This window comes from Candoia aspera, chromosome 18 (assembly GCF_035149785.1).
Source record: "Candoia aspera isolate rCanAsp1 chromosome 18, rCanAsp1.hap2, whole genome shotgun sequence".
Classification (NCBI taxonomy): domain Eukaryota; kingdom Metazoa; phylum Chordata; class Lepidosauria; order Squamata; family Boidae; genus Candoia; species Candoia aspera.
The window spans coordinates 5,950,397-6,236,845 of NC_086170.1; the positions used below are offsets into that span (position 1 = coordinate 5,950,397).

Here is a 286,449-nt window from a genome sequence, read left to right on the forward strand (position 1 = left end):
GGTCCTATGACGCTTGGATGACTGTAGAAGACAGCAGAAGTTGCAAGTGGGGAAACGCTAAGGTAATATGGCTTCCATTATAGAACTTTGCAGCTTGTGGTCTTTTCCATTCAAGGCCCCTGCTCCATGGAAGAACTCTCAAATATGTTGCCAGCAGGATCCAAGGATCTTAGGTTTTGTGTTTGCTTGGATCAGTCACAGTCACTTCTATGGGGCCCAAGTTATACTTTAGCAACCCAGGAGTGTGATCTTAACGCTGGGGCAGATTGCAGGCAGGGATCAAAATAAGAAATGGGTGAGAAAGTTGTTTAATTCCTTTGAGGAATAAGAACTTATGAACATCTGCAACCTTTTTCCATATGCAAAATAGAGACAGCCTGAGGTTGTTTTTTTTTTAAGGAAAAATGGCAGAAATTTCAACTGGCATCCCGGAAGGGGTACTCAGCTCTTAAAAATCAGTTTTATCCCTCACATATTTGGTGCCTTTCAGAGGAGTTAGGAGTACAATTCCCACGGGTCTGGCTGAAACACAATTCCAACATATCTAGAAGGGAACCAAGTCAAAAAAGGCAGTAGAAAGTGAATGGGTTTTGATGGCTTACGCCTAGAAGGAACTGAGAAACAAGAGATTGCCATGGATTCAACCCCTCTTCTATTTTAAGCGTGAAGAGCCATATTAACTTCTTCTTTAATTTGCAGTAAATGAATGCTGTCCATCAAGGCAATATTTATTATCGCCCTGAAGGCTGGGAAAATAATGTTTTACCTTGTGAAGCAGGGATAAAGCTGGGGCCAAACACCTGTATTCTTTAGCAAGGAATAAACAAGGAGACAAAACCGGGGAGATGCTTTGTGCTACTATCTGTTTTTTCACCTCTTCATACCACACAGCATAAAAGGCAAGTCTTACGGGAAAGCGTGTAGTTTATTCTAAAATGACTTGCTTTAACATAGAGGGGACAAAACAAATAGCAGAGATTACACCTTCCGTTCATACATGAACCACTAGATGCATCAACAAGGGAGATCTGGAGTTTTTGGCAGCTAAGGAGGAGACAGAAAGGAGGTCAGAAACAGGAGAAACAAAATAAGATTACAAAAGACTGAAGATGATCATGAACATGATTGGGAACCCCCTGGATGCACATGGTCTCCACCTTCTCCTCTTCCTTTTCATGGCCCACAAAGCTCATCTAGATCAAGGTGCTGAAATTCAGGTACTGCCAGCCCTCTGAAGTAGGCCAAATCAGGAAACAGACACCATATTCCAGAAATGCCACCTTGTTGTTGTGGGGTATAATAACAGAGTCCTGCAACCCTGCCAGAGTTTCCCTCGTATAGCAAACAGAATCAAAGCAGAGTGATTTGGAGTCTCTTTCTCATGCCTTCTCCTTTCCTAGCAGTCCTTTATTATGCCTTAACAGCTCTTGTTAAAGCTACCTCTGCATTCCTCTTTTAGTTTGGGTTTAGCAAGAAGCAGAACGGATGACTTATACCTCTTCTAACCCTAAAGAACAACAAAAAAGGGGGCAGGGGGGTCTCATGACATCACCACTTCACTCATGCAACCTCTGGACCTCTCAGAGCCCCCTTCCAGCAAAAATGCTTGGTTTCTTTGAGCGCAGTTCCTGAATGCACAAGGATTGCCTGCTGTTCGTCTAGCACAATCTTCCCCAACTTCGTCCCTTCCAGAAGCGTTGGACATTTAATTCCCAACAGAATATGGGAGGATGAATCTCTATCTGATGCACAATGCCATAGACCCCACAAAAGGATGCGTGGCTCACAGTCTCTGGCCAGCTTTGTTCAGCTCCACTAAGTATGCACACCATGAACACAGACAGAAACATGGACAAAGATGCTGATCCCTCACCCACCAGTCCTCCATCCCAAAGCACAAAGCAGCCTTTAACACAATCCCCGAATTAGGGCACCACCAGCTCTTTGAGAGATGTGTGTTTTCCACACATTAGTGTCAGGCTACAAGAACAGAGTCATCGGAGACAGTGAGAAATACGACGCCAGGCAACCACTATTTAAGTTTCAGCAGACCCCATCGCAGGGTCCCTTTTTTTCCTAGGGACTGCCCAGCTAAAATAGTCCTGTTCCCATCACTGAAAACAATGTTTGGCAAGAATGGTGTTTAGCCAGGAGAGTTACTTTGCACCTCCACAAGCTCTGCCTTTCACAGTGAACCTGGGCTCTGCGTTAGACCTTTTCTGGGATCCTAATCAAAAATGGGCAGCTCCTTCGACTTCTAGTTGATCGCAAGCAACGTATAAGTCAGTCAACCATGCAAAAGGCAAAAACAGCCATTACTGGCTGCCTCAGTTATGGGACGGCTCCAGATAAAGAGGAGCCATCATTCCCCTTCATTCTGTCTTGAGCGGGCCGCCACGTCTTGAGTGCCACATCCAGTTCTGGCATGACACCGTAGGACGGATTCAGACAAACTGGAATGGCTTGAGGGGAGGGTAATGGGGATGCCTGGAGGTCAGTTCTTACACGGAGTCAGAGTCAGAGATACATCTAGCATTCAGGGGAGACAAAGTCAGGCAAGGGAGTGCAATCACGTTCTTGATGCCTGAAGAAAAGACCCCGGCTGGGTGATGGACTTTGTTTCACTAGACGTGTCCAAGAGAGGGTGGACAGACGTTTGGCACAAAGCTCACGGCCTCTTGGGCCATTCCTCCCGTTATCAAATGCCCTTAACGCAGGTAACTTCTTCCCAGTGTTCAGCCACTGTCCCCCTTTCTGTAACTGCAGCCCATTTCTCCATGTCCTGCACTCTAGGACAGAAAAAGGCAACCCCGTCCCTCTGTAGTCTTTTTTTCAAGGCCTACATACTCCATCTCTCCCTGCTGGACTACATTTCCAGTCCCATTATCCTCACTGCCCTTTTTTGCATCTGCCAGTTTCAGTAGATGACACCCCCTGCCCAATCTTCATGCTGTAAGACGGGTAAGAGAAGAAAAAAATCTCTGGCCACTTTCTTCCCGGAGCACATGATGATAAAAAATCGGGCCAAGTTTCCCTTTTCCGCAGACCTCGCCCATGTACTGTGCCCCATGCCGTTGGGGACTGCTTCTGCTGACCAAGCTACAGTACGTTCCCCAGGCCCAGCTCCACAAACTCAAGGAGCAACTTAAGCCAAGAAGCAAACAGCAGCTGCCCAGCAGCCCACTCTGCACTCCGGGGGAGCAAGAAAGGGGCTTCCCGTATTTCCAGGATAGGATCCTAGCCACACTTGAAAGGGAATAAACGGCAGCATGGAACTCTGTGAAGCCAGTGTATTGTTAATTTATGTGGACAACTATATATTTTTTTAAAAATACAATAAGATAGAGAGAACGCTACCGTTTTCGACACCAAGGGCAACCCTCAAGCTTTAAATAGGATGCCGAAAGCTGTTAGTCCAAACTAATGGGGGGTGGGGGGGTGGGGGGGGGCTAAGACCAAAATTACTGAATTTCGTTCCAGGAACTAGAAGGAACTGACGTGCGGTTATTAAAATCAAGAAACTACAATTACTCTGGTCATGTTATTTAAAATCACTTCCCTCTGCTGCCACTTAAATATTGTATTTCAACAATAATTTAGGGAAGCCTCTGGGACCTACACCTAATAATTTCTGCCTCCACAGTACACATGCATGATTTTATTTATCTTCCTTACCCTACTTCATTCTAAGCTAAAAAGCTCAGACAGCCATAATCTTTCCTTCTAGTTTTGACAGTATGCAGTGTTTTAAAATACTGTTATGACTTTACTCAATGAAAATGTAACGAACAATTCCTTAAAAAAAAACGATCTTGGCAACAATGAAGAGCACAACAATAAAAACAGCAAGGAACTGAAAACAAACATTTCAAATTGTTCAGTTAAAGCATTTCCTGAAAACTTTCAGGAAGTTTGCCGGAAAGTAAAAAGCTTCCTTTACAGTGAAAGGTTTTCACTGCAAAGAAGGGGAAAAACAGTCACAAGAGGGCCCAGGCAGGCCTGCAAAGGGAGAGATTTCCAGATTGAAAACGTTACAAGACTCATCCAAAACCCAGATCCCGCAATGGCCATGAAGGGTTGACAAGGAAACGTCAGGCTCCCTGAAGAGACTGAAGTGAATTACACTGTTTTCTCCCACACCTTCCACCTTTTTATCTTCACAACCATCCTGCGGGGTAGGTCACCGAAAGAGATGAACTGGGCAAGTTCGGACAGGATGTTTGGGAGCTAAATAGCTCCCCAAATCTGGGATTCCCTGAATGGACCCTCTCTAGATTCCCTCTGGTTCAGAAGCACAATTGCTCTGACGGGGGTCTCCAGGTAGTGTTCCTGTTATTGTGAACCTTATGAAGAAAGTTTAGTTCTCCCCTAGAAATGCACTGCCCTGTTCTAACCTTTCTTCTTGTGGGAGCCCCGAAGACAACTTTGTTAAAACTTAAGAATAAAGAGCCTATCGGAAGCCGGGCCCAGAAAAGCATATCACCTTACCTCATCTCAGTCTCGCTCTCTCTTCCTTTGGCTGCAACGCTCTCCAACAGCCCCAGTACTTCAGAAGGGCTGGCTTCTCAGGAGGAAGAAGCTAGGCCAGACCGCTTCCTTGCAGAGAAAGAAGACAACAGGTTTAAAACAAAAGATTCCCACCCTGCGCAAGCTCTTGTTCGAGCTAAGTGAACAGGCGCTCAGAGTGGCTACGTCGAAAACTCAGTTGCCCAAGCAAGAAACGGCATGCGCGAAATGCCAAGTTGACAAGACATCTCGGTAGGATGCTGCCTTGACACTCTCGTTTGCTATCAGATCCGGAGCAAAGGACGAGAGAGACGGTAAATGCTGCTGCAACCTTAAAAGCTGCAGAGCTGTTCCTGAGGAGCATGTTGGAAGTTGCCCAATTCGCTTTGGCTTCAAAGCCGGGAAGAAGCGTTAGTACTACAAAACCAAAGCGTCTGCGGAGGAGGAGGAGGAGGAGGAGGAGGAGGAGTGGGAAAAGTAGAGAGGGGGCATACCAAAGTTTCTCACTCTTCCTTTGGACAGCTGCAACGTCTCGCTCTCCCGTCTGCACACCCAGTTTCTCCCGTGCAGAAATCTCAGGAAGGCACGCCCCTCCCACGTACATTTTACATAATGACGGCCCAGAGATTACAGAGCAACGTTTTAGCCTCCTTGTTCCAGCTCCAAGGTAACAAGTTCAAAGGGAGGAGGCCAAAGGCAAGTGGTGGGGAAGTGCACTGGCCTACGGTGGACTCCGTGCGTTCTTTTTTTTTCTTTTTTTTTAAACACAAGGGAACTTGTTGTTCAGGTTGGAAGCAGAAAGAAAACTGTTTACTGCTGCCTTTGCACGTCCCGTTTTCCTGTATACTAACAGGGCAGTGATAGGAAAAGGTATGTTCAATTAGCTTACCGGCTGCCCATGGGCGGTCTGGTTAACCATTAGCGAGCAAGTCGGCTGGGTCTTTCTGGCTTCTGGGTTCCCTCATGCCAAACATGAACTGTGGCAGGTAATGGCAGAGGTCGTCCAAGTTTCACGTGAAAGCAAGGCTAAAACAGACTTAACAGCACCAACAGCACCAGGAAAACCTGGGGAGAAAGTGAAAAACCTCATCCAGGCCTGCCTGCCCACTTCAGTCCTCCCCCCAAAAGATTTGGAAGTTACCAGAAACCTGGTACTGACACAAACTGGGCTCCTATAAGCGTTATTCTAAGGCATCAGGAAGCTTGACACCGTACAGGAGCTCCCACAGATGTTGGCATATAGGAGGATTTTCATATAGAAGGATTTTCTAGGTTCACACAGTATGTTGAACCATGAGCCAACCACTCCCACGAGGTTCACACAGCATAGGCTGAAATGCGGCTGGCTGTTTTGTAGACTGGTACTGGGCAGACACAACTGTTGAATCTCCTCTTAAGCAAGGGGTTCTTGTCCTTATGTACTTGTCAGTCACTGTTACCTATTTTCAGTAATTAGGAAATATAGTAATTGACCTAAATCCAGAAGCATGAATGTTTAGGGCCCAAGATTCATTGCCTGGTAGGGAGGAGAAATAGGATATTACTGCAGTTTATTCATTCATTCATTCATTCATTCATTCTTCAAATTTCTATCACCACCCATCTCTCCCAGAAAGGGGACTCTGGGTGGATTACAATAACAGTTCAAGAAACTTCAGCATCTCAATGATTCGTTCATCTCTGAGGGTCCCCAAAACCTCTTTGCTCTGCCCTGACTCGAGAGCATCATCTGCATTTATGGCCCAAACCTGTAAATAAACTCACTTCCAGCACCGGGTATGGGAACTACTCAATAGCAAGGAAACTGTAGTCTGGGAAGGAGGAGGGAGAAGGTGTCTAGTTAAAGAAGAGAACTGTTCGTAACGCAAATACACAGAGAAAGACCCAGAGAGTTAGAGCCATCTATTCCGCTAAGCACGGGAAAGAATTTCCAAAATTCTTGTGAACCTCATTTTTGAACAAGAAAGCAAGGTTCTTTATTTATTTATATTTATTTACTGGATTTCGAGGCCAACCAACTCCAAAAAAGACTCCGGGTGGCTTATAATATTTAAAAGTAAAGAAAGACGACTGCCCAGACAAAACAACATGAATAACATCCAAGATCATGTCTCTCTCCTGAGCTTCCTGCACTACTCATTCAAGATACAAAAGGCAGCCAAACATTGGCTGCAGAACTTAATTCTAAATTCTGACTTAAAACCCGGGGCAGTCAAGAGGATACCACGTTGGAGAAGGCCTGGTGGCATAAAATACGCTGTGTTATTTTTCTGTTCATTCAGATCCACGGCCTTGATTCATTGATGGCTGGCCAACCCGTGCAAGAGAAGATTGGACTTTTAGCCATAGTCTGACAGAAACTCAATTACTGTATATAGAATAATAAACTTTAAATGAGATCTTGAGCTCTGCAAAATCAGCCACCTGAAGCTCTCCATCCTCCTTGGAGATGATAAAATTATAGAGGAGAGGACATTTTGCAGAGTGTCCTCTGTGGCAAGAGCAAGTCCCTAAACTGGTCAAAAATGTATTTTCTCAATATATTTTCTCAGGAAATAACTAGTGGAATGGGTCAAGAGAATGTTCAGTCAAGAGTCCTCCTTCTCCTGTGCTACTTTCACTGTCTACAAATAGGAAATCAAGTTCCAGACACAACTATGGATCCAGCCTATTTTTTAAAAATCTTAATCACCTCCAAGTTCACCAAAGCTTACAGTTCATAAGAGTTCGGTAAGGCTGATCCTCATAAATTGGTTCTTCTTCTGCTGTCAATCCACTTGAGAGGAAAAAAGGCTGGCAGCTTCAGTTTCTCGCGCTTTCTAATTTTTCCGGCCTGAAATTGCATTCCCTTTCACCCAGTTTTCACATCTGGTTGCATGTTTTTAAGGCCACAAAAAATGTTTATGTCTTCGGAGCATGTTTTAATGTACTCATTCTTGCAAACAATTTTCTCTAATGTTACATCCATGGATTTCAATGTGCACTCACATGTTATTGTGGTGTTAGACTTTTCTCTAACACAAGCTCTTCTGTACACATCTTTTCACTTGGATTGCTGAACCACCCAAGTGCCTATCTCAAAATGCCTGTTTTTCACATCTTGGTTCAAGGAGAAGGAAGGAAATAGGCTGGAATATCCATACTATGTACTGAAAAACCTCCATCCAGCAACATGGCATTAGCCACCTTTGACTCTGAAATTAATGGTCTTATGCTCTACCGCCATCACACAACGCTACAAACCATGGGTTATTAGCCACAACAGCGGATTCACACAAAAAACTAAGTCAAAGTCAACCAAAGCACCCTTAAGGCTTAACGTAATGTATGAACCCAACGGCAGCCCCAATCGCAGGCTGCAAAACAATCTTGACCACAATTAGACGGCAGGAAAAAGACACCTTCAACTCTGCTGCCATTCAGAAACGGTCTGGAATTTGGCAGCCCTGATCTGGTAGCTCTAATTACCGTTGTTTGGCTTTCCCTCACTTCGTCATGAATTTCAGCCTGGAGGAATCAGGGCTAAAATATCAGAGGCAGTCTCTTCCGGCTGAAGAAAGCCTCAGGAGGAAGACCCGCTCTTTGCGACAAAGGGTTACCAGCCCGGCTGATTCTGCAGCTCCGAAGCAGCAGCAGTTTAGCCCCGCTGGCTCAATCTCAACACCTGCAAAATGGGGCCAGTGAAGCATTACTCACTTGCCTTTGTAGGAGCCATGGAGCCTGTGGTTAAGGAACACCCACAGCCCTAAACCTGTTCGCTCGGAAGCACGGCCTTAAAATCACAACTTTCAATCGCACATACACCTTGTTGAAAGCAATCTCCAAAGTGGAAGGAGGAAACATCTGCAGTTCCTGAGCAGGCTTCCAGTCCAATCCCTCGGCATAATCTGGATTTACAGGCTCGAGGGGACACAGTAAAGTCTGGGTAGGAATTTACCCCTGAGAGATACAGTTCCAAAACACCAGTATCAAACACTCTGAATTCTGACTTGGGGAAACAAGAACTTAAACCTTCCAGGATTTCATTTTCTGCACTCATAATAAAGGAACGCCCATTAATCAAACATGTTTGATTCTTATCATGCAAAAACTACACCCAAAGCACCTAAGCATTTTTGAAAACAGAGCTGCTATAGAAATAAGCAATTTTTAATGTCTTATTTAATGGCTGCAGTCCTCCTGTTTTTACTTTCTTGGGAGTTAAGTTTTTTTAGGGCTCGACAGGAGGCTTCATCTCTAGTAAACATGTCTGGGACCCAGCTGCAGCTAAATGCAAATTTCTCAAAAGGAGAAAAAAAGGGCAAAAGCATTCCATCTGCCCCAAGGATACTTAAACAGTACGCCCAGGATAAAGAGGGCAAACGTTTGATCCATTATTAAATACCATTATTAAAACCGTTAAGCAGCAAAGTAACGATTCAGGTGAAACAGCTGCCTGACCCTGACCCAAAATCGTGTTTCCTTTAATCATGGTTTATTAAGTAACCCACAGTTGGCTAGGTTCACGTATTGTGTCACGTCAAAACCAAGCAAGCCACGTTATGGGTTAGGTTAACGTGCAAACACAGCAAAAGCAGTTTGGCATTAAATCAAGAGCCAGCTTTAAAGCAACCTCAGGAAAAGATGGAAATCCAGTTGTTCAAGTGTGCAATTTCAAACATTCCAGTTATGCTCAAGCACCTCCTGCAAGCCCCACCAATATGAAGAAGCATTTACGTTCAAATAAAACTGTCAAAACTTGCTGCAGGCTTTGCTCCTTCTGTTTGGCTGCACAAGCCCCAGGGCCAGAGTCTGGGAACCCCACTAATATCTACCTTGACATTCTGGGATTAAAAGCCCGTGGTATTTTTCTTTCTTGCCCAGCCCCAAAGACATCACTAGATCCCTTAGTGAAATTCTCTGGTCCACTTCTCAGAAAACGAAGCTGTTCAAACGCGTGATCTGATGCAGGTCTGCCACCTAGTGAGCGATTCTTGGAAGTCAGAAGGCACTACATTTTTTTTCCATTGGCACCAGAGTCTTGCGGCTACTTATCTAGGGAGAAACACACAATATTTTCCCATCTGTGCACTTAAACTCAATTAGGGGAGTGGAACCTGAAACCTGGGGGCAAATGCTGAACGCAACTGGTCAACAAATTACAAACTTTCAATATATCAGTGGGCTTTGTTGTTTCAAATGACGAGACAGTGCTCTTAATTAATTTGAACTCAATTCAAATTAAATTAAATGTTCACCTGGCTTCGCCCATTTTTCAGAATGCACCCACGCACTGGCTGTTTCCACACAACGCACAACGCACAAAGCCAACGCTAACTAGACCATGGTTTACTGAGTTAACCCCGCTCTCTTTCTCGCTGAAGCAGAGACCAGCCGTATTTTATCAAGCGTGTTGTGTGAACCCAGTCTGTGGGCTTGGTTTACGTTTCACTGTGTTGTACACTCCCACACTGGGTTGGGTAAACATCAGGCCACTCAATCTCAGACAAGGGCATCGTGTGAATGCAGCTGATATAAGCAACTGTTCCCAGTCCCAGGCCCTCCAGATGCGTTGGAATTCATCTCCCCAAGGGACTGTCTGGGCAATCCAGCGCTTACGGCATTCTGTGCTGGGGTCCAGGCTTGGCCCCAGTGATCCCCAAAAGTCTGTTTGAAGTATGAAAAAGTCCAGTCTCAATCCTGAGTGAGCTTTTTCTGCTGTTAAGGCTCAAGTCGCTATTTTTTTCTGTCAGATCAGAGTTGGCAACCTTGGGGGGAGGGCACCCTTGGGATGCAGGGACCATGCGGTGGGACGGCCGCTGTGGGAACTTTATGCGCAACGCAGCTGCCGTGTTGGGCTTTGTCAGTCGCAAGCCCCCCACTGACCAGAAGGCAAACCTGCCCTTTGGGATTCTCTCTGGCGTCCCAGGAGAACCTCAGTGGGGCCAAAGACATTCCTGCCAATAAATATGCTGCTAGAAGCTGCTTGGCTTTGCAGCACATCAGCTGCCTAAACTAGAGGGCATTAATGTTTCCCCAGAGAAGCCCAAAGCGCTGTGTTACCTGTCCCTGTTCTAAATGGAAACTGCTTTTAATAGTGACCCAGCTGTGGATCCTGCAGTGTAACTCAATTTTCCCTAAGAGCCCTGATGTCAGTTTATTCCACCTTACAGATGTGTTTGGGCTCCGATTTGAGGAATTCCCAGCAGCATAGCCAGCGATGAGGGATACTGGCAGCTGTGGTTCAGAAGAATCTGGAAAGTTACGTATTTCCCACCCAGGAATTAGAAAGAGAGGAATTGTCTACGGCCCTGATGCTGTTCCTGAAATCAGCTAATGCTTATGTACGGTGTAGACCTGAACAAAATCTTTAAACAACAAATTTGGATATTTATCTCCCATTCAGGGGGAACAAATCCTCTGAAAACCACACCTCAGAAACACTTTTTCAGAGAACTCCCGCTCAAATGCCTCATCTCTGTCTTCAGATGAAACACAGCAGTGGAAAAATTCCTTTTTATTGGGTATTCTGGGACTCCCTATCCTGGAAGCTGATGGAGCTAAACAACAACAGTCAAGCATTTTCAGAAAGTGTTCAAAGAGCTTAATCGGTGTTCCAAATGGGAATCTACCTGCCTTGCAGCTCCAGAGAAAACAGTCTTTGCAACATTTCCTCTGAAGCAGGAGTCAAATGAATTAACATCTTGACTTCCAAGTCCCAGGATATTCATTGGGATGTAGACAATACAGGCAGTCCTCACTTAACAACCATTCATTTAGTGACAGTTCTGACTTAGATGGTGCTGGAAAAACCGACTTATGACCTGTCCTCACACTTATGACCGTCACAGTGTCCCTGCGGTCACGTGATCATGATTTGGGCGCTTGGCAACCAGTTCGCATTTATGACCATTGCAGCATCCCATGGTCATGTGATCACCATTTTTGACCTTCCCGGCCAGCTTCTGGCAAGCAAAATCAATGGAAAACCACACGATTCACTTAACGACCCTGTGGTTCGCTTAACATCTGCTGTGATTCGCTTAAGGACCACTGCAAAAAAGGTCATAAAATCAGGTTGGATTGGCTTAATGACCGCTTCGCTTGGCAACCAAAATTCCAGTCCCAATTGTGGTCGTTAAACAAGGACTACCTGTAAGCGGAAATAGTACCCCACCTCTTGTTAGTAATAGCCCTTCAGGGAGTTTCAAAATTGGGTATTTTGTAAAGAGGAAGTGCTAAATCTGAAAAGGCACGCCAGAGCAGGGAGGCTTGGTACCTCCTACCTGGCAGCTTTATGTCCAATGTCCCAAACATGTTTTCAGTTTCACCAGCCCAGGAGACCAATGGAGTTAGATTGGCCTTTAGTTGCTTGAGTAAGATTTGCAGCCCCTCTTTGTCTCACCTTTCCTTTGAGGGGAAAGGTTTCTAAAGTGCTTTCCTGGAAGGCTAACACGTCCCTTACCGTCGGCGATCGTTCACGTCCAAAATGAAGCCACTGGGGCTTGCTTTGTTCAGACCCGATTCCCTGGAGAACCCAGTAAATCACCAGCAGCTTGATTTAGTGGACTCCATCTAGCAGAACGCCGCAGTTCAGCTGCGAGCGGTGTGCCTAAAGAGGGATTAAGGTGTGTGTGAGAAGGGTAGTTTGTCAGGAAGGTGGCTATTTGCAGATTACAGTACTGACATAACAATCATCTTACTGCCTGTGACTTTCAGCCATGAGTCATATGCAATGACAAACCGTTCCTCCCAAGTTCCAGACGGATGCCAAAATGTATAGATAGAACAAATTTAAGACATGGCTGTCTAAGGAAAAGAAGGTGCAAAGTCCACAGGCAGGCAAGGCCTTTACCAAGCCCAGGTGCAATGCTGTCTATGCAAACCTACCTGACCGCAGCCTTTGAGGTTTTTCTTATCAGGAGTTACTTTGATTTATATGCAACTTCAGAAATGGAATTCCGCTACTGGAGGGAGTAGAATTAGACACCCAGTTTGGACTTGAGTCCTTTTTCCCAACAACTAGCTAATGCAACTTTCTGACATTAAGCGTATCATTTAGAATTACTCTCCAGTTTTCATGTGACTCAAGTTTGCTAGTATAAAAGCTTCTGTCTCTCCCTTCTCTGCCTGCTCAGAATCTGTATCTAAGGGTGGGATGAAATCCATGTAAAGCTATATTTTGTTTGCATCTGCAAAACTATACCAATCCCTGGGTTTGCATGACACCCTGAACTGCCAACTGACCAACTGTGCTTTAGCCTAATTTGTTATATGAACCCAAGTCTTTCTGTTTTCTAAACTGGGGGAATCAGCTACTGGGAGATTACAGGTAGACCTCGCTTAATGACCACAATTGAGACTGGAATTTCAGTTGCTAAGCAGAGCGGTCATTAAGTGAATCAAGCCCGTTTTATGACCTTTCTGCAGCAGTCATTAAATGAATCACCATGGCCATTAAGCAAACCAAGTGGTCGTTAAGCAAATCATGTGGTTCCCCAATGATTTTGCTTGCCAGAAGGCGGCCGGGAAGGTTGAAAATGGCAATCACATGACCGTGGGAGGCTGCAACAGTCATAAATGCGAACCGGTTGCCAAGCACCCAAATCATGATCACATGACTGCAGAGATGCTGCGACAGTCTTAAGTGTGAGCACTGGTTGTAAGTAGGTTTTTCCAGCACTGTCATAAGTCTGAACCATCACTAAGCAAATGGTCATTAAACGAGGACTACCTGTACTTTTGTTTGAAGTGCATGGAGTAAAGTTGCTGAGTTTCTAAAAAGGTAGAGTTGCGCTCAGGGATGCTTTCTCCAATTGCCACACTACAGTCATAATGAACAACCCCAATCAACGTAGTCCTATGCTTGATTATCTGGAAATCACTCCCTCCCACAGTAAAGTGAGCTCTGTAAATGCAAGTGCTCAGCCCTGCATCCTAGTCCGACTTCTCATTTTTATGCGTAGCTGAATAAAATTCTTCGGCATTTTCTAAGAAGAAAAGAGAAGCCCACTCCATTCACTGGGACTTAATTTCCATCTAATAAACATGCTGAGGACAGGAGTCTAAAACATAAAGGAATCTTATCCAGGTCTGGGAGCGCAGAGCAAGTCCATTTGCCAAGACTAGTAATTTGGACTATTCTCTTCTTAGCTTCAGGGACAAGTTGTGCCTGGTAGGGTTTCCCCCCTGTGTGGACCGTTCCTGCATTCCAATTCTAGAGACGTGCACTCAGATGTGTTACTGAACTAAAGTGAGCCAGCCTCAGCTAGCCTGTTTAAAAGGCATTTACTTGGTACAGTTCCATTTTGCCTTCAGCCAGGATGTTAAGATATCCAGCTTTTAAATGTTTAAGCCGTGTCCTTCAGATTTCTGCAGCTTTCCCGGGATTGCTTTAAACCTCCTAAGGTCAAATTACTCATCCTGTATGTAAGAGTAATTTAACAGGTTTTTCCCCCCTCTCACAGGCTAAAAAGATACAAGAAAGGAGGAGAACATAATTGCCAACAGAGAATCAGCTGGAAAGGATAATTAATTCAGCTACGGAAAGAAGCCCACAACATTTACTAACCTGGTTTTCTTTTTTTTTTCCAAAAAGAAAAAAAAAGTAACTCTCTGAGGCTGGTAGGAAGGAGGCCAGGAGTTCTGCAGGCCACCATTTTTTTCCCCATTCGGGACACAGAGGAGAAAGCTGCCTTCTGTTAGCAAAACTCCAAGTCTCTAAATTAGGAGAAAAAATGCATAATCACTTGACCAGTTTGAGGCTAATGTCTAAATGCAGGACCCATGTCATAGCAAACATTTCCTTTTTCCAAATTGCAGCCCCCCCAAATCCTGTGCTATGACTGGTTTCTGTGACCCCTGTATTTAGTTGGGTTCCCATAATTGCTGATTTGTCCCATAATGCATGCTGAACAAACAATGATTTTATGGCTTGGTATGGAGTATACCAGCCACCAAAGCATCTGTGCAGGCTAAAATATGATTGGCTAATTTTTGACTCAACATGAATCCATGCAAAGGTACAGTATATCCAACACCAGCAAAAAATATTAAAATCAAAGGTATCATAACTAAGCTCAGGTAGAAAGTATGGTTGAAATGTGCTAAAGTCATGTGGATGCTGCTGCAATAAATCTCACTGCATTTGATGGGATATACCCAAGACAAGTGAATATAAAGTTGCAATGTTTTAAGAGAAGAAATTTTAATAAGCTCAGATGGATTTCTATGGGGAGTGATGGGGTACGCCCAAGCAAATAGGGTTGAATTGTGGTTTTGCGTGAATACAGAGCTGAAAGTTTTGTTGCTAAATGTGATGAAATGTAAAGTGATTGAAGTAAAACAGCGTATGAGAAATTAAACGGAAGGCTCAGGGAATGGTTCAATACTGACGAGAAAGTAAGATAAGGATGTGTTATGTTCCCTTGCTTATCTAATGTATTTAAGGATAAATGTATAAAGAATCCTTCTGGTAGAGAGGTATTAGCTGAAGATCTGAAAGCCCATGCAAATGGATGCAGATGATGCATTGTTGTTAGCTAAGAACCCAATAATTTGCAGCGAATACTAGATAGATTATAGGGTACAACAAAGAGTATGGATCTGAAAATCCTTGCTGCCATCTAGTAGCTGCCAGCCTCCTGCAGTCAGATCGGGTAGTCCAAATCCTCCAGATAGGCTGAAGTTCAATCTCCAAGCTAGCATGGACATTTCATAAAATAGCAGGCAGAAACCTTACCAAAATCTGGAGCAGAATGGGTTTCTCCTCAGACATTCACCCAGACAGGCTTCCTTCATCAGGGGGCAACGAACCACGTTTGCTTTTGTTATTTTTGTGTTTCTTTCTTTCTTCCCCCGCCGCTGACCAACTGTGTTCCCGTTCTGTCGTTATGCATGCCTAGACATGCTAAGATGAGAAACGGAAGTTGAGCACATTTTGCAAATCGACCATTATTGTAAAAAGGTGTCAGGTGAAGGTTGCTCAGTCGTGCAGTTAATTCAGGGGGAATATAAAACCGTTGCTGTAAACCATCCTATAGTTTAAAAAATGCTTTGATTTTCGTGTATTTCGCAGGTGCTGGATATACTGTACCTTTGCATGGATTCATGTTGAGTCAAAAATTAGCCAACCATATTTTAGCCTGCACAGATGCTTTGGTGGCTGGCTATACTCATAATAGCTAATCTGGGACTAGTTACATGTTTATTTTTGGTTCACTGGACCATTATTGGCTGCTATTATTATTATTAGTAGTAGTATTATTATTGGCTATTATTATTACCCTCCATATTTTTTACCTGTTTAGGACCCTTCATGGGCTTTTATTTCAGCCCTACAACGTTTTAGCCCTACAATAACCCTGTGAGGCCAGAGAGCAATTGCCCCCCGCCCAATTCCCCTTTGTGACCTTCCAGGGCAGAGGATGAACTTGAACCCGAGTCCCGCTGCTCCTAAACCAACACTTTTGGCCCCTGCACCAAACTGTAGCTCGACCTGACCCAACTAACCCTATTTTTCTGGCTTCACAGGACCCCAAAGCCCAGAGAAGCTACATTCGCCAAGCCATGAAGCACCGCTCCAGCTAACCAGAGTTTGCTGGTAACCCAGTTTAGAGCCTTGCACAAGCTCAGCTCCACCTCCCTGGGGTGGGGGGGGCAAGATTTTTTTTTCTGCTTCAACCTGACTTCCTGGTTACCAAATTCAAGGGGCCAAAGGCAGGTGATTCTCATAGGCCCTAAGTCAATAAATAGGTAAGGCAGAGCTCGGCTGGCAGAGAACAGCAAAGATTTCTGCTGGGTCGGTTAAGCTGCCTTGCCTTGCTGCTCTCAAACTGCCCTCCTGTCTCCATTAATTTATTTATTTGCATTTACTAAAAGCGACAAACGCGATCTTGCAGCCGTCCTCAGTTGGCGGGAGTTTTAACGGTTGCCATGGCAATGGCGCAAGCGCGCGTGGCTCTGCCCCGGCTGCCGGTCTCCTAAGAGAAGCGTTGCGTTAGTTACGCAGAAGCGTGCGTACTTTTCGTAAGGCCGCCCGCCGCAGCTGCGGAATGCGTTCCGCTTACCTAATCGAGTGTCATAGATTTACGAAATCTTTTCTGTTTTAAAGCAGGTTCCGAGGTCAGAGAATTTTTTTTCTGTTACCACCCCGCATTTTTCGCGCTGAGACTAGTATACCGGCCTGTATATTATACTCTAAAGCCGGGTTTCTCAACCTTGGCAACTTGAAGACTTGTGGACTGCAACTCCCAGAATTCCCCAGCCAAGGTTGAGAAACACTGGTCTAAAGCTTCTGGAGGATAACCGCCGGAGTCGTTGGAACGCGAGCCCCAATGATTTGGTTCTTTCGGAATGTATCTATCCGTGGGGTCGCTAAAAGTCGACGCCGACTCTCCGGCACGTAACCCATCAATTTTCGAACAAGCAGGCGTACAATTGATCTGCATTAGAAGAACGCTAAGGGCCAAAGAATGAGGTCGACTACTAATTCCCGAAGTTGCGTCTCTAAACATCGCTCTACAATTCGTACCTCTACAAGGGGAATGGCTCCCCCTCTCGCGCTCTGATGACGCAAAGGCCTGCGCCCCGCTGACCCGTGATGACGTCCCAATCCAGCGACGATGACGGAAGTGAAGAAGAGCCCCGAGCCGCCGCGCTGCTGCTTCCCCCGCGATGCCGCTGGCCGCGGAAGCCGGGCCGGCTCGCCTGGTCCGCTCCGCCCAGAAGGACGAGCTCTACCGGGGGGCGCTGAGGAGCAGAGCCGGCGCCGCCTTGGCTGGCCTGGCGGGTGAGGCGCCTTCGCCTTCTCCCCTCCGCGCAGCGCCACCCCCTTGGCCCCCGAACCCGTTTCGGGAGCGTTTTGTCTTAAATTAAGACATATTTAAATCCTTAAATATGAATATTTTAAACAAATATTCATGTTCTTATTTTATGCATATATATATTATACTATACGTATATATATTAATATATATTTTATATATAATATACATACATATATATAAACATAACACATGTATGTATATTATATTATATTATATATATATATATATATATATATATATATATATGTAATATACATACATAAAAAAATCAGGCGAGCAAGGCTGAGGGAGGCTCCGACGAATGCCAGATTTGTTTATGAAGCAAGATTTTGAGACTTCATGGGAGAGGGAAGGAGCAAGCCATTTTCAGTTTTTAGAGTTGCATGTTTTGTCATTAGTAACACCAAAGAATTAAAGACAAAACCAAAATACTTTGGCCACCTAATGAGAAGACAGGACACCCTGGAGAAGATGCTGATGCTGGGGAGAGTGGAGGGCAAAAGGAAGAGGGGCCGACCAAGGGCAAGGTGGATGGATGATATTCTAGAGGTGACGGACTCGTCCCTGGGGGAGCTGGGGGTGTTGACGACCGACAGGAAGCTCTGGCGTGGGCCGGTCCATGAAGTCACGAAGAGTCGGAAGCGACTGAACAAATAAACACCACCACCACAAAAGAATATCCAATGGGTAAAAAGTTGTGTGATATCAGCACACAACATGCCTCTGTGTTTAATTTTACATTTCTTGTTGAAAGGGGTAGTGGTATTTTTCATTAATATTAATGTATTTATTTGTTAAATTTATTATTTAATAGATTTATGTTATATATAATATAATAATATAAATATTTTATATATTAATAAATTTGTCAAATTTATTATTTAATAAATTTATATTATATTCATTAAATATTATTGAAAAATACCCACCTCACTATAAAAGTGACTCTATTACTCTATTTAATAATAGAATATCCTGCCGGACGTCTCTTCAAATGTCAGTTGGAGAAAAACTGAAGCTTATTCTTGTAATGTAATTCCATCTTCTCACTCCTCAGGCCCTAAAGTTTGGCTAGAATGGCAAAAAGAGATTGAGCTCCTCGCTGATGTGGCCTATTTCACTCTCACTACCCTCTCAGGTAAGGATTGCAGCCAAATTGTTTTGTGCTTGGTGATCTGACTAAAGATCGGACCATTGGAAGTTTCCTGAAAGTTGGAGGGGGCCACTTAGGCTAACCCTGTGCCCAGCACAGGAATCTAAATTAAAGCAGCTGAAATAGGTGGCTGCCCATCCTGTGTATGAAAGGGCAGCCTTCCTGGATACAGGTAGTCCTCACTTAACAGCCATTCGTTTAGTGATGATTCCGACTTAAAACAGTGTTGAAAAAATGACTTACGACCAGTTCTCACACTTAGGACCATCGCAGTGTCCCCATGGTCACGTGATCACGATTTGGGTGCTTGGCAGCTGGTTCACATTCATGACCATCACAGCATCCTGTGGTCATGTGATTGCCATTTTCGACCTTCCCAGCCAGCTTCTGGCAAGCAAAATCAATAGGGAACTGCATGATTTGCTTAACAACTGCAGTGATTCACTTAATGACTGCCACAAAAAGGTCGTAAAATTGGGTCAGATTTGCTTAATGGCTGTTTCACTTAGCAACCAAAATTCTGGTCCCAATTGTGGTCATTAAGCGAGGACTACCAGTTATTGGTTCCAGCTTCAAACCCTAGCCCTCCCCCATTCCCCTTCTTTTCCCAGAGCTAAATATTCCAAATTCCTTCCAACTCTTGTCATGGGGTTTCATTTCTAGTCCCTCATCGTCCTTGATGGCTGGTCAGAATCTTTTTTAAAATGTGCTGCCTGGAGTTCAGGCTGGGCTTTGATCAACTCAAAATAAAGCTGATTGGTTATGCCCCAGGATGAAGAGCTAGGCTTCTGCTGATGTAGCCTAAAACTGCATTGGTCATAATCTCTTCAGGGTTTCCCTTGTTTATTGCTTCCCCCCCCCCAGGTTATCAAACCCTTGGTGAAGAATATGTCAACGTTATCCAAGTAGACCCGTCAAAGAGGAAGGTCCCTTCGTTAATACGTCGGGCCGTTTTGGTCTCTCTGCACACTCTTTTGCCTTACTTGTTAGACAAGGGACTGGCCCAACTTGAACAGGAGCTCGAGGGAGGCCCCAACGAGTCACAGACGCTGCAAAGCAGAAACTTGGGCAGATTACAAAGCCGGACGTCACTGCGAAGCTGGGTGCAGAAACAGGCCAGCCGATTAACGGAACAGCAGAGAAGATTTCTTGGTCAGGCTGTTCGTATCGTCAAGCAAAGCATCCCATTCCTCCGGAGGTTGCACTTAGCCATCTTTTATATGAATGGCGTCTTCTACCATTTGTCTAAAAGGACGACAGGAATCACCTATGTGAGTGGTCCCCTACGCTTCTGTTTCTGTCACAAATGTACAGAATGGCGTGCTTACTCGGCTACTTGGTCAGCGGTGCCATCATTTTCCCCCCCAGGATGGGTTTCTTAAAGAACCAAACTGGGGATGATACATGTTCTAATACTTACTTTAAAATACATTTTGCCTTGTTTTTCACTGGAAAAACTCCTAAATCATCAAATACCGGTAATGAAAAGTTTGCATCTTCTGGCATTAAAATAATTGTGGTATGATTTCGCTGACTGGGAGATATCCCACCAGATGAAAGCTAATGCCTCAAAGTATTACAGGTAGTCCTCGCTTAGCAACCATTTGTTTAGTGACGGTTTGGACTTACAACAGTGCTGAAAAAACCAACTGGTGACCAGTCCTCACACTTAGAACCATCGCAGCATCCCCCATGGTCACACGATCGCAGTTTGGGCCCTTGGCAGCCAATTCGCATTTAGGACTGTCGTGGTCACAAGACCACCATTTTCAACCTTTCTGTCTGGCTTCTGGCTAGCAAAATCAATGGGGAACTGTGTGATTCACTTTAACGCCCACGTGGTTTGCTTAATGCCCAGTGATTCGCTTAACGACCGCCACAAACAAGGTGGTAAAATTGGCCTGGATTTGCTTAATGACTGCTTTGCTTAGCAACTGAAATTGTGGTCATTAAGTGAGGACTACCTATACTCTATTTGGGGGCAGCCTAGGATCTAGAAAGGATATGGTCTTTCTCATCCCCAAAACATTTGAACAGAGCTATTTCTGTGACAAAACCTTGAAGTACTTAACTGTTAACTTACCATCGGTTGAGTTTTCTTTGACTCTGCTGCTCTCCAGTTACGCTCTGCAGGGTTCACTGAAGACGACCAAACCATTCAATCAAGTTACAGGCTACTTGGAATCATTTCATTCCTGCATCTGGGGCTGATGCTCGGCATCTACGCGTACAACTTCCGACATCGGCAGAGGGCGAGAAAAGAATGGAAACAACACTATAACCTCTCCTATCAGAGGTATAAAGTCTGGGTAGTATTTGTACAGCGGGGAGAGAATTAGTATCAACAGTGGCATCTACGTGGCACTTGAAATTCAGGCTTTGATCTTGCTGTTGGGAGTTATGTGGTAGTAAGGATGCTAAAAATATAGCCTTGTAGCCATTGTATTTTAAAATGTATTATTCTACAGGGCTTCTGTTGTTGATGCAGAATCAGCCTATGGAATACTGACTTATTCCATAGTAGTCAAGTAATCAAATTATATAGCTGGAGTGCGTATTAGGACCAGAAGCTCAAAGGAATGGCCACATTGGTTGTTTGCCGATTCCGAGATGGCCTGGAGAGAGCTTCATCGCTCCCTAAAACTTCTTTCTTACGCATGCCCCGACCACAGAATCAGTCGCTTTCGGAGTCACCCCAAAGGGGAAGAGTAATTGTGTTTAACGTCACTTCCTTCAGAAGCCAACCGGAAGAGAGGATCGTTAACCGTAGCCTGCGCTGCACTCTGTGCTTGGAAGAACGCCAGCACACCACAGCCACACCATGCGGGCACCTTTTCTGCTGGGAATGTATCGCTGCGTGGTGCAACACAAAGGTGCGTGCCGACTCCCCCGAGCTTTGCCCAGAAGCAGTGTGTACTTTTTCTTGCTGTTGTCAATTTCTGCAGCATGGAGATGCAGGCGTTAGTATTTTGCTTTTTCCTTGAGAGGTAGAACTCTCTAGAACCAAGAGCCTCCGGTAAATAATTCAGTGGTAGGCAATATTCTTTACATGCAGACAGTTGTAAGTTTTGATCCCCCAAATCTTCAGCTAAAAGTTGGAAATAGTTCTGAGGAGCCATTGCTAAGTCAGCTGTAGGACCACTGTTTTATAATATAACATTGTGTTTTAAACTGAGAGCCATGCGGGTTTATACTTTAAATGAAAAAGTAAATTCTATATACAGGGGGGCTGCCTGAAAGACAGTGAGGGGTTTTAAAGATATTTGAGGGGTTTACATTTCCTAACACGGCATTTTTTTTTTCTTCCCACAGGCCGAGTGTCCTCTGTGCAGAGAGAAATTTCACCCCCAAAAGCTGATTTACTTACGGCACTTCCGGTAAATTGCTGCCCGTCGGATTGCAAACGAAGAGCCAATGAAAATACAAGCTTTGACCAAGTGCAAGACTTTATTTTGATATTAAATTACTGGGATCAAATGGAAGCCAAACATTTGACTTTTGCTGCCTGTACAAGAAGATACAAACCTATCCATTTACAATACGAACTGCTGTTGATCCACTTTTGTCTCAGAGGGTTTGAGGTCAGGCGGAAGGGGCATCTCAAAAGCAGTTTGAAGTTCGTAGAGCTTTACCCATCCTAGGGAATTTGAATTCTGCAATTTTGCTTTAAGCATGCTTTCAGGAAAGATAGCAACCTCTTCCTCCCCCTTCAATCCCCACACACTGCCAAGTAACTAAATTCCACTAATGATGGAACTGATGCTTCAAAACGTTTCAAAGGCAGAAGGGCTGTATAATGTAGCTATCTTGGATACCAGTCTTATAAAACAAAGTGGCTTCGGATTCAATTCTACAGACACAGCTGCTTTTAAAATTCACAGATCTAGGTTCTGTAAGCTCCTTTTGGGAATCGAATCTGAAGCACCGTGCAGCCCTCTCAAAATGTCACTCTTCAAGCTTTGAACGGCAGATGCAACAACTAGTACCAAAGCATACACTGGTTTTTCTCGGTCACCAACTTCTGAGTTTAATGCACCTCAGGCTGGGCAGGGGAGAATCTCTAAATTTGACACAGCAGTCAGAGGCAAATATCAATGGTGATTTCAAGAGACCACGAAGTGCAGCCTTCCAGGTGCTTCCGACATACTGCCTGGGGCAGTAGGGAGGAATCTTGAAGGCCACATCGGACGTCCCCTTCATCTAGGCTACCAAGCCCAACAGAAAAACCCATAAATCGCAGTGAGTTATGCTCAAACATGCTGAGCATATACCCAGCTGGCATAGTAAACCTAAGATCCATTGTGTGATGAGTCTGACTGGTTTCAATAGCATTTACGTCTGAAGAGCTCATTAATGATCCCATTTCTAAATGGAGGGGCAATGACATTTTTGTCCCTTGTAGTCAAGCTGGAAAAAGGGAGTTTTCCTTTTTTTTTTTTTTTTGATAGAAAAGAAGCAAAATTTCCTATCACGTGAAACCCCCCCCCCTTTTTTAAAACAATCCTGTAAGGGAGAAATCGACCTATATGGCACAGAATATTTAAATATGTCATCACTGCCAAATACAATGTAAACTTTAACTTTTGGAGTTGATAGTAAATAGCTACTTTACCTCTGAAGATAATATTTGTACAATAGTGCAAAGGGCTGTTTTTATTGAGACAGCTAAAATACAATATTCCACAAGATTAAATTATATGCGTTTAAGAAAGCAGGGTGGAGAGAAAACTTTGAACGTAATACAGAGTTCTTTACATTTGTTTTATAAAGACTGCTGAACCCAAGAAAGGGACAATGTCTTTTAATAAAGTTTGGGATTTAAAAAGTCACTTAATAAAACTGTTCATAGCTATATCACATCAAAAATGTTTACATGCAGGTCATTTATTTTTAGATTTCTCTCCATAGAAAATTAAAAGCTGGGTTAAGACCCCATAAAGTTCAATCTGCCGTGTCCAATCTAGATGCACCTTGGAAAGGGCTATGAAGCAAGCTTAAAAAAAAAAAAAACCTTTTATCAAAGAAATGTGTCAAAATACTCTTCACCTAATATTATATATACATGTAATATTCCAGGCCTTTTCCAAAATGAAAAAAAATAATAATCATGGTCGTTAATTTTGAATAATTACAAAACAGCTGACGACTAAAGAACCCCCAAACCACCTAGCCCACCATCCACCTCTTCACCCTAAAAGCTAAGTCCGATTCCTCCTCCTCCTCCTCCCCAGCTAATGAAGACAGGTTTATTCTGAATGCCCAAGTTAAGTTATAATAGCACAGGGGTACCCATTACCCCTAGCTAATCCAGGAGACGCCAGAATTGAATGTATATCGCTGTGTCCCATCCTCGAATTAAGATTATCTCACTTCAGCAAGGTACAGTGTGCATACTGGACTGAAGGATGAAAAAGGACCACCCCCACCCAAAACAGCTGCCAGAATGCTTCCATTCCACAGGCCTCCCAAAGAATATTCCGCTTCAAATCCGCTACCCACTTTGCTCTGCACGCACAAACACCCGTGTGTAATACGCACACGCGGCCCATTCAGCAGCTTGCGAGCCGCCAGCCGAATCTGGATGTCTAAGATCCCAGAGCCCACACCGTGTGCTTCCCACGAGATGCGCACATCTGTGTAAATGTGTGATAGCCGCCTTTGCCAGACAAAGGAAGGGGGGGGGAGAGCAGGCCGTGGATGGATTAAACAGCAGCTTGTTCCCACAGAGCAACAGATTCAGAGGATGCAGCGAAAATGCCGAATTCTCCTGGAACACCAGGAGGAGTAAGAAGCCAGACCCAAAATCAACTGAAGAGACAGAAACGAATCTTCTTAATCACCGCCCTCTTACCGACGACTTACTATGAAGGACAGAGGCACTGCTACAATGGCTCAAAACCGGTCTTTTAATTATAATGCAGGAAGTTGGTCGGCAGGTCCCAAATTGGGTTTCTAGCTAGCAAAAGTCTTCCCCACGTCTTCTTTCCCTTTGTACTTCCTCTTGCCATGTGTGAAAGGTATATATCGGTATTTTATCATGTGCTGGAAGGAAAAAGACATTTCTTAGACGCCACCTGCCACCCTCCTCTCCTCCCACCTTCCAAAAGGCTAGAAACACCTTCGAGTCCTGATCTATTAGACGAACCAGGGCCCCCTTCACACATTACGCCAAGCTATGATTTCCTGAGCAGGACATACTTCATGAAGGAGGCAGACCAAGCCACAGTTGTTTGGTTTTCTTTCAAGGTGCTCTATGAACTCAGGCAAATAAGGCTCGCCCAACAGATCAGGATTAAGCGATCTGCGCCTTAGATTCATCTGGGCACAGTGTGGCGGGCAGCCCCAAAGAAGCTACATTTTGGCAATGGGTGAAGCCAGCTAACTGCTCAGCATGAAGCGGGGTTGGGAGAAAAACAGCCGTTTTGTTACTTAGGATACAATCAATCCCTGGCTGCATTCACACATTTCTTAAACAGGACAGGAAAATTTAGCAGCTGCAGTTGTCCAGCATGCAAAACCTGGTTGGTTATCTTTATTTTGGTTCCAAGCGCTGTGCCCACCCCAGAAATGGGTACATCCAGTGACCAAGTCCCAAGTGACCTGGGATTGTAGCCCTGACGTCCCAACCATCTCCCCCTCGCTGCAGGGTCTGAAGCCGTCTGCCCTCACCTTGATTTGCCTCTTCATCGTGATGCAGAACAGCATAATGAAATACATCACAAGAATTGGCCAAAAAACTGGAACATTGAAAGCCTCGAAGAATGTACATGTCATGGCAACCAGGATGCCTTTAGTGGCAGAATGCCTTTGGGAAAGAAAACCAAGTTCATGGTTAGTACGTACAGGACATTTGTACTCCACTCCTTGTCTTGCCACTCCTGAACCAGCAAGCTAACTTTAAGCCCCACCAAAACCACTGCCCATAAGCTGACTTCAAACTGCCATTCAGAGGTAGGAACGGCAGCGTGTGCTTACATACGGCACTAAAATTAGCAACCACCATAAAGCAGAAAAGGTAGAGTGTAGAACGTCTCTCTATGCTAATATTTCTCAACCTCAGATGTGTGGACTGCAACTCCCAGAATTCCCCAGCCAGCCATGCTGGCTGGGGAATTCTGGGAGTTGAAGTCCACACATCTCAAAAGTTGCTGAGGTTGAGAAACACTGCTCTATGGAAATGTCAGAAGAGCACAGAAAGGATGAGAAACCTGTTCAAATTCACTCACCAAAACTTGAATTCTGGCAGCCTGCGAATGAAGGGCCGGAATTCTTCGTTTTGTTTTGTTGGTAATGAAGGCCCTTCGTCTAAGAAAAGGAAATGCAAGGATTTATAACTAGCAGCTCAACAAGGATTGATTTAACTGCAACTAATTTAGGGTCTGCTAAGGATTACAGCTTGGTGGCAGAGCCCATTCAGGCAGGCAAAGATGTGTTTGGGACCCGGGTTTTTTTGCACAATGTACATCGTGAGTTCCGGGTTCCAGAACCCCAAACGGCATCCGCTTCAAACCAAATGACACCGGACTCTACAAAGCTTGCTTAGAGAGCCAAACGCTCTATGGGTTTTTTAAATTAGCATGTCACATAAATGCCTCCTCTTACAATAAGAATCTGAACCCACAGACAGCTGCTTCCAATCTGATCCCCTAAGGCCAGGCTATTAAATGATTACAGGTAGTCCTCGACTTACGACCATTTGTTTAAAGACCATCCAAAGTTACGACGGTGCTGAAAAAAGTGACTTTCAACTGGTTCTCACACTTACAGCCATCACAGCAAGGGTTCCCCCCAGGCGCGTGATCAAAAATTGGGTGCAGGACATTAAAACAGATTTGCCAACATTCTGGCTTTATACCTGAATCCTCCATGAGCGAGGGATCGACCTTTGGCGACAAGAAAGCTATGAACAGGTTTAGGTGGTAGATACCCAAGGCGTATGTCACAATATACCAACCCTGGGAACGAGAAGATGGGTTCAAGAAGCAGGATGTCAGATGGGAACTTAGTTTCAAGAACAGAAGTCAGGCCCTGCCCATGCCCCAGGGAGTCCATAATTAGCCACGCACAAGGGTTAATCAGAAGCAAGGAGAGATCCCACAAGATCCCCAGCAGCATGGCTGATTGCAAGAGATCGTAGGAGTTGTACTCCAAAATATCTGGAGGCCCCTGAACTAGGAGGGAAGGATAATACACATGGAGATAACAGGGGAACCAATAGTGCAGCGTGTCTCAACCTTGGGAACTTTAAGATGTGTGGACTTCAACTCCCAGAATTCCCCAGCCAGCATAGGAGCGTGGGAGTTGAAGTCCACACATCTTAAAGTTCCCAAGGTTGAGACACGCTGCAACAGTGAGAAGCATGAGAATGAGAACACCATCCTGATCACTGCAAGGGACAAAACGGCAAGGATTTAACCCCAGAACCAAAACACGTATATAAACAAGGACCAAAGCAAGGTAAGAATAAATGGCATATAAAGAAGGGGCGTGATTTAAAAATCCATCCCCAAGACTGCCTATTTCCGCAAGCAGATGCATCTGCAAGGTAAATTCTCCAAAGCAAGGCAAACAAGTAAAATTCTTTGTGTCTCCCACGGCTACTTTTTCCAGCTCCAAATAGTTTTTTGGGCTTGGAGACAAGGTCCAAAGACTGAACCTAAGAAGCCAAGGACACGGGCAGAGAAACCCATCTTTAACTGGCGTAAAATAAAGAACACAACGGACCAAGAGCCTGCTGGCACGAATTGGCAACGTAACGAACTCTTTTGATCACTGACGGGGGCTCCAGGTTAAGGCAGAGAGCCCCAGCTTTCCTTACCTGCAGTAGATAAACCCTAATCATGTAGATAAAACTTAAACCCAACGTTACGACCCATCGGACTGCAGTATACGGAGTAGATTTGTCTAGCCAGGACTGGTAAATCTAGGAGAAACACAGGTTAGATTTTCAGCACGTTAAGCGAAGGTTGAAAATGGCAAGTCAGTGTTTCAGCGTTACAAATCCTGCGACTGTGCCTAACCATGGTTTGTGGAATAAGCCACAGCTAGATGGATGCATCCAACGTTCTCCTTCCCACATCCTAGGAGAGGCCAGAGAAGTCACTTCACTATTATTATTTTCTCTTTCTGCTTTAACTTATCATTCAGGGAGGGCACTTCCTGGAGATAGTACAGATCTCCTCGCCAGGTGTGTGAAACTCACCTGTCCAAGCCTTGTGAAAAATCTATAGACCACGGAAGGGTTGCCATGGATGGACTCGCCAGTACTGTCTCCTTCCGACATTCTTGCTGTAGGGGCAAAAACAAGGACATTTCAGCGTCTTGCCCTCGCAGCACAAGCTTCCAGGGAATGCCCCATACACTTACCTGAATGGACCTTCCCTAGAAGAGAGGGGTGAGTTCATTCTTTATGCATGGCATGAGTGACCGCTCTAGAGCTAAAAAATGATAGATCCTTCCAGAACAGAAGCCTGGAAATATCAGTAGTAGGCTAAGCACCTCCTTGTGGCTTAAAATTTAAAGGAAATGGCACAGAATTAAAACCAGGGAGAGACAAGGGAAAAAACAGAGTCAGGTTTCCAGCCAGCTTCACTATGATCGCAAGGTTTTTAACCAGTTTTTAACCAGTTCCCAGTTTTTCTAGCAAGTCAACGAAGACAAGAACAAATTCAGTTAACTGGGTGGAAGGGCTTGCTGGCCTGGTGTTTCAGCAGAAAGGAAGGAACAGCCCCGCTTCTCTTCCCATTGACTTCTGTGAGACTTTTCCACGCCATTTTGTTCCCGAGCAACCCTCGCCCACCCCTGTCCGTGTAGGGAAGCTGTTTGTGCTTGTAAAAATGGCACCTTGCCTAAAGTGAAGCCAATGAGAGCAAAGAGGAGGGCAGAACGTCCCTGCCTGAACCGCAGAATGGCCCCGGCTTGTTGTTTAAATGCCTACAGGTAGTCCTCACTTAACAACCACAATTGGGACAGGAATTTCAGTTGCTAAGCAAAGCGGTCATTAAGCAAATCCAACCCGATTTTACAATCTTTTTTTGGCAGCAGTTGTTAAGCAAATCACACAATTCCCCATCGATTTTGCTTGCCAGAAGCCGGCCGGGAAAGTTGAAAATGGTGACCATGTGATCACAGGTTGCTGCGACAGTCATAAATGCGAACCGGTTGCCAAGCTCCCAAACCGTGATCATGTGACTGTAGGGATGCTGCAATGGTCGTAAGTGCGAGGACTGGTCGTAAGTCCGTTTTCTCAGCATCGTCATAAGTCTGAACTGTCACTAAACGAATGGTTGTTAAGTGAGGACTACCTGTACTTTTAGTCACCAAGAAAAAAGCTAATTGGCGTGCTCCCACTTTTTGCATGGTCATGTTCACAGGGCAGTCATGCCAATATAAAAAGCTTTACTGCTTTGTGTTATATAACTGGTGTGGAGGAGGAGGAAAGCTGCTCCGGAGACTGTTCCAGAGGCTGGGTGTAAAAACCTTTTACAGCCAATAAATCATCCACACTTCACACTTGGCTTTGCGGACCTGATAAAACAGGAGACCTTCTTCTTCTGACAGCTACGTTTCACTCAGGGATGTGTTTGTAGAGCAGTCTGGAGCACAAGAGGCTTCAAAGCAAAATCCACTCTTCATCCCAAAGGGGAGGGGTGAAACTTGATCTAAAACCTCTGACGGGCCCTAATCTTCTCTCCCGGACAAAAGAGTCCCCTGTGACTTGATCTTGGACCGTAAATAAACATTAAGACTTAGAAGAGCCTCCTATTCCTAAAACCATTCTTTCGTTCCTTTGGTTTAGGAAGAGGATGAAAAACTGCATTCCTCTTTAAGCAACCCAGGGAATCTCTGTAGCTGCCCTGCCACATCAGCGAAAGCATGATACAACTTCCTGGTTTGTCATGCTTGGAGGGTGGAGCAAAAGGAAAGCCAATTTCATTCCAGGAACACTAAAGCAAACGGATTTCACCCATACAGTATGTGAAAAGCTGCATAACAGGGAAATATGATTGGGAAATCAAAGCAGAAAGAAACTCTGGCCCATAATTTGGAATCCGCTGGAAGATAAAAAAGGCTATCAATGATTTTAGCCCAGAAATGGGATGATTACAGATTTTCAGTAAAGGCGGATGGACCACCCAAGGAAAGAGGGCAAGTTGTATGACTATTAGACAAACCAAACATAATTCCCAGGCCAGCCATCAATGAGAATCTTCTCAGAATAGCTTAAAACAAAGAAGGCATCCACAATACGTCAATGCATAGACAGTTCCAAAAGGATAAACGACACAAATAAAGCTGAAGGTTAAAAATACAGATCTTGACTTGATACCAGGTTAAAAAAAAAATAAATAAAGCTTGAATTCACACATCACTCCAAATTCTAATTTAACCGTGACTATCAACTATTATAAGCGGGGTCCACTCAACACGCCCAACAATCTGTTTTACAAACCAAATACCTGGGTTCATACAACATGGTAAACTGAAGTTAAACCAATGGCAGAGTAACTTCTAGCACAGGATGAGAGCACTGAGTTCAAGAGGATGAGAATAAAATACGCATGCAATTTCTCAAACCACAGCATACAGGTAGTCCTCGCTTAACGACCACAGTTGGGACCGGAATTTCGGTTGCTAAGCAAAGCGGTCATTAAGCAAAACTGACCCGATCTTACGGCTTTTTTGCAGCAATTGTTAAGCAAATCACCGCAAGCATTAAGTGAACCACAAGGTTGTTAAGTGAATCATATGGTTCCCTGTTGATGTTGCTTGCCAGACGCGGGCCAGGAAGGTAGAAAATGGCAATCACATGACCACAGGATGCCCAAATTGTGATCACGTGACCGTAGGGATGCTGCAATGGTTGTAAGTATGAGAACTGGTCATAAGTTGGGTTCTTCGGCACTGTCGTAAGTATGAACTGTCACTAAACAAATGCTTGTTAAATGAGGACTACCTGTATATCCATGCACTTTCCTGAGTCAAGACTTGATTTTCTGGATATTACTTCGAGCCCCTTGGAAAATGCAACCATCTCAAATCCCTCTATGACCTAAAAGGGGGCTGTGTTAGGAAAAGGGGAGGAAGGAAACACCAGTAATGGTGGGACGAAACCATTTATCAAGTTTCTGTAAACATGGTTCTACTTTGTCTTAAAAGTGCAACGAACTGAACTGAGAGGCACAACGGCCACACTACAGGAGGAGTTATCTTTCAGAGAGGCAAATTTGGCACTTCGTAAAGCCCACGTGCAGTTCATTAACATAGTCTTGAAATACTACTCTTTCCAATTCAAAGCAGGTCTGGCTCTTGCATCGATCTGGAGTCAACTCAGGACCGGTGACTAACTGTATTCCACTTTCGCTTTCCTTCAACTCTCTTCTTAGGCATCTACGATGAACCCATTTAACTATTTTAAACTGGTCAAGATTTTTCTTCCTGACCAGGCGCCTCAAGGCAAGCCGCTGAACATACCGATTCTCGCCAGCATCAAGCTTTGTCCCAAACTGGCATGAAAACGTTCCACCTGCAGACATGTGCGGACTAACACAAGGGTTCTCGCCACAAAGCCAAGGTTAAAACGTACAAGCCCTTCTGTGTGTGTCCTACTCCTGGGCAACCAGAGGTGCATTCACAAGAAAAAGCAGAGCCAGGGCAAAGTGTAAAGCAGAGGGGGGATTCTTAAGAATAACGAACTGGTGAAAAACGCGGCAAAAAGATTCAGCCTGGCCCCGAGTTCCCACACTAAGCAATTATTTAAGGTTGATGAATCACGGCGGCTGCATTCTTGCATAAGGCTGATCGAAATGGGCTTAATTATGGCTTAGATTGTTGCCTGAACCCAACCACCAGTGACTCCTAAGAAGAGAAAAGCAGAAAGCATTATTTACAATCTATCAGGCGCTGCTTGCAGAAGAAACGTTTGGAAAAAATTCCACAGGGCATGAACTAAAGAAATGTCTCCTGGCTGATTGCTGCAGTTAGTTCATGCTGGACATTTAAATGGCATCAGCTGCTGGAAAATATGGATTATCTCAAGAAATTTGTTATCAGGCCTGGCTAGTCTGGAGATGAGGACACTGTGAGCAGTCACAGCCATGCACACAGGGGCCTAATGGTTTATCTCAGCCCGTGAAACAACTAATGCTGGCTGAGTTCCCCCCTTGGGCTAAGCCATGATTGATGGAAAAGGCACCCCTGGTTGGGCTACAGCTTCGCAGCTGGTTTCATCGGCCAGAGGACTGGGCTTGGATGCTGGTTTCTTGGATTAAAAGGGCCAGGTCACACGGGATGGAGCTTCTAAAGGAGAGAGAAAATTGCCCCACTTTGGCTGGCTTTGGAAGGGGGGACAAGGACATCCCCTCCAAACCCCCATTAGGGGAGGTCTGGGTGCAAATCTCCATGCCGTGGCAACGCTCACTGGGCGAGGCTGGGCTAGCTGCGGTCTCTCAGCCTGACCTACCTCACAGGGTCGTTGTGGGACAAAATAAGAGACCCCCCCCCCCGGACGCCTTGAGGTCTCAGGTCAAAATGGGATAGGCATCATATAATACGATGAACAGTCATTCAGCTTCCTAATTCAAACCCAGCAACCAGAAACACCCCCCCACGCACGCACGCACAGTTCTAGACTACATTCCCCGTTGTCCCGGCCAACACTGCCGGCTGGGGATGATGGGGGTCGAAGTCCAAGGGATCTGGTGGAAGAGAGCGAGGGCAACGCCTCCCCACCCCCAAAGGAGGACGCAGAGCTCCCCCATTTGCCAATGCGAGAGCCCCATTTTGGGAAACGGGGGGCAGAAGAGGCCCAGCGCCCACGCCGTGAAAGGTGGGGTCCTCCCAGCCCCCCGCAAGCGCCTCCTACCCCTCCCGCCCCGGGAGGCCTGGTTGCCAAGGCAACGGCAAGGCCGCGGCCGGCCCCGGGGGTAACTCACCAGGCCGCGCCGGGTGTCCCCTCCTTCCGCTTCCCGCCCCGCCTGACCAGGCAGAGGAGCCGCCGCCGCTGCCGACTCCTCCCGCTCCTCCTCTCGAGATGGCGGAGCCGCGAGGCCGGCGGAGGAGCTTCCGCTACCGGGGCAGGGAGGAGGGCGGGAGGGACGGAGGGAGGCCGCCCAGGCAGCCGGGAGGCCGCCCATTGGGGCCGCCGCCCCGGCGGGGGTCTCCGCGGGGAATGGGGGAAGAGGCTTGCTGGGCTGGAGGGAGCCTCGCCTCGGCTGGAAGGCCCCCAAGCTCGGGGAACTGCAACTCCCAGAATTCCCAGCTGCCCCCTCCACTGAGGGCGCCGCAGCGATGGGAACTACCGCTCCCAGAGTGCCTCAGCCAGCCACGCTGGCTGAGGCATTCTGGGAGCGATAGTTCCCAGCTCCCTGGAGAGGCTAACCGCGGCGCAGCCAGCCAGGCTCTGTTCTCGGCGTTTGGGATCGGCCGCTCCCGCGGCTCCCGACCCTTGGCCCAGCCGGCACGATGGAGGGGAGGGGCAGGGCAGGGCAGGGCAGGGCAATCCCCGCCCCGAGGTCGAGGGCAGCGTACCCGTTCCCACATTCTGGCATGTGCAGACCGAGGTGTTAGTGCTGACAGCCCGCCGTTCTCGCTCCAGGTCGCAGCGACCGCAGCCAGGAGCGAGGAGACCCAGGTTCAGGTCCCGCCTCCGCCAGGGAAGCGCGCTGGGCCAGGCGCGCGCTCTCCACCCGGCCTACCTCGCAGGGCTGTCGTGTCGATCAAGGGGCGGCGAGGAGGGAAACGTGTCGAGCCGCTTCCAAAGAGGCACGTTTCGCGCCCTCAGCCGTCCCGCTCGTTTTCAGCCACGTGGCTGGCGCTGCGGCCGAGCCCGGGTGCCCCCGGCCCAACCCCTGCGCTTGGTCAGCAAGCCATGATGGTTTAGCGTGATGTGCGTTTTACGCTCAGCCCGACCCCCTCCACACGGTTGGATTCCAACCGCCTCTACTCCCTGGACCATGCGGGCTGGGGAACATGGGAACTGCAGTCCCTCCCCAACCACAAACCAAGGAAGGCATTAAACCGCCCCCCCCCTTTCTCCTCCCTCCTGGGCACACGCAGCCGCTCCGCGCACGCGCACCACGCGGAAGCCCGCGCCTCTTCCCCTCCCCTCCGGCCAAGGAAGCCTCGCCCCCTAGCAACGCGGCAGCCAATCCGCGGCGGGATCCCGTGGCGGCCGAGCAGCGTCTCCTGAGGGAGACGGGAAAATGGCGGCTGAGGGGGCTTCTTCTTACTGTGGGGAGATGAGGGACCAGCGAAGGAACGGTGAGGGGATCACGGCTTCACGGAGGGTTACTGGCTCGGGAGGAGGCGAAGAAAAAGGAGGCCGGTAGGGGCGTCTCTCTGCGGAGAGCTCGGTCGGCCCTGAATGGAGCCTCCGTGGGCAGGAGAAGTCTACCGTGAGGCGCGTCCGACGGCTGGAATGACAGGCCGTGGGCGGCAGGTGTCGGCCTGGAGGAATTGCAACTCCCGGAGTCCCCTGACGGGTTTTTCATTTATTTAACGATCTGTTTGCTTTGAATGGCGCGCTGAAGGGGTGCGTCGGCTGTGGGGGAGCTTCCCCGGGGGACATTTCTTTATTCGGCTTATTTATTCCTCTCCTGCCTTGCGATTTCCATAAAAAACGGCAGTTGCTGACCTTCCTTTGGCGTTACTCCCTCAGCAATTTTCAGGGGATCCTTTCTGAGAAACAAAAGACTGCCCAGCGGTGGAAACGTTGGGCCGTGCCCTGGGGCAGGGGGAATTTTATAAACATTTTCAGAATTCCATGGTTTGGCATTCTAACTTGATACACGCTCATATCTAATGCACAAGACCTGTTTTCCTCCACCACCACAACACCCCTGCGAGGTAGGTTAAGCTGAAGGAGAATGACTGGCCCAAAGCCCCCCAGGGAGCTTCTGAGAGGGAGGGGGGACCAGCACCTGCACCTCCCTGGTCCTAACCAACATTTAACCGCTATACCACAATGGCTCTCTTGTGTACAGTAAAACACTTTTAGGTTGCATCAGTGAATGTGGATGTTATTTCCTTTTCTCCAGCAAAGACATAATATATTGAAGCGTTAGCCAAACTGGAGATCCAAAACATTTCTACCAGCAAGTGTTGGGAAAGACGCTAGCTTTATTTCATCAAAGTATCTGGGATAGTCTCGTCATTATTGTATCTTTCATTACAGTACATTTCTCTTGCCCTCAGGTTATGGACGTTACGTTTATCCCAACTCCTTTTTCAAGTATGAAGGACAGTGGCAGAGAGGGAAAAAACATGGTAAGGAACCAGAAGGCTTCCTTTCTCTCTGATTTATTCAGCAGGTGAATAGACATGGCAAGTGTCTATAGCGGTGTTTCTCAACCTTGGCGACCCAAAGGCATCTAATACCAAGCACAAGTGATGTGAAAAAGAAGAAAAGTGTGTTGTGAGGTGCAAACGCCATCCCATGCAGTGTCAGGATGCAAGTAGTTAATCAGTGGAGTTCCAATCGTGATACATTTTTTTATTTGCTCGCCCTGCCATGTTTCTGCATCAAGGCATCAGCTGCCCAAGGCAGCCCCCTGTGCCCTCTTCGATAATACTCCACTGCACATACTTCCTCCCATTTTCCATTTCTCCTTCATCAAAAGAACTTCAGTATTTTGTGGCCACGGAGCTTTTTTTAAAAGCATGGCCAAGAAATAGTATCTCACCTAAAGTCAGCCGATACGCTGGATTGGCTGAACGTATTTCTGGGCTACCAGGTCTTTGAGTACCAATTGGCCTCATCTTCATCTTTATTATTATTAAATATTGATTGGTACACTGTAATTTTTTATTTAATAGAAAGCAGGGTAAATGAGCAGCAAGTTAAAAAAAATGCAAAGAGCATTAAAAAAAATACTCTGGTTTCTCCTCAGATTGCATAAATCTTTTGTCTTTAATATAATCGTCACTTTTTGCAGCTGATCAAGATTCCAAATTCCTGTTTTAACCTCACAAAGGAGCAAGGAATGGCTTGGACTTACTCAGTATTTCCAGAGATGTATTTGATGGAATCTATTTACATTCTTGACCATTAGATGGTGCCAGAGTGATAAGGTTAATTCTTAAGAGGCTGCAAAATTCTTTGTTTTTTGCCCCAATGGACTAATTTGACCCCTCACTGGAAATTTGGTGAGCGGGTACCACACAGAATTCAGGGTTCTGCGTAAATTAAACTACTGACCGCAGTGGTGTGAAGTAAAAGGTGCCCATTTTCTCTGAATCAGTTTTATTAGTGACTTCATCACGTACAAAATAGAGCATTTCTGAAGATTGTCCGTCTTTGGAAAGAGAGTCCAATAACTTTAAGATTTCCAACCCATGGTGTGTCAGATGCCTTCTTTCAGAGAAGTGACATAGAACTGCACTGTTAATCTGAGTGTGTGTTTCTCTTCTGCATAGTCTCCAATCCACTGAGCTTGTCAGAATGTCTAGGCAACTCCTATTCTTTGCCTAGCATGCATTTATATGCTCTTTGTTTTCCAGGACATGGGAAATTACTGTTCAAGGATGGAAGTTATTATGAAGGTGAATTTGCAGATGGAGAAATTGTTGGCCACGGACTCAGATACTGGGCATCTACAGGTTAGATTTATGGTTGGTGCCGGTTACAAAACGAAAATGATGCTGTGCCGTCTGTCTGTTAGTGTTCCATTCCCCACCCCCACCCCCACCTTTGGGATGTTTTGTTCTGTCCTCCCCTTCCATGGACTTTCTGTTTCTTGCCCTCTTGGTCAGCCAACTGAGCACCTTTAGTCCACATTCAATATTTTGGAGTCTTTTCTGCCACATTTATGGTTGCTGTAAATTTTGGCATTCTGCTGAGCATGCCAATATTCCTCTCTTAAGAGAGCGAGACAATGGGGGGGGCAAATGGCCCCTCTTATTGCATCAAGTGTATGATAAGACCCTGACAGCTGTCTTGCTCAGCCTGTATTGCCCTCCAGGTGTGACACCATGGTTCCCATCATGTCAGCTAGAAATAGTAGGAGATGCAGACCAACACAACTTGGGAAGCCTGCCTTATAGAAAAGGGCTTCCATGTAAGGAGTTGTGTTGCTGTGAGTTAATAATAAGTGTTCAAGCACACCTTTCTTCCCCAAGTATATGTGTTGTTCAAAGCCGAAACTGAATACTTTATAACTTAAGTCCTGCACAGCTACTGCGAGGCACTGAAGCCCCAATTTTGTTGAATTCTATATAGAAATGTAAATGTTGTACAGGTAGCTTTTGCTTAACAATCACAATTGGGACTGGAATTTCGGTCACTAAGCGATGCAATCAGTAAGCGAATCTGACCCTATTTTACGACCATTTTTGCAGTGGTCGTTAAGTAAATAGTCGTTAAGCGGACCATGTGGTTGTTAAGTGAATCATGCAGTTCCCCATCAATTTTGCTTGCCAGAAGCTGGCTGGGAAAGTCGAAAACGGCAATCATCCGACCGCGGGATGCTGTGATGGTTGTAAAAGTGAACCAGTTGCCAAGCACCCAGATCACGCTCACACAATCACGGGGAGGCTGCAATGGTTGTAAGCACAAGGACTGGTCATAAGTCAGGTTTTAGCACCACTGAAAGCCTGAAACGTTGCTGAACGAATGGTCGTTAAGCAAGGATTACCTGTATAGTATATGAAGTGGCTAAAGCAACCCCATTCTTAGCAGGATTACCTTGAGCTAAGTCCTACTTTGTCCAAAAGGACTTAGGGCTCTCTTTAATTATATTCAGCATACTACCTTCTCCATAATGGGGAATTTGAATGGATGCATGCCATCGAAAAGCTGTTAAGTTATCTATGAAATGAAAGTACTTCTTCATCTCCTTAACCATAAAGAACAATCTCTGAATCTCTTTTGTTCTTTTCCTTCTTTTTTTTAGTAGCAGTAACATCTTTTTAAGATACCTTGGTTTTAAAGACCTGAAGGAATAGGGACTACAATTCCATTAGCTTGCAAGTAAAGATCTAATGAGCTCTTTCTTTGTTCTTGAAGCTGTCCTGATGATAAAAAAGCAGCTGGTAATTACTCACTTGGAATGTCTCATGCTGAGAAAGGCACCATCAAAATCTTTATGGGAATAGCAAGGATTATTAAACTGCATTTGCCAGAGCTTCTCCTGAGTTTTACTGCACTGTATTTTTGATTCAAGGGAATACTTATTCCGGCCAATTCCTCTTTGGAGAACTTCACGGGCATGGAGTCTTTCATTATGGAAATGGTGGAAAATATGAAGGAGCTTTCTCCTATGGGATGCGAGAAGGTAAACTGGGCAGAACCCATGAAACTAGGGTGGGGTTCATACGTCATGCTATGCCATGCCTTATTTAAACACAGCTGCTCAACAAGCTGTGATGCCCACATTTGCACACATGGTGAAGCCATTAAGAGATTTACACACCATCATTGACATGTTGGCATACCCCGTGAAGCTGATGCCAGCAGCGTGAACCCAAACTAGCTGAAGCGGGCATCCCTGATGGTTGATCTGGAAAAGTGGGAGAGAAATCTCTCCCATTGGTCTCTTGCACACATTTATTGGTGGGTTAATCAATTAGTGGGGAAATGAGAATGTTCTTTCTCAAAATAGGTTTGAGTCTAGGAGCATTGCATTAGCACTCCAGTCCGGTCAAGATACTGATGAGGGGTGCTAGGAAACAAATGTTTATAAAAAGCATATTTCCCAGGTTTGCTAATTCCTTCCACCAGCCATATCCCAGAGAATGGCCGGGGTCTCACAACTGTTAAAGAAAAAGCAGCAACTTCTGTTACAAGCTGCAAGGATATCAAAACAATGACACACCTGCAATGTCTTGTTTGCATCGTGACATCCGACACAAGTACATAAGTTGTGGCCTTTGCCTGATGGTATCATCGTGCGTGTGTGATTGTTGGACTCACCTTTGCATAGTTGTAATTTTTTTTTTAATCGTATGGCATAGCAGTTCGGTGTTCATGCTGCTTTTTTTCTTGCTGGGAAATCCTTGTGAGGTCCAGCAGCCAGATGTGTAGACTGTTTAGCCGTGACAAGTCACGTTGCCCGGGGTGCACCACGTGGAGGCTGGTGTCATGAGTAAGGATGGCGAGCAGGGGGCTCCCATCCAGACTGTCAAGCGCATGCGTAGCACTGAGGAATTGGGCAGCCATTCAAAGAGACACAGATTGGGACCGCCTTAACCTTTGGGGTTTATATGTCTGGGTTTTTCCCACGCTTCTTCAGTTTGTTAGGATTCCTGTTATGTACAAGCAATAAAACATTAGAGACCAGTTCCTTGTCTCAGCGTGGTTCCTGGCTGTTAGGACAGCTGGTCTACATTGCACCAAATAGTTGTAATGGTATGTGGGAATGACCTTGGGAGACGAGGGAAAGAGATGCTGCCTAGGGAACGATCGGATAAAAGTGGGAGAAGCCCGCAGCTGCATAATGGGTAGAGAAAGAAAGAATCTGCCCTAAGGTATCTGGCTGTAAAAAGAGACGGCGGGAGATTTGTCCTTTCAGCCTTGCAAGATTCTGTTCATGTAGCCTTACAATAAAGTAGAATTAGCTCATCTGGCCATGTTTCCTGTCCAGCCTACCTGGGAGGCTGACATCCATCTTGCAAGGCTGAAAGGACAAATCTCCCGCCGTCTCTTTTTACAGCCAGGTAAGTTAGGGCGAATCCTCTCTAAGTTGCTTTCTCTGCCCATTATGCAGCTGTGGGCTCCACCCCCTTTCCCTAGGCAGCATCTCTTCCTCTCCTCTCTCAAGGTCCTTCCCACATACCATTACAATAACTGTCCTGAGTGGAACAGTTACAGCTTTCTTCCTGTGTCCCGTATCAGTTCAGCCAGACAGTTAGCATCTTCCTATGTCAGCAGCTTCCCCTTGGCACAAATGTTTGTACTTCACAAGAGAAAAAGTTTTTTTCCAGCGGTCAAGGGACAAAACATATAACAATCCACAGGATTTCTTCACTGGGGTCCTCTCCTTTCCTAAATAACTTTAGTTTTAGCTTTCAAATCAGGTCCTTTAGAATCGCCAAGAAAATGTCAGCGTTTGTGCGGTAATTAGTAATGTTTTTTATTTTCGGCATTATGTTCTCTCTCTCTCTCTAACGTCTGCGTGTTTCAACCAGTTCCCTTTGTTTCCCTGCGAAATCTTCACAGGCTACGGGTCACTGACTGGAAAGGATGGAGAGACTTACCAAGGATGCTTTCATAACAACAAAAAACACGGAGGAGGAAAAATGACCTTCCAGTGAGTTTTTCTGATGATCTTCTTAGGCACTGAGCTGGTTTCAAGCTAGTGATTTTTCAGGAAGGAGCAGCAACCAAGATCCACAGCTGGCCACGGAGCCCTGGAAGGGCAAGAGCAGAAGAGAGGCTAGATGTGGTGCATAACCAATTACATGGGTTAGTCTGATTTATTGAAGTGCAACTTTCCCTGGGTTCCCATCGTGGGGCCTGTGTCTGGCCTAGCATGTGTCTGAACCAACCTAGAGGGACTTTGTTGTATGTGTGAACAGGACCGGCATGACTTCAGTAGCTAAACAGACCTAAAGAAACCTTTGCTTACTACTGTGTGCAATGCCAAGGTATTAAAAAGTAACTTCTCCTTCAAGTCAAGCTTCGCTCTTAGGGACTTGATGGAAGTGACCATTTGGTTTTCTGGGCAACAGTCTGGAAGTGGTTTGCCCTTGCCGTCTCCCAGGATAATTTTCAACTTCCTGGTCAAGCTTGCAGCCCTGGAGTTTCCCAGCTGTGTCCCATCCAAGTACTTAACCAGGCCTGATCCGGCTCAGCTTCCTGATAAGGCTGGGAGTTGCTGCTGCTTATTGAGGCAGCCAGTGCACATGATACCTAGTGTATTGCCGGCTGCTTTTCAGAATACGTCACTGGTTATTTTTTTAATTCGTTTTTTTAACGGCTCGTTACCATTTTAAGAAATCCACTCTAGTTTCATTGATTGTGTTACAAAATCATAATGATCATGGGCTTTAGTTATTATTCCTTATCTGTATCCTATTTTTCCTCCATGGAGGTTCAGGTTCAAAGTTTCCCCCCTACAGTATTTTATTCTCACAGCAATCCTTTACTCTAAGTACGCTGGGAGTTGATGAGCAGGACAACAGTGAAGGTAGAAATTTGAATCTGGGTCTTTCTGCTCCTCGTCGTCACCATCACACACCCGGCATTCATTTTTGTACCCTCCCCCAGATAGGGGCACTGGATACTTTTGGTCGGAGAAACTTGCATGCGTTCTTCCCACCCCACCCCCCTTTAAAGTCCAAGTACTGAGCCACCTAAAATGATTCTCCTGGCTCTTTATTTTTAGAAATGGGGATGAATTTGAAGGCGACTGGATCCTGGATCAGAGGCAAGGCCATGGAGTGCTTCGCTGCGCTAATGGAACCCTATATGAGGTATAAGAGAGGAGAACGTATTTCATGTTCCAGTCTTGTTCCATGCTCCCTGGGTGACTTCTTAAAAGAAGATTGCAGTGCTCTTCCTTGCCCTTGATTTCCCAGCCCCTTAGCTTCCCTGCCTATTTAGACAGCTTCCCAGTGGCTCCCTTGACACAGCACAAACTCCCAGATACAACTGAAAGTGGCTGCAGTATTTGTAGTCCTGCAGTGTAGTACAAAGCCAGAAAATTGAGTCAGCTCACCAAGCTTCAGTTTGATACGGGTCAGCGTGATTCGTGAACCCGACGACTTCTTAATCTGCTTTGTGCCCACTTTTAAACCCAACCCCACTCCTTGTTGCTCCTTTCTTTCCAAAAAGACAGGTGGAAAACACTCTTAAACCCCTTTGGAACCATCACGCTGCTCATGTTTCACAGCCACAACTGAACTGTCCATCTAAAGCAGTGTTTCTTGGCTGTGGCAGCTTGAAGATGTGTGGACTTCAACTTCCAGAATTCCCCAGACAGCATGGCTGTCTGGGGAATTCTGGGAGTTGAAGTCCACACATCTTCAAACTGCCAAGGTAGAGAAACACTGGTCTAAGGTTTTGCACATGGATTGTTTTTCCTCTTTGGATTTGGTGGGAAGTTATGTGTACATGACTGTTAGCAGTGAGATTTTTTTATGGGGGCCTCGGCTTGGATTTTTAATTGATCTGGGTTATGCATTATGTCTTTATTTTTGTTGCTGTCCAGAGTTCCATTGGTTAGATGGGCAGTTGTGTAAATCTGCTTAATAAACTGTGGACGCATTCCCTTTTCTGATCCTGTAGAAGCTGCTGCTTTAGCTGTAATCCAGTCTATCAGTGATCCCAATGCTGAAGCTCTTACACTTTTAACAATTACATTTAACCGGATTTGAAGATTGTCCGGTTTGGAATACTGAGGCATTCCCTTTTTACAGGCAGCTTTCCCTGTTGGAACCTAGGCTGTTTCAATTTTTATGCCCAATGTTCTTGCAAGGTTTTGGACCACAACACCCCATAATCCTATGCCATTAGTCCTGCTGGGTGGGACTGATGTGAGCTGAAGGCCAATGCTTCTGGCAGCACCTATGTTGCACGTCCCTGATGAGTGCCGAGTTTTCCAGAGATTGCTGCTTTTGGCCAGTTAAGGTGCCCTTTCGTTAGCATCCCCTTACAGCACATGGCTTGTCTTGTCTCATTATTCAGAATACGCATAAATGGCATTCAGGCGTAATAATGCAGGAAATTAAAAAATGGGCCCCCACTGATGATCTGTCTGCTAAGATGTCAGATGCTTTCAGACCAGTGCTCCCGAGGCCAGCTGAGCATCCATATATCGAAGCCGACAGAATTTCACAGCTTGTTGTAACGGTTGCCAGAACGGAAGGGCTTACTCATCCAATTTGCAGCCCTTCTCCAGATTGCCCCAAAGAACTGGACTGAAGGGCCTCCCTGAAGGACAGGGTGGATGTGTAACAAGACGGTTGAGGGTTTCTAGAGAGTGGCAAGACCCAGGGACCGTTTTGCATTGTTCTCAAAGATGCAGGAAAAAATGCCCACTGTACTCTTCCTTGGCATCCGATGCTGGGCTCATAATTCAAGCTCTGCTGAGGGCACCACAACAGAAATTGGATTCTGTGAGGCCAAATCTCCAGTAGCAGGGAGGATCGCCCAGGGTTTTAATTCTGGTTGCCCTTTACCAAGCAGACCTTGGTTTGGCAAGAGCAGCAACTTTTCACCACAAGCATAACTGGCACATCATTCTCACCACAAAGGTGAAATTGCCTATCTAGATCAGCATCTCGCAGGGAAGCACTGGGCTACACTCACATTGAGAGCCGTTGTGACGTAGTGTTGAAGGTGTTGGCCTGGGAGTAGGAAAACCAGGTTCTAGTTCACTGGGGGACTTTGATCCAGTCTTTCTCTTCCTCTAGCCTACCTCACAGGGATGTTGTTATAGGGGAAAATGCGAGGAGAGAGTGCCACGGCAATGCTGATTTATTAAATGTGTTCTGTGAACCCAGCCAGCAATAACTTCTATAAGAGTGGGTACTTACTTTCTTCTGTCCTCCAAAATGGAGCCTGTTTGTTTCTTAAGGAAGAGTCTTCAGATTTTAGTTCAGAAAATCAGTACATTGTGGCTGTCAGAAATCTAAAGAGAGTGTTTGGCCAGTCCTGGGTGGAATGTTTCCTAAGTAATTTTTTACCTTGTCCCCAAATAATTCAGGGAATAGTTTTCAAGAAGGTTGGAAGAAGTAGAACAGTGGTGCCCAATCTCACAAGTTTCATTTCACACTGTTTTGTTGTTGTTTTGGCTTAGCTCACTATCTGAATCAACCGGTTGTGATCTATAAGCCATGATTTATGGCTTAGTGTGACGTAAGCAAGGTGACGGTAGTTTGTTCAACAAACCATGGTTAAATGAATCCTGGCTTAGTGTGATGTCTGAATGGGTTAAAGGAAGTTTCCACCAAGAAGGGCAAACCAGCACCTTGCCCTCAAGTGTGACAATGAGAAAATAGTATAATGCTCCTTATCAAGACCGCCTGTGCATCTGCTTAGGCACTGAAGTTGACTCATCTGCTGTTAAGCTGCCTTTTATATTATGCCTGGCTTCCTGAGCTGGTGGCACCGTTGTAAATCCTCAGACCAAGCACCGTCAGTAATTATAGATCGCTATTACAAGATCAATCTACTGACATTTCTGAAAAGGCTGCAAAATTTCTAGTTGTTGCTGTTGCCATCATAAACTGCTGGAAATGCCTGAGAAGGAATTAAGTTTCAGCTGTGTTGTACTTACCCTTATGAAACCTGTATGGTTTTACCTTCAGATTTTCTTTATCTTTAGTCTAATTTAATGTTATCGAACTCTGCACATGTTGTTGGTCTTTTCACAGCCATCCTCACTGTGAGAAGTTAGATTGGTTCCGTTTATAGCCACGACTGTTTCTTTGCTGGTGAAGGTGGTCAAGCTGTCTGAATGTTTCAGTGTCAACTTTCTGGGTTTTGGCACTTGAGCAATAAAGAAATAAAAGGAGGCTGAGGCTAGACATCAGGAGGAATTTCCTGACTGTGCAGCCTGCTAGCCAGTGGAACAGGCTGCCACAAGACTTAGTGAGGGCTGCTTTGCTAGAAATCTTTAGCCAGAGGCTGGATGGTCATCCATCAGAGGTGTTCTAATAGATTCTGCACTAAGCAAGGGGGTGGTCTGGATGACCTCTAAGCTCTCTTCCTACTCTATGACTCTGTGTACCTGTGAGTCCTATTTTTTATTTTTACTTCTTCTGTTCCTAGCCTTTCAAATTTAACATTGTTTGGATGGGATTTTTGAACGTGACACTGTGTTTCTGATTTTTTAAAAATGCTTTTCTAATTCTCGTGTTCATGGCAGTCCTGCTATTAGCAGATGATAGTTTTTCCTAGTGGCCTTGTACTATTTAATTATAATGTTTTGATCCAGTGAGGATTAGTTCCTCGCCCGCTTGAGCTCTTGGAAAGACACAATAAAAATAGTTTTTTAAAAAAATCAATCAATCAAGGGATAATGGTCCTGTGAACATAGTGGTGTGTCCAGGTGTGGAACACGGCAATTGTGAAGCCTTATTTATTGAAATACTGGTTTTGAAGCACTGCTAACTGGCAGTCAGGCAACAAGATTTCAAGTGTCCCACAGTGACTCTGTCTTGTTTTCTACCACTTGGTGGCTCCCTCACATTTGTTTAAAAGTTTTTGAATAGAGCAGAAATTGCCACATCTGAGATCCTGGGATCTCCCTGTATTTGAGCCTGAGATTGGAGGCAGGTAAGGCCAGGAGAAAAAAAAAAGGAATAATCCACTTTTCAGAGAGCTATCTTAACTTACTGTTCCTACAATTCCAAACCAACATGACCACTAACAGAGGAAACTTACGACATGGAAAAGGAAGATGGTGGGCAATGAATTTGTTTTTCCTCCAAGAAGCTCAGGAAGGCAGAGAAAATCCTTCCCCCCCACCCCCTGGCATTTATTTGCTCCTCAAAACCATCCTGTGGAATAGGTTAGGCCAATTCCAGGAGCAAAAAGGAGACTGGCTGAGAAGTCTTTTGAACTTTGCTTTCCCTGTCCGTCAAACATCATCTTAGGGCCAAGAGGAGAAAAAAAGGGCTAAGTTCACTTCGGAAAGGCTCTCCTCCCCGCAATGGGGTGAAGGCCACCAGGTCAGAGGGTTTTTAAAAGGGTGAATTCCCATGAGAATTCCCTGATCCCTGTATTCGTAGCCCAACGGAGCTTTCCATCTGCAGAGGCAGCGCACAATTGCTGCTGAGGGCGGGGTATTAGTTGGGCAGCCAATACCTCCATGCGCTGCAGAGGCATTTGGTTGTCTGTTTTTGGAAACTGGAAGATGGATTTTTGGCAGTTGGACTGACCCGGTAGGATTTGGAGGCAGAGGTCCAGGCCTCCTTTGGCTGAACAAGCAGGAGGCCCGCTAAGCATAGCACCGCTGGCTTCCCACGTTTCGAATGCCATGCTCGGTCTACCTGAAGACTCCCTTCCCATAAACCACAGCCTAAAGTGACCTGGTGCCTCCCCCACCAGATCCAGCAGATAAAGGGGGCCCTGAGGCTGGCAGGAGACAACCGGACAATCAGTCAGAGAAAGAACGGTCAATTTAAAAACCACAGGAGAACCAGAATTCCCCAAGCTGTTAGTCATCCTGTTGATGACTTCTACCACATCATAATGTATGTAAGCTAATGTTGGGTAACTGTGCCAACAGAAATACTTGGAGGATTGCTCAGGAGGAGGAGCAGGGGGGGGAGAGTAAGGCCTTATCCCCATCTGTTCCCTGCATTCAGAGTCCACAGGAGGGTGGGCAAGGGAGGACCCCAGCAAGAGTCCCCCCTGGATGTATGTTCTAGCCTAAATATATAGCATTTTGACATATTATATCTTTATTTTATTGTATTGTTGTATTGAAATGGTTTTAAATTTTAACTTCATTTTATTGTAAACCGCCCAGAGTCCCCCATGATGTGGAGATGGGCGGTGAAAAAATTTATAAATAAAATAAATATAAAATGTCCTACAGAAAGAGGCAATCTTTTTATTTTTTCACGATCAACCTACCCAAATTCAGCCCGTTATAAGGCAGGGGTGCATAAATTGCTCAGAGCATCACCCAGAGTCCTTCACCCCCAGCTCCCAATTAAACATCATATGTCTGGGGGGGGGGCGGCATAGCATGGAATGTGGGTACAGAAATGGTGTTTTCTTAGCCCAAATTTAGGATTTGGCATGTTGTCGGAAGCCTGCCCCAATGTTGGAGAAGCCTCGTTGGTGACGGCCAGGGCATCTGCTCTGCGCGCAGAACCTCTCAAGCTCCATTACGTCTCCGCTTGACAGGAAAGGACCGGGGATGGGAAATACGGATGGGTAATTTGTTCTGACACAAGATGGCTTCCCGCGTTGGCTGAGTCTTTAGGAGAGCCCACAGGGATGCCGAATGGGCCACAAACCATGATCCTGTGGGATTCACAGAATCCTAGTTGGAAGTGGATCTTGAGGGCATCGTGTCCAACCCCCTGCTCAGTGCAGGAACCCAGATTACAGCATCCCAGGCAGATGGCAGTCCAAACCCTAACCTGAATACCTCAAGTGAAAGGGAACCCACCCCTTCTCTGGGTAAAGTTTCCCAGTTCCTTTGGTCCCTCTTTGTAGGACTTATTTTCCAGTCTCCCGATTGCTGCTTATCTTGATGGTTGAATCCTTCTGGAGATGTGGCACCCAGAATAGTACAGGTGTGCTGGACTCAAGAGTGGGTCTTGTCAATACATTTCCCAATGGTTTTGAAAACAGTATTTCAATTGCCTGTGGCTTTGTCACTGCCAGGTCTCACTCCTGGCTGATGTTCAGCCTGTGATCAACTATAGTCCCCAGATCCTTTTTGCAACTAACAGATAAACGTCACACCTACATCACATCAGCTGTTTAGTTTTCCAGGTCCAGCCTATTCATTCCAGTGCTTCTAGTCTACATAGAATAGAATAGAATAGAATAGAAGTGTCACTGCTTCTATTATTATTATTATTGTCATTATCATTATTATTATTATTAGCACATTTTCCAGATGTGTTTGAAGTGGCAGGACATTGCTCAGTTAAAATGTCGCCCTTGTTTGCGTTTATTTATGTTTCCACAAATTTCGAGGATTGAGCATTTCTAGATCTGTGAGTCATGCTGTTGATGTCTTCCTTCGCTGTCTGTCTGTATGATCTACAGCTCTGAACGCCTGCCAAACACACTAGCTGCTGGGATAACTGAGGGAGGCTACCACAGAAAATTCTTTCCTTTGGAAGTTAGGGTTCATTTTGCTGGACGGACTTGAGGAACAGAGCGAGTAGGACATCTCACGTCCGGATTGCGGATTTAACTTCTTTGTGTGCTTAGCGGCTTGGAATCTGGTACAGGACAGAGACTTCCTGTGGGATGTTTATTTAAAAATATGTCTGGCATCTTTCTGATCCACATGGTTGGGGGGAGGTGAGCGTTCTAAGTGCATCAGTGTGAGCACAGCCCAGTGGTTTGGCATGCAGAGAGTCCCAGGTTCAGCCTACAAAGCACCGGGAACAGATGGCAAAGATCTTTCCCTGCTGGAGGCCAGGATAGGAACTGAATCTAGCATTCTGTACTTTCTCCCCTTTCCCCTGTAAGGATAACAGAGAAGTGTTTATAGCTCACCCCTCCCATTTGCCCTCCCAAAGAGCCATGAGATAGACTATGCTGGGCAGGGAAGGTTTGAGCAAGTCTGAAGGCCACTGGATTGGGGAGCCTAAGGCTGTGGTGGACCAATAACCTGAGCTATGATGTGGTTTATTTGCCTTTAGCCTAGTGCATTGCAGGAACATAGCCCCTGTGTTTCTCTGTGCTCTACAGCTGCAACTTGGTGGGTTGGAAGAAACCAGCCAGTTTTGTCTCGGTTTAATAAACCACAGTTTTAAAGATGTTTACTTTGCCTGGAAAACAAAACAAAACAAAGCAGGATCAACTCAACCAGGGCTTAGCACAAGGCATGGACCAGCAATTTCCCACATTCCTGGTTTTCCACTAGCAGAATTTAAAAAGTGTTTTCAAAGCCCTTCCAAATTATACTCTTTGCAGTGGCTGTTCCTTCAGCAGGGCAAGTGGCAAGACATCCCCCCCCTTTTTTTTTCTTCTGACTGCACTTCTTTCCTTGCAGGTGGGGGAGAAGCCCATAAGGTGACCCACCTGCTTGGTGTTGTTAACAGGTGTCTCAAGCAGCAGGTCTTCCTCCGAGAAAGAAGGAGACAAATGTGGCATAGCCAAAACTCACAAAGCAGCAGTGAATAGGAAAAGCTGCCCTGGAGCATCTGCTAACCGAGGGTTGTGCCAAAGCCAGAAATTAACACAATAGTGTCAGGCAGGGGGACAGGGAGGTTGACAACCCCAACTATTTTTAGGAGAAAGGCACGTGCCTCTGAATCAGGTTCCTGCCGTCTTGGATGGTTGAACAGGGAAGGACTGGTGGTTGAAAAGCGGGGATGGAAATTGTGGGGCTGCAGCTTCAACATGCCCAGGAGGCAGCAGGAGGAGGCAGGCTTTAGACCTTTCTCTTTGCCCCCTTGTCAGCCCAGTTTGGGCGAAGGGGAAGGTGCGAGGGGTCACAGCCAGCTAATGGCGTTCGCTTGTGCGCCGGATCAATCAGACAGAAGCTGATGGAAATGATACGCTGTCAGAGGCTTCCACAATGCGCCTGAAGTATCCAAAATTAATTGCAATAAGAGGTATAATAGCTGCTCAGTTAGAAACAGAAACACTATCAATTAAGCGAAAATTGCTTCCTCAAAGTTAAATACATGTTTCTTGCCTTTAATTTCAAAACACCTTTTTCTTATTTATAAGCAAGAGGCTCCCAAGCTGCTATTCACACTGCACAGTTCTGAAAGATAGCAGTGAATATATATGTATGTATGTATGTATGTTTGTATGTAATATTATATATAATATAATATAATATAATATAATATAATATAATATAATATAATATAATATAATATAATATATATATGCATTTCACACACATTTACCCATTTTGCATCAGAACCAGAAAAAAAATCAGTATAATTGCCCTGAATACAATACGATACAGCTGTCTCTCAATAAGGTAGCATAGTAGTTTCCCCATTCATGGCTCTTAATGCGGTTTAGTTGTAAATATATATTTGTATCTCCATTTAAGGATTCAAAAGCTGAACTAACCAAGGCAGCTGGCCATCTTTTTTTTTTCTTTTTATGATTACATATATTTGAAACAGGAAAATGTCTGCTTTAAGAAAAATGGAAAAGGAAACTGGAGCAGAGGCAAGGGGCAGAGCAAATAGGCCCTAGTTGTCTGAAGGACCATCTATCTCCATTTATTTCTGCCCATCCAGTAAGATTAGGCAGGGTGGGTGCCCTCCAGGCCCCCTCAATTAAACGATGGCATGTATTGGCCGGCAGACCTTCTTTTTCACAGCACCTTCCCTCTGGAATAGGATCCCCCCCATAGTGGTTTCTGCCCTGAGGATGTTCTAAAAGTCTCTGAAACCCTGGCTGTTCTTCCAGGCCTTGGGATAGCATGGTTTTGAGCCCCTGTGGGTGTCCTTTTTTGCTTGAAGTGTATGTTTTTTTTCCCCTTCTGGGCACGCATGTTCGGTTTCTCTATCCTCCTCCTGAAAGCATAAGCCACCTAGTTGTCCAGAGTTGGGCAGCCTCTAAATCATATAAATAAAATAAATAAAATCCTAAGAATGAAGCCAAGTGCCTGCCCAGATCAGAGTGTTTTCCACTGATGGCAGGCTACCTCAGCAATAGGACCAGGGAATTCTCTGGGGTGGGTGTTTGAAAGGCCAAAGACCTTCTCTGGCATTCCTTTGTCTCATGACACCTTGGCTTGGGACGAGACTGCAGAAGAGTCCTTCCCTTGCAGATCCCTTGAGGGAAGGCCAGATGGTGCTGCAGAAGCCCCCCTCCCTGCTTTGCAGCCAATTTGTTTTCAGTGAAGGGAAACCATTCAGGTGGGCTTTGCTGGGCAAGGGGCCCTGGCAATCCCCATTGCTCCTCTTGATTGTTCTGCATTCCTCTGCTCCCTGGAAGCTCTCAGAGATGGCTAAGTGCCTCTGTTTATTTATTACACAAGTTGACATGTCTCCCAATTCACTAGACTTTCGATGGCTTACATGGCTAGAGCAATAAGCTTGAATACGCACAAAAATGAAATAAAATCCCAACATTGTGCCCCACATGGCAAGTAAAATCATCCTTGCCAAATGCTCTGCAAGAAAGGAAGATCTTCACTGCTCTCTTGAAGGGTAACACAGCGGGGAGCAGCTGATTTTGGGGGGACAGTGTGTTCCATAGTGAGGGGACTGCCATGTCAAAGGTCATCCAAGCTCTCCCTGGGGCGTAAGTACTCGGAGCCTCCCCTCCCAGCTGGATCACGTAAGGAGGGCCAATTCTTCCTAGAGCAGATGGGTCCAAAGATAGCAAGGACATGATAAGTTCATGTATCTGACTCACTGCTGCTTAACTATGGTTTATTGATTCAACCGCAAATGATTGGATTCAAATGTCACTCTAAACCAGGAACTCTAATGGTGGGGGTCTCCTTGAGACTCTCTTGGCTGACGGTCCTCCTATTGGCTTCCAGAGGGAAGCAGCCAAGCCGCTTCTTCATCTGGGTCAAGAGAGTGTCCTGCTTGAACACAGTGAACTGGCCTCTTGGTGGGTGGATCAGAGAAGCCCTGCAGCGCAGAAGCGTGGGTGAAGTTCCTCCCTGCTCTTCTGAGACCAGAAGGTCTTTCTGCTCTTTCCCCTGCTCTTCTGAGACCAGAAGGCTGAGTGGAAACCAAGGCAGACACATGCTTGTTGCACAGTGTAGTCCCCTGTGTTCCTAACTGGCCACGTGGATCAACTTCATCAGCTTCCAGTGCACTTCCGGAGAAGTCCCTTTTGTCCCGCACACTGTTCTGGACCAAGCATCTTATGTGTTTTTATTTATTGATTTATTTTATGTATCATATTTTTATCACTACCCATCTCCCCCACACGGGGGACCCTGGGCGGTTCAGGCATTCACAGATCCCCGATTTTGGCATCGGGGATCTGTTAACGCCTCTCTAAGTTGTCCCAGGCACTTCAGAGCAGAGTTTCTCAACCTTGGCACCTTTCAGATGGGTGGACTTCTGGTGAACTCCCAGAATTCCCCTCAGAGTCGAAGTCCACCCATCTGAAAGGTGCCAAGGTTGAGAAACTCTGCTCTAGAGCACTGAGCCTCAGTTGGCCTTTGTATCGTGTGTTTTGGTCTCTCCTGGTCACGGGAAATGGCATTGCCTTTGGATGGGCATGGCTTTATTTAAATTTCTCAAAGGCTCTTGAAGGAGAAAAGACGAAGTCTCATAGTCAGGAATGATGGGTCAAGACATGGCAAGGTCCATCCCCAGAAGCACCTGACCCACAGCGGGATTTGGCTCCCACGGTTTAACATGGGTCCTGGCACAAAGAGAAGAACGATGGAGGATTGGCAAAGCTAGGCTTCAGCAGTCCCCTTCTGGCCAGCCTCATTGGTGTCTGGCACACTCCTGCTACTGCTTCCTAGGGCCAGCATATTTCACGAAGAATACGTCATACTAGCTTAACTGCTGTGGTCTTCCCTCTCCTTCGAAGCGTGCTAGGAGCCGGGGTTTGAGGATGGCGCTGAGAAATGCCTTCCCCAGAGAACGTGCATCCCGTGGGCAGCCAGTGGCTGTTCAGTTGGGTTAAGTCCGTCCCAGTAAAGGCACAGAGAGGCCGAAACGAAAGATGGCCCGTGGGATTTTCCTCCACGCGCCGGCATCGTGGCCAGGTGCCTGCGGCGCTCCGGTGCTGCCATCGTAACAACAGGAGCAGGCGGTGGGCCTGGTTGGTCCAGACAAGCCGCCTGGGGAAGCAGCGGGAGCTCAGTTGAGTCCGCATACTTCCTGTTCCCCTAAGAAGCCTCGGATTCCCTCCCAGACCCAGACCCAGACCCAGTCAGTTGGCCCTCTTTTGAGATCTCCCCCTGCCCCATCTCATGCCTCTGTTTTTTTGATTAGACCGGGGGGGGGCGAGCGGGGGGCGACGTGCTTTGCAGCTCAGGCCCAAGCGGATAGCAGTGTGCTTAGAGCCTTTGCTTGACCTTTAATTGGCGTCGGAAAAGACCAGATGGAAACCAGAGATTGATTGACTTTAATTGGAAATCCGCAGCGTGAGATTGCCAGCTACTGAAGGTTGCGGCGGCTGCTTCGCTGATTCATTCTCCCCCTGTCCCCCCCCCCCAGCTCCTCCTCCTGTCTGGAGAGCGAGCGACTCCACCGCCACCCCGCCATGTCCTCCCACCCTGCCCCAAGAGGCCTCCGTTGGTCTGTACCTTTGGCGCCCTTTCCCCACACGCGACGAGCACGGAGGACACTCACAGGAATGTCAGCCTTTGCACACTTCTCTGCGTGTTACATTGCTAAGCAACTTTTAGAAACATTTACCCCCACCTCTTCTTGCCATCTGGGAGAGGAAGAACTTGGTCTAGGCAGGCAGGGTGGGGGGGAGTTTAACAGAAAAGGGAGCCACGTTCTCTGTCGGGGAGCAGCCAGTGATTCAACTAATACATAAATGTGAGAAGAAGCGAAAAGCCGACACCGTTTGTTTGTTTTTTTGAAAGGATGATGCAAACGCTTATGACAAAAGGAAAACTGATGATGCACCGCCTGGCTCTTTTCCCACAGGCGGTCTGTCGCTTACGGGTGTTCGTCCTCCAGTCCGACTGGCCAGCTCCTGAGGGCGCAGCAGCTCCCCCTTTGAGAGCCCTGGGGCACCTTCCCTTCTGTTTGGGCTGGGGATGTTGCCAGCTGGAAGGAGGCACCGAGGGTGGACTGGGATACAACCTCCCAGTGCCTCCTGGCCACTTTTCCCGCTTGCCCTCTCATTCCAGGATCTTCTTAAAGCGGATCTTAAGCCTGTGTTGGACTACACTTCCCCTGGTCCCCAGCCCAAAATCCCGCCCCACGAGGCTTCCAATCTGTGGCAGCTGTCTGCCCTCTGACTGTTGCCTCTTAAGGGGGTGGGAGGTGGTATGGGGGTTGGCTTCCATTTCTGAGGCAAAAACCAGGTTCTAGGTGGAAGGAATGTATTTTATTTTGGCACTGGGTCCGCTTCGTATGCTGGACCCGGTGTACGTTGGCCTGGGTTCAGCATAAGGCATTCAGCTGGATTCCTGAATCAACCCACTTTCTGGGCTCATCCACGCCAAATGGCTTGAGTCCACCCAACATTCAGAGCTGCTAACCAGCAAAGGAGAACGCTTACCAAGGTCAGCATATGCTTGAAGCCTCCTACCCTGTGGCAATTTTTAATTCGTGGTATGTCCACAGGCCCTTGGGATGTGCTGTGCCCGCCCGTTACATGCGTTTAACCTGTGGCGCCCTTGAAACATCCTAGGGCCCCCAGGGGCCATATAGCCCCTGGTTGAGAGCCCCTGCTTTATACCACATCAGGCACTGACTGGACTCCAAGATTATGCTAAGCCCTGGTTTGATGAAGCATGGTTTGTTGGATCAGTCGTGGCTGGCTGAGCCACCACGACCTGTCTGCCATCAGGCCTCTTCTGAATAGCTTTGCCGGCCATCATAATTCAGCCTGTAGTGAGGTTCTCTGGGCAGTCCCTTCCTATTGGAATGGGGCCCTTCCTGGAGAATCATTCATAAGCGCGGCCCGGCTGGAATAAGTTAGCCTCTCCCTCCTTAACGTCCAGTACCTGCAAAGCAGGCAAAGTGATGCACACGCATGCGCACGCTTGCACAGAACCCACAGATTGCTGTTGCCTTTTCGCAGCAGCCTTCTGGGTGAAAGTATTTCCGTGGAATGCTGGGGAAGAGCGATGGAAAGAAACAGAACGATCCCAGTTGCTGCAGCAACATGGTTCCCCCTCTTCCCCCAGTGCCTGCTTTTCAATGGCTTGGGCAGCTGCTCCCCTCCTCCCCCCCTCCCCCGTGTCTGCCCCCCCTCTATTTTGGAGACAAGTGGCTATGAGTGTAAAGAAGAGCTAGTGGCAGAATTGAAGCCTTTGGATCCATCTGGGATTTGCTGGCAGCTTGGATAAATTTAGAGCCATAGTAACACTTTGTTCCACACGAGAGCCACCCTTCCGTCAGCCATCAGCGCCTGGATCCTGGCTGTCGCACGCGTGCACCCACGCATGCGCCCGTTGGCCCACTTGGTCTGAATCGCTGCGTGCAGCCGAAGCAGAGGACCGGCGGCTCGCGCTCCCCTTCTGACTTGCAAAATGACTCACGTGGCAGGCAGAGGGAATTGCCTCCCACACGCAGGTTTTCTAGCTCTTGTCTGCGCCTTTCAGGCCCTGTGGGCTGACACAAGCTCACGAGGGCCCAATTGTCTCTCTCCTCTAGACTTTTGCCGTTTCAGATCACCTGAGGTGGTCAAAGGGGCACAATCTCCTTTTGTTGCAAGGACCAGCTCACCTTGGCAGACCCCAGGGCTGGGAGCGCGACAGCCACACCACCTCAAGTCAGGGAGTCCCGCGGCCTGGCCTGCCGGCCCCTAAAGCAGGGCCATTCCTCAATGGGCCGCATCCTGCCCGTTCTCTTTTGGAGCACAGAAATGAGATTCTCCCCAGATGCTGTCCTCTTCCCTGCTGTATCGCAGCGGTAGCATCATCTTGGGTGTTTCTTTGGGCGGGCTTTCTCTGCTGCCCCCTGCCTCACCTGCTTTCCCCACTTGAACATTTTCACAGCCCTTTGGGAAGCAGAGTTCTCAAGAGACCCAGCCCTCCCCCCTTCTGGCCTTTCCATAGCCACCCACTTGGCTCTTGGACATGTTTGGCATAATCCTTTCTTTCTAGAGTCACCGCCATCTAATCTGAAACCAAAGCGTATCTCTGTTCGCTTTCTCTTTCTCTCATTTGTTCATTCATTCATTCATTCATTCATTCATTCATTCATTCATTCATTCATCTTTTTTCCCCCTTCATCTGTTTGAAGGGACAATGGAGAAATGATACATTCAATGGACAAGGCTGTATGATCCATTGTTCGGGTGTCATCTACGACGGTCTCTGGCATAATGGCTCCCCCATTGGTACGTACCCTTGATTATGCAATTTGCTTCCTAATAAGACCCCGGAATAATGCCCTGCCTTTCCCTTGATTGATTTGATTAGTGTCGGCATCCATTCTGTTCCCAGAACATATCAGGCCAAAGAATTGAAAAGTACCAGTGAACTTTGGGTGGGGGTGGGGATTTCCCTAGGCTGGGGAGTGGAATCTATTTCCAGCACAACTCTGAAGCCCCAGCTGAAACGCTGTTGCGGGAATCCTCTTTTCATGCATCAGCCCCTCTCTTGCCTTAGGAAAAGAAAAGGAAACTTTAGGAAAATTGCCAGGAGTTTGTGGTTATCCCAGTTGGGAATCCCTCTGGTGGGCAGTAATGCAGCACCTGCAAAAATTAAAAAAACAAAACAAGACAAAGACTTCTGCCCAACAGGCAGCCATCACGCTATGCCGAAGTTCAACAACCAGCCTCGGTGGAGAGATAACTTCTTATTTTATTTCATGCCTATTCCTAAGAATGGCTCGGGAAACAATTAATAAAAATAAATTAGATTGGATCCCTCCTGTGGAAGTTGGGGCCTCACACAGAGGGTAAAGGTAATAAGGGAGGTGGGGATGGGGGTGAGAAAAGACCAACCAGAAAATGCAGGCACAACTTCTTAATGTAACAACCAAAGGACCAGAGTGGCACATTAAGCCTTGCCCCCCGCCCCCCACCAACCCAGTGATGGTGGTCATTCTTATAAGGCAGTTGATTTCGGTTCAGCTAAAAACAGCAGCAGCGAATGGCAATGAAATTATTATCTGCAAGGATGCAGAACTAGGGATCTACTAGATGCCACCGAGATGTAACTCTCAGCAGTCCCAGCCAGTCTGGCTAGTGCTGAAGAATGCTGGGAGTTGTGGTTCACAACACCTGGATAGCCAACGGTTCGCCTTCCTCAGAGGAAGGATGGAATGGGAGAGAAAGGCTTTGTCAATTAAGGCTGCTTCTCCAGAATGATGGGAGTGTCGAGGACATTGGAGCTCGGCTTGAGAACGGTATCAGATGAGTCTTAAAGCCTTACCTGGTGAGTTACCATAAGTACATAGGATGAGGTCTTCTCCTGGTGCAAAAGGAATAAAATTGTGCAACGCCAAGAACAGCATTTTTTAAAAAGAAAGGTCATACCAGTACCCAGTAACATTTGTCAGGGCATCCTCTGTCTAAAAAAATATTTCCGCAGCCAGTGGAAGCTGCTATCAAGCTAATTTACTCCATAAACTTTAGGAATTGTAGCTTTTTGTGAAAGAGACCAGATACATCCTTTAGACCAGCGTTTCTCAACCTTGGCAACTTGAAGATGTGTGGACTTCGACTCCCAGAATTCCCCAGCCAGCATTTGAAGGCTTCCTCGTGTGGGAAATGTGGCCCCAAATTCCTGTCCCAGATCCCTGTCTTTATGAAAGAAAATGATGTTTGAACATCCTAGTTTGTTTTTTCAGGAGTGATAACCTCCAAGGTCTGTTGAACATTTGCAGAGCAAGCAAAGACAATGGTGATTTTGGGACCAGAGGTGATCGACGCAGGCCCAGGATCGGCTCTTACTTTTCATGTTCAGCTGGAGACTAAAAATGGAGAGATTTCTAAAAGTAAGAATGCTTTTTTGGAAGCTCTGCAGTAAAATAATTTCTCAGGATGGCCAGAAAAAAAGCCCTTTTCATTTCCTAGGGGTAATACCTAGTGGTCTTGGGCTTTTATGAGGATTTGGATTAAAAACAAGATGGCCTGTGCTGTTTTCATCTGCTGTAGATCCTTTTGGTTTTGACCAGGTGGAACTATCAAATGGTAGCTGATAACATTTGCAAATAAATATTCTTGCTTTCCTACAAATATGGACAGAATCGAGCTTGTTTAGCATACAGCAGATGGCAGGATCAGACCTGGTTAATACTTCACAGGAAGCCCACTAGAATATCCTAGGTCTCTGAGCTAGTCTGTGGCACTGAAAAAGATACCAGAGAGGGCAGTGTCAAACTACTTCCATATTGTAAAGGGCAAATGAAAAGCTAAGCTCAACTCAGAGGAGACTTGACTTACCGACTTAATTTAATGTCCGATACCTCAGTCTGGTGGTGGAAGAGGCGTCGTAATTCTTTATTGGCGGTCCCCAAATGATGGTCTCTTGGATTTCTTGGCCAGGGTTTATAATGAGTTTCAACCTGGGTTACATTTGCAGGGTGGATGTATTTTTGGACCAGCACCAGTCCATAACTCATCTAATGAGTCTAGACAACTTTGACTATCTGTGAAGCGAGTGAAAAGATTCCCCATCATTTAGGGCAGCCTTTCTCAAGCTTTTGACCCTGGAGGAACCCTTGAAATATTTTTCAGGCCTCGGGGAATCCCTGCCTGTTCAGGCTCAAATAGAGGCCAGAAGTTACAAAATGATTATATTCGTTTCATGGGTGGGCCTGCATATAGGCATTAACAATGTTCTTCAACTAAAAATAAAGAATGAAACTTACGTCTTCAGTGTAAAGTTGCCTGAATTTGAAATTGTTTTTTAAATAAATTGTGATCTCCCAGGGAACCCCGAGTGACCTCTCGTGGAACCCTAGGGTGCCACAGAACCCTGGTTGAGAAACCCTAATTTAGGAAATCTGAGGATTTACCCCCAAATTCATACATATACTCCTAATAAGCCAAGTCCCCTGCCGAGGGAAACCCCAGCATGTTTAGAAGCCATAGAATTTGAACAGTTACTTGAAAAGGTCAAGCAGATTGATTGATTAGATATCATCAAGGTGGTGTCGACCCTTAGTGACCACATAGATAGGTTTTCTCGAGGATGCTCTCTCCCCAGGCTGGTCCCTCAGATCTTCCAGTGATGAAGTAAAGGAGACCAGGAAATAAATCTTCTTTTTGGGTATCTCTAACCATTCTACATTCTGAAACAGTGGGGGATCGCCATACTTACCAATTGACTGACATCCATTCCCAGGGCAAGGAAGCCCAAGGGTGGCTTCATCTTTTCCCCCAGCAAGTTTTGCTGTTGAGCAGGAGAAAGCTGGGATGTGGAACCGCTGTTTACATTCCTCCTAAGAGCTTGCAGAAAAGCTGTTTGGGAGCATTCTGGGAAATTACAGCAGCAGCAAGGTGGGCTCCCATTTTAATTCAACTTTTTACTGTCCTCCATGGAGCTTCAGGCACAGGAGCACCCAGGTTTATACACAAGGATTTTCCTCCCCACGTATTATTTCCTGCCCAAGTTTCATTCTTCACAGGTAAAGATTGCCCAGCCTTCTTCTTCCTAAAATAGGAGTAACAATGGCCCTGTACAAATTAATGCATTAGAAGTTGGGCAGTTCAAGGCCAAAATCATCCTAAACCATCTTTCTTTTTTTTAAATGTCCTCATTTTTCTTACTAGAGGCTCAAGAGGACTAATTTTGTTCCCACTCAGAACATATTATTATTATTATTATTATTATTATTATATGTATTATTTATTTATTTATTTAAGTTTTATCCCACCTTTATGCATCCCTCTTTCTTAAAGACCCTTTGTTTGGATCCAGTGGCTGTCACCCTTTGGGCCCCCTCATCATGCTTCCCCATATTATTCCCGATAATTTCTTCTTAATCCCAGACAACCACAGCCATGCTTGTTCTTCATTCCATCTTAGCTCTTTGCTAATTATTGATTGCTATAAAAACAGGAAGGGGAAAAAAAAAGAGCCTTTTTAATGACACACGGGGAGCTGTGATTTAGAAAAAGAAAAAGAGGAAAGTTTTCTGTTGATCGCAGAGGAGTTGGTTGGACCTCCTAACCCATTTTGCTTCAAATTACCATGGGAGAATTCAAGGCTGTCTGCAGCAGGTGGTGGTAATTAAGTGACTGTACCTGCCTACGTTTTCCAGAAACGATGACGGTTCTGCTTGTGGGCTTATTGTGAATGTGTTGTTTGTGTTGTTTCTCTTCTCCCCCCTCCCCCCCCCAGCAAAAAAATGTGGGCCACGTTCTGATGCATCCCATGGGAAGAGCGTCTTCTTCCATCCTTGGCTTTAGCATTTGAGTGGAAACATGCTTTGTTTCCTTTGACATAGAGATAGGTGTTGTAGAAGCGTAGGGAGAAAGGAGATGCGCTGTCATAAAAGAACATTGGAAACAGGATGTTACACGACAGAAAATCATTCTGGGAATGGTGGAGTTCCTTCTGCCCATTGTTTGGATTCCATTGCACGTGTGTTCCAGACAGACCGTGGCAAACGGAGACTGTGAGAAGGCTTTTTCCTTCTTTCGCATTAGTTCTTCGGAGCATCTGTTGAAACCAAATATGGGGAGATTCAGGACCAGTAAAAAGGTGGACTTCTTTACACAAGGCAGGTTGCTTAGAGGCAGTTAAACTTCCCCCCATGCTTGGGAGCTTCCCAAACATCTCTCGTACTAGATGCTCTCCTGGAGGTCCTTCCTTCTTTGTAGAACCCAACCTTACTCCTCAGAGCTGGCTGGAGAGCAGCAGGTTAAATCATGGTTTATCTTGCCTTGTCCTTTGGTTTGTTAGGTGAAAGGGGCCGCCTGCTGGCAATTGCCGCTAAGATCAGAAAGTGCCCGCTTCCAGCAAGCTACACCACTGGCTCCAGTGAATCGCTTGAACCAGCTGAGAAGCCGTCCTTCCAAAACTCATTGTAAGTGACATGGAGGAAGTCATCATTTGGCTCTTCCCTGAGCCTCCAGTTTGGTCTCATTTCTCATGGGCACATCCTGGATCTCAAGGACTCCTAAGCCAGGTTATGCTTAATCAGGGTTGGGTGAATGTGACACAGATGGTTCATGCAATGAAGCCATGCCTCATGATCGGCAAAGCACAATGACCAGGCTCAGCTAGATCCACAGCAACTCCACCGGATTGGGAAAGGCACCCACCTGAACCTCTGGAGCAGGCTCCGAGCAGGTTACCAGATCTCCTCCAACACTGATTCACACATTCTGGAAAGCTCCTGCGTTGTTTGTTCGAGTTTGGCCTAATAACGCCACAGGTGAGCCCCACCTTTATGGCTTGTAAACCACAGTTTATGGCTTGGCTTATGTATGAACTAGGCTGCTATCAGTCTTTCAACAGGCCACCCTTAAAACCAACCACAGCTTTGCCCGGAGTGGGCAACCTTGTGCCCCCAAGCCTCAGTGTGCCCTCCGATACCTCATGGCCCATCAGTCCTCCTGCCCACCTGACTTCTTGAAAAGATCTTTCAAAGAACAATAATTAAACATCTGGATCAGTGCAGAGCAGTGCAGTGTTCTCTGGCAACGTTTGTTCCCAGGAGTGCCTCCTGGGGGGTGGCCGGTAACTGTCTTTGCTCACGGTGATGGGTATTTTGTGACTAGAAACATCTCCCTTGGCAGCCACTGTGTGATGGCACTCACCCCATGCTTTCCCGATTCCAGATGTGCTCTCAGCCCACAGGGTTGCCTGCCTTGGCTCAGTCACCCTGTCTGTTATCTGAAGTCTGCTTTGCCATAGGCAGCATGTGGCTCTCGTGTATGATTAGAATCTCTTCGGGTGGGTGCCACCTCCTTTGTCTCAGCTGAGTTTGGAAATTATCTTCCTGCTATCCAGATGTAGGGAAAGCACAAAAACCTGCCCAGGCCGTAACACCGGAGAGGCATACTTCGAGGCCTTCTGTGGAAGAGAACAAGACTGGCAGCCCATCAAGGCAGCCTGTGTTTTAAAAACCCTGAGTGAAAGGCAGTGCTCTGCTCCATTAAGTAGAAGGCACTGCCAGAACAAGGGGAATCGTGTTTTTATGGGGAATTCCTGGAGGGGCATTAGGTTTAACAAGGTTGTCACAACCGGTCCTTTAGCCAACAAAGCACTGGATCCTTACAAACAAGAGACAGGTTAGCCCAACCACCTTGTTCAAGCCACATGCCTTGTTTTCAAAAAGCCTGTAGAGCAGCGTTTCTCAGCCTTGGGAACTTTAAGACCCATGCCAGCTGGGGAATTCTGGGAGTGGAAGTCCACACATCTTAAAGTTGCCTAGGTTGAGAAACACTGCTGTAGAGACAGCATTATCTAGCCTCAGTGTGTTTTGAAGAGGCCACCAGCCAATGAAAACTTCCATCTTTGCATATGTCTCCTTTCTGGAGAACAGTTTGCTGAGAAAATTCTCTGCCTCGGTCGAACCGGCCAGCCCCCCTCTTCCATCTCAGGGAGCATCGTACATTCCACGTCGTATCAGCCATCTTGTGTTTCTGGCTCCCAACCGTAACATCTGCACCCAAGTCAGCCTTGGTTCTGTTTTCTTTTGGCAGGAAGTTTGGGGGTGCAGACTGCCCTTTGATGGCTGCCATGTCTGGAAGCCCACCACTGCAAGATGCTCTACCAGTTGTCAGCAAATCTGGACCTGCTGGGCCTGAAGGGCTCGCCTCCAAGGGAAGAGGGCCAGAACCCAAAATGACGTTCTGTGCTGGTAGAGGAGATGCCCTTAGCAACCAGGATAGTAAGTAGCGATAATGAAGTCACTTCGAGCACCCGCCCTTGCATGATCAACCAAGAAAGGTTAGAAGCAAGAAGAAATCTGTTGTGGCTTTAGTATGCTAGCGGATGGCGGTAAGGACGTTTGATGGGCGGGTGTGACGTTTGTCACCAATCAGGCTGATTTCCGAAGGTCTTGGGTCGGTCCAAGCCTGCTTTGGAAACGGAATTCAGCAGAAAAATGCTCGGCAGTGGCCTTTCGGCAGCTCCTGCCCGTGTTGCTTTTGCCAAGCAAGAATTTATTTCGTTATTTATTTATTATTCAAATTTCTGTTGCCGCCCATCTCCCCCCAAAGAGGGGGACTCATCTTTCAGAAGGGGGGAGGGAATAAAAACCATTTCGGGGCGGAGGCCGGTGTTACTGGATTGCTGCCGCTTAAGCTGCATGACGGTCTGTAGGCCCGACCCTATCCTGTTTTGGCAGCGCCTGAGCTTTGTATCACTCCAGCTCTCCCCTGACCTAGGTCCTTGCCACTGAAGCGACTGATAGAGGAAGGCGACAAGTGAATGGGATAATGCCTCTAACTCCCAAACTTCCTTTCATTCCACCTGCATCTCTGCCGCACTGATAGACCCTAGAGACGTTCTCGGTTTCTGCTGAAGTGCCTGTTTTATAAGATCAGGGCAAAGGAAACAACTGCGAAGGCGGTGCTTTCTTAATTTTTTTTTGGAACTTGAACCCAGACAAAACCAAGGTTACTCGAAATGCAGATCGGATGGTAGGTTGGGGCGCAAGAATTCAGCTTGTGCTAAAGGGGCTGATGGTCACAACGGAGAGCTTTTCTTTTACTGGGCCCCAAGTTTGAGGGCTGCCTTTCTTTCGTCAGGGGCCAAGTGAGCTTTTGTATTGTTAAAGCAGTTGTGCCCAACTGATTAGACCATTAGATGCTGGCTGGGGAATTCTGGGAGTTGGAGTCCACACATCTTCCGGCTGCCAAGATTGAGAAACCCTGGATTGACAGGTCTGAGAGAGAGCTGATGGTTCTCTCTAAGTCCAACAGATGTGACTAAGCCCCCAACACTGTTTGGCTCCTTCGTAGCCAGGCCGGATCTCGTTTGGTCCTTCCCCCAGAATGTTTTGGGCAACTTACCTAGGATAAGTCCACAGTCCTGTCAAATACAATCAGGAGAGAGCCCTCCCCGCCACCCCATGAATTTCTTGCCTGAACCGTGATTCCAACTGCATCTCTCCTGGGTCGAATCTCGACAGTCTGCGAAACCGGTTGTCTGCTTCCTAATGGGGCTTTACGCCCTGATTCGAATTGCCCGTACAATTTTGCCTGGAGAGAAAATGTTAATGAATTTCGGTGGTACGCAGCAAAAGAATTTCAGGAGAAAGCGGCAGTGGTTTTGAAAAATGGAGGGAGCTTTCTTCAGCCATCGTCCCCTGGTCGAGTTGTCACCCCCTGGTATGGGCCTCTCTTCCTTTCCCTCTAAATCCACCTACTCAGGATTGTGTCTCAAGGTTTATTATAATCCCAGTGAGTCAAAACTGCCAACTCATCTTTTACATAAATATACATTCACTACCTATATTGTTATTTTGGCTTCCTAAAGGGCTGAACTGACAGATGAGCTGACACTTTTCTTCATAAATCCTCCGGTATTATGTTACCGGCCAGTTATTTCTGAAATTATTCATGGAAACCCGAACATTGAGATCTCGGGAGTCAATCTGGTTTATTGTGAGCCGTAATATTAAATCCGCCCATATAACTTGATACATTGTAAATACACGATTTGAATCCTAATTCACTCAGCTTGCTGGACAAAAGGAAGCTGAGCGGCTGTAAAAACAACCTCTATATTAGTTTATTTTGATAGCCCCAACATACGCAGAATGCCTGGCTTGTCGCTTTTGCCATTTCTGTTTTGGTCATCTTAAATTTAGTTAGGCTTTGTTGCTACTCTCCAATCAAAATAAATATTTATAAGGCCCTTATTTAGCACCTGACCCCTGCTTTAAGTTACCAGAAGATTTAGGATAGTAAATAAACACACCGTTCTTGAGTTTTCCCTTTGGGGGAGTTTCTGTCGTCATATTCCTGATTTTGAATTGAAATGTATTGAAGAAAAATAGGTTGAAGCAACCCAGAGGGGGTAAGGTTCTCTTATCCAGCTGGTATAAGTAAATAACATGTGGGGAACACCGGGCCTGTAATTAATACCTGAGCGCCTGTTTGTTGTAGTGGTGAAGTTGCTGGACTAGGAACAGGGTGAGTTTATAGTCCTTCCTGAGGCAAGAAAGTCAGCGAGGTGACTTTGGGCCAGTCACTCTCAGCCCAACCCACTTCACAGGGTTATTGTTGTGAGGAAGCACTACGTACACCATTAAGGTCATATATAAATCTAATCATCATCATCATCACCATCATAACAGCTCCAACAAATTTCCGCCAATATTGTTCATAGCGGTCCCGGTCCATCTGAAGAGCATCAGGTTGAAGAAGACCACTGTGATGTTAGAGTGAGACCTTGATTAGCTGGTAACATCTCTTAGTAATCCCTTCCTTCCTTCCTTCCTTCCTTCCTTCCTTCCTTCCTTCCTTCCTTCCTCCCTCCCTCCCTCCCTCCCTCCCTCCCTCCCTCCCTCCCTCCCTCCCTCCAACAAGGTTTTGTGGCTGGCTGTTTGAGCAAAAGGTTGGCCCAGGATCAAAACACCTCAGGAATGACTTCTGCTGATGGGTAAATTATGAGGTCCTTGAGGCTTTTGTTCACCCTGTTCTTTTAACATGGTGGTAATAACCCAGTGATGGAAATGTATCCAGCCCTATGAACTATTGATGAACTGCCAGCAAAATGGAATTCTGAAAGGTTCTGAGCACAGGCTCTTTTTCCTTTCAGAAGTGGATGTGTGCTTGGCTCTCTGGTTTTAAGGCAGTAATGACATCTGAAGCAGGATTAAAAGTCATTTCAGGGGAAGCTCCCCCTCCCTTAATAGCACTGACGACTCACCTTGACCATGCTAATTTCTTCCATCCCGTGCTGTGGAGGGGGATTTTCAGATGAACGCTAGGCGTACAGAATGAAGTACGTTACGCGTTTTTTCAGGGAGCATCACACACTACAGCTGTGTTTCTCAACCGTGGCAACTTTAAGAGATGTGGACTTCGACTCCCAGAATTCCCCAGCCAGCCATGACCCTCCCCATCCATTTTAAGCAAGGCCTTCCTGTCATTGTCCCCCCACCCCCAGCTTGGACAAAGCTGTCACCCACCAGCTTTGTGTTCCAATGTGCTGCATAGTTTGGTTCCCTACCTTAAACCATTGTTTTTAAAGCATCTCCACCCCATTAACCCCTGGACTCCAAGCAACAATGCAGATGTATTTGTTTTAGCCTGACATTGCTCTTGTGGAACGAGACACATGTTCTGGGAAAGACTATTTCCCCACGCGGTCCTTGTGTTTTGTAAAGCAAAGTGCAACAACTCAGCCCGTTTCTAAGCACTGACAATAGCAACCTCGTGTTATTGGCCGTTCTGTTCCTCCTAACCCATCTGTTTTAAAGTTTGCTGTCTGTCCTAGCGTTTTCTGCCGCTTCAGCTGAAATGCTTCTCATTCTTCTGGACAGAAGATGGCTATTTTCTTACATGTCTTCAACTGTGTGGAATTTATGAGACGGGGGGGGGGGAGGCTCAGTGGGAGCCAGGCCTTCAGAACGTGCGCATATTCAAAATCCACTTTGAGGTGGGTTTTGCAGACGGTTTTAGAGACAGGAAGCTTGAGAAATGCTTCCAAAGAACGCAAAGCACTCCAGACAGTCCCTGACTGATGGCAACCATGATGACCATTTGGCCCTTCTTTCTTAAGACCGTGCTTCTTTACTCCTGCCTGGAGATTAAAAGGGTGGTAGGAGGACCAAGACTTTCTTTTCTATTCTCAAATTGGGGTAATCAAGGAACTCCTCCACCCGAAAAGCGGGTTGCAGAGTTTCAGAGGACATCTGGAAGGCTGAGAGATTTTGGTGGCCTTGAGGAGAAGCCCTTTGCTTTGATCCAGCCTGGAACCTGCCCACCTTGGGCCAAGGAGAGAATAGAGGCAAAGGTGTTGACTTGCAAGCAAAGGAGGAGAGATGATAAAGGAGGACTCCCTCTTCTACTATGGGGCACAGGCAACTCCTTGGAAAGCATTCAAAGACCAAAGAAGTCTTTGGATAGTTGGACTTTTTAAAACCGGAGAGATTTTTAGAAAGCACTTGGGTGTTCTGTCCTTCTGCACTGAAGGAGTTCTTAGGAGGCATCAGCTGATAGGCTGAGCATAGGCTGCTCCCTGACTCTTTCATTTCAAAGAGGCTCTACTAACTCTACTAACAAAGGCTCTACTAACTCATCCTGGTTGCTGTTCACTGCTTGTTTTCCTGTGCTTTGGCCCGAATTTAGAATATTCTTCCCCTCCCTCCCCCATTTCCCCCCCCCCTCCTCTTCATATGAAAGAAAGCTTAAATATTTTGTGCAATTTACCCTGGGAATAGGATGGGCTATAAATCTGTAGCATAGAAATGCTATGCCTCATACAAATTGGCTCCAAAAATGCCTAGAAATACATTTAGCCTGCTGGTAAGGATTGCAGACTCTGAGAATGTAGGGCGATGAGACATTTGTTGCGCCGGGGGCGGGGGGCGGGTGGGGGAACACAGAACAAAAACTGAGACACAGTGGAGTATCTCCAGCTATCTCCAATATTCTTTGTTTAATCTGTGGGACAAAAATCTGGGCATTTGTTCTCTCACCATTAATCTCCTCCGATTCTGCATAATCAGTGCAGAGGCTGCACTTGCTACAGATGTTTTTTTAATATATACCTTTATTTATTTAAATTGTTTATTACTCTACTCTAGCCTAAAAGGCTCCCTGAGTGCCTTACAACATAATCATTCGGCGTCTGTCTGTATAGTGCTGAACTGCCAAGAATAAAAATGCGGAGAGCACATATGTTGAACAAGCGTGGAATAACAGAATAAAATTTTCAACAGAAGTATTTCTCCCCCTGTCAGCCAACAGACAGTAACAGCTAATAGTTTTGCAGTGTTAGGGAGCAGAGAGAGGATGCAAGACACAACTGGTATAAAAGAATATCGGAGTAGCATTAAAGGAAGGTAAAGAATCCCTCAAGCCAAGCTCAGATGTTTCTGAGTAACACATTTTTGTAGGTAGTTTGCCGTTGTCTTCTCCCAAGATATCTGCTTGCTTTCCCAGTGTAGCCCACCACTCTGATCTTCCCTGGTGGTCTCCCATTCAAGTATGGACCAAACCTGATCCTGCTTAGTTTTCTGAGATCAACCAGAGTTGGCCAGGTGGAATACAGTGGCCTAACCAGGTGGAATTCCACCTGGTGGAATACAAGTGGAAATCAGTGGCCTGTATGGATTTAATGAAAGAAACGTCCCTTTGAAGGAAGATGTCTCTTCTTACCCAGGACCAACTGGCTTTGTGTTCTTGATCCACGCCCTATTCTTTCCCTTCCTCGCCAATAGAAAACTGGAGATTTCTGACCTGAAATCACCTTACAGTGACAGGCTCTACTTGGTCATAATAAGCAGAGAGTCTGCTGCTCTAGAGACAACTTCATCACCTTCTAAGCTGAACAAAGCAGGCAACAGGGTTGCTGTGCCATATGTTCCAGGCTATGCTGCAGTCTGGTGATTTTGAGGGTTGTCCTCTCCCTGGTCAGGTTCCTGCTTTGACACCGCGGCTGGGTTTTCCCAACAGGCTCAACCAGATCAAGTAAAGAATAACCGGCAAGACTTGCACAATATCCTGAGCGTAGCAAGCTTTAACCTTAGGTTGGACTTTCTGTAGCTTAGCCAGTTCGGTTAGTTGATGATTCAGTTTGTTCAGTGTGCCCAGAAAGTAGGTTAGTTCAGGAACCCAGCAAAACACCTTAGGCAAATGGAACCATAATGACTGAGTTGCACATGGATTTTCGTTAACTCGGGCTCGCTTCGCTGAGCCCTGCCCTCAGATTTGTGAAATGGTTGTCATCACTTCAAATCCACAGGGTGTCCGCCCCATCAACTCCAGCATTAGAGGATTGTCCCTGGAAATTGGCCATCATGGACCACCAGAAGTGCTGAAACTCTTCCGGGGGCTATCCTGCCTAGGAGTCAGCCAGTCATAGGTCTTTCAAGCTCAGAGCGACTTTGGCAGGCAATCCAGATCTGACTCCCGATCCATAAGAAAGTGGAACAAGAGTGGGCTCAAGATTTTGGAGCGGAGCCAAGGAGAGCCCATGAGTCACAGCAGGTGCATCAAGACCACTGTGAGAACAAGGCAGAGACAAGTCAACAAGGCAGAGTCAAATCAGCTGAGCACATGCCAGGGATGGTCTGCTGGTCAACTCCAAGGGTTTGCTGATTACTGAATGTTGGAGTACTCATTGAATCCCTGGGACGCCTCAGACAAAACCGACTGGCCAGTGCTTCACAGGCAGATGTAGATTTCTGTGTTTGGCCTCCTTCCCTCCCTTCTGAGGAGACCTCAGTGGGGACCACAACAGGATCAGATCCTGAAAACTTAGGATACTGGAATGGGAACGTCTGGATCACCCACGTACGTGTGCACAAGTTACAACAGATGGTTTCCTTCCCAGTTTGGTCACTCGAACCTCGACAAGTCCCACACCCACCTTTGCATTCAGTTTAATTTGTGGCATGGCCTAATATCCCATCCCCTGCAGTTACTTTAACAGTAATATTTTGCAGTTGGAGGTCTGAAGCTGAGGCTGCCTTCCTCACAGGTGGCCTTGTTTCATCAGCGGGTTAATGCTTTCTTCCTGCCCATCCATCTGCATTTCTTCTGCTTCTTTTCCTTAAGCCTGTTCAAGGGTTAAGAAGTTCAGCTTCCATCTGTGGTTCACTTGGTCGTAACATTTGTTTAAGCAAGGACGGCGTAGTGCCGGGAAATCTCTGTGGCAGGCAAGCCATCTGCCCAAAGAGGAAGGGAGAACCCCAGCGTGCAAGTTTCGGTCTCGAAAAGGCCAGAGGTCTCGGTGGTTTTGTCATTCCCTTGCCGGTCCGTCTGAAGGGATTAAACCTGTCGAGGCCCGGTGTGGTTTTCACAGCGCTGTGGTTGTGCTCGCGTTTACTTTCCCCTTGTTTGACGCAATGTCCAAACTAGCTTGCGAGAGCTCCCCTGCCCAAATCCTTCGATGTGTCTTGGTAACCTCTTTTCCTCCACCAAAACAATGCCACGGAGAAATGAGGAATCTGTTGATTTTCATAATTAAGATCATGTTGCTCAGGCTGATTTTTTTTTTTTCCTTTTAGCCTTACTTGACTCTGTAGCAGAGAAATATAAGGTGTTTGCCGGGCTGAGAGTTAAAGACATAAGCGGGGCGTTCACACAACAGACTAAACTTGCTTAGTTTTAACCTTGGGTGGGGTTGGCAGTGTGGGGCGTTGGGTGAATCCAGCCTGTTCGGCTAGTTTAGGCTTCAAAAGCCGGGTGCTTATAGCTTAATGCTAAACTCAGGTTAGCAGAACAACTGCTCTGTTCATACATATAAACCAAAGGATGGCTCAGCTCACAGAACATGTCAAGACCAGGGCTGGGTTTCCCATCACACACAAAACTGCAAGCTACCAAACCCCGTTTCGCCCCTAGTCTAATGGGCCCAGCCAAAATAGCCTGGAAACTAGAAAATAGATACCTAGAATGCTAAAATAAGCTGCTGGCTGAGTTAAATCTTCTGGTAGGAACCCATTTTTGGTCCTTCGGAGGGACATTTTCTTAGTTAACAGCATTTAATGAAGGGTTCTCTTTACTGGTAGCGTCCATCTAAAACAGTCACTCAGCTTTTGGGCATTGGAATAGGGCCGTTGGACAGTTCAGATACTTCCTGTCTTCCTCTGGGATACTTTGGCAACACCCAGGCGGAGTGTTCACAGTATGCTGAGCCAAAATGTAGTTTGTGGCTGAGTTGTGGTTTATTCACGAAACCATGGTCAAGCAACCCAGGGCTTTAATGTGTTGTACGTACACAGTCTACTGCCTGTGGGGAGACGGATTTAAATCCGGAGCCCTAAAGCCCTCCGCTTGTTCGTTCTTGGTAGCAACTCCAGGTCTCCTGCCCAAAGGACTTCCAAGGTTTATCTTGGGTTCTCCAAGACTGACTGGAATAACACTGGATCTGTGCTAATATCTGGAGTTGGAGAAGACAGAGGAAGAGGAAGACCAAAATAATCCAGGAGGGTCAAGCAACCTTAAAAAGTCGATAGGAACGTAAGGGAGATTTGCAAAATTAGGCATAGTATGGAACAACTGGAAAACTCCTCTTCCCCCTCCCCTTTCCTCTTAAAACCACAACCTACATCTTAATCTGAGTAAGAAAGAATAGGGGGAGGGCGGGAGGGCGGGCTACAGTGCTGCTCTCTTCTCTGAGTGTTACAAGCACACATCTGGGCTGGAGCCCTGGGGATGTTGCCAGCATCTATGCAAAACACGCCTTTGGAATTTATGCATCGGTGACTCCCTAATCTGGTGCAGATTGTGTGGGTGGGTCGTGGACTGGCGTGCAGCGAGTACTTGTGCCACCCTCAGCCTTCTCTCTCCTGTCTATCTTATGCTATGGTCCACGGGGTCACAAAGAGTCGGACACAACAACTGAACAACAACAAAAGCAGCCTCATCCTGGATGTCTCGTGCCCGTCAGAGAGTGCACTTTGCTTGATCCAAACGCAGAGGAGTAACTTAATGGTGCCCCAATCAATTCCTCCCTTTCCAAGCCATCTTATCATAAAAGACATCAGAAAGTATTGGATGGATGATGGATGCAGCGTTAGGAAGAACCTCAGCCAGAGGATCCTAAATAAACAGGATGTGATATGATGATTATTAATTAGCTTATCTCCCCTCCCTCCCTCCCCACCCCACTTCCCTTCAGGCAGAGGTTCCCTGATTGGTTGTTCTACATCTGGATCCTCTCCAGATATTTTAAAAACCCTATTTGGTTAAATTACAGTACCCAGTTTTTTCCTAACAAAACGCATTGATTTGATATTCAAAAACATTTTTATATTTAGTCTGTTAACCTTTTGTAATTCCCACCCACTGCTTTTAAACTGCAGAGTATGGTAGGGTTTTTTTTTTTTAATGCTAATTGTTGTCAGTAGGGTATCAGCCATGAGCCCTTAGCAATTTAAACGCATTGAATTGTAATGCAGGTGCTGATAATTGGAAGACTGCTATTGTTTTCCTGGCAATAGTGAATATGTTTCAAACAATTCCTCGCAAATTGGATTTGAGACCATTTAAAAAAGAGAGAGAGTTTAAAGATAACTTTCGCTTCCAATTTAGCCTGGAGAGGGGGAGAAAAGAAGGAAAACTGTGAAGCTTTGTCTCTCATTGAGGCTGAATGAGCGTGTCAGACGAGGACCTGCGGTGGCATCTTTCAAACCACGAAGACAGTCCACGCGCACAGGCAAATTTGCTTGCGCTCAGAAGTACAGACTGGTATCAGAACGGCTGGCACAGTCACAGGCTAGCGTAGATATAGATGGGCACCATAGTGACAGGTCCGTATCAGAAGTGTAGCACGCTCCCAGGCGAGTCACACCCCAAGTTTCCACAAAATTGCAGAAAGCTGTTTTGGGAATGACTAAGAATAATGAAACGCTGCAGCCCCCTTCATCTGATGCAGACCTCTTATGGCGAAAACGTATGCCTTTTAGTTAAATGCGTTAGTCAGAAAAAGAGCTGGCAGACTTCCCATTTTTGGCCACCATAAGCTAACACGGCTCTCCTCCGCCAGTGAAGCAGCCAGTGATGTCCAGAGCCTCAGTCTTGAAAGCATCTTACTCAAAACTGGGGCCCTCCAGTGGCCTTTCATGGTGGGAATTCAGGAGGATGTTTTTATGCTCAAGTTACCCAAAAGGAAACATGGCTTGGTTTGTATCCCCCTCTCCCAGGCTCACGGACTGGTATCTTAGTCCTAACTTGGAGATGAAGGAGAAACAGAGACTGGGGAAATTCGGGTCTGCCAAATTCAGACTGGAAACAGGCACTCTGGAAATGGCAGGGGTTGCTATTTGCTGTAAAAGCTTCCATGGTTATGGAGCCGATCAGCCAAAAGTACAAGGGTAAATTGAAAAATGGGAAGGAGAAGAAATAAAAACGGAGCATAAGTGATACTAATTGCCTGTTAGAAGAACTGAAAAGACTTGGCAATCCAATCGGCATTTGAGAGCAGCAAGCAGTTCTCTGGGAGTAAATCCCTTCAATCTGATAAATGGGGAAATATAAGGACAGGCTGGCTTTCAGAATAAAGTGGCGTTTTGGGGTTTTTTTTTATAGTAATTCTTATTAAAAATTAATTAGTGCAGAAGAGAAAAAAATAGAAAAGAAAAACAGAAAAGAAAGAAAAAACAAGAATAAAGTAAAGAAAAAGAAAAGAAATATACTGTTTAAAGAAATGGCTTCCCCCTTCATCACAACAAGTATATTTTTTGCTGTACACCACCCGGAGTCACTTCTTGTGAGATGGGTGGTCATATAAATTTGATAAATAAGTATAAACAATTTTAGTAACTTATTAGCTTCTCTTAAAATATAACAAATGATCTTCCCATATCCCATCTCTTATCTATAAACAAATCTTTAAAATCTTGTCATTTCAGTCCTAATCAGCAAAAGTCCATTAAGGGTTACCTGTTATGAGTATGGATGGTGAGCAGGAGGGGGCCCCTATCCAGGGGGGAAAATGCATGCATAGTTTAGAAGCTTTGAACTGTCCTTCAAAGAAACTCAGAGCAGACCTGCCTTGAGTTTTGGGTGTATCTGTCTGGGTTTCCCACACTCCTTCAGTTTGGTAGGATTTTCTGTCTACTATAGCAGTTAATAAACACTAGAGACTAATTTCTTGTCTCAGCGTGGTTTTTTGCTTAAGTCAGGACATTACCAGAGATAACAACTTATCTATTTTAACCTTGATCAAGTAACCCAACTTTATATTGCTTCCTTTTAACAATCTTGATCTTTAGTCCCTTCAAATATATTTTTTTTTCTATCCTGCCTTTATTATTTTTATAAATAACTCAAGGTGGCAAACATACCTAATATTCCTTCTTCCTCCTATAACAACAACCCTGTGAGGTGAGTTGGGCTGAGAGAGAGGGACTGGCCCAAGGTCACCCAGCCGGCTTTCGTTTCTAAGGAGGGACTGGAACTCTCACTCTCCTGGTTTCTAGCCCGTTGCCTTAACCACTAGACCAAACTGGTCCTAGAACTTGATTTCTTTTCATTTTTTCCTTTGTCCCTTCTCACAAAATTCTTCAAAACTTTAACAGGTCTCTTTTGTAAATCCAATATAGAAAAGTTATCCAGGTCACTCTTTTGGTTGGTTATTTGTCTATCCCTTTTAACTATTTAGACATCAGCCGATTTCATTTGTATGTCCAGCATAGCATCTTTTTCCATATCGTTCTTGTCACCTGTCATTTTTATATCCACTTTCAGATCAGTCTCAGTCTTGTCAGGTACAACTTGTCCTCTTCCGTAACATCTTTTAAACACAGTCTTATCTATAGAGGCAGACACTTTCAGAATTAACTTCTGGGTCTGTTGCTCAAAAATAACTTTCAGTATGTCCAATGTTAAAGTATTGTGCTCCATTCTGTATTAGTAAGTCAAATTTACGTTGTGTTCTCCTTTACTTGTAATCTTTGGTTCCTTCTGGTTCCCTCTAGTCCCATCCTATCATGTTTTTTTTTAAGAGAATTCAAAGCAAAAACATTTTCCCGCAGGAAGGATTCCTATAATTAATTTCAAAATCTTATGTCAAATCCCTCTGGACCCTTAGTCCATTTGTAACTTTCCAAAATCAATGTTCTAATTACCCTTTTGCTGTTTATTAAAGAGAAAATTAAGTCCTTAAACCTGTATTTAAATCTTCTTTCGCTAAGGATTGAAAGAAACTCACCCAGTGCTATAAAACTTGTCAATCCAAAGGTTCCTAATAGCTGAAAAGCATTTCACAAGCAACTTCCGAAAGCATTTAGAAAGGGAAGTATGCGAACCCAGTGTCCTTTTGAAGGCGCCGACCGTGGTTTGAGCAAGATGGCAGTTCCCTTATCTCCCAGAGCTCAAAACCCACTGGAGACCGCTGTCTTGCGGTCTCCTCTCGAGGAGCAACCGCCTGGAGCGCTTGTGGCTGATCTCAAGTCCTCTCCTCGTCTGGAGAGGAGTTACGAAGGGCCGGTCTACTCACCAGCTCTTAATTCTGCCACGGGTGTCAGCTCCACTTTTAGCAGATCCGCCTTCAGTTCGCCGTTTCTCCCCCGGAAGTCCAGAATAAAGTGGACTTTTGTGCCAAGGTATCAAGATAATGTTAGGGGAAGAAGGCAAGACTGCAAGACAGAGAGAGAGACAGGGTGGTGTCCCACAACTCAGAGGCACTATCTCAGATTCCAGTCAAAAAGACTAAAGCACAGTGGGCACGCTCAATTTTCAACCAGATACAGCAGTACTCCCCTACAGATCTGTCGCATAAGAAAATGGCCTGTGCTGTAGGCCTTGTGTGAAGATTCTTCCTGAACAGGCTCTCTGCAGTGCAAGGTGCACTGAAAACCCATGTGGCTGGTGGCTGCTAGCTGCTGAACAGACACGTTCTGCTTGGGCAGGGACTGGTTTCTCACTGAATGCCTAAGCGGTTGAGTTTAAACCAGCTTAGCCCCGAAGACTTCCGCTGAGCCTTCCAAACCAGCGAAAAGGTGTTCTGTGAAAGCAGCCTTAGGTGGGAGGTCAGTAAGGTTGCATCCAGTTAGTACTCAGATGAGAGACCGTGAGGAAATTAGTACTGGGGTAAGAGACTACCTAGAGCTTCAGGCCAAACTGAGAAACTGAATGAAGTCTATTGGAACGAGGCGGCGGCAAAGTTTGTCCCTCCTTTAATAAGAAAACAATATGGAGATGCCTGTGAGGCCACCAGCAATTGCGTCTTCGCCTCTTCCAAGAGATGGACCTTCCTTAGGCAAGAAAGACATGTGAGCTTCCTTTCCGATTCTACGTGAAAGCGGAAGAAAAAGAAAAAATCCTAACTCACATCAGATGCACATCTGGCCCTTGCTGTGGCTTCTAATATCCAAGATCAACCTGACCTAGAAGCTTTAAGCCTTTTTAAGTGGCTCTGGAATGGTAGGCCTGTATTTTACGTTAAACACAAAGTTGATCCACAGGGGTGGAAGTTCTAAAGGTACAGGGATATCTAAGATCCACAGAGTCGGCAGAAATCTCATTATTCAGGGGGTGTGTAAAGAGAGCCTTGCCTTTGCAGCAAAATCAAGCTGCCTTTTTTTTTTTTTTAACCCCAGAATTGTCTCTCTCCAGATGTGGGAAGATTGCAGGGTGAACACATTCTTGCGGGAGAGCCAAATCACTGCATTTAAAAATCTAGCAAGTCACCAAGAAGCCTTCTCCTGGGCACTATACTGTAGGTTTTAATATGTAGGGAGTGATTTTTTTCTTTTTTTTTTTGGGTGGTTGAACATGGAAAGGGTTGATCTACTCTCCTCCTGCCTTGCTTGCAACCTACCTGTACTCTACGCCAGGGTTTCTCAACCTTGGCAACTTTAAGATGGGTGGACTTCAACTCATGCTGGCTGGGGAATTCTGGGAGTTGAAGTCCTCCCATCTTAAAGTTGACACGGTTGAGAAACCCTGCTCTAAGCCAAGCTTTCCCATTTAATTCTGCCAGTTGTATATCCTTCACCTGTAACAGATTCCCTTTCCTCCCCTGGTTTTCGATTTCCATATGTTCACTAAGGTGCATGCAGCCCAGACACGGTGAAGATGGCACAGAAACATTAGCTGTTTGTGTTTCCTTGCTTTCTGCAAATGAGGCTGCTCTCAGCTCTGATATGCCACTGAGGGTCCTTTTGAAGTTTAAGGCTGTTAGCTTGGATGGACACGGCTGAAGGCAGCGTTACAGCAGGATGTTGGACTGACATTTTGGCCTTCATCGCTCTATGGTTTTTTCAGCCAGCCCTGAAAAGCCAAGGGTTTGTTAAATCCTTACTCTATATATTACACAAAGGGGAAGGTTAGGATTTCCTGTCTGGAAACCTAAATGTCCTTATGGAAAACGTAGCTGTTTTGCTTCAACAGTTCTGCATTGGAGGGATTACAAACGCAACCTGAAACCAAATGTTCTGGGCATCCTCGTGTCCTGGGAGTGATGCTCTGTTCATGGCTTCCGCAGGAAGTTCCTTTCCACCCCTTTACCTTTTCTGTTCTTATGGGGTTTTTTTTCTCCCCGATGGTTGCAAAATATCCCGTGGCTTCTGGCATGTCAGTTTCGATTGAGCTAGGCAAGCGTGTTTGTGCATTTGTGCATGGCTCCTTCGGCCGCATCAGAATCAGCATTATTAGAGGGAGCGTTCAGAGTTTAGGCTTGTTCTTGTTTTGATGTCAAACTAAAATTAATCCAGCCCTCTTTCCTGGATAGATACTGTGTTTACCTATCTTCCCATAATATCGACTGAGCATTTTCCAGAGAAGGTGTCTGTCGACAGAAAAGGCAGTTGCCCCAATTTATTATTTATTCCGTATTCTGAGAGAGGACGAGCCAGCACATTTTCCCACTCATTCCTGCAATTTGTTAAGATGCACCCCGATCTGCCTCATTTCCAGTTCTCTCAGCGCTTAGTGAGCTTTGAAACGGGCTGGGAACAGTCTACGGCTAGGGCAGATTTCTCGATGACAGTTGTGGCCTCCTGGCACCTTTTGGATGCCTTTGGGCGTTGTTCAGCTTTGCCCCTTCCAACTGAGGGTAGTATCAAGAGATGGAATACGAACCATTTCCAAACGGTGCTTTTTTTTTTTTTTTTTTAACAATTTGCACCAGCCCAGACTCGATTTTTTAAGCCTTATCTTAGACAGAAAAGAACATCAGGCACTGGCAAATTTCTCCAGGTTCTGCTTATTCCAAGGGATGCATTTTAGCCTCGTGACATAATAAGGCCTGGAATGAAAGGGCCTTGAGTGTGGCAGCTCCCGCAGAGCTGGAATCGCCCCGTTGAGCTGAGACAACAGGTATCCCCCTCCTGTGGGGAAAAATCATGTGTAGGGGCTGTAGCCCAAGGGCAAATCTGCCCTCCTCCTTTGTGGAAGACAAGTTTTAAAAAATGGCCGAAAAGAGATCTGATGCTCTGCATCACTTTCGTTGCCGCCAGTCGATTTTTAAGATTTAACTTCCTTGCTGTGAAGGTAGTATGGCCAGAGGTGTGGAGCCACTCGATGTTCACCAGGATCCCGAGACCCAGGAGGGAAGCTTATACAGTCCAAATGGCCTTCATTTCCTTCCTGTGGATACTTGGCTGTGTTGAGGCTCGGCATCTCCTCCTTTGCCCACCTCCCACCTCATTAATTAGTGACATTTATTGGTAATTGAAGCAAGCATTAAAGGCTAATGAACGGTGTCTGGTCACCTTTAAAGGGAATACCTGTGCAACTCTGAAGGACCCCCAGACCAATCTTTTTCTTTCCTTCTTTTTTTCCCGCTGAGAGAAGGCTGCATTTCGGCACTGAGGTCAGCTGTGATCGGCCAATAACTCTTGATGGCCGACGTTAGAACCTGGACCTCCAGCTTAACAATAATCACTCTTGTCATTCTCAGTTACAGGTGCTTATGGGTGATCCTGTTTCTCCCCTTTGGCTCCCTTTCTTTCCTTCCCCTCCTTTTTTTTTAGTGCCCTACACAGGTGATTAGCATGTTGTAATTGAGTTGGTTGTAAAAAGGATAATTAATTGGCATTTCACTCCCGTGGAGGAGGTCAAACTGCCCCATCTTCGGTCATTACCGGACTAGTCATCCTGCTCCTGACCGCCCTCTGTTCCCCAAGGTGATGAGATGATCTTTCTCTTGCTGATCAAGACATCGCTGTCATAATCAAAAGAGACACAGAGGGAGGATTTGAGGGGTGACACCCATGCAGTGGGATTCTCCACACTTGGCTTGGCTGGATTGTGGTGCCTGGGCTCAGCGATGTTTAAAAAGGCATGGCTGGCCATTGGATGGGGGAGCGATGAGCGCCGTTTGGCGCCGTTCAGAAACGTGAGCAAAAGGCTTGGCGGCTACTGGGAAATAAATCCATTTCCTACCCCTGAGCTCTGCAGTTTTGAGAGTGGACCTTTGGGGGCAGCGAGGGGCTTGGAGAACCCCAGCTGAGCTGCCCCTCTGAGGGGCTGCCCTGCTGCACAAGCAGCATGGAAGCCTGTGTCGAAATGCACCTTCCCTGCCCCATAGCTAACCGGGCAGGTCAGACAGCAGCAGCTGCAGTGCCTTTCTTGAAAGCTGTTAGTGCATTAAGGGATTGGAAATGATGCTGTAAGCAATCCGGTTTCCGTTCGTTGCTCAGAACATAAATGCGCCAGGACAGCAAAAGCTAATGAAGAGCGATGGAGAGAGAGGTGTTAAAAACGGATGTCCTTGTAAAAGGCGCAAGGCTAACTGTCTAAATGGAAGGCCGTTTTCATGACCAGGCAGAAGGCACGGGGGGCAGGGGGGAGGCACAGCACCCAACAACATAATTGTCTTTGTTTTAATGGGAGGAGACCTAGGAAAACATGGAGTTTTCCGCAGAGAGCGTGCTGAAAGAGGAACCTGTGGTTTCTTTTGAAGGAGTGGGCCCTTTCCGACGTAGCTCTGAATGTTTGCTTATTGTGCAGTCAGACCAACAGACGGCATAAGGAGATTGCAGCTCTCCTGCTCTTCCCATTCAGCGACCACAAAGGGGAGGGGAGGGAATGATAGGAGAAAATAAGGAAGTTTGAAACAGCAGAAGCCGCCTATATTTGCAAGGCAGTGCCCACAGATATCTCCTCAGAAAGGTGGTTTATCCACAAGTAAGGCACCGCAAGGTTGGCAGCCTTAGGATTTGGAAATGGAGCTCCTTGAGGCTCATTGGGCATCCTTCATTCAGTCCTGCTCTTTGCAAATTAGGATAAAAGGTGGTGGGTGGGGACAGGAAGAACAGGACATCAGTGTGTGACAAGTAGATGAAAAAACCCGCTGACCTGGCTGGAATGAACCGTACTCCTTGGGAAGCTGGTTAATTTTCCCCTGCTGCCAAGATTATTCCAGGGGACTCGGATGAAGAAATCGAGCCCTGTGTTTGTGCTTTTGGATTTAGTGGGGAGGGGTACTGGTTGTGGGTCCCTGGTTTCCCTGCCTCCCTGCAAGAAAGAAAGTTAACAAGGTATTGATTGTTGAATGGCCACTAAACAAAACAGGGTGAGAGAGATTAACCGCAGATTGTTCTTCTTTATCCTACAGAAGGAAGCCATACCTACGGTTTTCCCCATTTGCAAAGGAGCAAACATGGCTGGGCCACCTTCAGAAACATCACCCTCGCCTCTCTCCTGGCCGATCCACTCCCTGATCCACAGGCTGGCAAACTGCCTGAAGTAAGAAAGATCAAATGTACAGGGTGCGGGGCTGACGTGGAAAAAGGCCGCTTCCCCTTTTCTCCAAATCCCAGGATGCCCTGGAACGCACCCCTCCAGGATTTTTTACATGGAGATGAGGAGCTGTCCCTCAGCCCCTCTCTTATCCTGGTGATGCCCCTTCCAGGATCCTCTCTGCAAGCTGTGTGAATCCGCAGGAGGGTCAGATGGCCCAGACACCACCCAACCCCAACATCCTCAAGACTCTCAGTTGCTCCAGCTTCTGGCACCTGCCCTCAGACCTCCTGTGTTATGAAACGAAAAAAAGAAACTAAAATCCAGTGTTTTGCTCCAAGTGATGCCCCTTAGCCTAAGTACCATTTAAATGTTCCACAGGACCATGCTTCTCCAGGATGTCTCCAGAATTAATCTAATCCAGTGCTTCTCAACCTTGGCAACTTGAAGATATGCTGGAAGCATATGCTGGCTGGGGAGTTGAAGTCCACACATCTTCAAGTTGCCAAGGTTGAGAAACACTGATCTAATCAGTTAATCAGTTGACACGCCCTTAAAAAAAACTGTATTATATTGTAAAAGGTAAAGGTAAAGGTTTCCCTTGACATTAAGTCCAGTTGTGTCCGACTCTAGGGGGCGGCGCTCATCTCCATTTCAAAGCCGAAGAGCCGGCGTTTGTCCGTAGACACTTCCCATGGTCATGTGGCCGGCATGACTAAACGGAATGCCGTTACCTGCCTGCCGAAGCGGTACCTATTAATCTACTCACATTGGCATGTTTTCGAACTGCTAGGTTGGCAGGAGCTGGGACTAGCAACGGGAGCTCACCCCATCACACGGATTCGAACCGCCGACCTTCCGATCGGCAAGCTCAGCAGCTCAGCAGTTTAACCCGCAGCGCCACCGCGTCCCTTACATTATATTGTAGTGTCTCTTTAATGTTGATCTACTGTTTTTCATCCTCCCAACTCTCATCCCTGCAGAGAAAAGTTGAAAAGCAAAGTGCCAGGGCCTCTACAGAGGAAATGGAGGCTTCCACCATGGTTAAGGCCAGAAGTAGCAGGTATGTTCATCTTTCTTCTTTCTCAGAAATTGGAGCCGGCCCTTCTTTAAGGCAAACTGAGTTGTGGGGGTAGGGGGTGGGGAGATGTAGATTTGGCTGAAATATGAAACTGCTGCATAAATGGGGCCAAAACATACTCACTGTCTGGAACGGAGGTACTGGCTACCAAACCCTTCCCTCCCTTAAAATTTAATTTCTAAAACTGCTTAGGTTACTTGCAGATTTTTTTTTATGTATAGTGTGTCATAATGTGTTTATTGGCTTCTGTAATAAAAGATGTATTTTATCAATGTGACTTCCTGCACAAGTCAAGTAGGATTCTTGTCAAGTGTGTTTGTGAAATTTCTCCATCTTTATAATCTCCCTTTCTCCCACCTACGTTCTTTGTGGATGAGCTTGTAGTGACTCCTTAATATTTATTCTCTTTTTAAACACTTGGCATGCTTTTGTTGACATGTTAACCTGAAATCTCAGCTTTTGTGTGCAAAGCACAACCTTCACCTATTTTTCCCCATGGAACCTTTTGTGCTTCTCATCCGGAGAGTGCCGAAATTTGCCACAAATTGAGAGGACTTGTTTGGGGAAGGGGTCAAAAAACACACTGATAGCAAAATGGATTCACTTCACTCTGTTCTCAACAAGCAAACACGTGACACACGGCAATAGGTGGCAGCACAATAAACTTCTGGAGTGGAGACCTCTTTGCAGAAGCTATTTAGTCAGATCCTTGACCCACCTCGGTTCTTCTGCCTGACGGTCAGAATTCTTTCATTAACCAGTGATACCTTCATAGTCAACAGAGGAACCTGGCCTATTTCAGAACAGAATTATCTATTCTGTTTGGCAACAATTCTCCAGTATTTCAGGGAAAGAGCGTTCCCATCCTTCTAACTTGAAATGTCTGGGTGCTTTTGCTGGCATGGTGACTTTGACTCAAAGTCTAACTGTGGATCGTGTGCTCAAAACTCTTTGTTTTACTGGCCTCCGCAAGCCTTACAAACTAGTTTTCCAAGACTCTGGCCCATCCGTCAGAGAGATGCTCAGTTTTGGAGTACGTGGCCAAGATGTGTAACACAATGGAACATCCTTCTTTTTTGTTTCGGATCTCGCGCATAGAGACATCAGGAAGAAGTCTAGTCTCACATCTTCCTCCTGAGGAGTTAATGATCTGAATGGAGGGTGATTCATTAATTTATTATATGAAGAAGCATTCTGCCAGGGGTGCCTTTCAAGCAGCTTGAGCCCTCTTGAGACCATGGGGCAGGACAGATCTACCTCCACCACTCTCTCATTGTGGTGGAATGTGACAGAGGCCTTGGAAGACGGGGGAAGAGATGCCGCCTAGGGAACGATCAAATGAAAGAGGAAGGAGCCTGCAGCAGAGTAACGGACGGAGGAAGAAACTTAGGAGGAGCCTGCCCTCATTACTCAGGTGGTAAATAGGGAGGGCTGACATCAATCTTGCAAGTCTGAAAGTACAAATCTCTCGCCCGTGGCAACCGGTTCTCATTTAGGACCATGCCACCATGCCATTTAGAGAGCCGTGTCATGACTCGATTGATTTGCATTAGAACAGTTGGAGTGGATTGTGCTGTGTTGCTCCCCAGTGTAAGAAACATAGTTATAGCAGGAAATAAAGGGAAAAGCACAAATGTCTATGAAGCTCTGGGACCTAATTTTAGGTATCGTAAACTTCTTTCCAAAATTAAACAGGATTATTTCAACATTCCAGGCCAGGCTAAGCCACGTGGGTTGGAACAACGGCTTCGAAAGCTCCTGCTTCCCAGATTAATTTCTCCATGTATTAGCAGTATTGACTTTAAAAAATCTGAGATTTTTATCCAGTCAAGCACTGGCTTAATATCATGGGAGCTGTAGTCTAGCCCATCTGCCACCGAGCTTTGAAATTTAGCACATCTTTGGCAGGGGGCAAGAAAAGTTGAGTGGATGTCCTCTGGGGTCCCTTCCAACCCTTATATCCTCTGATCCTGTGGAATTACAAAGAAGCTGATTTTGGTTGGACATCAAGAAAAAGGACCTCACTGTAAGAGCTGTCCAACAATGGAAGAGGCTCCTTGGAGGTGGTGGCTTCTTCTTCACTTGGAGGTAAACAGATGCCCATGTCAGCTTGCGGTTACTCTTGACAGGCCTTAGTGATGACTCTTCCATGCTGGGATGCTCTCCCTCTCAATATCCATGATATTGAGGCTTCTCCTTTTACCTCCTTCCGTCCTCTCTTAAAGACCTCGGCCTCCTCCATGGAAGCATCCTCCTTTTGGCTTTGCCCTTGTTTCTGCTGTCTTTCACCATGAAAACAAAGGTCTCCTTTGATATCATTTTATTCTCTGGGAGGCATTGTGCATCGTGACTGATTGCCCACTGCTTCAAGATTTATAACAGGGAAACCACCTACAAATAATTCGAAAGGAACACAAGAAGTCCTTTAGTGGCAGGACCACGAGGACAACTTGCAGGAGGAGAAGTCAATTAAAAAAAAAACCCTCACTTGGCTTGAATTGATGGCCTCATTAAGGTCAAGGATCCCCACCGAGAAAGGGAACACAGCCTTTGAAAGCGCCCTGGCTTCACAAACAAGCTTGCTTTCAGCACACCCATAACATTTTTTCGGCCTCAAGAGCCCCATTCAAAAAGCACGCATGGTTTTGATGTGAGTCACAGATGACTGGAACGTTGGCATCGTATGATCCCCAAGATCTTGCTCCCCCCATCTGCTCTTCAAAAATATATGTATTTCTGGATAGGGGATGGGGTAGGGAATTCCCATCCCACTCCCCCCCATTTATTGTTTTAAGAAAATTAGATTCAGCTGTGGCAGCTGAGGGCATTTGTTGTTTTTCCATTGCAACGATTGCTAAGCATCAGCCCTGCAAAACGTGGAGCCAATAAAAGCTTAAGCCATCTCGCTCAGCTTTACGCTGCCATCTTATTTTGCTTTTTCAAATGTGATGTCTCCCTGCCTCCCTCTCTCTCTCTCATATACACACACACCACCAAGCACTCTGTGGAATTTTTGAAACCTGATCAAGATCCCAGCGAGTTCCCAAATGATGTTCCTGGAGCAGCTGCTGTGGCTGTTTGAAGTTGATTTAATGAGCGCAGACTTGGGGAAGGGTGTGTGTGTGAGATGGCAGCAGTTTCCCCCGGCTAGCAAACTTTCCAGTTGGCCCAGACAGATGGTGCACCTGCATTTGATCCCATGCCAGGCTAAGATCGGGGAGACCTGTGTTCCCTTCCATCTCCTCCCAGCCCTGATCCTCCCTGGTTGACTCTGCTGCCTTCAGCTCCTCGCAGGGGCAAAACAGGACACCTTGTGATGGCTCTTGAGACGGCATTTGTGAGAGGTGACCAGACCTGGACCGTGCTGCCTTTTGCTGTGCTTGCCGACGTTCCTGGAAGCAAGGAAGCCGGGGCATGAATCCAGGATGAGCATGAGCAATGCTGGGCAGTTGCCGAGGCTGAAAAGAGGTCCTCTTGTCAATTCCAGGCTCCTCCTGCCTCTGCACCATCATCTTCATTGCTCCTTTTCAGTTGTTTTTTCTAAGGAGTCTATGGTGAGCTTTAATCTCATGACTTATTTTAATCTGCTCAACACATTTGCTCCTTTCCTGAGCGTGCAGGATGCCCCGAAGCATCGATTTGCAGCCAGGCTCCCTTGACATGCCAAGCCTCATGCATCTCATCCTGTCCCCGCCCAGGATCTACTCTCACAAAGTTTAGCTCGTCCTTCCAGTCCTTAACCCTAATCCTGACCAGTGTGTTGTGTGAACACAGCCAGAAAGGGGGATTTCGAAGATAAGTCACCCAAGGGCACCTCATCTCTTTTTTGGACCTCCTGCTAGATTCATTTCAGCCCTGGGCAGGGAGATCCTTCCTTCCCAAGGTTGCAGGCCCAGCTGGCTCTGGAGAGCAACATAAGATTTGCTTGTTATCCGCAGCCTCTGATCACCTGTTTTGTCGGGGGGGGGGGCTTGCAGAACCCCTCGAGATCCAGCGTCTAATCCAATCAGCCTGCTGATCTATGCCCCCTCACACGTTAGAAACAAAATACTGAAAATGACCTTGCAAGTAATTACTCATTTGCTGACTGTTAGCAAATGACACCAACGAAATCGGACACGCAGTGTAAGGCATTAATAAATGCTTTCCTCTTCCTCGTCCCTTTCACCCTTCCCACCCGCTCTTCTTGCTCAGAAAAAAAAAATTAATTAAGACTTCCTTGATTAGTCATTTAATCAGTCTTTAAACCAATACAGATGGAGTCAATTTTTTTTTTTTGAACACTTGAATAGATACTTGATGCTACTGTGAAACGATGCGTTCCCTTTTTTTTTTCGTTTGTTCTGCTTGAATCTCAGCTGTTAGGCTGAAAGAAACGAGACAGGACTCGCTTCTGCTCCGAACTGCTGAACTTGAGTCTTGGACTAGAGCAGCCGTCTGTTGCTACATCTGAAACAGGATCAGTTGATGTCTTCATGGTAAAGTTCTCACCCTAACAGGCTTTTATCTTCAGAACAGCCCATGCCATTGCTTCTCCATAGTCCCTGCACTTACGGGCCAATGCTTTTTCGGGAGATTTTCCCTGGTCCAACTTGTCCAAGGAACTTGTCAAGGGCAACACCTATAAACGGAGCAAACAATCAGCAATACAGGTAGTCCTCGCTTAATGACCACAGTTGAGACCAGAACATCAGTTGCTAAGCAAAGGGTCATTAAGCAAATCCAACCCTACTTTACGACCCTTTTGTGCAGCGGTCATTAAGCGAATCACCGTGGCCATTAAGCAGACCACATGGTCATTGAATGAATCACGTGGTTCCCCGCTGACTTTGCTTGCCAGAAGCTGGCTGGGAAAGTTGAAAATGGTGATCCCGTGAGCATGGGATGCTGCGATGGTCATAAGTGCAAATCGGTTGCCAAGCACCCAAATCATGATCACATGACCACAGGGACTCTGCAATGGTTGTAAGTGTGAGCACCAGTTGTAAGTCGTTTTTTTCAGCACGGTCATAAATCTGAACCGTCACTAAATGTATGGCCATTAAGTGAGGACTACCTGTAAGTATTTTGAGAAGTAGCCCAGCTTCAAGTGGTTATTAAAATGTTACCTTTCTTCTGCAGCGCAAGGGGTTTGTTTAAATAAAACCCCACCGTATAAGAATTTGGGGAAACCTTGGAAAAAGACCATTCAGATAACCCCAAGTTATGTTGCTGCCTGAACTAAAGGTAAAGGTAAAGGTTTCCCTTGACGTAAAGTTCAGTCGAATCCGACTCTAGGGGGCGGTGCTCATCTCCGTTTCTAAGCCTTGGAGCCGGCGTTGTCATAGACACTTCCGGGTCATGTGGCCAGCATGACGACTCGGAACGCCGTTACCTTCCCGCCGAAACGGTACCTATTGATCTACTCACATTGGCATGTTTTCGAACTGCTAGGTTGGCAGGAGCTGGGACGAGCAACGGGAGCTCACCCCGCCGTGCGGATTCGAACCGCCGACCTTCCGATCGGCAGCTCAGTGGTTTAACCCGCAGCGCCACCGCGTCCCTGCTGCCTGAACTAGGGCAGTAAATAATTCCTCATTATATCAAAGTGCATCATACCAAAGTGAGCCAAGTTAGTTTGGCACAGGAGGCAGAAGAAAACTCAAAAAAAAGCTTCCTCCCCTCCCTGCCAGCCAAGATATAACCATAACAAGCAGTCCCTCCTTGGGAGGGAGATGGGCAGTGATAAAATTTGATAAATAAATAAAATAAATAATATCTTCATTTCAACAATGGCCGAGATGATACCTTCATTCTTTGCCCTTTCATGGCCACCTGAAGCAGTTGCCTCATGATAGGGCCGGGATGACACACCCACACACACACACACACACCCACGTGTCTAACAGGGCCAAGCTTGGCAAAAGAAGCCTTCCAGAAGGAAGGCCTGATGTGTACTTCTCGTCTTTCTTATTGGGATGAAGGAGAAAGGACTGAAAAATGTCAGGGGGGAAAAATGCTGCTAAAAACGGGGATTGTAATGACGGTGGACAGTGCCAGTTGCAACACAACGGAAGTGTACAAAAAAGTAATTAACCAATCATTCTTTTCTCCATTTGTTCACCCATGAGCAACGCATGTTGTTTGCGCGTACCCATCTGCTGCGTCCTTGTTTCCAAACACAAAATACTTTTTTTAAAAGTTGGGTGTTTTTGGTTGCCCAGTTGTTTGGGACCCCCCCACCCACAGCATCCCTCCCTTTTCCTTTTCCAGCTTTTTAGAAGGAACAAGAAGAAATCAGTCTTGAGTTACCTTCTCCCTTTCTACCCCCATCACTTCCATTCACTGCCAGCTTTTCCAGCACTGACTCTAGCAAACTCTCAGTAGAAGTGGTTTGGGACCAAGCTTGTTTCTTCCTCACGTGAAGCATTTTACCACAACTACTTCATTATACTCAGGGTGATTTATTTCCCACTAACGTCCCGTTGCTTTACAAACTATAGGCATCCATAGTGTATTGGATACCCTTCCTTTTTTCCCCCCTGGATTTTGCTAATTAGTTTCAGAGGACAACTGCTAATCCAAAGGTATTTAGGATTGGGGAGGTTAACCCAAGGCCATACCTTTGATCTTTTCCAAATTTAAGCTTGAGATGTATTTTTAAAATAATGTATTGGGGGCTCTCTTCTAAATATATGGTTTAGACCAGACTGCAGACATCTAGCCTACAGATATTCTTGGCTTCAAATCCCATCAGCTCCAGACATGGTTAATGGTCAGCCACCATCTGAAGAACTACAGAAAATCTTGAGAGCTAGCCTACTTAATGGTCAGCAACCACCTGGAGAGCCGCAGGAACATCTGGAGAGCCAACAGAGTCAATGGTCAGCAGCCATTCGAAGAGATACAAGAACATCTTCAGAACCATGGTCAGAGAAAATACAAGGGTCTCAGATTAACCTTCTTGGTTGAGCACCTCAATGATGCCATGAGCTAAACCATGAAGGGCCACCCAAGACGGGAAGGTCATGACAGAGAGGTCAGACTAAATGCGATCCCTGGGGAAGGTAATGGCAACCCACCCCAGTATTCTTGCCGTGAAAACTAAATGGATCAGTACAACCAGAGATATGTCGGTATACCATCGGAAGATGAGACCCCCAGGTCGGAAGATGGTCAAAATGCTACTGGGGAGGAACAGAGGATGAGCTCAACTAGCCCCAGACGTGATGACGCAGCTAGCTCAAAGCCGAAAGGACGGCTAGCGGCCGACGGTGCTGGTGGTGAACGGCGAATCCGATGTTCTAAGGATCAACACACCATTGGAACCTGGAATGTAAGATCTATGAGCCAGGGCAAATTGGATGTGGTTATTGGTGAGATGTCAAGATTAAAGATAGACATTTTGGGTGTCAGTGAACTGAAATGGACTGGAATGGGCCACTTCACATCAAATGACCACCAGATCTACTACTGTGGACAAGAGGACCACAGAAGAAATGGAGTAGCCTTCATAATTAATAGTAAAGTGGCTAAAGCAGTGCTTGGATACAACCCAAAAAACGACAGAATGATCTCAATTCGAATTCAGGGCAAGCCATCTAACATCACAGTGATCCAAATATACGCCCCAACCACAAATGCTGAAGAAGCTGAAGTAGAGCAGTTCTATGAGGATCTGCAGCACCTACTGGACAACACGCCTAAAAGAGATGTTATTTTCATCACAGGAGACTGGAATGCTAAGGTGGGCAGTCAAATGACACCTCGAATTACAGGTAAGTATGGCCTGGGAGAACAAAATGAAGCAGGACATAGGATGATAGAATTTTGCCAAGACAACTCACTCTGCATAACAAACACTCTCTTCCAACAACCTAAGAGACGGCTTTATACATGGACTTCACCAGATGGACAACACCGAAATCAGATTGATTACATCCTTTGCAGCCAAAGGTGGCGGACATCTGTACAGTCAGTAAAAACAAGGCCTGGAGCTGACTGTAGTTCAGATCACGAACTTCTTCTTGCACAATTTAGGATCAGACTAAAGAGATTAGGGAAGATCCACAGATCAGCTAGATATGAGCTCACTAATATTCCTAAGGAATATGCAGTGGAGGTGAAGAATAGATTTAAGGGACTGGACTTAGTAGATAGGGTCCCGGAAGAACTCTGGACAGAAGTTGGCAGCATTGTTCAGGAGGCGGCAACAAAATACATCCCAAAGAAAGAGAAAACCAAGAAGGCCAAATGGCTGTCTGCTGAGACACTAGAAGTAGCCCAAGAAAGAAGGCAAGCAAAAGGCAACAGTGACAGGGGGAGATATGCCCAATTAAATGCAAAATTCCAGAGGTTAGCCAGAAGAGACAAGGAATTATTTTTAAACAAGCAATGCACGGAAGTGGAAGAAGACAATAGAATAGGAAGGACAAGAGACCTCTTCCAGAAAATTAGAAACATTGGAGGTAAATTCCAGGCCAAAATGGGTATGATCAAAAACAAAGATGGCAAGGACCTAACAGAAGCAGAAGAGATCAAGAAAAGGTGGCAAGAATATACAGAAGACCTGTATAGGAAGGATAACAATATCGGGGATAGCTTTGACGGTGTGGTCAGTGAGCTAGAGCCAGACATCCTGAAGAGTGAGGTTGAGTGGGCCTTAAGAAGCATTGCTAATAACAAGGCAGCAGGAGATGACGGCATCCCAGCTGAACTGTTCAAAATCTTGCAAGATGATGCTGTCAAGGTAATGCATGCTATATGCCAGCAAATTTGGAAAACACAAGAATGGCCATCAGATTGGAAAAAATCAACTTATATCCCCATACCAAAAAAGGGAAACACTAAAGAATGTTCAAACTATCGAACAGTGGCACTCATTTCACATGCCAGTAAGGTAATGCTCAAGATCCTGCAAGGTAGACTTCAGCAGTTCATGGAGCGAGAATTGCCAGATGTACAAGCTGGGTTTAGAAAAGGCAGAGGAACTAGAGACCAAATTGCCAATATCCGCTGGATAATGGAAAAAGCCAGGGAGTTTCAGAAAAACATCTATTTCTGTTTTATTGACTATTCTAAAGCCTTTGACTGTGTGGACCATAACAAATTGTGGCAAGTTCTTAGTGGTATGGGGATACCAAGTCATCTTGTCTGCCTCCTGAAGAATCTGTATAACGACCAAGTAGCAACAGTAAGAACAGACCACGGAACAACGGACTGGTTTAAGATTGGGAAAGGAGTACGGCAGGGCTGTATACTCTCACCCTACCTATTCAACTTGTATGCAGAACACATCATGCGACAAGCTGGGCTTGAGGAATCCAAGGCTGGAGTTAAAATCTCTGGAAGAAACATTAACAATCTCAGATATGCAGATGATACCACTTTGATGGCTGAAAGTGAAGAGGAACTGAGGAGCCTTATGATGAAGGTGAAAGAAGAAAGTGCAAAAGCTGGCTTGCAGCTAAACCTCAAAAAAACCAAGATTATGGCAACCAGCTTGATTGATAACTGGCAAATAGAGGGAGAAAATGTAGAAGCAGTGAAAGACTTTGTATTCCTAGGTGCAAAGATTACTGCAGATGCTGACTGCAGTCAGGAAATCAGAAGACGCTTAATCCTTGGGAGAAGAGCAATGACAAATCTCGATAAAATAGTTAAGAGCAGAGACATCACACTGACAACAAAGGCCCGCATAGTTAAAACAATGGTGTTCCCTGTAGTAACATACGGCTGCGAGAGCTGGACCATAAGGAAGGCTGAGCGAAGGAAGATCGATGCTTTTGAACTGTGGTGTTGGAGGAAAATTCTGAGAGTGCCTTGGACTGCAAGAAGATCCAACCAGTCCATCCTCCAGGAAATAAAGCCAGACTGCTCACTTGAGGGAATGATATTAAAGGCAAAACTGAAATACTTTGGCCACATAATGAGAAGACAAGACAGCCTGGAGAAGATGCTGATGCTAGGGAGAGTGGAGGGCAAAAGGAAGAGGGGCCGACCAAGGGCAAGATGGATGGATGATATTCTAGAGGTGACGGACTCGTCCCTGGGGGAGCTGGGGGTGTTGACGACCGACAGGAAGCTCTGGCGTGGGCTGGTCCATGAAGTCACGAAGAGTCGGAAGCGACTAAACGAATAAACAACAACAGGCCTGTTCTCTTTGGAACAAGAGGATCTCATTGCTTTGTGGGGAAAAAACCGCTAACCTCACACCATGTAAATTGTTAGAACAATTAGCTTCTTCCTGTGCCAGCTCCAAGCAAAGCCCCTAGGGGAAATTCGTGGTAGCCATTCCAGCAACTCCATCAGACATGGAGTTCTCTGGACTCCAAAGGAGAACAGAAGTCCACTCTTCTTCAGAGAATGTTCCTTAAGCTTGGAACTAGTTTTCTTGACATCGAGACTTCCTGGGGACTGGCTTCAGACAAAGGAAGTGGCCGGCAACCTTTAACTCTTGCATCTATTGCCCACAAAGCTTCGCCTTGGCAGCAGAAGAAGGATGGTTGTAACTTCAGCTGGGATGCAGTGACTCAACTCTCTCCAAAGAAGGAGTGCTTTCTGCCACTTCTCCCTGGATCCAAGACCCTGTCATGCCAAACATTTCTAAAATCTCTTCTTGGGAGTTTCATCTTCAGACTGAGGCTGAAGAGAGCTGAAAAGATAGATGATCATGGTCATCTTTTTTTTAAAAAAGAAAGAAATCCCTGCCTTTACATACTTTTCTTAAGGAAAAAAAAGGTTGAAAAATGAGCCCTGTCTTGTCTAAGCAAGGAATAATAAATAAAAGCAGGTGTGAAAGGTTGGAATCGAAAACAGATGGGTATGACGGATATGATCCGACTTCCCCACAGCTTCAGTCTTTAATCCCCGTGGCTTAGTGCGAATGCTTACCCCCTGACGCAATGCAGAAATAATAAATGGAGCAGAGCATGTGGAGTGGGGTTCTCTTAATGGGGGTTGCTTGAGGGGGTAGGGATTATTTGGGGGGTAGGGGGAAGATAGGACACAGTTGAACAGCTGCTCAACTCCCCTCGCTCACATAGTCGTTTTTCTGCTGTACCTCTGGCTTCAGTCTCCCGATCCTTGGTGACGCGCAAGGTGAGGAAATGAGGGAGGAAGGATCCTTGTCAGGAAATCAAGAGTGTTGCAGCGGGCTTCCTGGGCTCCCCTTTGTTAAGGTTGGTTTTTCCTGGCTGGAAACCCTCCTCCTTGATGGGAAGCACCAGAGGGGTGCTGTGCTTAGAATATTGGACATGGCTGAGATAAATCCAGCTTTAAACTCTACATACCTGTGAAGACCAACTCTTAAGCTATGTTCCTCACTGGCTTGGAACATAATTAGAGTCCCGAGGCTGAGTTCTGACATTACCTGACATCTCAGGAGCTCACAAGCAGGGACTGGCAGGCAACAGCCTTCTTCCACTGCCGCTTCACAGCAATCATTGTTGCGTTGGATTCAGGAGGTTGCAAACACCCATCCAGACTAATAGCCACTGGATAGCTTGATCCTCCAGGAATCTTCCACACCCACCTGAATTTGCCCCATCCAGTGGCCGCATATTTTCCCCATTGGCTCTGCACTGTCTACCTGCCGAGGGTGTGGTGAGGCCTGCTAGCTGGAAATTCTGGCAGCAAATTGGGGAAGGAAGATGGGTCCAGGGCATGCCTGCTACACAGAAAGCCAGCCTGGGGTGACTCCTTCCAGGTTAATATAGGATTTCAGTCTAACACAGATAAATTCAGAGGGATTTACTTCTGGGCCACGTAGAAATGCAGTGCCTGACAGTCAATCGGTTCCAGCTGCGTGATTTTTTAGATGAGATGGTGCCATATTAAGTAGCAATTAAGGCAGTCCTCTCGGCTCTTCATTAGTGAATATAAGGGCTGGCTTTGCACAACATGTGGATTAGGCTAAAATAAGATTGGTTGGTTTGCAGTTAGGATTAGGGTGGATTACAGGAGTCTAACCATGCATTTTGCATGTCAAGTGAACTGGACTATGGTGTGAAGCATAATGTATTCCATATGGTTACACCTTGAGCTTCAGTAACTTGGGTATAAGGCTTTGGTCGTCAGATGAGCTGAGCCAGGAAGTTTTACTCCTGAGTAAACCTGCACGGCAACCTTGGCCGCTGCTAGCCTGAACATTCAACTGGGGACTATACATCCCCCCAGCCTTAGCATTTTTGGGTAAAACGCCTCTGGATTTGAATCTGGAATGATTTCACTAAAAGGAAAAGTTGGCTTTGCATATAAACTAAGTACTTGGCTAACTCTGTGAAAGGAAAGCAGTTTGGTTTCTTTAAAGGTTCTTGTTAAGGGAGCTGAAGAGTGAGTGGTGTGGCATAATAAAGCCCTGTATTAATCCTGTGTGTAAGTACAATTCAGGCAGCTAATGTTCCCCTTGCTGTCATCTCTGCCCGGAAGGGACCACTCCGTTCTGAATACTACCCAGGGTAATGGAAAGAGTAAGCCTGCCTTGGAAGAAAAGTTAATCTCTGGGAAGGGGAGAGGCAGCATTACATCACGGGAGAGGCAGGATCCATCCTTTGGGCCTAACGGATTCCTGGATTGCAGAGCTTGGTTTATAATAGGCTTCAAAAATTGCTGAATTATAATGCAGCAAAATCTTCATGTTGGTGGGATTTACCAGGATCAGAACCATTTCCTGTAGAACCCATCCAGCTTTCTTTACACTTCTTGGGGTATTTACATTCTGACCTGTCCCATCAAAACTTATCAAGTAACTTCCAGCAGATCTCTGTGTAAATCAACACGAAATGGTCTGATGGGACACTTGGAACACTCACTGAGTGGTGAATGAGTTAAAGCAAAGTTGTCATTTAGGCACTGTGTTCCCGAAGTTGGATGCACTGACCAGCAACTAATAAATAGTGCTGTCTTTGGAAGTCCTACAGCTAAAAGAATGCTTGTTCCAAATACTAATATTTATTGGGTATCTCTCCTTCCATATATTATCTATGTCATTTCCCTCTTGCTTTCCATTGACAAATATCAAAACAATTGCCCATAGAGCTTTACTTTGTAACAAATAGGAACACTGATCCAAATGATCCAACCAGCAGTGAATAAATGCCTGAGCAAAAGGATACGATTGCTTACAATAATTTAAATAATTTACAGTAGAAACAGTCTAACTGGTTGGATCATCCCCATCTTCCTGGGGATGGATGGTCCACACGTGGTCTGCTACCAGAGAGAATGGCCACTTTTGAATATGGGCCACCACGGCGATCTGGTCAGCAGGATATCATCTCCAGGACATGAAAACTTGAGTAGGCCTATAGAGGAGGAAGAAATTTCCTGGTCCCAAACTGTTTCCGGCCTTGTTGACACAATAGTACCTTGAAAAATGCTCAGCGTCGGGACTTTCCCAGATATTAGCATTTAAATTATGGTGGAATAGCAGTGAACATATTGTGAATGGCTTAGAAGGTAAGAAGGGTGGTCATTATTTTCCATGCACATCAGTACATTTGTGCAGCACGTGGAGTGATGGCAACCCACCATGTTGTTAAAACTTGGGCAGAGGTCATCGCTATCCTCTGAAATGGTAACCAGTAAATTCAGAGAGGAGAAGGTTGCAGCAGGAAAAGGTTCCAGTGGTCCACGTTCTGAGAAGACACCCTAACTCCTGTCTGAGAAGACATTCTCCCTTCAAAATGGCACAGGCAGAGCCGTGCATTTCTTAAATCTCTTGATGTCAAGAGTGTTGTATGGAGGGCCTGAAAAGTCGCCTTCTGCGACCTCGTTTCAGGGGGACCAAAGAGTGTTTTGTGCAGGTCGCAGGGACGTCGAAACCCACAGTGGCTGGAACAAAATGGCAGGTGACGGGTCATGGGAGAATTTAAATTCAAGAGAGGGAGGGTGGGGGACATGTGCTCCCTGGGAGAAAGAATTTGCCCAGGAGGAAGAGTTAAAAGTGGAAGGCAGATATTTTGTATGTTTTCATAAAGGAATTGGGGATTTACTCAGATGAGTTAAGGCAGTATTATTTGGAGATTTAGAAGCAGTTGCTGGACAAACATTGTGAAAGCAGTTAAATATCTAAAAGGGGCCCAATTAAGTTGTTTTTATATGAAACAATGCTCGTTCGTGGCAGGTGGTTAAGTCCATCTTAAAAGTTAGACATTCTTTTGAACAATCTAAATAAAGCTTCTGGGTTTCTAGACCAGCATACAAATCACCATTTGTGTTCGCCTAGGTCCTTGTTGTAACTCAAAGAGGTTTCCAGTGGTCAAAGTTTTCCACATTTCTGAAAATAATTTTTTGTATTTCTTTTCTCTTTCCCCCTCTCTCAAACTACACGAGCTTGAGATCATCCCTTGAACCCAGAGAGTACTGAAAATAGAGGAAGAGGTTAACTTCCTTGGTAAACGCCCCATCATAAAAGATTGGCATCTCAGACAATTCAAAAGCAAGCAAAACAAGCTAGATACTAATAAAATGTCCCCATTCCGTTTATAAGAGTGTGCCTGCCAGAGCATCCCGTAAGCACCACTGAAATCATTTGTTTATGTTCCCGAAGTAGAGAGACTTGGGACTTTTAATGAAACACACAAGCAGTGATGCAAAAAAAAAGGTGGGGGGAGGTCACTACTTAAAACTCTTAGGAAAAGATGCAGATGCTTTGCTTAATTCTTCTCGTTCTCTGGCTTTTCATGAATAACAATATTTGAAAGCCTCATTATCAATTGATGCAGGTACCAGAATTTGGGGCCCTCAGTCACTGCTTGCGGGGAGGGGGGGAGTCCCAGAGCCACCTGAGATTCCTTATAAACAGATGAGAAACCATGAGGCCAACGGTTACAACTCTTCTATTATCTAAGTGAGTGTGTCTGAACCGGTCTCGTCTTTCAGCGAGTCTCCTTCCCAGGATTGTGGTGAAGATCAAAAACAGAAAAACTCACATTGCTGTGAGTTAGATAGATAGGTAGATACAATACCGAGGAATTGAAGCACTTCGGTTTTTAGCTAATGGAATTCAACCATCCTAAGGATTTCATCTTTTAATCTTTCCCTTTATACCCCATCAATTCACATTACTTTTGGACTCTCTTTGTTTTCTGTTTATTATTTTTAGACCCCCCCCCCAGAGGGTGTTTTTTTAAAAAAAAAAGACAGTTTCATATAACTTTATTTCTTCTAATGCTGGCAAACTATGAAGCCTTGGTTATTCTTAGGGCTAAATTATGTACCTTTGTTCCTCTCCTAGGTGTGATTGCTGATTCTTTTATTCGTGCCCTGGGAAGCAACCAGACTCTGTTCCTCACCCCCTGGTTACCCTCTCCACCTTTTAAAAAATTGGGCAAAGGGTTGTGCAAAGAAAGGCAGAAAAAAATATTCAGTATTTTCTCCCAATAAGCAAGCAAGCAAAACGCACAGCTCTGCCATGGACATGGTTATTTAAAAAGAAGTCCCAACGGAGGCATCACATTTACTGCCCAGTAAGCAAAACTGTCGTAACCATTACCTGGAGGTAATTTCCACTGACCTTAATGGGATTACTTCCCAGTAGGTATGCGGAGCTTTATGTCAACATAGCAATGCATCGATTGTCAGAAGCGAATCCACACCAATGGAGTGTTCTCTTTGTGAGATCCAGCTTCCTCTCTTGCAGATGTTACTGTTACATCGGAACGCCATTTCTGGTTGATTCTGCTATTTTTATCAACTATTTGTTGTCTTACCCTTAGTAGGTGGGCTTTTATTTGATGTGTCAGAGGGTCCTTTAATCAAAGGAGGGAGCTCTCATGAGCCCCAAGTCCAGACTGCTTTCCAGGATGCCTGCTGGGGGATGGAGGATGTCATGGACTGGGCCCCACCCTTGAAGTCTATCCCTGCCCTTCAAGGATATGTCTATGGAGAAAAGGACCTTGATCGCCAACCCATTATGATTCTCCCTTTCTCTGAATGCAGAAAGGCATGGAGGAATCCCACCCGTACAGGTGGGATATGGGGCAGAGGGCCAGGTGGAGAGGTTTCCTGGGCCAACTTAGCTTGCAGGATCGATGTTCACCACGTCTTCTGGAAATTGCTGTCTTACTCTATTCTAGACTGAGGGAGAAGTCAGGAAATCCCCATTTGAATCTTGCATCACCCACAAGCTCCTTCAGTCACCTCCGATGAGCTACCATGACTTCAGTCAGGTGCAATGCAGATTCGTTTGACAGAGGAATAAATATAGTCTTGAAATGCTTTGCACCCATATGAGAATGTTCTTCCTGTACTGATTTTCAAAGCAGTAGCCCCTTAAAAGCAATGCAAGCGATTGATCTTAGTCCCTCACTTAAAATATCCTTCCTTTCTCTTTTCTAGATCAGGAATGGCCATTGAAGGATGGAAGTCCAGGGTGAATGAAAACCCTCCAAAAGCCCTCACACCACCTCCACCAGGTAAGATTTCCCAGGCTTCGGCTTGTCATCTTGGGCAGATCATTTTTTGTGCCTGCAGCTGTTGGGCAGAAAGTTTCAAAGGTCTGAATGCTCCTTGGGTGAAAATCTTATTTTCATCAACACACAGACCCTCGAGGGGTTTTTGTATCCAAACACCTCTGTTCACTGTCTCAGATCTAACACCTTAGATTTGTCTTTCTGGGTTAAGTTTAAGATGTCAGGTTGAGAATTCTGCCTCTTGAACTGTTGCTTCGTTGTTCTTTCTGAAACGTTTTTCTCTCCTTGGATCTGAGGAAAGCTCTTGGTGCATTTGAACTTTGGAGTTTGTAAGGGCAAACTCCAAAGTTCAAATGCAGGACAGGCCATTTGACTCCAAGGGCGCAGACTACAGGGAGGGGGAATAACCTGGAAATTCCCAGCATCCTTATCCAAGTTTCTAAACCAAGACTAAATTCTCCCAAGCAAAGGGGAATATATTTCCTCTTGGACAGAGGATCTCTTTCTGATCCTACCACAAGGTACTGTCTTACCTGTCTTTACCTCCATGTACATCCCAACAAGAATGACTCCACTTAGCCATTACTCTGCTTTCCACAGTCCTCAGTAATAGCATTGATACATACCCCCCCACACACAGCTTCCCTAAGAATCCTTTAATCCAGGGTTTCTCAACCAGGGTTCCCTGGTGCCCTGGGGTTCTGCGAGAGGTCACCAGGGGTTCCCTGGAAGATCACAATTTATTTTTTAAAAATTTTCAAATTCAGGCAACTTCACATTAAAGAGGTAAGTTTCATTCTTTATTTTTAGTTGAAGAACGCTGTTAATGCCTATATGCAGGCCCACCCATGAAACGAATATAATCATTTTGTAACCTCTGGCCTGTATTTGAGCCTGAATGTGCAGGGGTTCCCCAAGGCCTGAAAAATATTTCAAGGGTTCCTCCAGGGTCAAAAGGTTGAGAAAGGCTGCTTTAAGCTGAATAAATGCAATAAAAAAGCTGCATCTGGGAAGGTAGAGCTGGACAGAGTAGACAGGCCAGAGTTGAAATAATCCCTCTTGAAATGCAGTAGGTACCTGTGTGGAGCAGGTTCACTGAGGCATCAAAGTTCAATGGAAGAGTAGTAGCATACTTGCAGAGGGATCCATGTTCAGTTTGGGTGTCTCCAGCTAAAAGTGACAGGAAAATCCACTACCAAAGAGACAGAGTCAGAGGAACCTGTTCCAGCCCAGGTTGGTCATTCTGCAAATGCGGAAGTCCCGGAATTCCCCCAGCCTGTATGGCCGTTGATGAGAATTCTGGGAATTGAAGTCCACACATTAGGAGGAGGCTGCTAGCTTGGGTAAGTTCTGAGTAAACCATTTGGGGTTCAGTCAGAGGAGTGGGAAATTATGATCGGCAGGGCTTCTTGTCTTTCCCTGGGCTTGTAGAGACACACACACACACACTCACCAGATCTGCACACAGAGCATCCTCCTGCTCCCTTTGGGGAGGTTTCCGACAGGGCTTCTCCTGATCAGACCAAAGGTTTCCCTTTCCTGTTTAATGCCTTCTAATAATACCTTCTCCCATCACTCCGTGAGTGACCTTTGATGATTCCTGCATCTCTCAAAATGTCACTAGCAAGAGAGAGGCCGTATCCCATGCACATTCTCTGCCCTTCAGACTCTTGGTGATAGCAAATTCCATAAATGCCTTTTCCCTTCAACTGCAGCCATTTTCCCTTCTATGTTGCCTTCACCGTTATTAACTGTCTGCCGGAGGTGTTCATTATAGGGGAGGGCAGAAGGAGGGAGAAAAGGACATTGGATGTGGAATCTGCAGATCACTTTAATGTCCTCCTTATTAAGAGCATACAAGAGCTTTCTTGTACAGCAAAATGGTGTGAATATGCTGATGTGGGCTGTCTTGTGGTTTCGGGGGACAGCATTACATGGAGCCTGGTAGCCCCTGGTATGCTCAGCAAAACAAGCGTCATACAAAAGAGAAAGTCACATACAGACTGACGTACATATTACAGAAAGTTGTATTAAAAGAGCATATTTGATGGGTAATCCTATTTAAGAGAGTATATGTTACTGAATACTGTATATTTTGGGGGCAGTTCCCGGAACGAAGGTATTAAGGAAAGGAGCATGTAAAAGAAAAAGGATGCATTGAGGAATGCTGCGTTATGCATGTGTTAGTGTACAAGTTTGGTAAAAAGGGCACAATATTGTGGAAAGTTTCATATTAAAACAAAGGCAGGTTTTCTTGCATGTTTTTGTGTTAATAATTAGCAGATTTGACATGACTGAAGAGCAAGAGCCTTCCTTCCTTCCTTCCTTCCTTCCTTCCCTCCTTCCTTCCTTCCCTCCTTCCTTCCTTCCTTCCTTCCTTCCCTCCCTCCCTCCCTCCCTCCCTCCCTCCTTCCCTCCTTCCTTCCTTCCTTCCTTCCTTCCTTCCCTCCCTCCCTCCCTCCCTCCCTCCCTCCCTCCTTCCCTCCTTCCTTCCTTCCTTCCTTCCTTCCTTCCTTCCTTCCTCCCTCCCTCCCTCCCTCCCTCCTTCCCTCCTTCCTTCCTTTCTTCCTTCCCTCCTTCCTTCCCTCCCTCCCTCCTTCCCTCCTTCCTTCCTTCCTTCCTTCCTTCCTTCCTTCCTTCCTTTCTTCCTTCCTTCCTTCCTTTCTTCCTTCCCTCCTTCCTTCCTTCCTTTCTTCCTTCCCTCCTTCCTTCCCTCCTTCCTTCCTTCCTTCCTTCCTTCCTTCCCTTCCCTCCCTCCCTCCCTCCTTCCTTCCTTCCTTTCTTCCTTCCCTCCTTCCTTCCCTCCTTCCTTCCTTCCTTCCTTCCTTCCCTTCCCTCCCTCCCTCCCTCCTTCCTTCCTTCCTTTCTTCCTTCCCTCCTTCCTTCCTTCCTTCCTTCCTTCCTTCCCTCCCTCCCTCCCTCCCTCCCTCCTTCCCTCCTTCCTTCCCTCCTTCCTTCCCTCCCTCCCTCCCTCCCTCCCTCCTTCCCTCCTTCCTTCCTTCCTTCCTTCCTTCCTTCCCTCCCTCCCTCCCTCCCTCCCTCCCTCCCTCCTTCCCTCCTTCCTTCCTTCCTTCCTTCCTTCCTTCCTTCCTTCCTTCCTTCCCTCCCTCCCTCCCTCCCTCCCTCCTTCCCTCCTTCCTTCCTTTCTTCCTTCCCTCCTTCCTTCCCTCCCTCCCTCCTTCCCTCCTTCCTTCCTTCCTTCCTTCCTTCCTTCCTTCCTTCCTTTCTTCCTTCCTTCCTTCCTTTCTTCCTTCCCTCCTTCCTTCCTTCCTTTCTTCCTTCCCTCCTTCCTTCCCTCCTTCCTTCCTTCCTTCCTTCCCTTCCCTCCCTCCCTCCCTCCTTCCTTCCTTCCTTTCTTCCTTCCCTCCTTCCTTCCCTCCTTCCTTCCTTCCTTCCTTCCTTCCCTTCCCTCCCTCCCTCCCTCCTTCCTTCCTTCCTTTCTTCCTTCCCTCCTTCCTTCCTTCCTTCCTTCCTTCCTTCCTTCCCTCCCTCCCTCCCTCCCTCCCTCCTTCCCTCCTTCCTTCCCTCCTTCCTTCCCTCCCTCCCTCCCTCCCTCCCTCCTTCCTTCCTTCCTTCCTTCCTTCCTTCCTTCCTTCCTTCCTTCCCTCCCTCCCTCCCTCCCTCCTTCCTTCCTTCCTTCCTTCCTTCCTTCCTTCCTTCCTTCCTTCTTTCTTTCTTTCTTTCTTTCTTTCTTTCTTTCTTTCTTTCTTTCTTTTTCTTTCTTTCTTCAAACGCTGGTTCCTATAGACTTGAAGCCCAGGCTGCGTATGGATAGCTGTGACTTGACATTCTTCCTCTCCCTGTTTTTTAAATGTCAGCCTGTTTCTGGAACAGATGGGTGGGGAAGTTTGGGAGAGGAAGGCTTACTGCAAAATGGGGGGTGAAACCGCTGATAAGACAGACAGACAGACAGACAGACATTCACAGTCAGATTGCAAGGCACCATCTCTCTACTCCAGGTCTTGTTCCAAAAACAGGGTGGGAGAGGGAGAGGGAGAGGGAGAGGGAGAGGGAGAGGGGGAGCAGGAATGCTTGCTATCAAAAGACAAAAAGGACTTTCCATGGTCAGATGAAGTACATTTCTTCCTGGGTACACTGGACCAGCTGTTGTAGGCCAAAAGTTGTCGCCCTCATCCTCTGAAATATATGGCTGACCACTGCTTAGGACAGGAGGCCAGAATAGAGTGAATCTCAGAAGCAAGTATATAAAGAAGGCGACCCGCCAGATGTCGGGCAACCGCTTTTGTCACCCCTGGAGGTCCTAGGGCTGGTGAAGAACATCCAGAGGAAGAAGCATTCCAGCCAGAAAAGGTCCAAAAAGGCTGCGAGGTGTTGGGTCCCAGAAAAGGGGAGGGGGCCTAGGCAAAGCAGCATGCTGAAGTGGGCGACAAGTAGATGATCTGAAGGTGCGGAGCAAAGAAACTATAGCAGATCTCCTGCCTCCATCGCTCGGCTTGGACCAATGGGGTTTTCAGCCCAGTTCACCCAGCCATGGGCTAACTCAGCTCCGTCTTTGCCAGTGGGTAGATCAGCCCGTGGTCTCATTCTCCTCAGAGGAGGGAGCAGACCTGTTCTGCTTCTGGTTCACTTGGCCAGTCAAAATGGCTGTTTCCTCTAAACTTCTCTGTCTCTTCCTCTTCCTTCCTCCACCTGTTTCAGGAATCCATCTGCGGTGTTAATCTGGGGCTGTGCAGGAGGGGGCCTCCGAGTCTTGTGTTGCATGGCCCCCCAGTTCCTTAAACCAGGAAATACCCAGGGACTCCCCAGTGTTAGTTCTGGAACCTTAGTCTCCAGAATTCCAACTGAGGCAGTATAAACAGTGGAGGGTGTTGGTTTTGCTCCCAGATTGTGATTTTTTTTCTGAAGCAACTGGAAGGGCCAGTGCTGGAAAGGAGACGCTGGGATTCCTTTGTGTTCTTTTGTATTTGCGTTATTCAGGGCAATCGGTGTTCTGGGCCTCAGTGAAAAAAAACTCTGGGGGCTACTGATTTCTATGTTCTTGTGATTTAATCAGATTCCTAGTTTCCAAAAACTTGAGCTATCCTTCACAGAAGGGAAAAGGGGCACTTTTTTTCAGATTTTGTTTTTTCTGCATATAAAGACCGTGCTGACAGCCCTCGGACACCATCATCAACCAGAGGAAATCATTTCAAACAGTTAGCTGCTCTTTGCTCCCCCATTAACAGAAGCGAAGCTCACACCCACCCACCATTGACAGTATCCTTTAGGCTACAATTTACAGTAGATGATATTAGTACGGGCTATGGAGAAAGCTGTCCTTTCTTTTCCGGAAAGCTGATGGACTGCCAGAAAAAGGAAAGCCCACACAGGTTGCCCCCGTGAAATGTTTTTATCTCCTGAGTGGTTGAAGACAAGGCTGTTCATGGGACAAAGTATCCCATGAATATGGATTGATTCCATCAAGTTGGTGTCAGCTCTTAATGACCACGTAGATAGATGTCCTCCATGATGATCTACCCCTAAAGCTGGTCTTTCAGATCTTCTGATGGTGGACTTGTCGCCACTATAACTGAATCCCTCCACCTTGTTGCTGGTCGTCCTCTTCTCTTTCCTTCCACCTCTCCCAGCATTAGAGCCTTCTCTACTGTAGAGAGCTGGGACTTCACATCATGTGTCCAAAGTAGGATCGTTTGAGCCTGGTCATTTGTGCCTCAAGGGAGAACTCTGGGTTGATTTGTTCGACGATCCATCGGTTTGTTTTCTTGGCTGTCCACGGTCTTCTCAGGGGTCTTCTCCAACCTCGAAGGTCAAAAGTGCATCTACTGAATACACCGCCCAGCAAATCCATCTGCACAGCCAGGTAACAGCCTCATCGGTTCACAGTGGGTCTTCTGGTGCAGACCTCTGCCTTCCCAAAGCACAGTGAACTGGACTCTCTGCACATTCCTTGGAAACAGAGACCGTCCATCCGAGCACTTAGGGCTGCAGCCAGAGCATGTTCCTCCCCATTAAGACTAATTTCTATTGAGCAACTTTGCATACACTTTCCTGTGTTCATTCTGGGCATTGCGTCAGGCTGGTGCTTCATCTGGAGCACAACGCCAATATGTTCCCAACCCTTCCCACAGTTGCAGAGGTGTCTACTTTTGCAGTTCAGCCCTAGACTAAATAAGAAAAACCTCCTTGAATATTTTCCCTTTGAATTCAGGGGCTGCTCACCCAGGTGTCCTGGCCCCCGTCCAGCTCCATAATAACATGCTCCTCATGTTAATCCCTCTGAAATAGTGATTGCGTGCTGTATTTTTGACTGCCAGCTTGAGAACCTTCCATAATGTTGTGTTTTGCCCCAGAGGAGTCCTTGTTTCATCCAAGTTTCACCCTGTACTTAAACCTTTTGTCAAACAGGTTGACAACCTTCAGCAGAACAGCCATTGATATCTCTGGAGTTACTGGTTCCCCCTGTGCCGGTTGGCAGCTTTGAGACCTACCCAGCTTTGCCTGACAAAGCACCTGGAATTTTCATCCTAGCATGACTCCCAACAGAATGGGCTGCGGGCTGCAGAGTGACTGTGTTGTCATGCAAGCACCACCAACACTAACGTGGCCAGATATTAATATTATGCAATCCCTTAATATACAAGCAAGCACGTGGCTGAGACTGGTGTGGCTGAACAAAGCCAAGTAATTACTGGACTGCTATCAGGCTGAGCAACAGGTGTGAAATTGCACTTTGGCAGGGTGGGGGGGTCTGAGAGTGTCCCAGCTGCCAGTCAAGCAGAGGCAGATTGCATAGCCGAAGGAGGAAGAGCTTAGATTCCCCACACACTGATCCAAGATCGGAAAGACCAGGAAGCAGAGGAGGTAGTCCGAGAGAGGGATAAATCTGTAGTATGGTGAGTAACAGGGGAGCAATACCAGTATTCTCCCTCGAGATCCCTCTCTGAGCCTGGTTTGGTAGAACTGGATTGGTTCCTTTGGCCAGGTGACAATGTTAGGGAGAAGTACCTTGTTCACTCCTCAAGACCAGGTTTTGATGAAGCATCTGGATGGGTTCCAGGCCCCAGTAACAAAGTCAGGGGAGAACTATCATGCTCCAGATGAAGGTCCAAAACCAGGCTTTGTGGAACTGGATTGGTTTCTTGGACCAGGAGGCAAAGTTAGCAGAGGGCTACCATGTTCCAAATAATGGTCTCTCTACAAGACCAGGTTTAAATTTGGCTTGCTGGGAGTTTGATTTCCTCTGGCCAGATGCCAAAGTTAAGGATGGGTTGAACTCAGAGAAAAAGCAGCTCTGCATGCAGCAGGTCTTGGGTACTGTCCCCAGCATTTCCATCCGAAAGGATTGGGATGAGTCAGTAAGGGGAGAAACCCCCTCTCTGTCTAAAACAGAGTTGAATAAAAAGGACCAGTAATCTAAGTTTATAGGAGCAGCATTATAGCATAGAAAGGCACACCTTTGGAAGAAAGTGTTGGGATTTCTTTCTTCACTATGGGAACAAACAGCAACTCAGATGGTCCAATGCCCATCAGGACAGACGCTGAGCAAGGCTGCTAAGCAGTATTTGGGGCGCTGAACAGAGGGCAGCAATTTGTAACATTTTCTCTAAAATAGGCATGAACTCCAATAAGAGCCCAGCCAGGAGTGATGATGTCGAATGACCCCCACAAAGCATTGTCTTTGCCAGTGGTGGCGAGGAATGCTTAAATGGAAAGAAGTGGGCTGGCGTAAGGCACTGGTTGACGTCCTCCAGACTTCATTTCTCAGAGTGTGCAGGACTTCAGTCCCATTCTGGCTGTGGATGATGAGAATGCTCCAAATCATCTGGAGGACATCCGATTCGGGAAGTCCGCTTTAGGAGCAGTGGTCCACTGGAGGAGACCAGGTCTACCTCTCTGCCACTCCAGACAGGAGCATTTTTGGTGCTGCACCTCTTCCTCTGTAACAAACGTGCAGTATCTTGGACAGCATAATGGAAAAAGGGCAGCTTTTCCCTTTTTTTCAAAAGGCTGCTTTTGAAGAAGACTCTTCACGTGCCATCAAGTTCTGGAGATCCCCAGAAGACCTAGCAACATTACCCATCTTTTGAGTTGCAGCCCTCCCCAAAGTGGTAGGATTTTTTTTCCCCCCCAAGGCTGTGAAATCCCAGGTTTAGCAGGAGGTTGCATATATGTTTCTGGTGCCAAAATATGTGTGATGGTAATGGGTCACAAAGGAAGACTAATGGGAACAGGGCCATTTCTAGGGCAACCAAACATTTCTCCCCCTCTTTTTCTTTTTTTCTTTAATCTTTTTTTTCCTCTTTTGTATTCCAACAATCGCTGTCACTTTGAACCTTGCCAGCTCTGTTGCAACCAGTAAAAGAGGCAAAAACATTTCTTTTCTGAAGACACTGCTGTCAAGCCTCCTTATCTAAACCAGAATGTTTCCACTTTCCATCAATAGGGGGGGTTTCCTCAGCACCTAGATGGTTCTCTTAAAATCCATACTCCTTGGGGTTTTGAAAAACAAAGCTGTTAGTGATCACAGTTGTGCGGGATGCTTTCATTTTGTGCAGTACTTTCTATTCCCAGTTTTCTTTACAAAACTGGATGCTCATCGGGCTGCACATTCCTCAATCTTCAAACATGACCTGGCCATGTTGGGCCAGGTGTTCTCTCTCTCTCTGAGCCCAACCTATTCCCCCGGTTGGGAGGGGAATGAAAGACAGCGCTATGTCTGCCAAGTTGCGTTCTGACATGTATTTAAATATATATAAGTAAGAGTTTGAGTCTCCTTTCTCCATGTTAGTTATCCATGTCCAAAGACTTTGAGTTGCCTGGGTGTGATTTTGCCTGCTCGTGGCTTGAGCACTTCAGTGGAAGTGAAACCTTTTGCAAACCCAGCTGGAACAGAGAATCCTGTTTTCAAGTGATACATAACCTCGCAGGCTGCGATGCAGAGGGGGCCCTCCAGCACGCTGTTCAAAGCCGAAAGGCCGCCTTCACTCTGAAAAAGGTTGACAGCGAAGAAGTGCCTTGTTTTTTCCCTGCCTTTTGAACTTTGCCAGCATCCCGTTCCGTGGCAGGATTGATTTCCGTCCCCCGGAGCACGCGGGAGAGCTAGCTGCATGGACGGTTTGGAAACCAGGCGTCGGATTTGCTTTGTTGATGCAAAATATCTACTCGGCCATTACATTTGAAAATGAGTGGGTGGTTAAGCGCAAGAGTCTGTGCTTTGAGCCCCCTGCCCTGGGCACATTTCTTCAATTAAAATACATGGATTTTCAATAATCAATTAGCAGGGCAGAGGTGTTTAGATTTTAACTCAGTTGGGGCAACACATTCCAGCCACCAGCCCTGGGAAGACATATGATCCGTGCTGCTTATGTAGGCCTTGCATAGACAGTCCACCATGTAAAAACCCTGTGGTTCCATATGTGTGGTTTGTCAGGGAACGGTCCTCCAGGGCCCTATTCTGTAGCATGCTTAGGGTAACAGTTAATCCAGACCCGTCTGTTAATTCCCAGCTTTCCTTTATATCTTTCAGGAGAGTATGTAATTACGGTTCGCGAAGTGACATCACCTCGATTCCTAGGCCAACTTCTCCCACCTGTTTTCAAGCTTTTGAGAGTTCTGCCAAAGAAAGACATAGTTATGGGTTCCGGTAAAGAAATTCAGAAAGATCTTGGCAGTTAAAGGGGGAGGAAATCGATGGACTGCAACCAAGCTCCCACCTGAACTTAGGGGGAGATGTGTGCCCTTCACTGACATGGGAATTATTCATGCAACTTCACCTCTCAGCAATTTCCCTCTTTCTCTTAAAGAGGATCTACAGCATGGGAAACACAAAAAAAAAGCAAAGGAGCAAAATACAACCATCTGCTTTATCATTCCTTCTAGCCAATATTAATTTAGATGAACTGTAGATACTTAATTTTGCATCGCTGTAGGCCAAGGATTCAGTCCTACTAGCATCTATGTATAATTTCTCTCCAAATCAAAGCGTACTTTGTGCATTCAACTTTAAAAAAAACAACAACACATGCAAGCAAACGAGATTGTGCAACGCTTTGGCCAGATGTCCAGAGATCGTTGAAGCCGATGAATCGGCTGGTCCTCTAATCACTGCAAATGCGCATCGCAAATTATCTTTATGACCGCTGGCCTTCTTTCGTCAATAGTCCATTTACGACTGGGTGGTATTGCTTGTTATAACAACGGAGATCTTCTTCAGCCAGTACGTTAAGAAATAAAAGAGAAAACGCATTTAAAAATTGCCCTCCACGAGGTGGCAAGCGGAAAAACAGCCAGTGGTCTTGAAAAGTGTCTCCTGAAGCTAGGTTAATTATTTGCAAATAAAACCCAAGGGGAACAGGCCGGCAACCAAGCAAAGCTAGGATGGTGGAGGGGGAAGGGTTAGCAGATCTGTTGGAAACATACTTCTGTCTGGCAGCAGCTGTTGTCGGAGACGCTGCGTGCCCCACCATGTGGGTTGAGCTGCTTCCGGCGCAGTAGTGGCAGAGAGAAGCTGTTGGAGAAAGTGCTGGGAGGGCAACTTTCTCCCAAGCTATCCCCCCCTAGATAGGTTGGACTTCTTTTCTGGAATCCTTTAGCGTTGCTGACTAGGGGGGTTCTGGGAAATGAAGTGGAATCTCTTGGAAGGGTACCTTTCTCTTGGAAGCCCTGTGAGCTTCATGAGTGAGACACCCAAGTCTGCAGAAGTGGTCCTCCCTTGTCTTCCTTCGTGGGCTAACAAAGATGTGATACACCTTTTGTGCATGAAGCAAAGGCCAATAACTATTTCACTTTGCCCAGTGATAGCTAAATCAGATCTCTGAGTCTGGCGACAGTCTGTCTCTGAATGCAACAACGGAAAGAGGAGCAATCTTGCTTTCACATCTTGGTTATGGGCTCCTCAGAAACATCTCGCTAGCCACAGTGGGAAAGTGGATGTCCAGACAGATGAACCTTTCGCTTCAGGGAGCCAGGTTCTTCTTACATTCTTGTATCATGTTCATGTAACCCTTCCTTCCTTCCTTCCTTCCTTCCTTCCTTCCTTCCTTCCTTCCCACAACTGTTCATATTTCCTTTTGAGTTGGGGCTATTTTTAAAATTTAAATGTTGATAAAAGATTTGTCAGTTTTACAAGACTTCTGCAGGATGAAAGAATGCAGAAGCGCAGCCAAATCCATCTTCACCCTTCAGTGCTGCAAAAGAGTAGCTGATAAAACAGCAAACCTCACTTGGCAAGAGATGGAGTTTATTCCCTCTCCCCCCCACACACACCTCCCCCCCCCATAATTCCATCTCTCCCCCACTCCACCTCCCATAATGGCCTGTGGCAACCTGCAGATTGTGAGCATTAAGAGGGGGGCTTGTCTTTGTGGTCCCCCTCCCTAGTGAGTTATTTGCGAGGGGCGTTTGGGGAGAAGGGAACACCAGTGATACTGCCTTGGTAGTCACACATGTTTTCAGGTTCTCCTGGCAACCAGGATGGTGTGGTTCTCTGTTGTTAATGTCTGCTGTCAGAATATGCATGACTCCTTGGAAACAATGGAGGTTTCAAGGGGAGGCAACTTAAAACCCCTAACTACAAAATGGAAGCCGGGGGGCCAAAACGTTACTGAAAAAACATGGGGGAGACTGGCGAGAGGTCTGGAGCATGTCTTTGAGTCTTTTCTTGGCAACATCAGGATAGACCCTACAATGTTATGTATTGATGTGATCTTAGTAAGGGAGATACAGAGTCCCCTTTTTGGGAGAGATGAGCGGTGATAGAAATGTGAAAAAAAATAAATAGATACAGCCACACACACATCCACCCCCTCATCTTAACGACCCTCAATTTCCTAAGCATTGACACAGAGAGAGAGAGAACAGTCCTAATAGCTCAATCACCTCCTCCTTCAATTTAGATTCCTGCCCTGAGCAGAGTTAGACTCTATGCCATAAGCACTCCTAAATACTACCACACAAAAACACCCCACACTAATCCTCAAGATTTTAAGCAACATTTGATTTTGATTTGAAAATTAAATCCGGCCCCACTGTAATCCATCCTGATGTAGTACAATGGCAGAGGCTGACGAAGTTAGGGACGTATGGCCTTACAGATTTGGCTCAGGTCTTGATTCCGAAAGCTTGCTTGGGATGGTTTCTCCCAGGCCTGGGGGGGAGGAATATGTTTGGGTATGTAAAGTTAAGGTCCACACAGAAAGAAAACAGATGCCCTAGAAATGTTTTCATGTTGCTGACTATTACTCTGGATTGTCCTTCACATTCTTTCCCTTTCACTTCTCTTGGTCCTTTGGTTGCTCTTCTCCCCCAGTTTTTCAGCCTCCCCCCTCAAGAACACTGATCCATATCTTGACTTAGCTCTGCTTTCTCAGTACCATAAGGACTCTCTCTGGGCATTAGCCTAAGCGATCTGCCCCACATCCTAATAAGCGGCTTCTTTCCCATGGACCCATGGCAGTCCCACAATTCTGCAATGACAGATAACAGCCACTGTCATGCTGGGGTCCAAATGCAGATCTACTGGCAAAGGTCACTCAGGAAATCACAGCTGAGATCTCTGTGATGGTTTTGAAGCACTGCCATCATCATTAAAACACAATTCTGCTTTCCATGCATGGCCCTCTTGGTTAGAAGGCTTTGCTTGTTCCCACTTTTTCCAACAGGACAGGATACAAATGGAGGTGAGTCTTTCATCCTCTGACGCATACACACAAAGCTAGTGTGATGATGCCTTTCTAAAAGTTGGACAGCAGAAGAGATTGTCCTGGGCAGCTCTGTAAATAACACTTGGAGAGAAGATTGCCATCCGGCTACCAAAACCAGTTCAGAGTTTTGGTTCCAATCTGTAAAGCTATCAGCATCTTGGACTAGCTCCGATATAAATAGGCCCAACTCTTCTGATCATCAATGGAGACCTTCTTGAGTATGTCATACCCTAATGAAGATGTGCTTGGTGTCAACTAGCACATGCATTCTCATCCTGTTTTAAGGGAGTGCTGGGGGAAAAAATCTGTATCCTCCCTGGCCTGTAGTCCCTGATGATGGTATTGTTTATTTATTCCTAGCCTCTGATTTATACATGGAAAAAGAGAAATGTGGAGAAAAAGAGGTAGAAAAGAGAAGACACCTTAATGCTGTATGGATAGGATTATGTAGTGAAAGACGTCATAATCCTACATCCCTTGACTATTTCAGTGCAAGAACTCCAGATTCCTTTCTGGGAATTTCACCAGCATTTGGAGCGGGGGGCAGGGGGAAGTTTCCAAGCAAATGCCTTTTCCCCAAACTGAATGAGAAATTTTTGGTATGTGCTTAAGGAAGGAAAGGTTTGCCCCAGAGAGGAAGAACAGGTAAATAATAGGTGGTGATTAATAAGAAGAGAAGGGATATTCAGAAACTAGTAAACAAGGTGTTCCGAAAGCAAAAACTGATACCACTTGTGTGTTTTTCCTACATGGCAAAGCTTTTTGTCTCTTAGGTAGCACATGGACACTGGTTGCCATGGTAAGGTACATGGGCTTTTTTTTTTAATTATGAGCACTATAAATAGGCATCTCTTTTCTCAGCCCAGAACATAAGTGAGAAATTTTAGTCAGGCAGGTGCTCCAGCAGTCAGAACTATGAAAGGTTATACGGCTGTTTACCAAAGCCAGTGATATTGGCCGATGTGTTTGTCAGCTGGTGCTGTGCTGGTGGAAGAGCCTGGCCGTTCCTGGATGAACATCACCAAGGAACTTGCCAGTGCCTTGTGCGATGTACGAGGGTTGTGCTTGCAAACTCGGTGAATGATTATTTATTTGCCTTGTGGTTTCTCAGACAAGTGGGAAAGAACCCAGAACTGGTGTTGCAGAAGAAGCAGAAGAGGCCTAGTGGGTAGGGTTTTGCTTCCCTTCCTCCATTTCTGGACTTCGTGCCGTGCTCTTCTGCGATTTGGTTAGAGGCTTCGTCGAGGCATTAGAAACCAGGAACAAGCTAGGCCCGTACTTCTGCCCAGCACAGTCAACCAGCATTCCAGATGGGAAGCGAACAGCAGAGGTGGATTTCAAATTGTTCTACTGTTCTAAGAAAGTGGTGCACTCATTGACTACACTTCACCGTCACCAGTCACACAACCTGCTAAGCTGAAAACTAACTGCGTTGAGGTTTAGTGGTGCATGCAAACCCAACCAACAATGTGTTCACACACACACAAAAAAAAACCCTAAGTGTGATTCAGCCACGTTCTGCTGATGGTTCACAATTTGATGAATTGGTACAAATGCTGGACCCGGATCCAATATGGCAGATCGAGCCAGTTGGTTGACCTCGACTCTCCCTTCCTATAAAGACACATAAATCTAATCATAACCATGTTGTTCATGGAATCGGAGTTGAAAGGATCTCAGAAGTCACGTCGTCCCAACTCCCTGCTCAAGGCATGATCTGTTCATGGGGAAGGGAAAAAAATCTCAAGATTCATATCAAGAAGCATGGTGAGGCACCACGTCATGACTTTCATTAGTAAATCTCTCTTAAGTTCATTTGGACTCCACCCCTGTTGGATTTGACTTTATCTTTGGTCTATTCCTTATTGGTGTTCAGACCCTCTTTCCGGGATTTGCATCCTGTTGCCATAAGGTAGGACTTTTTCAGCTATAAGCCCTGGCCTTGATCCAGCTCATTCAGTCTGACATGGTGATGTTCTGAAGTCCTTTGTCAGCTAATTCAAATCTCAGTAGAGCAGATAGGATCTGAGTAACATCTAAGCAAACGTAAAATCCCCCCAGGGACGACCTTTTGGGTTATAACTGCATTGCGTCAGTCAACTCAAAAAAAACAACAAAAAGATGGGGATGTAATCAACTCCCACAATCCTGGTGCTTGTTCCAGTACCCAAGCAGAGATTTTGGAATGTAATTCTTCTGGTATCACTCTGAGACTGTTTGAGACTTGCCTCACTGTAAATCACATCCAAGCTGCAGCAACATCTGTTGAAAATTTGACAAAACTATTCGCTACAGAAACATTGGCCTAAATCATTCCCTCTCTCTTTTTCTTTTCCCTTCCCTCTGTTGGAGAAATTTATGAAAACAGCTTGCCTCCAAGCATGGTGCTGAGGAGGGGGAAGCATGGAAGGGGCACAGCCACGAGATGGTTTGGATTTCTGCAAGAGAAACGTGGTGCATTTACAGCAGTTTCATCCATGAGACATTTAAGCAAAAACACCATCAGTTTTAGAAGGCTGAATATTAGCTTCCCCAAGGTTGATGCTGGCCTATACCTCTTGTACCAAGACCAGAGTTAGGCCCCAAAAATACGACATTGCCTTAAACCGAGTCCGACTGATAAACTGGCTTATGTGATGTTTACGCAGTAATGTGATTTGTTTGCTTTTCACTTAGCACGATTGCCACTCATTGTGTGTGTGAACCAGGCTGCTATAGTGTCTTCAATAAATAAGTTTATAAAGTGAACCGGCCATAATGGCTTATTCAACGGATTGTGCCTAAATCAAACCATAGCACGTGGCAGTATGTGGACCTATTCAATCTGACATGGTGATGTTAGCCACGATTAGAGGCTCACCACCATTGTAAGTTAAATGTTCCATCTGTAACGCATTCAACCCTCAACTAGGATGTTTCCTGTTGATTCAGCTGATTCTCCCAGTTCCAGCAGATCTCCACTAGCTTTTGGCTAGTTTTCTTTAAAAAAAAAAAATCAATTACAGCCCAACAGAATTATTAGTCACATATTTTGTCCTCTTGAGCCCTTTTTGTGCCCGTGTAAATTTCCCAAGAAAAATCTCAAAACAAGCAGGAAGTGAAGATTTATGCAGAGGGAAGAAATCTCCTTTGGAGCACAGTGATAATTTTCCGACTTACTTTCTTTTTACCGTTTTTTTTTTTTCATTTGTTCCGAACAAATAGCTTTAGTGTGAATCAACAGGCTATTTTTTAAAATTATTATTATTATTATCAGACTATGTTCCTGGAAAGGTTGGCAACAGTTTGTTTTCTTTTTGTTCTTTCGTAACTGTTTTGGCTCACCAAGAAATGTTGTTAGAAAGGATAGTGTAATATTAACATTTTAAATCAAATAGATGGTTATATATAACATAAACGTCCTCTCCAGCATATATGATTATATATTAATTATAACTATATATAAGAACACCTGCAGAAGACAACGAGGCTTGGGAAAAGCTTTGCAACCTATTTGTCTTTGGGGGGGGGGGAATCCTCCCCATCTTTTGTCTTCTAAATACTTCAAAAAATATGAGAAGGAGTAAAGAAAGAGTGGGAAGCCTAATGATGCTTCCAAGAACCCATAAATTTGATTTCACGTGACGTTCCTTTCTCTATATCCATCCCTTCCCAGCTTTTGTCTGGACTCCATTCTCAAGGTGGGAGCAAAACGCATTCCTTCCTTTTGGCACTCACTCCCACTTGTCCTGCTTGAAACAAAGAAATTGTATAGAACCAGCATTGCTTGCCAAAGTCAACCCTCCGTTGTGTGCAGTCTGGTTTGGAGAAGTTGGAGCATAAACTTGGAGGAGAAATTCTTACATCTGATCCTGTGGTTAGAGCTCTCCATTCACGTGGACAGAAGGGAAGTGTTGGTAGAACAGTCCCAACGTCTTCATTAAGGGTGAAGGTGGGACTTTTACTGCTTTAAAAGAAAAGGAAGCTAACACTTCGCAAAACATATGGAGATGGAAGGGAAAAGCTGATTCAGTTCTTGTACCAGCCACACCATGCTAGCAGATAGGGAATCTTGTACATTGTTCCCCACTAAATTTGGGGTCTTCACCTGTGAGAATGTGTAAAGGGATGTGGGAATGACCTTGGGAGACAGGGGGAAGAGCTAGGGGAACGGACGGATAAGAGGCAGCTGAGCCCACAGCAGAAATGGGGGCATGGCAAAGTCTCAGAAGGGACCCTCCCTAGTGCCTTGCGCTGTAAAGGTGACGGGGGAGAAGTGTGCTTTCCGATGTCAGCCTCACGAGGTAGACCCAACCGAAAGCAGGCCCAGATGAACTAATTCTGCTTTAGTAGCAGAATCTTGCAAGTCTGAAAGTACAGGGCATGTACTTTACACAGTGCATGCATGATTAAAAGGGGTGGAGCTTCATTCACACGGTTGCAGCCACCATCTTCACTTTTTGGACCAACCCCCCCCCTTCTTCCTTGACCATTGGCTAATTCCTCCTGGATCTGGTTCGAATCCTTGTTTTGGCAGTCGCATGGAAGTTTGTTTATTTATCATTCAGTTCAAGTAACTGGAAAGCCCCACCCAGAGGCACACTTTTAGAGAGTCCTCACTACTCACCTGAAAGGCGTAAAGTAACTAGGAAAAGCGATTTGTCCTGCAATTCTGTGTCCACTCAGGGGAATTGCTTCCGAGCAGACCAGTGTGGTGATTTTGTTGCGAGGTGGGTGTCATTCCTTCCGGCCTTAAGAATGAATGCAGATGCATGTAAAGAAGAGGCAGATGTCTGGCCCCTCGACAAATAGGCGCATAGTTTTATTCATTTGCAAGATAGATGCCAAAATCCATTCTCCTCAATTTTTTCCTCTCCGCATCTTGGTACAGCCCTTTCTCTTCCCGCCCAGTTCCAGTCCCCCCTCATTTAGCTTGAGCTGAATGAAAAAACGAAGGATGAGCTGTGAGCCTAGTTTTTAGGCAGAGGAAACCAAGACATGGCACAGGAAAATTCAAATAGCCACTGCCCAGGTAGCCTGTGGACAAGCCAACCATACCCCGGGCTGTGGTTACGTCTGTGCCTGATTTCTAGATGTTATATTCCCTGAACCTGATGGGCTAATATATAGTCCAGTGTTTCTCAACCTTGGCAACTTTAAGATGTGCAGACTTCAACTCCCAGAATTCCCCAGCCAGCAGCATGCTGGGAGTTGAAGTCCACACATCTTAAAGTTGCCACGGTTGAGAAACACTGATACAGTCTGTTACTAGGTGAGCTCCCTTTTTTGAATTCCCCTCTTGGCGCGCTCTCCTACTTCCAAATGGAGTCTTTCATTTCCCCTCCAGATCAGAGATCCTCAGTGTACCCATCTGTGAAATGGGAAGCCATGAAGAGGGGGGGATTTGTCCTCAATGCTTATCAAGCATCGTCTGTCTGGGCTTGCCCGTATGAGCCACCTGCTTTCACCCGTGGGTGGGATGTGGAGCTAGGTCCAAAGGAGCATTGCAGCTCCGTACTGGGTGGTATACAGTATCTTCCTTTTTCCCCCATATGGCTTCTCTTTTTCCCTCCCCTTGATTCTCATGGGTCCTGCTGTCCAGCTGCTCTTTCCGAGCACCAGGAAGACAAGCAAAGGGGGGTTTGCTTGTGGGCCTGCATGTTTGAGTTGTCCCATTGAACCACCAAAAATTGCCATTGGATTTTCACGTACTCCAAAACCTCGTTCAGCTCTCTAGATCCGCCGTCTGAAGAGTGGATCATTCTCCAAATTCTGCCTTCTCTGCCCAGCATCCCTGTTTCACTTCCTACCGAGATCGGGGCTTGGCTGGTCTTCACTGTGCGCATTTGGGAGATTTCCTTGCATGAAGAGCAGGAAGGAAGCCCGCAATGTCATGTCGTGGTTCTTCAAAGGAACGCTCAAGTTGCAGCATGAATTAAGGGCCCGGTAGAGAATACGGTGGCTCGGATGTCTTTTATCCCCTTCTTCACCCACCTGAAAAACCCACTTATTTCTTTATCGAAGTGGGGAGCTGAAAGCATGCAGCAATCCGGAACACAGGAAAGCACATGTGTTGTTGTGTTTACTGCCTTCAGATATAATCCTTTGGCCTCCCTGTTTTTCTCTCTCCAAACTCAGGATGGGTGTCCTCCCCAGTGCTGCCCCGTTTTCTCTTCACGACAGCCTTGCGAAGTCGGTTACAGGGAGGAAATGTGGATTTGAAACTGGGTCTCGGCAGACACTGTCCTAACCTTGACTCTGTTTGGATGGGGGTAGAAGGACAGGCAGATAGCCAGTGCTTAATCTTGCAGCTCCTTTTTGGAGCTGGGGTTTAAGCATTTAAATTTATATGAGCTTTATTCTGCTCTTTCACTCCACACTCCCCAATTTCATGTTTCTCAACCTCCCAAAGGCCATTTGCACATCAAGCCAAACCAGCAAAAAATGGGAAATGAAGAGCCGCCTTGGATTTCTTCCCCTTTTTGTGTGTGGGATGAAGCCAAACCCATTTTTTTGGGCCCTGCGCCGATGGCCTTTGTAGGCCGAGGCCACTGGTTGGCTTTCTGAGGAGGCTGTGGTTATGCAGTGCATCTTTCTCTTTCGTGGGATTTTACTGGGATGGCAAAGGAGGGAGGGTTGGAATGACATTGATGTCATCATCTGTCATTGGTGGCCCTCCTGTGTTTTCTCAGGGGTTCTCCATCTTCTTTCCATGCACAAAAAGGAACGGATCAGCTGTGCAGGGCATTCCAGCTGGCGGGGCCCAGAGCCTTCCCTGCCTCTCTCCCCTCTTCCCCCCCACCCCCCAAGGCCCTCGACAATAGCAGAGCAAAACAGCAGCTGGGTATATTGTATAATAGATTTTGCAGAGCAATAAACTCTGAGGGACTCAGATGAGCTTAGAAGAGAAAGCAAGATGGTTTGGGAGGGAGAACAATATTTTATCTGGATGTCGCTGAGGGTGGTGGGTTTTTGGGGGGGGCAGAAATTTCCCATTACTTGCAAAGCACACAGGGTTCCCACCTTACCGCAGTGGTGATTGGCAACGCTTAGAGCAAAGAGCAGCTGCAAGGGGCAGTTTGGGGTATGAAAATGCCCTGGGAAGGAAAAAAGATCGGCTTCCTTTTTTGCAACATAGCCCCCCCACACACACACACACACCCTCCTTCAGTGACTTTCCTAGGAAGTTAAGGCCTGCTTGATTCAGACAGTAGATCACGCCCAACTGAAATGAGGAATTATTTGTGCATTTCCTCAGAAGTTCAAAATAGTAGCTCTTGCCCAGCAGCCCTTGTCAAAAAAGGAAGAGGGTTGGCCACAAAGCTTGACCAGTCTGGTACAAGCAAACCGACAACCACCACCAAAAATGGATGGGCTTGCAGCTATTTCTGCACCTTTTGCACAGTCTCACTTCTCAACATACTCGGAGGGCAGAAGGGAGAAGTCAAGAATTGCCTGAGTACTTTGACACGTTGGCTAGTGCCAGACCCACGTTGCCTTCCATATATTGAAGGGGGAAAACATCTGCGAAACGTAGCTTTCTCTAATCTTTCCAGAGCTGGCTTCAGTCATCTACAGCCATATAACCTCATGGCTAGACAACTGCAGTTCATTCTGCACAGGGCTGCCCTCGAAGGCGGTTCGAAAGGAAGTGCTGGCTGCACTTGTCCAATTAAGTGGGATCGTTGAATAGCAATCCTGGCTAGCGCTGGGCCACGGAAACTGCTGCTGAGCCAGCGGGTCCAATTCAAAGTATTTCTGCTGCATATAAACATCTCTGCAATTTAAGACCCTTCAAACAGAAGCTGGATAGTCATCTGTCAGTGATGCTCTAGTAGTAAGCAGTGGGTTGGATTGTTGTTGTTGTTAGTTGCCGTCGAGTCGTTTACAACTCATGCCGACCCTAGGTATGACCAAACGAAATGCTGCTCGGTCTTGCGCCATGCGCCTGACTGTTCCAATGTTTGCATCCATTGTTGCAGTGATTGTATCACTCCATCGCACTGAAGGTCTTCCTCTTTTCCGCTGGCCCTCGACTTTAACCAAACATGATGTCCTTTTCAAGCGATCGGTCTTTCCTGACAATGTGCCCAAAGTATGAGAGTCCAAGCCTAGTTATCTTCCCCTCTCGGGAACATTCTGGTTGTGTTTCTTCTAAAACTGATTTGTGACCTCTAAGTCCCCATTCAGCAGCAGGCTTCTATTTAAAGTCACACTTCCCCAATATTAGCTGTACTTTTATATTGAGAGCTGGGGTACTTCAAGGATGCGATTGAGGTTTCCTGGATCTGTGCATTGCTGGAAAGTATTTTATTTTTGAAGGAGATGGGTAAGGGAGAGAGAGAGAGGGAGAAGTTTTCTGGATTTATTTGAACCCTGGACTTTACACACACCAATTTATTCTTTGATTTTTGCATACCAAACTGTCAACTTTGGGGCTGGCTGGCGGATCAGCTTGCCTCAAGGCTGGACTGGTGAAAACAGAAACGCCGCCGCCGCCACACTGTTTCTGTACCCAGATTATACAGGCACAGGCAACCCATACTTTGTGGATGAATTTTTAGAAAAGTGTCTCCATTTCTTAACTAACGGGACGCCATCAAAACAATTCACAAAATGACCGCTTTGCTTTAGCTGGGTACTCATTTGTCATGCTCAAACACACGTGCACAAAAGGAATGCCTATTCAGGGACTATAATTTGAGACTGATGGGCAATGTTTTTGACTCTGTAATCTGGAATGTAAGGAAAAGCTGTTGCCAGGTTTGTTAGCTTATTAAAATATTTATTGGCTTTTCCTTTTTTTTTTTAAGACACTCCCTTACATTTTTCCAAAAGGTATAAAGCATCTTCTAAAATCTCAAGTCTGAAATCCCCATCTGATACTTTTTTTGAGTTGCCATGGATATTAATGGTTTTCTTGCATGTGGATATGTAGTTTTTTTCCCCCAAAAAGTAGTAGGAAGGGAGAGAGAGAGAGACAAGGGAGGGAGGAAAAGTGAAAGAGGGAGTGAAATGGGAGGGAGGGAAAAAAGGAAGGAAGGAAAAGTGAAAGGAGGAAGGGAGGAAGGGTGAAAGATTAAAAAGGAAGGGAGGGAAGGAGGGAGGGAGAAAGATTGAAAAGGAAAGGAAGGAAGGGAGGAAGGGTGAAAGATTAAAAAGGAAGGGAGGGAAGGAGGGAGGGAGGGAGAAAGATAGAAAAGGAAAGAAAGGAAAGGAAGGAAGGAAGGAAGGAAGGAAGGAAAAGTGAAAGACGGAAGGGAGGAAGGGTGAAAGATTAAAAAGGAAGGGAGGGAAGGAGGGAGGGAGGGAGGGAGAAAGATAGAAAAGGAAAGGAAGGGAAGGAAAGAGAAGGAAGGAAGGAAGGAAAAGTGAAAGACGGAAGGGAGGAAGGGTGAAAGATTAAAAAGGGAGGGAGGGAGGGAAGGAGGGAGGGAGAAAGATTGAAAAGGAAGGAAGGAAGGAAGGAAGGAAGGAAAAGTGAAAGAGTGAGAAGGGAGGGAGGGAAGGAGAAAGAAAGAAAAAGCAAGCAAGCTTGCATGTCACCGTTCCTCTGATGCAACACTGCCTTGGATCCCTCTCTCCCTCTCTTTCTGTTTTCCTTTGCCATTGGCAGCAGAATTGTGTGTATCTTTGTGTGTGCAAATCTGCGCATTGGGAAAGCTTGTTGAGAAAATATCTCCTTCACATCCGGCTTGGCTTTTTTTCTCCGGCCATGTTACATAAGCTCAAATACGGAAAAAGAGCGTTGGGCTTGCCATCGCTGGCTGACATCCTTTAACCTTTCCTGCTCGGTTGCCCGGGGTGGGGAGCCAACCAGAGCCGAGGAGGCACATTCCGTCATATTTCAAACATCCTCGGATTGTTCCCATGCATCCGTCTGACGAAGCACGCCCTGGTTTTCATTAGCAACCCAATTTGCTTACCAACCTGCTATTTTGGAGTGTTTTTCTTCCCGAATCCTCCAGCTCGCGGTACAGATTTTTAGAGGCAGATCCTCTGCATTCTTACTCACCTGCGGTGAAACACTGGGGCGGGTGGAAGGGGTGGGGGAAGTCGCTTCTCACTTGGTCAGCAGGAGATACTACCTTGGGGGGCAAGAATTCAAGCACATCTGCCGAAGTCCTGTCCTCCCACTGCTCTTCCTGCTTCTGGTTGGAGCTAAGTCTTCATCAAAGTCTTACTGGTTGAGAACCAGAGGTAGGCAGAAGAACGATCTTTTCCTTCTGCAATAAAGGGTAGGACCATCCAGGATCCTCACACAATATTGTGGCTGGAAGTTTAGTTCCGCGTTGCTGGACAATTGCCCAAAAGGCAAATTCCAGTGCTCTGTTAGTTGTTCTCCTACAACGTAAGTACATTGGACGCTCTTTGTAAATTCAATAGATTTCATTTCAGTAGAAATCCAGCCCCCGGCCCTGCCCGCAAGAGCTACCTTGCTGAACGCAGGAAGATTGAAAAGTTGGGGTTGGGTGGCATTAGCCTTGCGAAGACAAGGTTGAAGGTGCGGGAGAGAGAACATGGTAGCTCTTTTTAAGGACCTGAAGGGGTTTCATCGGAGGGTTCAGCTTCTTGAGAGCTTATTAAGAAGAGGAACCTGGTTTTCAAATCTGTTAAGATGCTTCATGAAAGTAGGGTCGTATTAATTTGGAATGTATAGTGTCTAAAGTCGTGTTTCTCAACCTTGGCGGCTTTAAGATGGGTGGACTTCAACTCCCAGAATTCCCCAGCCAGCATCTGGCTAGGGAATTCTGGGAGTTGAAGTCCACCCATCTTAAAGCTGCCATGGTTGAGAAACACTGGTCTGAAGGAACGCTGGTCTAGGGCTTACAGATGCTTACAGTAGTAACCCCTCTGATCTGTATCCTGAGACAGGCAGATAAAACTACTGGACCAAGACCTGAGTTGGGACACTCCAGAAACTCCTCTGCTGAGCTCCAAACCGGGAAAAAAAATGAGGGGGAAACATTTTTTCTTGGGAAATCTGAACTGGCTCCCCCCACCATCCGAGGCAGAAGGCCCATACAGCCCAGCTTCGCCATGTTAAGGAAGGCTGCTCTTTTCTTACTTACGTGGATGTTGATTGGTATTTGGATGAGAGACCACCAGGAGAAGCCCGAGCTGTCAGCTAGCTTGCAAAGTTCAGGAGAAAGCAGTAGGAAAGCATTGCCAAGACACTACGCCAGTGAAGGTATGAAAGGGAAGCTAGCTCTACCTTTACCATAGAGAGCAGAACCATGGCACTCGAGAGGGGGGGGTTGTAAAAAGCCAAGCCAGTAGTGGTGGATGCTGGGATTTGTAGTTCAGGAACATGCAGAGGCCTGGGGTAGAAGGTTGTGAGCAGGCAACGGAGTTGAGAATGTTGCTTGGATTCCATCCTGAAGGCCACCCCACGGGAGGTGCATTTTATGCACTATGGCTAACGATATTTGGGGAGGGGGGAGCGGGCTGGAAAGAATTCTTCACTTCCTCACTCCTTCTATTTACCATTTAAAAATAGTTCCACCCGAAAGGCTTCCCGAGATTTAGAAGGGGGTTGGGGGGAGGGAAAAAAGCCCAACCAACATCTGCCAGGCAGAAGTCCTGTGTCAGCAGACAGCACCAATTAAGTGCAGCCTGCACAACAGCTTAATTACCGATGAGACGGTGCTCCTGACAAAAGGGAGTCGCTGCATGCCGCACAACATCTCCAGCCCTTTGGGAGGCGGGCAGAGGCAAGCGTTCCTGCGCCCCGGCAGCAACTGGCTCTCTCGCTCTGGGCCTCGGGGAGCGGAGCCCAACGGAAGATAAAGACGCCCCTGGTCTGAAAGGGATGGGGCTGGTGAAGATAGAACAGCCGGTGCCCCACTTGCAAGGACATTGGAATTTAATATGGTCCTGCTCTTCTCTCTCTGCACTGTGGCCAAATCGCACGTGAGTCCCTGTAGCCATGCCTGGCCTGTGGACCATCATCTCTGCTCTAAAGCTCCTGAGATAGCCCGACTCAGGCCCTACATCCAGTGAGAGGGAGGCTGGAAAAGTTTTTCACTCCAGGAGAAAACTTCTGAAAGGAAGGGGTAACTTTCCGGTCCCTTCTAACGCCAGGGGCGAGGCCCCACTCCCCCATCTCTTTGCATCTGGAGGTGGCGCCAGGACAACCAGGACTGGCTGCCAAAGGAGGCTTCCTGCCAGCGGGTGACCACGAATGTCAGAATTCGGAATCGAGCACCTTTGTGGGAAACGCAAAGACACCACGGTTCCTAAGCTCAGAAATCAAGCTTGCCCTATTTTCTGGACACCTGGCTCAAAATGGGGAATCTCTTGGCCGTTGGCGCAAGGCAACCTTCTCCACACCCTCCAACTGCATGAGAATTCTGGGACTCTCCAGATAAGATAACCTCGCTTCCCAGAATCCTTTGGTAGGAGAGTCACTGGCCCGCGGCTGCTTTGGGATTCTGGGAATTGATGCCCAACCCAGTTCCCACGTTGCATCTGCTTCTCTCCATGGGCTTTAAGGCATTTCGACTCTGGGAATTTAGTCGCTGGCCAATGTAGGGGCACTTCCTATTCTTTGGAAGTCCGCGGAACCAGCCCTGTTTTTATTCTAGTTGATCTCTGCCATACTTGGTCCTAGCTGAGGGTTTGAAGCTTGCTCTGCTCTGTTTTTAGTTGCTGATGTCTGTGATTCAGACTTGTTCTGGCATCCATGTTATATTTGATCACACTGTGTTATATTGACGTTACTAGCCATGTTGAGCACTGCTGGACGGGAGGCAGGATACACCTTCAACGAAGAAAGAAAGGAGATTTGCATTTGTAACTAAATGAGGAAGGTTTCAAGAAGGTTCCTCTCCAACTTTTTTTTTTAAAAAATAGTTGTCTACTGTGAAAGGACACAGTTTCGGCAAACAAGTTGATAATCCACCCCAGGAAGAGAACAGAGACAAGAAAGTCAGTATATTAAGCGGCCAAATTTATGCTGGTCCTAAAACACTTAAGCGTCCTTCATCCTCTCCTAAGTGTAGCTAAATGGCCCCCTTTCTCTTTGGCTAATCCTCTCAGTGGCAATTACTTCTGTGTAGATACAAATTAAATGGCCTTGTAAGGTTGGGTTCATTAATTGAAACACAGCTGACCAGTTTAGCTTTTGTACGTATGGTCTGAACACAACCTAAAACATAGTTCTTTCTATATGTATTTTATTTTATTATTTTATTTTGCCTTCGAGTCAGTGTTGACTCCTGGTGACTGCTTGGACAAGTCCCTGCAGTTCTCTTGGCAAGATTTCAGAAGTGGTTTGCCCTTGCCTCCTTCTTAGGGCTGAGAGAGAGGGACTGGCAGAGAGAGGGACTGGCCCAAGGTCGCCCAGCCGGCTTCATGCCTAAGGCAGGACTAGAACTCAGGGTTTCCCGCTTTCTAGCCTGATGCCTTAACCACTACACCAAACTGGCTCTCAGATGTATTTTATTTATATTTACTAATAATTTAGATTTTTTTAAAGCCACCCAGCTCATCGCTGACTCTGGGTAGCACTGAATTTTTAAAAAACCACCCAGTGCACAATGCAGTAAAAACTGAATATAGAAAAGAAATAAAAGATGGTCCCTTAAGTAACTAGCCATGGAGGGCTTTATGAGCATCTTAAATTGCACTCAACCCTACTGGTAACCAGGGCAGCTGAGATAGTAGGGGTATTATGGGCAGACCAAGGGATGCTCATAACTGCTTGTGCTGCTGCATTCTGGAATGACTGTAGCTTCTGAGTGGTCTTCAAGGATACACCATGTAATATAGGAGTAAAAACATAGCATGCAAACAACCAGAGAAGAGAGAGCAAACAATGAAATCTGATAAGTTTGATAAAATACAATTGGAAACAAGGCCATTTTTTAAAAAATATACAAATGCCTTTGGGTATGATGGATGGATGGATGGATGGATGGATGGATGTTGGTCAGCAACCAGATAAAGTCATGTAAACGTGATCTTTGGAGCTGCCATATTGTTTTCCAACATTCCAGCTTTCAAATTAATCTTTTGGAATTAAATACTGCTTTAAAAATTACAGTCATATTGACGGGAGTTTGACAAGCACCAAAGAAGGTATCTGTTGGTGCCTTGACGTCAGTTGGTTCTTTGCCAGCAGATCAAAACAATCCGACGGCAAATCTCGTGGCTAAAAGAAAGGACAGGTGGAAAGTGGGGCCCCTTCCCAAAGAGGAATCCGTGCAGCCCTTTACATAAGACAAGCGAGAGAAAGACGCTCCAAAGGTTTTGAACATCGCTGTTATAAACGGGGCTCGCTCTTGGAACACAGAAGCCCCTGGAATTCTTTCACTACGGCTTCTTAACTTTTCTTCAGTAATGGCTCCTTCTCAGAAATTCCTGAATTCTTGTGAGCTAGCCAAAGGAAGTCCAGTCCTATCTGCTGTTTGAAACCCAGGAAGTGTTGCTATGGGCAGACGGTGGTGTTGACACGGTGCTGTGGTTGAACACCAAACCTGGTAAGACCTGTGAAGACGCCCCTGTTCGCTTGTGGACCTCCCCAGGTGTTTGGACCAGTCCCCTCTCTCCCAACTTGCCTCCCAGGGCTGCAGTGGAGATAAAATCAGAGGAGAATCCAAGATCAGTACCTTGACAGCGTTCAAAGAAAGGGCAAGATGCCAATGCAAGCGAGCCCATCCTGATCCTCATCTGGCCAGATCCTTCCCATAGGTAGGTCTCGTTCTGAGGAGATCTTTGGTGGGCATAGAATAAGTGGACCCAAGAGCTTCAACTCCTGCCAAGCTCCAGCTTTTACATTTTGGAGCAAGATAGATTTTGACCGCTAGCGACTCTGGCTCTCCCGGAGTCCAAACCTGTTCTTTCCTCGTAAAAGAAAGAGAGGGACAGAACAGGAACTGTCCACAAGCTCTGCTGCTTCCACAGCCACACAGGACAATTATCTCACAAGGAGCAGCAATCAAGACAATTCAGACAGCTGGCATGCCGCCTGGTTTCCGGATTCCGGCATCCGAGTCATTAGCATTATGGATGGAGGGCGAGGATGCTGGGCAAAGGGAGGGGGAGGAAGAGGAAGGGCAGCCCACAACCCATCCAGCAGAGAGAGAGCATTGACTTTGAGGCCCTCTGGGAAGCTTGGGGAATCCACAGGGGGAGAGAGCCTTGGCAAGCCTCAGATCGCCACTCAGTTTCCTTCCCCAGCCCAAGAGTCAGCATCTCCAGAATGAAGTCACCAAAGGGATGCTGGGCCTTTTGATGTTCCTGAAAAAAGGAAGAGAACTTGGGTTGCCAAGGGTGGAAATGGCAAGAGAAGAAAGATCTTTCGAGAGAGAGAGCGGGAGGGAGGGAGGGAGAGCAGGAGGAGGTCGGGCAGTCTGCCACATGTCGACTTCCATCATGGACAGGAGCATTGTACAAGCCTGGCTGGACGAAGGAAGATGGTGTTGCGGGGAGAAGGCTCCGCTTGGTAGCAGGGTGCCTGGTTCCAGATGGAGTTCCCGGCATCTTCACTTAAAAGGATCGGGTCAAAGGGGGTGGCAAGAACTCGGAGAGTCGCTGCCAGGCTGAGCAGGAAACCCCTGGGCCAAACGGAGAAATGGATCTGAGGAGAAGGCAGCTTCCAGTATTCTGCTGGATCTATTCGTGGAGAGGAGCCAAGGATCAATGGTTGAGCATCTGCTCTGCCTGCAGGAGCTCCCGGCTTCCTGGCTAAAATCACGGAGCACCTTGTAGAGCCGGGCTAAGGGAAGTGCGAGGCTGGGAAGTGGCGTTGCAAGAGAAGCTGGCAGAACATCTGCTCCGAGAAAGGCAGCAGCAGGACTGGAGGAACCCAGCCTCTTTTGCTCAGCCGCAAAAGAGCCAGCTGAAATCCTGGCCCGATCAGGGCTTCCGAGCTCCGGATCCCACCCCTGGGACAATGCTCTTTGGACTGGCCAGCCGCCTCCACAGGTTGCAGAGCTGTTGAAATTCCCAAGGGGAAGAAGTTGGCTCTGCAACCAAACTTTCGGAACAAGCCAGGGCTGGGTTCAGACACCTCTGTTTTAAGCCCTCCAGAATATGACGAAGAGTGGAAATATCCTAGTTGGCTTTAGGCTGAACAACAAAAAGAAGAACAATATCAGCCTGAGCATCGCCGTCAACCCCCAAAAGCGTTCAAGCCAGAATATTAAGTGCCAAAATATGAAACGAGATAATACAGAAAAAGATCAGAAGAAAACCAAGGGTTAAGAGGCTTTATAGGCTGGCTCCTCTCACCTTCCAAGTCATAACGTGGAATTTTGCTTTGTTTTGGCTTGTTGGCTCGGGTGAACCAGGGTGTTGGAGTTTTTAAACCTGTGGTTTAATATTTTCTGGCCTTTGCGAGCCCATCACAAAAATTTAAGTTCGTTGCAGTTTTTTCCAGGAACCATGGGTGAACAACTCACGGCATAACATGGAATATGTAGGTGCCGTCTGGTCCTGCGGAGGACCCAAATATTTACAATTACATCTCCCTTGAGTCGAACTGAACTTCTGGTGGCTTTATGGACACATCTGAATAGTGTTCTTCACAGCTTTCCCACTTTCTCAATCTAGCCTACCGCCCAGGGATTTCCTAGTATTTCCTAGTCTCCCATCCAAGTACTAATCAGATCCAGTCTCGCTTAGCTTTTTGAGGTCACCGAAGGTCGCGTAGCTGGGCCAGCGCTTATGTGGTCCTGCTATTAGTTTTGTGGCTGTTTTTCCTTTCTGTTTTTGTTTTGAACAAAAGCGTGTTGGCCTTGCTCATGACACGCATGTGTGATCCCTTGGCATCCAAGACTCATGGATATAGTTGGGCCACAAGGCAAAGCCCGAACACATGCTTGTGGAGAACATACTGAAGGCAGTTGGAGGTACTGTTAACGTATGTACCTCCATCAGAACTGTAAATGGGGGGATGAAAGGATGAGCGGGCCAAGAAACTCTCCGCTGCCCATAAGTCCTAGCGGGGTGGGATCCTGATCAGCCTTTGGGTGATTTGCAGTAGATTAAGCTGCATTTGGGGTATCCACTGAGCTGACGGCAATAGCAAAAGGCCATCCCCTTCCTCACCCTAAATTAAACCCTTGAAACGAAGAATGCTTGAGTAATGGAAAGAGAATCCTTGTGCAGGAAGATGATGGACATGCTTCCTGAGATCGGCCACCACTGATGTTCTTCCCCTTCCCTGCATTTAGGCAAGACCCTTTGAGGCGAGCTAACCCTGTCCATAACCATCCAGTATTGTGAACTCTGCCTGAAATAGACGTTGTCCCTTCTGCCCCAGAGCCTCTTCCGGTGGGCTTGCTCAGGATGGGCGTCAGAAGGAAGTGGGTTCCTGGGGTTCTCTGTGCATGCTTCTTCTCTTCCTGAGGAGATTTCACTACCAGGCTAAGTAACATCCTCAGTCACAAGATACGCCGAGGATATTATCTAGCCTGATCATGAACACCCAGCAATTCAACCCTGAGATACAGGCAGTCCTTGCTTAACAACCACAGTTGGGACCAGAATTTTGGTTGCCAAGCAAAGCAGTCATTAAGCAAATCTGACCTGATTCTATGACCTTTTTGTGGCGGTCATTAATTGAGTCACCACGGGCATTAAGCAAATCATATGGTCGTTAAGCAAATCATTGATTTCCCCCGTTGATTTTGCTTGCCAGAAGCTGGCCAGGAAGGTTGAAAATGGTGATCGCGTGACCACGTGATGCTGCGACGGACATAAATGCAAACCAGTTGCCAAGTGCCCAAATCGTGATCACATGACTGCAGGGATGCTCGACGGTTGTGTGAGGACCGGTCACAAGTCAGTTTTTTCAGCACTGTCCTAAGTCCAAACTATCACTAAACAAATGGTTGTTAAGCGAGGACTGCTCGTACATCTGTTCTCCACTATCGCAGGAGTGAACAGCAGCCTTCAGTCCTCCATAGTGATTGCCCTCTACTGGGTACATGGGTTACTGCAGCCTCTTTTAATTTCCCACAATGCCCTGTAGCAAGGCATTGTGGGAAATATAAGTGGTAGCCCAGCACAAGGAAGTGACACATTTAAATGGGGGGGGGGAATGTCAGAATTAAGCAACTCAGGACAGAACTTGGCGTATAGGAGCTGCATAGTTTGTCACCAAGCCATGTTCCTTCTAACACACTTCTGGGCGCAGCGTTGCATCAACGGGCTGTGTGTCTCTTCATCCCACCTGACTCTGTTGTAGGGGAAGGGTGGTATAGAAGATAGAGAATGACGTCGGAGACTGGGCCGTTTTCAGTGGAAACGTACCTGCGCAGCCTCTTTAAATTTCTTGGCCCCCTCTCTGACTGCAATCACCGTCCCAGCTTCTGCCCGATCGTTCATCAGAAAGTAGAAGTATCAGGACAAGAAAACGTAGACACGTTTTTGCCTTTGAATGCTGGCATCGCCGTCCCCCCTCTGCAAATGAGAAACACATGGCCCTGCAGCTAGAATTAGCAATATTTGGAAGGAAATAGCTGAAGTCCTAAGACAAACAATATCTGTATGAATTCTACGAAATCCAATAATTTTCTTATTAGGATGCAGGAATACCCGAGTGCCAATAAAAAGAATTTTGATATGGCAGTTCATTTCCTCATTGTAGAAGTTAACCGGATTTGCGAGCCAACGAGGTCGTCAATCTCAGCGTCGGTTAAACCAGAGCTGGAACGCCATTCGTCCCTCGGATAAATCTGCGCATTTAGAACCGAGTGGGAAGAAAAGGGAAGGAATTTCTTGGCGTAAAGTTTCAACTAGGATCTGTAAAAATTTGGGATCCACCCCTTCTTCCTGTCAAAAATCCTGCTTCGTTGATTTGAGATTATTAACGATTCAGTGTGAGAAGATACGCTGTGACTGCTATGTTAACACAGAAGTCTGTAATGTTAAAAGAAGTGAACAAAAATTTGGGACCGTTCCTAGAGTCTAGGCAGTTTTTCAATCTGTTTACGCTCCCCTCGAAACTTTCTTGCTGGTTTGGGTCCAGTTCCCTCTCTTTAGTCGTTCGCCCTTCCCCGCGTTGGTACTCTGTTGCTGGGGGGGGCACTCGGGGAGAGCCGAGAGCGCAATTTGTGACCCCTTAAATCTGAGCCTTGTGGGATGAGGGAGGTGCTGTTCCAGGATCCAACTGCTGGAGCTGAGGATCTCATTTCTTTGCCCCCTCCCCGATGAAAAGTTCCATTGTCTTCAGCCCAGCCTGTGGAATACCCATTTAGTGAATGACAGTGAGTGGATGAACAGCTGGAAGAAAGAGGAGGAAGGGCCTCATATTAAATCTGCCCCCACACCCCATACGTGCACATATATGCACCCAAGTGGCAGGGTGGAAGAGGAAGCAAGATCTCATTGGAAAGATCCTCTAGGGGGATCAGCCAAGAAAGAAAGCTAAGGCAGGGCACATCTCTCCAAAGCCTTTGCATGTTGGATCCATTGTGTATTAAATGCATGGCAGTTTGGCTGGCTTCACACGAGGCATGAAACCAAGATAAAAGGAGGCTGTAGACAGGCCTACAGGTAATTTGTGGGAACCTTGCTTGGGCCAAAGGTTTTGTCCTGCTGGCATAATTTATGGTGAGAAAAGAGGCACTTTCCTTTCTCTGTTCCCAAATGGTTAGCATTATTATTTATTCGGTCTATATCCTGGAGGCAGATGAGTTGATTCTCCTCGTCTTCTTCCTCTTCCTCTAGGAAGGGCCCTCCCTTAACCTTCTTGTGACTGAGGATGGATAGGCCGCCCCCAGAGTTTTGAAGCAAGGTGCCCATCCACTCCTGGCAAATGGTTGCCGTAGTTCAAACAGGCTGGAGGACACCAGGTTACCTGTGCCTGGGATGGAGAGGATTTGTGTCAGCCTTGTGAGGCAGTCCAGACAAGAAGCACACCCAGAATTACTGGCTTTTTTGGAAGGTTACATTAAGAGAGCCTTGCAAGTCTGAAGGTACATCTCTCCTCCCCCCTCCCCTTTACAGCCCAAGAAACGAGGGAGGGTCCCTCCGGAGACGCTCTCCACACTCCCATTCCTTCTGTGGGCTCAGCCGCCTCTTATCTGACTGTTGTCTAGTGTGTGGTTCTTCCTCCTGTCTCCCAAGGTCATTCCCACAGACAGTCACAATTTCACTACTGTTTAATTGCTATACTTCTCCTGGCAGCGTCTTCATGCAGAAGCATGGCGTGTGTTTACCTTCTTTCACCCCATTTCATTTCGTCTCCTAAGAGAAGCCCAATTGGCTCACTGTGAGCATAAGCCTAGCTGTCCTGGACAGAGGCTCTTCAAGGACTTAGACAGGGATCCTCATTCTTGTTCTCTTGGAGGTGCCAGCATCGGCTTGAGGGCCTTATGCCTGCAGGGGAAAGCTGCTGGACTGGGGCTGGAAAAACCCAGATGATCCCTAGATGGCAGCAGAGAGCTTTCAGTATCTGTGCCCTGTCCTCTATGACCACCTGGATTTCTCCAACCCAGATCTGGTAGGGCTACCCTTGAATATATGTTCTGCCTTCGAAGCCCATGTCATCCCATTGGTCTTTATCAGTCTTCAGAAAATAGCAGGGTAGCCTGTTGGAACAATGCCTGGAGTGAATGTACTGCTCAGATAGACTGCCCTTGAAAGCTTTATCATTATCACCAACTTGGAGCAGAAGATGCAACCTATTTGTAGTCTTGGTGCCTTGGCTAGAGGATGAAGTATTTATTACAAATGGTGTGTAAATTGCCCTTCCTTCCTTCCTTCCTTCCCTCCCTCCCTCCCTCCCTCCCTCCCTCCCTCCCTCCCTCCCTCCCTTCCTTCCTTCTCCCTCTCCTTCCTTCCTTCCTTCCTTCCTTCCTTCCTTCCTTCCTTCCTTCCTTCCTTCCTTCCTGTTTTTCTCTCGTTTTCTTTTCTCTCTCTCTCCTTCCGATTTTTTCCCCTTTTCTTAGTTTTCCTCTCTGTTTCTTTTTTCTTTCTTCCCCTTTCCCACTCTTTCCTTCTCCTTTTAAATTTTTTGCCACGTTTTGCAGCCAGCAACGTTTCCCCATGGCACCCCCAGGCTGAATGCACCCAACTTTCGGTAGGAGGAGAAAGAACGGCAAATCGATTGACCTTGGTGTGATGTCTATGAATGAATGATAAATGGAGGTGGGGTGGGGGGACCTCTAATAATGAAATTGAAATGAGTACCAAAACAAGCAGGCCAGATTTCCTCTCTTCCTAGCTGTTCACTGCTTGCATATAGCCCTTCCCTTTGGTGTTGTGCATCCAGACACCTTCCATCCTAGAATTCAAGAGGGAACTAGTTGTGATTTACAGGTTCCAGCAGGTAGGCAGAAGTGCAGGGGGGGGGGGGGGGCTGCCAAAAGAAGCTCTGTGTCAGTTTCTCCTTTTCATTTCAGGGTATTTTGAAGTTTTTCCTCCCTGCCGGTCCTGAGCTATAATGAGCTCAGAACGAACTTAATTAACAGAAAGAGTGGTAATGAAGCTTCCTAATTGACTGGCAGCTGGTGCCCCATCTTGTGAAAGCAGGCATGGAGCAAAAATTAGGATAAAAGAGGACCAGCAGGCAAATGGCTAGAGCTTTGTGATCTCATAGGCCTTGCTCTGACATGCACCCAAGCACACACCTGCGCACGCACACACATACATCCTGGTCTACTGCATTCTTGGAAAAGAGCTGCCCTTCGGGTGATGTGCGGTTGTAGTTTTGCCCTTAAGGATGCAAACTTGAAAATAAGGTCTTCCTCCTTCTTCTTCTTCCTCTTCCTCTCTCTCCTGCCTTCCTTCCTTTCCTAAAACCAGGATCTGCAGCTATTGGCTGACCAGTGCCAGGCCATCCATGACATTCACAAATGTTTTTTTCTAGAGAAATAAAATTGAAAAGCGCCCTCAAGAAGTATAAATACTCACCTGTAAATTCTCAGGAACACTCTGTGATGGATAATGTGAAGGCTAAATGTTTGTTATAAATGTTTATCTTCTCTAAATACTTAATGGCCCCTCTGACTGTTGAAAGTGTCAGTGAATCCAAATATTGGATATGCCATCCATGGAGAAGTGCCAAGATGCCTAACAGAGTAGGGGACATAAACCTGGGGCACCTGCTTCCCAGGCCTGCTCACTTTTATCTCTGAATGGCCCCACCATCTGACCCACTCGAGTTCTCTCTCTCTCGGCCTAGGTCCATAATCAACCCATAACCAATCCATGTTGTGCCTCCTTTGCATCGGATGTTCTTTTGGCAATGGGAGAGAAATGATTTGCCAGTCCCCCTTCTGAGACTTTCCCCCCCCCCCAATATCCCAGTCTAGCAGCCATGGGATTTCCTGGTGGTCTCCCAAGTACAAACCGGGCCAAACTCTGTTCAGCTTTCTGAGATCAGACCAAGTTGGCTTGGTGCTGCCACCTGCTGCGATGACCCTGGTAATGCATCCTTAGTTCGGAAAGTAGGATAGGGTTGAGGAACCTGTTAATGAATTACAGCTCCCAGCATTTCTCGCCTTCTGGAGGGTCGCAGAATTCTTCCCCGAAAGCCTGGCAGGATCAGGCCAGCATTCACCTGGTCTCTTGAGGGATTTGAGCCCATTGCCAGCCTCTCATTGCTGGCCACCAGAGGCCGATGAGGAAGCCCGTTCTGCTCCAGCCTTTCCCCAAGTTGATATCTTCCAGATGTGCTGGGGCTACCACTTCCATAATTCCCAGCCAACTATCATACTGGCTGGAATTTGGAGTGCTGAAATCCTAGTGCACATGGAAAGCTTCATCTTCAGGAAGGCCTTAAGTAGTCTTTTTCTTCTTCGTTCCTTCTCCTCCTCCTCCTCCTCCTCAATTTTCCTCCAGGGCACTTTTAAGAATTAAGATAAAAGTGTGTGTATTGGTGGGGGTGGGGGTGGGGGTGGAAAGAAACTCAGATAGTCTTCACTGCCTGCCTGGCCTGCCTCTCCTTTTCATGTGGCTAAATTGCTTGATTAAGCCAGCCCTCCAAAGAGAAAGGAAGAGGACAAAAGAAGTGGGATTAGCTTTTATTCCAGCTCCCTTTAGGTAAACCTCTGGGGATCTATTATGGCACAGAATGAGCAACTGCCTCTCATTCTGGGTTTGTTTGAAGCCATAATCCATTAATCTTCATCGTGAGTTGGTTGTTTTGCCTCCCACAGCACTCCCTCCCTGCCAGGTGAGCTCTGCAGCGCTGGGCTTGCCAACAGTAGCTCTCTGGGTGGCCAGCAGACCACAAAAGAGGCAGCCACTTTTTTTTCCACACCATCTAATCTCTCTGCTCCTCAGACTTAATATTTTTTATATTTAATATTTTCCCAGGCAACTAATGCAGTTCCACAACAGACCTTCCCCGGTAACAGATCCCGATCGTTACTTATTTTGGAATGGTTCACAATTAAGCAGTCTTTTGGGATAGTTTTTTGGGAATGTCCTGTTTTGTGTGTGTGTGTGTTTCTGGTTCCTCTCTGGTGACTTTCTTTTGCCAGTTGATCTGCATCAACTGAGAGCTAGGATTAGGTTGTGCTTTGGGGGTTGCAAAGCGGAAAATTTTGGAGCTCGCAAGCAGAACAGGAAACAAACATAGCAAAAAAGTTGGCATAAATGTCAGTTTCTGTGGGGGGGAAGAAGTAACAGTAACTTCCTGATTGCATTACGAGGGGGGGGATTTTAAGTGGCCAAGATGGGGGGCGCTACAGGCCGCAGCGGCCACAGTGAGGAAACATGAGGTCGGGATTGGGAGGGTGTTTTAAATTTTTTGTCTTTTATTTTAACTGTGTTATGGCTGCATTCGGCATTCCTAATGCTCCCCATGTGTGCCCCGACTCAAACCATTTGGAGAACAGCAGCCACGGTTTCCAGCAAGTGCAGCTGGGGGGCCAGAGGGGGGGGGAGATGAGGAGGAGGAGAAGGAGATGGATGGATGAAATTTGTATGCCACAGAATCATCTGACTCAGGGCAGTTCCCAACCTCCTCAGTTACAGTAAGACATCCATCCGTTAACTGACCTCCCCATAACATCCAAACAGAAAATAAACTTAGAGCAGATCAGAACCCCAAAGGTCCATTATAAGGTGAGATCAAAAGCATAAAAGACCAACCGAGAGAGGCCATTTCCACCGTTGCAAAGTGTTGCATTGCAGGGGACCAACCCTTCAGGGTTGCCTTCAGGTTAGGAAACAGACACCACAAGAATTGCAGAAAGGCTACTTGATTGTAGTAGAGTATAACAACAAAATTTTAAAAGCCTGGTGGAGTTTCCCTCTGACCTCCTTTTATACCAAACCACATGGGGGGGTGGTATTTTGAGTCTCTTTGTCCACACTCCCTCCTATATTCTCATTTACATTTTCCTTTACTATCCCTTAACGATTCTGCTAATGGTCCTTGCATTCCTTTGTCAACTTTATTTCTGCATTCCTCTACGCCCGGATACAGGATGTTATATTACATTACATTATACGACACTACATTATATTATATTATATTTCATTTTTCCCACGATGCACCTTCTCAACTTGTTCATCTCTAAGGTGCCACAAGACAATTGGATTGGTTTTCTTTCTTTCTTTCCATTTTCTGACGGTATCTCTGAGGCGCCATGTTTTATATTATCCCGCTGAAATCCCTGTACAGTGACATGCCAGTTCTCCCACGCAAAGTCCTTGCTGGCTTGGCGCCATCCCGGAGGCTGTTCTCGGAGGGGGCATAAATAGGGAGCCTTTAAAGAGATTTTTTTCCCCTTTAAGATTTGGTCTCATGGTGGGGAAAAAACACAGCTCCGTTCAAATAGGACCTAATAACTGTTCAAATGCCACATAAAATAACTGCAGGGTGGAAAGGAGGAAGTGTATAAAAGTGGGAACCACTGAAGACGACAAGCTGAACCCATATAAAGAATTCACATAATAAAGAACATGGGGCTGTTCTCTCTCCAGCCTGTGCATTTCAAGCTTTAGAGAAGAGAAAAGAAAAGAAAAGAAAAGGGGACAATCATAGCTACCTTTTGGTACCTTAGGAATGGAGTATGAAGCTGGTCCTTAGGGCCACTGTTACGAATTATCCCTTGCTTGATTGTTACAAGACCTTAGCATCCTTTGTTTCTCTAAAGGAACCTCCATACGGTGTTTCTCAACCCCAGCAACTTGTAAGATGTGTGGACTTCAACTCCCAGAATTCCCCAGCCAGCTGTGCTGGCTGGGGAATTCTGGGAGTTGAAGTCCACACATCTTAAAGTTGCTGGGGTTGAGAAAGACTGCTCCATACAATGGTAGGTGAGCTATTTCAGTTCAGTAAATAGTGGAAAGGACACCAGGTCAATTTTGCCCTCTCCTCCCCAAAGAAAGCATGAGATGGAATCCTGCAGGAACCCTAGAGCATAAATGCCACTCAAACCCACCCTGAAATCTCCCCAGCATCTTTCTGGGAAGAGATCCATTGCAAATATGGACGTCTGCCCAGCTAGGGTGTCCCTCACTATGTAGAAATGGGCATTTTGGGGCAGCCTGTTTTCTTTGTGGTGAAAGACATTCAACGGTCTGAGAAGCAGAGGGAAGGCAAGAAATTAAGCTGTGTCCAGGCCTGGGATATAAGCTTGGACAGCGATGTTGAAGACTGCCAGACTCATTTGCCTTTTCCTCTTTGGATGTGACAACCACAGTTTCCCCAGATCTGTTGTACGGAGATGGAAGCCAACGGCCCCTGGAAATTCTCCACCCGTTTCATGGCGCAGACATGAGATGGGGAATTTCTGGGAATTTCTGCAGAAGAAGAAGGAATCCTCCAAACATTTCTCAGGGTTAGGATTGCCTCTGCTACTGAAAAACGTCTTGTGGGAAGCGTTCCTTTTAGGAAGCCAGAGCTTGCAAGCCTTGAGAGAAATGATTGACATTTCTCTTAACAAAGAGGACATTTATCCTGACAAACAGGACGTTCGTGCCTACACACTTTGGCCATCTTGCCTCTCAGCCACAACAAGAATCCCACTTTCCATCCAAGGGAATTTATCCACAATGCTCTTTCCTTTGGACATCAATTTCTAAAGGAAATTCTCTTTCTTCAAGTTGAAGGAGGACGGGTTGGGAAGTCCCATGTTTGACTACTTCACAACTTCTTCTTGCAAGCGTGAAGGAGACAGGTGCCCTGTTCTCCTTGCAGCCTGCACCCTCTGCCAGATTTCTCTTGCATGCACGCACTCACACCCCTATTCCGACAGGCCACATGCCGGAAGAAGCTCTTTTGAAGACTTGTGGCCACAGTCAGTTCTGTGGAAAATCTCGGCATGGGGCAGGCAGGGTTTTGTAGATAATAGAAAGCAGCCTCATTGTGTTCTTGAAGCCTTTGCAATTACCCTGGCCTATTTGCATATTCACCGCTTGCTCGAATCACTAAAGCAACAGTCTGGATTCCTGGGAAGACCACATGCCCAAGGATGGGAGATATGAATCTATCCACTCTGCTTCTGTCTGAAGCTTTGGGTGTGGTCCAGATGGTAAACCAGTTATTTCACGAAGAGTGGGGAGGCTCCAGTGGCCAGCCCCAAATCTTGAGGAAGCCTTCTTTCACTAGTCTAGAGGGAAATGCTCTGCTTTTCCTGGCCCCCCTCCCCCAGTGTCTTTTATTACAGGAACGAAGAACCTGGAGGCCTTTAAACTGAATTATGGTTCCCAATATCCCACCTGTTTGACCCAATTGCAGATTGTTTTTCAGCAACATCCAGAGGGGCTGCTGGTTCCCCTGCTTGCTGTAAGCAGTGGGGAAGTGATTTGGGAGGCCCAAAATATGAAGGCCATATTTAATTTCCAAAGAGGAGCCATGCAACTCTGCCTGTATGGCTCTATTCGCCGTCCACTGGGGCAATCTGGAAAAAGTCCTCCAAGCCAAGTTGCGACAACTTCCTTCGAGTCAAGGGCCACCTTAATCCTTTGGGAAACAATGAGTACTGCAGATGCATAATTAAATTTAAATAATCCGATACACCCGTAACTTTGGAAGACCATTGATACGGCTTCTCCTGTGTCTTCCGTTCGTTTCTGCCTTCCATCGTATCGAAACGTATATTCTGACAGCAATGTTTGGAGAAGCTCCTGGGGGATATATTTGGCCCTGGGGCTCAAGTTGTGACGCTTCAGTCTAACCCATGTTGGAGAGCACGTCTGGTGCCATGTTAATTCCTGCCCTGGACGTACACAGAGAAGGGTTCAAAGTCATGCTGCACAGTGGAATTTCTGCACTGTGAACCGGGAAGGTGAGGCTTCTGCAAAACGAGAACTTCGGCAGTTCTCCATCTTTTCCCAATTGATAGCAAGTCCAGTGCATGTTTATTCTGAAGCAAGCCTTGATGACTTCTGAGCAGACGTAGGTAAGGTTTAATCTCGAATACTCTCCAGAGTGCTGATCTTAAAATCCCCTTCCACGCACGGACGCTCTGGAAATTGGGAAGTCCCTGCTTCAAGCATTTCCCTCCTCAGCGGGAAGGGAGGGATGATTCCTGCTCATTAAAAAGGGATGCTCCCTTTGCATATCCGGACAGTCCTGGTAATTATAGCGAGCCCAGGACATAGCTGGATCTGTTTCTCTTTGGCTTGCAGATTTACGCTGCTGCAGAGCTTATATCTGGCACTCTAAACTCCCAAGTTTAGAAATATCCACCCGGATTGGTACATATTTCTATGAATAGGACTGTGCTTGCTCTGTATTTGGGGGAGGCGTAAGGGGGAAAAAAGTCTGTCCCCCCCATAATGCTGAATCTTTAACTCTCTACAAATTGCAGTGTCTCCAATTTTGCATCACTTTTGTTGGTTCCTTCATTGTGGGCAGGGCATGTTATAAAGCCCCACGCTTTTACAGTGTTTTTCAAAATTGGCAGCTTTAAGACGTGTGGGCTTCAACTCCCAGAATTCCCCAGCTAGCATGCGTCTTAAAGTTGCCAAGTTTGAAAAATACTGATCTGGATTCTGGCCCTAAGGGCTAGAAACTTGCTCTAAAAACAAAACCAAGGAACCCTGAAACGTTGGGCTTTCAGGAATGATTTCTGAAGGGAAACCAGGCATTGGTAAAATGCTCCTTGAAACTTCTCAGTGCTTGGAGAAGCGAGCGATCATAGGAAGACGTGGGAATCGGAAATCATTCACATAGGCTATTATATTTTATTAATGCAGCTTTCATAGTCCTCTGTGTATAGAAAGACAAGCCAACACACTGAAAGTCATGTTTCTAGTTGGAAAATCCATCTTTGCCTTTGGACATTTTTTAAACTTCTGTACTTCTGCAAAAATTATATTATTACAATGATATCCTGCTTTTTCCCTTGAGAGTACCCAGCAGCATACATGGAGGTCTTCTCCCCTTTTAACCTACAACCACCCCTGTGAGGTTGGTTCAGCTGAGAGAGAGAGACTGACTGAAAATCACGGATTTATGACTTCCCAATCAAGTGGCAACTTGAACCTGAGTGCAAGTGAGAAATGTCTTTCTCACAATACTGCATTATAGTGGCTTGCAGGAATCTGTACTTTACGACCAACTGCATTTAACCCACCACCAAAGACGAACTGGCAACGTGGGGCTCATGGTTGCCATATCATCCATCTCCCTCTGAAATCACCTATGAATCCCTGGAAATGATTTCTTTTTTCCCCAACCCCCCAAAACAGCTGAAATGTTGCATAATCTCCGTATTTCACCTGACTTTGATAAGAGTCATAAGGGATCAGTTATGGATGTTTCCCAACCAGTAGGGATGTGTCTTTGACTGGAAAGCTCTGCCAATGCTAACTCATGCCTTGCTTCTCTCCTGTTTGGTTCGCCGCAGTTTGCTTCACATGGGCAGAAGCGACCTTGATACTCTAGAAGTAGGCTTCTGGAGCCAAAGATCCTGAGATATTGGGGCCTCAAACTCTTCAGGACCAGGACATTCTGCCCTCCAGATTTGTGTGGGATGAGATGTTATAAAGAGCAGGAGTGGAGGTAGGCCTCCACAGTTGTAGCTCTGAGATAGTCCTGAGGTTAGAAGCACCCTTCTTTTCATCTAGGGAGACGGTGAAGGCCGTGTGTGTTAGGAGCCTCTGGAGCAGAGGACAACACGGCCGGTTGCTCGGGGTGGGGAGCTGACTCATCTTCAGTCAATGTCTTTGTTGGCAATGTGCTTCTTTCTGGTTTTATTTCACTGTGCACATAAGATAAACCATCTAGCCCGATTAGATGAGCTGGCTCCCCAGGAAGTGCCAAGAAAGCAAGGAAATGTCAGCGATCTCATATGGTTCACAGCAGCCCTCAGGCAAGTTGGTGAAATTTTGCGAAATTTCGAGTCAACCCCGGCGCTCATACAAGATCCCGCTACAACCCCGATGTAGACCAATGCTTGTTCTTTAAATGGGAGCACCGGATGGTCCGAGGTACGTACCTGCTTGTCCACCCAGGCGGCCTGGCGTAGGACAAGAAGGGAATGTTGGGTTACCGGCAGATTCTTTAAGCAACGATCACCAGACGAGTTGGATCAGCTGCTCTGCTCCGAGCATCCCTCCTCTCTCCCTGATAGCTTCACACTTAGTGCTCTTGGCAGCTGCCCTGTTTGGAAAATTATATCAAACGGGAGACATAACGCAGACATTTGCAAAGAGCTCTGTTTACATTCCTGCTGAGAGAGTTGCCACAAAAACTGCCAGAACGCACCGTACACTCGGATGGATGAGACACTTGAGGTTCGCGGGTTTTTAAATGTATCGTGGGGGGGGTGGCTTTCTCCCCCCACCCTTTTTTTCTGAGTTTGCCTTTTTCCTCCTGTTCGTCAGACATGGTCGGCGGCTGACACTGGTGCCCATCGTTTAAACCCCAGTGCTGTCTCCTTACAATCCGTGATGGAGCAACTAATCCTTGTTGAGGTTTCTTAGGTTGGTGTTGGGCAACTGCAGGATTACACTCCCCATGTTTAGCAGAGCTGAGCAATTTGATGGCTGAGGAGACCAGGCAAGGGAGAGACCTGTTCCTTTTCTTCCTAAGGTTTTTGGCGGGGACTACGAAGAAGGATTTTTTGCATGACGGAGTTGAACGTAATTCCCCACCTCTTCGTCACCTTGCTCGATCGCAAAGCACCCTCAAGAGCCCAAAAGCCGGGTCACCATTTTTTGACACTCCGAGACAACCTAATAAAGATGGTGACGGTGGCCGTTGTAACACGAGGATTTGTTTCTGGCCCATTTGTGCTCAGCTGCCTGAAACAAATTATAATTTTACCATCCTGCTCTTGCCCTGTTAGCACAAAGGTGGGCTTGATCGCTGGTTTTCCTGTCTTTCGGCCAGAGCTGGATGCAAGTATGGTCCGTTCCAGATCTCTCAAGAAATCCACTGGATTTTAAGCTGTGAAGATCGGAAGGAAAGCAGTCCTATTGATTGTGGGGAGGGGGACAGGCAAGCTTCCTGTCACAGTTGCAGAGTTGTCCCAGGCAAAGAATCGGGGCTGCTGACAGCTTCCCCATTCTGTGCATTGTGTGTGGGTCGACCGGAAATCTCCCTGACTCTTAGAAACATACGGCTACTCGGCTGCAACCAAGTCCGTAACCTTGTTCTAATTTCAGTTTGATTGCCTATTGAGAGCGTCTGATTATTCTTTAAGAGTCACTTTGGAACGGAGCCTGAAGGTACAATATAAAATAATTGAAGGGAGTGTAAAATCCCCAGCTGGCAGCCTTGTCAGTCAGCTGAGTGGAGAACTTGTCTCCATAAATTCAGAGAGCCACAGATGTGGAAGGGGGCCTCCAGCCCTGCTAATCCGCTCCGGTTCTCCGCCGTTCCAACCTGTCCTCCTTCCGAACAAGCTCACCTTTTACCAAATCGGCCTCTTTGGGTGGAATCCGCCGACTCAGACAGCTACTTTGCCGACTAGGATTTCATTGACTTCTCACGTAATCACAGTGTGAAGTTGGAAGAAATGTTCTCAGGAGATCCAGCGGCTCACTATATGAAAGTGTAGCCACAGTGATGGCAAATGGAGGAAAGGGTTTTCTTCCCATCCCAACAGTCCTGCATTTATTATTTATTTATTTCTGGGGGCTGTTGAATTGGGTTTGATATATGGCAGCTGCATGGAAATGCTCCCCATCTTGGCTTATCGCTAATAATAATTTGGAGCTTTTCCAGGGAGAGTCTTATAAACGCCTTAATCCCCCCTCGTTCACCTTCTCCATTATCCTCCCCTACTTTCTTCAACCTTGCCAAGCATAGTGGTGGTTCTAGCCCATCATCGGCTCATATCACACGCTCAAAGTATACGGTTTTTACTTACAGGTCACAACCTCCAAAAGGTACCACTCTTTATTTGGTCCAGGTTCAATTGATTGATTGTTCTTGCAATCCATGGTAGTAACCACTTCTGGATCTGCAATTCAAAGATGTCCTCATTCTTTCTCAAGATCCAGTTCTCACCAGCATACATTGCCATTTGGGTAGATCTTTGCTTTAACTACTGATAGTCCTTGACTTACAACCATTCATTTAGCAACCGTTTGAAGTTACAACAGTGCTGAACAAAGTGACTTATAACCAGTCCTCACACTTACAACTGTCACAGCATCTCTGTGGTCACATGATCAAAATTCAGGCACTTGGCAACTGGCATTTATTTACGATGGTTGCAGCGTCCCGGGATTGTGTGATCGCTATTTGCAATCTTCCCAGCTGGCTTCCAACAAGCAAAGCCAATGAAGGAAGCCAGATTTGTTTAACAACCACGTGATTCGCTTAACGACCATGGCAAAAAGGTCATAAAATCAGGCATGACTCACTTAACGGCCGCCTTGCTTAGCAACGGAAGGTCCGGTCCCAATTACGGTCATGAGGACTACTCATATCCTGATCTTTCCTAGAAATATCCTTATCTCTCATGAAATGTTAAGGTTATCATTGCCTTTTCCCCTTTCTACTTCTCCAGCATGCTGTCCATCTTTGTCTCTCTCCCACCTTTCTCCACTATCAATTGTGAAATTAGTAAGTATGCTGGTAGACCTTCCCTTCCTCTTCCTAATATTTAACATTAACCCAGGTTTTTCTTTGTCCATCTTTGCTTTCATCACAAGCAATTCCAAGCCGTCGTTACTTTTAGCAACAAAGTAGTATCGTCTGCGTATTTCCAGTTGCTTCCATTTGAGCCTCCCATTTTGATCCCAGAAGTCATCTCTTCCAGAGTTGTCAGTTGTAGTGCATAGTGCGTTTTTGTAATATATTCCCCGTATAATTTAAACTTTTAAATTAAACTCAGTTACATTGGTGATGGGTAGACTTTTGGAAGACCTGAAGGACCAGGTTGGGGACAGATAGCCATGCAGAAAATCTGTGTGGTCACTAGGAGTTGACATCAACTGTCTCTTTCCTTGTTACCTTAAACAATTCAGTGCATTATTTCTTCTGGGTCTCACCCTTCCTTGTTTGACAGCTGGTCTATTGCTTGTCATACTTCACTTTCTAACGGGATCTGTCCCTGAAGATATTCTCAGTCTGCAGATGTTTCTGTGACACCGCTTGTAATCTTTCCATTTTTATTTCACCTTCGTTCAGGTCTCTTTTGGTGATTATCCTTAAGAAGTCCTTCCTTGGTAAATTTTCTGTTGATCGTTCTGATCATCTGAAAGCATCTCTCATTATCCCATTTTGGGGTGTGTGTGTGTCTACGTTTGTGTTCTGTTGTCGTACACCTTTCTTGCTACCCAAGGTTTTCACCTTCTGTCTTTGATTATCTTGATAGTTTATTCTGAAACCCATTAGATGCTTTCCTCTTTGAATCCCCCCCCCCCCATCGCATTACAGAGTCTTCTGGTTTTCTTTCCCATAAGCTCAGCGTACTGAATCCTGGTCGATTCTTGGTGGGACGCTTCACCTCATTTCTCTAATTTAATCTGTATCTTCAACTTCAGTAATTCAGGGCGTGTTCCTGAATACTCAGTTCTTGGGAGTTTCCTGGCTGGATGGATTGCTTTTCCTCATCTTCTCTTTCTTATCTGATACCAATGTTTTGCTTCTGGTGATGATCATGTGTAAAGTCTGCCTTTACATCTCTTTTTAACCTATTTTCTGCATTGTTGCCTTTATTCTCGCTCCCTCCATTTCTCCAGCTTCTGCATTCCAGTCCCTCTATAGTGTGACTTTGTTCTTTCTTGATGTTATATACACAGGTAGTCCTCACTTAGCGACCACAACTGGGGCCGGAATTTCGGTTGCTAAATGAAGTGGTCATTAAGCAAATCCAACCCAATTTTGTGACCTTTTTTGCAGGGGCCATTAAGTGAATCTGCCCTGATTCTACAACCTTTTTTGTGGTGGTCATTAAGCGACTCACAGCAGTTGTTAAGTGAACCACATGGTTGTTAAGCAAATTGCGTGGTTCCCCATTGATTTGCTTGCCAGAAGCTGGCCGGGAAGGTCAAAAATGGTGATCAGGTAACCACAGGATGCTGTGATGATCATAAATGTGAACTGGTTGCCAAGCACCCAAACCATGATCATGCGACTGTGGGGAATGCTGTGATGGTCATAAGTGTGAGGACCAGTCGTAAGTTGGTTTTTTCAGCACCATTATAATTCTGAATCATCACTAAATGAATGGTTGTTAAGTGAGGACTACACGTAGCATCTCCTGCATTCCTCAAGCTGTTTTAAGGGCATACTTAAATATATATATATATATATCCATCCATCCATCCATCCATCCATCCTTGATGTTCACTTGGTCCTTTACTTCTCACAGATATGATCCTAAATGCGTATGTAGTGATGTCCTTTCTGTGTACCATCACCACTCCACGCCTTCATCTGCCTTCCGAAAACTTCCCATTTAGTAGGCTTCATTTCCGCTTTGACCATTTCAAGTTTTCTTTGGTTCTTTCTTCTCACATCCCAAGTCCTTACTGTCTTTGTAAACAAAACAAAACAAAACAAAAATCTTCTTTCAACATCAGTGACCAGTCCTTAGAAGGGGGGAGGGAGGAAAAAAAAGGGACGAAAGAAAGGTGGAGAAATCGATCCAAATGTGTAAATAATAAAAGTTTCCTGCAAGCCATGGGTCAAACAGTATGTTACTATGGTGTTTTTGGATGCCTCCCTTATTTAGTAAAACGTTTTGTGGGTTGCTAAGATGCAAAACCAAAACACAGAAACAATCGGCCTGGCTTGGCTGGCAGAAACAAGGTCTGCAAGCGCAAAATAGGAAGTTAAGTGGGTGGGTGAAAGAACAAGAAAATTCTGCCGCAAAACCTCCCCTCCACCAGAAGAAAGTTCTCCTCCAACCCCCCCCCCCCCAGGTTAGTTTTTGACTTTTCCTCCTCCTCCCCTTCAAAACCCCAAACCCCCAAACGCCTGCACAAATGCACAGCTCCCACGAAAAAAGGGCCATTCTGTTTTTTACGCAGAGATCGAAGCGTTCACTGGCCACCCTTTGCTCTCCCAACCCAGGACACACCATCAGCTGCGATTTGTACTTCTGAGTTTCCGTGGAATGGGTTGGCCGTTTTTGCCTTCTCTTTGATGCCTCCCTTCCCTTCCCTTCCCTCTCAGTTCTTCCCTCCCATTTACGGCAAGTTTCTGCAGCTTGAGGGGGACTAATGAAAGAGGGATGGGAAGGAAGGCATCCGATATCTGTCCCAAGGTATATCAAGGCCTTTGGGAGCTAAAACTACTTGGCTGAAATGTCCTGCTTCCCTCCCTCTCTTCCTGTCTACCTCCCTTTAAACCAAAAGAATTGGCAGCTTCTGTTTTTCTGCTCTTAAGCAATTGTGAAGATAGAAAGAATGGTCAAATATGCAGGGGAAAGGCAGAAGAGAAACTGCAGCTGGAAGAATACCACAGAGAGAGACCAAGCTGTCTCTTGGCTTCTGCCCAAGGTCAGACCCACCCCAGTCATTTCTTGAGCCCTGCTGACCCAAAGATGGGCAGCATCAAGGAATCTCACTCCAGTCTCATTTTAACACCACCTTGGCTGGCCAGCTCCAGCATGATAGTCAAAGCCACAGATTTGGTAGTCAAAGCCACCAGGAGATACAGCTCTCCTTGCCAATCAAGTCTTCTTCAGGCCAAACTCTGCTCCTGGGGATCTGCACAGTCCGTGCCACGTTCCTGGCAGCCTTGGTTGGTCGTCTTCTTCATGGACACCTTTCCCAGCCTCCAACCCTGGACATCCAGAGGGTTTCCACCCAAGTCGGAACCCCTTCAACCTGCCGTTGATCCACGATGGTTTTAGGAAGTTCTCAGCTGGGAGCCCCCTCCCCAGCAGTGGACACCTTGAATTCGTCATGCTTTGCTGGTCTTCCCACAGCTCCACCGCCTTTTTGCGAACCCCCGTCGAGGCAACGGCTGCCAGACATTCCCACTGATGCTGTTAAAACCACCTCCCCCATGATTGCCCCAGCTGGTCCTTCTTGGAACTCTGCCCTGGGATGCCTGCCACGAATCCTTTGTGCCACTGCCATTTGCGATTCTTTCCACAAACCATTTCCATTAGTGCCTATTGTTATTCCTTGCCATTGTTAATTTCAGCTTGTTGGCTGCCTTCCTTCTCTGCCGGTTTGCTTCCCCCTCTCCTCCCTCGAACTGTCTTCCGCAAAGGTGCACTTCCTTTCATCCTTTGCAATTTTCATCTCCTGATGAACTTGTATCTCCCTGCTGTCAGCAAAGACTGGGGGGCCCCCCACAGCCCTGGGCGAGCCCACATTCAGCAGATACCTATCTCGACAACAAAACCAAAGAGCAAAGATCCTGCTCTTCCCACTTTTCAGGAGGAATGAAACGGGGGGGGGGGGGAGGGCAGGGTGTTAAGCAAGGTAGTGGAAAAAGCATGGAAAAGCCCTCTGCACCCTCCTGGCCCATCAGTTTCCAGCTGAAGCCCCAGAGAAAGTTTGTCGTGCCAGCAAGGGATGAGCATTAACGGTGTCTTGAGGGTGTGAACTAGAGTAGAAGACATGGTGAAAACATCTGGAGGAGGAGGAGATATTTGTAAGGGTGACAGCAGGCTGAAGAGAAGAAAACCAGTATCTCCCCAGTGAGTCATGAGGTACCAGTTCTGTTAAAGAAGGGAAGCTCAAAGAAAGAACAGCTGTTCTATAAAGGAGTTTTTGGAAATTCTACCACCTGCTCCCCTTTTTTTCTGCCATGCAAAAGGCCTTCTCTTTGCCTCTTCAGTGGGGTGGCGATGGCATGGCCTCATGGTCCCTGCAAAAAGGAAATCTGGAAGAACTTTCAAAATGTGAATCAATCTTCTTGGGGCATAAGATGTGTCCTTTCCTTTTACTATTTTTACAGCCTCCAGACAGCCTGTTTTACTCCGTTAAAAAATGGGACGGGCCTGCTGTCTCTGTAAGCCCCTGATTATTTTAAGCCAGGTTCCTTGTGGGTTGAAACTACAATTTCCATGGGGAAAGGAGGTGTCCAGCCACTATTCTTTCCTTAAAAAGTCAGAAACTGCTAGGAGGCAGTGTTCCTGCAAGACCTCCATGGTTTTTCATAAGCAGAGATTGGAGAATTCTGCTCTTAAAACTAAATGCAGATGTATGGCTCGGTTCTTACAGGATGCAAAGCAGTGGCATCTGTCATCACGGCGTCCTGATGGCTTGGTCTGCGCCACATCCTAAGCCAAAGCCAAAAGCCCATGTTAGGTTGGTGTGGCATGGGGGCCCAGCCTCTGTGTACATGTTTTCACCTGTGCACGGATGAGGAAATGGGATGGAAACGATGTATGGCAAAGCCGTCAATTGGTACATTCCCTTAAGATGCTTCTCCACCCCTTTGACGGCTGGTTTCAAAATGAAGTATCTGAATTTTTCACCTGCTTGGACTCTGGATGGCTCTCACCTGGCATCTGAGTCAGGAGTGGCTGTTTCTAAGCTCCCTGGCTTCCAAGCCCCTGAAAGCTCTGCCTGGGGAGGTGGAACGCACCTGGAATTACAAACTCAGTTGGTGGCCACTAACCTGGCCAGAACTACTTCAAGCTTCGAGATTCCTTTCAAAGGCAGCCCTGAGCATAAAGTAACAACTCTTTTTTTTTTTAAGGCTGTGCTACGCTTAAGGTCACCAAAGAAAGTGGTGGGGAGGGATGATGGTCCATGTTTAGCATTTCCAATAGGAATCTGTGACAGCTGTATGATTAACCCAGTGTTTCTCCAACTTGTCAGCTTTAGGATGAGTGGACTTCAACTCCCAGAGTTCCCCAGCCAGCCATGCTGGCTGGGGAACTCTGGGAGTTGAAGTCCACTCATCTTAAAGTTGACAAGTTGGAGAAACACTGGATGAACGGGTTAGTGAAAGAATGAAGTTGGCTTGTTTTCCTCCAAGCTGGCAGGCAGAAGGGGAGCCACTCAGGCCCTCGGCCCTTCTGACTTAACCCCATTTCTGACGGCTCTGTTAGATCCCTAATGCTAATTTGCAGTGGCTATTATTGGGTGACTTGTTGAAAGCAGCACTGGAGGTCTTTCCTTCCGAAGCCTCCTTGATGCTAGAGAAGGACGGGGCGCGGCAGTGTGGGACGCCCTCCGAGGCCAGTGCCGTGTGGCTTTTTTGCTGAGAACAGGAAGCCCCTTCTTCTCCCCTGCTCAGGGACCATACACCACTCTTCACTTCCAAGCAATTGCATCTTTTCTATCTGGAGAGAAACGTATTGTGTGAACCCAGCACAACCTGTCCCCCTGGCACGCCTTACCAGCTCCGGAAGTTGTCTTTTTTTTTTCTCCCTCCCCACCCCTTTCCCCTTCCAACCACGAGCGATATTCGTGCTTTGGCAGGCCCTGAAATGCCAACAGATGCACTGGATGGCGAGAGACAGGTGGTGCCGGTGCGTCAGGAACTTCCTCCAGAAACATGGCGCGAGGAGAGGCACGTGAGCTGCCCAGGCCTTCTGACATCTCTCCATCTCCTCGGAGCATGATGCTCCCTGCTCTTTTCCACAGGTGGTGCCTTTCAGAGGAGCAAAACAGATTTGTTTGTTTGCCTGGCGTTTCAAAGGCTCTTCCAAGCCAACAGATTGAGGTTCTGTTTTCCTTTTTTCCTTTTTTTTGGGCTGCCCCTTTTATGGCTGACGCAACATGATTTGTACTTGAACACATCCCCTTTTCCAGAAAGGGCCCTGTTGTGGGGACACAACCCGGGAATGCTGAACGTTGCCAAGCAGGTTACAGTTCGGACTCTAAATTGGGCAGTTCAGTGCCTTCAGTTGAGATACTGGCTAGATTGACCCGGTTACTGAATTAATTCATTATAATGGTATATGGGAAAGACCTTGGGAGACTGGACAAAGACCCTGCCAAGGGAATGGTCAGACAAGAGGGAGCTGAGCCCACAGCTGCATAATGGGTGGAGAAAGAGGCTCAGGAGGGACCCTCCCTGGTTTCTCGGGCTGTAAAGGAGACAGCAGAAGATTTGTACTTTCAGCCTTGCAAGATTCTGCCAATGTAGCCTTACAGTAAAGTAGAACCAGCTCACCTGGTCATGTTTCCTGTGTGGTCCACCTGGGAAGGCCAACACCCATTTTCTGATTTTGAACTAGGCACTAGCCCGGCAAACTGGTTTGCATAGCACTTGAAGCCAGAAAAAAACAATCGGTCAAGGTTAATGCTAACAGAGCGTATTGTGTGGATCCAGCCAGGAGGTTTGTGACCGACTCGGCTGTAGGAACGCCTCTCTGTTGTCCAGGAGAGTCAACAACTCCCTGTACATTCCAGTGGGCCCACAAACACATCCCTTTGGGCCTGCCCAGCCCTTGTGAGACAAAAACCCAGCTTCCCTGAACCCCACCTTTACTCCAGGGATGCCTCTGGCCATGATTCGGGCCTCGTCGGCTTTCTTAGAAAGTAGAAGCGAGAGAACCCACACCACTGCTCCACTCCATCCAGCTTTTCCAGCTTGGGAGCAGGCGGGGCTTCCCAATGATGTATTTCCAAAATGCAGCCCCCCCTTATCCCCTGGGGCGGGTGCCCCCCCCCCCCCAGATCTTGCTGGAGTGCAACTTCCAGTTGCCGGTGGGGAAGGGTATGGAGCGTTGTAGCTCAGCCATCTCTGGGCAGCAGGAGGTTCCCCACGTCTGTTCGAGGTGGACGGGCTTTGCCGACTCCTACATATAGGGCTGAGCTAGGCTGCAGGTTGGCATCCCAGGGCACTCAACCCTCTACTTTCCCTCCCCATTCTTCTGAGACTTGGAGGAATAGCAAGGTTTTGCCCTCCATTTTGGTAATGAGCCCGGCCTGGCCCGTGCACCGAGCTCCTGGCAAGCCCCACCACCCCATCTCTGAAGCTCTCATCCCTTCCTCCTCCTCCTCTTCTCCCAAGCCTTTGCTCGCTGTCCTTGTCCACCACCATTGCCAAAAGTTGCTGCTCCCGGCTCTGCTTTGCAAAGCCCACCAGCTCTCATGGCCTTGAAAGGTTCCAGGAACTGTAATTAACCGCAGAAGATAGCCTCCTGGAGCCTTCTAAGCAGTAAAGAGCACCCTGCCCTCCCTTCCTTTCCCAAAGCTCTCCATTCTCTTTCCCATCAAGATTTTTAATCGGTTGCTAAGGCAGAGGCTGGGCTGAAAAACACGGTGTTCTTTCTCTTTGGCTCCCTCACTTACTGTGTTTATGAGTAGGTGGGGTGGAAGTAGCTTGTTTTCCACACAAATAGGTAACAGGAGAGGGAGGGAGGCTGAAAGGGAAATGAGGAGGTGGGGGAGCGAACAGAGCCCCCTGCAACACAGGGAGAAAAAGTGGGCCTCGAGTTGCAAGAACGCCCCCAAAATTAAACGACATCAGCGACAGGAGCGCCCGGGCCGGGGGCAGCTCAGGTGTTCCAGCCGGACACGGGGAAGAAAGAAGGATCTGCGGCAGTGGGAAGGACAACCAGTTACTGGTGAGGCTTCTTTCGAAGGTCAAAGCCATGCAGCAGAGAGGAAGAACAAGACACGACACGTCAGCGAGGTCCTTCTCTCTGATCGAACAAGGCCGGCCCGAGCCAACACAAGCTGCCTCTCCCCCCTGCCACCCGCCCGGGTCCTCTCGCTTCTCTGCCAGCGACGTCATTACCTTGACATCCGTGTGTGTTCCCAACAGCTCGACAAGCTGACGTTTGGCACGGCGTGTTTTCGCCATGTATTAGACACATTGCACTGCGGAGGAAAACAAAGGCAGCTGAGGCGTGTGGGAGGAAAATGAATCACTGGGGGGGGAGTGGGTGCATGTGTGTGTGTGTGTGTGTGTGTGCGTAGGCTTGCTCGAGAAAGGAGAAGAGTGTTACTTTTCAAAAAATAAGATGATTCAGGAGCTGGGAGCAAGCTCGCACTGCCCCGCAAGGTGGCTCGAAAGTGAGTCTTCCTTTATTCTCTTCCCCTTAATTCTAGGAATTCCTTTTCTCTCCCAACATGGTCAGCAAAGAGAAGCTCCCTTTCGCCCTTGGTTTTCTGCCATCTTCTGTTGAAGGGTCAGGTGGGGGTTATCTCGTGTTTGAGCTGCTCTCCCCTTAAAAAAGTAAGAACTTAAATAGTTTCCCTTGGAAGTTGGAGAGGAAGTTGGAGGCAAGATGCTGTGGGAGAAGCCTGCAATAACCCCCTCCCCTTGATCGAACACAAACCATTGAGGTTATCCCCGAACCACACCCAGTCTGTCTTTTTCCTTAGGAGGTGGCCTTAATTTCCAGCAAAGCATAATTGTTGGTACCAGCCATTTTTGGCAGACTCCTGGGAATGCTGTGGACAGCCAAGAAAACAAGCCAGTGGATCATTGAACAAATCAACCCAGAGTTCTCACTCAAGGTACCAATGACCAGGCTCAAATTATTATATTTTGGATTCTGGAGAAGGCTCTGATGCTGGAAAGGTGGAAAGAGCAGGAGAAGACGACGACCAGCAGAAGGTGGAGGGATTTAGTTACAGCTGCAAGGAGGGCACCATTAGAAGGCCTGAAAGTCCAGGCTGGGGACAGATCGCCACGGAGAAAATCCATCTATCTGGTCGTGAAGAGTTGACATGGACTAGATGGCACATAATCAGCCAGGCATGCCTTTGAGGGTTGACTGTCATTCTCACATGGTTCTGGAGGCTGGTATTTGGCCTTAAAATTTACCTAAAACTCACGAAGTCAGATGGCGTAGGAAGCTTGGTGTGGAAGGCCCATGCTGACCTTGCTATTCAAGGACATTAGGTTGCCTATCCCTTTTTACCTTAACACACACAAACACATGCACATACCCATTGGCTACATGTGCTCTGCTCATCCAAAATGCCTGAGGGGATGAAGCTTTAAGGGAGAAAGTAAAGACCACGCAGCCCACAGGTGCAGTAAAAGGATGAAAGAGTGGGAAGTCTTGGACCACACTGCGCAATTTGGTGAGATGCCTTCTGGTGCTTCTGCTGGACTTCAGTTGCTGTAGTCCCAGTTCCTGGTGGAATAAATCCCAAAAAGGTCTCCTTTTGGCCTGGGGATTCACGGTTAGGGAAGGCTTTTCATATACTTGTGGGCCTTCAGCATCGTTGTGCTGCAAGATTCGTATTTCCCGAACCCCAATTTAATCTTACGGTTTGCAAGAAAGCAGCAAGGTTTGTTAGGTTTACTCACCTTTCCGCCAGGACCTCAGATTATCCCCATGACAACAACCCTTTGAGATTGGCTGGTCTGAAAGAGAGTGACCGGCTCCTAATCATCCAGGGAATTCCCATGGGTGAGGGTAGATTTGAACCCGGGTCTCTCCAGCTCTATTCTGACCTCTTAACCTCTTTGATGTAGGCAAGGTTAGGAAACAGGAGCTGCTAGAATATTCTTTAATGCAATTTGATACTGTAATAGACCTTGAAAACCTGTCAAAGTTCCTCTCTACTCCAACTTATACCTAACTAATTAAGGTGGAGTTGTTCCAAGTTTCTTTCTCACACGTTCTATTTTCCTAGAAACTGCTCAACACTCCCCTCCTGTTTCTCTGAGTCAAACCTGGCTTGCCACCTTTGTGCATAGGAAGTTCTGCAATAAATGTAGAAGGTTGTCTAATACTGTCTTCTGGCTGCCTAAGGAACATCAGCTGTTAACTGTCTTCTGCTGGACCTCACAAGGATCTCCCAGCAAGGAAAAGCAGCATGAACACCAAACTGCTATGCCATACGATTAAAAAAAAAAAAAGCTCAGTTAAGAATATGTGAACCAGCAAGGATCTCACAGAACCTGCTGTGTTGTTGTTGTTATTGTTGTTTTGTAGAGAATCCATTTCTACATCCTGATAAATGTTAAATTTTCTTGTGCCATAAAGTTGCTGGAAGTTGCTTCAAGTGATACTTGATACACAAATTGTTCTATGTGATTCTTAAAAGGAAGGCCCATGGTTTGGTTTTTCACCGACTATCATAAGCTTGCTTTTAAAGTTTGCATTCTGTTTGGAGAGGCTCATTAGCAAAAACATTGGTGTGAATTAAATTGGGGGAGAAAGAGGGCGAGAACTGGAGTTCCCGTTGTTAGAAGGCCGTGAGATGAATTATTGGGATAGAATTAGAGGGAACAAGGGATAAGGCTTGTGAATTTGATCAACCTCCCCTACTTCTTTATTTATACATAATTTTTATTAAAGGTTTTTAAAAAGGAAGATAAAAACTAATACAAACGAATAGACAGTAAGAACAAGAAAGGGAAAAGAAATCAAAGAGAAAGCTGAAAGTGCAAGAAAGGGAAAAAAAGTAAAAGAAAAATAGAAAAGAAAGAAGAAAGATACAAAGAGGTGGCTTCCCATATTTCTTTACAGCAGTTATAAGTACAAATTTACCTCTTACTCTGTGGTTACAACATGACTCTCTTCTTTCTACGATCTATCCTGTCTAATCATCAGAACCGTAAATCATGAGTTCATTTTTTTTCGCATTTACGCAAAAAGGCCCATAAGGGGTTTCCAGTCAGCAGTGAACGCAGAGATGGTCTTTTCTCTGCTCAATTTGTCCCTCTCAGCAAGTCCCACCATCTTCACCCACCATTCCTCCATTGTAGGTATTGCCAAACCTTTCCATCTTTCCTCATGCAATAATCTCGCTGCAGTTACCGTGTACGCAAACGGAGTTCCATGACTTTTTTCCCAACGGTTCCTCCCTCCATCCCAATTAACCTCTACTTCTGTAATTTTAGCACTCTGCTAGTAAGCTATTTCCAAAGACAGTAATCCATTTTAAAGTGCAGTATCTTGGCTGAGGCATGGAAACCTTTTCTGAGATACCTTTTTTTTAAAAATTATTATTGTTATTGCTTGCAATCTTCAAAGCCAGGAGGGTGCTTCTTTCTGTACATCACCTCAGCGTAGAGAGGAAGTCTCTGTTACATTTTACCCTTGCAAATTAGAAAACTGTGTCTGAGAGTGTGCAACCTACAATTTTTTTTAAAAAAGACACGGGGAAAATGAATTAAGAAAAACAACCCACTTCTTCCCTTCTACCTGTTCAGAAAAACGGAAAAGAGGAAATTGGGGCCTTCAAGTTAGTTTTGACTCCTGGTGAGTCAAAGCAGATTCTTCTTCTGATGATGATGATTAATTTATGATTATTATTTATTATTGTTGTTGTTGTACCTGGAGAAAGACCTTGAGCCAAAAGGGATGGTTTAGAGGTGCCCAAACCTGGTATCAGTTTGTTACCAAAACTTTTCAACTGCTGTCAGGAAATGCAGTGATGATGGGCTTTGCCTTTCCTAAATGGCAAGACAGCTAAGGGTTGGTCCAAAATATCAGAATTCGGGTTGCCATATCTGGGTGATAAAGATCTCCAGATAGCACAGACAAGGAGAATGATCTGCATCTCTGTGCTGGTCACCTGGATTTTTGGAGCCCAGAACTGGTCACCCTAATGCTGTGCTTCTCAACCGTGGCCACTTTTTAGGTGGCTTTTTTGAGGGGGGACACACACACCCTGGTTAGGTTCACAGCTGTTTCCCTTGCTGCTGTTTGCTAGACTGGCTTTCAGATAGCTTAGTAAACCCCGAGAGCTGAACTCGGGGTGGCTTGAGGGCTGCAGCCAGCTTTTCCCTATCAAGGGTGACCCTTCAGAATTGGGGGCTGGGGGAGTGCAGGTGAGATTCAGGAGGGTTAAGGGATGAAATTGCTACTTAATCTGGAAGCAGCTCCTGCGTCAGAGCTGGTTAACAGTAGTCTAGGTGAGGGAAAGAAGTAGAGCTCTGATGATGATGTGATCAGATTTTTAAAGATAAAGTTTAAATTAATTGGAATTTATAAGCATAATAAAATAGAATTTGAAGTAATTTTTTAATTAAAGGAAGATCTTGTTTTCTTGGCTTATTATTTTTTTCCTTAATAAGCCTTGAGGAGGTTGCTTTGGCTTCAGCCCATGTAAATAGCAGCCTCCCATGTGCGGACCAAACTGTTAATTTAGCTCTGAGTGGCTGTCTAACCACGATTGCAAGGAGGAGGCAAGTTTGCTGTGTGCCCTCTGTGCTCTGCTTAGGTGAATCTCTCATTCTGCTGGGGAAGTAGAAATTGGTGGGAAGGCAAATAAATGACCTTTTTCCTATAGGGAATAGGGGAGAAAAACCCTGCCTGAAGTTAGCTTTTGCTATGTTTTACTGCAACTTTGTGACTTAAAAGAAAAAGGGCCTACAGTGTTGTTGTTTTTCCTGGCTTTTCTTTTTTCATTTGTTCCTAGATTTTCCAATATCAAACTATCATTAAGCCCAAAGCTGTCTTTGGCCAAGTTAACATATTTCTTAGCTGGTAAGGGACGGTTTCTGGTTGAGCTCGCCATCAAGCAAAGCTGCAGCGTCATTTGTTTGAGCTCTGTTTAGGCTGATCTGTGACTCTAGCTGTAGTTTATTCAACAAGCCATAATTAACATTATGTGGCAGGAAATGGGACCCCATCCCATAGGCAGTTAGTTGGCTTGTAGCTTGGCATGTTCTGTGAATTTAGCAACTGTGGTTTTTTAAACCACGGATTATGGTTTAGGTTGGGTAAAGCAGGCTAGTGTGGCTTATTCAGCAAAAACAGGCCATGGCTTGGAGCAGCGTGAGAATCTTTCATTCTGCCCCATTTTTTTGGCAACACAGCAGAGGTGGCTCACCATGGTTTTCTTCTGGTACATTGCTCAAACTTCCCACTTTTGCTTAGAGTCCTGGCATCTCTGGGTGGTCTCCCGTCCAGATCTGACCTCACTTAGCATTTTCCCAGCCCCGCCAAAGTTGGCTGGGTGCCGTCACCTGCTGTGATAAAAGAAGTAAAGCCTCCCTCAAGTTGAACTTGGCTTCTGGGCACGTTGCAGTGTGGTTTGCCCTTCCCTGGGGGAATTCTGGGCTTGCCTACGATCCTGGAATTGTCTGCCCCTCCCAGTCCACATCAGGGGCAGGCAATATCGGGGGAAATGCGTGTCACAGCTAGATTGCCATCGCATTGTCCGGCTTCCAGGCCGGAACAGAGGGAGCTCCTGGGCGGGTGTGGCTGGCTGGACTCCATCAAACCGGTTTCCTTTTGGCCAAGAGCTGCGCTTGTTTCAGAGGCTAAATTTATAGCTATCGGATTCCCCCAGGAATGTTAACTGTGCCGGCCACGATGCTGATCGTCCAAGCTGCACCCACGACACCAGGCATGTCTCTGCGGGCATGAGTGTGTTTGGCACCACCGAGATTTATGCAGCAAAGAAACCCTTGCGGTAAAAAGAAGCTTTTTCTAACAATGCCCCCTGGCTATTTTAGAAGCCTGGAATAGCTCTCCCTGCTGCTGTGTTATCGCAAACTATTTTTAAGGCTTAATGGAGAAATTATCTTCAGGTCTGTTTTGCTGTTAGCCATTCATGGTCATTGATGAGCCGGTCCAGAGCTGCCTTCTTTAATTGGCCTCTGCTTTATACGGCAAGCAAAACTAGTGCATGTTTTCTGGCGGTTGATTTCCCAGTATTTGCTACATACTGGGAGAAATGAAAGACACAATGTTGGCTGGTGTGAGGGGGTACTAAATCCCTTCTCTGCAGATCGCCGATAGCCATGTGTACTTCTATACATGTCCCTCCAGATTTCCAGAGTCTGCTTTATCTGAACTGTTTCCCCGCCAGCTGTACGGTAATCCTTATAGTTCTCAGTGCTAATATTTTGACCTGCTTTTCTTTTTCCTCCTCCCTCCCCTTTGTTCGTTTCTCGCATGTTGTGCTTATTAGATCCTAACTGTCCCTGAGAGGGACAGTCTGACTCTTGACATTTGTCAGCCACTGTGGCAGCTTGTTTCCCAAAAGACCCAGATACTTTAAATCAGTATATTATGTTACCCCATCTTACATCCCATAATGGCAGACTAGATGTTTTGGCGGTCAAGGAGGGCCATTACATTCTCCCTTTGTTAATCTTGGTTAGCCTTATCCTTCATGCACTTCCTGAATAAACTCAGATCCCTGCAGAACTGAAGAGAACAAGGTTCCTCCCCACCCCTCAAGCTGGACTAAGATGTATTCATTCAGACCAAGGTCACCTAAGTATCAATGTCTTTAATGCAGATATGCAAACTTCTTTTTGAGCTGCAGGCTGCTTCAAGGGATGGTGAAAAGCACCCAAGCAAAAAGGGGACATTTGTGGGAGGGAAACCCGCTTTGTCCAGTGAAATGTGGATTGTGTCCAGGAGCGGGCTGCAAGACATTTAGTTTCTCTGCAGCAGATTTGCAGAGAATTGCGGTAGACAAATGAATTTGCATATTAAGCTGTGGCAGTGCTGCAGGTGAAGGAGTAAAACAAAAACCTCATTGGCACCTCTTGCCCCCTTTCTGTCTCAACCAGCTTCCCTTTCAGATGTTCCTTCCTGCCCCCCTGCCTAACCTGTTGGCTGCCTTCATACAACCCACCAAACCTGGCCAAATCAAGCCATTGTCTGGGTTGGGGAAAGACAAGGAATTATGGGCTTGTGGAAGGACTGGCTTGGCAGAGCGTGTGTCAAACCACAAAGAAAACAAAGTTAACATTAGCCAAGTTCAGTGGTGTTGCATGTTATCTATCCCTGATGAGAGGGACTGTCTGACTCTTGACATCGAGAAGCCTGACCTCGGTACACGTGCTGTGTGAACACGGTCCCCTCCTCGTGGCCTCCTTTCTCTCCCCATCCACAGATTCCACCACCACGTTTCCTTTCTCTTTCAAGTTACTTGGTCACACATCAAACAGGAGTCCAGCTCTTTCCACAGAGAGCCCCTGGGGAACAGGGAAGGTTCAACAAGACTTCTGTTGAATTATTCTTTTGAAATTGGCCTGTGTGTCACCTGAAGGACACCGGTTACCAGACCTGGGCCCAGTGCTCCAGGCTCCTGGCACCAGTGTGAGGAAGGGAGTCCTTTCCAGCTTTAAGAATAACAAAGCAAAGCAGGAAAAAAGTGATGCTGTTGTTACCGTTGGGAAAAAAATGCTGATGGGGGCAGCGAGGCTAGAACCGGATTTCTGCTGAAGGAGTTAAAAGCTAGTTAAAAAACAAACCGCAGCCCTGAATTTGCCCCAACTCTCCAGGCTAGCTTACAGCCCATAGATTTCCTGGTGGTCTCCCATCCAAGTCCTAATCAAGCCTCCTTAGCTTTTCCCGAGCTTGCTATGTATTTCCTGGCCCACCGTTAGAAAAATCACCATTGATTTGCTTGTTTGTTCGTATTCCTTCGTTGCATATGCCTGTATCTTCCTATGAGGGGCCCTGTTCTGGAGTGACCCCTGTCTGACAACAGCATAGGAAACTTCAGTTCCTCTGAGCCGATGAATCCCTTGTGCCAAGCAGAGCTTCGCGTGCCGCCTTCCCAGCCCGTCTGGCTCGCTTGGCTTCATGTCGTGCATGGTGCTAATGAAGAATGTCCTTTTTGCCTTGCGGCGGTTTCCTTCCCCCTTCATGTTCAATTCACGCCCCCGTGCCCAAACCATGGGGATGTTTCTGTGTGCAGCAGGGGCTGCCCAAGACACCTTTCCCACCCTCCCCTTTGGGCACGGCGCCCTAAATCCTCACTCGCTTCCCTTCTACCTGCCCTGCTGCCGATTCCCACTTCTTCAGTGCCTGAACAGATTGGATGTCATTAGGTACAGCTGAGGCTCAGTGGGGGAAGACAGGCGCATATGCGTGAGCGCACACGCACACGCACACACATTCTTAGGAAGAGAAGGGAGAACAGCAGACCGGAGGCAGGAAAAAATAGCTTTCTGCACGTTGGAAGACAGACACATCTCTTCTCTTCCCGACTTGGGATGCCGCCCTTTAGTTGCCCCATCAGCAAAAAGGGTCGGGGATGAAAAACCCGCTCCATTTGGAAGGTGGGGAAGGACCTGTTAAAAGTCTTTCTCACCACCCTTGTCAGGAGAAAGGGGTGAAAAATGGCCCCTGCCTGCATCATCCCAGCTTAGGAACCGGCTCTGATTTGGAGTTGGGAGCCCCCCCCACAACTTACCAAGGTGGTCTATGGGTCTCTGTTCCTGGATTCTAGTGGCTAGTGCGGTGTTTCTCAGCCTTGGCCACTTTAAGATGGAAGGACTTCAACTCCCAGAATTCCCCAGCCAGCATGGCTGGCTGGGGAATTCTGGGAGTTTATTTATTTATTTAATTTATTTATCTAATTTATCCCTGCCCATCTCCTCCCGTCGGAGGCCTCTGGGTGGTTTACAACAGTCAATTAAAACCATCTCAATAATACAAAAAGTAAAACACAGTGAAAATGCTATAAATAGAAATAAAGAATAAAAAATCCAAGTGGTGAAGCATCTAAAACAGTCCAAGTGTGGGAGGAGTGGCCTATAACAACCATCCCCATGTAGCTCTATTCCCCTCTCCACCCCAAGCTGAAGTCCACCCATCTTAAAGTGGCCAAGGTTGAGAAACACCGGGCTAGTGTGAGTCTCTGCCTATCTGCATGCCTGGTTAACTCAAACCTCAAGCAACTGTGCCTGGCAGCTGTCACCAAACCCTTATCTGCCCTTATCTTCCCCAGCCCACGCACCAAAACGTCCAGCCCACCCTCGGCCCTTCAGCCAAGCCTCGCAAAGCACTTGACCAGGGCAACACAGGTTGCAGGTCGAAACCGTCACTACCCAAGCATCAATTCCGTCTCCCTGACCCTAGCGGGACCTCAGGTTTGGCTGCGTCAGAAGCAACTGGGCGAAGGGACGACACCCAAAGCACTGTCCCCAAGACATCTGCGGTAAAGCGGGACGTCTGAGTTTGCCAGTTGCTTCCGGCTTGGACAATTCCAGCTTCGCTTCCTTTTTCCACCGTTATTCTGGGAAGCCTGATGCAAGAATAGCTTGGCTGCTTTGCCACTGAGATGAATTCCATCCTTCATCCTCCCTCCCTCTCAATGTCCCAGGAGGCTTTTCCAGGCCAGCAGGACAGAGGAACAGATTTCCAGAGAAGCAGCAGAGTGCAGAGTCCTTTGCGGGTAACTGCCAAGGGACCTGGCCAGGATGTTCCATAGCTGGCTTTTCCTTGGCTCCCATCCACGGGTGAACTTGCAGCCAACTGTTATCCAAGGGTCCTGAGACAAGTTCCTTTTCCCACAGTCCCTGTCATTTGGGGCGGGGGGGGTCAATGGTTGGTGCTTTCAATTAGACTGAGTGGCCAGCCAGCCCTCCATTTCATTTTTTCCTGGCCTCTTCCTTGGAGTCCATGCGCCTTCGGAGAGAAAGGGTTCTTTTGCACCACATGGAATTCCAACGGGAAATGACATCTCAGGGTCTGTTTCTCCCCATGGTCTGTGCAATCGCTAGGAAGTGGGACCCAAAGCCAAGTGAGTGAGTTCTGTCCTCGTGCTGTCATGATCGGTTCCCATAATGCCCCACAGGGAATTGATCAGGGGCCTTGTGGGAAAATTAAAAGGACAGTTTCAACCAGCTGCTCTCCCGCTTTCTGCCTTTGAATTGTACAGTTAATGGAAGCAGTTGCAAATTCTTCCCATGCTCCACCTTGCCCATTTTCCTTCTCTTCGGAGATTTTGCTTCTGAGTTTCCAAATCTGCCCTTTCATTTTACATAAAAATATACTGGACGTGGGTGATGCCATGTAAACCAACTGAACAAAACCAAAGAAAGGCCCTGTTTTGAGTCAGCTATGAGTGGGTCCACATACTGCATTAAGCTGTAATGTTGGCTGGCTTGGTTTTGGCTTACGGTGGGGCCTGAACCCAAGCACTGTAGTTTGACTTACAGCTTAGTGTTGCATGTATTTTTTTTTCTGCCTTATTCTGAAAGGGTGCTGTAATAGTATGTGAGAAGGACCTTGAGGAGCAGGGCGAAGAGATGCTGCCAGGGAACAATCAGATAAGGGAGGGCACAGCCCACGGCTGCATAATGGGAGGAGGAAGAGGCTCAGACGGGACCCTCCCTGGTTTCTCGGGCTGTAAAGGTGATGGGGGCGGGGGGAGAATTGTGCTTTCAGACTTAAAAGATTTTGTTAATGCAACCTTACAATAAGTAGAATTCTCTTGTCTGGTCATATTTCCTGTCTGGTCTACCTCATAAGGCTGACCTGTCTGGACTTCAGCTCCCAGAATTGCCGGCTGGGGAATTCTGGGAGTTAAAGTCCATATATCTTAAGTTGCTGAGGTTGAGAAACACTGGCCTAAAGCCCAGTTAGTTGGTGAATGGCCGGAGATTATGCGAATTCTAGTCCAACCCTACCTAAAGGATGGCAGGTTGGCGTTTCCTTCCTCCATTGATTTTTCAGATTGTTAAAAAGAAAAAGAAAAGCATATACTTTGGAAATCACTACATGAGCCATTATTGCATTGTGGCAAATGAATAACATCAAATGCTTTTAAGGAGACCTGTGACAAGAGACAGGCAATTAACAAAACAATGGAGGAAGTCTGATCAGGAAGAGACAGGAGAGAAAAATCCATTTGATTAGGAAGAGACAGGAGAGAGAAATCCACTTTTGGAAGGAATGACTCAAGTGGAAGGTCTCATGGAGACCCAGAAAGATGCTGTTTCTCATAAAGTCTGTAACAGATGACTCTTCCATCAAACCAGAGCTGGGAGTCCGTGACACCGGCTAAATTTAGCCCCAGATTGAGCAAACAAGCCGAGTTCTTAGCCAAGGGCTCCTTGTCTGTCTAAATGTCTCCTTCCCATTTTGTCCCACCTGTCCTGTGGTGATCCTAACGCTATGTCGTTGGCATGGACCAAAAGAGGACCATACCTGAGCTTGGTGGCACTAGATCAGAAATGCATGGAAGCTTCAGCTACTGCTATTCCATCCTTGGAGGCAGTCAGTTCTCTGGGTGATCTCCATGCCGCTAATTTCTTTTTAATCCATTCAATCGTGTCCGATTCTCGGAGACTGCCTGGACAAGTCCCTGCAGCTTTCTTGGCAAGGTTTTTCGGAGGTGGTTTGCCATTGCCTCCTTCCCAGGGCTGAGAGAGAGGGACTGGCCCAAGGTCCCCCAGCTGGCTTTGTGCCCAAGGCGGGACTAGAACTCTCCTACCACGCCTGATTGGCTCTTGGGCTGAGAGAGAGGGACTGGCCTAAGGTCCCCAGCTGGCTTTGTGCCCAAGGCGGGACTAGAACTCTCATCCATGCCTGATTGGCTCTTGGGCTGAGAGAGAGGGACTGGCCTAAGGTCCCCCAGCTGGCTTTGTGCCCAAGGCGGGACTAGAACTCTCCTACCACGCCTGATTGGCTCTTGGGCTGAGAGAGGGGGACTGGCCTAAGGTCCCCCAGCTGGCTTTGTGCCCAAGGCGGGACTAGAACTCTCCTACCACGCCTGATTGGCTCTTGGGCTGAGAGAAAGGGACTGGCCCAAGGTCCCCCAGCTGGCTTTGTGCCCAAGGCGGGACTAGAACTCTCATCCACGCCTGATTGGCCCTTGGGCTGAGAGAGAGGGACTGGCCTAAGGTCCCCCAGCTGGCTTTGTGCCCAAGGCGGGACTAGAACTCTCCTACCACGCCTGATTGGCTCTTGGGCTGAGAGAGAGGGACTGGCCTAAGGTCCCCAGCTGGCTTTGTGCCCAAGGCGGGACTAGAACTCACGGTCCCCGGTTTCTAGCCCAGTGACTTAACCACTACGCCAAACTGGCTCTTAGCAATAATCAAATTCCCCTTATCCTTTCCAGACTCTTGGCCACATAATGAGAAGACAGGACACCCTGGAGAAGATGCTGATGCTAGGGAGAGTGGAAGGCAAAAGGAAGAGGGGCCGACCAAGGGCAAGGTGGACGGATGACATTCTAGAGGTGACGGACTCGTCCCTGGGGGAGCTGGGGGTGTTGACGACCGACAGGAAGCTCTGGCGTGGGCTGGTCCATGAAGTCACGAAGAGTCGGAAGTGACTGGACGAATAAACAACAACCACGGTTGGATTTTGCCTGGAACAAACAACCCCCAAAATGGGGCGATTAAGATGTTCATTGTTAAGCGCCTTCTCCCTTCCCCATCACCCTTTTAGGGAGCTTTCAGATGGAAGAAATTGCTGATGAGAGCTGAGCAGCAGCTGCTGGATTGTTCCCACTAGGCCGTCTACTAAATTGCAAAAAAAACCCCTGAACCTCAGCCAACGTAATATACAAAATCGCATCGAAATCACGGCAGTTAATAAGCTAAATGGGTAAACTTTGCCGCTCTGAAAGCCGTATTCTTGTGCTTGGGGCTCCAGTAGGATTTTGTCGTAGGAGAAAACGGGAAAGGAACCCCGGGTGAAGTTGGTTTCTCGCCCCTCCAAGTGATATTCGTTACTGTCTCAAAATAGGGCCGTGCCTTGGTACTTAGCATTGCTGGGAGGTTGCCCAGAAGACCCATCAAGACAATTAAAAAAGAGAGAAAATTGAAAAATAGGAAGAGAGTCAAGGGCTGGTGTCCTGTGTCCTACTAGGGAGGCAAGTTGTTCCCCTAATGAGATATCCCCCCAACATAAATCACCTCTTAGGTATTAAATGAAGCAAAGAATTCAAAACAATTGAACTGTTAAAGCTTAGGCTGCTCCATGGAGCTTGGCGGCACTGATGTCCACAGGTGGCAAATTCCCCCAGTTCCAAACCAAAAATATTCCAGTCTTACTGAAAATACTGGGGACTGTGTCTTGACCCTCTTCCATTCTCAGCGCCTGCTCATGCACCAAACCTGTCCAAGCTGTCCGCCATCTCAGGACGCCTCCGGGTCCCTCTTATTTAAAATTGACGACTTGGTTCTCTGCCAGTCCCCACTAGAGAAAGAATGGTAGCAAATCGGGGGGGGGTTTCCTGGCGTGGGGTTTTTTTGCCTCCCTTTTTTCTTTTTTAAGTCCCTCCTTCTGTTTAGTGCTGAAATAAAATTCACCCGTTTGGGGGAAGGGCGGGGGGGAGGGGGAGAGGATGGAAGGCGAAATATATTTAATCCCTTTAATATTTTAAAATTTAATTATTTCCAAATTGGGTTAGCGAGCTTGACAAGCACACTGCGTTCAAAATACGGAGCCCGGAGGCAGCTTTAGAAATTAGATGAGGAGAGAGAGAAATATGACTTTTTGCTTTAAGGCGGGAGGTTGAAGGACTGACATTCCATTACTCTGTCCGTCTGCTGAATTCATTTAACATCTGTGGCTTAAATGGAATAGCTCTAAAGAGACCGTCTGCAGGCTGCGCTTGGCTTGTTAAGGGATTTCTCAACCTGATCGGGCTGTTGCAATGGAAATCATGCCAGCTAGCTGCTACCACAGCAAGGGATCCAAACAAAAGGTTCCCAAGCTGACTTTGCTCTCACCTGCATGGTTTATTTGGAACTGGGAAGCCTAACATTGGGGTTTGTCAACCATGATTTATGGCTTAGCATGTTCATAGAATCATTGAGTCCGAAGGGACCTCAGAGGTTGTCTAGGCCAGCCTCCTGCTCTGTGCTGAATCTTGCTGAAGTGTTTCGGGCAGATGGCTGTCTGTCCTCTGCTGGGCAACCTCCGGTGAAGGGGAGTGTGCCACTTCACGTGGCAGCCTGCTGCTCTGGCTCCCAGCTTACACAGCCAGGAAGTTCCTCTTGACGTCTAGCCTGGAGGTCCGTCCTTGCAGTTTCGATCCGTTGGTTCCAGCCCTGGGGCAGCCGAGAACAAGGGCACTCCTTCTGTGGAACAACCGTTAGATACGTGAAGATCTCTGTCATCTTCTCTGCTGGCTCTTCCGTAGGCTAAGATACCCAGATCCTTCAACCATTCCTCCAAGTCTAGGTTTCCAGATCTCTCATCACCTTGGCAGCCCGCCCCTGAACTCGTTCTACTTGGTCACTGTCTTTCTTGAACTGTGCTGCAAATCTCCAAAATGGGTCTGACTGGGCAGGGAAGAGGGGGACCCTAAACCATGTTGAGTCTCTTATTTTATTCCTGGTGGAGGGTGTGTTTTCCATTGCTTTAGTAATAGCGAACAACTTTTAAGTACTAGACTGATAGAGAGCAGTGTTTCTCAACCTTGGCGAGTTTAAGCTGGGTGGACTTCAACTCCCAGAATTCCCCAGCAACACTGCACCAGAGTTGCAGATCCAGAGTTTGTGTCCCATTTAGTTTTGGGAGGGCTTAGGCAATCAACTTCTCTATCTTAAGGGTTTTCCACCCCAGGAGAAGATGCGAGTGGAAAAGCTGTTGGATTTCCTTTGCAGGAAAGAGACAGTCCCGAATCAAATCCTTTGCATCTTCAGGTAGGCTGGACGATCCTGAAGAGGAAGGCTGGAACCAGCAAGTTGGGATGGATTGATGCTCCCTGACTGTTTACAGGGCTTCAGACGTTCCTAACTCACGTGGCCTTGAAAGGCAGGCGAATCTGGGTTTTAACTCAACAGCCGTCTCCGTTCCACGAGACCAAAAGAGAGAATTACGATTCTTCCCTGCGTGCTCTCGTATACTTTAACAGCGCTTTCTGTTGTCTGTTGATAAACCTTGGGAGAGCAGCCAGCGGAGATCGGTGGAGGAAGCTGGGCATGCTTGATCTTGCTGGGAGGTACTGCTGGTTATCTTTCATCTCCAGATGTTGCTGAAAATGCCCAGAAGTGAAACATTTGTAATTAAGTATGAATCTTCCTCTTCCCCCGCCCCCTGTTTTCCCACCCCCTTCCTTCCAGTTGTCTGCCTAGTGTTTACAGGCGACCAAGGAAGGAAGCATCTTCCAAGCCTCTTGTAATGTTTCGATGGCCCCAAACTCCCAGCAATTTAAGCCAGGCTGAAACGGAGCAATATTGAACCATCGCCAGTGGACGAAAAAAAATCAACTGGAGGTAGCCACAAGGGAAGCTGGATTCTGTTTATGAATTCTACGACTTCCCCAGCTCCCTGTGCCTGCTGAGAAAGTAATTATCTTTCTGAAGAGGAGTCAACTCTTGGTGACGTCAGGGGCGCACAGGGTTTGATGGGCACGCATGTCAAAACCGTTGTCGCCTTCTGGAGTGTTGGCCCGGGCTTTCTTTGTCCAGTGTCGTTCAGCGTTTCTGAAATCAGCCGAGGTTGGCTTAGTGTGGTCACCTGAGCTGGCTGTCCGTACGTATTAAGCGTGGGTTAACTTTACAGAGCGCCATGTGTTGAAAAAAGGCCTCATCCAGAGGCGGTCATAGATTTCTGCGCGGCTTCTAAAACCCTACCAAGATGGCAACAGCCGAACTGGGGTTTTGGATCATTGTTTGCGAGAATTAATGAGTTGGAGGGTAGACTCGACACCTGGTTTGAATAAAGACGATTCCCAAGTTCTTCCACGGAGGCCGATCTGTGGAAGGGTGTGGTGGGAGAAAAGCACATTTGGATTGCCCTGTGGAGGAAGTTAAAACGATGCCTCTGGCTTCTCTGCAGTCAAGGCTGGCAGGCTGGCGAAGTGGCGCGCCGGTGGGGGCTCGTGGGTGCTGAACCTTCATGAAGGCACAGTGTGAAATGCGGAGTGTAAGCTGACGCAGTGTTTCTAGAAGGATGAAGTCAGCTCGCAGCTGTACGTTTCATGGATGTGAGTGTTTCCCCAGCCTTGTTGTCATCTAGCGAACCACAGGTGGTGCACACCCTGGGAAAAACCCAAAAGTGGGCCACAGATGGTAGGAAAGGAAAGAAGGAAAGCTGCCTGCGTTGTTCAGGGATTGTGAAGGGCAGGGACAGCAGCTGCAGATCAGACCGTCAAGGCCCATGTTGTCACTCCCAAAAGCTTTAATTTCATCCGTAGCTGAAATCAAGTACAAGAATATTAGCTAGGTGGTCTGTGTCACTTCTGAGTGTAGACGTGGGAATGACCTTGGGAGACAGGAGGAAAAGATGCAGGCTAGGCAACAGTCGGATAAGAGGCAGCTGAGCCCACAGCGGGAAAAAGGGTGTGGGAAGCATCTCAGAAGGGACCCTCCCTCGTTTCTTGGGCTGTAAAGGCGAGGGGGGAGAGAGGTACTTTCAGAGTTTCAGGATTCTGTTAATGCTAGAATCCTGTAAGGTTAATTCTATTAACCTTACAATAAAGTGGAATTAGCTTACCCGGACATGTCTCTTGTCTGGACTACCTCGCAAGGCTGACGGTAGTTATCGAAAAGGCTTTGCGGGGGGAAGGTGTGTTCAGACCACGGCAGGGCTCCCTCACCAAGCATCTTTCTGGCTTTGCAACCTCTTTCAACTGCTTTCATTTCAGAAGGGGAAAAAACAGTATTTTTTCCCATGTATGTCGCTTTGAGAAGGCTCTTCCACTTCTCCTGCTCCTGGTATAATCCTGCAAAACTTCCCTGTGAGGCCTGGTTAGTCCTAATTTCATATGCTTTTCCAGCAAGTTTTTGAGTTGGCCAAAGCTTTTTCTGGGAGCTGTCTGTGGTTGGATTTACCTATCATGGCTATCATCATTATCTATCATCTATCTGTCTATATATCCATCCATCCATCCATCGAATATCAGAATATTTAGACTGAGCCTTTTCTAATAATTCAGGTTGTACTCAAAAGCCTAGGCTTATTATTATCATCATCATTATAAGCTACTACTGTTATAATCCACTGTTGTTCAGAATCGATGCTCAGTTGGTTTGCTAGCTTTGTTCTGTTTTGTTTTGAAACTTGCCTGTGAGTGATATTGATTTCTTTTTTATATACTGTACCTGTAAAGAAAACCAGCTGACAAAACTTGAAGAATACTCAGGAAAATAAAGCTGAGCATGACCACCCACCTCTTACCACCTTAATCAATGGTTCATTTTGAGTTTGCATCAATAAATCGATTTAAATTTGAGAGCAGTGGCTTAACTGTCCTTGCGTAATGCTTTTAATGTTCAACTGAATTCATCTGTTTTCTGAGTTTGCCCAATGCTTTGAACCATAAACTAACCAAACAGGTTGAATTCTTCCTGCAGAAAAAGCTAACCAAGATTAAAACTGATCAAGTTCAGCAAAGGCAGCTGATTGGGTTTTAACGGACGTGGTTCAGTGTGGTGTGTGAACCCAGTTCTGGGGTTAGAAGGGGAGGATCAGCCTATCCATCCATCATCTAACAACCGCATATTTGTCATGGAAATACAGCTGTAATTGAGAGGAAGTTGCTATTGCTATGATTAGGATTTAGCCCTAGCTGGCTAAATTAGATCCATATAAAATATACTGCGGTCAGGTTAATCTGGAGTAAGTTAAGGCTCCACGGATAGGCATCATGGTGCTATCAATTAGCCACAACCTGGATATCCAAGTGTCATCCGAAAGTACACCCACAGTGCAGCCCTGGCAACTGGATTCTTCCAGAGAAAGCCTGCAACAGGGGTGCAACCCCAATTTCTATCTCCTTCCCAGCTTCAAAAGTAAAAGTCCGCCTGTCTGAATTTCTTTCCTAGATCTGCCACCTGGACTGTTCCTAATGCAAGCAAGCATGGAGTTCTTAAATGCTGAATATAAGACACAATAGAACCACAGCGTCAATTCCGGGGTGGGCGCCAAGCAGGGGGTTGGACTAGATGACCTTTAAGATCCCTTCCATCTCTGATTCTAAAACTTTCATTTCACCTGCGCATAAGGAGAGCCTTTTAATGTCCAGCCCTGTGTATCTCAGTGTCCAGCGTCCACACACCCAGATCACATGGTCTGCTATTCCCTGCCCCAGCCCCCTTGCTGAATTGTAAGCTTTCCTACTAGGAATGCTGCAAATAGATTGCACTAACCACAGTTTGTTTCCCTTGATGGCCCACCCTTCCACACATCTCTCCAGTCCCTTTGAAAAACCGTCACCATCTCTGAGGTCCGGGGATCCCCCGTTTTAAGTCTGGGTCCTGAAGTTGTCTGCATGTCTAAGGCAGGAAGCTTACTTATATATTTATTTGGTGTCGCACGCCTGTTTATGCCCAACTGTGTTTTATTTGAGTAAAGCAAACACCGCAAAAGACGCCACTTGCATGCTCCTAATTTGATTGCTCACAGATGTCAGGTAAGAGCTCTTATTTACTAAATGGTTGCTCTTTAAATGCAGGCAGTTGTTGGAGGTAATCTCAATAGCTGCTAATCTTTTTCAGGGAGCATCTAAAAGGTGTTTTCCCCTGGTTTCATTTTACATGTTTAAAGACAGGGAAATTGCCTTGAAGCATACTGAAAGGTAGAGGCTGTGTTGGCAGCCAACCAACATGCTAACCCCTGTTTATCTTAATCTTGATTCACGGGAGGGGGTGGGCTGCACGATCCCACGCTCTGGGGCAAATTTAGCCTTCAGTGCAGCATGCTGGAAATTGGGTGATTAAAAAGGCCAGTTAAGGGTGTACAGGTAGTCCTCACTGAACCATTTGTTTAATGACGGTTCAGACTTATGACGGTGCTGAAAAGACCGACTTACAACTGGTCCTTGCGTGACCATTGCAGTGTCCCACAGTCACATGATCACAATTTGGGTGCTTGGCAACTGGCTTGCATTTATGACCATCGCAGCATCCATGGTTACAGGATTGCCATTTTCAACCTTCCCAGCCCACTTCTGGCAAGCAAAATCAATGGGGAACCGCATGATTCACTTGACAACCACATGGTTTACTTAACGCCCACAGCGACTCACTTAACGACCACCACAAAAAAGGTTGTAAAATTGGGTCGGTTTCGCTTAATGACATCTCGCTTAGCAACCAAAATTCTGGTCCCAATTGTGGTCATTAAGCGAGGACTACCTGTAGCGCAAAGAGAGCCATTGCAAAGTTTTTGGAAGTTTGAATCTGCCTTCCCCTCCAGATGTAGTTCGACTGGTCACTCTGGGAATTCCAAGCCAAGCAGGGCAGAGATCTGGGAGTTGCAATTCGGTTTGGAAGGTCATGGTTGGCGAAGCCGGCCTCTAATCCAGAATGCTCTGCCACCAGTTGTGGGGCCCATATCTCCTGAAAGCCCTCCCCCCCCCCAGACAACAATCCCAGATGTTGGACGGGCCCCCGAGGGCCCCGTGGCTTTTGATATACGGTGCTCCTGAAACCTAGGCCTTAGTTTCTTCTCCTGGGCCTCGCTCTGCTCCGACTCTGTAATTCAAGGAAGTCGCTCTGGCAGATGCTCGCCAGATGTGGATGTCTTACTACATTTCGGCATGTTTCCCCCAATGGTGTTACTATGGTGATAACCGATTCACTAGAGGGATGAATTAATCGAGCAGGGCTGTCTGTTCAGATCTGTGTGGTTGCCATAGTGTTCATTCAAACAAACACTCGGTTGCACGTTTGTGTGTGTGTGGGCATTTCCACCCCACTTTTTGTTTTTAATGACCTAACTGATGATTTTACCACTCGGTTTTCTTCTGTTCACCTGGATGCTACTTTGCCACCTAAGCACATCTAACCAAATTAGTAGATTTCCCCTTTCCCATTGTCCTGGGGAGGGGTGGGCAGTAGGAGAATCGCTCCATCTTGCTTCTCTTCTTTCCCCTGTGTTGGAACATCTGGCCACATAGGTTCAGGTGAGAAGGCACATCTGTATTCTTCTCAGCTTCATCATACCGGTAGGCTGGATCCCCAGTCTCAACCCAGCTTAGCACAGTAAGGTGGGCATCCGATGCAGCGCCCTTCCAAATCAAACTGGTCACGGCTTAACGCGCAGGGTAGACTCACAACGACCCGCTCACTGACCCCTCGGTGTGAATGCAGGCCTTTATGCTTTCTTAATCAGGGTTTATGGTTTAGTGTGCTGCGGCGTGAACACAGCCACTGGCCAACAGTCAGTCAGAAAAAGCTATTTTAATGCCGTTCCAGTCCCCTGCTTCCTGGCTCCTCAACAGCCCCACTTTTCGCTCCCATTCTCAGCTGCCCCCACAAACCCCTCCAGGCCAGCCAGCTACAAGACCCTAATCCTTTTTGATCTGTCCTGATGGCCTTCCAGTTTTGCAGCCCTCTTCCCTTCAGCTTCCATCCCCTGCTCACCTCACAGGGGGCATACGCTGTGGGACGTCATCAGCCATCAGAGTCTAAACAAGCACCTGTGATAGTAATCTGGTCATTTTCCTCTTTGTTGAGGGGTGCAGAAAGGGGCCACAGCAGCATCTCCTTTCAGTGCCAAGCCAAGTGGGAATTTGGACGTTGTCCCCTTTACTCCAGTTGCATGCAACTTGCAGGGCTGGCAAATGGGTGCAAGGGCAGAGGCCCCAGCCTTTTCGTGCCAGGCAGCGTCATTGCAAATGGCGGGTGCTGGCTGGAAATTAATGGGTCAGCATCCAACCCGCCTGGAGGGCACCAGGTGGAGAAGGTTTGGCTTCCTCCGTTACAATTCCAAAACGAGCTGTTGGTGCTTTTTTTCTTTAAAAAAAAGCCCCCCCCCCAGCCCCTTCTCGCCCTTCTGCAGTAACCATAATTGCCCCCTAGCTGGGTGCGCGTGATTCATTTTGCCAGGCCCGGTCAGCAGCCCCCGGCAGACACTTCATTGGTATTCCAAGCACTGCTGTGTCTGTCGCCGCTCTGCACGCTCCGGGTCCAAGCTCCTCGGGGTGTTGTGCAGCTGTCAAATTGACTTCCATCATCCCCTCGCCGGAGCCGAGAGACAAATTATCCAGCCGGCTGTCAGACGAGACTCTACGATCAAACCTGCAATTTTAAGTGATTTTTTTTTTCCTTTCAAAGAGGCAAGGGAAGCAGCGGAAAACCCAGCCTCCGCGTGGCAGAACCAGGCCCGGTGGCACATTGCAAGCGGCGATTGGGGAGGAAGAGGGGATATTTCAATCCCTGTTTTTTAAAAGAATACTGATTTTAGGGCAATGGCTTTATAGAAAGCAGTGGGAAGAACAGTCTGGCTGTTTCACCATCACCGGCTGGAGATTTCTCTCTTGGAGGGAGTTTTGGGTTCACATCCACAGGCTAATGGGGGGAGCTGGATTATTTGCTGTCCATCCCAACCTTTGTGCCATGTCTCCATACCATATCTTCACCCTTTCCACCTGCAAAAGAGGCCTTTTTTGTAAAGGGATACGTGGCAGGCTGAACCTCTCTTTCTCTTCTCCACAACCCTGTGAGGTGGGGGGTTGGACTGAAGGTTGGCATCTGGCCTAAAGGCAGCCAGCGAGTTTCCCGGGCCAGTAGAGAGTTGAAGGTGGATCGGCCGCAGCCAAAACCTTGTTCCCGAACCTATAGTGTGGATTCCAAAGGAAAAAGGAGAATGGACGCGCTGAAGGGCCGGGTCGTGGGTGGCCTTCCTGAACCCCAGACCAGGAGGCAGGAAAGGTGACCGACACATTCAAGTAGGGCGATCCGAGTGGCTCTCCAGGCGCCTCCCCTTGGTTCCCTCCGCTCTTGTAGCTTCCAGTCTTGTCCTCTGAATTATGCTGAACACCTCCGTCTGGCCTTGGATTCGGAGATATTTGGGACACGCCACGCCGATGGCAGCCAGTGTCTGCTTTCAAAGGGGGAAAAGAAAGGTGGGCATCATTCTCCCGGGGCGGCAGCTGTGTCCGGACTTCTCCGTGACTCTTTCCCTTGTTCTCTCCCTCAGCCATTCCTGAAACGGCAAAACAAGGAACAGGAAAAGGCATGAGAGAAATTTGAGGCCCAGTTTCAACCGAATCACCTTTCCTGGGACTCCTGTTTCATTGAATGGCTGCTGCTGCTGGAGGAAAGAGAGGTGCGGCACCAGCATCGCGAGAATCCGCGGATGGCTCCGGTCAAGTTGCTAATTCTCAGGCCACCCTACCTCACAGAGCTCCGGGGGGAAGCGGGGGAGATTGGAGGGAGCTATGCTGGCTGGGGGAATTCTGGGAGTGAAGTCCACCCACCTTCAAGTGGCCAAGCTTGAGAAACCCTGCATTAGACCCTCCGGATTTCAGAAGTTAAACTTCATCACGCATTATCCTCCTTCCCCGGCCGCCAATCTGGCAGGCAATTTGCTCCCGCTTTGCAAACATTTCACAAACGGCAGGAGATCTCCCTGGAGAGGAAGGGTGGGCGAGCTGGGGGGGAAGTGCCTGGCAGCGGGAAGGGCTAAGGGGCCGCGAAGCGAAGGGAAGCCTGGCCTTGCCTTCCCGCCCAGCTTCCCAAGGTCGCCGCTAAGTGCTGGAGTGGTAGGTGGCTGCCTCCCTCCAGAGAGGGGGAAAGGCAAACTTCGGCTGCAGCGCTCACGTGCCCACCGGCTCTCGTTCATGCTTTCCATTGGAGGGAGAGAATGAAAACCAGAACCCGAGGATTTGCGCCTGCTCTCCCGACCTGTAGGCCTCTCCAGCCCAGTCTCTGTATTGCATCCACCTCTTTCTGTTTCCAACTCTGGGGAGGGTCTCCTCCTGTGCTTTTGGTGAAAAGTAGGTCAGAGCTGATCTGAACCACGAGGAACTTGAACTTGCTGTCTCCTTCGCAGCTGCCGCCATCTGGCATGGAGGAGCAGCCTGCCCCCCCGCCGCTTCTTTGCAGCAGGAGAACCAAAACATTGATGCTTTTGTCATGCTCGTGAGTCCTGAATCGGCCAACCCGCCCGCCCCGCCAAGAATTTGGGCCACCCGAGAGGAAATGTGGGCACCGGGGAGGCCATGCTGTGACGTTGACTCAGAGAGAGGATCCCCTTTAATACAGATACTGAAGGCCCTGTGTTGGGGCAAGCGATGCCTCGTCCCTGGTGTGCCGTTGTTCTGCGATCCACGGTTGAAACCGGCTGTCTGAATTGTTAAAAACGAGCAGCAGAGAGACTCGGGTCATATTCCCACCATACGACTCGGTGGAAAGGGCCCTGTGGTTTGGGACCGCCTTATCTTGTGAGCACAAGGGCTACACTAGCCCCATAAAGGGAGCATCTAAACCAGTGTTTCTCAGTCTTGGCGACTTCCCATGCTGGGCTGGGGAATTCTGGGAGTTGAAGCCCACTCATCTTAAAGTCGCCGAGGTTGAGAAACACTGATCTAAACCAATCAATTCCTCTTGGCTGGCAGGAAAGCGTGTTTGAAAAAGTCCCTTTACTGGCAGCCCAGAACACCCCATCCAACACCGATTGGCTGCAGGGGCAAAGCCACGCCCACTGGGGCCTCCCCTCCTCCAGTGGAGGGGCAGAGCTGGTACTTTCCCAATGCAAAGCTCAGAGATTATTATAGAGGTCCAAGTAAAGATGAGATTTGTTCCTGAGAGCGGGAGAAGAATAGTCTTCAATTACGAAAGGGCAGATTTTGAGCAAAAGTCTACTCTTTTTAAGATTTATTTACTTTCTGGAGCAAATTATGTTCCAAATCAGCACCTTACACCTTTTTTAAGTCGGTGCCAATGAGCCAATTACGGAGGCCGCTTCGCAGTGTCACTGCGGATGAGTGAATTATGCCTTCCCTACGCAGGAATCAATGACAATTCAATAGCTGCCTCTCAAGTTCAAAACCAGTTTATTACTATCGATTGCCCCTTCACCCCCCTCCCTTTTCCCTGGCACGGATTAGACGGTGTTTAGGCTGAGAATTCAGTAAAGAAGTCCATCTTCTCCAAGGCTGTTTCTGTGAATAGCCACTTCTTTGGCTTGGAAAAGGCGGAGAAGGGATCGGAAACAGCGGCGGCCAGAATTTGACATCGGTTTTGAGAAATGGCCATTGCCTCATAAAAACCGAGAGAGCCCTTCTTTAAAAGACTGGTTGGCTCGCCCAACGATGGTGCCATCTGGCCTTCTCTGGCTGAGGGAATCGCTCATGGGTGAGGTGGGAAGCGGGCGTCGCTCATCATGGTGGGGACAATGTTGCTAAATGGAAAAAGGCAGTTATCATTAGCTAATGGGAACAGGGGAGAAGAGATGGGGTTGCGTGCGAAAAACACGGAACAAATACAGAGTTGGCAACTCACCCATGCCCACGGTGGGTCAGGCTAAATTGGGCCAATCTGCGACCAATTCTCTAATCAGGAATCATAGGCGGCGGGGGGCATCAGCAGGTGTATGCTCAGTGGGAGGGGGAGAATTGACATTTTTCTTTCTTGGGGGTGGGGAGGTTGCAGACCGAAACCACCGTTACAAACCAGAGGACCGAAGAGTCAAGTTGACGTAGGTCCAGATCGAAGGTGGTGGTTCCTAATGCAGCTGTAACTGCATTTGGCAGGTAGGAAGAGCAGCATGTTTTAAAACACAGGATAATCTGCTTTTAGGTCTTGCATTTGCTGAGGGTGCAGTAAAAGACATAACACTTATTATCCTTTGGGAAACGGGGATCATCTTCAGGTTGGATTTGTCTTCTCTTTGGATAAATACGGTACGATTTAACATGGAGGTAGGCGCTCCAGATGTTTTTGGCACCAGGCCAACGCAGCCCTAGCTGAGGAATTCTGGGTGTCGTGGTTGAAAACATCTGGATGCGGCCTGGTTTGTCTATCGCCGAATAAGCATTTATGTTCCTTTATGGCGCTGAAAGCATCTCTTTTCGCTATTGTCAAGCAGTCATTCTTATTTTTTTCTATATCCCACCTTTGCTCTGAAAGTAACAACCTTGTCAGGTAGGCTGCTTCAAAGTCTCCCAGACAGCTCTGTGGTGGAGCCCAGAGTCACCTTTTTACCTTCCTAATCCTGGTCAAACACTTCTCTGTTAAAGTGTCTGTTGGAGTAAAGGGGTGAGAGTTACGGAGTATGGCGACAATCTTTGAAGGCTGGCTGGGGAATTCTGGGAGTTGAAGCCCACACATCTTCAGGTGGCCAAGGTTGAGAAGCTCTGTGCTAGACTGTTAGGTTGAAAAGATTATTTTTCCTCTGCTGGTGTTTCTTACATTTATTGCTTTGAGCCACTTTTCATACAGTGTTCTCCTTGGACCCCAAATGGGGGATATTGAAAGGCATGAACAAATCATTAAAAGAGCTCCTTATTTGCAGGGGCAAGGACCCCATGGCCATCCTGCTGTCAAACTACAACTCCCAGCATGCCTCACACTGGCTTTGCTGGCACGGCTGGGAATTGCAGATGCCAGTTCCCTACCCCTGCAGAATCGGGAGTTCCTGCCTAGACATTCTCTCTCTCTCTCTCTCTCTCACACCACACACACACACACACACACAGTATCTAGATGGAACAAAATCTTTTTGTGCTGCTGCAGCCCTCCATATGTGAAATAATCTGATGTCAGTATTTTCATGTTCAACGAAGAATGATATTTTTATAGAAAGCTAAGAGTGCTGGTTGTCACCCACACCACCCTTTTCTGTCTTCTTGATCTTCGTCATCTTGGCGTCCACCAAATATTTCTTCAGTCCACTCTCCCCACTCCACCAATTCTGCCTGGCTGTATCTGCAGCCTTGCCAGAATTTTTCATTTCCTTTACTCATACTTTCATGGCCACATCCACTTGGCAGAAGAAGAAGAAACTCCATTTCTTCTAAGTTAAATGGTGGCTGCAGATTTTTTTTTTCCGCTCCCGCAGTTGAAGTACGAGCGTGTTCAACAAAGGCCTGGCACAGCAGAGCAGCAGAGGCATCTTCATCCCAACCCCACTATTTGCCATTGGGAGTTAGTTTTCTTGGACCAAAGGCCAGAGGGAAGTTCAACCGGTGGAGTCTTTTGCTTCCCATCACCCCAGTGGGGAAAATTCCCCAGTGCTGAACCTTCCCCAGAGACGTGTCAAGACTGGAACCTATTACCCGTGCAAAATCTGTATTTTTGGCTGGGCACTTGAGATTCGGAAGGAATAATGTAGGCTTGGAAGAGAGGTGCTTGCCAAAAGACCCTCTGTGAAATCAGAAAAGGGGATTGTCTTCAGAGCTGGGCAAGATGAGAAATCTTTCCTTCTTAGGGAAACAAGTTAGGAAAATAGCTACCTTGTGAATGTGAGAGACATTGAGCAGAAGGACAACACTGATGTCATATTGTGTTCCCACGTCATGTGAAACGCTGGTTTGTTTTCACCAGGGTTCATAGACGAAGCCAGAAACAAGGCAGAATCAGTTTCTGATAGAGAGCAATGAAACCATGGCTTATTTGGGCCTCTCTACTAGTTTTCCTTGCTGCTTCAGTGGTCCTTTCCCCCATGGCCCCCCTTCCATCTGTATTTTTGGAAATGAATCAGTGGTGGGCTTTTTTCAGTCAGATTTTTCCCATTTGGATTAGTGAAGAGGGATTTTGAATCAGGATTTAACCGCGGATGTTCGTTTTTGAATTGGTAGCCCTAGGGACTTTGGGAAAAGAAGGCGTGATGTAAGTCATAATGATGGTGACGGTGGTGATGATAACTTTTGAAAAGGAAAATGCAGAAATGAAGCTGAAGTTAATGCTGGTGGTTTTTTTTTTAATACTCTTCCTCTTTTCTGAAAGACAAAAAAGCTGAAGGGGTAATTTCCTTCCTTCCTTCCTTCCTTCCTTCCTTCCTTCCTTCCTTTTCCCAAACCCATGATTCTCCCTCCTCTCCAGAGGACCATGTGAGCAGCAGAGTTAAAAACTGAGAGCTTTGCAAGAAGCCATCCATCATGGTGCTTACAGGATATCTCTTCTGGCAAAATTTTGCTGGGTTTTCATAAATCAAATAGCTGGAATATTAGTGGCTTGTCCTATGAGGTATATGCAGGTGGGAGATTAGAACCAGTCGGTCAAAAAGTATACGCACGCATGCACACACATCATATCTACAGATACAAACACGCTCGCTAGCGGGAGGCAAGACTGGGAAGTGGGGAGGGATGTGTATGCTGGCAAGCGAAAAGAGAGAAGAATTGGTTTATAACGATATCCAAAGCGTATTTAGAAGTTCCAGAGAGGAATCATTGGGGGGGGGGGGAGAGAAGTATTTTTGCTCCTTCAGTGCAAATTTGGAGTCTCTAGTTTATAAATGGGCACGTGGAGGCATTTATCAAAATGTGGCAGTTCGTGGGGTGTCCCCTTGCTGGTCACAAAGACCCTTTTGGGCCTAGAGGCTGACTGGTTTATTGGGCCAGGTTAGGATTAATGTGGGAGAAGCCCTTTTCTCCCCTCCCATAGCCTTTGGGGCAGCAGGCGGCTGTCCCCCGCCTCGGAAGGCCTGCCAGGAAATTCATCACAGGGCGAGGCTGTTACTGGTGCCCAACTAACCTCTGTGACTGTCCAAAATCACTTAAAAGGGCTTGCGAGCTTTTGGGTTTTCTGGAACTGCGCATCAGGCAGGAGGTTACGAAACAAAAACAGGGTAAAGAAGAATGAGTTACCCAGACTGAAAGCAAAGAGAAACCAGCATACACCCTGGTTAACATATTTGGCATCCTTCGTCCAGGTGATAAAAAGAGGCTACCATCTGTAACCGGAGCATGGCCATGAAGGGCTCCATCCCGTGCTCAAAGGAAGCAGAGGGAGAGAGAGCAGGGCTGTCGATGTGACAGGCTCTTACCCGCAGCATCAGTCCCAAAGCAATCCACCCCCCACCCCAGCATTTATACAAGTTTGATTGGGATAGCAGGAAATGTAGTTTTATAAGCAAAAGTTGCCATTTGATTCCAGAGGTTTTTCTTTTTTTCTCTAGCAGTTGAAGTCATGTGCCAAATTGCAGGAGGGAGGGAGGAAGGAAGGAAGGAAGGAAGGAGAGAGGGAGAAGGAAGGAGGGAGGGAGGGGAGAGAAGGAAGGAAGGAGAGAGGGAGAAGGAAGGAGGGAGGGAGGGGAGAGAAGGAAGGAAGGGGAGAGGGAGAAGGAAGGAAGGAAGGGAGGAAGGGGAGAGAAGGAAGGAAGGAGAGAGGGAGAAGGAAGGAAGGAGGGAGTGAGGGAGGGAAGAGAAGGAAGGAGAGAGGGAGAAGGAAGGAAGGAGGGAGGGAGGGAGGGGAGAGAAGGAAGGAAGGAGAGAGGGAGAAGGAAGGAAGGAGGGAGGGAGGGAGGGGAGAGAAGGAAGGAAGGAGAGAGGGAGAAGGAAGGAAGGAGGGAGGGAGGAAGGAAGGAAGGAGAGGGAGAAGGAGGGAGGGAGGGAGGGGAGAGAAGGAAGGAAGGGGAGAGGGAGAAGGAAGGAAGGAAGGAAGGGAGGAAGGGGAGAGAAGGAAGGAAGGAGAGAGGGAGAAGGGGAGAGAAGGAAGGAAGGAGAGAGGGAGAAGGAAGGAGGGAGGGAGGGAGGGAGGGGAGAGAAGGAAGGAAGGAGAGAGGGAGAAGGAAGGAAGGAGGGAGGGAGGAAGGAAGGAAGGAGAGAGGGAGAAGGAAGGAGGGAGGAAGGGGAGAGAAGGAAGGAAGGAGAGAGGGAGAAGGAAGGAAGGAGGGAGGGAGTGAGGGAGGGAAGAGAAGGAAGGAGAGAGGGAGAAGGAAGGAAGGAGGGAGGGAGGGAGGGGAGAGAAGGAAGGAAGGAGAGAGGGAGAAGGAAGGAAGGAGGGAGGGAGGAAGGAAGGAAGGAGAGGGAGAAGGAGGGAGGGAGGGAGGGGAGAGAAGGAAGGAAGGGGAGAGGGAGAAGGAAGGAAGGAAGGAAGGGAGGAAGGTGAGAGAAGGAAGGAAGGAGAGAGGGAGAAGGAAGGAGGGAGGGAGGGAGGGAGGGGAGAGAAGGAAGGAAGGAGAGAGGGAGAAGGAAGGAAGGAGGGAGGGAGGAAGGAAGGAAGGAGAGAGGGAGAAGGAAGGAGGGAGGAAGGAGAGAGAAGGAAGGAAGGAGAGAGGGAGAAGGAAGGAAGGAGGGAGGGAGCGAGGGAGGGAAGAGAAGGAAGGAGAGAGGGAGAAGGAAGGAAGGAGGGAGGGAGGAAGGAAGGAAGGAGAGAGGGAGAAGGAGGGAGGGAGGGGAGAGAAGGAAGGAAGGAGAGAGGGAGAAGGAGAGAGGGAGAAGGAGGGAGGGAGGGAGGAAGGGGAGAGAAGGTAGGAAGGAGAGAGGGAGAAGGAAGGAGGAAGGGAGGGGAGAGAAGGAAGGAAGGGGAGAGGGAGAAGGAAGGAAGGAAGGGAGGAAGGGGAGAGAAGGAAGGAAGGAGAGTGGGAGAAGGAGGGAGGGAGGGAGGGAGGGAGAGGGAGAAGGAAGGAAGGAATGAAGGACATCTTGGCTTTCAGATGCAGTAAGTAAATTTTCCCCCTCTCTCTAACAACCAGTAAAGCTTTAGTTAATTAATTTACCAGCTCCACCCTGCAGCCTGCATATCCCCCATGAAGAAAAAGAAAAAAAGAAAAGGCCACAATCTTCAGAAGGACCAGCCCATACATGGCACCCAATCTTTAGGAAAAGAAGAAAGGAGGGAACTGCATCTGTACTAGCTTTTCCATTTTTCTTTTTTCAACTTGACGAGGAACTGCTGCTGCACCCTCCCCCCTCGAGGGTCTTCCCCGGTCTGGAGCAATTAAACCATTTAGTCCTCCCTCTGAGCCTTAAACACACTGGGCAGTTGTGACTCACCTGGAACCTTTTTGTACCTCGTCTGAAGGTTTCACCCACTTCTGAGTCTTGGGCCAAGTATCTCATTGAGACACTGATGTTCGGGGGGAGGAGATGAATCGGCAGCCCCGTGCCATTCAGACCCTTTTCTTGTCTCTGAGTGTGGGCCTCGTTTGCCAGAGAGGTGATCGTCACCCCCACAGCACAAAAAAATATTAATTTCAGCGGGAAGCATCCAAGATAAACGGGCAATTAAGCGCCCGGCAGATGGGCCCTCTCGGCAGGGCTCAGCGTGTCTGAGAGACCTCGCTGTGTCCAGGACTGTTGCGCTGTGTGAAAGGGGAATGGCAGACATACCACCGGTGCAGTCCTTGAGCATCTGAGATCTGTGCTTTCGGGTGAATCTTGGGGCCAGAGGACTACATGGCTAGCTCAGGAAAGCCCTGCCTGGAGCAGGCAGGACGAAGTCAAACAAGTAATATTCCACTTTTGCAAAAGAGGAACACCCAAGGCAGAAATAAAGCAAAACAAAAACAGCAGGTGGCCAGGGATTAAAAAAAACTATTTTTTGCCATTTTGTTTTGTGTGCTCAGTCTCCGTTAAACCCCTAGTTGTTTTTCTGTTTCTCCCTCGATTATGAAATCGGGGTATCTTGCAAAAAAGTGAAACAGCTTGAACTTCAAGAAGTGGGTTTTCCAAAACTTGGAGTCAGTTCTTACCGGCTTTGGAAGATGGACCCTTGTCCCCGTCACACCAGATAGGACACCATGTGCATGTCTGCAGTTTTCGCACCATGCGCTAAGCCACTAATGTTCCAGTCAGGGTGGTGTGGGTCAACCAAAGCACTAACATGGTTAAAAGCTGTCATCTGTAGATCTCCTCTGAGTGAGTTCTAAGGTCCCACTAAAGCCAGAATGAAGCTGCTTTGGGGTCACCACATTGTGTGAACTCAGCCGATTGATTCCATAAACCATGGTTGATGACACCAAGATTTAGCATGATGTGTGAACTCCTAAACAAATCTGCCACAGGCATTAATTAAACATCACTTGGACTTTTAACCATCCTGTCCAATGAAGGTCTCGGAAACATGGAAGTTTGTGTTATTTTGCAGACTTTCCTTTAGGCTAATAAAGGTATTGATTTTAGATTCCCCCCCTCAGAAATTGCTAGTTAGCTGAATCAGGAACTACGCTCCCCTGTGGATTACCATAGGTGACCCCCCTCTCAAGTTCCCTGTCAATCCCTGCTCCCCCATCACTTTTGGAGATGTTGAAGGGGGTGTGAGATTGTGAGATTGGAAGAACACTGAGTTTCAGGGACAATTCCTATTTTATCGAATCTGCTTTAGCAGGAGGAATTGCCAGGATGATTTAAGGATTGTTTTTTTTTTTAAATCTGGCTGGTTTATAATTTGATAAATTTGCGGAGCCTCAGGAGTGCTCAAGAGCCAGCCGAAGCTGCCTCTCTGTGTATTTTGGTTCACACCTAGGCAAGATTTGGCATAAATCCTAGCACATTTGCTGGAGGAGCCCGGGTGTCATAAAGGTGTCTGCTAAACAGATGTTAGACTGTCTGCAAATGCTGCATAGCTGTGCATCTTTCAAAGCAGAGAGTGGGGGGAAATGGAGGTGCCAAGTCTTCGGCTGCCAGCCCTGGGAGTTTAAATCAGACAAAACCAGCCAGACGCTTCTCTGAGAGATGCTTCGTGGATTAAGATGGTGCCCCGCTCCTTGTCATCACCTCCCCTCTCAGCTCTGCTGAATCTTCTGTGTCTTGAGCCTTTGGCACTGCCACCCTGGTGTACCCCCAAAACTATACCCATGCCCTGCGGTGACCCTCAATCCTGCTTTTCGGCACAGAAGGAATTTGGATGTGGGTCTCTGCTCTTGAGTCTGTGTGCTTAGCAATCGGGCTAAAAAAAGAGAACCACACGAACTATAGGTCCCTGATATTAAAGAACCATAATGGTATGATAGTTAGAGACATGGCTTTGGTTGGGGGTTTACTCAGGTCCTCTCTCATAGAAAATTACCTTTTGCCATTATTCTACCTAGCTGGGAAGTTTTGCAGTGTCTTTCTCAGCCCTGCCGAGAGCATTCTCTCCCCCACCCCAAACCTCCTTGATAGCTTCCATTCAGGATGACAGAACTGAGGGCTTATTTAAGTCAAGCGTAGCTAATTTATGGAACTCCCTGCCACAAGATTTTCAAAAAGGCTTAGTGAGACAAACAAGGTACTTATACTTTTATTTCCCTTTCTGTTTTCTGAGTAAGGATGACCAGGGAGTAAAACCCCAAAATATCTTGAGTGTGGTCTGTGGTTCACTGATGGGTTTTTCTTTCTTGAAATATATTAGTTTTCGGTCATTTCCTTTGAACCACAAAGGGTCTTCCTACCCTGGGAAGTTTCAATCGATTACGCAGTGTGATTAAGCAATAAAAAAAATGTATTTGCAGATTGGAACATGTCCCGGCGAGATGGTTCTTAAGTTGATTCACCTCCACTGGGGATCCATTCTCAGGCAAGGAATGCGAAGGCCCCGTCTCTTGCTTCCCACCGAAAGAGTTAGAGGTTGCCTTGCTTACCCCATTCTAATTCCATATATTAAAAAATTGGCCCTTCGGGATGCAAATGTCAGCTTCTCCATCAGACAGGTGCCCCAATTCCCCTTGAAACAATTCAGCAAAATTGTTCTTAATTCAGACACATTTCTCCTAGTGCTTGGCCCCAATCTGTGAAGTTGAGAGCATCTTCCATCAAAGACAGAGGAGGGCCGTGGTTTTTTTTTTTTTCTCTCTCACTCTTGTTACCTGATTGGGGTTAGATCCCTGTACCTGGGGCGGTCTTGAGCCATTCACTTGATTATCTCCTTGAGATGCTTTTGCTGGACTCAAAACCCTGAATAGTCCACACTCTTAACTTTCACCAGATCAAGGGCCTTTCTTTCCCTTGGTTTGGGGTAATTAGTGATGAAAGGTCCCCTGTGCAAGCACTGAATCATATCTGACCCTTTGGGGGGACGCTGCTTTCACGAGGTTTTCTTGGCAGACTCTAGCGGGGTGGTTTGCCATTGCTTAATTTACCCGATGGCAAATGGGAAACTGTCTCCCAGTTAGGAAAAATGGTCTCCTCTCCTTCCACAGCCTTCCCCTGCCGAAATTTTAAAAAAAAAAAGTGAAAATGGGGTTGCCATTGACTGTGGGCAGGCTGTACACGTGGTTGAAAAATGGATGGGGAGCTCTGTCCTTGTTAATCAATTAAAGACACTTAATTGATTGGCAGGCCTAATCTTTTCTCAGAAGAGGGGAGCCTTCTGGCCCCCCCAAGCATAATTTGGTTTAAACTGGAGTTTAAGAAGAGAGAGACTCATTTATACTTCAAAGCAGCGAGGAAGGCTGAAGAAAGCCGGCCAGGGACAGAGCGGGTGTCATAAAAAGTTTGTCCTGTGATATTGATATGATGGGATGTTGGTTTGATTGATTGTCTTGCTATCTTCAAGCAAAAGGAAGATGCAGAATTAATACAGAAATTGAACAAGCATTTGGAAATTCAAGGAGGAGGTTGAGGTGCGTTTATAGCAAGGTTGCATCTCATCCCAAGTTTGGGGCCAAAGCATATCAGAGTCTACCAGTGATTGCTGGCTTTGGGCAACAGATTATCAAAAGCACCTCTGAACCCCCGTTGTTTGACTCGAGCAGCAACAGAGTTGTCAAGTTCACAAAACACGCTTCATCTGGATATTGAATTTACCCATATTCTGGCTTGTTTGCACAAAGCACTGAACTGTAACCCAACCAAATAAGGTGGGTTGACATGAATATATGAAGTCAGAAAAACCTAACCCAACTGGTATATTGGGGATGCAGGTTTGTGACGGGTCTGATTATTCATGTTGTGCAAATGCAACCATCCCTCCCAGCTGGACTGGTGCTAAAATTAAGCAAGAAGTAGAAATGTATTTTTGTGAGTCTGGATTGGGAAGTCAGTTCAGGTCTGATACATTATTTGTGGGTGTCATTGAAAATGGGAGTTTTGAGGTTACAGTAAAAAGGAAAAAACAAAGTCAAACCACAAACCCAGGTTTGCTTGCCTCTGCCAAAACATTTGAAACACTAAGAGGTATCCACTGCAACCCCATTGAATTAACATTGGTGTTTGGGTTTCATTCTGCCCCATGCTTCAGCAGTTACATCAGACTCGTCAAACATGCTAGTAGGATCTCCAATTCAGGGAGGATCAAGCTGAATGTCACTTCAAAAGTTTTTTTTTTTTTCAAAGTTTTTTTTTAAATTGCTTGTAGCAGAAGCAAGAAACTAGGCATCTTATACCGCCCCCCCACCTGGTTTTTCTTAATCACGTGGATGCTTAACAGGCTCTTATTATGCAAAGTAGTAAGAGAACTTTCTTTTAATAGTAAAATAAAATACTTTTACTGGGTTTGGACTTACTTTTCTGGACAATTTTATTTGAGATAATGAGTCTATACACTGTACATTCAGTCACTGTGATGTATATATAAGCATAGCTATTTTCATACATAATTTGATAAAAGTCCTTTATATTACATTATTATCAGTTTCCAGGTTGGAAAAAAGAGGTGGGAAAGAGGACAAAGGAGTATCATTCTCTTTCCCCCCCTTTTTCTCTAACTCAGGCATTTGTAAACAAGAAAGCACATTTAATTACATAAAAATAGTTCTGAAATAGGGAAGTTATCAAATTGTTAGCAGCAGGGGCGGGGGCATGAACAAAAACGCGCTGAAATGGTTTTTACCTCTTCTAAAATTGCAGCTTGATTCCCTCTGTTGAGAACTGAACTACGTTGGGTCTGCTGAAAGAGCTCTTGAGTTAGAAAAGGAACTGTCCATTTTATTTATTTTTTCACAATAAAATACTTTACAACGAAGAACAAAAATGAGATGCAAATAATGGGACGAAGGAAAGATTTCAACTGACACTGAAACCCAAAGAAAAGAATGTTGTATTTCTTTGTTGGGATTTTTTTCTCTAACAAATTTCAGTCTGTCTGAGACTCAAAGCTTAAGTTGTAAAACAAAACAGCCAAGTAAGGGGGGAAAAAAGGGACCTCAAAAAGTAAACACCATATACACTTATTATAAAGCTATAAAATGAAAAGAAGTATTTACAGTTTTTTGTTTTTTTTACATTGGCTAGTTCCATTTGAAAAAGCAGATTATTATTACTGTTACTCTTATTTATAATTCTTAGCTGCTTCATAGATAACAATGTCTTATTGCTGTGGTATTTCTTTTATCCCCCGCCCTTGTTAAAATTTAGTTGGCTATTTCTTTAAAAATTGAATTAAACTGAATATACAATTTATCTAGAGAAATATATATATATATATATATATATATATATATATATTCTAGATAATAAATTTATTTATAGGTATATTTATTTATAGGCATATATAGTTATATATATTTGATATATAGGGAGAGGCAGTTGCCTGTGTAATAAACACCCTTTCTCCCTTTTCAAAGACGGCTTTGTAAGGAAATAGGAGAGGAACAAGATGCGGTGGGTAGGTGGTCACATTGATACCCCCTCCCCGAAATAAACCAGGTAGCTAAGAGAGCAAAACAAGAGGATGGTTTAGATCTGTGTTTCTCAAACTTGGCAACTTTGCGATGTGTGGACGTCAACTCCCAGAATTCCCCAGCCAGCCATGCTGGCTGGGGAATTCTGGGAGTTGACGTCCACACATCGCAAAGTGGCCCAGAATGAGAAGCCCTGTTCTAGGGAGACGCGGCGCCCTTTGCTCCTCTCTCTAGGAGATGCAGCCCATCTCTTCTCCATCTTGCCTCATGGCTGGCACAGAGGGCAGCAGCTCAGGGCGGGGCGCTCAAAACAGCTGCACTTCCAAGCGGATCGTAGTGCCCCCAGGATCCTCCGGCTACCAGTGGAAGGGAAGTCTTTTCCACGTCTCCTCCGAAAGGCTGGCTGGGCTCCCGAGAGCCAGCCTGGGATTGCGGTGCGACAGCTGCCACGCTGGTGCTCCAAAGTGCATGCCCTCAATTTAGGAAGCTGCGCCTTTCATACAGGTCAATTTTGCAGGCTGTCTTCTGGGTCCTTGTCGGGGTGGTGGGGCTGCTGATGCTGAGCGCTGGAGGGGGAACGCAGGAGGCGGCGATGCTGCAAAACCAAAGTACAGGGGTGGGGGCCAGATACCCCCTGCCCCCCCTTTTGTAAAAGTTTTGAAGGGAAATGAGGACTTGGGACCAATTGACAGAGGAAGGCGTGTGACCAGAATTGTTCAAATCGCAAGGTTTTTCTTCCTCAAGGCTAAGTTGCTGTGGAAGACTAGGCCATTTTTGCTTTTAATTCTACCCCCCCCCCAAAATTAAAGGCTTAATTTAAAGGCTGCGGGCACACACATTCTATGCCGTAGAAAAAATTCAGAAATAGCAGTGTGCAAAATATGAGGTCTGTTGAGTGCCCACCTGTGGGACGGCCGGGAGAGAAACACTGGCAAAGGCGCCCACCACTCTTGCGGACTGTTAATAACACCGGCACCAAGGGATTTCTCGGAGAAACTGAGCATGGATTTTTTCTTCTCAATCTGCTTGAAGTCCTGGGGCGGGGTGGTGGGGGGGACCATGGGGTTTTTTTTTCTTCTCCCTGCTGAAACCCAACCAGAGAAGAGGAAAATGAACCAGGCATTGATAAAACCACCGTCGGTTGTGCAAAGAGGGAATCTTCCCCCTTCCTAAGTCTGAATGGCCAAAGGCAGGCGTTGGAGTTAAACTAGAACCGAGTTTTGTGCCGTTACCAAAAAGCAATGCTGGATGTGAAAATTCAAACAGCTTGAGGGGTGGGCTGGGGGCTGGGGGGGAGCCTTCAGGTACTTTTACATAAGACACTCATAATACCCATTAATTAATATATGTCTGGTAAAAAATTTAATTCCATGCATATGTTCTTTTAATAACTGCAGAAAAAAACATACAAAGAAGCAATTTTTTAAAAAAACCTCACATTAAAAAAATAACTGCATCAACACAATCAACATTCCTTTTTTTTTTGCATTGCACTTTAGAGCTGAACCCATTCGTTGCAAATGAAGAAGGGCAGAGACCTCAAACTTAGACCATGTTGTATCATGCAAGCTAGTTCATTTTTGCCTAAGTAACCTGATTCCTTTTCTAATAAATCTTCCTTTGTATTTATTTGGTTTCTTAAGCAGTCTCCCTCCCACTCCCATAAACGTTCTTTCCTCCTTTTCAACATTCATGCTTACAATGGCTATTAGAATGGATAATAACAGCTTTTTTTAAAAAAAAAAATTAATACATTTTTTTCCTTTAGTGTACTGCAAATGAATACTTTGATTTTAGGACAGGCTGCCGCAATATGGATACAGGAGGGAAAAAAACACACTTCCTGCTGTGCTTAGCAACAGCAAGTGGAAACGGATTGGAGAATTTGGAAGAGGCTTGGTAAGTCATAACGTGGCTGGGATGGTCTGGTTTTGGCATAATAAAATGTGCAAGCAGTGAAAAACCAAGGTTTAGTTTAGGACAATAAACTTCAGTTTGAAACCCCAGTTGGTTGTCAGCTTCTCAGCTGCAGATATGGCTTTTTGCAACGTGCAAATGAGAATGCAAATTACGTCTCTGCTCTCCTAGCTTAGACCCAGCCTGTTTCTTCGTCCCACCTGGGTCTGTAATCAAAACCACAAGAGCAAGGCCAAAATACGCAAAAAGGGAGGGGAAGCCCACCAAACAAGCCAGGACTGTGTTGCTCGATCCTTCATCCTGGTAGAGACTGGTCCTTTCAAAACAGCTATCACTCCTCAGAACTGAGCAGGCTGGTAAACGGGGGGAAATGGCTCAGCGTCTCGGGCCTTTGAGAACAAGCGATGGTCAACGGCTGGCTTCGGCGTTTTTCCAGGCCTCGCGTCCCCATTTCCTACATTAGAGCCACCAACCTTTCACGTAATCATGAGCCTCTTGGCTGCCAGAGCGCCCCGCACCCATCACCTCTGCACTTCTAGCTGTGACAATGTTGTCATATGGCAGCCAAGACAGGCCCCAATCCCCTGGACGGCCAAGCTACACGTGTTCCTTGTACCCCAATGGCTGCCGAGGCATCGCAAACTTACAGTAGGCGCTTGGTGGATGTCTCTCTCTCTGAGATGGTAGAAGAGGGGCCAGAGGAGCAGACAGGGGGCTTTGTGTTCTCCCCAAGAAGAAAATCCGGGGGGGGGGGTCTTAAGATGGGGGTTCTGATCAGGTAGGAGCAAAACACCCCTTGAGCATGTCACTCGCTGCACACTTGTATGTCTGCTGCTGGGGAGGGGGGATGCGGCGCCATCGATCCCAATATTAAAGTATTTGTCACATTAAAAAAAAATGAACAAAACCACCCCGTGACCAAAAAGATCCCTAAAGAATAAACAAAAGTCGGCTTATTCACAGCAGCAAAAGTCTTTTGTCTCTTTAACAGAACGGCGAGTCTACTTCGCAGGGCACCAAACTCTCACGCGGGGCGGTGGCAGGTAAGGAGTCCGTCAAACACGGCAACTTCGGAGGCGTCGATCCAACTGGAATGAATTCGCTGAGCAAAACGGAAGGCGGGTTCCCCAACACACACGCGCCACTCACTCTTCCCTGCTGCTTGTTCACAAGCAACCGGGCGATCCAGCTGTTCCTCTCAGGTTCAACTTGTTCTTTCTCTTTCTCTTCTTTTTACATTTTCAGTTTTGTTTGCTAAAGCTGGAAGTGCTCTGGAGTAGAAGTGAGTCTCTGAAAGATGTGTTTGCGATGAACCAACACTGAGTTTCATAAGGCTGGGTTTATTTAGGACAGAGGTCTATTCCTAAACGTACAAACATCCTTTTCCCCCCCACTGACTTTCTCTTTTTCTATGATCAAACATAGGAAAAAAACAAACAAAGACGCTTAAACCTGGAGAAGGGTGGGGAAAAGAATCCTAAATTTGAAATTCGCATAAAAATCACATGATTGGAAATCATTCATGGCTATTTTCTTTCCTGCAACACTTTCCATCACCTGTACCAATTTACACGTTAGGCATCAAAAGTATCCCCCCCCTTTATATATAATATATTTTATTTTTTATTTTAAAAAAATCTTGTCAATGGTTTTAATACGTCGTCTTGACTAAATTGTTTGCATTTTGAAATAGCTTATCACAAAAGGGCTTGGGGTGTGTGTATATGTGTGTGTGTTTACACACACACACACACACACACACACTTGTAGCAGCCCTCAGTACTTGTCCCTAATTTCCATGAATGCTGCTGACCGGACAAGTTTTCCCAGTAGAAAAGAAAAATACATTTTTTTAATCTTTTTTTTTTTTTTGCTGCAGACTCAAAAGAGTAGTTTAGATTTATAAACACTTTTCACGTTATAGGCACAGGAAAATGTTGTGCTATGTGGATTAAAAAAGAGGCAGAATTCAGTGCTTTTGTTATAAAGAGTAACATTTGCCCTCCACTTAATAACAAAATCCATGTTTAGCCACATGCAGGGGTGGGGAGCGCCTCTTCCCACACGTTCTTGCTTACTGCGCACGCATCGGCAGCCCGGCCCAGGGCTGGAGCGCGTTGTTCTGCCGGTCTACGGCCTGGCCCTCAGTTCTCTGGGTCTTTGGGGCCGTGTGCGCTGCCGGACAGGCCATTATGCTTTGACCAAAGTTGGTCCTGAAGTTCCTTGACCGCCTTCTCCAAGTTCTCGCGTGCTTCGCGCTCGTGCAGCAGGTCGGCACGCAGCTGCTCTCGGTCCGCCTCGGCGTGCTGCAGCTTGACCTGCAGATCTTCGATCTGGAACAAAGAGGACAGCAGAAGGGTTAGCCGTGTCCCCAAGGCAGGACTGCAGCGCTCGTCCCTTCGGGGCCACGCACGGCACTGCACCACAGGGCTTGGAGTGATCTGTAAGTGTGCCCCCCCCCCCCAGCCTTTGCAGACTGGTCCTCCTCTGTTGCTGCTGCTTCACAGGAGCAGACATGCTGTGGGTTTTGCTGCATCAGCAACCAGGGAAGGAGACGCGTAAGCACAGGCTTCCTCTCTCCAAGCGTTATTTGCGCAGCCCTCAAACCGAGGCCCTTCCTCCCTTCCCTGCAACCGTGAAAAAATCAGAAACGGGACAGAGCCAACTGCAAAGGCATAGCAGGGGATGCAACGTGGGGCTCCCTCCCAGCTGCGCAAGTGGGAGCTGGCGCCCGTCGCACCAAGTTTCCGTCTCATGCTTTGCGGCACAGACGCCACGCTCGGAGGACGGCGTCCGCGTCGCTTCCTGCTTTGGCTCTCCCGAAATCGGCAGGCCTCTCAAAAGGGGCTGTTTCACCAGCGCCCCTTTCCGCTAACCAGACCGGGCGAGGCCAGGGACAAGAATCTCCAGCAAGGCTGATTCGGACTCAACCCTAGGGAGTTTTCAGGGTGAATCTGAAGATGAAAAAGTTCTGAGACTCGTGGGGGGAAGGCGTCTGCAAAGTCGAACGCAAGATGCTCAGAGCCACCCAGAGTGTTTCTGCCAGGCCACCTCGAAAGGTCTGGAAAGCAGGGCCGCTTTTCTCGGTTGCTTCCGTGATTTTTAATTTTGGGGGGCCCCCTGGCAGAGAGGGTGGAAACTAGAGCCATGCCTTTGGGTACCCCGCATGTTCTCTTTGCCGGGGAGCTCCAGAGCCAGTGATCAGGAAGCAAGTGTGAACCGCCAGGCTCTGCAACCAGGAGGAGGGCATCGCTGCTCCTGCACTCACCTGGGCCGAGTATTTGGCCCGCAGACGGCCGGCCTCGCACCCCTTGTCGCACACCCGGACCTGTCGGGCCTGCTCCAGTTCCCGCTTGAGCCGTATCCGGGACTCGTTGGCCTCCTTCATTTTCTTCTCGTTCTCTGCTCGGAGGCGCTCGATCTCCTTCCTCAGGTTGCGCTTGGCTTCGGTGGCCTCCCTCAGCTTCTCCTTCTTGGCCACGCGGAGGAACTCGAGCTCCTGGAACAAGACGGCATCTTAAAAGCAGAAGGCCCCGGGGAGGGGGAGGGAGGGTGGGGAAGCGCCTTCCCCTGAAAGAGGGGCGCTCCCTAGGCCAATCCACGCATGAGCCTGTGGTCCTTTCGAAATGACGTTAATGGAAGATGGACGCTGGAGGGGAGGCAGAGCTGACAAGCAGGTGCTCGGGCCAACCACCCCCTTTGGCTGAGGCCTGCTCAGTGGGATAACCCCTCTGGGCTCAGTGGTGTGGCCAGCTTTTAACTTAAGAGCCATGCCGATCGGCTTTTCGCTCCCGGAGAAGCCTGCCAGGACCAACCTGAGGAGGACGCGCCACCTCGCTTTCAATGGCTTGTGCCTGCCTGCGTGCCGCCCAATAAAAACAGCCTTTGGGCAAGAATGGTGCCACAGCTGCTTTCCGCAGCATTTTTAAGGCCTGTGGTTTGACATGACACAGCTGGCTTGTCCAGTCCAGTCCAACCCAACCCAACCCAGCCACCCAGGGCAACGTCATCCAACTTTCCCAGTTGTAATTAAAAATTCAATCGCTATTACTTCTACCCATCCCTTCCTCAAAGGGCTACATGCTTTTCCCTTCTCCCCACTTTCTTTCCCATATAATTTTTTTCCCTTTCTTTCCCATATAAATTATCTTCACATCGATCCTAGCAGAAAGTTTGCTTTTCAATTCAGGGACGTAAAAGGTCCCCCCCAAACATGCCGGGCGTAATAACAGTATAACCTTGTGGTCACGTTTCTTTGCATCACACACTCGATTATAAAACTTTGAGTCTCTTAAACTAAACCACTGCTAAACAGGGAACGTGGCCCTTGTTTTTGTGGCGCATTTTCAAAGCAAATACAGGTGTCCTTGGTTTGTCTCTAGACCTCCTTCACGCATGAAAATAAAGCAATTAAAACTACAATCAACATTCCTTTTGTGAGGCAGCGCCCTTTGGGAACTTTATTTTCCAAACTCGATGATGATGATGATGATGATGATGATGATGATGATGAGGCAGCATCAGGAAGCTGAGAATGGCATGGCCAACTGATCTGAGCTTCAAACATCCAGGTGACCGTTGGAGGCAGCGAAGAGTTGAATTTGAGTGCCACCGAGAGTTTTTGCTCCTATCGGGCGCCCCAGGGTCCCCCCCCCTTGCCTGAGGTTGCACCCTATTACCTGGTGGAGACTGCGTTTGGCCTGCAAGGCAGCGTTGAGCTTCTCTTCCTGCTTCACCCTCATCTTCACAAGTTCATGGAGGAATTTCTCTTTGGCTTCTTTGCTGTCCAGACCACCATCCAAGGCCTGCCTCAGATGCTCCAGCTCGGCTTCCAGCCCGTTGGGGCCGCTCTGAGGCTCAGCGTGACTTGACCCTTCAAACACGGCGCTGGCAGCAGGCTGGGCTTGCAGGCTGGGGGAATTCATGTCCTTGGCTGAACTCGAAGAGGTGAAGGACGGGGAGGAGAGCGAGGAAAGGGAGGAAGTGACTGGAAGGAGAAGGAAAGAAGCGGGGTCACAGGTCGGCCACCCTCAGCCATAGGGCTAGAAAGCAAAGCCTAGGCTGGGTAGAAACACGACTTTTGGGGCGGGAGGGGGGGACAGTTTCCAAAGGTCATTCAGCTAAGGCAGTGCTTCTCAACCTTGGCCGCTTGAAGATTTGTAGACTTCAACTCCCAGGATTCCCCAGCCAGCATTTGAATTCTGGGAGTTGAAGTCCACTCCTCTTCAAGCGGCCAAGGTTGAGAAGCACAGGCCTAAAAGGGTGGCACGCTGTGCTCTGTGGAATTCATTCGTGCCAAGCCACAATGGCTGGATTCACCTAAGTCCGGCCCTCCTCGTTTGGGCATCATGCAAGAAGCAAGCCCAACCAGCAATTTCGTGGGCCAGCCCCCATCCCCTGACCTCGAAGCCTGCCTTCCTGTTTGCGCAGACGCCTGCCGGGGTTATGCGCCTGATCGGTACAGCACGGGAAACCTCACTGAAACGCAGTTCGTTTCATAGCAACGCCCCGTTACAATAAAGCTGGGGAGCATGCGTGAAGAGAAGCGTAGGTCTTTCAAGTGTTTGGGAAGAGACCCCTGCATTTCTGTCCCGGTCTGTGTGACGCTAAGACAAGGGCTCCTTTAAGCCTACAGAACTGCAGGCGCCTGACCACACCCAGGGGCAGTCCCTCTCTCTGTCCTGCCACTTCCGAAGGACGGGTGGGGCCTCCAGAGACGCCTGACGCAGGGCAGGCGAGGGAAGGCTTTGATGCAAGCTTATTTTACCCACTTTTCTGAGCAAAGGAGGCTGAAAGCTCTCCTCTGCAGGGTACCGAGAAAAGACCGGACAGGCCGCACTTACATTCTTCCCGCGTTTCCACTTCTATTTCTGGTTCGGATTCCTTGTCGTCTTCCGGGGCCGGCGCGGGGGCATCGGTGGGCGTCGGTTCGGGAACGGCTGGGTTCTCGGAGACGTGTTTCCTTTTCCGTAGCTGGGGAGGGCTGCCCAGGGGCTCGCTGCTCCGCAACGCGGCCGGGGCGCACAGCGGGTTGTTCACAATCTTTGGCTGAGGAGGGGGGGCCAGTGCCACGTTGGGTGCGACGGCGTTCTCAAAAGTTTTGTACGAATAGAAACTAGCAAGTGGAGGGGATAAAGAACATTTGGTTACCTTGCAGCCCCCACAAAGCTATTTCGGGGTGACTCACCCGCTCCGTTTTGCGGGGTTTCAGAAGACGGCTCCTGGGGTAGGTTTCCATGCCACTTCATGCGATGAATCATCTCAAGGCTTAACTGCCAGATCTGAAAAGTTCACCTCTTAACTGAGCAACCTAGTCTTATTTTTATGCTCCAAGTTTTAAGGAAGGGAAGCCCTTGGAGAGGTGTGTTTTTTTGTAACGTGGAAAATATATGTCCTTTAATATGCCTATACGAATCATCAAGGAACGACTAACCAGTAATAAACTAAATGATGGTAATAATAATAAACTGTTTGGTAGAGCTTCAAGTGGCTGTAGACCGAAGGGAAGATTCAGGTCTGGATTTGTTCTGACCCATCAACTGTCCAGCTCAAAAACACCCTATCCTACACACAAAAGGTTTAATTTTATAAAGCAAGTCCTCCACCTTCATACCTATCTATTTTCAGAATGCCTGGGCACAACCTACATAGCCTGGTTCTGTATTTAGTGTTTTATTTGTGTCAGGTTTTAAGAGTTTTTTTGGTACCGATACATCCTATAGCAGTGTTTCTCAAGCTCGGCCGCTTGAAGATGTGTGGACTTCAACTCCCAGAAGTTGGGGAATTCTGGGAGTTGACGTCCACGCATCTTCAAGCGGCCAAGCTTGAGAAACCCTGGCTTAGACTCTAAGTGTATACATTCATGCTTAAAAATTGAGGCTCGTGAAACCGGTTCCCCTTACCTGTCTCGGATCAGTGTAGGGATGTGACTGGAGAGATCCTTCTCGCCGGCTGACACAGCGGGGGACCAGGGCCGGAATGCAGAAAGACGCTGCCTGGGGTGGAGGCAGCCCATGTTCTGCTCGAGAAATGGAGAGAACGAAGCGGTGAGGGACAAACGGACGAAAGGCCAGCTGGAGAGGAACCGTGGTGTGCTAGAAATGGGGCAATGGCTTGGGAAGCGGGAGGATGCAGAAAGCCACGTGGAAGAGAGGTGGCTGACTCAAGGAAGACCGGAGCGTGACTGAGATACGCAGAGGCAGGCTTCCGAACCCCTGGCTAAGCACGGGGAAAGTTTGTGCGTCGTCATCCGGCGTACCAGACAGAAGCCAGGGTGCCTCGCCAGGCGCAGACGCTGCTGGGTGAGCCGGTCCATAGCCATGCTCCACGTGAAGCCAATATAATCTCATAATTTTAATCAAGTGATCAAAGAAGCCTGCCTATCTTGTCCATCTCTCTGTGCTGGAGCGGGAATCTTGTGGGAAAAGATTTTGACCGACTTTAGGAGAGACGCAGCTGAACCTCGGTAACAGTAGCCCTGCACCTCCAATGACTGAAACAGGAGTTAGGAATTTAGGGCGTAAGCTAAAAGTGGTCAATGCGCCCCAAATGCAGAGACTGCACTCCCTCAGCCAGCTCTCAGATCCAAGCAAGGGCCATCCGGGGCGTCACCCACCCCACATAAGCAGGCAAGGAAGAGTTTTGGGGTTCTGTGCATTGCGCCCTCCGGCCTTCTTCAAACCTGAGGCCTTTCTCCTGCATGGGGCAAAACCTCACCTTATTTGATGAATTAGACAAGGATCGTAACCAGCTGGACTGTTTCTCTTTATCGCCAAGGAGGGGAGACTGCAGGGCATCATCCACTTTGAGTTTCTTGGGGACAGGAGGATCGGATGGGACCTGAAAGAGAAAAAGAGGACATTTTTATTTTGGCCATTTTCCATTGCATAAAACAAACAAACAAATGTGCGTCAAAGGCCCCCGGTGGGGCAGTAATACAGCCACACGGGGTCCAGTTGTAGCCTCTTCTACGAGCTCATTAAAGCTGCCCATTCCTTATTAATTTCTGCTGAGCATGGATTTTGTCTGTGCTGGTCTGTAACAGATCCGGTGTTATATATTCGTTCTGTACAGATGTTTGAGACTCGCTTTTCCCAGGCCTGGCCCCAAATCGAGCCTTTCCCACATCCAGATAAGCCCATTTCCTTCCTCCAGGCATTTCACTTTATTTATCATAGTTTTTATTTGTTCGTTTGTTCGTTTTTTCACATTTTTATCACCGCCCATCTCCCCCAAAAGGGGGACTCCGGGCGGTTATCACAGTTTTACTGGTGGTTTAAAGGTGATTTTAACCCGTGTTATTTGTGCGCTGCCCCGGGAACACAGGTCACCAAGGAAGCAGCCAACTTCCTCCTTCACCAAAGATGTCGAAATGGGGAACAAGGAAGAGGGAGTTGGGCCGAGGTTAAAACTTCAGGTCTTCCAGCGTGTAAGCACCCTAAAATGGTAGCTGTGCAGACTTCATTAGTCCCTGCAGGGTGCTGAACAGACCATTTACGTTAGTCTGCTTCCAAAGACTTGTTAGCAAAAGTCTGCATTCAGCATGAGGGACTCCATCCAAGGCTTGGAAGTCAAAACTTGAACCGGAAGACAGAAATTTCTCTGTCCTGGGCAGGCAAATTCCACTCTGAGTGCACAGGGGTCTCAAATACAACGCGGAAGAGCCTAACCTTTTGAAGAATGTATTTTTAAAGGTGTGTATAGTTAACTAACCTTAACACATATTAAGGGGTTGGTAAACCAGCTGCAGTTAGTAATATGGAAAAATCCAACCCATCCTTCCTTATTTTTAAAGGTGCTAAACTCTAGCCGATTCTGGATTATTCTTTGTTTTTCAAATCCCAGGACTGAAGGCTAGACTCAGAATTTAATTTATTTTCCCCCCTGAAAACAGTGGCAAACCAATCCAACTCACTGCCACAAAAACCCCATGGACACGTGTGTGAAATCCCCTGGAACTGTGTCCAGATCACAGAGGACACTTGACTTATTTAATGGTATTTCAGCAGAAACTTTTACCAGCTTGGGAGTTTTCAGTCCGCTCAAATTTTAGGAAATCTATTAAAACTGATTGTGCAGCTATGTCTGACTGGGAGGGGGGTATTCAGTTTCATTGAAGAAAAACACATCAGGGTTTCCCAAAACTAAATGCTTCTGGAAGATACAATAATAAAATCAGCAGCAGCATACAAAAGTGGGGGAGAGATTTTCCAGAATAGGCATGTCAGAAAGCAGGATTAAAGATTAAAGAGAGAAAGGAAGACAAACGACGTAGCCAAAGATTTTGCAAACTGTCTTGGCTAACTGGACGGGGAAAGGTAAGACTTTAAAACGGCGGTTTTGAAATTGGAACGAGTATCCGAGAGGCGAACAGGCCAGACTTTGTTATTCTGTTTGCAGCGGTTGTCAGGCAATGACTTCACAATGCCGCAGCTGCAGCAGATTCTGCTGGCCGGCTGCCGAGATGCTGCTTTGCCTTTTCCACAAGTCGCTCCGCTCGGCCTATAAATCACCCGCCGGGATCAGAAAGCCCTCTTGGCCAGAGGAGTTGAATTCCAAGGGCCCCAACCTGGCTTGGCATCTACTGGGGCAGGAATAAAAACCCGTCTGTGCAATCGGGAGCGCCAGGCAGCAGAATGAGGTCCGAGGAATCCGGTGCAGCTAAAACGCTCCGTTTTCATCTTTCCCCCTTCCATTTCAAGACAAACTGCTGGCTTCTCCTCTAGATTCTGAGCTCAATCTATGAATGGATCTGGCGGCAAAGGATGCCACCCTGGATTCTGAGAGATCTGCCACCACCGCCACCCCCCGGCTCACGGGAGCGTGCCGAGATGCTGCCTTTTCCAGGTTCACCTCCCAAATCTGTGCTGTGCACCCAGAGTGCAGTTCTAGGTTCCTCTTCCATAGGAACAGCCAAAGCCAAACGCTTTGGGCCTGCGACTCACTTTCCGCCCTCCTTCCTGGAGCACCGTGCCAAGCGCCAGCATGCTTGGCTTTGCGAAAGAGCTGTCCTCGAGGATGGCATTTTTAAACAGTGCTTTTACGAAACAAACATGGTCTGTGTTTGGCCTCCTCACCCCCAGGGCTAACGGGGATCTCCTGGTAGAAGCCGCCGCCTCGGGGGAAAGGAGCCAGCCGTCTCTTCTGCAGAGGAAAAAGGAAACCGTGACGACGTCCAAGTGGTATTTGGCAAGCACTGCAGATCCCGCCCGGTCTGTTGGGGACGGGGATGGGAGGCGGACAAGCAGGTGGTGCAGCTCAGAACAGGGGTCTGTTCTTTCTTTCCGTTTCCCCTTTGGGTCCGACCCTCCCTCTTTTCCTCCACCTCTGCAGAAAGGATATTTTGTGCAGATGGGAGGGGTTTTTTTGAGGGGGGTGAGTAGATGGCAACCCCATACCCTAGACAAAGTATCGGAGTGACTCCCTCCAAAATTTCTCCTGACGTTGGGCCATCGTCTTTTGCCACCTTAAATGCCACCCAAGCTTTACACTTAAGGGTTGTTTTTTTCTTTTTGGGTTTGTTTTTAAATCTTCTCATAATTGTTTCTTTCTACTTCATTACATCCTGTAACAAAGTTAAGTTTGTGGAACGTCCAGGCTAGGGATGCTCAGCAAAGAAACAGGCCACCACCTTGTTTATGTAAATAACACGCCAGCCGGAATGGATGTTCTTCGAGGCCCCCTTTGGAGAAGCAGGGTCTGCCCCGTCAGAGGGAGCTGACCGTTGGCCACACGCGTGAAGCCATCGGGCAGACGCATTTCCAAAAGGATGCAAGAGCATCAGCTCTACTATCCAACACGCTGCAGTCCTCGTAATGCAAGCGAGGACCAGCGCCTCTCGCGCACCTCCCAAAATGATGTGGTCGCCTACTGTCCCACAGCAGGAGGGAGGTCTACATCAGCCAGATAAAGGCTTCGAGCCACCATCACTCCACCTGGTGGGACCCAAAGATCACTAGTCCAAGGAGCCCATGGCCACCTGGCTACAGTGAAACCATGTTTGAACCCAAAAGGGTTACAGGAGAGACCTGGAGCTCGAAGGAAGGATGGGATGTCCTCCGAAACCCCACAAGTGTCTGCAATGTGCTTGCCATCCAGCTGTTTCCAGCTTGGTTCCAAACAGATGTTCACTGGAATGCAGGGCCTGTTCGTCTGAGGGTCACTCCCTGCACGCTGCTCTTAATGGGGCTGATTTCACCCCTTGACGCAGGTTCATGTCTGACACGCCTGGCCAAACATGCTCGCTGGCCCCTGCGCTGCGGCGGAAAAGCTGAGTGTGGCCGGAGGGAAGAGACGCTTTGCCCTCCGCTTTGCAGAACAGCCTCACCTTCTTCAGGCCGAGGCGCAATAATAAAATCAGCAGGCAAGGTGATAACAGTGTTGGTGTAAACAACCGCTCGGATTCTTTGCAAACCAATGCATCAGCAAAAATCCCAAGGCCCAGGCACACACTTTCATGCTCAGGGACTCGGCTGCAAGATCCATGTGGCAATGCCTCTGAACCAGATGTGCCCCTTCTGGTAAAGCCCCATGAACGCTGGAGCTGTGGGGAAAAGGGGGCTTCCTCCTGAGCATACCTCGAGGCCCAAACAACAAAAGCGAAGTGAGACAAGTTTCTAGCTGCATCTGGCCTGCTCACCGAAAAATGGTGGGTTCGTGTGCCATGCTGCGATGCTCAGCTGTGATCCAGCTCTGGCTTCACCTGGATACAGCTGCCCTTAACTTCCCTCTGAGTTAGGAATCCAGGATTATCTGGAGGGCTGTATCTTCCCTACATCCACTTTGGGTCAAGAATTTGATGGTTTTACTACCAAAAACCATTCTTCTCCCAAGAAGAGCTACAATTCTGGTTTATGTGAACAATCCTCTTCCCTGACTTCCTTGTTATTCATACCCCAGGCATTTCCTTCTCTCTCCTAACTCAATCCTGCCCTTTGCAAATCTCATCCCCGGCTGCTTAGCCAATTCCTTTGTTTCTCCAGGAACTCTTAGTCACATTTTTTCCTGTGCTCTCAGGCCAAGTTCCTTGAAAATGCCTCCATGTTCCAGTGCTTAGGGAGGCTTTCTGAATCATGCAGGTAACTGTGGGTATTGGCTAAAGGACTGTCCAGCTGCTTAAATGCAGTTTTTATGCATTTTCCTTTGCTTAGTGCATGAGATGCTACAGAGGTCACACATCACCTGTCTCTGTCCCTCTCTCGTGTTCTGAAAACGCCTTTCCCACTGACCTCTCCCCAAAAGAGGCAACAATGTGAAGGGCCAGACCGGTACAAATCTCCACTACTTCCCAAGTGGAGTGATTCTTTTCTGACAGAAACTTGCTTGACCTCAAGTTTTTCCAACCAATGAAAGCCTAAAGTAATTACTTTGCAGACGTGCAAATACATCACACTTTCTGCTGTTGATGTCTGGCTGAGAATATGGACTTCCTGGCGTGAAAGTGGCTTCTGCAAGCTGGCAGAAAGTATGTTGGAGAGACAGGCGCAGAGACAGAGCGAAGCAGCCCACACTTGTGCCTTTGAAAACATCTGACAAACCAAGCAGGTGCAGCAATCACAAACATAGGAGATTTTACTGGCTCAACTTTTCCGTAGCAACCGGGCTGTTAAAGTGAAGCAAAACACACACCCTGTAAAATCTGAGCACTCTCCCACCCAAACTTTGGGCAGAGATTTTCGACTGAAGCCTGGGAGTCCACAACTTGTCGTGCCGCCGAGCCAGGGCAAAGCTGCTGGGAAGACGCAAGATGCGTTTCGTTATCAACAGAAGGCCCTTCCTCTGCTTTGGGACAAGAACTGGTGCTGATGGATTTCAACCCATTATTGATCCAATCCAGAAAATCAGAAATAAAATTTCAGTCAATTGTGGAACGCAGAAACTTTTAGACTTGACCTCCCAACTCTTTCAGGGTGGTTCAAACCCCACCGTTTTATGGGAATATATGGAATTTGTGGGCTTCCATTGTTCCCTGGTTTGGGGATAATGAGAATACTAAACGTGCACAGTCCGGATGATGGCCTGGTGGTGATTCTGCGGCCACAGCCTGTCGTGCCAGCCCTTCCCTACAACTCCCAAGCCGACATCCATTTTGCTAATGACTCCTGCAGAGGAAGATGAAACAGCAAGAGAATGGCCAGAAGTAACCGGTCGGTGTGAGTCGGTGGCAAATTTCAGCCCTGCTGCCTGGTTGAGAAGAGTTCCAGCCCAGGAGGGACACCCCAGTATGACCCCAGCAGGCTCCTGCCATTGCCTCTCCAATCCCCAGCGGCTGCAGTTCCAACTTAGGAAATGGGAAACACTAATGACAGGCATCTGAGTGGGTCATTCATTCAGGCAGGTTTACAGGAAATAAAAAACTGGGATCTTTCCTGTAAATCCAATTCTACATATTGCTTTAAAAGGGTGGTCGGTGCATTAGATGCACTTTTTAAAGCTCACTTCATGGATCCAAGGTGTTTGGAAAGGAGAATAGCATTTTACTGTCTTATTATTCAGACGCTGGGCCATTTTAATAACGGAGATCTCCCATCAGCCCACCCTTCTCCAGTCAGTGTTCAAGAGAATGTGGAATTCTAGAGTAGCAGGGGGAAAAAAACCCTAAGAATCAATCAGCGAGCAATGGAAACAGCGACAAAAGCAAAGGTTTGACAAATAAAATAAAAGCTGGCATGTTGGTAGTTAGAATACCACCCCAGTACCTGAGGGTTGGGATTCCCAAACACTGGCGGTGCCATTTTCAAAAAGACTTTGCCATCTCTCTCTCACACACGCTGCCCTGTGTCCCCACCACAGATCTCTGCAGCTGTGAGGCCCACAACCAGCACAGCATTTTTGGTGACCTCAATGGGCAAGTGAAAGTAGGCCTTGTTAATGACTCTGCTCAAGCTGTGCCACAGCTGGTTTACCAGCCCTGAGCGCGGCTTCCCCCGATCCACCAGGCGCACATGCGCCCTTCCACACACGCTGCTAAAATTAAACTCAGGGCAGCCAGGCAAACTCCTGCCACGCTGCAGCCAGTCCGTACCGGCATTAGACTGGGTTGGACCAAGGATCTGACTTTGTAAGGCCAACTCCTATACTCTTCCGTTTGCACATTGGGGAAAAGAGGGCGAAAACTGACAGCATAACCCTAGCTCAACTCTACCCAAAGGCATCAAAGACTTGCTGCATTCTGACTGCATATATTCCCTATAAAGGAATATAAAAACAAACAAACAAATAAATATTCCCTTCATTTAAACCATCAGCCCTAGGAGATGCTTTGCTTCAGCCGTGAGCTGCTTTTGACACCCCATTCTCTGCTTTCATGGCTTAAGTGACAGGGATCCAGACTCTTAGGGCAAAGACCTTCTCCTGGAGGCTTCAAGTGTGATCATCTCAGGAACATACCACTTTAATATGATCAACATTACAGTAGTGGTGGGGTTTTTTTTTCAGTTCTTCAGAAATGACGCCTCGGTGGTATCTGGACTTTATTGACAAGTTATGATGGAAAGGACACGAGGAACCACGATGCACGGAGTGGGTTGCGTTGCGCAAGCTGAGTTTGCTATATTTACCAAACCGCTTTGAAACTCTCCCTTCCTCCCAAGCTCACAGACGTTCTAATCTCATTTCCTCTGCAAAATGTTTTCTGTGAAGTCTGCACAACGAAGCAAAATTCATCTGCTTCGCTGGAAAAATCACAGCTGCGGCTCCAAATTCCAAACCTGGAGGAAATTTCTGTTGTTGCTGTTTTTGTGTTCTCCACCTCATTGCAACATTTGGCTTGGTTTCGGTCAACGGTGGGCTGTCAGCTCACAACGGAAGAATGATATGCAGGCATTATATTTTAATGATTTCCCACACCATTACTTCACAAGTTAGTTCCTTTAAACAATCCCATTCCCCCCCGCCCCGCAGAGATGGTTTCAGGAGAGTAATTTCAGGGCACCCCACAACTAAAAGTCTCAACATTAAAACAAGGTATTTTCTTGTTTCTGCTGCTGTGAACTGTGCTTTTGTCTATCCTAAAGAGATTTTTTTAAAAAAGCAAACAAACCTTGCATCACTAAGGAACACAAGCCATGAAATGGCTCCCACTTGCTGGAGGAAAAGGGGAAAATATCTTTCTCGTGATACACACAGGCAGCTGAGGCAGTCCACAGAGGTTGCTCTGGACCACACCAAGTACCCCTGCGGAGATGAGCAGCAGCAGGGCCTGGGGAAGGGCAACGGTTCCGGCTTCTGTGGCATGTCGTAAATATAAAGGCCGAGCCAAGGCTGCAGGAACAAGGCCTGGCCAGCGAAGGGTGAAGCTGGAGTTCGTCATCCCCACCTTGGTGGTTTTTCTTGCACCCTCCTCCCTCAAATTCCTATACTGGTGTTTCTCAGCCTCAGCACCTTTAAGATGCTTGGACTTCAACTCCCAGAGTTCCTCCAGCCAGCATGATTGATTACAATTCCCATTGCTATCGCGTTGCCGTTAACACTGGGCAGCGTGTGTGGTGCATTATGGGCCTCTGTCCCAAGGAACTTGCCAAAGGGACGCGGGAACCCGTCTTGGACCGTTCTCCGATCCTTGGCCCAATCTGGGCTTTTCTTAGCCCTGCCTGCAGATGCCTGGAGCTCTTTGGGGCTCAATCCAAGTGATTTACTAGCCAGCAATACCACCTTCAGTCAAAAATTTGACCCAGGGAAGGGGAGAGGGAGGTAAAGAGAAGCTCTGCATGAATATCATAGCCACAGAGTGGAAATAGAGCACAGCCCCGCAGCTGGGAGGCTGGCTGCAAAAACTTCACCGAAAAACAGACTTTGACATCAACCAGATGTCATCACCTTAATTATTTTATGTACATGGTTTGGGGGAGACGACTGGCAAAAAATCAGCGTGGAACAGAATCGAACACAACACGTGCCACCTGCAGCAATCAACGCAAGGCCATGATTAAGCCAGGAAAATCCAAACTGCTTGAATGAAATTCTAAAACCTCACCTACCCATTTGTATCTGACTTCCCCACCCTAAAGCTGGACTGCTTCAGAGGACTGAGTAATGTCCTACACTGGAAATTCCTAAAACCACAGATCCTGTGCACGTTGGTCCTCTTTCCTTGGAATAAACAGAGTCAGTTAAAGCTGGTGGTGTACAAATTTAATAAGTGAATAAATGAACCTCAGAAGATTGAGACCCTTCCTTCCTTCCTACATTTCCACAACAGCCCTCCCCTTTTGAACCTGGTCTCTGAAATCACAGCCGGCTGAGAGAGAAAACACCCGTGCCCTGCATGTGAATAAGCGAACGCACCTCAAGAAGGCTGCCCCCGGCTGCTTCCCCTCTGTTGAAGTTATCTCATTTAATCCTGACCACAACCCTGCGAGGGAGGCTAGGCTCCAATACTGCGGCTAATCCCGAGTCACTCAGTTGAGCTTTGCAGCCCAGGTGCTCTTTTAACCTCCAGGGCTCAATGCGTTGCAATTCAATAATTTGCAACTGCCACCCAGTGTTGGTGTCTGCTTTTATTTTATGGATTGGGTTTCTGTACTAGGCTTCCCACACAGAGCTCAAGATGGCAGAGATGGTTTTTCCTCTCCAAAATGTGGGACCCAAAATTTGTGAGGCCTTGATCTACAAGTGTATTGTTGCTGGCTGGGCTTTTTTTGCGAGGGGGGAGGGGGAAATAGTAGCAATCCATTATCTGAACATGAAACATGCACACAAATTGCTGAACGCAACGGACGCCAACACGTTCTGCTCACTCTAACACGGACACGCAAAACTGGCAATCATCTGGCTGCACTATCTGGAGGGATTAACTGATCTCCAAGATTTTGTTTAACAACAGTTGACTGCAAACATACCTCTCTGGCTGCAAAAAATGTTGAGGTCAGAATGCCCAGAGCTGCTTTAAAGCACAAAGATTTTGCGGCTGGGATGTCAAGTCGGCTTCTGAACTGACAAGAGACGTCAACACAGGAGGGGAAAGAAGCATGGTGAATAGGAAGGCAAAAAGGTAATGCTAGCCTTTCTTTAACAAAAGGGGGGGAAAGGCCACAGCAATAAATTACAAACTGTTGTGTCTCAGCAAAACAGGAGGAGGAATTGTGTTTCAGAAACGGATGAAAGCCAGGAAAGGTACACTCAAACTTTCAGTCACTGACCAGTCTAATTTTGAGATCTTTCTTTCTTCTCAGATGCAGCCTCACGCGCTGCAGGAGACAGCCTGAAGATGCTGGGAGGTGTTTGAATTTGGCCAGGTTAAGCAGGTGGGGAGTTGTGTGTCTACCCAGATGGGAGCACCTGATTTCCAGCATGGAAGATCATTCCTTCCATCAGCAATGGACAACAGCAAATGCCAAACCCAGGATGGCCCAAGTAGCACCATCCATTCACAAGAAGGATGGGTGGTTGGTGCCCAAGTCTGCAGAAGTGCAACTAAATCCAAGATCCCAAGAAGGGAGGAAACCAAACAGAATCTCTGCCCGGTGAGCCCTCTGCGTCTTGAGTGCCGGAGCAGGGCATGGTGTGGAATATGCTGAAGGAGGACATGGCTGGCTGGCTGTTACCCTGAACAGGAGCACTCAGTGCTGACTCGTCCGGTAGGTCCTGTTGGTGAAAATGACACACACCCAAAAGCCTTTCTTCAAAAGCCACGGGAATGGAGTTGTCTTGTGCTATCGGCCTGCAGGACGTGGCTCGCTCACTACTGTTGATCTCAAGAATGTCTTACTTGAAGACACCAGAAGTGAACAGGGGGGCTTTCTTCATACAAAACCCAAGCTGGGATCGCCCCTGGAAACCCCAGTCTCTTAAATGCTTTGGGGTTAGAGCCCCCGCTCTTCGCTGCACCATAGAAAGACACCTCTCGCGCCCGCTTGTATCACAACCATCCTTTTCTTAACGGTGTCCAAGGTCAAGGGGGCAGTAGAGCAGGCCTTGGCGGAAATCAAGCTGACCACAGCCATTTTCAGATTCCCACCCCAGCAATCATTCTGTTGCAGGGTTTCTGTTTATAGCAGCCTTGTGAGGCAGCTGGGGCCTAGCCAGATCTGCCAGACTAGAACCCCCATAATTCCCAGCTACTGGTGGTGGCAGTCCAACAGGATTGGGATGCACCTAGTTGGGGAAGGCTGGATTTCGAGCAGAGAGACGTGGGATGGAACTGACTGCAGTGAAGGCAGTGAGATTTTTTTTCTCCTAGCAAGGGTTTTACATTCAAGAGCTAAAGGACTGCGAGGGACAGGAACAGCCCTTTGTGTGGTCCACTCAATTCTGGTGGATCTTGTTCCCCCTAAAAAAAAAAAAAAAAAAACTAAACCTGCAACCAAGGAAACTTTGCTCAGATGAGAGAGAAAGGGTGCTTGGCCCCTAATGTCGCTCCAAAATTTCTCTTCTGAAAACTATTGGCTTTTCTCTGGCTTGGGAATCCAGAAAGCATCACCAGACAGAAATCATAGAGGAAGAGCATGTGGGGCCGGCTTTGAAACCCTGCTGCCGGACAACGAAAGAAAAATCAAGGAACGCTCTTTTAAATAAAGTTCCCAGTGGGCTTCTGCCATTTCCTCAGGGATCCTGGGAGAAAGCCCATCAGCCAAGGGCAGCTTTCAGTGCTGCCTGTACTGCCTCTAAAAGCCAGTGTTGTGTTTCGCAAGAGCCGGAACATCTGGGGAGGAAAGGCAGGGCAGAGAAGAGGCAAAGCGAGCCCACCTTCCATTGCAAATTTCAACAGACTTGAGTCAAGGACTTTACAAGGAAGAAAAAATGCTTGTAATGAGGAAGTTGCCCAGAAGACTGAGTTGAACTAAAAGGCGGCGGGGGGGGGGGGGAATCAAGTTCCTCATTAGTGCTTTATCCCTGAGCCTCTGGGATCACTTGTCACTTTTACTGAGACTGGATTCAAAAGAGTGATAATACAGGAACGCGGCACAGGGCAGATGTAAGGCTGGGGGTGAAGATGAATGAAGGATGCAGCCTCGTGGAGGGCCAGAGCTCTCTTTAAAAACTAATTCTGGATTTAGATGAAGCTGTGGGAGGGGGCTTTCTGTTTTGTTTTGTTTTTCACTGTTTGAAGCCTTTAGGGCATTACAGTTTTGCATGTTGTCTGATTGTGCAGGGAGATGGCTCCAAAGACGTTAAGAGACCAGAAAAGCAGGAAGGGGACCTCTGGGCAATACTGGGCTGCAGAACTAGGCCAGAATGCCCTGATCAGAACAGAATCTTGTCCCCAATACCAGCCAATTGCAGCACAAAGTCTTCCTATTTTCAGCATCCCTGGAAAGTAGCCCATTTGTCTGAGCCAAATGGCCAAACAGGGTGCATTTGGACAGTTTGTGGGGGAAGAGGGGGGAGCGACCCCCCCCATCGCATCCTTGCTTTCTTGAGCCATAAAATTCTAAAAAAAACAAAAAAACCAAAACCCTGAGCTTCATCCTCCCATTTCTCACCAGACAGCGAGTATATATTTTAAAAAAATAACAACAGGGGAGGCCAAAAATATTACAGCTGGCTGTTCCAACCTCCGGAATGCATGTGTTATCATTTCAAGGAAGAGGTGTTTTTTTGTTTTGTTTTTTAAAGGGGGGGGGGACAGGCATGGCAGGAAGAAACTGGGCCCATCTTTTCAGCTCTCATGTAACGCGATGGATATTAAGCCCAAAGGGGGAGAACAGGGCGACCACTGCTTGAATGCAGTGTGACTAAACAGCCACGTGGAGTCTGTTCCTGCTCTATTAATCGGATAAAACCGAGTCCAGAAAGGAAGGGCCGTCTGGCTGTACACGCCACTAGCGTCAGGAGGAACAAGGGGTTTTGGAGCTCCCCCCCACCCCCACTGTCATAGCCAGGGACAATGTTAGATGTTCCACCCAGGGGACTCAAACAGCAGGGGGCACGGCACGGCACGCCGGGCCTGGCAGGGGGGTGGGGTGAATAGCAATGTAAGAAAAGGACCACCACCCCCGCCCAAAAAAACTGGCCAGGACAAAACCTTGGCTTTGCCCCGAGATTTCATTCAAACCAAATGCAATTGGCTCCATGTGGTTTTGTATGACTGTTCCTCAATGGGGAACTCATTTTCTCCTTGGCAGACCCAACAGATCTGGACAGTAGTGGGCGGGGGGCAACCTGGCTTGGGAGTGCCATGTTAGCCCCACTCCTCTAATTTGGAGGGAGAAATTCCGGCTCCCTCCTCTTGCTTCAGGCTTCCCAAGGGGAAAATGGTCTCTTGCCTTGCTCCATTCAGAGCCGGTCTAACAGTGGTTGAGGAAAGGTCCGGCTCGTGTCGTCCCCCCCCTGACCAGTGCTATGGTGGTTTACGCCCGTTCTTGATGGCAACTTGGCCATCTAACGAGCAGTGAAAATGGCAGTTGGCTTGGATGGACCACGGTGTGGCCAGAGGTCTCCCCATCAAGACCTTGAGGTCATGGAGAGGGAAGCATCCATTTTGATGCCCAAATCCATGCATCTAATGGCTGCTGCTCTATCCCTTCATTCCTGCTACTTGATTCCTTGTCTCCAGCCACAGTCTCTAACGATGGTGAGCCACTAACTCAGTGTTTCTCAACCTCGGCAACTTGAAGATGTGTGGACTTCAACTCCCAGAGTTCCTCAGCCAGCCAGGAATTCTGGGAGTTGAAGTCCACACATCTTCAAGTTGCCGAGGTTGAGAAACTCTGCTCTATTATATCTGGGCAGGTGTGTAAAATCTGTCTCTCTCTCTCTCTCTATCTCCTGGTCTCCTACAAAGTTTGTCAAATAAATACCTGGTGACTGAAAAAAAAATGTTTAAAACGATACGACCTCAGGGGATTTGGCAACAGCCTGGAAAATTCGTGTTTCCGTTTATTTTAAAAACGAGGTTGGGCTTCTTAGGTGAAAAGGCTTGGTTTTGGTCTCCTCTGCCTCCCCCTTTAACCAAGACCCTCGCGACATGAACAGAAGGCCTGTTCCCAAACTTCCTGAGCGGGGAACCGAACTAATGTTTTCTATGAGGGAAACAGATCCCACTGGATCTTGTGAGGCTGCCAGGTTAGGCTCTTCCTTTGCGCTATTTGGGCTTGGAAATGAGATGGCTATTTAGGTTAATCTGGAAGCGAGCAGAGCAGGACGGTCCCTTCCTGTTCTGTGGTTCCGACTCACAGGAGATCACCAACTGCATTTCGCCATCAACATTTAGGGAGCCTCCTTTCTAATCTTTTTCAAATTGTCACCTTTTATCTCTTCCCTTCCCATAAAAGGAGATAATCTAATCTGGATTCCACAAAAGAATAGATCCAATCTAAACGTCAACATTACATTACCCATTTTCCACACAGATTTGGCCCCTTGGAATTACACTCTCACAGGCCAATGCTGGGAGTCTGAGGTGTGTGCGCACATGCGTGTGCGTCATCTTTATTAATGATGGGGGAAAGGGGACCTTCACTTTTAACCCTTAATCACTTTTAATTTAAGTCTGAAAATAGCTTTGCTTAAGGAAAAAATCAACTTATATCCCCATACCAAAAAAGGGGAACACTAAAGAATGTTCAAACTATCGAACAGTGGCACTCATTTCACATGCCAGTAAGGTAGTGCTCAAGATCCTGCAAGGTAGACTTCAGCAATTCATGGAGCGAGAATTGCCAGATGTACAAGCTGGGTTTAGAAAAGGCAGAGGAACTAGGGACCAAATTGCCAATATCCGATGGATAATGGAAAAGGCCAGGGAGTTTCAGAAAAACATCTATTTCTGTTTTACTGACTATTCTAAAGCCTTTGACTGTGTGGACCATAACAAATTGTGGCAAGTCCTTAGCGGTATGGGGATACCAAGTCATCTTGTCTGCCTCCTGAGGAATCTGTATAACGACCAAGTAGCAACAGTAAGAACAGACCACAGAACAACGGACTGGTTTAAGATTGGGAAAGGAGTACGGCAGGGCTGTATACTCTCACCCTACCTATTCAACTTGTATGCAGAACACATCATGCGACAAGCTGGGCTTGAGGAATCCAAGGCTGGAGTTAAAATCTCTGGAAGAAACATTAACAATCTCAGATATGCAGATGATACCACTTTGATGGCTGAAAGCGAAGAGGAACTGAGGAGCCTCATGACGAAGGTGAAAGAAGAAAGTGCAAAAGCTGGCTTGCAGCTAAACCTCAAAAAAACCAAGATTATGGCAACCAGCTTGATTGATAACTGGCAAATAGAGGGAGAAAACGTAGAGGCAGTGAAAGACTTTGTATTTCTAGGTGTGAAGATTACTGCAGATGGTGACTGCAGTCAGGAAATCAGAAGACGCTTAATCCTTGGGAGAAGAGCAATGACAAATCTCGATAAAATAGTCAAGAGCAGAGACATCACACTGACAACAAAGGTCCACATAGTTAAAGCAATGGTGTTCCCCGTAGTGACATATGGCTGCGAGAGCTGGACCATAAGGAAGGCTGAGAAGGAAGATCGATGCTTTTGAACTGTGGTGTTGGAGGAAAATCCTGAGAGTGCCTTGGACTGCAAGAAGATCAAACCAGTCCATCCTCCAGGAAATAAAGCCAGACTGGAGGGAACGATATTCAAGGCCAAACTGAAGTACTTTGGCCACCTAATGAGAAGACAGACACCCTGGAGAAGATGCTGATGCTGGGGAGAGTGGAGGGCAAAAGGAAGAGGGGCCGACCAAGGGCAAGGTGGATGGATGACATTCTAGAGGTGACGGACTCGTCCCTGGGGGAGCTGGGGGTGCTGACAACCGACAGGAAGCTCTGGCGTGGGCTGGTCCATGAAGTCACGAAGAGTCGGAAGCGACTGGACGAATAAACAACAACCTACTGTCATAATTGGGCATCCATCTTCTGCCCTTCCAAAAATTCTCGCCTGCCCATCTTACCGTCATCTACACCACCCACATCTGTGCCTCAAAGTCTGCACTGCATGTTAGAAATGGTCTTGAAAATCCACGCTGCATTCTTCCAGCTAAGGAAAGAACATTTAAAAACACTTGCAGAGAAAAAGAGCCTCAATGACATTCCCCCCCCCCCTTCAGTAGCTGTAGACGCTTTCATTCTGTTTGCTTCGCTGCGCCTCCTTGACACCAGATCTGCTAAACCAACAGTAGCCATCACGGCCTCGTCACCTTGGCCCAGACGGTCTTGCTGGGACGTCCATCAAAGGGGCAAAGGTTGTGAGGGAGACCAAAAAAACCAGAGCTGGTTGGGGCAAGAGTTTGGAACAGAACAAAAAGGTCAATTCATAGTCATACTGTTTTGTATTCCACAAAGCTCAGCCTCGCATCTCTGGCACAGGCTCTAGGACAATTAGCATGGGGAGCAGGGGACGGTCTCAAACAATCACTGCATCTGTTGCAGTTGAGAAAGAAATGCCAGCCTCATCAATCACATCGGTCTGATAATGCCAACCGACCGAGTAACGTTCACGTAATCTGGGGAGTGTGAACGGTCCTTTCCGTTCAGCAAAGCGGTAGCTAGCGGCTTGGATGAGGACCCATCTGAAGGACGACTGTCTCTATCCCGCTGCAGTGGCAGGTAAATAAGTGCGGTCTTCAGTTTAATGCAATGTTTGGACGGAGCCGCTCTGCCTTGCCTCAACAAACCATGATTCAAACCAGCCATCTCCCTCCAGTTCTGGGAGTTGAAGTTGCCAAGGTTGAGAGACATGAATCAAGAGTTTCAAGAATGTTATAAAAATAATCTAAAAACGTTAGCATTTTGTAGAAGAATGGAAGGAAGAGGAAGAAGGGTTGGAAATTCCAGGCTGTCTTCATTTCACCTACTAGCGACTGGCTAATCAAGCCCATCAGGTCAGCCACGTGGGGCATTGCCATCACAGCAGGGCTCACCCGATGCCCTGCTTCGCAAAGTTTGGATTTCCCTGGAAGAGTGGCTGGCATGACTGGATCATGAAGCTTCCTGCTTCCTCTTCCCCTTTGTTCCAGCACCCTGGTTTGTCCAGGGTTTTATTTCATTGGGACTAATGCCCTAAAAGAACCAAATGTCAAACCTGGGAGGATTTAAAAAAAAAAAGTGGTGGGGAATAGCAGCCAAGCAGGAAGATAAGGTGTTTGACACGAAAAGGTCTCTGGATTATTTACGACCTGTGAGATGCTGAAAAGCCAGGCACTTCTCAAGCAGTAAACAGAAGAGATTTAAAACTGGTCCAAAACTAGAAACAAGCAGAAAGGTATTCCTTTAACCCAGAGGATGGGCTACAGTGTAAAACACAGACACATTACTCTCTAAGTTCTTATAGAAGATGGCTGGGCCAGATGGTTTTAACAGTTTAAAAAAAAAACCCTTCAAGTTGATGGAAAATAAATAGCTTCTGTATCCATCACGTGGCAGCAATTCTCTGGCCTTATGCTCAAAAGGTCTATAGGCTTCGAGGGAATTCCCATCCTGAGGGATTTCTTTCAATTTTTCCACCCCAGGTCAGAAAAACCAGGCTGCCCAGGAGCCTGCAGGATGATGGACAGAAAAACAAAACAAAAGCCATGCTCCCCGCCACTGGGCAACGTTTAGGTAAGCTCAAACTCACACGGAAGTTTGAAAGGAATTTTAAAGTGAAAAACAGAAGCCTTTTGGGAAGGGGAGAGAGTCTTTCAGGAAACAGGAAGATGTGTATCAAGCCTGCATCTGCAGACAACACAAGCTCAGACATTGACCTGGATTAAAGTGGGAGTTCTGCTTGTCAGAAGGAAAACCTCAGGGCCTATCTAGATTGCAGTATTCCCTTGCTGAACAGCATCTTTGGCCAACTGCAACTCCTTTGCTGAATGGCAAAAGAGCTGGACTACCAGGCTGGGATTCCACCAACACCTTTTCATTTCTAAGGGTCTGGTTTCAACCCAGATTTGAAGGGGAAAGGGGGAACACTCCCCTTACCCCTTCTGGCAGCGCCTGAAGGCAGCTTCATCTGCTCCTCGGCTCATGGCCGTCAACCCCAGGAAAAGACACGGCTGACGTCAGTGCACTGCATCGCCGTCTCCCTTCAAATCCAGATCTCGACTCAAAATATTCAGACTGTATCAGTGGAGCTGGCATTTCTTTTTGTAGAACTGAAACCCTTAGATGCTACTCTTCCCACCCTTCCTTTCAGAGCAATGGAAATTAGGGGCCCAGGAAAGCCAACGTCAACGCTAGGCTGAACGGTTTCACGGAGGCCTTCCTAATTGGTTCTGGGTTGCAAATGACGTCTGAAAGGAAATCAGATTAAATGCAAGAGGGCAGGATATAAATGTTGGCTGGAGTAAGAGAAAGCCAAGCTAAATGTCTCCAAGGGTCATAGGTATTTTGAGAAAAGGGACATGGTTCCTTGTAGAAACTCCTCCGACTCTTCTATTTTTGAGCTGGCTGTCTTGCATAGGTCCTTCTTTCCCTGCAGCAAAAAACACATAGATGGAAGAGCCCAGACTGAACATTCAGTTCTCAGGCAAAAAGATCAAGTGACAGAAATAGAGTGGAAGAAAAGCTGCTCTTAGCTCACTGCAGTTGAGAAGCGGCCATTTTAGGAGCTGCTTCCCGAACCTTTTAGGGCTGGGGTCCTTTCTGTGGACCCCCCCCAATTCTTTATGCAAACCTCACTTTTTATTATTGTAAGACACTTTTAATTTTTTTCATTAATTTGGAAGCTGTTCTGCTTCAAAGCAAAGTGTTTGACTTTTGCTCACTATTAATGTTTTCAGCTCATAGTTCAAAGCCTTTATACTTTTTCTGCCATGTCCTGATTCTGAATTAGCCATCCATCTGCACGGAACCCCTTCAATATGTACTATGAAAAAGATATCCACCCTAATTGGGAAACCTCTGCAAGGTCTAAGCATGACACGTAATAGATTAATCTACGGAAAAATAGATTTTAGCTCCAGGGGGGAAAAGGGAGTACAAGGGGGATGGAAACCAATTAAAGGTTCAAGAGCCTTCTGACACAATGGGCAAAGGACTTATGAATTAAGGAAAAGGGTGAATGCCTTTCAAAAGGAGTTCTTTTGCAGCATAAGCCCCTACGAAACCAGGATAAAAATGAACAGGGGATCCTGCCTCAAGAAAATGACCACAGGGACTGTTTGAATGCCACAGGGAGTGATGTTAGACAAAAATCTTCCAAGTCAAGAGCTCCTAAACTGTCCCATATCATTGAAGCTATCAAGTGTATTGAACTTCACATATGCATACCAAATTTGGGTAAGGGGAAAAAAACTTAATTTGTTATGGAAGTTATACAAATTAGTATTTCATAATTTCTGTAGAAGCCACACATTTTGGTTCAATCGTTGCTTTCCACTTCTGCTTTACCGGATCACGTAGAGATTTAGTCGCTGCGCAATCTGGGTGGTAGCTTTGTTTTAACAGTTTAGAGCTCACTGGGCGAGTCTAGCCCATCTGATTCAATGCATTGTGCAAATCCAGAAGGATGAATTCAGTACTAGGGTAACTGTGTTGTGTGAAGACAGCCACAGGGGTCCCTCTGTGCTGGAATATTTCCAGGTAGGGCTGACCTTGGCTGGAAGGAGGCAACTGGTGCCCTTCCAGATCTCAGAAAGAACATTTCCACAATCCCTTAGAAATGGCCACCCGACCAACCTGGTTACTGGATGAACTCATTGTTTGGGTTTGCCCAATGCTCCGAGGGCCATCAAGTAACCCCACAGGCTGCTTTGCGCAGCACATGAAGCCGCGCATCAACAAATGAAAGTGAAGCTGACTAAGCCGAGCATGAGAGACGAACATAGCCACCAAGTCTTTAACTGGGCAGGTAAAGCGTGTGTGTGAATTCAGCTCAGGAAAAAAAAAAGTTCCGCAAGGGCCCAGCCTGTTTATAATTCCCCTGCCAGAATCCAGGCTGAAGGAACAAAATGTGGTTCATGCAGCAAATCCTCCATTCTGATATTCTTTTTCACCAGTATTTGTGGGGGGGGGGGGGTGAGAGAGAGAGAGAGAGAGAGACCCTGGCCCACCGAAGCGAGATTTAAGCCTTCTCCCCAGCAACATAACTAGTTTCCAAGCAGATGGGGGACCTTCTCAGATAAAGACAGGCCCCATTAATCAGGATGGGGAGCAGGGGAACGGATTTGACAATGGGAAGCTTTGCTGGCCTTTCTGCAGTATATCATGGGGGGGGGGGAAGGCCCCGAAATGCTTTGGGGGTGGCTCAGCTGTTTGGTGTGGCAGGTGTCCCAAGGCGTTCACCAGCCCATGAGATGAGATGAGGGGAGTCACGGCTATTTAGCCTGCAGGGCAGAAACAATAGCTCCGGAGCCTCTGTTAACGGTCTCCACCCTATGCATCATCTGCACTGGGCAAGAGGAGTGGGGGAGGGCTGGGGGGGAGGCCTGCCCTTCCTCAGCCTCGGAGGGTGGGCTTTTACCAAAACTGTAAAGAAAGCGAACGCTGCCCCCACCCCACCCCAATCTCTCTGGCTGCTTTGTCTGCTTCTGTCCCGGAGACTCTCCGTTGACAAGGCTGGCTGCAAGAGGCCACTGTTTTCCAGTCACAAGGGCAAAATAACTGACCTCGACCTCAAGACTGACTTTTGGGACGGCGGTTTTCTTTGCGCTGCCCTTTGTCCGTTCGTTCCCAGGGGATGGGATGGGGTGGGATGGGGTGGGGGGAGCATGCTCCCTAGCTCTTGCTTGCTTGCCATGCCTTTGCATCACTTTGTGCTCCTGTCCCAGGAACAGGATGGCAATTGCATCAAAGGCCAGAAAACGCAGAGAAATGTATGTACGTATGTATGTTTTCCCACAAAACAATGTCCAAAATAATCTGACCACAGGCATTGCCTCTAAAAATACAACCTTCATGGCACCTAAAACTCTCCCTTAGAAACTTCTGATCATCTGTATCACTGTTTCTCAACCTCGACAACTTTTAAGATGTGTGGACTTCAACTCCCAGAGCTCCCCAACCAGCAAGCTGTTCAGAAGGATCCATCTTACAACCATAATAATCCAGACACTCGTAGCTGTAAACTTTCAGCAGTCTTCGGAATGCACCTCCCAGAATGTCAAGCATGCTGGCAGGAACCTCTTGAGTTGTAGCCCCAGCACGTCCAGGAGTCAGTATTGTGGGGAAGACTCAACCCTAAATTAATGGGAGTATCTTTTAATCAAAAATTAAAATTAGACTCTCTTCGACCCAGTAGCTGTTAACTATTTCCCTGCGCCAGACCAACTCACTGATCATTTGCGACTTACTGGCATGTCAATGTTAGCTTGGAAGCTAAGCAGGATTAGCCTGGGTAGTATTCGGACAGAAGACCACCAAAAGGTCCCAGGGCTATCCTGGAAGGAGGGAATGGCAAGCCGTTCAACAGGAGCTGAACTCTACGGAAAAAAGACTGTTTGTTGCTCTGCAGGTGCATCTAGAAGCCTGAATGTCTGCATTATTCCCAGCAAGCAGCTTTCTGGTGCATCTTGAAAGCTTGCAACGATCCTGCAACCTTGTTTTACACATGCATGGAGGCTGCCTGATATCATCTGCTCTTAATCGCTGTCAATCTCGCTTTTCTCCAGGGCAGGTTGTCAGAAGCCATCCGGAGAAGCTGCCTCTTCAGAAGAAGCCTGGAGTTAGCATGAAGGCAGGTAAGTTGGAGGTAAATTAAAACTTCCTTTCCACCCACCTGTCAGATCAAATTCCTCCTTCCCTCCCTCCCTCCCTCCCTCCCATGTGGCATCACCCAAATTTACCCAGTTGCTCTGGGGCAGTGGGAACCACCAACACCCCGTCCCACAAGCTGCAATCAGCATTTTTGGTTTAAATGTTCTCTTCCTCTGACAAGCAAAGCTCCTTTTCCCACCTTGCCTACAGAAGGAGCCAAGAGGCATCATATAACAAGTGCATGGGGAAGAAAAGAGAGAGAAAGTTATTTGGAAATTATACATGGCTCCTCCCTCGTAAGAGATATCTGGCATATTAAGCAGCAGCACAGTCAAGGCCCAGGAAAGGAAGGAGGCGGATCGACTGAAGGAATCAAGGGGCTAAACGTGGGATAAAATCCCATTCAGGAGGCCACTGTGTTATGGAGACTTTCTAAAAATATATGCACCTTGAACTAGTTTGTGCTACAGCCCACATTTGGCAACAAACCCTTCTCTGCCCCAGCCTTTCTTGGTCCTCTTTGGATTTCTCTTTCCCCACCTGAGCTTGCATGCAGGTGTCGCTTAAAAGTTTGTAGCCAGATTAATTTCCCATGCCCTGGGGCGGTATTGCATTCCCCAAGCCGGCCAGCTCAGTCAGTTTTAATGTCATGTAGCTGTGATGGATGCGTACCCCCAGACTGCCCGAGAAGGTCAATCCACATTCCCAAACTTGGTTAATTCAGTAAGCAAGCCACATGTGACACCAACTCAGCCCTACTTCGAACGTCGCTCCGCCACTGACTCGGGGCAACAAGATTTGCCCGTGCTGCTGGTTGAAGTTCAGCCCTGGATTCAGCTGGTTTCTCAGAGACCTCCTCTAGGTATGTCTTATTGGGGAGGGGGGGAGCCCCGTTTCGGTTTAGAACAATCTAAATAATACAGTTCAGCATTTGTATTACAGCTGCTGCTTGGTGAACACGGCAGGGTTTTCTCCAAACCAGGCTAAGCCACGGCATGTCACGGCAGCCCAGATACTGACACTCAATCTTTCAAGTCAGGATCACCAGCCGCTATCTGGGTGGTCACTGGGATCCCCCCCTTAGCTGTGGGGTGCCGGGTTCCTTCCAGAATTCCCTCCCTCGCTGCTCTCTTTCACATAAAGGCATTCTCCTTGCAACAATGGCTAGCTGGGCCGCGCTAGAAAAGCAGGGGGGAGGAAAGAGGAGAAAAATCCGACCAGCAGCCGCAGGACTTTTATGGAGGGAGGGTGGGAAGGCTGTCTCAAGAGCACGGTAGGTGTGAGGTCATTGGCAAGGAAGGGCGGAAGGTGGGTGAAGGTAGAACAGCGCCTCCAAGTTGATGCTTTCCATGCTGGCCGAAGTGAATGGGAAGGGTCCCGCCAGGCATGGGGGGAGCGCAAAGTTGGGGGACGCCGAGGAGTGGGCTGAACCATGTGCCCCAAGCAGGAGGTTCAAACCCATCCTTTTGGGGGGGAACATGCCACATATTTGGCACTCGCCCCATGGCTCATTGGCCGTGCTTTCAAAAAAAAAAAAAAAAGCAGAAAGGAGGCCTCGCTTCCAGGTGACTTGGCCCGCCATGCAGAATACGTTAAGTTACATGAGTGAAGGGGAACAATGAACAAAGACGCCTCTCTCGTACCCATGCTCTTTTGGGGAGGGAGTTTTCCAAGAGGACTGGCATGAAGTATGTTCCAGTCTGGGGGAGAGTTCACAAACAACGCAGGGCTTCTGGCTCCACACAAAGCTCACTCCTGGCACTATCTTAGCAGCTTTAGACAAGACCTTTTTCCTAGTGGCTCGCAAGAATATCTTGGTGGCTGTTGGCATGCACCTCCTGAATCACCAGCGGGGAAAAAGCCGGGGAAGGGGGTCTTTCTGGTGCTTCGGTGAGATCCACAAGCCTTGTGCTAACCCCCTGGTCAGAGCTGCTCGGCACGTCACGCCACCAGTGCCCACTCGCTGCCCTGCTCAAGACTCTGACCGAGCACCTCGCCGTGTCCCAACTGGGCCGTTTTCTCTAAACTGGTCTTTACAAACGAGCTGGAAGCGACTGCTGCGGGCTGATCGCACCGATCTCCTCCCGCTTATCCATCTGCTCCCAAAATGCCTTTACAGGGCCATCAGGAACTTTCTGTGTTGGTTTTGGTTCTGCCCGTTCTAACAGGTGGAAACCCACAGAGGACGCCGGTGTTTCACGCATCCTTCTCTAACCCAAAACCCACTCGATGGACAAAGGCTGCCGTCCTCCAAAATCTGGAGGGTGCTTATATTCCATCGTTCAGTTAGTGTTGGGCAAGTACACAGACCATCCTTTTGCACTTTAGCATCACTGACTTTAAGGCGAGGAAGCGATATAAACAAAACCTTCATTCTGGAGCTATTCCTTTTGACACCCCAAGGCTTTTTATCCTTCCAAATGCCTAGGGAAAAAAACAGCCAATGGCAAATGTGTCATGCCCGGGCGGGAGCATCAGTGCTTTCTGAAAGGTAAGAAAATCTTAGAGGACCACAGCAGACGAGCCCTCGCAGAAACTGCCCACACCCAGCTTCTCAAGGTTAGGAGCCGAACGGCAGAATCTGCCCTGGTGCCATTTTCAAGGGAAGAAGATGCAGCATCGAGCGGGTGGCTCATCTGCGAGTGCGCCAGGACCACTCTGATAAAACTCAGCTATGATGGCTGGTTTCCCTGGGCAATGATCAGTGACCCTAGGAGAGGAGATACTCAGAAGAAATGTGTTGATGCCCTTGTCCTCATTAAGGACGCGGGAGTCCCAAAAGTAAAGCATCGTTCCTGTCTAATGCTTGACCAGCTTCCCATTGTCCTGGAAAGGATCCTGTAACATCTGTCTCAGAGAGAAATGGGGCAGCCATCCATCCTCAAATGTCAGGGCCTGAATAATGCAATACTGAGGTGCTCTCCCCCGATGTCAAATTGTGTTAAACCAATCACCCATTTCTCCATCTTGATTTCTCCTTCCCCACCCCTCCCCTCAACACTTATGTTTAGGAAAAACTGGCCTCCTGCCAGGGATTCATCAGCAGATCGGCCCCGTCCATCCAACTGACTAACGTGAGACAATATTCCCCGGCTTGCTTGTTTTGGGCAAGAAGACCATCCTCCACAACAGGATCCATGGGAATTGCTAAGCCTAAAGTGGCAGGCCTCTGGATAGCCAACAGAACCATGGAATCAAAGCAGATACTGATATTCCTGCAGAAATAGCAGAAAGGGGGAAAAGCCCATATGGGCAGATGAGGACCGCAAGGGAGTGAATGCTGCAGTTTCTCTCCAGCACTCCTGCAGCCATTTTTCATCCTTCGAATGAAGTCTCGCGCATAATCCTTGCCTTGCCAGAAGACATCTACCTCCCCTTCTGGGGGAAACCACTTAGCTCCAATTATAGGAGAATATTAAACCTTTGCTGACTTCCATAAGGAAACCATCTCTCTAGGACAGTGTTTCTCAACCTTGGCAACGGGAATTCTGGGAGTTGAAGTCCACACTCCTTAAAGTTGCCAAGGTTGAGAAAAATTGCTCTAGAAAAATAAAAAATGGAGAGCCCACTTTTTTTTTAATTAAGTTCAGACCAAAGGTAAGAGAGAACAAGGGGGTCAGCAGCATCAATCAAAAAGTGAAACAAAATTAGACCAACCAGGGAAATAATCTTTGTTAATTCCCTGGGAAGCAGGGTGGAAAGTTGTGATTCAGAAAGAAATTAAAGCTAAAACCTAAAGGCATCGCAATAAGAGCAGGGGGTGACAAAAGGTTCGGCTTAGGTTCTTTTTTTCCTCCCTCCCTATGAAGAACTTATTGATCTCAAATGGAGGTAAGTAGGCAAGCTGTTGGCAGCAAAGGAAAATGGGCAAATATTGAAATATTAAATGCATTTTCATAGCTTATTCCCTCCTAAGCAACTCCTTCCAGGAGAAACCTCAAAAGGAGCTGGATATAATTCGACAGAATTTGTACCATCCGAAAGGAGCTGGTCCCCTTTCCTGTGAAAGGCAGGAAGGTGTGCAGAAGCAATTAAGAAAGGGTAATTAATCCTGAATGGCAGCCCGGTCCTTAAAATTACTTTTAAGCAACTAGTGGTAGGTGGTCAAATTATACCTTTCCATCACATTTGCCGCTGCTGTAGATCACTTTTTCACATTTTCTCATGGAAGGCAGAAAGGGCTCAGAACAATTAAACCAAAGTACTGAGTAATTCCACCTACTTGGTGGGAGGGGGAAGCGAAACGGTACGCAATCGCTCCTTAAGCAAGGCATTGAAATGCTTTGGAAAGAAAGAAAAGAAGGAAGGAAGAAAAGGTTTCCAATATGTACTAAGTCAGACAACATGTGTTTTTGGTTTTAGGGGGTTTTAAGGTAGCAGGTCCTTTAAATTTCTCCCACACAAATAATGAAGGAGAATAGCAGGGAAAAAAAACTAGGGATAGTCAATAGACCTGCAACAAGTTAAACAAAGTTGGTCCAGGGTGTGTGTGTGTGTGTGTATGAGAGAGAGAGAGATTTCTAATCAGTGCAAGAGTTTTAGATGAGGGTCCCTTCGCTGTGACTGCTCACCCATTTGCCTGCCCTCCGTAGGATCGGGAGGCCGAGGGCTACCTCTGTCCCACCACTCGTGCTTGGTGAACAGGCGGTGGACAGCAAAGGGGAGATGGAATAATAATAATAATGATGATAATAATAGTAATTAATAATTAATAATTAAACCTTGGCCAGCACTTACAAAAGCTGTGCATTGACAAAATTGCCATCTGTTGATTACAAAAGGCCCCACAGCCTGGGTCTGCACATGTACTACGCCAGTACATCACGACATCCTAGGTCCCTGGGAAGAACGCAGTGCAAATGAAGGCCCACACCAGCTAAAGAATTGGCAGCTGTGATTTCACATTGTTGTGAATAGTAGTAGTAGTAGTAGTAATAATAATAATAATAATAATAATAATGGAATGCCCTCCATTATTTTCAAGGAGACACCAATGTTCTCCTGTATCCCCAAGTATTTCATGGGAATGAACAATGTCGGCTTTCCCAACCTGATTTCCTTCCCTACCACAGCCAGCATTGGAGAAACCAGGTCAGGAGGACTCATCCACCCCAAATGACAGTGCAATTCTCCCCAGAGTATCAGGCCAGGTTCTTTCTCAGCTCTACCCAGAGAGGCCAGGGAGCCCTCTGCACGCAAAGCATCAAGCCGCAGCCCTTCCCTAACACAGAAGGGGATTAATACCTAACCTCCTTGCATTGTGTCCTCACCGCAGCTCAGTGAGTCATACCGAAGTAGAACACCTTGCACAAAGCTACCTGAACTTGCTTCATAGTTTGCTGGAACTTGAACCTGCGCCCATACTGAACACTTGACTGAGAAGCACACATCTGCCCCATCCCTGTCAACCTTCTCTTTCAGTGAGATGGTGTGTGGGCACATAAGTGTGTGTCCTCTCCCTCCCTCATTCACTGACTGTCCTAACAGCCAGGAACCACGCTGAGACGAGGAGCGGGTCTCTAGTGTTTATCACTGCTACATAAGACAGAAAATCCTAACGAACTGAAGGAGTGTGGGAAAAACCCAGACAGATAAACCCCGAAAGTTAAGGCGGGTCTGATCTGTGTCTCTTTGAATGGCAGCTTAATTCCTCAGTACTACGCATGCGTTTTCCCCCCTGGATCGAGGCCCCCTCCTGCTCGCCATCAGTACTCATGACACTGACCCATCCATCCATCCATCCATCCATCCATCCATCCATTTCATGACTGGGGAAACCAACAGGTGAAGTCTCCTCCTGGAGTTTCTTGCAGTCCTGGGCTATGGTTCTTGGTATGGAATGGCTGCCTTTGCCTTCTTCCACAATGTTCTTCCGGCTTCTGCACCCAGGTCCTATCTTTGGTGGCCTCCCATGGAAGTACTAACCCTGCTTAGCTTCCAAGCCCAGAAGGGCTGCTTTTTGCTACGAGAAGGATCTGTGGGGATTTTACTGTTCTCCACAAATCGAAACATCCTGGCTCATACCTCGGCCCTCAAAGCTGTGCTTGGGAGCTGCTCTCTTGAGAAATACTGAATGGGGGGGATTGGCTGCCGTCTCCTAAACCTGAAAGAGAGATGCAAAACGTTCCCAAGATATGACTAGTCAGATATCGGGGGTGGTAAGTGGGTCACGCATGAGTTATGTGCCCTAGATCCTTCGCCGGTTATCGCACCGGATCGGTATAATGAGAACAAGCTTTCCTGCCCTGAACTGAGAGGAAATGATTCAGGGCAGCTGAAGGAGAGAAATATAAAGTTTTAACAATTACCTCTCCCCCCACACACACACACACGCACGCGCACAAATACAGGATCTTGTGGTTGTATTCGGAAAGTGTATTTACTAAGGAATCGGAGTTAATTAAAAAAGAGTGCTTTCTTTTGAACACGAGGGAAAGACTACACACACAGCTGCTTGGTTTCTACCGGGAGCTTCTGCAAATCACGCACACACAAAAAATCAACGGAGAAGGAGGGTGCTGTGTTAATTTCGAGTTAATTTCATAACCGCATTTGGAGCAGCATGTAACTGTAAAGGTTTGTTCCAGCATTTCTCCCCCAAGCAGCCCCTTCAGAATGAGGCGCTTTCATTTATAATTCTTAGAACGAGCTGAGAGGACAGATCTAAACGTGGATATTGTCTTGTTAACATACCTGGTTCTTTTGATCTTTTTCTCCTAATCTGTACAGACGCAAGGGTCACTATGAGCATTCTGTGCATGGGAAGGTGGAATATACGTGAAATAAATATGAATGAGAGAAATAAAGGGCATTTTAGTCCTGTTCTGACCAAGGGATTTCACTGCTACACTTAGCTCGCCGTTCACCACCATCACCAACTACTTGGATCAGGCAAAAAAACCCAAAAAAGAGAGATTTTCGCCTCCTGGGAAAATGTTAGACTGAAGAGATCTAAACACCACGTGGTTCAAAAATGATGGCAGGTTTAAGTTCTGTCCAGGCAAAGCATGTTTACCCTCAAAACTGGAGCCGTTTATTTCAACTTTCCTGTTTCTCAAAGGCTTCATCGTTCAACGCAATTTGATGAATTACACATTACAGTTTCGATCAGGATGAAATGCGCTGTGAGGAAACCAGAATCAAAAGCACATGGAGTGGAGGGCGGATCAAAGTAGACGCAAGAGGGAAGAAGGTGAAGCGAGGGAAGAAAATGGGAGCATTTGAGAAGGCGCTCAAGCGAAATGGAAGACATTTAAAATGTGGTAGACGTTGCCGTTTTATTTCTGGGTTGGGACTAAGAGAACGACAAACAACGCTCACACGAAGGGCAAATAAGGCCACAGAGGATTTTATCTCTATTGTGACACCGGCTAGAAAGGATTATGAATATGACTAGATTAGGTTCTTTGATAGGACTGGATTGTGCAATTAGCGAGAGAACAGGCAGAACGCCAAGGAGATACCAAGAGGGAGGGTGTCCCCAGTCTCTCAAGGCAAGGAAGTATCGATCAAAAGAAACCCCCAACAACAACCAGCAACCGCATCCAACGCACGGGAGCGGAGGAACGATACTTTGAACCCATTCACAGAAAACTGGACGGAAATCAAACACAGCAGCAAAAGCAGGGTGTGGGTCATCAGAGGTAGAGCATGTTAAACCCTTCCTGCTTCTCCTGCAGGTAGGCTGGGCGTGGGCCTTGCGTTCACATCCGAAGCACAAAATCCAGAGAGGGAAGGATGCTGTTAAGCACTGCTAGCTGTTGGGCTGGGGGCACTCGCAAGCAAGTGGGTTGTGACGGGGAAGCAAAAATACGGCATCGGTGGGATGGGAACCCTTTGGGTGTTGGGTTTTATCAGATGCAAAGGTTCTGATATGGTCATTTGACTAATCAGTAAAGATATTCAGATGCAAAGGAATGCTCAGTTGAGGGAAGAGCCTGCCCAACTCTTGAGGGGAAGGCACGGCACCCTATCGGTTTCTCTTCTGCATACCAAGATTGCATTTAGAAGTCTAGGTAAAGGTAAAGGTTTCCCTTGACATTAAGTCCAGTCGTGTCCGAATCTAGGAGGCGGTGCTCATCTCCGTTTCAAAGCCGAAGAGCCGGCGTTTGTCCAAAGACACTTCCTCTGTGGTCATGTGGCTGGCATGACTAAATGGAACGCCGTTACCTGCCCGCCGAAGTGGTACCTATGAATCTACTCACATTGGCATGTTTTCGAACTGCTAGGTTGGCAGGAGCTGGGACTAGCAACGGGAGCTCACCCCGTCACGCGGATTCAAACCGCCGACCTTCCGATCGGCAAGCTCGGCAGCTCAGCAGTTTAACCCGCAGCGCCACCACGTCCCTAATTTAGAAGTCTACAGCCACCATAATGCCTAAGACGTTGGCCCTGATCTACTGTAGTTCCTGCCTGGACACTGCACATCTCCTATGTGAGCAAAGGTGCAGAAAAGTACACTTGGACTTAATGTCTTTGGTTGCAAAGCGCACTTTCTTTATGGTAAGCGAAAAGGTTTTAACATTTATTTTAGATATCTGGCATCCTTTCACAGTTTTATCCCAAGGCCTTCCAAGGTATGTGCTAGGATAACTATTACTCTCTTAGAACCATGGCCTCTCTAGGCAATTGTTTCAAATCTGCCTTGCTCACTGTATAATTTACTAACATTTTTCATCAGAGATTTGAATGAACTTGTTTGCTATTCACTGGTATATTATCACTCCTTTAGTTAGCGTGCTGGTCCAGCATTGTTTCTTAACACAACAGGCACAAAACTACCACAAAATACCATAGCCATTCCCAGCTGAGTGGTAATACTTCAGTGATCTCAAAAAAAATAAAGCAGGGACAGACCTGGTTAGTACATGCCACCATAAAATCCCAGGTAAGGTAAGCTGCCCAGACTCACTTGTTGAGATGGGCGGCTATAGAAATCAAATGAATGAATGAATGCATGTTACAGTGCAGTACAAGGTTTGTCTTAAAATCATTACAGTCCTTGACTTATGACCACTCGTTTAACAAAGTGACGATGCTGCTGAAAAAAGTGACTTACGCCCGGTCGTCGTACTTATGACCATCACAGCATCCCTGCTTGTCACATGCTCAACATTTGGGTGCTTGGCAACCAGTGTGTATTTAAGACGGATTGCAGTGTCCTGGGGTCACGGGATTGCTGTCTGCAACCTTCCCAGCCAGCTTCCGACAAGCAAAATCAATGGGGGAACCACGCGACTCACTTAATGACCACATGATTCGCTTAACGACTGTGGTGATTTGCTTAATGTTCGCCGCAAAAAATGTAAAATTGGGTGCAGTCGCATGATGCCTCACTTAATGACCGCACCAGTTAACAACACCTTTTCCTGTTGTGGGACTATCTGTACCAAGAATGGAAGCAAAAGGGAGCGAAAGAAACCTGCTTTAATTGTTGCCTGGGCAAAATCCAACACTGTTCTCCAAGTTAACACTGAAGGTGTGATTGCAAGCAGGCAAAGAGTGACTTGGAGAACTCCAGGAGTCTGCTACCACTGCTCTTTCCCCAAATGCATTTTCCAGACAAAACACAAGTGTTATTACCAGGAGACACATCAAAAGCAGCTCCTTCCCTGTCAAGGTTGGGCCACGTACAGCCAGATGGCTCTTGGGCCTGTGGTATGCTTGCTGTCCCAGTAAATGCAAGGCACAAATCACAAGGCCTTCTCAATTCCAGAGCCATTTAAGGCGACGCATCTCAGTGTCCTTTTTTACAGTATCTAGAAATCCACGCTACTTCCAGTAACAAGTTACCCAAAAGGGAAGAATCCGAGGAGCGACAAGTTGCTCAATTTGAACCAGGTCACTGGTCAAGTTCAGAGTATCAAAGCCAAAAAAGCAAGCCAGGAAAAACATTTTATATAAAGTAGTCTTCCCGCCCCCCACCCCTCACATATACACACCACTGATTAACCCACTTTCCCAGACTACGTGCTGTCTGCAGCGAGGGCTTAAGACCTTGAAAAGAGTGAATATTCCAGACACGGAGACAAAATAAACTAAACCTTGCCGCCCAAACATTTGACACAATTAGACTAAATTGTTGATCATTCCCAAAGGGCTTTGAAAGGGGAGATGGAGCCAAGGAAGAAACAACTTCAGAGAGAAGACTGAAGCCAGATGAGGCCTTGTAGCTTGTGGTCTCCAGAAAACCTCCAAGGGAGGATCCTTCCCAGTCCTCATGTGCATTTGCAGAGACAGGAACACTGAACCATGGTACGCTGTTTAGACTGGGCCCAACGTTCAGTGTCCCCACCACAAAATCCATCCAGGAGCCACGCCAGGTCCTTGTTTGTTTTTAGCTGCTTCCTTCAGCTCTGAAGCACAACAGCCGTTTTCAAAACTGGTGTTTTATTTAGGAGTTTGGGAAAAACACACACATGCATAGACAAATCAACTCCAAACCGTCAGTCCCTGCCTGGATGGGCGCATTTAACAGGAAACGCACCTCAAAAATCTCACTGGTTACTGGGATAGCTGGCCTAATTCAAGTGGACAGGGAGAAAGTTTGGGAAAGTTGACTTCTCCTCCAGTCACTTTGATCGCCAACGCTGGAGAAGATACTCCATGATTATAACCCTACCTCTTAGCTTCCAGAAGTACAAACAACTCTACATTAAGCATACAAGCAACATCCAGCTGTGCCCCCCCCATCCCCACCATGTTCTTTCATCTGCCCAGTCTGCAAGGTGGCAATGGGAAGAATGCAACCCTTATGTCAACTGTGGCAAGCAACGGTAACGTCCAACGGGTTATTCTCTGTTCCAGATTTGTCAGGATATATATAATATACAGGCAGTCCTCACTTAACAACCACAACTGGGACCGGAATTTAGATTGCTCAGCAAAACAGTCATTAAGTGAATCTGACCCATTTTACAACCTTTTTGCAGTGGTCATTAAGTGAATCACGTGGTTCCCCACTGAAAGTCAAAAATGCTGATCACGTGACCACGAGACACTGTGACGCTCATCAGTGCAAACTGGTCGCCAAGCGCCCAAATTGTGATCACGTGACTGCGGAGATGCTGGTTGTGAGTCGGGGTCTACCTGTATTGCTTTTCCTGCAAGAACTCAAGGCGCTGCACACAATACCCCCTCATCATTCCCCCGGTGAATCAGAGCGGGCTGAAAGGGAGTGGCTGGCCCCACGTCAGCCAGGGATGGTCCATGGTTTAAGGTGGACTTGAAGGAGGGCCTCCTACAGTCCCAGGCCAGTATCTTAAGTATAATGCCATGTCCCCAGAACAGTCATGGAGGGAAGGGGCCACCTCTCTCTCTGCGTCCCCTTACATATGGTCTTTGGAGTCATTTCATGTTCATCTTTTTAAAGACCTTACTTGCTACCAATAAGAGTGACCACTGGCAAAAGGGGACCAGCTCCTGTGTCGCTTCATTCTTTCCGCTTATTTGCTTATAGGGCAGGGGGTAAACCGTCCCTCCGCCTCTCTTCCGGTTCTTCAGGGCAAGCCAAAGCCCCTTTGATCTCCAAGCCAAAACCAGATCATTGCTCTTGAGCGCCTAGCTCTTCAGCAAGTCTGTATAATTAGGCAGGGGAAAAGAAGTTCTTTAATTCTAAATATACCATATATTTAGTACCTTCCAAGTTGCACAGCCATGACCTTTGTAACCATGTCAACTTACTCTCTAACTCTGCTTTTCCTCACCCTTTCCCTCCCTTTGTTTATCTCAGTCACTGAGTCATATCTCAAAAGAGAATTTGTTTGCTCGATACGTCTTTGCTTTTTTTTTCAAGAACGGCTTACTCCCTAGGCAATACGTTCTTCCTACACCCAGAGAGGCATTTCACTAGAAACAAGGAATATCGCTGCTTCCTATGGAAAAGAGCATTTGCTGGCAAAAGCTGCCACGAAAAGCAAGCAGATGCATCTGTTCCATCCAGCAGGATGCGGGGCTGGAGAGATCCTGGCCTCGGCAGACGTACGATGCCACTGGCTGGAGAAAAGCCACTCTTGGAAAACGAGGAACGCAAGGTTCAGAGGTCTGCTTCTCTGTGGGGCAGCAATCTCTTCCCTGAGATTCGAGGGCTTTGTGCTCCATGTGCGAGAACGAATGAGAGCCTCTCTTCACACTTTCTCTGTACTTTCTGAAACGGGGACCAAGCGATGAACACAGGCGTACTGGGTCCCTGGCTTGAAGCAGCTGATTGATTTTGAGGGGGTGGTCCCTGCAAAGGACCCCAACTGATGGCCAGGGATGTGGGGACATCAGCTGATGGAATCTGGACCGTTCCTAGAAACCCAGATTACCCAGCCATGCTGCGATTCGAATAGCTCACTGACCAGGCAATTTCCTTAGAGGCTCAAAAAATGGAAGGTAGCATTCAGGTCAACCGTACTGCAGCCGTTGGGCCTCAAACACTGGAAGCCTGGTATTAGGAAAAGGAAGGTACCTCTTCCTGCTATAGGAAACTTGGCCAGCGCTTCATCAAAGAATATCTGTGCGGGATTGATCTGAAGGTTTTAAATGCCTCGCTTTGTTTCTTCCGTCCACTGTCTGAACTGTGGTATGAACAGAGGGGAGGAAAGAAGGGAGGCAGAGCGAGGGAAAAAATCCTTGCACTGTGATATTTCTGGAAGGCCAAAACATCCCAAAAAACAATAAAAGGAAAATTAACTGGCATGATTCCCCTATGGGAACACTTTAGGCAGCAAAAGACAGGACAGGTAACGCATCTGAAGTTACGCAAGGGTGTTTTCACCCTGTAATGCTTATGGTGCATTATGGCAGCAGACACAAATTTGGAACTAATTTCCTTACTTCTGAGCATCTTTCAGGGGCTCGGTGAGGTCTGGCCACTTAGGCCTCTCCTGGTGGTGAGAATTCTCCCCAAAGCTCAGGAACGGCTCTGAAGGCTAAAAATCCCAGAGTCACCAAAATTGGGGAAGGCTGGGGGATTCTGGGCGTTGAATCCACACATCTTCGAGCTGCCAAGGTTGAGAAACACTGGTCTAGACTCATTTAAGAAGGGAGAAGAACCTAGGGAACTTCTGATGGTCTTGACAAGGATGCAGGGCCAGGCCCATTAGGACTTTTGGATGGGAGACCACCAGGGCTGGAAGCTAGGCTGGGAAGTTGAAAACAAAATCCCAGAAAAAGTTCTAAGAAGTCACTTTTGCTGTTCCCAATAAACAAGCAAGCAAGCAAACCTGTCTGTGAAGTCAGAGTTCAGTTCAACTTGAAGGAGTTTTTACTTTTTAACTGAAAAATCACAATGCTTCCGACAGAACAGAAATGACTGCATTCATACGTACAGGCGGGTGTAAAGAGGACGACCCACAATCAGGTGGAAGAACAGCAGCAATTAAATCAGAAACCAACATTTCCTGATTCCTAATTCTCCGCCCCTCTTTGTCCCCTCCATCATCCGTTCCACCCCCCATCCCGGCAGCTAAGAATGCTGATGTATGTGTCTTTCGAAAGTTAACATTTAACAGCCATTTCTACTGAATTCCAAGAAACAAAAATAAACGCTTGTCCTATTTAGCTGCCAACTGAGGCCAATGTTTGCAGGAAGGATCAGAGAGAACTTTCAGGGTAGAAATGTTCTGGAGGAGCTGCTACTTCACAACTCTCTCTCTCTCTGACTTCCCCACTGTAGCCTTATCTGGCACCAGTCCCACTCTCCCCAGATTTAATTTTTATGACTGCAAGTAATTTCTGAGCCCCCCGCGAAAAAACCCCATTTCTCACAGATTGGTCAACCCAACTGGATTTGAACGGTTTGGCACGATTGTTTATCCTTTATTTTTGTTTGCCATCACTACGGGTAGGAAGGCAGGATTGAAGCTGTAAACGATCCAATCCATATCCGTATTTTTACAAGCCCCTAAGCCAGCCTTCCCTTCACTGTCACCCCCTTCTGATCTGTAGAGATGGTATCTCCCAAAATTCCCAGCACGGCAGTGCATCAAGATAAAAATCCAACCGGATACGGTAGAGAACTTGATTCTCCTGTAATGTCTGCTTTTGGTCCAAAGCTGCTGGCCACTGTAAGAATGGGTATAAATCAATTATCATCAAGAACAGCAATATCTCCTTCAGCAGCTACAGAAGACCAACATTCCCCCTAAGTTTTCATTATCTTAATTGCTACTGTGGTTTATTCTTTCTGGAAGACAGACATTTCACCATGATTCAGTAAACTCAAGAGCTGTACACCCATCCCCAACATATGAGACCTTGGCCTCATACGTGCCAGGAGCGATACAGCCAGGTGAAAAACCCAAGAAATCTAGGAGGGAAATTTTTGGAAACTATATTCCTACCAGGCTATATCCTGTCCTCTCCTAAGAGAAAGCCCTTGGATTATAGCATTAATCAAATTAATCGATTAAGCAGAAGCTAGACAGGACTATTAAAGGACGTACGGAAGGATGATGATGATGATGACGACCTACGACGATTAACAACAAAGATGTGAAGACAACAGGTCTTGAGAAGGACACTGTGTGTTAATTCCAAGTTGAAGCAGCAATATATTCGAATCTGCTTCAGGCAAGGAAGCATCTCTACCTCCCTTTTAGGAGGCCCAAGGGATTTCCTTTTCAAAAGAAGACTTCTGCATCTGGGGTGCTGGTATTTTTACTCCGGGGCACAGAATGGGAGGTAAAGGTGTGCAAGCTTAATGAAGGAGGCCTACAGATTGACTCCTAGCCTATGAAAGTGAGCTTTTAACCTCTGTTCAAACAGCAGACAAGCTTTCCCTTTCTTTGAGCGGAACTGGGCATGTATTTAATGGCCCGCAATTTTTCTTGATTTAAGAAACCTTCAGAAGGGAATGGTTGATGAAGCACTTTTAGCATGAACTAACTCAAGATGGCAGCATGGCATGCCTTAAACAAGAGCTGGACTAGTGATGGGGTGACTTCCAGAGAAATGCATCTCATGGGATTTGCATCTTTTCCAAAAGGAGTGAATTTAGGCCTTAAAATGAGGGAAACCGCTTAGAATAGGAAATAAGCAACTTGCTCAGCCCTTCTTCCTTTCCTAGCTTCCTGTTTTACTAGAAGAAAGGGGGGGGGGGGAAAAACCATGTAGAAACAGCCTTTAGCCACAGAATTTTCCCTGGTTTCTGCCCAAAGAGAATCATAACAAAATCCCAGGCTGTAGGCTCAATTTAAGAAAAAAGAGAATGAACACTTCATCCAAGGTTCTGGAATTATAATGAAATCTAATATCTGGCAGTGCGTTTTTGGTTTAGCCTTTTGTTCCAGTTATATTCAACACCTTTTTTTTTTTTTTTCTCTTCAAGGGTTTCAGGAGGGATGTAAAACCCTGGCTTCTAATAGAAGAGCTTCAAGTTTGGAGTTGTAAGCAAAACAAGGGCGTGGAGAGCTGATATCCTGTTGGACGGCGGCCCAAAAGAACAAGGGAAGGAGGCCGAGGGCTGGATGCCAACCAAGCTCGCTGAGAATCAAATAGGAGCATTTTGAAGATCAGTGGGCTTAGTGGCTGCAGATAGGTGATCTCTCCCTGATTTTCAGATTCTCTCTCAGAATAAACCTTTCCGTTACCTTCCCACGTTCTTTCTATTAAATCCGTTCCCAGGAAGGCAACGCTATTAAAAAAACAACAACCCTGAAAAAAAAAGTCAGCTTCATTAAATGTGGGTTCGACCTCCCACCCTCCAGCACACAGCTGCCAGGGGAAGGGAGTAACCGAAAAACTGGACGGCTATCTCAGAAGGGAGGTAGAAGCAGGGGACACTGAAACTTTTCTCCTGCGATCCAACCAATAACCCATATTTTGCCTTCAGAGTACAGTGGAATCATATTCCCCCCCCCCTTTTTTTCCTTCCCCCTTCTCCTCTCTGCTTTCATTTTTTTTAAAAAAAATATTATTCCAGGCCTGGCAGACTTGTGTTTTCTTTCTTCCATAGAAACCAACAAAACAGCGAGTCTTAGCCAGGCCCCAGCAATACAAACAAGTGAAGGGAAGGGGAGAAAAGACACAGAAAGATCCAGAATGTGGCAAAATGCCGGGAGGGGGTGAAGCACTTTGGTTTTTCTATCAAGACACAATTAAAGTAATAAAAGAAACCTTCCATAAAAACGTGTGGGGTGGGGGGAGAAGAATGGCGAGTACAGAAGGAAACTCAAGAACGCATCCACCCACAATAGACCAAAAGTCACAGTTGCATCAAATTTTCTTGCTCCCCACCCCCCAGTGGTTGAGAATTTGAGGAACTGCAGTCAACCTCAGCGTAACCTAAAGGGTGTCAGGTTGTGGACAGCCCTTGGACCTACAATGTCATGTTAATCATGTACAATCATTGCGCACTGGCAAAGCTAAGAGGAGCTGCACTATTGCACTGCTCCCCTGCTTTGGGAGGTCCTGCTCTGAAAATCAGAAAAAAATAGCACGGTCAGTAGCTTATTAATCATCTGAACCTGATCATCCCACTTTTCTACTACTGGGGGTGGGGTGGGGGGTCTGAAAAGCACATATGGGGGAGAAAAAAAGGTGAAGTGCCAAGATATTTCTTTTCTTGATCACTCTCTTAATGCCTTTTAGAGACAGCAGACAGGGAAGAAGCATAGAAGCAGCTCTGGGTGCAGGGACATGACCCCCATTTTCCTGTGGCTTGTTACACTGTTCTTTCATTCCCCTTTCTGTGAGGGCTGTAACGCCATGACTGAAAGCAGCTGAAATGACAAGAAAACGGGGTGTTTTTGGAGGGGTGGGAAAAGATGCCAAAATCACCATTCCCCCCGCCCCCCGAGATCCTATACGCGCCACCAAGAACATCCAAGCATAAGAGCGCATTTCTGCTTACACAAATGTCCTGGGTTCAAGAGAAGCCTTTCTGAAACACAACTGAACTTAGGCCAAAGGAAAATTTGGGAAACCGCTCCAAATACTCTGGGTCTCAGTCTCACTTGGCCGCAGAGAATTCTTCACACAAGACGTGCAAATCACTCCCGCTCCAAGCTTGCTCCGAGGCTGTCGCGAGGGGCGGGCAACCATTTTTCTGTTCAAAGGCCGCCCTCATTCCGCAGGGCTCCACGCAGGTTGGCTGAGCAAAAGAAGCAATGGGAGGGGTCTCTCTCTTTCAAACACCCCCTTTCCCTCTTTGCTTGCTCTGCTGAAAAGCTAAATGCTCATTCCAGAAGTCTGAAATGACTGTTTCAACAGGATTGTGGTCAAGGGCCCACGGGCTTCTCATCCTGAGCCTGTACGTGGTTTCACTCTGTATTTACTTTCCTTGTTTAAAAAATATATACACACTACTACTTGTACAAATCATGCCTCAAGGCAGTTTGTAATTAAAAACAAAAAACATCCAAACTGTATACACTACCTAAGAATGACACCATTACCATCACCGCCGCCACCACACTGCTCTCTGAGATTTTATTCAAGCCACGTATTTCCCTGTTAGAGTAAAACTGAAAATTCAGTTTGGTTTCTGGCCTGTCTGGGACCTGAAACAGCCTCAATCACTCCAAAACAGCCTTCCCTGACCCATATTGCCCAGATGTTGCAATATTCACCCCAAACATCTGGAAGGTACCAGGCTCCGAGAGGCTGTGTTACTGGACAATGACATCTTTAAACACTGTTTTCCTGAGAACTCAGAAGTGGGTTCCTTCAAACAGTGGCTAGATTTACCACAACAAACTAACTATGACGTCTTGAATAAAATCCTTCTGGCTTGTTTCACGTGGCTACACCCGCATCTTGGTTTACAAATAATGACAGAATTCACTTAACCGTGGCTCTCTGCAACGTGTGATACCAAAGAATTTGTTTATAGTACAGATGAGCCAACAGTCAGCCACCGTGGATCAGAGATAGACTAAATAATGTAGCTTATGGCGAGATAGGTAGACTACACGCTTCCATATTTTAAGGATCACCGATTCTTAATCATCTTCTAAACTGATCAGACTTAAAAACATCCTAAAATAAATCTGCAATTGGTCTGGGAAAAAGAAATCTGGAGCAAGAAAGGGGGGGGGGCGGTCTTATCCTATATTATTCCTGTTTTTCTCCCCTCCACTTCAAATGTTTAAAAACGGCCCAAAGAGAAAACGCTGGACTGCTTTCGTGACTTCCTCCCCCCACCCAAAACATTCCTCCAGCGATTGCAGCTGGGGCATCACAAAGGCTGTGTGCTTCTCTCTCTCCCTCTCTGCTTACAAAACTCCCCTATATTCAGCAGAAAGGGGCAAAGGTGACACACCCATTCCAGGCTAAGTTCTAAGGCTCAAAACCCAGTTTAATCACTTTACATCCAAGCATCTTGTTAGGAATCCGCAACAACCACACACTTTTGACACAAGTTGCAGTGGAATGGCTACAGGGCAGGGCTTAAAAAAAAAAAATCTTTTTGAGGTTCTCTCCAGGTTGTACTGGGCCATTCCCTCTGGTGTGTATAGCTGCACACAAAGTCACAATCAGCAATGCACTTGCTCCCTGCCAGAAGTTCTCCATCCACCAGTGAACATGGAAACGACACTGTTTGGGGTGGTCCTCGTGAAAAGTGCCCCTTTGCCCTGCTCTGGAATACCTTCTCTGGAAAGGCTCACCTGCTGTTCATCTGATTATCATTTTAGCCCCAGCAAAAATATCTTTGACTTCTCCTCAAGCTTTTAATTTTAAGTCTCCATCCCCGCTGCAATGTGGTCCCCTAATTAATTTGACTTCCGCCATCTAGCAGCTGCTTTAATCAACCGTATAAATTTATTGTTCCGCTAGGTTTACACAGACCATCGCTGGCTGCTGCTGTTGGTCTTCAGTTGTAAAGGCAGTAGATACTGGCTTCAACATATTCCATTTAGTTCTTTAAATAATGTGCTTCAATATGCTTACTTGTGTAATAATTAATTAATTCCATTAGTTAAAATATCCTTTATTTTAGCCTGTCTTGGGAAAACCTTCCTTCTGAAAAGCGGCTGTGCCTACTAAATAAACAGCATGAAAATAAGACATACAGTCTCCTTCATTGTTGTCATTTGCAAGTCCTTTTTAATTCCTCCCCAGCAAGGCTGATCAAAACTTATGCTGAAAACCCTTCGTTTTGCTAAGATAGGCCGAAGTAACAGACAAGATGGTTGGGTTCAGACATGCTCCTGCTATGTTCACATGATGGGCTATGCCAAACCAGAGGATCAGGTAGTGGCTTACAACGATAGGGTGGCCCCCAAGCCATGTGAAGGTAACAGCTATGTTTCCCCAACAGACTATCCAATCCCTGTTTTAGCCGTGGCTTAATGGTTTGTGCTAACCCAGCCCCAGACGTGTGTTCATTCCTTTGCCAATGTCATGTGTGAACAGTCCTAAGGATACTATCCCAATTATTTCCATGTCAGCAGTGATGTTGGGTGGAAAGTATGCGGAAATACAACTCAGACCAAGAAAGCTACACCCGGCGGTCTGGAGGAGAATGATAAAAATGCAACTAAGGCCTTGCCAATTTGGGCCAGTGCTGCTTCATTCATTTTCTAAGCCAAAGCAGAACTGCAGCGTGGAGCTGTCAGAAACCCACCCCAAATTCAAAAAGGATCTCAGGGCGAATGCACAGCGCCCATTAGGAAGCCATCAAAAAGCCATCAGGGACAGAGGGCCCAGGCGAAGCCAGTGTTCTGCCTCCTGTCCTCTTCCTAACCCCATTCAGGGCCATTCCTTTCCAGATAAATATCTTGCACAAACAAAATTACCTTTGATTGCACCAGCCGCTGAACTTCTCGGGAGAAGTTCCCACTGCAGGGAGTGGTGTTGCCTTGCCACACAGACGTAAACAAAGGGCAGCAGACGAGAAAAACAAGTTTTAATTAAAGCCACTTTGGCATAATCAATTTCCCCTTTCTTCTCGTCAACACGATTTCTAATGCACCCCTGAAGCCGCGGCAGAAGGCTATATAGGCAAGGAAGAAAGCGGGTCAAAAACCCTGCACCCCCAAAGATGAACTTCAGGATTTTCCTTTTAAAAACAAACAAACAATCTCCAACCCTGCACTGACAGTTAGTGTGCTGGAAGGGAAAGTTATTATTGAAAAGAATTATTGCTGGAGGTACAAAAGGAAAAAAACAGACAGCTCTTAATAATCCCTTCTCACTCCTTGGGTACACATGCTGGGTGTAGGACTGGTATTTACCAGGATAAAGATTAGAGGAGTGGAATGGGTAAAGAATGTACATTACATATTGTAGTAATTATGGTATTCTTATTTTATTGCTTGAGCCAATGCAACCAAGTTTCATTTTAATGGACGCTTTGGTGTACAATGAAATGACAATAAAAGTTTATCTATCAATCTACATTGCCCAGACAGAAAACAAACACCAACATCCAGAATTAGGCAATAAGGAAACTAAATGCATGTATTATAAATAACTGCAGATCATACAGGCCAACATCAGCCTTTTTTTTTTTTTAAACCTTCTGGCAATCTTTTGTTTTCTTCACTATTTTGTCTAATGAACAGTTCCAGTGACCCTAAACTGAACCCCCAGGATGTATGTATTTTGAAATTCAAAAGCACAGCTCCATCATAATCCCAGTTCCGAGTAAAATATTCTTATTTTAAATAGAAGTTAAAAAGGAAGTCATACATAGCTTGGATCTGTACAATATGCTAGGCTGGATTAAAAACTTAATGTGTTGTGTGAACCTCGCCCGTGTTTCATTTGTCTGATGTGTGTTGTTTATCCAGATTTAGAGTTTAGTGTGCGCTGCACAGCCAGCAAAGAAGGCCATACAGTCGAAGTAGTACCTGCTCAGTCAAAAATGGGGCTGCATCTTCCCCTGTCCACTTTAAAACCGGCAAAGCTTGACACTTTGATGAAGCCCTGAGGAATTTCATTGAGACTGCTGTTTCTCCATCTTAGATTTTGCATTTATATTTTTACGATGAATCTGTTTTTATAGTATTATAATCCATGATTTTAATTTGACGTTTAATGTGACGTTAATTTCATGTTGACGGCCCAGAGCCGCTTTGGCGAGATGGGCAGTGCAGAAATGCAAGGAACGAACAAACATGTTTGCTTGATATGTGGGGACATGTTGCCATGATCAATACCAGCTGGGGCTGCTGGACACTCCCCTTCCCCCCCCCCCAGAAACACACAGTCCCAAACCCACATTTTATCTAGTGTTGTTTAAAAAAACAACAATCTTAAATTAGCAAGGAAGGAGGGATTCCCATCTCTGAGTTTCTTTCTCTCCCCCTCCCCATTTCTTCTTCCTGACTAACAATGCCAGCCCCATCAAGCTCCCCTTCTTCTTCCATCTGCACCAGGTTTCCCACTGCAGGATGCCCGTGCGAATTCCCTGTGGGCCACTTGCAGGCAAGATCACTGTGGAAGAATCACTGTCAAAGATCAAAAACCTACTTCCACACACACACACCCTTCCTAACATGCTGCAGGGAGGGCAAGGTGGAGGGTAATAAGTTCTGAAGTCTAGTCAGGAGGTGAAAAGCACAGACTGGCTGTTCCGTCCTCAGAGCTCCCTCCCTCTCCTGCTATCTGCCTCGTCTTCCTGGCCCGTCTGACGCCTTGCACTGACTCATTTTGCAGGCGTTCTTAAAGTCGCAGTGAGACATTTTGGAAGAAAAGCCAGGCGTGCCTGCAGCTTTCCTCAGCAATGTATCTAGCACGCACAGGGGTGTCATCTAAGCAAAAACTTCACGGTGAAATCGAATAAATCAATTTAGAAAACCTGCCCCCTTAACAGTTCTGGGTGGCTCAGAAGATAAAGAAAGAACAATATTAATAATCATATAAAGTACAAAAGTTAATGGGCACTGAAGTCCTGGGAAAACACATCTGTTGGAGCTCTCTCCTACACAGCCATAAGGATGGGGGCAGGCTTTGACTCCAGAGGCAGTTTATTCCGTCATAGGGATGGGCCCATCATGGAAAAGGCTGAACTGGACAATGAGGTCAAATGGACACCCAGCAGGATTTGCAAAGAACACCGGACAAAATCGTACAGAAGGAAGCGTTTGGGGGCAGCCAGAGCAGAAGGCATGGCACAGATCCATACAAGGTTGCCATGAAGAAGATGCAAAATGGTGAACGCTGGGGTGTGTTTTTAAAATCCGACACCATTACGCCCAGTATGTGTCCATTTGTAGGGACGAGGTTATTGCTGCTGTAAGGACGTGCATGGAGGTGAGTATGTGAGCATCTATCATAAAGCTCTTTCTTAGAGAGCTGCCAAAATTTGCAACAAAATGCTGGGATATGTTTTGTGGCCTTTGGAAATATTCAACGGGCTTTGTTGGGGCATAAGCTTTCATGCACCAATTTTTGACAGCCACAGATTTCTTCGGGCTGCTAACTCTGGTGCCCTGGGGGGTGGGGGTGCTGGGACACAGCAATTCCCGAACTTTCCAGCCATGGCCACACCTCTGGAGAGCAGCAAGCTGGGGAAAGCTGTGCAAAAACACACAGCAATTCTCCAACCTTTGCCAGCTGTATCTCTGAATTTTAAAGCTCTTCTCTCACACTTGCCCGTGCCAGGAAAAACTGCTTGAAAAACACAAGTTGGATCTTGCATGGATTCAGAAAGCAGCCTGCTGCCACCCATAACTACAACTCCCATAAATCCTTGCCACTGACATCCTCCCGTATTTATTTAGCTGGACCCTACGAACTTCAGAGGCCTTTTTCATTACCTTTTCCAGGGCAAGTAACCAGAAGCAAATTTAGTGAAATGCCCTTGTCTAGTGCTTATCTTATGGACTTTTCGGTATTTTCAGTTTCCTGATTATTCTAGAAATTACTGGCTACGGCAGAGCCCATAACTTCACTGTGATTCTTTATTATCACAATTGTTGTCATGCTGTTCGTTTTTATCTCTACTGTGCAGCTATTTTGATCGTTTAATATACAGTAGTTCCATTTTATAGCACATGGCTTTAACAGACCCGCACACCCAGCTGCCAGGAACACGGGTTGAGAAATATAACCAGAGGAATATAACCAATAAATGGAGTAATTTGGCTGAAGCTGACGGGGTGTTTAAAGTCCAGAATGTCTGGAGCGTGGTCAGGTTGCCGGGCCAGCCTTATGGGAAACCTAGCAATCGAAACAGAAGCACAGGTGTGGATAAAAACAGACGACTCCAGTGAGGTTAGTAACAGTAGTGATCAGAAACTGAGCTCGGCTTCAGGGAGTCTTTAGAGATGTGGCAGGTGGCAAAGCTTAGCCTGCTGTGGCTGGTCATGAAAAGTTCAATAGAAGATGGGCGGCTACGTAAATGCCATAAATAAATAAATAAATAAGGATTCAAGGGACTTCAGATATTTGACTTGGCTCAACAAATTTGCTTGGAAAACCCACTGAGGACAACTGAATTTATACCCAATGAGAAAGCCAGCCACACAAGGATGCATCGACATAGTGCCCTATAGCTCAGAAAAAGATATAGTTCAATCTTTCCCTACATGGTACTCTCCAAAAATCTAAAATTTCTATTCCCAGTGGCCAAGGTAAAACCAATTCCCTTAAACCATGGCTTCAACCAGCCCTTGAGCACTACAGGTAGTCCTCACTTAATGACCATTCATTTAGTGACAGTTCAGACTTACGACGGTGCTGAAAAAACGACTTACAACTGGTGCTCACACTTATGACCATCACAGCATCCCTGAGGTCACGTGATCATGATTTGGGCACTTGGCAACCGGTTTGCATTTATGACCATCGCAGCATCCTGTGGTCACGTGATCACCATTTTTGACCTTCCCGGCCAGCTTCTGGCAAGCAAAATCAATGGGGAACCACGTGAATCGCTTAACAACCATGTGGTTCACTTAACAACTGCTGTGAGTCGCTTAATGACCACCACAAAAAAGGTTGTAAAATCAGGGCAGATTCACTTAATGACCACTTCACTTAGCAACCAAAATGCCAGTCTCAATTGTGGTTGTTAAGCGAGGACTACCTGTAACGCTGTTGGAGAATTTTGCACACTCCATAAATTCAAGAGAACTGAGGCAACTAACTTCCATAGCATGTAAAATGGGAAACCATTCTCTGTGAGATTCTAAGGTTCTGGATTTTGTGATGCAGTTCTTGGCTCAAAACCTATGTGTGAAAGGAAAGCTGAATGCACACTGGATCTTCTTGTGTTTTCCTCTGCATTCTAATTTGCAGGATGGCCCTGATAGCTGATGGCACGGCTGTATGGCTGAGGGCATAAAAAAACTGTACCGGCCTATCCACTGGTGTGCGCTTCCCCACAAGAAAACTCCATGACTCAATTCAGAAGATCCTCCCCTCCGCATCTGTAATCCAGATGTGAGAATTAACTGGAGGAACACAGAGGCTAAAGCTTGGGAACCTCTGCCTGAGAAAGGAAAAGAGGACAGGGACGAAACAAGACCAACGCAGAAATAAAGACGTCGGATTTTACCCTGGCACCCTAAGACCCGAGTTGCGCCCCAAAAAGATCTCCAATTTTAATTTTCGAGCCTTGGCGTTGCTCAGCTTGCGGGCAAAAAAGGAAAAAAAAAAAAAAAAAAAGGCAGCCGCTGTTGCCAGCGCAGAAAGCCACCCTAGAGATGACTCTGCCATGCCAGCCGGAGGAAGCGATTAAAAATTAAAGCAAGCTGGGAGACACAGAGAGCTGGGAGGGCGGGACTATCGAGCACTGCTTTCAACTTCAGCTTTGTAAATGAATCTCTCCCTCTCCACCCGCCATGCCAATCTCAATCTCATGGAAAGCAACTGGGGGGTAATCCCCCCTGCCCTCTTCTCAAAACCCACAGCCCTGAGCCTGCCCTGCCCCGCGACAAAGGGGCTGAAAGCTAGAAGCAAGCGCGGGGCCCATCTCAAAAGGTGTTTTAGATTGCCTTCCAGGTTCATAGCTGGCGGTGGTGATTACAGGCCTCGGGCCCTGAAACAGCCTAACAATTATACCACCAAACAGGCTGGGGGGGAGCGGGCAGGAGGCCCATCTTGAATCCACTTCTTAGAGCTCTCATTCTGCCTCTAACCGTGACCTTTTTTCCCACTCGATTCTCTGAAATACATCATTAAACCCCACTGAAAAGAAAGCTCCACGTCTCAAGGTTTTCCCTTCTCTGGCTGGGCTGCTGGGGCGTGCAGAACAGAAGGTGGAGACCCAGCAGGGAAAGTGGGAAGGAGGCCTCGCGCAGCTTGGAACAAATAAAAGGAAAGGTTGTCGAGCCCCTCTCCCCCCGCCGGTCCTTTCCTTCAATGTAGCTAATTCTGTGGCAATAAAGCATTAACAATGACCGTGCCTCTTTCTGCTTCAGGCATCTGAGGTTGGAGGGTTTCAGGGCCTGGAGTCACCCGCCCACACACCTCTTTGGTGCCCCGCTACCATCTGGAGGGCATTTCTCAGTGCCTTTACCTGCATTTTATTTATCTATCAAGCTAAGCAAAGACGAGGACGAGAGACCCACTCCGCGCAATGCACAGGTTTAGGTACAAAGGTGCTCTGCAAATGTAGCCACTGCAGTTTGTAAACTTCACTTTATGTTTCGGGTTTTGTGCAAAGCAGCCAATTACAACCTCTTCAGCAAGCCGTGCTTGGCAGGGTACAGAAACCCAGTCAGGAGGCGAGACCAAACACAATGCTCGTTGCTTAACCTCAACATTCACACTGTGAAGCGGAAAACAAAAACACGGTAACCATTACTAGGGTTTCTGTGAAACAGCAACAAGCGTTTTCTCCGACGTTCTTTTCCCTCCTCCTTCCAGATAATTAGCAGTGTGGCGGCGCAGGGGCCATTTCCCAAGATCGCTTTACCCGAAGCCAGTTATGTGAAATGATTCTCCATTTGGTCCCAGATGCGATTTTTTTTTTTTTTTTGCCCTTCTAACTTGCATTAGGGTCACTTAAGCTGACAGATGACTAATCTAAGGTTAACCACAGACACGATGCCACACCCTCTATCCATGGTACCCTGCCAAAAAGTGCTGCATTTTTTTTCCTCCTGACAGGGAGGAAAAATTTAAAAAGATACAGACTCCTTAAAATGCCGCTAGCACTTTGGATGCTACATCTCCTTTTCTCCTGTCGCCTCCCAAGGGGTTTTTTTAAAAAAAAAAAAAGCCCACCATCCATTACAGTCATTTCCCTAACGAGTCAAAGCCGCTTCTGTTCAGCCTGCAGAAAGGTCTTGACCTGTGACCTCTGCTCCCCTCAAATCCCTCCAGCAAACCCCCTCTTCCAATATTTTATGGGGCTGTGTGCTCTGGCGGGTAATAAAACAGCCGATGGGAGGGAGAAGTGCAGATTGGATTCTCACGTAAGAAAAGGCCAAGCCGGAGGGGCTCTTGGGCTTTAGACCCAGCAGCAAGTTTCAGTGGTGCTCAGGAAAAGAAGAGCCAAATGCTTACTGGCAAGATCCCCAGCCCAATTCTCACATGCGCAAAAATCCTCTGTATTGCTGTCCCTCAGCAAGAATTTCCCTTCAAGATTACCCCTGCTTACCTTGGCATATCAACCTCAGCAGCTGGTAATCTCAATATCATACATTTAATTCTGCTTCTTCGTGCCTGGAATATTTAGCCTACAAAGGGCCTCCAGAAATACTGCAGACCACCTTATTGGGTGACACGGCACAGGGTGCAAATCCTTTTTAAGAAGCGTCTTGCGTAAGTATCCGAAAAGTTCCCGTTCAAGCAGCAGATGTTATTAAATCCAAGCCCCAGTAACCTTCTGCCCTCCTCCAGCACAATGGCCATGTTTTATTTCCTATTTGTTTATGTCATTTGTACACAACTTCAATCTGTGTAGTTATCTGTGGTTTGCCTAAGCATGGATTATTCCATTAATCTAATTTTCTGGGTTTCTGCTATACAGGGGACCTTAAAGTAATGTGCATGGTTTCCCCTGTGTAAGAGAGATCATTTGGTGGCATCTCCCAGAATGCAGAATGCCGTTGCGCAGAACGGACCGTTTGGTTTCCCCCCATTCTGCCTCATATGGCTTCCTTGCGCTAGCCACCGACCTGCCAAACTTCCTAATCCTTTTTTAGCGGACATCCCATTTTCTTCTGCTCGAAGAGCCCATCTGCTAAAATTGACCTGTGGCCTTTCCCTGGCAAATCCATGGTAAATGATTATTTCAATTCACAGCTTTGGGGACATGGACTAGCGGTTGGCGATGTAGGCAAAGTTCACCTGACAAGTGTCAACTGCCGAGAGGCATCCTTGGGGGGTGGGGGGCTGACAAGCTCTCGATCCAACTTAGCACGTCTTCCCCCAAAGCCCCTTCTGTAAAGGTTATTTGCAGCCAGAACCAAAAGCTTCCATTATGTTTTGGAGGGAAAAGTCTCATGGGCACTTGCTTATTTGATTTTGACCCCACCTTTTCGGTTCAGGAGCTCATGGGGGCGGACATTGTGCTCCCTCCTTCCATTTTCCCCACAACAACCCTGCAGGGCAGCCAGAGCTGAGAAAATGTGACTGGCCCAAAGTCATCCAGGGAGTTCCTGTGGCTGAGGCAGACTTGAACCATTCAAGTCATTTCAGTCAGGTCTGGATTACTGATTAGACCAGTGTTTCTCGACCTTGGCGACTTTAAGATGGGTGGACTTCAACGGCCAGAATTCCGGGAGTTGAAGTCCACCCATCTTAAGAGTTGCCAAGGTTGAGAAACACTGGATTAGACTAACACAATCCTGCAATAAGAACTACATTTTTAAAAGTCTGCTCAAAGCAGTTACTTTTAAGGAAAAACTCTTCACAAAGAAGGCTCTTGTTAATAGCTTGTGGATTCTTTTTCCATAATGCAGTATAGGTTTTAATGCTGATACCAGAAAAGCAATTGAAAAAAATGTTTTCGTTTGTAAAAGGACAAATGTTAGGGGGTCCAAACCCTCCAGAAAATTTTCAAGTGGTCTTGCGAAAGAGGTTTCAAGAAGCCTTCAAGCAGTATCGTTTCACCACTCGGCTGGTGCAAAGGTTCCAAAAGCGCACATTTCGCTAAATTAATTCAAACACCCTTTCAAGTTCAGACGAGAACTCAGCTTAATTGTTTATTGCCTCGCGTAGCACACCACTTAATTACTTCATGCCACTTCGAAAAATATTCATTTATTTTCAAGGATTTTAACAGCCAATTTCTCTCTCTCCTTTTTCCTTTTTTTGATTTTAAAGACACACAACGCTTGTGCACAAAAAGCAAATACGGGGAAATTTACTTCGTCTCTTCGTGTGGGTCACCAGTGGATGGTGGCATCGTTACCTGGTTCATGGTGATCTATCCGCGTTTGCCTTTTTTTTTTGGCCTTCCTAACCTGAGGCTTTATACTCAGGGCAACTATACAGTGCAATCCCATCTGTAACTTTTAGTAAGATTTTGCAGAACTCCCTTCTGGTTGGCCAACAACAATCTCTCCAGGAACAATCCCCGCTTTGCTGAAAAGGAGCTCAACATTTAATTTAATCATCTGTAAAATCCTCCTCTATCCCTTCCACCAACCAATTCCCAAGAGAAGAAAGCGAGAGTTCCCTTTGACCACATCTGAAGCCATTGGTCAAAGCTGCCAGGGGTTTCCTACACCCAAGTCAATTCTGGACTCTACTTTTGCAAACTGAAACTGCTTCGCGTAGGTCAGGCTATTTCCCACCTAGCATAAGAAAGGTGCCTTTCAGATGCTGCAGTCTGCAACTCCTATACAGGCAGTCCTAGACTTACCACAGTTGAGACCGGAACGTCCATCGCTAAGTGAGGCGGTCGTTAAGCAAGTAACACCGTATTTCATGGCCTTTTTTGCTGTGGTCATTAAGCAAATCATGTGGTCATTAAATGAACCCAGCTTTCCCATTGACTTTGCTTGTCGGAAGCTGGCTGGGAAGGTCGCAAATGGTGATCACGTGACCCTGGGATGCTGCGACCATAGTAGATACATGTTGGTTGCCAAGCGCCCGAATTTTGATCATGTGACTGTGGGGACACTGTGGCAGTCGTAAGTGCAAGGACTGGTCGCAAGTCACATTTTTTCAGTGCCATTGTAACTTTGAATGGTCGCTAAACAAATAGTCATAAATTGAGGACTACCTCTAAGGCTTAGCCAACATGGCTGTGGTAAAGGCTTGTAGTTGTTGTTAACCAGAGCCTGTTCTAGCTATACACCCATGTTGCAGAGGTGGGGAGCTAAAACTTCCAGATATAGTTCAACCACGTCTTCCAGCTTCCTTCACCTCTGGCCAAGCTATCTGGGGCTGCTGGGAGTTGTAGTCCAGCAATATTTTTAGAACTGCGGCCCTCTTGCCCCTGCTTGCCTTGACTTGGCATCTTCTTACCAAAGTCATTGGTCAAGATGTGCATTTCTCGCCACCTTGCAGATCAAGCTCCCTGCTGTCTGTGTCTGGTTGGGCAGGGACTTACAGCTGCTTTTGCCTCAGCTGTGTGGTGGCTGGGAATGGTGTTGTTCCGACATGCTGGAGGCAGAACAGCACCAGCTAATCCCAGAGCCTTTTGCAAGCGAAGGAGGAGTTTGCAGCCGGTTTTTCTATCTCAGCTTGGAAGACCAAGATCAGCTGTAAAGGGCCGATACTGCTTGCTAAGATGATCTCGCTAAAAGACCACAAAATGCATCCCCCGTATAAATCTGTCTCCCTGGAGGCCCAAATGCTTTGTCTTTAACCCCGATGTGCACATTACAGGCTTCAGAGCCTCACTGTCTTGCTCCCCAACCCCAGGGACCTATGTGCGATCCAAGCGGCGCGTAGCCTGACAAGTTACTGCTGGAGCATGGCTGATTTCCCTGGAGGGACCAGTTCTCAGAGGTATCCCTTTGGCAGCTGAGCAGGGCACTCCGGCAATCTAACAGCTGTTCTCTGCTCTAAAGTGATTTCTGTGGTTGTGTAATACAGTTGCATTGATCATCTTTTGTTTTGTTGCAGCATTTTTTAAAAATCAGGGTACGCTGCACCGTAAGCTCAGGGACAGGGCATCCAAAAATAGCATCACGTAGGAATAAATCACAGAAACGACCTCCCTGTTTAGAAATCTGGGCAGTTTCCACCATAGAGCTGGGATACTAGCATTATCCTTTATGAGAAAAAGGACCTCGGTTCAACCTGCAACATACTGTGTTCGCACACTTAACCTAGCAGCTGTAATTGCCCGCTGTGTGACACTGGGCTATGATTAAATTTGGTTGCTTTTTTGTGGTTTTATCTGATATTCAAAACGCAGCCTGCCTGGTTACTCTAAGGTTCAGGGGATTTGCAAACCAGGAAACGGAATAACCAAGTTAACTAGTGCAAACCCAGTCTTGCAGCTAGAGCACAAGTGGAACCCGTTGGCCACGTGCCCACACATCGGGCCCTGTCTCAGTTGCTACCAAAATCCTGCTAGAAAAAAACACATGGCAATAAGGAAGGTATTTGAAAAGGCATCGTCGTCCAAGTAATGTGGCCTTTACCAATCAGTCAGGTGAAAACGGCACACTGCCGATACCTACGGCATACTGGAAGTTGCACTCATTTGTTCACCATTTTGCTTGGGCCATGTGCAAATGCTGTTGAAAATTCTGAAGTTGTAAATGGAAGAGTGGCTGACCATGCAAACACTAAGGGTCTTGTTTGGGTAATCTGCCTTTGCAAAGACCCCTAGATCTCTGCAGGTTTGAGCCTGCACAGATCTATTCACACTCACAAGGGTAAGCCAGAGGTGTGTCCGTATCTGCTATCTGACACACACACACACACACATTATTTTAGGCAGTTACACCATCCTTGCAGACACCACAATTTTTCCATGAAGTTCAGGAGCTCCAATTGTAAACGCATCACCCCTTTACCAGCACTGCAAACACCTCAAGTGTGAACTGCAAACCAGTCCCTCATTACTTCAGCAAAGGAAAGCTTCTGCCAAAATGCAGACATCAGTGACAATTTTCCAGACAATTTTTATTTCTTGCTCTCTAGGACAATGATTCTCAAAGCACGGTCTGGGAATCCCTAGGGGGGTCTGCAAACTCCAATAAATACATATTTTAAATTTTCTCTGTTTTAATTTCTCACACAGTAAATACAGATAGATATAATCCACATAAACCAAAGCTCTTTGGGGTCCTCAATCATTTTTAAGAATGTAAAGGCCTGAGACAAAAATGTTTGAAAACCACTGAGAAACAATTACCAAAAATGGCCTGTTTGGGACATACAGCACATGTTTTATTACTGTGAAGTGCGGGATACTAGAGATTTGCTATGAAGCACTTTCTGCAAATGACAATAACCATAGGGTAACATCCACTATGGTCCTGTATATAAGAATGACTGACATTAGATTTACTCACAGGTAAGTGTGTAATAACAGGCTTTGCTTTCCATGACCTGGTGAATTAAGCTGTGTTAGTTTACAAACATAAATGGGCAATTCAATTACTTAAATCACAATTTATTTACCAGGATTGTCCCATCGCCGTTTTTAGTACAATTGCTCAGATTAACTGTCGTAAAAATGGAGGGATGATCTCAGTACCAAGCAAGTAGATTTAACCCATCAGGACAACATTGGTAGGGAAAGCTGACCGACAGGATTGCAACCTGCCAAAAGGTATTATCCAAAGGAAAACAAACGATGTTGTTCAGGGAAGACAGGAGTCAAATAAACAGAGTGCAGGCTTTGTAAGCAACATAATGACACTTACCTGTGTGAGATCCAGCAGTCCAAAGAGAAGGACATCACCGTGGCCAGGGGGAGACAAAAAGAAGGGAGGAGGAAAGAGAGAGAGAAAAAAAAAGAAACGAAGTGAGTTATCTGGACAATGCAGGGTTCTATCAAGGACATCATTTTAAAAACTCAATCCAAGTTACAGCCATTTTAGACCCACAGAAGGTTTGCAAAATCCCAGGCAAGTGTGGGGAGTCTCCAGGAACTAATTAAGCCAGAGTTCTTGGAAACTCCTACCGCAGATTTTACTTCAACCCTGGGTTCGCTTAATGGAACCGCTGCCTTAATAGGAGGGTGGTTCTGGTTGTTTCTCAAGACCTCTACGGCGATGATAGAGCCTACTCTTTTAATATTTTAAATAACCCGACATATCAAACCAGCTACGGACGCTTCAGTCCACTGGATGGGCGAGATGCAAAAGTACTCAGCAGAAACCCAAGGTACTTTCTGAAACAATTTTTTTCAGGGCGTGGTTCTTCCAGGTTACTTTTTTAAATTAAAAAGAAATTTAAAAAATCAGACTCCGGGCTTGGAAGCTAACAGAGCCGGATCTGAGACCCCTGGGGAATGCCGGTATTTACGCTTTATCCAGATTTCAAGAAGTTCTATTTCTTTATTTATGGCAGTATTTTTTACACTGCCCACTCCAAAGATCTGGGTTTGGAGCCCACATATTAAAATAAAGACACCTCCACAATGCAGAGCAACCCAGCTTGCTATGGCGTGACTGCATTTTAAAAACTGCAGTTAGTAGAACGGCAACAGCAGATCTGGTCTCCCCCCACTCCCTTTGGAAGGAAGCTTTGGGAGGACGGGAGCCCCAAGTCCCTTGTTCCCTTGTCATCCTCTTTTGCTCCTGTTCCCTTAAGGTGAGCGAAGGGGGGCTTCAAATCCAAGAACAATGGGTTTCAGGAAACTGTAACCTTCTTTTTATTCTTTCTTGCCTCTTTTCCTATGTCTCAGTTCCGAAGCACTTGGGCAAATAAGCAGCTCTGCTGCTTAAGTAACCAACAAACCTGTCAAAGGCTGAGAGCTATTTAACCGTACTAGGAAGGGTTGTAAAAAGGGAGAGAAAACACAAGGCCCATCCCTGACCCGTCTGGATGATGGTAATGAAATGCAAGATCCGAAACCCCAAGAGAAAGCAATAAAAGTAGGAGAGAGCATGCAAAGGCGGTGACCTCGTGAACTTTGGGGGGCATTTTACAATGGCAGCAGTTGGGCAAGAGCATCTGACGGGCAAAGGGGGAGGCTCTGGGTGAAAGGGGGACGCTCCGAATGGATGGGAAACTCCAGCGTTCAAACAGGCATTGGGGACTGTTTCTCTCACCTCCCCCCCTTCACACTTTTGATGTTTCTGGGGCAGGCATCAAGGAAGGGGTGCTTTGTTGGGTATTGAAAAGGCTTCTTTCAGGGGCTCTGGATAAAAAAAAAAAGAGGGAAAAAATCAGCATCATTCCAACCTCCACTTGGCGGGGGGGGGGGGGCAATTTTGCACGTGAACACGACAGGAAAAATCCTGTGGGTAGGCAATATCCCTTTTTTCCCTGTCGTTCTGAGCTCTTGATTTATGCTTGTCAAACCAAAACACCAGCCTGACAGCATGCTCTGCTTTCAGATTTTCTACCATCGGCCAGATAAATACGGTTCTTACGCCTGGTTGTTGCTCACAAGTGGCAAGAGGTTTTCAAAGCCCACCCCCAGCCTATGAGCAGAAGCAGCCATGGGGACTTTTGACGGCACTTTGGCTACCCTAACAGCTGCTCAGGATCGGACGCTGCAATCATGCTTACATCAATGCCTGTTTGTGGGATTTTAGCCTGTGCCATGAGGACTACAAACTTAAGGGAGTGTTTAGTTTGGGTTTTTTTCCCTCTTGGCAAAACCCGACGCTGAGATTTTAAGGGGGAGGGGGAGAAACCCTATCCACTAATTAAACAGCCAAAGCTCACACCAGTTCAAACTAGGAGCAGGAAGTAGCACCGGTGAATTGGGGCGCTATAATTCACACGTTCCGAGCGGGCGACTTCCCCAAACCCTAACAAGGGTCCTGCTGGATCAGAACAAACACCTATCTAGTTCAGCGTCCTGTTCTCACAAGTGGCCCACCAGATGCCCAAGTGGGAAGCCCGTTAGTAGCGCCCTCTCACTGGGCTGCCTTTGAAAAAGGTTGTGCCGAATTCTGGGGGAAAGACTATCCACAACAACCAGGCACTGTGACTCCTGAATGAGAGGCTTAATGCTGACTCCCAGGCCCATCAAAATGTGTTCTAATGTTCTACAATAGCACCTTTCCACTGTGGACCGACCATTTCTACCTGCTTTTATAAACCTTTATTACGTTCCCCTTGAACTTTTTCTTTTTTTAACCTATCCTAAGGAGGGACGCCAGTATCACACTTGGAATCAAGGCTGGCCTTGGAGATCCCGTGTTTGCCTGTTGTTGGCCAAGCCAGATAATATTGGACTTCTCTGAAAGAGAAAAACACGCTGGTGGTTGACGAGGAAGGGTGAACTTTGTCCTGTTCATCAGGCTCTGAGACAGCACCTTTAGACAGCAAAGGACTGCCTGCTCCTTTCAAGATTTTATTAACAACAAACAAGCTGCCACAATAAAGGAAAGAGGAGGACAAATCACCTACAGTCCCTTGGCTGTCAAGGCCATTTAATTATGTGTATTAAGGGGGGAAGTACATTGCTTGAGGGTTTTTTTTACAGATCGTAGGGCCAATGGCCTGTTGTCTTGCAATGCCAGGCAAATTTCCTACCAGGTGTAATTGGTAAATCACTAGCTGAGTTTTGTGTACCTGTGGGGAAAAGAGAGAGTGTGCAAGCAGGTTCAAGAAGAGCCATTAGCACAGTCTTCAGGGGGCGAGATCATTCAAATGGACCCGCACATTTTTGAATATAAATAGGGCTGTTCGGTCCCCCCAAGAGAAAGAGTAGAATTCAGCTGTCATCAGCAAGAAAAAGCTCAAGGCGCTTCAGGAATGCTTCAAGAGGAAAGGAGCAAGACCAGCCTTCCCCTGCCTGTCATAAATAAATGCAAATGAGATGGCCAATGATGGAAAACTGTATCTGTGGGGACTGAATCAAAACGAGAGAGCAATTTGGATCCTGACTCCCATTCTGTTTTCTCCGCTACTGATTCCAAGCATCTATTGGCAGCGTAGGATCTTTTCTTGCAACCCTTGGCTAACAAAGCAGAATTCGGCCTTTTTCATGCAAGGGATTCGCCATAGCTAATATAGGCAACCACCAGAGGGCAGCCAAGAGCTGGTGTATTCTTTAAATACTTCTTCACTGCCTCCTGGTGGTCATCCAGGTGGTTGCAGCCCAGATATGTCAGCCTTATGATATGCCAAAGGATGTATAAGTAGAGAAAGTTGTATCTATCAGCTTCCAAAAGTACGTGAACCAAAGTGGGATTTGTTTTAATTCTTTGATGCTTGCGCAGGACCATCGCAAAAGCACCTGCCTAGCCTAGCTTAATCGCTGTAGCAAATGCGAAAGATGGCTAGCGGTTTCCATACAATGGAACTCATTCAGAGAGTCCAAATGCCCAAACTCCTAACTTTCACAAAACTTTGAAAGGACCAAGGATCTTAAGAAATCGAAACTGATCGTCCCCTTGATTATCCTCGGGAAATCCTCAAAACAAGAATATTCTCCGAGTTTCCACATTCTCTGGAGCCCTGTCATTATGATGCATTAGGATAGGAGCCACTCCAACATGGTGGAAAGGACTCATCCTCAAGGGTGAGGAGAACAACTCAGCAAGTCCCGGCTGGGATTCCATTCCAGAGCTTCAGACAGCAAAAAACAAACTGACAGCCCAAAGGCCGAGAGGCAGAAAAATGCTCCTTGGAAGTCTGTTACTCCTGAGTAGGCCAGTATGCTGAACAAAGCCTACACACTCTAGCTGGGCTAAGGCTTAAGCAGAGGCTTGGCTGTAGAAAGAGGGCTGTTTGCATCACCTCTCATTTATTTCTCTGCAATATTTCTATACCGCTGACTTCATACAGACTCCTGGCAACCGTCTCGCCCATAAAAATCCATACAATCATAAAACCACCGCCACCCCGCCCCCAACAAAACAAATGCTGGCATCAAGAGGGACTTCTACATTCCTTCATGGTCAAAGCTCAATGGAAATGCGCTCTCTCAGGCCCCAGCCATGTGGGAAGTTCCTGACATGGCATCTCTCCGTCTTGGGCCGCCTGTTTCCAGGAAGTGTGCTTGCTTGAGCCACCGAAGTTGGCTTCTCCCTCACTGCTGCTGGGGCTCTTCACATTAGTTGGCTTATTGGAAAGAGGAGAACCTGCACCGCACTCACAGAACCAGAGATACAGGGCAAAATGGGCAGAGCTGCCCCATCATTCCCCGAGGAAATTCTAATCTGTGTCCTCTGTCCCCCATTTCAGTGTTTCTCCAGCTCAGCAACCTTAAGCTACGTGCATTTCAACTCCCGGAATTCCCCAGCCCGAATTCTGGGAGCTGACGTCCACACCGCTTAAAAAAGTTGCTGAGGTTGAGAAATACTGCTCTAGTCCACTGCAATCTGCTTTTCTGGCTCTCTGCAGAACGCTCTGCTAAGTACGTATGAGGGAGCCATCCCGACAGGCCATTAGTGGGACTTGCTTCAAAGAAAGCATTTGCAGAACTACACTGGAAGTCTCAAAAGCTGAATTTGGCTTTGTCATGTGGGCAGGGGGGTGCAGTTCTGAGGAGGAACGACATGTTAAACGCTCGCCTTGGATCCCTGGCTCCAGATGCAGAGATTCTGGATTCCATCCATTCTGTACTACCCTCCCCACATCTCTGCCCCAAGGTTCTTTTTGAGCACAGCACTATGTACTTCTTGGTCCTTAAGGTAAAGGTAAAGGTTTCCCTTGACGTTAAGTCCAGTCGTGTCCGACTCTAGGGGGTGGTGCTCATCTCCGTTTCAAAGCCGAAGAGCCGGCGTTTGTCCGAAGACACTTCCTCCGTGGTCGTGTGGCCAGCATGACTAAACGGAACGCCGTTACCTGCCCACCGAAGCGGTACCTATGAATCGACTCACATTGGCATGTTTTCGAACTGCTAGGTTGGCAGGAGCTGGGACTAGCAACGGGAGCTCGCCCCGTCACGCGGATTCGAACCGCCGACCTTCCGATCGGCAAGCTCAGCAGCTCAGCGGTTTAACCCGCAGCGCCACCGCGTCTTGGTCCTTGGGGCACCTTAAAACGAATTGAAGGAGGATGGAACAGAGTCTGGAAGGAAGCTTGAGCATGGATATTTGGAACCGGAAACAGAGTGCTATAAAGGTTGGCACCTCTAGGGGTCCACTGTCAACCTCCAGGAGATGCCAGCTGCTCTTTCTCCTCTTATGCATGCATGGAAGCATTCTCTGGCTCACCCTCTGACAGTATCTTAGTACCTTCTAAACAGATACCATAAACCCCAGAGAAGGGGGGGCTACGGGGAAATAGCACATTCTCCATCCCAAACCCACTTACTCCTGTCTGTACTTCTCATTCTCACCCTGCCCAATGGTGCTGTCTCCTTTGTGTCAAACCCTAGACTGTAAACTCCCTGGGAGGCAGGGAGGGACCTGTCCATTAGTACTCTGGAAAGCTCCTTGTTATGTGTCATGAATCATTAAATAACCATTTTGCTCAAGAGCCTCTCCACAAATCGAGAGTCGCCACTGAGGGTAAGAGCTGCGAGGAACCACTCAACGCTAAGGTATCAATCAATTCACACTCTCTTAAAGGCCTAGTTTCCTTAAAAAAAATAGATCAGGTGAAGAATTTGGGGATTCAAGGACAGCCTCTCCACCATTCCTCTTTGGGATTCCTTTTCCCCTGCTAAGGGGCGGGAGGAGGTGGCGGCGGCGGCAGCAGTGACCTTGCCCAGATATGGCTCCCTGCTTCATCCTGGCTCCCATCGGGCCCACATATAGGCCAGGTAACCACAGGCTGGAGGTTTTCATTGCTCAGGTGTTCTTGCTCTAAAGCAGGACCACACCTACCCTCTCTGCCCAGCTGGGCCCTCTTCTGGGATGTGGCCAAAGATAGGCACACCTGGAAGCCCACACTCCTTCCCCACCTAGACTCACCTGGTGTCTGGAGAAGTGAGAGCACACACCTGGAGAAAACACATCATAGCAAAAAGCTAGGGCAGTTGGAACCTGGAGGAAATGTTTCCCACACATTATCCTGAGAAGCAAAACCACAGAAGGGAGTTTCGCAGTGCTTCTAATTAAATGGAGGCCAGAAGGCCCGGTGCCAACTTGGGGCTTGATGCTTCTGAGTCTCCCCCGCCTAGCCAAGCCCATGCTAATGTACTTATGCTGTGACCTGAAAGGACCTCCTTCTGCAGGCAAAGGAGTTGCCAAGCTTCCACAGCCCCAGCTCCTCCAGCAGAGCAGCAAGGGGTGGGACAAGCCAGCTAGCCCGACAAACCAGAAGGGAAAGCGGCCATCGGCAGAGACGGAAGGAAGCAGTCCGACGGGAAGCTGTCTCTTGGGCAAGAGCGAGGCCCGTGTTGTGACTGGAGGTCTAAATGGAGAGATTAAGGCAGGGGTTTCTGTGGTTTCCGGCAGACAGTTGTGACTGACACAATGCAAAGAAAGCCAGCCAGCCCTCTTCCTTTTCCTGCTTTGCTAAGATTCTGCAGCAGTGTGGAAAGGGCCCTGCTTAAAAAGAAGACAGGGAAGGGAAGAAAGTATTCTGCTCCAGACTTCAGCCAGGGAAACTCCAACTTTGTGCCAGAAGCCTGAAAAGGCCGCTTCTCCTACAATCCCAGCTTTGCTCCCATAGAGAAGGAAACCAGGATCAAAAGGCGCTGAAAGAGATGGATCCAAACAAGGGCACGTCCACAGGGGAAACCTGCATGGGGTTTCTTGAGGAGGAAGCGTCATGGCTGCTTCTTTCACCCACCTGGACTAAAACCGGCTGCTTCTTTCACCCACAGGAACCAGACTGGGATGTGCAAAAATGTTTTAGCCACACCGGAATCAAAGGTCTGTTTGTACCCCTGTTGCAGAGTTGCACTCAGAGAGAAAAACACAGCTCTATGTTCAGGAAGCAGAAAAAGATCCTTTCATAGGAAGTTGTTTTCTCTCTATGAACTTCACAACAAAAATCGCTTGCTGAGAGCTACCCCGCCCCAGCTTTCACCTGCAGCCACACCAAAAGGCCTGGAAAATCTGCCTGGGCCTTGGGCTGATTCCTCCTTCTGGGTAAAACATGGATTCTGTGGTCCAGTTGAGGCATGAGGTCTGATTCCAACATATCTGGATTTAGGTTAGGCTGGTGTGAATTTTGACTGCAATGCACACCCTTTCCCCCCACCCCCCATACCTGCACTACCTTTGTGCTGCTAAAGATTAACATGATTAAAATACCAGCTTGAAAACGTGCCTAGAGTCAGCTCTCTGGCCCATTAGAGAAAAAGGTGGGGTATCAGTTAGTTAGGAAATCAACTACCAATTTCCAGAGCTGGTGCAACATGCTGGAATTTGTATTTATATTTTGAAAACAAACAAACTTATAGACTCCTCCGCTTAGAACAATCAGGTTTTCACCCTTGGTCTCTCTTGTGATGTGGGTGGGGGGAAAGAAGACTGAGATTATTGCAGAATCTTTATTGTCAGCCCCCTTTTCTTAAAAAAGCAGAAACTGTCTAAATCCTCTGGGTATAGGAGTTTCTAACTTTTAATGGAATCTGTCCTAGATTGTTTCTGCAGCCGAAGTCAGAATCACAGCATAGGACACTTCAGCAGTTCACCTCCCTCTTCCCAAAGCCAGGCACATTTATTTGCGATTTTCTTTTCCTTTAAAAACACTGCAGCAAAAGACAGGTTTGTTTTCATTCACTAAAAAGGATTTTGATCCTACTCTTCGGCAGAAAAAGCCTCTCAAGGCAATTTACAAAGATTGAAAAGAATAAAAAATGTGGCAACTCTACCTTGGTGTTGAAAAGCCTCTGGAAACACAGCAATAGGATGTATTTTTAAAGCCCATATTTATGTTGAGTTTATTCGGCCTTTCCTCAACCCCCCCTTCCTTTCCTGAAAAATGACTGAAACCAAGAAAAAGGTGTGGTACTTAACAATTAATTTAAAGTCTAATGCAACAGTTGCCTTCTGCTAAGACCACTCTTAGAAACTGGGGATTGCTTTGTATTTTACATGGCCTTCTGAGAGGCTCTTTCCCCGTTACAATGCAAGAAGCATAAAGTTTTTTAATAAAAATTGCTTGGCAACAGGATTTTGTGTATACTGCAAACATTTCAGTATGAAAACCCAAGGTGGCTCTCTGGGCAATTATGATAGAGGCCTGCAATAATGAAGTCCAGATGGGCAGCTCTACATTCCAAAAACGACACACTGGAAAACCAGCATTTGCAAATAAAAACAGTTGCCCAAATTTATGTTGCCAATGTACTTGGGCTGGGTCGGCTCTAGGCACTTGTACGGCCACAAAAGACTGTCATACCATTTCCCTGATTTTGATTTTAGGGCAGCCTTTGAGAGGGTTGGGCACTAGAGTTCCCAGGATTCCTAGCTAGGCTGGAAATACCATCTAGGAATACTGGTTGTTCTACAGCCTACCCAGCTCGAAGAGAACAGGGCTTTTTACAGAATTATCAAAAACAACAACGAACAGATTGGCTCCAAGCACAGAAAACAGAGATCACTGACTAACTTTAATTTGCAAAAGGGAGTTGAAACATATCACTGGGAAGAAAGGGTTTATCCTTGTCAGGTTCTACACGGGATTTTTTTGCATCCAATCTGGACTTCTGAGAACTCCATGCTGTTTGTAGTTGGTCTTTTCAACCTGCACATGCTCTGAACTGAAGTTTCAGCCAAGAAACGCAGTGGCCAGTGCTATAAATGGCCAGCTGGAGAATATGGGGAGGGAACTAGACAAGAAAATGGGGAGAGACAGGTAAAGGGGTCTTCGGGCTGGATTCAAGCTCTGGGCTGCCTACTGAAAAAGTGTTTGTAAGCATCGTGGAAGGGGTGTGCAACCACTCAGCATCCCTTCACAGCTTCCAGCATCCCTCACTACCTACCATCTTGACTGAGGCCACTGTGAGCTATGGACAAACCACAAGTTCTCCAGATCCATGTCCCACACTTTGCAGTATACAACAGCTATTCCAGATCCTTTGATAAAGTTTCCTTTTTAAATCTCAAACTACAAACCTTTAGGAGAAAAACTAAAAGTTCCCAAGGGCTGGCAATTTCCAGGATCTTACCAAGGAGGCCAGATTTCTGGAACCTACTGGGGGAGGGCAAATCTCCCCCAAAACATTGTCAGGGGTTACACTGTCTTGTTATACATTAGTAGTTGTGCACGGAACTTCTGAACAAAAATGGTGAACTTCCCAACTCACTGTTTTTAAAAGAAGGATGAGTTGTCTATGCTGGCAAACAGGCACGTTTCACCTGTTCGAGGTATAGGTGGGTGTGTATGTGTGTGTGTGTATAAATAAAACTTTGTTCTCCAAGGTTTCTAACGATCAGACCTCTTCCTGAGTCTGGCCTCCACCCATGTGTGAAGGAAGGAAAAGTCAAAGTTGCTGAGTGAAATCAGACTTGTTTGCATTCTGTTACCCCCTACCCCAGACACATCGCTCCAACTCAGATCTTTTTTTTCCCCTTGCTTTTGGAGAGGGTTTTACAAAAAAATGGAAGGATTTAGCTGGACAGTGTGAACTTTTGACCCCCTCTGTAAGACATCCCAGCCAGGGGAGAGGAAAAAGAATTCCAAAAAAAGGCGTCTGCCTGCTGTCTTGGAACACTCCCCTTGCCGTTCCTCCTCTTTAAAATGTGGATTGCCACTTTTACAATAGCCAGATGGTCTGGCCTCGTCAACTGCAAACCTTCTATCATCTTTGCTGACCGTTCGACCTTCCAACCCATAAAACCAGGAACTTGCTCTCGCCCGCTCTCTCCGCCCCACCGCCTCCCCATCAAGCTACCCACTCTGATCTGGCACACAAAGCACGATATGAGACAGGACTGGGCATCAGAAGACAGATCGGGCCAACTGGATTTTAAAAATGGAAAGAAGTCACCACCTTGAGCTTGGAAGCAAAGCACCCCCATTTTACACCCTTAGTAGCAGCTTCCCCCAAAGGCGTATTAACATTCCAAAGAGCTACATGGTGAAGATACTCTACCGATGCAAATATCCCTGAACTACATCTACCAGCATTCCCCATCCCTGCCTGGGCAGCTGTGAGTTGAACTGCAGCAACATGGGGTGGTGGGGGGAGAGTCCCTGCCTTTCAGCCACAGCGGAAGGGTTTTAAGTTTGCTATGTGGGAAGTTACTGCTTTGTATGCGGAAAGTCCAAATTCATATCCTGGTATTTCCAGTAAGAGTTATAAAGGTCAACCACAATCTATAAAACCAAACTCTATAAAACTAGATGAATGGTTACTAATAGGGTTGCTCCTTATTCAGTTGTTTATTTACTTGACTGTATTGATTGAAACAATGCTGCTTTGGAGTGGCAAGCAACACAGAACACACCAAATCAAAGCAAATAAACCCAAACCCAGCCAATAAAAGCAAAGAGAAAGCCCTTCAAATAGGCAGGCCCTTAGCCACTTCAAGGTTCAAAAGTTAACACTAACACTATCCACTGTTCCTGCAAAGCAACTCAACTGGGGCAATTTTTCACCATAAGCATGGTCATCTGCCTAGCTCTAATATCAACTTAAAGCAGATGAATTCCTTCCTTTCCCAGAGAAGAATCACTGAAAGGCACTGTAACGCTGGAAACGAATCCTGACCACCATCAAATTAGGGAAGCTCATGTCCAGACATCCAGAGGGCACCTGGCTCCTCTGGCTGGGTTGGCTTTCAGCTTCCATAAGTCTTAACCAACATGGTCAGTGATGCTTTTGGCTGGGAAGCGCAGAAGCTAAAATGTGAGATATCTGGAGAACACCGGGTTGAGGAAGGATGCTCGAGATGAACCGCCCTGAAAAATCCAGCCCATTAAAAGAATTCAGTGCAGCCCACCCAGCTCTAGAAACCTTCTCTAAACTTCCTTCCACTATGCAGATTTCATTTATAGGAACCTTTTTTTTTTAAATCCCTTTTCAATGTGTCATCTCAGTTCGGAACACAAGCAAACCAACTCGTTTGCCAGCACAAATTCCTTTCCCTTGACAGCTTCTGAGTCAGTGCAAAATCAGCCATCCCCATTCATTTTCTGTCATGCTTTGGCTTTCTTCCTCCCTGGACCAGCCATTTTTTTTTAAATGAAAGTTAATCACCTATTCTTCTCCCACCCAGGATGAAACCCCCTTTCTCAGAGGCACTAGACAGAGGGGTGATTTACAGCATGGTTTAATTGTGCGTCTCCCCTTTCTTCCTCTGCCCACAAACATACCAACAAGCCATAAAGTTTAGTCTGCCCCCTCCCCTTTGCAGGGGAGGAAGGGGAAGGCAGATGTTTACAGCCCAAACTGGTCTCAGCTTCTGTCTTGAACAGCAATCAAGGAGGACAGTTACACCCAAGTGCTTTGAGCCATTCCCTAATGATGCCATTCCTTGTCTTTTTAATGGCTGCTTGCAGGGAAGGGAAAGAAGGATGAAGAGAACGAAAAAGAGGGAAAGAGGGAAAGAACCAGACTTGACTCTGTCTTTCTGAAGAAGATCTTCAAGATCTAAACCCGAATTTCCAAATTGGCAGTGAAAAATACAAAGTTGGGCACCCGAGGGATTGGCTGGATATCTTTCAGCTTTTAAGATATTCTGAAAGGGTCTGGATTATTCTTCCACTCACACAAAAATAATGGGGGCTACTCATCCAGGATTGTTTGCAATGCCCATTGAGACGGACACTGGGTCTGCTAGATCTCAGCAGAGCTCTCTCTCTGTCTAAATAGTACTGGGTCAAATTATATACACACACTACTTTAACTAAGGACGCCCCTATGTGCGACAGTTGACTGCATTCTGAAGTGCTACATTCAGACCAAAGGTTCAGACTGAGCTGCGCTTGGAGACTAAAACTTCTCATGTCCTTGGAGGTAGCCACTACAGAAGGATTTGGGCCTCAATTACCAGCCAGAGAGGAGGAAACAAATCCTACTGTGAGCACCCATTGAGCCATGGATGGCCTTCACCCATCACTTACAGAAAAACCCATGCTTGTCTCTTGCCCGACTCCCAACGGAACCAAATTTGGGTGCGTCCTCTTGTGTTGCAGAACACCTCCATGTCTCCAGATAGAATGGCATGAATTGACTTTGCTTGCAAGCAAGGGGAAGTAAGAAGGGAAAATAACCCAGATCCAATGGCTTCCAACAAAATTATAGTACCCTTGGTAAACAGAGACCTGCATGGTTGCACGGGCAACTTGAGAAGTAACTCCAGAGACCAGGCAAAGGAGCTTTATCTAAACAGATCCTTTTTAAAAAAAAAAAAAAACAGATATATGCAAAGCCTAACATTCCTGTTCCTTTTCTTTTCCTAACCACCCTGTGGGGTAGTCCAGCAGTTTTCTGGAAGTTCAGCTCTTGAAGTGGTTCACTGTGTCCCAGACATGGTCCATTTCCAGAGCAGGCACCCAGAGCACCATGTCCGGAACACCACAAACTGCTTCTGGTTCAGAAGATCAATTTCTGGAAAGCAGTAAAAGGCCATCTTCCCGGAAAGGTTCGTTTTGCAGATTTCTGGTTATGTAACTGAAACAGGGTCCTTCCCTCCCTCCCCCCCCCCATTTCTTTCTGTAGCTTGTTTGTGTTTTTTTCTTGCCATCATCTAACATCTGGTTAGCAGAAGGGCTGGCTATATACCACTTTACTGGCCGAGCTTATATAATTCAGGTCCTCGTGCTAAATCAAAACAGTGCCAAAGGGTCTAATACCTTTCAAAATTCTTGTTAGAAACACAGGAAATTGTTTACTGATTTTAACATGCAGGTCAGCCTATAAATAAGTTAACACCAGGGAGGGGGAAGCAGGGACTCCTTGTTAATTAAAGCTTCACAGGCAATCTTTTCCGAAGACCGTTGGACAAAGTCTCTGGTACATTTTATGATGGTGCCTGCCAGATTCGTTTTCATTTCTCGCCACAGCCAATGTTTGGTATGCAAATGCTATTTTGTCTTTTTCCTCTTTAGCCCCTCCAGAAAAGAAGTTGTCTTAATGATGACCAGGTGAAAAATGTTACTTCCTTGCCAACTCTTTACTTTCTGATAAGCTTAGGAACCGCCTGCCTAAAAGTCCTGGCTTAAACTCCTCCTGCCAGAAGGCTGTTTTGGGAATGAGCCAAAAGGCTTTGGTAATTCTCAGTGGGCCAGCTGCCAGGTCTGCCCTTGGCCCTCACCTGAAGCTTCATTTTGCCACTTTGGGAGGGCAGCAGGAAGGAGAAAGGGCAAGAAATGGTTCCTAACTGCTCAAAGCTGGGATTAAATACACTCTATCAAGCTGTCCCCCTAACCTGTTTCTAGCCTGGGTGATTTTGGAGAAGAAGCATGGAGATACCTTTGGAGTGGAGATCCCAGAAAGCAGCAGCAGCACAACCCTCTAGGTGCCTACCTGCATTAAGTCCTCCTGAGTGTGGGTGGCTTATGCTGAGCTAAATGGGTCTGGGAATTAGAGCTTAAAAATAACCAAACGGCTGATACAGAACACGGGAAGATCTTATAGGAAGTAATCTGTTTAAAATTCCTAGTTATCCCTCCTTGAAACAATGTGGATTGTTTCTTTGTCTTTCAAGTCAAGGTTTCAGAAGCAATTTTATCTTTGGGACAAACAAAGCAAGCATTTTGCAGCTTGATTCTTGTTGCAAATGTATCCTCTTATCTCTTTTGGTCTTCTTAAAAGACTGCCTAGTAGTTGCCACATTTTCTAATTATGTTCTTCTCACTTCCACCTACCTGCTCTTCATCTCCAGCGTCTGCCCAGCCTCTCAGTTTAAACGGAAGAAGAAAACAAAACAATTCGGCCCCACACCCAATTCAAAGTAACTCCACTCACAAGTAATTTTGCTCAGAGTTACTGCAGATCACTGACCGCACTACACAAAGTTTATCAGGACCCCACAATAATAATCAATTGATAATAAATAAATTAGACACACTGTAAATTAAACTAAGGCCAAAAACATGCTGGAACAAAGCTGCATTGGTTTGTTTGGGAAACAGCAACCGGGACCAGGCTTACTTTTGGGGTGGGGGCGAAACTACCAAGGTGGTCAACTGCTTGGTCCACATCCCACGTTCCTGCAAGAGGCCCTCTCTTTATCACCTGGCCAGAGAGGCAGATTTAATTCTGCAAGGCGTTGCCCGTTATATTCTGGTAAAATGAGAAGGGTACAGATTTCTGTGAAATAGATGCTGTCCAGAAATACCGTTAAAAATGGAGCTGTCTTTGATTATAATTAACCTCAGTTGGTTGAATAAACCATTAAGGCTTAATTGAGGCTGAATTCATGCTCAGGTGGAACCAAACCTTATTACAACTTGACCTGATGTACCAATCCTGTCACTCAGAAGGACTATGCTACTAGTATATAAGAACCAGGAGCTCCAAAACAATGCCATCTTCAGTACCACGTTCTATTTAAAAAGTTTGCCAAGAGGTTCCCCCTTTTGCCATCCCCTTGCCCTGTGTCATACTTCCTGACCTCTGACGGTTCAAGGGTCAGAAACAAGCCTCTGTAATTACAAGTGTTCCTGTTTATGCACACACGTGTAGCAATCAGCGTCTCAAGGAGACAGACTGACAAGGAAGCTTGACTAGACAGCATATCCGCTATGCACCTGTTAAATGGGATCTGTGATATAGCATGTGGAAGCAGTATTTTTATACCTGGGGCACATTTGCTTTCTTTGAGACAGAGCATATGGGAAATGGCTAGATTTCCTTGAGGACATACAGGTATTAAAAAATGCAAGCATGCAAGCATGCATGCAATATTACATGCACACACATATATCACATACTATATTATTTTATTTTACAGCCAAAAGGCTCGAAAATGTGTCACATATGCACATGCTCCCATATAATCATCTAAAAAGGGCTGTAGAGAAATTGAATCAATTGCATCAACTATGCAAAATTTGCATGGCATATCCTGAGCCAAAACCAAGCAAACCTTCCCCCCTCTTCCTTCTCTTTCCCCCACCCCTGAACTCTCAGAGGAGAAAGGAAAAGAAAAAGGAAGGGGACAAGAGAAGTGGGAGTTCGTCGTGCAGAAGAATAACGAAGAATGTTCTCAGCAGTTAGCAGGTTTGCAAAAGACACAGAGTTAGGACTGTTGGATGGAAGCTACATTTTACTTCTGAACTTTTATTTTTTCAAAAAATCCTCAATAGCTCTTGGCTGCCTCTTGTGCAGTATTCCTCACAGCCTGGGATTGATGGGGCTCATAGTCTATTATATTTGGGAAGTATCTAATCAGGAAAAATCGCCTTAGATGTACCGTTGGCCATGAACTTGGATGGACTGAAATGTTGATTAGACAAACTGTTGGGAGATGTGTCCAACGGACTCTTCAACATTTCACACAGTATTAAGAGACTTTGCAACTGAGTCAGTGTCAACTAAATCAGGCAGAGACTACTTTCAAGGGGTTACAGGAGCACAATTCACCCTCCCAACCTTCTGAAAGATCCCATACAGGTATTATAGTATCAGACAAGGTTTCTCAAATGTCAATTTTCCAGCCTGGAATAGAAGGCCCTTCAGAGGGAAAGAATGGTTGATGAATTCTGATGTTATAGTCTCAAAGTACTAGAGAAGAAGCTCCACTCTGGTTCGAGTTAGCAGTTCTGGGCTGCAAACATTCAGGTAGCCACCAGATAGCAATTTTCTGCCCAATGTCCAATTCTGCCCGTCACACTGGTGGTCCAACGTCTTGCAAGAATATGCTGGTAATGCTGGGATCTAATGAAGCCAACTAAAACTAGCAAGTACATATACACAAGCGATGTAGCAGATGTAGTGAAATTAGGAATGATGTCTGGAAAGAAAGAAAGAAAGAAAGAAAGAAAGAAAGAAAGAAAGAAAGAAAGAAAGAAAGAAAGAAAGAAAGAGGGAGGGAGGGAGGGAGGGAGGGAGGGAGGGAGGTTGCTGTTAAGGCTTAAACTATCTATTCATGCATGTACTGACTCACAGAAGTGGGGGAGGAAAAAATGACAACCTGCCACATCCTGGAAAGAAAACTCATGATGAGCAAGATTTCACTTTCCCCAGAGACTGCAAGCAACTGTGTTTTTTTTTAAATATGCCTAAAAGCAACATCCCATTCTCTCTGTTATTCATAATTTGGAAATTCTGAATGTATGGAAGCTCTGCTCTACAAAGGACCAAGATCCCAAGCAGCTGATTTCCCATGCAGAAAGCCTGTCTTTTCCACCCAAGTGACAACCCACAAAACATCCATCCCTCTGAAGTGGCCTTACAGCAGTTTCCCAACCCTGGCAACTTCCAGTTGCGTGACCAACTTCCAGGATTCTCATCGACGACCATGCGGCTGTGGAATTCCGGGATCTGAAGTCCACGCACCTGGGAATTGTTGAGGTTCGGAAACACTGCCTTATAGGGATCGCCCAGGAAGAAGGAAAATGGCGTTGCTCTGTTGGAATCTTAATCTCTAATGAATGCTTAAATAGCATCCACATCTTTCACATGAGCAACAAACTCTGAGGGAGAGGAAGCACTGCATTCCGAGGTCTTTTGAAACTAGCTCTTGCACGATGTTGGGTCCCTCCAGCCATGCTGAGACCAGTTTTCAGGTTTCTCTACCACCACAGCCAAAGAAGAGAGCCTGAACCCCTCCCAATGGCACCAGGTGAGGAAGGATGACTTAGCAACACATTCAAAGGAAACATTACTGTAAAAGGGTAGGCTGCCTTATAAATAAAATAAAGAAAAATCTACAGATTTGATGCAACGCCGCATATATTTCTAAGCTGTAAGAGACATAAAATCAAAATGAAAGCTAGCATGTTTTTTTCAAGCTGCCCCAAACAGATTTTTGGCCAGCCATGGAAGATCTACGAAGCGTATAAACCCTGAGTGCCTGCTGCACTTCCAGCGGCGAGGGAGGAGTAGAAGATGGCCTTGAAGAAGAAATTCAGTGGTTGTTAAGTAAACACCCACTTTGCCCTGGAAGGGAGAAGGGAGTGAGAAAGAAAGTCAAGGCCACCTCACCTTGATTCTCTCTGGTATAGGAGGGGGGAAGAGATTCTGCCAGGCTTTCAAGATTTTGTTCTTACACCTTCAGTAATAAAAGAGTCCCGGTAGTCCTAGTAGGTTCTTCAAGTTGGGTTCCCGAGAACAGCTGGGAGTGTTGCTGCTGTACCAGCCCCCCTGCTGCGTAGCAACCTCCCTGCCTGAGCTGCTGGAGGCCGTCTTGGGTTTGGCGGTGGAGTTCCCCAAACTTATGGTTCTGGGGGACTTCAATCTGCTGTCCCCGGGGCGGGCCTCGGAGGCAGCTCGGGAGTTCATGGCTACCATGGCAGCCATGGGCCTGTCCCAGATCATTCAGGACCCGACTCGAGACAGCGGCCTCACCCCGGACCTAGTTTTCTTGTCGGAGCAGTGGCAACGTGATCTGAGGGGAGAGCTGCATCTGTCCCCATTGTCATGGTCAGATCACGCGCTGGTGGCCCTGAGATTCTCTTATGCCACTCCCCTCCGCAGGGAGGCAGGACCCATTCGATTGGTCCGCCCCCGGCGACTGATGGACCCAGTGAGGTTTCAGAGGGAGCTGGGGGTTATACCCGGGGATCTGCTGCGTGGTCCAGCGGAGGCCCTGGCTGCTGCCTGGAACAGGGAGGTGGCCGGGGCCTTGGACAGGATTGCGCCGGTGCGGCCTCTCTTGCCTCATCCAACCCGACACTCCCCGTGGTTCACAGAGGAGCTGAGAGTTTTGAAGGGGGTTAAGAGACGCCAAGAGCGCCACTGGAGGAAGACAAAGACCGAATCCGACCGAACACAAGCTAGGGCCGCTATTAAGGCCTAGCTTGTGGCAGTAAGAGCGGCGAAACGGCAGTACTTCTCCGCTCTTATTGCATCTGCAGATTGCCATCCGACGGCCCTGTTTAAGATCACACGTACCCTTTTGGGGAAGGTGGGCCCAGTGACCCACCTACAGGGCCGTGCGGAAGAGTTTTCTGAGCATCTGCAGAATAAAATCACTTGGATCTGGTCTAAGTTGGACTCCATGCGTGAAGCAGGGTCTGTGGAGATACCGAGGGAATGTTTTAACCTTGTTATCTGGGAGCAGTTTGATCTGGTTGGACCCGAGGAAGTGGACAGGATCCTGCGGATTGTGAATGCCACCACCTGTTATTTAGATCCATGCCCCTCCTGGCTGGTGAAGGCAGCTCAGGAGGTGACGTGTGGTTGGGTCCAAGTGATGGTAAATACATCCTTGAGGGTGACCCCCACCCGGTCGCCTTTAAGGAGGCACTGGTGTGCCCCCTCCTCAAGAAGCCATCTCTGGACCCAACTGTGCTGGATAATTTTCGTCCAGTCTCCCACCTCCCCTTTTTAGGGAAGGTGGTTGAGAAGGTGGTGGCGTTACAACTCCAGAGGGTCCTGGAGGAAACGGATTATCTGGACCCCTTTCAGTCAGGTTTCAGGCCAGGATATGGGACGGAGACCACATTGGTCGCACTTATGGATGATCTCTGGCGGGAGCGGGATGGAGGCAGCGCATCCATCCTTGCTCTCCTTGACCTCTCAGCGGCTTTCGATACCATCGACCATGGTATCCTTTTGGGACGGCTCAAGAGTTGTGGGTGGGCGACGTAGTTCTGCGCTGGTTCACCTCCTTCCTCCAGGGCTGGTCCCAGTCGGTGGTGATAGGAGAGGAGAGATCCAGCCCTCGACCCCTCCATTGTGGGGTGCCGCAGGGTTCGGTTCTCTCTCCTCTCTCGTTTAACATCTACATGAAACCGCTGGGTGAGATCATCCGTCACCACGGGTTGAGGTATCATCAGTATGCTCATGATACCCAGTTATACATCTCTATCCCGGCTGAGGGAAGTGATGCAGTGACTGCCCTTTCTCGGTGCCTGGGGGCTGTGGGGGTCTGGATGGGGAACAACAGGCTTCAGCTGAACCCTGGTAAGACGGAGTGGCTGTGGGTTGATGGGGCTTCATCTTCCGGGAAACTCTCATCTTTAGTTCTGGGTGGGGTGGCACTGCCCCAGACGGACTCAGTGCGTAATCTGGGGGTTCCCCTGGACTCACGACTCCTGCTCGAAGAGCAGGTGGCAGTCGTGGCCAGGAGGGCCTTTGCGCAACTTCGGGTTGTGCGCCAGTTACGCCCGTTCCTGGATCGTGAAGCCCTCCGAACAGTCACTCACGCCCTGGTTATCTCCCATATAGACTATTGCAATGCGCTCTACATGGGGCTATCCCATAAGAGTATCCAGAAGCTTCAGCTGGTCCAAAATGCAGCCGCGCGGGCTATTTTTGGTGCACCTAGGTAAAGGTGGGCACATATAACACCGTTGCTGCGCGAGCTGCACTGGGTGCCAGTTTGCTTCCGGGTCCAATTCAAGGTGTTGGTTATTACCTTTAAAGCCCTACATGGCACGGGGCCAGGTTACCTGAGGGACCGTCTCATCCCCATTACATCGGCCCGCCCCACCCGATCATCCAGAGAGGGCATGTTACGGACCCCGTCCATAAGAGAATTTCATCTGGTGGGGTCCAGGAAGCGGGCCTTCTCTGTGGTGGCCCCCGCTCTCTGGAATATCTTGCCCCCGGAGGTGAGGCAGGCCCCTTCTCTCCTGACCTTCCAGGAGGCCCTGAAGACCTGGTTTTGCCGTCTCGCCTGGGGTGGGAAAGGGAATAACCATTCTTGGGGATGGCTCGCACCCTAGAGTCCCTCCCACCAGCCTGGATTTTACATTTCTCTTGGATTTATTTATTGGGTTTTATTATAATTGTTTTACGTGATTTTAATGTTTATGTTTTATGGGGAATTTTATTGTAAACCGCCCAGAGTCCCTCTTCTGGGGGAGATGGGCGGTGGCTAAATGTGAGTAATAAATAAAATAAAATAAATATGAAGCTGGTAGGTCTTTATCAAAGCTGGCTAATCATGTGTGAACACAACTATTCTCTATTCCTCTCTTCAATACCCCCATGCTAATCCCTAAAGTAGTTCCTTTTTAATGACAGTCCCACACTCCAAACTTCCTTCCTAATTTTCATAGCTAGCAAGCACTAAGTCTGAAATAACGTGGCACAGGTAAGAACTTGAATCTGCATCCAACAGTAGCAAAGTACACATGGGAGCAATCCCTTCGGGGTTTCCAGCCTGAGGCTGTTGACCCATGACTAAGTGGGAACCAACTGGTAAACATCTAGAGGGAGGCTCAGCAGTAGCTTCAAGCAAAATATATCTACTTTAAGATTTTGTTCTGATACCCCAGCAAATTTTCAGAGAAAGAATCAACCTTGCCACCCATTCCCTCTTCAGATGCTCTGTTTAACCCCCGTTCCCCACCCACTGCACAGCTGAAACAGCTGAGGAAACTGGGGGAAAGCACTGCAAAAGGGGCCATGCCGATATAGCTATGCAGAAGATAAAAGTCATTCTCCATCATAAGCTTATGGCAGTTCTGCTACATGCAATGGGAAAAAGGGGTGGATCAGCTAAGCGCTGAGAGCGTGGGAAGAACGGAGAAGCCATGAAAACAGAGCCGAAAGGAGAGTGGGTGGGGCTTCAGAAGAGGATGAAGGCCAGATGGGGAAGCTTGGCAGGCCACATCTGGCCCATGGCTGGAAGTTTCCCTCTTTTGACACAATCAACATCCCCCCACACACACATTAAGTTGGGGATGACTGCAGCAGGTTAATCCATCAGTCCGCTAAAATCTATATAAATAAGCCCCCCGAAGTTAATTACATCAGCCCTCCCCTAGTATATGGGCAAGGAAAGGCCCCCAACTCAAGCACCACCAAAGATTTAGATGGGTTTGAACATGCAAAAATAGCAAAGCGTGCTATAATTGGTAGTGCTGCCGAACCAACAAAGTGGCCATGCTGTACACATGTCAGCTTGGCCTCCGCTCTGGAAAAGGAGATCTTCACAAGCCTTCCCAGACACCATTAAGGGAGGAGACACAACACAAGCAGCAGCTCATCAAAGTTGCCTGAGATGAACCTTCCTTGATCTCAGAGGCAGTTGTGCAAGTCCTTACAAGAAATCAAGAGCCAAGGCAGCAAAACTAAGGCTCCTTTCACATGAGCGAAAGTAAAAATAAATGGAGATCGTTTTCCTTCGACTGCTCTTCCCTAAATCCAGAAGAAATAAGGAATACAACGCCTCCCCAGATAAGCCATATTCTGGATTCAGGCAGAAAAATAAGCCATTGTTAAACAACCTAACACCCATAAACCAGCAACCAACTATGGTTCTAAATGGTGGTTCACTTCGTAGTTTTAAGAGAGAAAAAAGTGATTATATGCAGAGCAGGCTGGTCATTTTTCTCTCTCTAATGAATTCCCAAGCAAGGAAGGCTTTCCCCCCTATCATCCACTTCCTGATCCTTCTAACAGGAGGTGAGGATGGAATTTGGGACTCTTCATGTACAAAGCAAGTTTCTACCTCTGAGCTACGGTTCTTTCCCCTCACTCTGAAATCCCTACATAGGAGAGAAATTCAGAAAGTTTTGCACTATCTTCTGATCTACCTTCTGATGGCGGAGACAGCTAGAGGCCAATTCACCCATCTGGCAGTCTCCTGGCAACGTGCTCCAGAGAGACACGGCCCTCCTTGTCCTATCTGAAACTGCACAGGAGCAGAATTTTTGCCATGTTTTGGGGAGGGAAAAAAAAGGTCTTCCTCTGCTGCTCCACCCTCTGCAACCAGCCCAGCCGAAACAAGAAGCCGCCTCCGTGCCCGCCTGCCTGCCGTGTTTTATGGAGTATGCAGGGCTGTTAAAAGCCAGGAGGTTCAAAGCGAGGGTTACTATTCACAGGGACACGCTGTGAGTAAATCCCAGCCCGCCCGCCCGCCCGAGTCTCAAGCCCCTGCACGCCAGAGTGGCCACAGAATGCATTCCCATTCAGGCTTGACCTTAATTGCAAGCTCCTTCCAGAAGATGCTGGGACCCAGATGTGGGGAAATGCCTTTTTAAGGATTTCAGCAGGGAGGGGGGGGGAGAGAGAGCGAGAGCACACAAGCACTGCTCCGTGGGTAATTAAATTAATGGTTTAGCCTCCAAATGTGATGTTTTAATTCTTTCCTCCCATCAGGTTCAGACTTCGCAGAAATCCAAGGGGAGGAGGGGGAGATGGGGAAAAAGAATCCGCACCCATGGTTTATCGCCCCTACTATTTACTGCCCTATCTGTAGGCAAGGTCAGAAGCAGGGCATGTTTTCCCTACCATTTTAAGCTTCCATTCCCCTCCCCAGCAACAAAACAAAACCAGATGTAGCAGCCCGAGCCCTTGATCTTATACAACGTATATAATGCCACAGCACTTATTCTACCAGTGATAATTTAGGTGCCAATAAGACGTTAAAAATAGGACACGGCTTTCAAGAAGTTAGCTCCACTTAAGGGATTGCAAAAAAGGAAAAAAAGAAAACACCCCCTCTTGATCCAGATGGCACTTCAATCTTGCACAGAGATTCTCTTCTCTGACGGAGAGATTGCAGAGAAAGCTCTACTAAACGCCGAGGGTGTCTACAGATAAAAAAATGCGGGACCAAAGGAGAAGATGCCTTGAGATTAAATAATAAACTGGTCACTATTCCGTTGCAGGAACAAAGCGATCACCGCTTTCTGACAAGCAGCCAAAAGCGCTCTTTAGCCTTCATGATTGGCAAAAGGGGAGGGGGGGACTACACAGAAGGCCTGGCTCAGCACAGTAATTGTCTGAGGCTGACCATCAACCACTTATCTGGCAATCCTAAAAATCGACACCAACCAATTTTCCCCAGCATCAGAAAAAAGAGGGGCCAAGCTCCCTTTTGCTTCATCTCATAATGAAGAGACATGATTCAGCAACAGAAAAATGTGTCAATATTCCAGGTTGGGTGCCCCTATCAGAAGAGCAAACACTGAAAAAACGGTGTTGCTTCTAAATCCCTTTACAGATGTGTAATTGACAGTTAATATGTAGGGACACAAACCCACATTTGTGCTTAACCCCGCATTTGGAGAATGACTGCTGCTGGATGTCTTGCAGGACAAACCACCCGAGCTAGTAATTGGGAAGCCAAGACACGCCAGTGGGTCTTCTGGTGGTCCCCTGCCCTTCTGCGTTAGGCCAATAGCCCCATCCTACTTCGCAGAGCCACTGTGCAGGTTACCGGACTACACCGTCAATCTAGCACCTTCTGCACATCAGTGTGTTTGCAATAATGGATTTCAACTGTTCTTAATTTGGACAGCAAGGCCCAAAGCTGTTCCTGCTGTTTTCCAACCTCAGAGAAAGCTGCCATGTGTAATTATGCAGCTTCCCATGTATGCTCTGTCCCTCTCTCACTCTCTCTCTCTCTCTCTCACACACACACACACACACACACACACTTCAACCTCATTTCCATCTGGCTAATGCGGTATTAATACTGAAACGTCCAGCTGGATCCAGAGCCGGCGTCTGCTCAGAGGCCTTTCGTTTCCTTGCAGAAAGCTTAATGGCTCGGCTAAAAGCAAACCCCAAACGCACAGAGCAGAAGCTTTTGCTGGGGAGGGTGCGTGGCGGGGTGGGGGTGGCCGTCAGAGCGCCCCACAAACCAGGAAGGAGACACCCTGCCATGCTGTACACTTGGTTTGGGTTCCTTAAAGAAAAGAACAAGGCGGCTTTTTTTTTTGGCTCAGCCACAAATCACGTCACTGCTTAGGATGTGAGCTGCTGCACCGGCTATTCCAAGCTGGTGCCAGACTATCATTACCCTCCTCCCTGACCACTGGGGCAGATGCAAATCGAAGTCCAGGTCTCAGGCAGGAAGCCTTTCGCATCAGTCGACCTTTCAAGGAGAGGCACGGCCACCCCCTCCTCTCTCCAGACTCTTGCGTAATTCTTGCTTATCTCCACACAACCCGCTCAACGAAAGGTTCCCACCCAGGCTACTCACAAAAGATATCCTGGGTTCTGTCCTGAGAGATGAAGGTCAGACTTCCACACAACCAAGCCTTTTCAACAACAACCGACTGCACCAAGACTGGTCACTGCTTTTCCAGACCTTCCCAATATGGTGCCTACCAGATGTTTCAAGACTGGGACCTGCCATCCAGTGACACTTGGGCAGTGTCGTGATGGGGCAGGAGGGTCTATTTCTTTGACTTAAAAAAAAAAAAAAAAGGTTGGGAGAAAAAGTGGTCCTACCACCAGGCACGGAAAAGCAAAGATACTTCTGACTGAAGGACAGGGACGCTGGTTGTGGATGCTGTCGAGAAGCCAAAAGGGGTTTACAGAGCTGTTTTGGCACTTGGCACTTTTTGCAAAACTGCTTTGTAAATCACATGGACATCTGAATTCTTGGCGGGGAGGTGTTCACTCATGATCTCTGGGAGGCGAGGGAAGAGGTCACTCGAGAGAGAATTGCACAATCGAACAAAAGGCATTCACAAACACACCTAGGCTGCAGGATCACATAGACAACGTCACGCAAGGGCACCGCCACCTATTTATGAACATTTCCTTGTATTCAGGGAAGTGGGGAAAGAATCCAAGGAAATTTACAGCAAAGCACTATTCTCGTTACTTACTATACAGGTAGTCCTCGACTTACAACCATTCGTTCAGTGACCATTTGAAGTTACAATGGCAGTGAAAAAAGTGACTTATGACTGGTCAATGCACCTACAGCTGTCGCAGCATCCCTGCAGTCACGTGATCAAAATTCAGGTGCTTGGCAACCGGCATGTATTTGCAATGGTTGCAGCATCCTGGGGTCATGTGATCACCATTTGCAACCTTCCCAGACAGCTTCCAACAAGCAAAATCAATGGGAGAAGCCAGATTCCCTTAACAACCACGTGATTCACTTAACCATGGCAAAAAAGGTCGTAAAATTGGACATAACTCATTTATTGACTGCCTCACTTAGTGACAGACGTTCTGGTCCCAATTGGGGTCGTAAGTAGAGGACTACCTGTATAGAGATGCCGAGGACTGAATTTGGGACATTAAGCTATCTATGGGTTCTACTTACTGAGGTATAGAACCTTCTCCAAATTATACTAAGACTGTCCTTATGTCCAGAGTTCTCATGGATTTGGGTGGCCTTGTAAACATAATAAATTAAATTAATAAAATAAGTGGTTTTTAAAATAACATCTGCATCGAGAATGCCTGTAGAAGTTCTGCACGACCCTGTATTCTTGACTTATGGTAAGATACTTCAAAAGAAAGAAAGAAATTCCAAAATACCTGTCCCTTATACTTGCAAGGCCACAGCCGAAGAAAAATAACTGCTCCTTCTCACCGACTGCAGCCTTCAGACATGAACATGACCATCCCCACCACAGCGGCCCACTCAGAAGGTACAGCTCACTGGCAGCTGCTTGCAGGGGGTTAAAAAAAAGCAGTCATGGTACAGAGTAAGGCTGTCTTATTGATCGCAGGAGTCTTCTGGGGTTTGTAACCTCTGCAGGAAGTTGCTACTCCTCGTTGGAAATCTCAACCTGGCTAGGAAGCAGGATGCCCACCTCACACTAGAGAGAGATGACCCACTTCTGAGTCTCACCAACCCACTTATCTGATGTCAGGAGTTCAGTTCTTACAATGCCTGTTTTATCCCCTACAGAATCAGAAGATTGGCTGGTGGATGTTGTTACCCAAGTGCAAGGTAGAACCCCATTACTGACAGTTTCATGTAAACGCAATCTTCATAAAAGCACCCTGAGGACAAGGACATCTCATTTTCCTTTGAGCAATTCTTCTGTGCCAAGAACATTATTGGAAGAGCAGTAGAAGCGAACACAGGAAGGCTGCACTTAAGAAGGTGAAGAAGAGGGACAAAATGCTATTATTTTATCTTTGATAACCTTTATTTGAAAGTGATCATAATGCCCAATGCATTTTGGGAGAGAACTGGGACGTACAAGGGAACAGAGGGGACTAAAATATGCCAGGAGCATCATTAAAGGGCATGTTTTCTGCTTTTGTTAATGAAGCACAGCCCCACTCTCTGAAGCAATCTGTTCTAAATATTCTTTCCAATATTTAGCCCAGTAATTTCCATGTGCATTGGACTTCACCTCCATGATCCTTTGGCAGCCTTGGCTAGGCACAAAAGAAGCTGAAGTCAGAAACACTGGGGGGGGGGGGGCACCAGGCTGGAAAAGGCTGGTCCAGACAATACACTGAAAGCCTGCAAATTTAAAGCAAGCTCAGCTGAGTCAGCTGCACTTGTGGCTGCGGTTCACTCATGGGGAGCTAGCCAGCCAGGGCTAAAAGAATTCTGCAAAAGTTATCCACCTAGCTCAGTCATGTTGCAAAAGGCATGTGCCCCATGCAGGCCTCCCGACACACACCTTTTCTTGTTGTTTTTGTTGTTCGACTGCTTTTTTACTTTTTATTTTAAAAGAGGAAGTTTTTCCTCTGGCGCCTCTGAGGCAATTGCTGCCTTGTACAAGCACTCCGTGGGGCTGTTTTCAGTTCTTCTAGCCTATTTGTCTCCTGCCAGGGCACCAATGAATAAAAACAGAAAGCACAACTTTCTATATTAGCAGTACTTCATGTCTTTGGAGAGGCACTACTGCTAAACCATCAGGCAGATGCCTTGCACATGGAGGACTGTGGGTTCAGGCTATGTATGCCTACTTAGAGGGACCAAGATCTTACTCAGCAAATGACAGAGAAGGCCTCAATCAGAGTAGACAATTCTGAAATAACACTCATCTGGCGCAAGGCTTCTTTCTATGTTCTTGCTTTCGTTGGAAGTTTTCAGAAAAGTGGATGGACCGGATTCCCATGTGGTTCAAAGCTGAGTGCACCTTGCCAAGGGCAATCCTGCATAAACATAAAGGTTTACCATCCCAACCTGTCGAAGGACCAAAACAAATCCACCAAAACTTTCTGTAAGGTGATTGTGTAGTCTACCACTGTCCACTTCTCTCTCCTGCAACAGAAATCCAGATCAAATTAAAAGCTGCGGAAGAAGCTGATGAAGGATCAGGGCTTAACCCTGAAGGCTTTTAAATACTGTTCCAGTGAGAACCCTGGGGTTACTTGGAAACTTATCAGGGATTCTTCTAACAGAAGATCAATAGGAGCAGACAAGATTCCAGGAAGAGACAGCTTGTCCACAATTATTGATCGTCCCACAAAATGTACTGCCCGGGACATTCAGGGTCAGTTTGAGATTCAACAGGTCCGCTCAACACTCATTTTGTCCAAAGCCACATCATCATATGCTGGTTGAAACAGGCCTATCGTCTCACAGACATTCCAGATGGAAAACCTGAAATCCAAAACTACTCATACAAATGCAATGAACGATGCAGACTAAAACAAACCAATGGATGACCTAAGTGTGTAATATATTACAGGGCAAGGGCTGTTTCGTCAACATTTTCTCAAAATCACCTTTGTTTGGGTGCATGTGTTTGTTGCTTCAGCATGATTTCTCCAAAGCTCAGCATTATTATTTGATCCTAAAACACTTGCTTTGAGCTGTTTATTTATCAATGTGGCCTCACAACAGTGAGTTTTTTTAAATATAACACAGGAACCGGGACGCCCCTTTTGTGCCACGTCAAATTTCAAGGTGGGAGTGAGGGAATTAACTAAGCGACTGGCTTTGATCCTGCCTAGACTTGAAAGTCAGCACAGGAATTCTTGGGTTTTAGTACACAGGTTGCCTGTACGCACATGCAAACTGAAACATACAGCAAAACACCCATTTTTTTTTTCAAAAAACCCTTGTTCCTAGAAAAATCGAGCTGCCTCTGAAGAGACATGCATGCTCTTAAGTCCTGTATCGCAGCAAAGAACTCGAAGAGTCATGCCCAAAAGCTACCAAAGCAAGAAGAGACTTGATTTCTAAAGTCCCTCAAGATGCCTCTCAAAAGAGAAGGCCTGCATTTTTGAGTTTCTTTCTTTTGTAGGAAACGCCTACAAACGCCTTTCAGTCCCCAAGCTCTCACCCTTCTCCAAGCCTCTGCAGCACAATGTGCAAAAATGCAAGCTGGGAAAACTTTCTTAGCAGTAAAATGCAACAATGGGCCAAGTGACATCCAACAAACTTAATCCAAGCTTAAGAAAGAGCAATTTTACCTGGTTAGCTTTCCTGCTAAAAGGATAGCATTTTACACACACACACACACACACACACACACACACACTTCTAAAAGAGTCTCCACTTCTCAGGCTCATTCATTCCCCTGTAATTTCTTGCCACCCGCTTTGAACACCCTGCGCTGTGCTTCTGAGACTGAGAAGCACCTGGGCATCCCAGAACCACTGAAAGATCTCCTGCAGAAGAGGAAAACTCCTCATACAAATTGCCCACACCCACCCAGCTTCCTTGGGAATATAAAAAATGCTCAGTGAAGTCCAAACGTATCTTCTCTCGCTCAGTTCAACTTCACACAACTATTCCAGAAAAGATCGAACTCTCCCCACCCACCCGTATCAGTTATTGTATTCAAAAGATTTATATAGCTGCCCATCGGATGCAACATAACCCTGGGCAGCTTGCAAACGACAAAAAAAAAACATCCACAGTAAAACCATTTAAAAAATGCTGCACAGAAACTCCTGGCACCCCAAAACACAATGCATCCCCCAACAACTTTACTGGGTTCCAATCTTACACCATCCCAACTACCCTTGTTCTTTTCCTTCTTGCCAACTGCTAAATCCACAAAGCAGAAGCCCGACCAGAATGTTTCTCAGAAGTAGCTGGCCTGGACGCAGCATCAGTTGATTCTTCCCCCATGGTTGAGTCTGGAACGTACCTGACATCCCTAGAGAACATCTGTTCATACTGTTGTTACGAACAGTATTTCTATAACACGGTGACAGCATTTAAAAAGAGTAAGGTGGCACATCTCTGCCCCAAGGAGTTTACAAGTTGGGAAACAGACACCAACAGGGAAGACTGGTATCTATTTTCTTTTAATAAAAAGTGTGAAAAGGTGTGACCAGACTCCTCCTGATTTTCAACAGGGGAAGGAATGTGTAACCTGAAGAAGAGGTGAGTGGAAACTATACAGTTATTTTTTATCACCTGCCTTTCCTCTCTGAGGAGCACTCAATCCATCAAACACAATTTTGAAAACGCAACATAAAAGGTTAAAACCAAAATCTTGGGAATACTAAAATGAATGGAATTTTCCCCAAACCAGGAAACATCAAAGGTTCAAATGGGGTGTACCAATAAGTGCGACAGGGAGGGCTGTGGATCTGACTTTGCAACTGAAGCAAAGAAATTTTAGAACTCAAGAGCTTATTTGAATTCATCCCCTCCTACTGTGGGAGACGCGGTGGGGCTGAGGGTTAAACCGCTGAGCTGCTGAGCTTGCCAACTGAAAGGTCGGCGGTTCGAATCCGCGTGACGGGGTGAGGTCCCGTTGCTAGTCCCAGCTCCTGCCAACCTAGCCGTTTGAGAACATGCAAATGTGAGTAGATTAATAGGCACCACTTCGGCGGGCAGGTAACGGCGTTCCGTGTAGTCATGCCGGCCACATGACCACGGAGGAAGTGTCTACGGACAAGCGCCGGCTCTTCGGCTTTGAAACGGAGATGAGCGCCACCCCCTAGAGTCGGACGCGACTGGACTTAATGTCAAGGGAAACCTTTACCTTTAGGGTGAGCACTGGGAAGGATTCCTTTTTTTGTTTTTTTCAATGAACATGCACTGGAAAGGTAGCAAATCTGCGCCTACCTCACTTCTACTCTGCCTGGTCTGTTGCAGTTGAGAATTGGGCCACTTAGAAGGCTCTAACATGGCAAAAGAGTTCCTCTATGCAGTTTACAAACCCAGAAGTCAGATTACTTGAACGGGAGTCACTATCTCTCCCCTGAACGTTGCTAATTTTGCCTGAAAATCTCAGCTTTCCTTAAAAACAAAGCAAGAAAGCCAAGTCTTCTCCAAGTCAAGCTCAACTTCTGGTGACTCCATGCAGTTCTCCTGCCTGTGACACAAAAGTGTTTTGCTGTTATCTTCTTTTGGGATTGTTCTTCGACTTCCCAGTCTAGTTCACAGCCTTCATATTTCAAACAGCATTCAGGTCCAACTCTGTTTAAACGTTTTGAAATCAACCTGGATCAGCCAGTGCTGTCACCAAGAAACAAATCTGCAATTTGGAAAAGACTGGGGCAAGTGAAAACAGGCAACTTCTTGTTCAAAAAGCTCTTCAATTTGACGAACTTGCAAAGCGAGCAGTCCTCCCTTTCTCCAAAGACTAAACCATTGTTTTTATAATAATAATTTGAGGGGCAGAAAAAGGTAACAGCCTTCTACAATCCGGTGCCCTCCAGATGTGTTAGCTGAGAACTCCAGGTGCCAATGTTCATAGTGGTCACCAGGATGGGAGGATTTAAAATCCCACTGGCCTGATTCACATTGTATGCCTGAATATATTGGTCAAACCAGGCAGCTGTGGTTTATCCAATGAGCCATAATTAAACAAACCAGAGCTTAGTGCTATGTGCAAAGCCTGCCCTTCTGCCTTCCAAGGGTGCATGACAATATCAGCTGCTTTAATGGAAAAAACAATGTGAGGGGCTAACCACTTTTATCAGATCGCCTTTAACAGATTAGCAGCCACTGCTCTGTGCCCAACTGAATACTTTCCATTGGGCCTGTTTGCCCTAGCACTTCCCTCCTCTTCGGAAACCTAATATTCTTATATGATGCTCAATTTTTATTTTTTTTACTTTTAAGCACTAGGACTTCCTACCCTTCTTATAAAATGTCTCAGAGGCATCTCTAAAGCCTGCTAGAGTTTGGAATAGTGTAAGATCTGCAGATGAAAAAGAGAGAGAAGGCTGCCTTATTTCTTTAAATCTCTATCCCAGCTGACATTTAACCCAACTGTTACCAGGGCTTGAAGCTGGCAATCCAAGGAAGAACTCCATTGATAAAAATAATTTAAAAAGCTCCCCTGTTTGAGAGTGAAATGCAAAACCTGAATCCTGATCAGCATATTCTCATTCCTACCACCATGCCAGCATTAATATTCAGCAGTTTGACACAATGCTAGAAACAAAGAATGGGCAACCCCAGTTCCCAGCAACTGCATTAATCTTTCTAAACGCCAGCAGCCTAGCCTCCCAACTTCAGTCAAGTGGAGGGAGGGGGGAGATCTGGAATTCAACTTTCTAGTTCAAGGGACAATCATTTTTTTAGAGCCAGCCACTGCACTTGGCCCGGGATCAGACATCCAACCAAAGTGAGTGGGGCCAGGACAAAAACTATATTTAACTTCACTGACATTAATCAACATTGTAAGAAACAGTTACGATGATTCCCCAGTTAAGAATTTCCTTCTTCCGTCACTTTAAAAACTGCAGTTGGCTGGCAATTTTTTAAGTCTGGGAGAGACCGTTCACAAGCCATGTGTAGCTTTGGAATCTGAATATGCATCCCTCTGCATTAGCTTGACACGCTGGTCAACAGAAAATCTATTTATCTGGGCACTGGAACACTGACTTTTTTTTTTTTTTTTTTAATAAACCTGAGCTTAGGAGATTGTATGAAGCAAGCCATACAGACACACAGTTCTGCACAACATAAGGACCTCTCAGGACACATGACCTCCCTTGCATTATCTCCCCAGGACAGCAACAATTACCACACATTCATTTCATGCCTTTCATCAGAGTCACCCACGCATGAAGACAGGCCACACCCAGAGATCTTTCAGGACTGAAACTCAATTGCCTCTGGGGTTCAGGTGCAAGAATCTATTCCATTTTGCTAAGGTTATTGGCAACAGTAGAGACCCACTTAAATGCAAATTTGGGTCATTTATTCTTTTAAAGAGTAAACTTAAGGCAAGAAAAACAAAGCGGCCAGAAAAAGAGGAATAATGTATTTACCCTCACGGAAAAAGGATGATTTGGACTAGTGCATGCAGCAAGCATGTTTGCAAATCAAGCTTATATGTTATGGCTGTTGGAAAGATCTCTGCAGAACTCAGGTTCCTAAGTTCTGCAGAGAAATCTTTCCAACAGCCATACGCCTTATATCTCGTCTGCCCTCCAATTTTTCCTCTGCCTGGTCATCACCTTGAATACTTTTGGGGGTATTTCTATTTCGCAAAACAGTAATTGCTTTAACCAGACACCCACAGCTTCCACCAATGGTCCAATATGCAAGGCATGAGCTCCTCAGGAAGCTCATGAGACGAACCAATTTGGGCTGACTGAGCTTCTGGAGAATGCCATTGCTGCCTCATGCCAAGATGCCCATGGAATCCCTCTGTAGGCAGCAGTCCACTTGGGACTTCAAAAGGAGGAACCTGCACAGCAACAGCCAAATGGAATGTGAACATTCAGGCAGCAAACTGGACTCATGCCCGAGCTTCAAAGATCTACCCAAGTCAATTCATTATCTGCGGAGGCTGGCTGAGGATGATGACAACTTACTGCGATCCAGTAACCCTGGAGAACATGAGTCAGGAAAGAGTGCTTGCTATTAATCTAACATTACTGTTCTTATATAAGAGGAGTGGGAAACATGAGGTTCAGCGTGGCCCAAGTCTCCTCTCCTTTCCTTTTCCTTTTTTTTGCAGTCCTCAAGAGCTTCCTCAAGCCATGGACTGCTGAAAAATGAAGGCACGACTTCCCACCGTTGTTAAGCAGGAAACCCATAAAGACTGCAGCATCAACCAAATTTTAAAAAAAGAACCCAAGGCTCTGTAAAAGAAAATCCCTGAACATATTTTTAAGCATCGTCTTTACTTCTGGAGCAAAGCTCACCAATGAAACGTGGCTGCTGCGGCGCAGGGACACATTTCTTCTTTAAACAAATGGGGAAGTCGGAGGGAGAACACATGCATGCACCCAAGCAGACAGGCAATGCTTAAGGTGTGCCTGAGAAAGAGGGAAGACAAAGCCTCTGCCCCCCCCTTTCGTTTCCCATTCTTGTTTACCATCTGGGCTCTGAAAAGACAAGTGATGGGTGGCTGCATGACAGCTCTGGCAGGAGAGGGGCATTCAAGATTTGGAAAGGGGAGGGAACACAGAGACTGTGTCCTTTGACCAAACATGAGAACCACGCTCCGGGAGGGCTGATGCCAAAAGGGCTTGTCCCCTTCAACTCAGCCAAAAACACTGCCTTGGAAGGCGCTGGCACCAAAGTGCCTGTCCACACTTTCAGAATGTCATGCTTGTTTCAGTTCATACTGAATCTTAAAGAAAGCTAGACAGACAGTAGACCCAAGATAATAAAAACCAACTGGAAAGAAGGGTATGAACATAATAACTTATTGGGGAAAGTGTTGGATTTGATTTACATAAGCTTGTTTTAAGAAGCAAAACCTGGACAACTCATGTGTAGCCCAGCAAATCCATTATTCTTCAACTAATACTTCCAATTATGTAATATTTACTTGGCTTGGAAGCCTCCCCCCATTTCTCTCTCTCTCTTTTTTTTTTTCTGTGCAGCATCCAAATTATCCTGACATTACATTCTGGGAATGAACTTCCTTAGAGAATATTTCGGTCCATGCTTCTTATGACGACAAATTTTAACCAAGAGATAAAAGTTAATTCTTTTATTGAAGAGAATCAAGGTTTTAACTCAGTCTCTCTCTCTCTCTCTCCAGGAATAAAATCCTACATTCCAAATTTTGGGTGGACATCAGAATTGGAGGGTTTTTAAAAATGTTAAGAAATCGCCATGTAGCAACCCACCCAAAACGGGGCGAAGAAAACCACAGTTCAGACATGAAGTAGTGTAACATTGACAATTACATCAAATATGGGAACTGATGCCCGTTACATCTGGAGAGCTACCAGGTTGGGAAATAGCAGCAAGCACACTGATTCATTTACAGTAAGCCAAAAAAAGCTGTTGTTTTGGTAATATGTGAATATGACCTGTGGTTTTTCCCTCAGTTCCTTTTCTCTTTCCTTTGTGTGATTCAAAATATGGTCTGAAGAGTCAGGCTGAGCTTCTGCTATGGAATTTGGTCCTGACTTAGCATATTCTGAGAACCTAGTTCTTCCTGACTTGGTCAACAAACCACAGTAAACTAAATCACAGCTTAGCAGAAAGGGACCCGGATGGCAAACTGTTCCATCTACCATCCTACTTCTCCTGGGAAAGGGAACCATTTTCACTTGAGCTTCTCAAGACTTTTCAACCACTCTCACGATTTCCCAGGATGAGACTGACTCGTGGGCTACAGAGAGACAGAGAAAGGGTGAGAGAAACAGTGGGGCTGAGAAACTCAGTTATCAAGCAAGCTTTTGAAGAAGTTCCCTCTTCCCATTTCCCTTTCGTTCTTAGGTGGCCTTCTTGAGAAGTGAGACTCTCTCCCCCTGCGGAAAGCTACTATAACCCTTTTAAACAGGATCCCTTCACCCAAATGACATGACGGGAGATTGAATGCAAGCTTGTCATTCTTTTGGCCAGACAGTCTGTCTGCTGGTTGAGCGTTTCCTGTTCTCGGTGGCTGCAGACGCCACTCTCTGCATTGGTTAAATTATTTAAAATCCATAGCTGTGCAACTGTGCTGTGGGGAGGGGGGCAGTTGCCGGCAGAATGAATGCCAAGTGTATCTCTTCCCCTTTGCTCTTCCACTTTCCTTTTTTTTATTTTATTTTATCCACATGTTCCCTGAAGCACACTGCTCATCGAAGCCAGCTTCATTCAGACTAAAAGCTTTTCTTTTTTTTTTAATTATTGGCATACCTTTCCCATGCAGCGAAAAGTTAATGGAGGTTTCCATACGGGGAGTTGAGGGGGGACGTTTCCAGGAGCGGTGGCAAAAGTTATGGAGGACAATTCCAGCTCAAATGACTGCTACCTCTGGGCCAGTTTCAACTTTGCACACATCTCTTCTTGCAATATAGGACAAGCCCCCCATCCGCCTGGTAGGCATAACTGAGTTTCAACCAAGTCAACCAAAACCATGAACTTTTGTGAGAAAACAGACACAAAAGGCTGACAGTTCTGGACAACTTCCTGATGTGGGCTGGCTTGGGTTTGGCTTCACACGGTGTGCAGACACAGCGTGGTGGTTTCAACACCATGCTTTATGGCTCAGGGCAATGAGCACACACAGCCACCTGGGGATTATTCCTCAAACCATGGATAAACTAATGGTGGCACAGTGCAACGTACGAACCCACGTCTCCTTTGTCCTCCCCAAGCTGGCAAGTGGGTTCTGTGTTTCAGAACTTTTAAAAATCCAGTCCCTCCCACCGTTTCCTGGGATTAAATGAGAGCTGCTGCTTGTTAAAGCATACAGAGAGACATCAGAAAGAATATTTGATGTATTGCTACTCTAACACATATACCAAAAGGAGCTTCTTTCCCTCCCCCACATTGGGAATTATAGTGAGCAAGGCACGGAAGAAAAGAAAAGAGCCTTCTGAGGCCATCTGCTGTAGAGGACCAGGGTGAGGTCAGGTCACACAATTAAACCTGTCCTGGGACACATTTAAATAAAGACGGTATTTACATTTTTTTCCAAAGCAGGGAGATATAAAGCATCCAAAACATTGTTCTCTTCCCCACCATCTGCCCCTCGCCCATTTTTTTTTTTTTTTTTGCACGGGGGCACGCTTAGCAACTAAGATTTTTAAAAAGCAGAAAGAGACCGTTACCCACAAGAAAAAACACTTGATCTACAAGAGATCTCGAGGCATTTGCCGACTGCTTTCTCTACATTTTCATTTAAAAAAATATTGTGCTAAAAGACGCATCGCAAACGTCTTTAAGGAATTTGAGTTTGGCAGAGGTGAAGTCTAACTTAATAGAAGTACTATTAATTTGGCAACTCTTTAAAAATTTAACCTTACCAAGACGTATGTACTTTCTTTAATGCCTAAGATTCCTTCGAACGATAAATGCCGGTGCAGGGAGAACTCAATCCTTCTCCTGGAAGTTGCCTCATAATAATTTCCACAACTCCAGCACAAAACCAGAAATATCCCAAATATTTCTGTTTCTAAAACACTCCAAAACTAGATTCATCTACATTTTCTATCTGCGTGTTTATTATACTTCCCATGTCTTTGCAAATCTCTACAAGGTCACTGTGTTCTTTATTCTAATCGCTATGGAATCAGCAAAGAAATGCTTCAAGTATTGTCTTAAAAAGCAATATTAGCTTTTAAGTTCACTTGTAAACGGCAACTCATCTGACTTTGTTCAGCCAACTGCGAGGCATAAAAAGATAATGCCTTTAGAAACAGTGAGAATGTTAGTTTTATTTTATTCATTTTGGGACATCAAACACAATATAAACAATCAATATAAGCCTGCATGGAATGAAAACATATATGAACTTATTTGCAGAGATGGCTAGAGACTTTTGAATGTTGGTTGCAAATCTTGGGAACAGCAGATACTAATGTATCTCATTTTATATTTGTGTAGCCTATATAGGGATGCGGTGGCGCTGCGGGTTAAACCGCTGAGCTGCTGAGCTTGCCGATCGGGTCGGCGGTTCGAATCCGCGTGACGGGGCGAGCTCCCGTTGCTAGTCCCAGCTCCTGCCAACCTAGCAGTTCAAAAACATGCCAATGTGAGTCGATTCATAGGTACTGCTTCGGTGGGCAGGTAACGGCGTTCCGTTTAGTCATGCCGGCCACATGACCACAAAGGAAGTGTCTTCGGACAAACGCCGGCTCTTCGGCTTTGAGACAGAGATGAGCACCGCCCCCTAGAGTCGGACACGACTGGACTTAATGTCAAGGGAAACCTAGCCTATATAGGGTATTGGTGGTACTATCAACCCATGATGACACCAAAAAAAAAATGTATGCGCTTTTGGGTCTACCAGAATTCTCCATCAGGCAAGGTGTCATAAAAAAACAAGGGATGCGGCAAAATTCAAAAGCGAAGCCAGGTATTTCAGTCATGAGCTTTGCAGGTGTTCTGTGGGATGGTGCACCATCCTGGAGAAACTTGGAACAGGACTTCATTCCTGTTCTGTCAGCTTTAGCAGATAAACAAGAGGACTTCCTTCCTTAAGTTCCACTCAGTTAATATAAATCCCCCTTCCCTTTTGAAGGACAGATCATAGCAAGAACAAAATCTGACTGGTGAGCTAGGGAACATTTATGGACCCCTACATATATTACTTCCCCATGTCTTCATGCCCAGTTTCTGCAGCAATTTCAATGGAAATGCTGATTTTACTCCTGTGTAAATGGGACAAAAGCAGGAAGTCTGATAATTTGCACTGAGATTAACTGCAAATTGTGGCTAAATGGAGCTGGCAGATGTCCTCTCATTTTCACTAAATTCAAAATGGGGGAGGCAGAGGGGGGTTATTTAAAAGATGTCATTTTTTATTTGGGACATACAAAAGATCAAATCCAGCAGCATCTCCAGAGACAAAACAATGGGATTTCTCCTTGTAAATGCAATTTTAAAAAATAAGGAAAAAATTACACAAGGCACCTTCCCCCCCAGTGAGGAGTTATCAATTTAAAGTAGGACACTGCACTTTTCAAAAGCAGTTGATCAATTATCTGCTGCTGTTCAAGATAAGAACAAGAAGTATCCACTGCCAATGTATCCTAAATGAACAGAGGCAGAAATGTCATTTTTATATTTCCCAAGAAGAAAGAAGGGAAAGAAGCTGGGGCATCAATAAATCCTCTCTTCTCCTAAGTGTCTTCAGCCCAAAGCGAAATAAAACAGATGGGGAGATAAAGCCCTCCAAAGGAGGGGGGTCACAGCTGTGTTTTCTTTTGTTTCTTAATGGGAAAAGCAACTGAGCTTTAACTATAATTAAGCTGCTGGACACCATTTTAATGATGACTTGAAGTTAAAATGATCTGGAAAAGATAGCTTCTGATCATAGCACCAGACGTCCTGGAATGATGGTGGAAGCTCCTAACTTCCTTGAGTGAGAGAAAGACAGAGAGAAAAGAGACAGTTTGACATCTTGGACACACCCAAGTGTGTCCTGGAAAGGATCGGTCAGAATGCAGCACAGCATGACTTGGCCACTTAGGCCCGCATGTCCATCACTTAAGGCAGTGTTTCTCAACCTTGGCAACTTTAAGATGGGTGGACTTCAACTCCCGCCAAGCTGGCTGGGGAATTCTGGGAGTGTGGAATCCTTGGTGCTCCCTGAGCCTTGTTGTTTTCTTACAGACATTTCATTGCCAGACTAGGCAACATCTTCCCACTGAGCACCAAGAACCCCACCGTTCAACCCCAAGCTACAAATATTCTCTTTGAATTCTGGGAGTTGAAGTCCACACATCTTGCTAAGGTTGAGAAACACTGACTGTAGGCAATAAAAGGGTGGGGTGGGGTGGGGTGGGGTAAGGGAAGATACTCCCTGTCCCAATTTCACCTCGCCTTCAGCAGCAATCTGCAGCAAGAATCAACCTCCAAAAACAAAAAAAGAACTTCCTACAGAAGATTTTCTGGAAGTCAGGCAATGTACAAATTTAATTATAAATAAATAAAATGTGGAAGTTGCCACTGGCTCAGACAGAAACACCCTAGATCAGCCTGGTCCAAGCTGGCCAGAGCTGATGGGAGGTGGCATCCAGCACACCTGGCAGAGCCATTCCAGATGAGGCCGTCAACACATGTAAGAGCCAATTCTATCACTCGATTACATTTAAAAGGTCTTACTAAGCCTAGACAATTTCTGGGCTTGGTTCAAAGCACTGGGCTTAGACTTCAGAGTTCCAGGGAGGCTTGGACTAAATGTGGATCAGCCCCTCAGTGAACAGTTTTCAAAAAAGCTGTTTCCATTTCTGACTACAGCCAGATGGGCACCTGATGGAAGGTCTTCTTAGGAATGACCCCAAATCAAGGGTCCCTTTGGGGATTTCACTTCTGTGCTAGGAGGAATGCAACACACTCCCCACTTCAATATACTGAAGACCTTTATGTCTCTTTTAATTGTGGAGTAATGGCTTAATCTGATTTCTGCTTCAAGGCCATTTAGCAATGCTCAATTGCAGGTTACTGAGCCGCACAATTAAATAAGGAACACATATCCTAAAAGCACTTTCAAAAGTTCTGCAGTGCAGAAAAGAAAGCATTGCTTTCCCACTGGAAATCTTGGAGAGCTGAGTGGGTATCCTGATGGGAATTTTTCCCCCATTATGCCAAGAACTGAACTACGCAATACTTTACCAACAGTGCATTTCTTTAGTTAATGCTACCCAACTTTTCTGTCCTGGGAATGCTGGTTTCATCATCATTACTGATCACTATTATCAAGCTATCTGGATATAATGGATATTGTTTGACTAGGACCAGGGAAACCCATATTCAAGTTCACAGTCCATCTTAGAAACTCACCAGCAGACACTGAGCCAGGGACTGTCCCTCAGCTCAGCCTACCTCCCAGGATTGTTTTACTCTGTACAGCAGACTGAGCTCCTGAAGAAAAGGTGAGCTTTAATTCCAACAAATGCACAAACATTAACCAAAAATCTTGCAGCGCTGCAAATTTCACCAAATGGTGTTACCCCATTAGGTCAATCCAAACCAAGTTACACCTCAAATTGCCGGTCAAAATGAGTGAAAGCCGTGCAATTCTGTAGCATAAAACCATGGGGGAGGAGGAATTTGATACACCTAAGCCCTCCATTAATTCTAAAAAAGAGAATGAAAGCAATATTTTAATTAGAAGCAATTAACAGGCACAATTTACCTCTTCTGCACAGTTTGTGAAAGAGCTTTATGAATGGAGAAACAGAAGCAGGAAGGTCAAATGCATAGAGCGATTCTCAAGGAATTTAACAATGTTACTAAAAAAATCACAGTTTTGATAGTTGAGTTGGAGGGGGACTTCACAAATTTACAACAAAACTGTCAAGCAATTAAGGCAAGATACTTTGCACATGAACTTTAACTGCTAATTAAAAACCCCTTGCTTAATTGACTGCATTTGCATAGCATTCAACTGAAATGCATTAAACGGTTTGGGTAACACTCAATATGCCTCCCAGCATCGAGTAAGACTGCAGGTAAAAAAAAACAGGAGGCATGGAGCAAGAGGAAAACCTTCCCAAGGGAAAGGAAGGTGTCGTAATCTTGCATGTTCATAATTTTTTTCTTCAACAGCAAGAGGGACATCTCTAACATTAAGATGCTGGGAATACTGCTTTTGAAAA

At 46.8% G+C, this 286,449-nt stretch overlaps 5 protein-coding genes across 8 annotated transcripts in view; 3 read left to right on the plus strand and 2 right to left on the minus strand.

Moving 5' to 3' along the window:
• Nucleotides 1-17,105: 17,105 nt before the first annotated feature.
• Nucleotides 17,106-23,570, plus strand: PEX10 (peroxisomal biogenesis factor 10). Its single transcript, XM_063317708.1, has 6 exons — nt 17,106-17,275; nt 18,370-18,450; nt 19,330-19,736; nt 20,586-20,761; nt 21,203-21,338; nt 21,778-23,570. The coding sequence occupies exons 1-6, from the start codon at nt 17,161-17,163 to the stop codon at nt 21,844-21,846; spliced, it is 984 nt and encodes a 327-aa protein (XP_063173778.1). The 5' UTR covers nt 17,106-17,160; the 3' UTR covers nt 21,847-23,570.
• Nucleotides 23,571-24,348: 778 nt separating this feature from the next.
• On the minus strand, nt 24,349-32,526 carry RER1 (retention in endoplasmic reticulum sorting receptor 1). The gene is made up of 7 exons (XM_063317709.1): nt 32,400-32,526; nt 27,668-27,753; nt 27,284-27,388; nt 26,321-26,420; nt 25,692-25,770; nt 25,135-25,270; nt 24,349-24,507 (listed from the first exon to the last, which is right to left on the minus strand). Exons 2-7 carry the CDS (start codon nt 27,746-27,748, stop codon nt 24,418-24,420), a joined length of 591 nt encoding a protein of 196 aa, XP_063173779.1. The 5' UTR covers nt 27,749-27,753; nt 32,400-32,526; the 3' UTR covers nt 24,349-24,417.
• On the plus strand, nt 32,498-33,346 carry LOC134507187 (basic salivary proline-rich protein 1-like). The gene has a single exon (XM_063317679.1). The coding sequence runs from the start codon at nt 32,498-32,500 to the stop codon at nt 33,344-33,346; it is 849 nt and encodes a 282-aa protein (XP_063173749.1).
• Nucleotides 33,347-33,633: 287 nt separating this feature from the next.
• Nucleotides 33,634-106,341, plus strand: MORN1 (MORN repeat containing 1). 3 transcript variants are annotated; one of them, XM_063317487.1, is made up of 14 exons: nt 33,634-33,726; nt 34,660-34,731; nt 35,965-36,063; nt 37,626-37,736; nt 39,620-39,710; nt 40,788-40,875; nt 54,928-55,024; nt 56,518-56,628; nt 59,544-59,667; nt 61,292-61,479; nt 78,780-78,926; nt 79,895-79,967; nt 96,306-96,382; nt 105,867-106,341. In XM_063317487.1, exons 1-14 carry the CDS (start codon nt 33,669-33,671, stop codon nt 106,013-106,015), a joined length of 1,485 nt encoding a protein of 494 aa, XP_063173557.1. In that variant the 5' UTR covers nt 33,634-33,668; the 3' UTR covers nt 106,016-106,341. The 3 variants fall into 3 exon arrangements, with proteins under 3 accessions (XP_063173557.1, XP_063173558.1, XP_063173559.1); XM_063317488.1 differs by having other exon boundaries at nt 78,780-78,910; nt 79,888-79,967; XM_063317489.1 differs by lacking the exon at nt 56,518-56,628.
• Nucleotides 106,342-186,255: 79,914 nt separating this feature from the next.
• Nucleotides 186,256-286,449, minus strand: part of SKI (SKI proto-oncogene) — a 115,493-nt gene continuing 15,299 nt past the window's right edge. The window contains exons 2-7 of one of the 2 annotated variants that reach the window (XM_063317291.1): nt 193,677-193,799; nt 192,863-192,978; nt 191,804-192,075; nt 190,640-190,947; nt 189,289-189,459; nt 186,256-188,293 (exon numbers count right to left, since the gene is read on the minus strand). In XM_063317291.1, the coding sequence (XP_063173361.1) occupies nt 188,105-188,293; nt 189,289-189,459; nt 190,640-190,947; nt 191,804-192,075; nt 192,863-192,978; nt 193,677-193,799 (1,179 nt within the window). In that variant the 3' untranslated portion in view covers nt 186,256-188,104. Of the gene's footprint in view, nt 188,294-189,228; nt 189,460-190,639; nt 190,948-191,803; nt 192,076-192,862; nt 192,979-193,676; nt 193,800-286,449 lie in introns of both variants that reach the window. The other variant, XM_063317290.1, reaches the window with a different exon arrangement.

What these genes read in the sequence shown, in the direction of transcription:
- LOC134507187 (XM_063317679.1), top strand. Translation starts at nt 32,498, where the DNA reads ATGGCGGAGCCGCGAGGCCGGCGGAGGAGCTTCCGCTACCGGGGCAGG.
- RER1 (XM_063317709.1), bottom strand. Translation starts at nt 27,748, where the DNA reads ATGTCGGAAGGAGACAGTACTGGCGAGTCCATCCATGGCAACCCTTCC. An exon ending in CTCGCTCATGGAGGATTCAG is followed by an intron (nt 25,771 to 26,320) that starts GTATAAAGCCAG and finishes TCCTTTTCTTAG; the next exon opens with ACGAAGGGCCTTCATTACCA. An exon ending in CTGCCAGAATTCAAGTTTTG is followed by an intron (nt 25,271 to 25,691) that starts GTGAGTGAATTT and finishes TCTTTCCCAAAG; the next exon opens with GCATTCTGCCACTAAAGGCA.
- MORN1 (XM_063317487.1), top strand. Translation starts at nt 33,669, where the DNA reads ATGGCGGCTGAGGGGGCTTCTTCTTACTGTGGGGAGATGAGGGACCAG. An exon ending in GCATAATGGCTCCCCCATTG is followed by an intron (nt 55,025 to 56,517) that starts GTACGTACCCTT and finishes GAACATTTGCAG; the next exon opens with AGCAAGCAAAGACAATGGTG. An exon ending in CCGTCCTTCCAAAACTCATT is followed by an intron (nt 59,668 to 61,291) that starts GTAAGTGACATG and finishes TTCTTTTGGCAG; the next exon opens with GAAGTTTGGGGGTGCAGACT.
- PEX10 (XM_063317708.1), top strand. Translation starts at nt 17,161, where the DNA reads ATGCCGCTGGCCGCGGAAGCCGGGCCGGCTCGCCTGGTCCGCTCCGCC. An exon ending in GGACGACAGGAATCACCTAT is followed by an intron (nt 19,737 to 20,585) that starts GTGAGTGGTCCC and finishes GCTGCTCTCCAG; the next exon opens with TTACGCTCTGCAGGGTTCAC. An exon ending in CTGCGTGGTGCAACACAAAG is followed by an intron (nt 21,339 to 21,777) that starts GTGCGTGCCGAC and finishes TTCTTCCCACAG; the next exon opens with GCCGAGTGTCCTCTGTGCAG.